Source organism: Phalacrocorax carbo, chromosome 10, assembly GCF_963921805.1.
Source record: "Phalacrocorax carbo chromosome 10, bPhaCar2.1, whole genome shotgun sequence".
In the NCBI taxonomy this organism is placed as follows: Eukaryota; Metazoa; Chordata; class Aves; order Suliformes; family Phalacrocoracidae; genus Phalacrocorax; species Phalacrocorax carbo.
The window spans coordinates 25,428,206-25,648,824 of NC_087522.1; the positions used below are offsets into that span (position 1 = coordinate 25,428,206).

Consider the following 220,619-nt stretch of genomic DNA (forward strand, 5'->3'; position numbering starts at 1 on the left):
CCTCTCCTACAAAGGCAGGCTGAGAGAGCTGGGGTCGTTCAGCCTGGGGAAGGGGAGGCTGCGGGGAGACCTTATTGCAGCCTTTCAGTACGTAAAGGGGGGCTGTAGGAAGGGTGGGGACAATCTCTTTAGCAAGGCCTGTTGTGGCAGGACAAGGGGTGATGGTTTTAAAGTAAAGAAGGGTAGATTTAGACTGGATATAAGGAAGAAATGCTTTACAATGAGGGTGGTGAAGCGCTGGCACAGGCTGCCCAGAGAGGTGGTCGATGCCCCATCCCTGGAAACATCCCAGGTCAGGCTGGACGGGGCTCTGAGCGACCTGAGGTAGTTGGAGATGTCCCTGCTCACTGCAGGGGGGTGGGACTAGACGGCCTCTGAATGTCCCTTCCAACCCAAACCATTCTATGATTCTAAACTAGATATCTATTATATTTTTGCATGACCTCAGTGAAATTGCTTCTGCAGCATGCTTCAACTGTTAAATGTGCACAAATAAAACTGAATTGTTTTTAATGGGTTTGGTACTTCTTTCATCAGAAAAGGAGAGAATGGGATCCAAGATTAGCACCAGTACTGCTGTGTCAGTCGCTACCAAATGTTTCGTTCATTTTTCAGCCTTATGCACCATTTAAACTCTTGGTTATGAAAAAAATGCAAAAGAATCTTGAACAAAACCCCTTCCTGACAGAAAACCAGCTCTTCTTCAGAGCTTTATTTTCCACGGGGCAGAGAGGCTTGAGGACACTACGCTCCTAGTACTTTCCAAAAAGATGAACATCCTCTTCTGCTGTTGCCATGGTAAAATAGTAACAAAAAGTAAAAAAAAAGCGGGGCAGGGTGAGAGGCAGTATGTGTGCTCATGAATTTGCCCAAGTGTGGGAGTGTGGATATTTGGCCCTTGATTCAAGTGTGTAGAAGTGTGTGTTACAACCAGATTATCAAAAAAGCCCAGACCCATTCCTAGCTTCTTGCTCCTCTTGAAGAAAAGCTGAGGTTCTGTGTGAACAGGTCTGGGATCTCCTTTTTCAAAGTAGAATTCCAATAGCATGCACGATTCACAACCAAAAGCCAGGCAGAGTGGTTAAGAAAATCTAAATTTATATTAAATTATCATCAACCCCTAAAATACTGAACACAGTGGTTAAATAACTCCAGAAAGTCCAATGTCTCCAGTGAGTAACGTTAAAACCATTACACAGGAACACACAGAAATCACTGATGTTAGCTCGGGACAGACAGGAGAGAGGATTGCTTTTTACATAGTAAATCAGTGCTCAGGAGATCATCCTCCAGTGGCCTTTCTACATTCTTAGCATCGTAAATGCAACGAGGGTCTTCTCTTCCCCAGGACGGGGAACCATGGTGCGTCCCCCCCGAGGCAGCATCTCACTGGGGTTGTCTCTAGGAAAAAGAAGCAAATTTCTGCCCACCTCACTGGGAGAGGAGAGGCTGTGGGACACTTCATTGCTCCTTTTCACCATAATCATTTGAGGAAAGGAGCAGAGAGCAGTTAGGAACGGTTGATTAGGCTGGGTCCCTCCTAAGAAGCAGCAGAGAATATTTACCAAAGTGGAGATCACAAGCACCATGAGCTGTTGAAAAGACTGCCTGGGTTTGTCCTTTCCAGTCCACACTTGCGACTTAGCCAGTGGTTATTTTGACAAGCTGACTGAACCTCAAGTAACAGCTCTGGGCAGATGGTTCCCTTCACCCCTGCCCAACTACAGGATTTTGGTGCACACTCACATAAGCTATTGGGGCATCCACCCCACCTCCCTGCCAAACCCCAAAGAAACCCTGCTCTCCTAGAAGTCAGAGCCTTCCTCCCCCTGCCGCCACCCACTCACTCCTCCCTGCTCCGCTGCCCCTGCCCTTACACCTGTTTTCTGTTAAAATAGATTATCCTGCCTAGGCTTGAGCCCTCTGGTGTCATCCCTGCACAAGGGAGTTTAGGCAGGCAAGGTCCATGTCAGTGATACACACTCCAGTTTCCAGTGGAATCCACACCTCGATCCAAAAGTACCTCTGCCCAACAAAAACAATGCTTCCCAGGCTGCAGTCAACCAAATAAATAATTAAATAAAAAACTAATTTAAAAAAGAAGGAAAAGAATGCCTCTGGGAGTAGGGAGAAGTCCCACATTAACACAGGGAAATTTCCAAGCCTTAGCGCCAGTTCATTTTCCACAGGAATATACACCAGTCAGCCCAACAGTGCAGTTATGGACAGAGTTTCAAGCCACCTAGCCAGGTCAAAGCTGCAACCTTTCCCCTTCTGCAACGCTACCTTTGCTGTAAAAAGTACAGCAGGACTGTTAGTATATGAAAAAGGTTAGGGCAGAGTAGGGTGGATTTTCCTTTTTCTGTGGTGTTGGGTTTTTGGGGTTTTTTTTTGTTTGTTTGTTGGGTTTGTTTTTTTTTTTTTGTATTTTAAACCAGCTGGAAAAATATCACACAGGAGATGCGCCCTCCCCACACCTCTAAGCCATATGCCTAGCATATGCTTTGCTCTCTTTACACCACGAATGGGAATGTACTTGACCTCTTCCCAGGAGATAAAGAGGTTACAGAGTTTGCCATGAGAAATTCTTCCCTGGAAAGTTCTGCTTCCAAGTATCTGGCTTAACACTTAGTATTTTACCATGATAGTATCCATATGACTTGAGGGGTTAATATCAATCTCATTTTTTAAGAAGCATTAAGGGATATTTTCTCTATCCTTTTTCCCTCTGAACAGATGACAAGAGAAGTCAACAGAACATGAAAAGGTGGCCATAGTCCTTGTGAGCATGCAAGCCCCAGCTCCAGGTGCTGCTGGGGTGTAACACAAAGGTAGGATTACACCCCCTGGGAGGCCAGGGAACAACAGAAGCTCATGCACCTGATAGGAAAATGACTTGGCAAGGAGAGCTGTTTAGTGGTAGCAGAAGACCTTAAAGTGCAATTCTACCTGATAAACAACTATTCAAAATGCCCCTTACAGCTCCCTGATTATTGTCTCCTATTCTAGGTCAAATGGGCTCAGCCTAGTAATAAAGCAGTTCCTAACTGTCAGCACTGAGCATTCCCTTGGGAAAGACTCGACCTAGGAATTCTCTCTTTTCCCTCATTACAGTAATCAAAGGTCCTAAAAGCCAAGAGAATTGGGACCTTTCAGAATTGGGACTTGTGGGGACTTCACAAATTTTCTTTTTCTTTTTTTTAATATATCAATTAGGCAAAGAGAAGAGTAGAATTTAGGTCTTGCTGAGATGCATTTTCTCCCATTAGCTCTGTAGAGCTAAGAACAATACCAATCTCTTCTTTCCTCACCTTCAGCACTCTGACTTCAGTACCCACAGGGGGCAGTTCTGAAAGGGGCATTTGTTGACTCTTGCTCTTCCAAAGTAGAAACATGTTTTAGCAGGAAAGGGGAGAACAGGAGCAGTGTCTGCTGCCAGCAACAGACACAGTGCTCTGATCTGAGCGTTCCTTAAAGTTTTTACTAGCAGATGGGAAAGTAAGCAGTGATGCTCTCATGAAGTGAGTCACAGAAACCATGGTTACCCTCTTCATGCCCTTAAAAGGTGACCTGATGCCGTGTCAGTGTTCCCTTGAGCCCCAAAGTATACCCCATTTATTCCAAGACCTCTCTCAAGTCAGAGACCCCTCAACACAAAGCCTCAAAGAGCGCTGCGAGTGCTGCAATGACATGGGGAACTTCTGTGACCAGGAGCTAGCAATGAGGCAGCTCTGCTCTCTTCATGGGCGTTGACTGTGAGCCGGATGGCACAGGGCTTGCAGGTTGCCAGAGAACATAGAATCTGAACTAGATTCAGGCCAGAGGAGTCACTGCAAAAGTTAACGTGGCAGCTCTCAGGAAAAGGGAACATATAAATAAACCACAGACAGTGAAAATGAGCCAAAAGGATTTCTGGGTTCCAACCCACCCATCCTCCCTCTCCAACCACAACAGCACAGTTGCCCGAGCTCCTCGCTGAAAGGCAGTCATAGTCTCTGGGCCCCTCGCAAGAGGGGCTGGTCTCTGTGCCCTTCCTTGCCTAGCAGGCAGAGTCCTGTCTTTTTTTGTGCAGAGCAGAGGCTGGGGAGGGTATGAACGCTTCCAAAGTCACATGTACTTTACACCTCACTCTCCGTGGAGGGCTTGCGTTGGTGTTTCCAGCCTGTGTCTGGGAGTGAGCCACGACGTTCAGGAGTGGCTGCTGCTGTGTTAACGCTGCTGCATTCAGACTGTTCTTCCTGTAGCAGCTGCTCAGTTTCGGTGTCATCCAGTGAACCAGAACTAGCCTGGATAGAGACCGTGTCTGTCTTCATGCAGACATGATCCCGGAGGATCCCTCCTCGGGAGCTCCGAATCTGTTTAAGGTCATCCCACTCGGAATCATCACTGGATAAAAGGCATATCCCCTCCACAATCCTGATCTTCTCCTTGGTGTAGCTGTGGTCAGGACCAGTCTAGGGAGCAGACAGATGAATGAAAAAAATCAATACATTTGTGGAAAAACATGGCAAAGAGCAAAGCAGAGCTGGAATGTAGACAATGAAGCGGACAAAAGGCTGGACCTCCACGTAAACAGCCACTGGCTTTGCCTGTCACAACAGCAGAACCCATTCTAAGTTTCCTTCAGTTCTTCACCACCCCCTAGATGAATCCTCCCTGCAAGAGCTCTCATTCCTAACTCCAGGAGCCTTCAAATCATGGAAGTGGAATGAGGATGAGCTGGCTCTTCTAATTCAACTATATATATTCCCTGACAGCAGGGAATAAGAATGACACTGAATGTAAAAAGGAAGAAAAAAAAAAAAAAAAAAAAAGGGAAGCAGGAAAGCCAGAAAACTTCATGATAAAAGTACGCAGGGAATCAATTCCAGGTCTGCGGTATCTTTATATCTGAGTCATTCTAAATTCACCTCTCAGGAAAGCACAGCTGGAACACCACTGTTGAGTCCGAGCCTCACAGCAATACAGGGGAAGGAGATTATAGGGAAACAACAGAAATGATCAGAGGCTAAAGGGACCACACTGAGATTAAAGTAGTGAAATCTGCCTAACTTGGCTCACTGACAAATAAGGAGCATTAGAGCATCTGATCTATGAGGAGAAAGTGGAGGAGGTGGGGAAATACACATCTGGGTATATCTCGGACCAGCAGAATTAAGAGAAAAGTGGAAAGGATTTAGGTTCCTAGATAAATAATCCTGGCTTATCCTTAGTAGATAACGCTAAAATATCAGGAAAGTTTGGGAAATCTATTGGATAGTACCTTTGAAAAACAAAGCCAGAGAAAACTCCCCTCTGTGTAAGGCTTGCTGTGATCCCTGCTAAAAGAACTAAGTTATCTACCAGATTATCATAAATAGTCCTCCAGAAATTATCTTCTCCAAATATCACATATTAAGTATGAGTAACCAAAGCTAAGACCAAAGGATCTGTCATAGAAAATTACTTCTACTTTCTTGACAGACAGTAGAGCTGGTTTAAAGACATAAAAGCAGGAGAAAAACCAAGAAAGAGCGATTAGTATGGGACAATGTTTGAGCCACACACAGAGCTTGAGTAAGGGAGGCAGGGTCAAACACACAGAGTAGTGATACCTGACATGAGGATGTGGACGAAAATCAGAAGAGGGAAGATGAGAAGCTATCTGAGTGATAGGAAAGCTTCTGAGGAGAAAACAGAGGAGAAACTAAGTGCTGAAAGATACCATACTAAACCCTCTTCATCCTGTGGCACGCAGGGCAGACCTCTGCAGGGCCTTTAAAATGCTCCGTTTAACAAGGACTCTGGTTCTCCCCCGATCCCACCCCTTCCAGGCAGTGCACAGCCAGGAGCCACGTTCTTGTTACCAGACCCCTTGCGGCTGCCTCGTTCCCCTGGTGACTGTCCAAAGCAACCTTGGTGCAACAGTCACTAACCAGAACTGTGTCCAGGGAAGACAGTTCCCTTTGACTCCTGTACTTCGAGGGCCAGCACCCTGAAACACAAGACACTGTGGGAGTGGAGAAAAAGCAGAGCTCTAAAGACAGGTCTAATTCACTACAGATCACTGGGGAGAAGTGCTGCTGGTTGATCTCCATAGGAGTCTGAGCAACTCACTGAAGCTGTCCTCCTATGTCCTAGAAGTAAATGCTGACGAGTTGCAATATTTTCACATACTAAAGCCTGAAATACTTGACAGCAGTTTGAGCTGGGCTCCCACGTCCTTAGTAGCAGCTCTTACCTCTTTCTTGTAGCACAATTGGTTGTACAAGGTTGGTTTGGGAATTGCTTCAATCTTCACCTCCTGGGTCGATGTCCGATACGAGGGATTACTGTAGGTTAGGTTCCCCAAGCCAGGGTCTGTGAACTTGGACTTATTATGCCTATAAGAGAAGGCTGTCAGAAAAGACACAGGGCCCTACAACCAGGATCCAAAGTTCCTGAGTGCTCAGCAAGTGGAAAGCTACAGCAGTCTTCACTGTCCCTCAAAGAGAGAGAATGCTGGCCTCACCTGGCTTTTCAGGTACCAGTAGAGTCACTCGCTACTAGTACAGCAAGGCGCTGCCACGTAACCACAAAGGCTATACTGGCAGTAACTGGTGAAGCTATCTGGCAGAAAGCACACGAGCTCACACGTGTATTGAGATACAAATTATCTCACATCCTTGTCCATAACTCATAAGGTCTCTGCAGAAAATTCAGCCAATAAGGCTTCAAATAATAGAGTTGCACGCCCAACACTTCAAACCTCGCAAATAAAATAATCAAACACTTCTTCCAATGGAGAAGATTTATTGTTATTTAAAATAAAGAAAGAAACAATAAAGGAAGATGAAGCGTAGGAGCTTTCTTCTACAGCCCTAGATTTTACTATTGGTCAGGTGAGAGGGGAAAAAGATCACTTACCTATATATAATTATAGCAGCAAAAAGCAGCAAAATAAACAAGATGCTGAGAAGACCTCCAATAATGTAGCTGACGTGCAGTCCTTCTCCTGGAAGTGAACAGCAAGGGTAATTTATACACTCTCCTTAACTCCCACTGGATAATACTGACCTTGGGGTAGCGCCTAGTACAGAGGTTTTACACCATACGCAAGTATGTGAAGTAAAATGTCAGCACACTGGGGTTTAGCAGAGGGTTTTGTTTGGCTTCATATGAAACCAAACATACAATAACCCTTCCTCCCACCTGGGCCCCAGCAAACCAAGAAGCATAAAGACCTTTGTAATGGGGTTGGATAAGGATGAGTTAGACCCTCTTGCTGACAGGTTACTGCTGCAGTGGGAAACAATTACCCTAAGTCAACCATTCTCAACTAAACACAAAGGGGATGGTGAAGAAGAGTATCATTAATGGGAAGAGCCCAATGGATGAGGTATGGGATGAAAGAAAACAAAACTATTCTTCAGACTGAAGTGTCATTTAGAAAAGTCCACACACAGGCTAATGAATGCATATGACTAATGTTCATCCTTAGACACACTTTCCTCTGCTCAGAGGACGTTTGAGTAATTCAAGCCTGAGTTTCAGAAATTTGGGTTTCAAACACTATGGACTGGAATGGAATGCCCTGGTCACACCTGGAGGAACAACCCTGGTGGAGAAGAGTTAAAGAAAAAGAACTCACCCATGGTTGCCAACACTGCCTCGTTGGCATGGGTACACGAGCCTCGCCTAGCATCTTTGTCAGAGCAGCTGAACGACAGAAGCACAGTAGGTTACTGAAAGTAGTATCAACAGTAACAGAGATATCAAAAGACAGGATGGGACAGGCTAGCACTGATATCCCTTCTATTTCCAGTTCAACAACAGGAGCCTTCCTTTCTCTTCTTTAGTATCCTTCTGTATCCTGAGAACCATATACATATATAAGGGTGTGTGCATGTATATATCAATTTTAGGTCTGCAATACCTTCATATCCCAGTCATTCTAGATTCACCTCTTGGGTACATAGGTGTGTACATACATTTATCTATCAGAACACAAATCGCAGCATCAGTGCTGAAGCAAAAAATCAGAACAAAGATTTTTCTGTCCAATACATCATATTCAACAAAGTAGAAGCTTTGCCTTGTAAATAACCCAGCCATATGTTACAGATTATACTTTTTTGCTGTGCAGTAGGATAGCAGGCTGTAGGGAGTTAGCAGAAAGTCTCTTAACTACCTGCATTGTAACCTAAATGTTAGAGCTGCAAAGGTTCTGTTCTGCCCCAAACAAGCCATCCCTTTGTGTCCAGGGCAGAACCACTTCTTCAGGTGTCTGGTCAGGTCTGAGATGTCTGAGTGAATTAAAGCAACAGACTCCCCTCTCCTCCTCTCAGAAATAAGTTCTCAAAATTAGGAGTTCAAAAAAAAAAAATCAGTCAAACAAATGAGATGGTCTCAGGAGGATTTTAACACTTCAGCACAATTAGCCTACACACATATTTCAACAGGACAGAAAGAAAGATCTCTGCACCTCTTTCTTGCCAGCTCAGCAGTGTGCTGCATTCTTTGTCAAAATGGTCTTCTCTCTTATGAATGTGAAGCCTGGAGCTGGAATAGCCTCTTTTGGCTAGGGAGAGGTACATTTGGGTGATGACAACCAGAGGGGGGCTTGCATGTTGCACCTTGCACAAGCTGAGACTTTCGCACCCTAATTCCAAGACAACAAGAGCACTTACTTTCCTTCCTCTGCTTCCAGAGATGTGAGAAGTTTAGTTGTTGAGGCACCTACTCTGTCAGGTGGTGTCTGACTTCTCTCACTTATACTTGTGGGTTCAGGACCAGGGGGAACCACACCAGGAACTAAGAGAGAGAAAAATAAGCAGGATCCCAACTTTGTAAGACAGATGAATAACTCTGGTAAGCTATAGAGAGTTCCTGAAATGGCCTACACGAGCAGCTTTCCCATCCCAAACCATCTGTCAGCAGAACGGACAGAAGGTGGCTCTATTGCTCACAACCATCTTACTTCCAGTATATGATTCTGCATAAGCTTTTATAATGCTGGAGAGCTTCAGATGCTCTGATTGCCACGGCATAAGTAGTGGTGGTGGCTCACTTATGGAAACGACTACCCAAGTGACACTCAGTACACTCACTAATAGAACAGGGCCGCCCATCTGGTTCATCCGGACACGCGCAGACAAAGTCAGAAGCCCTGGCAAAGCACAGATGAGTGCAGCCTCCATTGTTCACTCCACAAGCATTAGTACCTGGAAGGAACATGCAGTTTTCTAAGTACGTTGCAGAAGACCAGGTAAGAGCTCAGAGCAACAACCTTTCCTCCTGCTCATCCAGAGATAATTCCTAGAGATCCAGCAAGTTACTATGCTCTCACACATGCCCTTCCTCTGACTGCTAAGGGAGTGATGACAATAGTCAGACACTTGTAGGATTAGGGTGGTCTTGAAAGGCACTACAAGACAACACAGCTGCACAGACTAAAAACCAAAACGCTCACATTCTTCTATTTTAGCACAGTGTCAGGTGAATAACACAGAAAGTGACATTTGCTAATCAAAGCTGTAACGTAACACTATTAAGATGTACTTGAGTGAAATGTCACAGGCAGACAAGGAATGTGCCCAGGGAAGATGCATTAACAGTTTGGGTGTAAGAAAAGATGCCAACCTCGCTTGAGATCTACAGTAGCACAGTGGTTCCAGAGTTCTTTTTTGTCTACAGTTCGCATTTGCCTGAATCAAGGTCCTCTTAATTACCTGTCTGTCTCTGAGGTGAAACCACAATGATATCCATCAGTCCCTCCACATTGGCTAGGACTGTCTCTTTGTTCCGTCCAGAGTATTTGTCCACTCTCTGGATAGATTTGGTTTGCCAGTCAGTCCAGTATATCCACCTATCCTGCTGCTCAGGGAGACAGCAAAGAAAAATCATAGCCATAGCATGTTTAGCCACGTAGACACAGGATACCCATAAAAACCACTTTCCAGTGGCACAAGGCCTCAGACAAAGGCCTTTTCAACAACTCCTTCCCCTCTCATCATAGAGAAGATGACTGCCTACACCCCACAGGAGTTCAGACAAACTTCCTTTGTTAGCTCCACAGAAGAGTTGAATACTATCCCCTCAGCCATCTTGGTTTCCCCAGGCTATAACATTTCCCTGTCCCTAAGCTCCGTTGTCCAAACTCATGAACACACCAGGGAGAACAGTGTCAGCAGGAAAATCTTCTTACCTGTGTCAGTGCAAAGGGATGTGACACTTGGCTGACCAACACTTGCCGTAGCTTCCCGTTGAGATCACAACTCTCTATGCGATCAAGATGCGCATCCACCCAGTAAATCCTGGAGGAGTGGGGAAAGAGGTGAGCTTCCATCTACACATTCCCTCTCTACTTCCTAGTCATTCGCTAGGCAAGGTGGATCAGACAAAAAAAAAAAACAACCAAAAACCACCAAACCTACAATGTTACTCCAATAAACCAAGCTAAGGAGGCTAAAAATGTCATTACATCTCTTAACCCTATGCAAGTATAAGAACACCTTTCACTGACCTCCTGGTGTCATAATCCAAAGTCAATCCATTGGGCCATCCTAGGTCAGTGTTAATCAGGATTTTACGTTCAGAGCCATCCAAGTTTGCCCGTTCAATTTTAGCAATGTGACCCCAATCTGTCCAGAAGAGGTACCTGAAGGGATAAAAGGCAAGTATAAGAAGAAAAAAACCACCTAATTTAGTTCAATGAAAATTTTAGTTACGAATTAAACTGCCAGATTCTTCAGGTTCAAAAATGATCATGTGGTCTGTAGCTTGCTTCTCCCAGCTATCTGCCCAACATTCAAATTCACTGCCTGCCTGATTACATCTGTCACTCAGAGCCAGCCCCTGGCTGGTACCTGCAGATTCACACAGCACATCTCTTCTTCCTCCCACAACCTCCTCTCCCGATCTGCCTCTGCACAGCCCTTCTCCCTGCCCCACCAATACCCCACACCTACCCCTTTTTGGGAAAGACAGCAATGGCACGGGGCTCATCCAAGCTGTTATTGATCAGCACTTTCCTGGAGCTTCCATCCAGTCTAGCTACTTCTATGGTATTGCGTCCTGTGTCTGTCCAGTAGAGGTTCCTGGCAACCCAGTCCACTGCCAGGCCATCTGTAGTCTTCAGACCCTGACCAATAACAGTTTCCATGTTGCTGCCGTTCAGATCAGACCGCCTGGATGGAAATCAATGACAAATGGCAGTGAGGAATGGGTAGCTCCCGGAAAGCCTTCATGCTTCCATGTGTGATCCCCATCAACAACAGTGCCACTTCATACTGCTACCTCCCTAATACCTTTTTCCCTATAGTCTCCAGCCAGTTAAACACACCTTCAGCATTTAGTTCAGTGATACACATGGTGCTGTGTACCAAAGACAAGCTGTAATTAGTGGTGTATTGCCAGCATCTCAATTTCCTCAACTTACTGGCACACTCCACAGCTCATTGTGGCACAACCAGCACAAGGAGCTGGGTGACCTGGGCACGGGCCAAGCAGATGACTGGCACCCACCTGATGACATCAAGAAATACATCTGTGTAGTAAATCTTGCCATCAACACTATCATAGTCCAGAGAAATGACGTTGTTCAGTTCGGGGACAGGTATGTGCACATCTGTGTGGTCACTGGTGTCCAGTGAGATACGACGGATAGAAGCACGGCTAGAGAAAAGTAGGTAGGTCTCTGGAGAAGAGTCACACGTCTGCTCATCTCTCTTCAGCTGGATGCCAGTGGGGCAGGCACAGGAGAAGCCAGTGGGGTGAGGCAAGCAAAGGTGGGAGCAGCCACCATTACGAACTCTACATTTATTGAAGCCTTTAGAAATAGGGAAAGTAAAGTTTAAGGATCAGTGTGGTCCCACAGACCAAAACTTTATTTTAAAGGCCACATACATGCACAACTTGCTAGCAGCCAAGTCCATCCTTACCATCCCAGCCTTGCTGGGAATCTACAGCCCTTCATACAGAGACTGCCTCCCTCTTCTCCAAGGTTTGTGGTGGGTATAGGCATGGTTGGGGCAAGGAGGCACAGAAGAATGGGGAGCATTAGGAGCAAAATCCTGACCTTCGTTCCTTGCTAATCATAGTTTCCCCATGGAAAAAGGAACAGCCAAATGCTGATAGATTCACACAGTTGCAGTTTAGATTTATTATTGCTGCAAATGCTAATGCTGCCAGAAAGATCCAGCCCTGTGGGGAAGCAGTGTGACAATGCACCAGAGGCCAGGCTTACAAAGAAGCCTCTGTTTCAACTTAGCTGCACACAGTGGCAAGTAAACAAAGGCATCAGAGAAGCCTGCTGAAAGTGCCTGACATATTAGGGTAATCGCTTTTTCTTTAAAGTAAAAAAAAAACAAAACCAAACCCAGCATACATTTATTAGGAAGGGATAAACCCAGAAGACAGGTGGAGGGAGTGGGAAGAGACAACAGGGATATGACAGCTAGAGTTTTCGTTAGCTTTAAGTTATAAAGTTGTACTGTCAAGAGTGATGTTCTGGTTTAGTAGCCACAGGAGAAGCAGCATAGTTTTCTGTAGAAGTACGTATTGGGGAAATTCCACCAAAATGAAACCACGGCACAAAGCAACAACTCCCACTGAGGAGAAAGGAGGCAAGACAGCATCGTATAGGATCCCCAAAGAGTAACGTAAGGAACCTGGCTCTGGCACAGAACAGTTGAAGAGCATGATATATTAAGAGCAACTAAAGAAGCACAGATTTTGTAGAGGAAAGCGGCCAACAGCAAGATGAAGCCTGCAATGGTTGGGGGGAAAGAAATGACTAGAACTTGAAATAAGGTTTCAGCAACTAGCTTAAGAGGAATTAGTGCTTTTTGGATTTAAAGAAGGGAAACTTGACCAATGCCAGTAGACTCTGGTGAAGCCTAATAGGGTATGACTCATGCAGTCTTCCTAAGAAAGTGGCTCTAATGTCTGTGAGAAGTAGGTTGTCAGTGCAATCCAGTGAAGGAAATGGGATGAACGGGGTCAAAAGGCATACAGTAATAAACAAACGCCAGACCTACATAGCTGGGTAAACAGGGAGAAGTACAAAAAGAGTTAAACAAGACGGAAGAAGAAAAGAAAAGCTGATTTTTGCGAAGTTATCACTCATGCTTTACACAAAAGGACCTTCTTCAGTGACAGCTCTGAAGGGCTCCCCTAGTCACCACAGACACCTGCTGATTCGGAAGCAGCCTAGCAACTCACCCAGTGGCCGTGCCCTATCAACAGCTTGAATGTCCATGAGGCCAGGCAAGTTTGCCCTCACCAGGATGACATTGGCACCAGTGTCCTTGTCAGCCCTGTGAATGCTGCGGGTTTGCCAGTCAGTCCAGTAGATGTAAGAGTCCAGCAAAGTGAGGCCATAGGGATGTTGCACTGGAGACAGCAGGGTGCGGCGGTTAGCACCATTGAGATCTGCAGCCTCAATACGCTGAAGAAAGAAGTAAATGTCAGCCCCACACTCAAAACACTGATCCTCTTGCTAGCAACTACTACATTAAGTGGGAAACCATCTAAGCAAGTGATGTTTTTCAAGTCCACCCTCCCCATAGCCCATACTCTCCAAAAACCTTATGTTCCCCTTGCTCTTTTTATAGCTTGCTCAAGAGCTTCTCAACAGCCTCCAGGCTACCAAAGACCCAATGACAAACAAACAATGCTGAGGAACAGAATCATACCTCAGTGTGTGCATCAGCCCAGAGCAGCTGGGACCCAGCCTTATCCACTGCCAGTCCATTAGGCCAGCCCAGGTTGTTGCCGATCAACACCGCACGTCCAGAGCCATCCATTCCAGAGCGTTCCAGCTTGGCATTCTCACCCCAGTCCGTCCAGTACATATACCTGGGGAAAAGCCAGCAAGTATTATGGAAACAGAGGTCAGAAGTCCTGTTCTAATCCCTAGATAGCCTCTTGACAACACTAACCCCATCTCATGGTACAAAGCTATTGCCCGAGGGCTGTCCAGGTTCTGCCAGACCAAGACTTTCCTCATGGAGCCATCGAGGTTGCCCACTTCAATCCGGTTTGTTCCTGTATCTGTCCAATATATCTTCCTGCCAATAGCATCCACAGCCAGCCCATCTGTAGTCAACAAACCTGAGAAAACAGAAAGGTGTATTGGTCACTGCTCATCTTCCCAGCTTAGTCAGGAACTTCTGCAATTCCCCTTGTGCACCTCATCAGGCAGTTGCTCTAGGCTTTGCTTGCCCTTCCACCAAAACTTTAAAGATTATTCTACCAGGGTGTCAGAGAATCTCTCTTTTCATTCTGCATGGAGGTGAGAGGCTCCCAGGCCAAAATCTGTCCTACCTGTAGTGATAATGTCCTCACATTGTGAGCCATCAAGGGCAGCCCGGCTGATTTTCCGCAGTGTGCTGTCTGACCAGTAAACCTTTCCTGGGTGGAAGAAGAAAGAAAAACTTAAAAAAAGCCCACAACAAAACCAAACCAAACCCCAACAACCCAACAGCAAAATCCCTAAAAAACAGCTCCACGTCTGACTACCAGCTACACCATTCAAAACAGATCTGTCTGCACAGGAATAACAGTATCACAAGACTATTAAACTGGAGTGATAAAACAGTACAAATGATCTCGTTACAATCGCCCCCAAAACATGTAGAAGCACTGGCGTTCTGACCTTTACACAAGGCCAGTGAACACATAACGCATTATCAGTTAGTAGTACAGAGTCCCACATCTGATTGGAAAGGAATATTTGCAGCACATACTAGAAAAAAAACTACCCAAATTCTCAACCTAGAGCAAGATCTGGGGCTGGGTCTTTACTCAGACATTTAGATATGATGTCACTTGTTGCCTTTCAAACAGACAGTCGGATACACTACGAAGTTCAGACCTTCACGAGGATCCACTCCAATTGCAATGGTGTTCTTCATGGTGACATTGACTGAAACGACAACATCTGCAAAGTAGGGAATATCCAGAGAGACCATCCGGATATCAGTCCTTCTGGCAAAGATCAGAAAGCTGGTCATTCCTGCAGAAAGTTGAAAATGGAAACAGATTCAGCAAGGAACAAGTTCAGTCAGTCAACTGTAGGCATCATTTATTGAACATCTGGAGGTGGAAAAGGAGGTCTCAGGCAGATCTCGGTTTATGGGGAGTCTGGGTACAAAAGCTTTACTAAGCATTACTGAACGCTTTATTGAATGCTTTGTTGAGTGTTATTGATGCTACTATGTGTGGGAAACAGGAGTTAGGAGCCCTTTTTTTCCTGCTAAGGAGAAAAAGTGGATGCACCATGGCCTGAAGCCGAGTGCCTTCTACAGTCCCCAAAAAGAGGGTCCATGGGAGGAATGCGTACAGCCCTATTAAAGAATATTAAAGAATATAGCACCTTGTAGTTCAAAAGGAATCCACCTCAAGATTAAGGCAAAAGTGTGGGGGAAAACGTGACATCTGTTTAGTTGCCCAACCTAATTTCAAGAAAAATTTCTTCTGCATCAATCTAGTTATCAGTAAGTTTCTTCATAGCAATTTCTACTCAAAATGAAGGTACAGTCATCAAATGGGATTTTTGAGGGGTAAAGCAGATAAGCACATAAAAGTGAATTTTGTTCTCTAACAAGGTAGGAGCAAAATGTAGCTCCTATACAAAGCTGCAATGAGGATCCTACAGAGAGGACTCACCAGGGGAGCAGCTCTTGCCATCAGATTGCAGGTTGATCCCAGTAGGGCAGGTACAGCTGTAACCTTTCGGAAGAGGTGCCAAAAGGCACAGGTGACTGCAGCCTCCATTGCTAACTTCACATGCTGTATGTACTATAGGAAAGAGGATGAGAAATCTGTAAGCTGGTAGCACAGACACAAAAAGGGATGCAACAGCTATAGAAATGTATTCTAGAATGCCCTTAAATACAAAGCTGAGAGTAATTCTCATGCTCTCGTATTCCACCCAGAGACTTAAGGCATCGAGGGCTGACGGATAGGTCAGCTCCTTGCAGGAGAGCTGTGCCACGTACCAGAGCCTGAGCAAGCTCTCAGCTTAGTGTGGCTTGGGGCAAGCTCTGTACCTGGTGGCCTGTGCCGGTGAAAAACATGAATATCCATAAGATTCTCCAGATTGTCCTGCAGCGTTTCCCGAGCCTGCCCAGTCCTCCTATCTGCGCTCTGGATGCTTTTGGCCTGCCAGTCTGTCCAGTAGATTCTCTCGCCATAAAGAGTAAGTCCAAAGGGGTGAGGCAGATTGCTCCCAATCAGCACCTGGTCAGATTACCCCCAGCCCCCCCAAAAAACATTACTAAGAAGTCACTAAGGGGGATAAGGCTTCCCTTGCCCCCTCTCAGCATCACAACATACAGTCACAGCAAAAGGAGAGTGATGGGGCAATGTTAGCCCTCAAAAGGAGGTTCCCTCACACACAGTTTGCAACTGAAAGGGAGCTCTTCTCTCCCAGTGAAAGCAGCTCAGCATGCCTTGAATTAGAGATTTCACTTTCAACTGGAAAGAGAGGCAGGGGCCATCAGCACTCTGTGCTCTAGGGCTTACACCTCAGGCTCCCAGGCTCCCTCCTCAAAAATGGCTTCCTTACCTTCCTGCTGCTTCCATCCAGACTGGCATACTCGATGGTCTTCATGCCTGCGTCCGCCCAGTACAAGCGCTGTGACTCATAGTCAATGGCCAAGCCATTAGGCCACGTGAGGTTGGAGGAAATGATCACCAAGCGGTTTGAGGCATCCATACCAGCACGCTCAATTTTTGGGCTGGCTCCCCAGTCAGTCCAGTACATGAACCTGAACACAAGCCCAGACAGAGTTGAATGCCCACGCTCTTTCACTGTCACTATAGCCAGGCAGCGTTACAGAGAAGCAAGAGAGCCTTCAGACACTAGCAGGAAGAAGCATTACACTAATATTGTACGCACATGGACACTTGGGTTCTTGTAATGTAGCTAAGATCATATTCAAATTTATATACCTACTACTGTCCATGTGCTGGTCTAATTAAAACATGAAGGAAAAAGTTCAGGATAATAGTTCAAGGTCTAAAAATTAACCAATTATTTATCAGTGTCCACCAATGGCCCTTTATACTCTTGCTGCATTAGTCTTCTGGTAATCCACTCAAGGAGGGAATAGCATACTTCTCTTCAAGGCCTTCAATGCTTCTAAAGCAATGGCTGACAAGCTTCTTCCTAGCCACCCTATCTCCAGCTCCACAAGGTCTTATGATTCAGAAGCAAAATTGGTTATTGAAAACCATTTGTTTCTGTTACTCTACTCGGGTTTGCTTTTCATAGCACTGTTGATCCCTCAATACTCTGACACAGTGCTTTGAAGCCAAGAGGCCACTAATGTTACAGCTTGCTTGAGATCAGCAGTAATTTACCTGAGGAGATCCTTCTGACTGAACTCTGGTTGATAAGCAGAGAGCCTAAATATAAACTCAACATAAATATGAAATAAAGAAATAGAAGAGATCTAGACGGCCTCATTCTCAACATTTTTTTGTACTTCTTCCATTATTATGTCCCCAGGATAAACAAATGAAAACACCAGCCAGCTCCTGCAAGCTCTACAGCAAAACAGGCAATTATCCCTGCTTATCTCAGCATTCAAAACCAGGTCTCTAATTTCAGTGTTTGGCAGGATGTAGAACAATGGCACCAGAGAGAAAGACAATTGCACAAAACTAAAGAACCTGAACGCCTGTAGACATGCAAGAATTGCCATGTCATCTCAGAAGAAAGAATCTCTCACCCTCCAACAGGGTCCACCACAATATCTCTAGGTCTGTCTAGGTTCTCCCAGATTAGAACAGTTCTCATGGTCCCATCTGTGTTAGAGACCTCTATCCGATCTGTTCCTACAAAAGTCAAGAAAGAGAATGAGAGAGATATCAAAAACCTCTGGAATCGCAGGAGCTAAGGCAAAAAACATCCATACAACACCACATTCTTCCCCTCCATCCATCTCTGTTCCTAGCTGGAAGATAGGTAAGAAACATGGCTCAAAGTGTCACCTTCCGTTAGATCTCTCAAGTCAGCTCTGTGGCTGTCACTGGTGCTGTGGCCTGTATGAATGCAAACTAGCTCTTTCTTAAGCCCCCAAGGTATCTCTGTAGGCACGAGAGAACAGCTAGAAAAGAATAACCTTCCTTATACCTCTCTGAACTATGACTCTCCACCACCAGACCTGCTGCACCCCAAGACTCACTGCTGGAAGGTATGTAAGCATACACAATCGCAAGCTCTTCAGCAAGACAACAGTGGTGCTTGACTTTTACTATATGTCCTACAGAATTAGTACTGGGGATACCACAAAGAGAATTAAACTAAGAATTCCACCTCAAATTCCACTTTGTTAGAAGCACACGAGGTGAAACTCTATTTTTGTTAGACAGAAACAGACAAATTTGGAATGAGACAGACAGAACTCCCCAGCTGTTTTTCACTTTTCGTGACTAATAAGGAAGACAGAAGCCTAGGTAAAGCAGAACATCCCAGTACCTGCATCAGTCCAGTAGAGCTTGTTGGTGACCCAGTCAATTGCCAGTCCAGCTGGACTTTCCAGGCTGGTGTCCACCACAACCTAAATAAAAACAAAAAGAAAAAATCCTTAGTGAGAAAGCGCTTGCTCAATGCACTACCCATTCGCAAACAATGTTAACTTTCAAAAGCCAAAAGCTCAAGCAGAGCAGCGCCATACAAGAGAGCGCGTTAAGGACTTAGAAGTTCAAATAAGTCTTACATTTGGAGAAACATCTACTTTTCATGTCTGTTCAAACTGCAACTCCAAACTTTGAATTCTGTTTCTCTCATTTATGGCAACGTTAGCCTAAGGTCATGTGCAAAAAGCGTTCCCAAGGAGCGTGGCTCTTGTTCCAAATGTAGTACATAAGGGAGGATTTAATACTTCTTGCTTTCAGATTTTAGGGCTACAACAAAGGAATTGACCACAGCTTATAAATCAACATGCTTTGTGTCCCAATTCAAGGTTTTTCCGTAGAAGCAGAAATGTACACCAAATTTGTGTAGGAAGTGGTCAGTGATGTCAGGGCTTTTCAGAGCCAGAACTAGGCAAACTAATGAACAACAAATACAGCATGAACTGCAGGTCTGTAGAAGACCAGTGTATCCCAGTGGCTTCAGATCTGATGCTCAGGGAGTCTCCTAGCTAGATGACCTCCACACGTAGTTAACACTGTACCTCCTGGCTCGATCCATCCCATTTTGCTCGGCTGATTGAGTCGGTGCTAACATCTGTCCAGTAGACATAGTCATCCTTTGAGTCCCAGTCTAGAGCCACAGCGCTGCGAACATCAGCAAGGGGGATGACATCATCTGATAGGTCATCTGTGTCAAAGCTGATCCGACGGATGTCCATCCTTCGGGCAAAAAGCAGGAACTTGTCAAGACCTGATCAAAGTTCGAAAGGTCTTCTTTTAATTTCTCTAAGTTCAACAACACAGTGATAGACACAGACAATCCCCTGCTATATCCAACCTCAACCATTTACATCATCTCTCACTGGCAGGTCACAGCCCAGGATTTTATTGATAGCAAAATATCACTGGGGGTGGGGGGTGGGGTGTGGTGGGTAGGCAGGAGGGAACAGAGTAGTAAGGAGCTGTCTCTTGGGGGTAACCTATGCTGAGGGAACAAAGTCAACAATATTCTTCAAAGAACGGCATAGAACTCCCTCCAAATCAAATAGCTATGCCATCTCTTGAGAATCTAGGAGGCAGTTGGCCTAATTCTTCCACATGGTTGCAAACCAAGAGAAACTGTGGCAATCAAGACGACTCAAATTTTTGGTCATCACTGACAGAGCTTTAGGGGAACAATCAGCTGTGAGAGGTAGCATGGCACCACCAGCAGCCCTGAAATAAGGAGCCAAGGATGGAGCTTCTCTGTATCTCCACTCATCAAGCCTAGTGAGGGAAATGGGAATGCAAAACACGGGAACGCATCAAAAAGGTGAAGCAGCCTCTGGCGGGGCCCTTAATACTACTCAGTCTATCCAGCTGCATCTCCTTGGAAGCAACTGTTGATGCTTACTCCCATTGCCAACCCTCTGCCACCCGCCAAACATCTGAGCATGCAGGCTGTGGTCCCACCTCACTTACTCTGGGCGCAGGCATGGCTGCTGGTCTTGCGGAAGCCCGTGGGGCAGGCGCAGGTGTAATCCTTGCTGCTTGGCAGGCAGAGGTGAGTACAGCCCCCGTTGTTGGCCCCACAACGGTTTCTCCCTGCTCAAGTAGCCAAAGACAAAAATGACCACGCATAAAGCGGAGAGTAAAGAAAAGAGGAAACACACCAGACAAAGTGTCAAGACCCACATGGACAATGCAACTTCTCTTTCCAGAAATTAATTGAGAATAAGGAAACGTATCAACTAAAGCACTAACTCCATTTGTAGGGCTCAATTTTAAAATAAAGTGTTTAACTCAATCCAATTCTAGAGCACATTATGGCAACCGAAGAGGAATAAGGGAGGTGTCAGCCATTACTAGCGCTCATTTATTATTTTTTCCCCCCTTCCAAAAAAGCTCTTGCATAAACCAGTCACAAGTATTTCTTACTGAAGAGCCTCCACTCCCAGGTGTCAGCAGGGGGAGCTGTGGTAACACCCAACACCAGGTTACTGGCGCTGGGGGACCTCAACTGAACTGTTAGTTGCAGCAAGTTGTGCAGCAGCTCTCAGCAGAGGTGGAAGTGGTGGATGTGTCAATATGCTGGGTTCAAGCTTGCCATCTCCCTGCTTTACAAGCTGGTGGGTGGCAGCAGGTCTTCTAGTGGCTCAAATGGGTCTCTACCCTCTCTGCAGTTACCTGCTGGCTGGCGCTGAGGATGCAGCGTGTGGATGTCCATAGGGAAGTGGAGTTTGTTGCGAATTATCTCCTGGTTCTTGCCCGTGAATTTGTTGGCACTGTTGATGCTCTTGGTGTGCCAGTCTGTCCAGTACAAACTGTCCTCAAACACGGTGATAGCAAATGGGTGCGGGAGGCCTGTAACAGATATTCAATACAGGGATATAATCAGGTCCAACATGACTCAGGCTAGCAGACTGACAAGACAAAGCTCTTTCCACTGCCCCTTAGGCCTTGACACAGTCAACCCACTCAAATCCACCTTACACTAATATAACAGACAATTTCTCTCTGCTGTTCACCAAAGAGTAGGTAGCAAACCCCATCCCTAAGTAGTAGCAGAATTCATCCCACAGCAAAAGAACATGAGACAAGCATAGAAACAGGAGCCAGTGGCTCTAAAAGTCAAGGGTAGTACTGTGCTACTCTAGTCATCTTTACTGCAGAGAGCACTCCCAGTACGTAGCCCTGTTTACTTACCTTGGCTAATAACAGCCTTCCTATTCCGCCCATCGAGGTCAGCCCTCTCAATGACATGATGTTTGGCATCTACCCAGTACATTCGATGTCCTGCATAGTCAATGGTCAGTCCGTTGGGCCAGAAAAGGTGTGTATCCGCAATGATGCGCCGATTAGAGCCATCCATGTTGGAATACTCAATGCGTGGAGTGTTGCCCCAGTCAGTCCAGTAGATAGTGCTGGAGAAGACAGGGACTACCTAGAAAACTCATGTCCCACATATTACACCCAGCGTCACTCCCTATCAGGGCAAACCAGTAACAGTCCTGTGACCTCGAGCACGAGACTGGGTCACAGCCATGGGAGAAGTGACAGCCAACAAGGCAAGATCCAGCACTTTCAGGCTGGTGAAACCCAAAGGGCCCAGAAAAGGATTAAGGCTCTGAAAGCCCCCAGCCTTGCCAGGTTCCCCAAACTAGCAGTACCAAATGAAAGATTTGAGCCCAGAGGCAGCCTCTGCGACCAAGGACGGGGTTTTCAGTGTTCACCTGGAAGTGCATGCATGGAGGGCTTGCTGGGGTCCTAAGTTTTCACTCACCCCTCCATAGGATGTAGGGCAATTGCTCGGGGCTTCTCCAGGTTCTGCCACAAAAGCACTTTCCTGTGAGTGCCATCCAAGTTTGCTACTTCAATTCGAGATGTCCCAGAGTCTGTCCAGTATAACTTGTCATGGATCCAGTCAATAGCAAGTCCACCTATCTCCGGGGGAGAATTAAGCACAGAATGAAACCAGGAGCAGGATCTGCTCAGAAAAATAGTTCCCTTTCCCTCTCAGCCTCAGAAGAGGCCCAGTCCAGTCCTCCTGTCTCTTCCCCCATCAGCCAGGATTAACTCTAGGGGGACACTCATCTCACACCCATTCCATCCAACCCAATCCCTTGCTCAGATTGATGCACTCCATTTTGCATGCTGGGTACCCACTTTTCTCCACTCACCCACCCCTATTCTCACACCACGGTCAGTCCCCAGGCTTTTCCCTTTTTCGTGGTGACGCACCTGGGCTCTCCAGCCCTGTGGAAACCACCTCTTCCACATTGCTACCATTCAGATTGGCCCTCATGATGCGATCGAGAGTGACGTCAGACCAAAACACCAGCTCCTTGCTGTGGTGGAAGTCAAGGGCAATGGCATTTTCCAGATTGTTCAGGAGCAGCGTATACTCTGAGCGATGAGGCAACACTTGTCGGATATCAATTCGATTGGCAAAGAGAAGCACTGGCTCTGGCCCTGAGAATATATGGGAAGACAGCATTAGAGTATTTTGACAGGATCCTGCCTACCATTCCCTCTGCACCAAGTCCCAGAACATAAGTTTTGCAGTACTGGTAGCAAGAAACCAACTCCCATGTCCAAAACACTTTAGAGAGCGCTGTTTTCACATTCTCAGTACATAGTCCTAACTCAAAAGACGAGCAGTTCTAAACCTTTTGGCAAACATTCACTCAGCCAAAAGTGATCATTCCAGTTCCCACCTAAGCCCGCCTCACCTCAGCCTCTGAAAGCATACCACTAGGCAGCTGGACTATAGTTTCCTTTTCCTGTATCCATCTTCTAGCAATACAAACACACGTGCTTTATCACGTATTCTACCACAGACAAGACACAGTTAAAATCTGCCTCAGCCAGATATAAATTCAGTAGGTACTGCAGAGTAGAAGAGACGCGCGCAGAGACGCGCGCAATCAACGTCCTTTAAGGATTTCATTAGGGGAATTCCTAATGTCATCTTAATTCTTTAAATTAGAGGAGCTGAGGAATAAAGTTAAACAAGTGTATAGATTAGTTTAAAAACCAGCAGATGCCCATACAGCAGCCACTCACAGCATTCAGGACTTGTGACCAGCATCAAGGGTAAAACTACAAGGTGTGACACAACCTCGCTGACTGGAAAGGTTAAGACACTTCCTGAACAGAGGCAGAGGCAGGAGGTTGTTTCTGTCCCAGTTCTGGGTCACTAGGAACAACAAGGAACTATGAAAACAAGGCAAGGACTTTCCTGCTGCTGGCAGGGAATGGAATCAGTGAAGTATTTCTCCGTGGTCAAAATCACACAAAATTTTTACAGGCGTTCACCAACAACCTGGCCATATCTAATACACATCCAGGTACTTCCTTCCTTTTCCTCACATGTTGCCTCAGCGAACAGCATAATACTGCCAATGAAGCATTAGAGACAAAATTACGAGAACTGGACCAACGGACACACCCCAGAAAAAGGCTGAACTCCCCTTTACCTAGAGCTTTGCAGCTACGCTTGTCAGGTCGCAGCTCGTAGCCTTGCTCACACCAGCACTGGAAGCCTCCGTCACTGTTGGTACAGCCTTGGCTGCAGTAACCTTCCTCAGCACATTCATTCACATCTGCGTATTGCCGACAAAAGGAGAAAGTTACCATTAGATCATCAACAAGCCAGGCAACCTCACCAAAAGCTTGCTTCTGCTTTCATGCTCTGATTTGCACCCTATCGTAGCCATCAACTTCAAGCACATCAAAGCAGCAGGGAGGAGGCTACTGCTCCAAAAACCCACCCTGGCATGATCGGCCATCTTCCAGAAGCCTGTAACCTGTGTGGCAGGTGCACTGCACCATTCCTCGTACCATCTGGCACTTCTGAGCGCAGCCACCATTGTTAACATTGCAGTTCTCCTCCCCCGTTCGTGGACCTGCAAAAGGAACATGTGAAGATGACTGAGCTGAAATCACAAGGCAGCTGCTTGCGTCCTCAGCTGTTAGGCAGCAGTGACCCTTCAGAACAGGCTGAGCAAGAGGGGAAGGACACAGGCTGTTCTGGAAGCTGCCTCTTCGCAGTCACAACTCTCTCCTTGCAGGCTGCAACCGAAGGGGACAATGAAGCTCAGAATAATATGCTTTTAGGATTCACTATCTCTGCAGGCAAACTCTGATACCTGAGATCATAAGCCTTCTCATTGTTCCTCGTCTGCAGTATTTAATTGGCAAAACCACCAAGGTCATTTCCTCAGTCTTCAATGCTCTCCCATTACCACAACCCAGGCTTTCTTCCTTATACACATCCTTCAGCAACACTAAGAGAGACTCCCACAAATCACAGTGCCTCCATTTATGTTTAAGACTGAACTTGGAGAACTTACGGCAGTTTTGATGCGGGCTCTCATCACTGCCATCTCCACAATCGTTTGCTCCATTGCACAGCTTCCTCTGGCCAATACAACGCCCATTCCCACACAGGAACTGGTCTGGGGCACACTGAGGGGTCCCTGCCATAGAAGAAGGGGAAAGTAAGCACACCACAGCTTACTGATGGAACAACAGTCATGGTGAAGAGAAGGATACAAAACATTTTCTAAAATTTGTTTTCCTAAGATTTGCTAAGATCTGTAAACTTTACATATGAGCACAAATCCATGACTTACTCTTTCCTTGAATTCAGCTCATCTTGCACCCCTTACTGCTCCACATATCTTTATGCTGATTTGGATGCCTGTGAACTCTCCTCCAGACTGAGTCTGATGTTGCTTTATTGGGAAGTTCAGCTATTCAGTTTCTCTCAGAATGACTGGAAGGTCCTGGCTTAGTTCCCTTTGGTTCCAGATTCCACAACCCTACTCAGCATGTGCAAGAGAGGAGTCAGTTCCTCAGTTTAATCATCTGATGTGTCATCCCAACGTGGCTATGGATCTTAAACCCACCTAGGAATGTGCATCTTGTCCAGCCCTAACTGCACTGTGATGGACTTGGAATGATATGTACATGCATCCTTGAAATCTGAGCTCAGGCAACAGGATTTCACACAAGCTACACGCTTCGACTTCTGCTGTTGGCAGGGAGACTCTACAGAATTCTTTTAGGCAAAGTAATAGTGTTTGTAGGGACTTTGCCAATCTGATTGTTTCTTCAGCAATGACTGCACTGGCCTGTTGCCTCTTACTTCTTGTGCCTCTTAAGCTGACTTGGTTAGTGGTTTCCAAACCATCGCCCTCTGATAATCCTAGGAGGACAGCAGGACAATACAGTTATCGGCAAAGAAACAATTAGATTGGCACACTGCCTGTAAGCAACATGGAAAAGGTTAGTTGTGAGATTAACAAGTACAAATAAGAACAGACACACCAACTGGGAACATAAAACCAAATCACATGCAGATTCACTTTTCAGAGCACAGGAATGCTTTATATGAAGGATTCTGAAACTTGGACTACATTTGTCGTATCAAAGATCCTTACATCAGCTGATCTCCCAGTATTCTAGGAATCTTCTCTCTATGGGCAATATAAATATAATTCTGCTCTGAATCCAAGAGGTGACATGGGATTTTAACTCTTGCTACAGGCATTGAGACAGCACACTATTTCGCTTACATGAGCCAGTACACGTTCTACTTGGAAACCCTGAGTTAATTTTTACCTGCTGACTATCACCACAGACCTAATGCAGAACCGCACAACTAACCTTATAGTAACAACAGCTGTACTCAACTGCCTCGGGTTTGGTTTGAGGTGGAGAGGTTGAATTTCAGTGGCTCTGGAAGTTTGACTTGGCTTCTGGGTGGCAACTGTTCTTTCATTACCTCTAAATACCTTTGTAATCAGGATGAGGAAAAAGGGTTACCGGCTCATCTTTAAGTACAGTTGCTTTTTCCAGGATCACCACCATCTCCTGCACAGTGTTGCTCATGACAGCTGACCAATCTAGAGCAGCTGCTCTCAGATGGCTGCGAAGTGTGCCTCTCACACTCCTCTGAGCTCAGCTGTCCTTGTAGAACACTCACTCTCCCCTCCTCAAGAGGACCAAGCAAGGGGTATAGTTTCACAAATCCCTTTTGTCACCCCTGAACCCACTGTTTAAAATACACTGATCCGGAAGGGTCAGTATGCAACAGCTGGGCTCCACTCACAGGGATGAATTCATGGACCAGGACACATTATTGCTCAAGAAGGGCTACAGACATCCTGAAGGATTTCAGGAAAACAGAAGATTCTAGACATACCTTGAAACCTACCATAACACTAGGGTCTGTTGAAACCCTCTTCTTCCCCATAACCACTATTATCTAAAAGAATGGCTATATGTGAAATGATTACTAGAAAGGGAGACTCCTGAGCAGATATCTAAGGGGAAAACTGACACACTTAACCTCCAAAACAAGGGCTTTATCCTTCACTTCTGCAAAACGCCCTTTTTGATTCCACTGCCTGCTTGAATTGCTTAGCAATTTCACAAGGCAACATGAAAGCTATCCAGAACTATTTAGAAGGCATGAGTTAGACATAGTCCATTTGACAAAGGTAGCAACTTTGCACACTATTAATGTTTCCAAGTCTGAATGGAATCATCTCAGAGCTCTGTGGTAATCCACAGTGTAGGGACCGGATAGGAAGATACAGGGATCTGACATTTGACCAGAAAACACCATCACTTAAGTCAGTTTAAGCATGCAGATCTACACCTCTTTGCAAGCATATAAGATAGCCTATAGGTCCCATTACTTTGGAAAGAACAGGAACTCTAGGCTGAACTCAGTGAGGCAATCTAAAAGACACTTCACTAGCTATTACCTCCAGGATGGAAACATTAGCTATAAGCAGCAAGGTAACAGGCCAAACCTGTGTTCTCACAGTTCTCCTCATCACTGTTGTCAGAGCAGTCATCTTCCCCATCACAACGCCAGGACAGACGGACACAGCGCCCAGATTTACAGCGGAACTGGTCAGCTGTGCACATAGATGTAGCTGAGGGACCAAAAAAAGAACATTAGATGAGCAAGAAGGAGCAGAGGAGGCCCAATGCCAAAGCTAACAGTCCCAAATACTCTTTTGCATCCACAGAAATGTCATGCTTCCACTAGTTCCCAGCACTCACTGCAGTTCCTCTCATCTGACTGGTCATCACAGTCGAAGTCTCCATCACACCTCCAGCCAGCGTTAATGCACAAGCCACTGTTGCACATGAACTCTCCAGAGCGACAAGGCTGGTGAGATGCTGCAGAGGTGGTGAAGGATATAAAGAACAAACTCAGACCAATGTAACATCCCCAAAGCCCCCCAGAACCACCCTTACTCTCTACTGCTGTGGAACTTGGTCCTGAATAGACTTCTCCTGAAAACTGCTTTAATTCCTGACGCAGAAGTGTACTGACTACACAGATGCTACCACTATTCTCACTTTTTCAATTAAAAGAAAAAAAAAAAAAAAAAGAAAAAGCCAGCTTACATGTGAACGATTAGATTGCTGCGCACACTGCAACCCCTCTCTAGCCAATGAAAAATCCATTTAGGTTTGCAACTCAGATGCTTGGACCAGTGTATCACCCTGCACTAACTTACAGCAGTCAGATTCATCAGACCAGTCCCCGCAGTCGTCGTCGCCATCACAGTGGTAGATGTCCAAGATGCAGCGTCCATACGCACACTGGAACTCCTCCAAGCTGCAGGTGGCTGCTGGAACATCTGATGCTAACAAAGCAATCAAAGAAAAAACGCCTGAGGTGACAGGGCACAATCCGCAACCTTCTCAGTCTAATCATGGACTAGCAAGTATTCAATGGAAAGGTGTTGGAAATTACCAGCCGTCGCTGCATATCTCTGCGTGACCTGCATTACTGAGAATAACTTGAATTTTGTTTGTGCTGCATGGAGGGGCAGGTTAAACCTATATATAAGAAACCCATGCAGACAATCCACTAATAGTAACAAAAACTAACAAACAAAACCCAAAACCAACCAACCAACAACAACAACAAAAAAACCACCCCAAGAAACAAAACAAAACCAAAAATACATAGGATATAAGACTATAAACACTAACTTCAAGAGTCAATATGTTCTAGAGAAGCAAACAGCTAGGAACTGTTTATTAAACCTGAAAAAGGTATATAAAAAAACAGATGGAAAAATGCAGATACCCTTTGGGGTAGCTCTATATTAAGGACTGAGGCATGTCAGAATGCAAGGTTAAAGTATGGAATAATTCCTTTCAAATTTTAACAAAAATAAGCGCTTGAAGATCAAAGGAAGCAAGCAAGCAGCAAGGTGCCCAGGTCTGCACCCGACCTTAGAGGATTTCCCCGCCACTTTCTTCTCAAGCTTTCGCCAAAACAAACCGTGCCTGATCAGTAAGGAGCACGGCCAGACTGATGACACTGGGCAATGCCCAGCAAACTTGTAATCAAGGATTTGTCCACTGTTCTCTCTCCAACAGCACACTATGTGGGAAGGGATGAAAAATATTTTGAGTCCCACACAACAGAATCTGACACCTCTTCTCATACTGTCCGGGAATAAACCGCATGTTTCAGGCATAGGAGTCTTCCAACTGAGGAGCTCTGAAAATAAATCCGTTTTAAAAAGTGGAAAAGACTGACAGTGTGGGAAGTGAACTACACGTGCCTCTCCAACATGAAGTAGTAGACGCAGCCTGCAGGCATGCAGTAAGAGCTTTAGTTCACTGAGTATCCAGTGGCTGGATACTAAAACGTGTGTTAACACATGCCTCACCAAAGGAGCCTGAAAGGAGCGTTTGGGTCTCCTTGAGGAGAAAATCTTAGTGACTTAGATCCTCACAGAGTGCGATTCAGTTATAGCACACACCCAACCCAAAAGAAACATACACACAAAAGAAAAAGAAATAACACACTAAAGAACAATATAGTCCCACCTTGTCCTAGATGAATGACAAGCAGGATTGGAGATGGCAAAAAGATGACAACCACATGGAAGAAGATAAGAGAAAGGGAGGTAGCCAAACTGAGCTGCTTAGTGAGTTACTTAAAATGCCAGATAGAGACAACTGCCAGCCAGGACCGGAGAAGCATTCCAGCTCAGAGAAACAGTTCCAGCTCAGGGAACAGAACACCAGTTCTGGGTGCCCCTCCACTCCCATGGGAGGCAAGGTTGGAACATCTTCCCTTCCTTCCCAAGGGTCTATTATTCATGGCCTGCGAGGAAGCAACAGGCCAAGGAGTAAGAAAGGGAGAGGGGGGAAAGGAGAGGGAGAGAAGCTGGCTTCCTCTTAGAGCCCTTTCCTGGCTTGGAAATGTTTGCAGCCCCTGGCTCCTTGCCAGCTCATTATCTGGAGAGATAAAAGACAACTCCCCCATGCATCCACTCCCCCTGCCCTTCAGGAGCTGGCGGCCCTGACCTCCCTCCCAGAGCCTTTTGAAGTTTCCTGCTATCTAGAACAAATTCTGCAAAATGCCTTTCAGAGCAGGGTGGGGGAAGGGACCACTGCAACTTCCACAGACACCGACAGCATTCACAGACACAGGAGACAAGCGGTGGTGGTTAGGAACGGACATCATAGACTTCTGTCCCACTTGCTACGAGCCTGTGAATGTAGAGGAGAAAACAACTTTTTTGGGCTCTCACAGCCCCCCTTCCCCATCAGTCACATCAGCTTCCAGCTGACTTGTCCTATCGGCCCTTTTTGGACAATGTCCTGCATAACGCATCCAAGTGAAGAGGTCGGGCAGGCGGCCCCTGCGGTGTGCCAGCTGAGGATGTGCAGTCCCTGAGGATGCTCTCAGGGGGCAGATCCCCCCCTCCCCGCCCCCCCCGAAGTTTCAGGCAGGAATCAGACATGACAAAAAAGAAGGGAATAGTTTTCTCCCCTTCCCCCCTGCCCTCCAACTCCTACAGTCCTATATAGAGCTGTATTCACTAAAGCTAAGCCTCCAGCTCCGACTCAAGGTCGGACAGCCATGGGAGGGAACAGAGAAGCAGCCACACACAGACAAAGTACGCCTATGAAGTAACACAAGAGATGTACCATCTTCTTGGGCCCTCTGGGGTAGGCAACAGAAAGCAACACAGCTGTCAGTTCAGGCAGGACTAACTTGTTTTTGATCTCTGCTGCAGAAAACATGCCAAATCCCAAAAAAGCAGCAGGTCCAAAAGGCTATTTCCTGTGTTTACAATGCAAGGAGAGGACTTACGGCAATTCTCTTCATCTGACCCATCCTTGCAGTCTGTGTCACCATCACAGAACCAGTGCTCAGCTATGCAGCTACCGTCACTGCAACGAAACTCCTTCTCTGAGCACTTTCTCATATCTGCAGAGACAGCAACACAAACAAAGCCTTGGCTTTTCTCAGAGTACCCAGGAAACAACCACACCATGTTCCTGAAGCTCCTAGGGTACCTGCAAACAAGACTGCTCATTAAACCGTACACACCCATGTCATGCATCATCTCAGCAAAGCCATCCTTTTTCATTTAACTGACACAGAGGGCTTGGATGCAAAAGGAATCCACAGGACTTCACTATGGCATGTCAAGGAATAACAGGTCTCAGGTGATTTTTGCCTGGCAGGTAAGCCACACAGCCGGAGATCCCAAGCAGCCAGCCATGGGAACAGAATATCCCACCAGCCCAGTCCAGACAAGCCGTCTGCAGGCCCTTGTCATGCTCAGGGGATCCTAGAACTGCACAGATTGAAGTCTGCGCTACCCCTTTTAAAGTGCTGGCAGGGCAGTATTTGTAGGACCACATCACTCACCACACTGCTCATCGCTGTTGTCACCACAGTCATTGTCACCATCACAGTGCCACAGGCTGCGGATGCAGTATCCATTCTGACATGAGAACTCATCTTCCTCACACTCCCGTGGAGCTGCAGGGACACAATGGAGATAAGGTGAAGGCAAGACAAGATTTACCTTGCAGAACACCAAATCTGTGACACGTTACAAGTTGAGCAACCGTGATGTTGGAGAGCTGATTTCCCTTCCCCTAACAATACCACTAGGGTCGCTGTGAGGCTTCTCGAGTGTGCCTCTTCCACTCCATCCACAAGTCATTAGTACAGCAGGCTTTAAGACCTGAGAACACGGGTTGGATGAAGTACCTGGAACAGAGAGGAGCCATCCACCCTGTGTTGGTATTCTAGCCCAGACCCAGGCCAGGCTGAAGAGATCCCTGCACAGAAAAGAGGCAATCCAGGCTTGTTTTTAAAGGAATTAATAGGCCCTATCATTATCTAATAAATAATTGCTGGTAGAATTATATCTCCACCTTCTTTCCACAATAATGCCAAAGCTATCTTCAAAGGAATGGAAATCTTCATTGAAAAGGGAGAGAGAAAATTTGAACTTCCTCTTCTGAATGCCTCAGTATTTGCAGGCTTATTCCACCCTCTTTGTCAGTCTTTTAAGACAGCTTCTCTACAAACCAGTGAGGAAAGGGACTGCAAAATTACGACCTGAGGACCTCAATCCATCAGAAACCCTCCCATGGTTACGTGCTAGTCTGAACAACCCTCTAGGAGTCTCTTTTTCACAGAACCTTGCCTTCCTCCTTTCATTAGTCTCCAAATCTTTCGATCACACCCTTCTCCATTGTTGCCTTAGACATGAGGGCATTCCAACTTTTTCTGAAAAACAGAAGACCAAACAAATGCAGACCTATAGACCTTTTCTTTCATGAACATTTTTGAATAGACTGGAAAACTGAGCTTAGTCCTGCGACCCAGAGCATCACATAAGATGTCAAACCCCTGAACCTTGCTTCCCAGCCCTTTCCCCAAAACGGCAGACAAAGATCAGGGGCATACTGATCAAAGAGTGAATTCATCTCCGTGCAAGTATTGGACATGGAATACTTTACAGCCAGGAGGTTTATTTTTTTATTTCTTTGGATGTGGTTCCTCCATCTGAGCCACTCTGGAGCAAAATGTACACAACCTTTATAGAATTCAAAGGCTGTAGAGTGATGCTTATTAAACAGCTACCACCATCTCAAACAGAGAGCAGAACATTTCTGCTCCTAACTGCAGCCTGATGCCAGCCCTAGCTGCCAGTGCGGTTTCGGAGAAGCTGAAGATGCAGTGCTACATAACAAACTGGTTCTCTGGCACATGCTGCCATGGACCTGACGATCTGCGGTGGAGAAGTTGTATCCCAGATTACCTTTTGCTAATGGAAATCAACCACATGTATCCCTTGCCCTCAACAGAAAGGGGAAACGAGGGGGCCGAGCAACAAAGACACAGGCGAAATTCCCTCCATTTTAATAACCTGTAGAAGCACAACGGCAGCGCTCACGCGCTCACAGCTGGCAGCCTGCCGTGGCAGCTCTTTTGAAGGTGGTGCCTCACATGGCAGCAGACAGTCAGCTTTCAGGGTAACCATTTTCTGTGTGGGCAGCATCCCTACAGCACCTCGCTCTCCTTGGGGAGCTCTGGTTGAAGGGAGGTGATGCCAGGGACAACCCCACTCAGCTGAGAAGTCGGACAGCGGAACCCGAGGCCGTAGGAAGTCAGCCAGACAGGCAGTTCAGTAGGATTTGGCAGGGGTTAGGTGTTTCAATGAACAGGGGAAGACACAAAGAGCTCAAGCTCAGGGAAGTGCTTCATAGGACATTAACTAGCAAGGCTGCAGGGCGTAAACAGTTCTCCAGCTGGATGGAGAAGCATCCTGTCCCCCAGGACACACAGCTAAACAGCAAGCCAGGTGCCAAGGTGGCAGGGCTTACGGACATCACGTACACACCTCTGTCAGAGGCAGGGTATAGCTTATTACAAGCCAAAGGTCTGATTCAGTGGGTAAACTCCTACATTCCTGTCATTAAAAAAGGTCAGCTTTCACCAGCCAGGGCAGGCAGGCACTTCAGCCACCCTCTCCCCACAGAGATATGACTTACGGCAGTCCTGTTCATCAGAATCATCCTCACAGTCGTTGTCTCCATCACAAACCCACGACCGGCGGATACATTTCCCATTGTCGCAGTGGAAGTCCAAGGGAGAGCAAGTGGGCAGCACTGCAACAGCAAAGAAATAACTCATGGAGCAGCAGCCAGCTTCCCTCCCGAAAGCTAAGTTCCTTCCCTCGTGAGGCTACACCTCTTAGAAACCAAAGACATAAAATTTCAAGTCTTGAGGAGGAGCTTTCCCTCAGATGGGGGGCCAGGGTAGGTCTATAGCTTGGCAGTCTCCCCTCCCCAGAGAAGCACCAACCTTTCCACAATAAAGTAGCTGCCACAATTCCCCCATTGAGTTCCTTTTTGCTCTTTCATCCCTGAACCTGCTGTCCTCCCATAACTGCACTTGTTTTATAACAAGCAAAATTACATTGTCAGTATCTTTGCTGCACGATTCCTAGTGCAGCCCATCCTATTTGTATTACACAGAGAGTTCTTTAGAGTGAGAACTACCAGGAGCAGTGTTTCGGGGAACAGGATTTTGCAAGGCACACGTGTCCCAGCACAGACAAAAAACACTGGCAGAGTTCCTAACAGACCTGTGAGGAAAAGCTTAGAGGCAGGAATCCACTGCTGGGGACAATCTGTTGTACCTCAGGTGCGGGCAACGGAGTCCAAACCCTGCTAGAGGTCTCCCGAAGGGACAGAGGAAGGGGGCAGGCATGGGATGATTCTTGCTTACACAGGAGCCTGCTGGCAATGGAGTAGAACAACAAGTCCAGTGTTTGAAGAGGCCTGGAGCCACAAAGCTGGAATTCAAGGGGGAGCATCAGCCCTGTCCTTACCCCCACGGATGACAGGCACACTCAACCCCAGGAGGTTCATGCTTTTAAGTGCTGCCAGCTGTGGTAGGGAAGGGGCTGCACAAGACTGTTCCTGACAGGTGTGTTCTCCAAGAATGTTCGCTCAGCAATGCAAAGGGGCAAGGGCTGGAGAGGCTAGTGCCTGAAACCCTTTCATCCCAGCCCAGCTTGCCAACAGCATCTCCCATCTGTCACCAGGCAGGCCAGCCCTCTTCTGTTATGCTGCTGCTTCCTCCCCTGCAAACACTAGGGAGGTGGTAGCGCGAGGGGAGGGAGGCAGGTAAAAGAAGGTGGTGGAGACAGTAGACACACACGCAGGGAGGAGGATTTAGTAAGAACAAATATAGTCACACTTTCAGCTCTTCCAGCTTCCTCAGCCCTCCATTTCCCCTTGGCCCAGTACTGCTGCCAATGTCCTGTGAAAGAGGCATGGATTACACTACACAGAATCATTCACTGCTCTCTATAGCAAGTCCTCCAACATTTCTCACCAAGGGCCTGTCCTAAAAGCCTCCCACCCTAAGAATACACTAGCGCAGTTAAACTCAGACTTGCTCTAACATCTCTTTTCCTAACCACAAATGCGGATCATCTTTTCAGCCGTTCCTGCACTATGGCAGGCGTGGGCATCTCTGTATCCAAGAGGATATCACTGCAGATGTCACTGCTCTCAATGCTGAACCCTGCGCTAGGTGACAAAATACAGCATCTGGCCCTGGCCCTTGGGATAAGGCTCTTCCCATCACGTCCAGGATGCCCCATGCAGATATATAGCCAGGTCAGATCCAGCTACTTCTAGGCCCCAGAGAGGTATGAAGGAGAGGGAAGCATGCAAATCTTTATTTGCACCCCACAGGCTTGACAGCACCCTGGTCTCCTAATGCTTCAAAAGTGTGTAGACGTGGCACTTTGGGACATGGTTTAGGAGGCACGGCGGTATTGGGTTGACGGTTGGACTTGATGATCCCAGAGGTCTTTTCCAACCTTAATGATTCTATGGTTAACCCATTTCCTTACATTGCCCCTTCCCTGAGCACCCCTGTGTTGCTGCATCAAAACGGAGAGGGAGCTGCTTCTTCCCCAGAGCAGGCAGAAGGGGAAAACACTCCAGTTGCCAAACTCTGCTTCCAACCAAAACCAAGACAGATTTTTGGATTCAGAGGGTCAGTCCCACAGATCAGCCCTCTCTCCCTGAAGCACAACTTCCATACAATGCACGCTGAGCAAACCTTCCCCAGCCTCAGCTGCAGTTTCAGGACTAAGACCATCCCCCCAGCATATGCTTTTCTGTCTGCTCTCACCGGTCCCAGCGTGACTAATCACCAATGGACTGCACAGGAGCCACCTGGAAGGGAAATTTGCATGCTGACTCTCCAGGGGAGAATTCTTCAGGCTCCCAGAGGGTTAGGCCATTAGCGCTGGTTCAGAGCCGATATCATTATCCCATTGAACTGCTGCATCCGTTCATGAGGTAACAACACAAAATGAAATTCCACCCCTACAGGGAGCAGTTCAGCCAATTTCATAGTCCCCCTAAATATAAAAATTGAGCTTGAAGCACAGGGGAGGGGGAGCAGGGGGAAGAGGGTGAAACACAAACTCCCACATACAAAGGAGGACCTAATTCCCACCCCAGCAGACAGCAAGTACGTGCCAGCCCAGACAACACCAGGGGGGAGATAAATCCACTTTTACAGGAGCTCTCCTTTAAAGGAGGAAGAAAAAACACAAACCCACTTAAGACAAAAAAAAAACAAACCCTAAATGAAGGCTGATGTCTCACAGAGCAGAGGAACTGCCAATGGGATCAGGGCAGGGATCCACGTAAACTTGTATCCTGAATCTAATAATGGCCAGAAACAGATGCTTCAAAGGAAAATGCACAAGATTCTGGGAGCAGCTTTCACACATGAGCGGTCTCTTCCCAGCTCTGCCCTCCCAATACATGATCCCTTCTCCCCATTAAAAAACAAACTGCCTACACAGAAACATTCCTGTGTTTCCTTCTGTTTGCTCCCATCAGGCTTTGGTTCCACTGTACAGCCCTTTGCTCTAGGGTTGTTATTATACAGCCCTTCTGTTGGTCATTTATTACTTCATATTTTGATGGGGTTTATTCCTATGGAGTTAAAGCTGAGGGCAGACCACTAGCCCAGAGTTAATGTTTAGTACTGTTGTAAATATATCCAAAAGTGTTTGGAAATCTGAAGTTAAGAGGAAATTCAAAAGTTAAGAGGTCACACTTAGGACATTCAAACAACCTCTACTATATTTTGTCCTGACTTCATGGAGCAGCTATACCATTGGTAAGTGTACTGCCCTGACTTGTATAACTCATTTCAAAAAAACACTCTTCCATGGTCAGAAGAAGAGTACATGGCAATACAAATGAAGCAGTATGTTCTCCTTTCAGTGTTAGAGATAGAGCAAGACCTCTCTGAACAAGCTGGATTACTATCTAGAAGACTGGAAACAGAGCCCCTATATTCTCTTCCCAGCTTGCTGTTGATGCTTGCACCACCGAGACAGTTCTGCCTCTTTAGCCCCACTTCTCCAGCCTGTAAAACGAAGCGTATTTATTACTTCCTAAGAAAGCTGCAAGACCTTCGTAGACACTTGCTTCCACCGATGAGAAAGTAATCACAGATTGCACTAACGTGCTTACACCGCTACTCATAGCAGGATTAGGGAATGCAACAGTAAACACGGTTAAGCCTCATCCCCCCCTTCCCTGCTCAAGCCCAGCTTGATCTCTTGGTATCTGTGCAAAGAAACAATGTTTCCCTAAAAGGGATGAGCAAAGGCAAGTCCTAGGACGGAGCTGAAGACACACAAACGCCCAGACAGACAGGGACTAACCCACCTCCCCAGGCAGAGCAGAGAGGCAGGACGGGGAACAAGCCCAGGGAATGGGAGCCGTGGGAAGAGCTAGGCTGGGCAGCAACAGCCCAAGAGAGCGTCTCTGTCAGCTGGCAGTGAGCAACAAAAAAAGGCCTTTGAACTTCCAACCATTTCCCTGAGCTCATCCCTCTGCATGGTCACACTGGACATCATCCAAGGTTTCAGCAAAGCTAGGTCTATCATAAGCCTGCTATTCCTCCCCCTCTCCCAACTCCTATTACACAGGGCACTCTTTTATGGCCCAGCAGAAGGGGAAGGGGGAGGGCAGGGGAAGAGGGAAGTTTATAAGGTGAAACGGAGACTAAATCATGTCCCACTGTCCTTTGAACACTTGATCCCTGTTGCCTGTGGTGAGCAGGTTGCTTTGTACACAAGGACAGCAAGTGACTGGTGTTCAGAGCTCTGGAGCTTAGCGGTCTGAACAATACTGTTTGTTTAATTAGACAAACTCTCAGTCATGTGAAGAATGAGAAATTAATTTTAAAAATAATTACAAACAAAAAAATTCATGCTACCTACATTAGAGACAACTGGAGACTGACCCCAAGCTATGTCCACACTCACCCATGTGTATGAGCACATACAAACACACAAACATAGATGTGTTTGCTGGGATCTGTAGCATAGTGGGCAATAAGTCCAGAAACAAGGATAAAGGATGTTAATCCGCTCTCAGAAAGAAACAGGAGATGCTGCGTTTTACTAACCACAGTTTGGAAAATCTAATTTCAGAAAACATAAAATGTTTCCAATCACAGTGCTGAACTGTATTTAAGGATGTTGCTGGTCAAAAAAAAAAATAAAAAAATATCCAAGCCCCAAACACCAACAAAAAACCCAAACCAAACAAAAAAAACAACCACAAAAGAGAAAAAAAAAATTTAGAAAGTATCGGCACCTAATCTTTCACAACCCTTTGATCACAAGTGCTCTGCCTGAGGGGGCACTGCATTAATTCTGATGCCTTTTAAAGGAAACACACGTACTCCAAGCCCAGTAAAATTACAAAGTACGGTTGTAGATATGGAACTGGTGTCTTATCAAGAGAAACTTGAACTCTTGTCAAGAGTTCCTAACTAGTAGGATTTGAAGTTTAGAAGTGAAGCTTTACGTGAGCTCTTGCATCTGAGCTCAAGACTGGTGAGTAAGTGATGGGCAGAGAGAAGATGATTCTTTCAACGTTTCCGTTAATTTTAGTAAAAGATCTGTGAGATTTTTATCCTCACATCACCTCAGAAAATTTTGGTGTGGGACTGGTAAGCAGGCTATACTGATAGACCTGTTCCTAACAAGGAAGAGACCCTCTCCTGGGCTTGAATGAGTTGTAGCTCAACAGGAACTGCCTAAATTTCCCGATGAGATGGGAAAAACAGACCACTTTTGGTAAGTTTTAAGGTAAAAGGAATAAATTCTCCTTCAGCCCCTTTAAATGAAAAAGTATTGCACAACAGTGCAAGCAAGTCTGCGTCCCAAGGAGCTACACATTTACAAGCTGATTAGGTATGACACAGACCCAAAATTCAGAGTAAGAAGGCTCTGCTGGGGGATGGTTACAAGGGGATTTGGCATATCTTAGGAGAAACAGAACTATTTATCAGTCCTCAGGCCAAGTTTACTCAGTTGTCCTTTCACCCTTGCCACAGGAAGTAAGACTCATTCACACCAGGCTGGACTTCAAAGCACACGCAGGGGGACAGAATGAAAGCCATTCCTCCGCTCGCATGCGGCTTTCGTTAGGGACAGGCCAAAGTAGTCTCTGCTGGCACAAGGCAGGAACGCAGCTGAGCTACTCTGTGCATGTGCAGCAAGGGCTTTCCAAGCCAGGCGCTGTCAGCAAGCCAGAGCGCTGAGACCGGAGAAAGTCTATGAAGCTGGCATGACAGCTGGAAGGTTGCTTATTGCTATTATTACTACAGCTCGTTAACATGATCCAGAGCAGGAAGCAAACATGTCACAGAATAATTGGCTCCCATCACAGCAGGGCTTCAGATTTGCAAGAAAAAACAGTTCCAGTCACAGCCAGGTAAGCAGAGGCAAGGGCTCTCCCAAAAAGGATGGGAAAATACCTATGAGAGGGAGACATTCCAAGGACACCAATACAAGTAGAAAATATGTAGAGTATGCAGAAAGGGTAACAGATGAGCAAAAACTTAGTGCAACTGTCAAAAAGTGGGAATTTGTTTTATAGTTTGTAACAGAACATTTAAAAAAAAAAACCAAACAACCCCCCCTAAAACATGCCACATTTTAAGAATTTATCTCAAAAATGAAAATGTCTCTGAAAAGGAAGAAACAGAGCGGTATTTCCGTACACTGCTGAAAAAGAATCCCAACAGCTTTAGCATCTCAGAAGAGTACATAAAAGTGGTTGCACAGACTCAGGTTCATGAGTCAGAACAAACCACCGGGCTCACCCCAGCATGAAGACTAGCCCCATGGTTTTTGAGGAACCTCGCTAGTTTTTCAACTAGGCCTTTAATATATCTGGGGCTTTTAGGATGACTTCATCAGGACAACCCAAACCTTCAGCTCAATATTTGTTTTAAAAAAGAAATTCACCAATTTCAGATCTTGTATAAGTCAATAAAAAAAAAATTAATCAAACTCAAAACAGATTTTGTCCAAAATTTCATTCCAGCCAGAACACTGTATGCCTGTCATAGGCAGATGGGCATGGAAGGAAAGAAAATCTGTGAACTGACCGTTCTCACGTAGTAGGTGCAAGCGTCGGTGCTGATTTGTGAGAAGCTTAAATTGATTTAAAGTTCGAGTTGCTGTTCCAAGGGCCTCACACCCCACCCCTGCTCTTGCATTCCTGCTGCCTTCTTTATGCTTGGCAGAGTCAGCAAACAGATGAAATAGAAAGTTAAGCCCACAAATGAGTACACCTTCACAAGGCTCCTGTACACCATGCAAAAAAGAGAGATTTAGCAAGTGATCTGCTCTAGCAAAAAGCTGCAGTGCCATAATAACGGAGAGAGATGGGAAATAGCACAGACGACTACCACAAACCTACACCGTGGAGTCAATCAGTTCTTACAAGCTAACAATAACATCCCATATCTGGACTTGTAACGAGTAAGTTTCAGCAGGCTTAATGTAATAAGTGGTCCTACAGCCCTTCCACTGCAACCTTGCACGTGTGTGCTGAAGCCACGCACTTAGCATTTCTGTAGAGTCCTTAGCCCCATTGCTTAACTTTTATTTTTGCTTTCTTCTTTCCACTACACTGCACTCAAGAGTACTTCTGGCTGACACCTGGAAAAGTTCTCTTAGTATTTATTCTACTATAATGCAAAATTTAAAAAGGGAACTCGCATTCTAGTCCTTCCCCTTGAGTAGTGTTTCTACTCTATATAAATGCAGCTTTATCTCCCTCCCCATCTTGTCAGATCTACTGTCCTCTAACTTACCCCTCTCACTAAACTGCAGAGACCTACAGCACAAGTCATATTCTGAACGAGATGTTTAAACATTCCCATCTTACACATCCCTTTTTACAGACAGCTCCCTTTGCTTCAGTCTTACTCCTCCCTTTGCCTTGTTAGAAACTGTAAATTAAACAGGCTGAAGTCAAACCCCGTTCCTACATTCTTTGCCTCACTGGGTTGTCTGCCTCTACTTTATATACTTCCCAACCTCCAGCGCCTGAGAGTAATCAGCAGATTGATCACAGTTCACTACTACTCCCTAGTTTGCACAGCTTCCATTCAAATCCATATGGGCCAGTTTTCCTTAATGTTTTAGGGATATACCACAACCACATCTTTCCTGTGCAAAACCAAAAGGTTCCTCTTGCCCAGGTCATGGAGAGAGACACAATGCAACAGCAGCTGCCAAGAGAAGAGCGTAAGAACATAGCATGCAAGTAAACTTTCTCCTTCAGAAGACAAAATCCGTCTCTCTGTGATACAAAGACTTTCTAAACAAGAGGCAGCATATTCATCTTTACCAGCCCCCAGTGGGTTTTACGTCCATTAACTTGTCAGATTGCTTTCCGAGGTGTTTGCAATTTCAGAATCAATGTTTTGTGGCGAGGAGACCCACAGCTTACGTATATGTTTTATGAAGAAGCAATGCTTGTTAGCTTTGAACCATCTCCTGCTAGTTCCTATAGAAGGTCTTATCCCTCCTGCCTCCCAATCCTAAGCAGGCGTGGTAGCTTAAAAACCTTTTTGCTGCTGGATTTTGTTGAAATACAAAGTAGACCTTATCAACAAGCACCTCTTGTCTAAATCATTACTGACTCTTTCAGGACATTCCAACAGAGTTAGGAAGCAAGGCTTCCCCTTACAAACACCACACACACCCCCCCAAAACAAAAACAACACACACACAAAAAAACAACCCCAAACCAAACAAAAAAAAAAGCCAACCCCCAGCCACCCCCCTTCTGCAAAAATCCACACAAAAAAAGCCACCACCAAAACTTCCTCTGTGCTCAGTAAGAAGCCAGCAAAACCAGTTTAGTTATTGGATATGTCTCACCTCCCCAAGCCCCTTATTCCTGCTCAGCTTCTCCTTTTTCAGCCCGTGCAGCTGAGTACACCCTCCTCTCTCCTGCTCCTTTGAGATCTTAATACTATTTCTTCAGTTCCCAGACCCTCATCTCCTCTTTCTTGAGCATGGCAAGTTCTCAATTTTGTAGTTTTCTTCACTAGATGTAAAAATGCAGGGTTCCCTTTCACTTTCTTTGATTTCTCCAGTTAAGGTCACTTCCTTGCCCAATAACCCTTTCACTAATCATCTTTAAACCCAACACTGATCACCTCAGTTTGCAGGTAACTTATTTTTCAAAACCCCGTTTTCCACCCAAGGTCTCCCATACTGCTCACTATTTGCAAAATTATAAGAAACAAGAAGTGAAAAGGAAGGAAATTTTCACAACACTGGGTTGAGATCTCCCACAGTTAAGGGAGAAGAGATTCTCCAAAGCAAATATTTCAAAGATGAGGAAAGCTCCTTTCCTTATAGCAGTCAACAGTGGAAACCACGGAAGGCTAGAGAAACATCCAACATAGAAAGGTAAATTCCTAACCATGTTTATTGACAGAGCCTTAAATTTTTACCTCTAGGGAAACTTTCAGGAAAAGAGTTTCACAGAATTGGGCCTTTTCCCCCACCCTTCAATTCTACCACGGTCTGTGGAATCCAAAGAAAAGAGGTAAGAAAGCAACCTGTAGTTCCAGGGAAAGAGGTTTTTCTCTATTCATCTAATTCATGCTAAACCCACCAACAGTGACACTTTATCAGTTCTCACCTAGCTGGGATCAGCTGCACAGCTGCTGACACAATGCAGGTACACAGTAGCTGCAAGGCAGCTTCTCTCAGCCTATCCCAAGACCAATGAATGTTAATTACAGTGCTTACCCTTCCCTCCCTTCAAAGGGCAGCCAGGACAGAAACTAGAATGTTACTTAAGAGGGCAGACACCCTCAATACACTTCTTCACACTGCCTGTTTATTTTTCATTAATATTTACAGCAAAACCATATAATTTAGTTCACAGATAACGCTTTTGCAAGGGAGGGAAGAAAGAGGTACTTCTCCCTGTCCCTCCTCTCCCTCTAAAACATTCGCCTCCAATGACCATCTAAAACCAGATGCAAAAGGTAGAGTTGGGCTTTCGCTGTGCTTTATGTGAGCGGACACTGGCTGTGTTAGACACTGAGTACTGAAGTCAGTCAAAAGTGTGTCATCTACATTCTTAAACGTTTTTCATACAAAAACTAGGATGTGCCTGTAAAACAGAGAAGCACCTGCAGAGAAAAAGTTAAGACATTCAGTTTTCACAAGCACAAGTCAAGAAGGGTATTCGTACTGCAGCCATCTTCATCACTGTGGTCCCCACAGTCATTGTCTCCGTCACACTGCCACTGAGCAGGGATGCATGTGCATTCACCAAAAGCACTGACAGCACACGTAAAATGATTACGTCCACAGGAGCATTCGGTGCTACTTGTAATACCTGTAAAGGAAGAAAGAAAAAAGATATTTAAGACATCCATCTATTTTAGGTTAAATGCATTAAATACAAAGCAACTTAGCAATTTTTCTTTCATGTACACACTATATGTATGAACACATACTCTGCTGCAAGGGGAAACATTCACCCCTCTCGTGCTGTTGAAATAGGAGATCAAGTCCTACGCAGAGTTTCCTGGAATGGTGCTATTTGAAGGCAACAACAAACAGCAACCTGCCAAAAAGAGGCTTGGGAATCAGTTAGCTGAAAAATAACTCAGCACTAGTCACAATCAAATTCAAGGAATCCCAGGCATCAGAACACCCTTTTTATTTCACAAACTCAATCTTCTCCTAGAGCACAGTGCTGCTGCTGCTCCACTTAGTTCTGACACCACAATAGAAATGATAGCAAAGATTATACTTCAGAGAGTTATCTGAGGTCCTCTTCCAGATCCTGAACTTTCTAGATGCAAACCTTTTCCATGTCACTACTTTAAACATTTCAGACTCCAGTGAAAGAAAAAAAAATAATCCTTATTTATCTGTTGAGATTAAACAATGACATTATCCTGTGTGTAACTGACATTTATGAAAGCAAGAGGATTTTCAACTCTACAAACTGACCAAAAGAAAAATGCAGTCCAAATGTCAATATATAATCTGATAAGAACATTTTTTTCCAGCCTTAAAAGTTAGCTTAAGGAGCTCCTAACCCTCTTCTCCCCTCTGCCAGCTACAGAACCCCATGCAAATGCAACTATTTATTCCATTCTCCCACACATTCTCTTAATAAATCTCTGCCTTGAGAAAGAACAGGCTATAGCCCGCCTCTCCAAAAGGAAAAGGTCATGCCTAAACTTCTACCCAACGTTATCTAGACAATCTACATAATCAATACCACTGTTAAACAGATTATTATTCTATCAATCAACAACCCCCTCAGGGTAGTCTGTGACTGGATTCTTTTTGCATGGTTCCTTCTTTCTGCAGCTCAAACAAACCTAAACCTCTCAGATTAAACAATAGATTGTAAGGACAGAAGCACAGAGAGGTACCTGCCCCAAGTGGTAGTTATATACATCCTGAACTATTTGAAGACTTCTTCATCTCATTGGTTATATCTAGGGTATCTGTGATGCACCACAAGCTGTAGCAACATAAAAACCAAAAAAAAAAAGCCTCATAATTTCCTTATTTTCCATTCTAATTGAGAAAAGCAGTATCTGCAAAATTTAACGTAACTGTTCTGCAACTCCCAAAACAGCAGAATTCCCTCCAGCGAAGACACCCACTTGTGCAAGTTAAGCCAAGATTTAAGTTTAGAGGGGATGCACTTCTTCCATGCTAAATTTCTTCTGCAGTGAAACTGGTTGAGGAGGTTTCTGTCAGCCTCTGCTGCCTCCTCCCAACAGCTACACTGCAGGTTCCAAGGCCTTGCTACAAACTATTTTCCAGTCACATCCACAAGCTGCTGAGTTGGGCCAACCAAACCGGCTGCGGGGTCTTGCTTCACAGGTGGCCATGGGCATAACCAAATTCTGTTCTTTCCCCATCTCTGATACAAGTCATCTTTAAAAGGTTCGGTAGAAAACATACATCTCAGGATTTTACTGTATACGTGCTAGAGAAAGTGGCCAATATCTGGTGTAACAAGGGACAGAGGGAGGAAGAACATAAGGTGAATAAGGGACAGAAAGAGGGTGAGGCAAATGAAAGAGGGCAGTGGGCAGATCCTCAAAGGACTTAACAGGTATGGCCTGGGCAAAGGCTGACTCAAAAAGACAAGTGGGTGATGTAGAGTCAGAAGGCAAAAAAAGCAGCACAGACATCCCTAAGGAAAAGCAATGCATCACCTCTGCACCATGTACGGCTATTAGAAATAAACACAAGGAAATTCAGAAGAACCACAAACCTCCCCAAAAATCCAACAGGTTCCTTCAAACTGGCAGCACAGGAAATTCGGGGCAAACCACCTTCTGCTGTTGCCTACCACTATTTAGAAAGGCAGAACTAGCTGCATATTGTATCCAAGACCACTGCTGTTTAAATCACCTTTGCCAATCGCTATCCTCAACAGTACCCAAAAATACTTATCCCAGCTGCTTTAAGCTCCAGTACCCCTTCCTGTTGGAGTACACCAAGATAATAATCATCTTCATTACCCCTAGAAAAAGACAAATACAGAAGTGCTAGTGACTGGCTCTGTCTTGCCCAGGCTCCAATGTGTCTTAGGATAGCTTCAGCGACAGGGAAGGATCAAACATCAAGGCAACCAATTCTTAAACTAGGGGAATATGTTTAAGAATTTATTTCTGGATATGCACAAACGAGAGAGTTGGGGAAAAATTTAAAAGTGAGTTAGTTTAGCTCCTGAATAGAAGCATGGAGGTACAGCTCTGCAACAGCAGAGAAAGAATTAGCGCAGCTGTGCCAATCTGCAAACTGCAACTTAATCTGCTGTATTGTCAAACACACATCTTCAAAAGTTGCTCCTATTATCAGGTTATATATATACACACACACACACATACACACACATATTAAATCTGTTCCTCCCACCTCATAAAAGCTGCTATGTTCAATCATCTCTGGTTTGTGTTTTTACCATGCTATAGAAACTGTCTGAAGCTGAAGGATACATTTTGACCCAGACACCAACACACTCATATGTGCTAGCCTGTATCTGTAGTGCTGTTATGTAAGCATACTTTGCTTAACTAGTCCAGATTATGACCTTTGTGAGTCTAATGCTTTGTGATTTGTGACCTCTAGTGTAACCAACCTTCTAGTCATTATAACGATGCATTTTACAAACCAGGATTTACCCTAGTCTTACCTTTGGACAAGCAAAGCACGTTACTGTTCAGAGAGCACACTAATTCCAACCTACAAACAGTATCAGAAGGGCCAATCCTGGATGACTAGTCTTTACTCAGTAAAATGAACAGGTTGAATGGAACCTGGGACCCCCTGCGGATAGCAGGAATCTTCTCAATGATTTTATTGTGGATTGTGTTTCACCCTTGGTGTCCCATGATTATTTCCCAGTGCTCAGAATTCCAGTGACATTACCCTGTAACTGTATCTGTAACAGTAGAGGGCCAGGAAGGATAAAGATGAGAGGCATGTTTTCTCCAACTCCCTCAAAGACAAGCGGAAGTAGGACATTTGGTGCAAGAAGCCTTAATGGAAGACTTACTCTTTAACATTGCGCTCTCATTAAACATAGGGAGCGTGAGACAGAAGGCTAACCAAGCGCTCATTAGGGTGGAACATAAACCTCCAGTGTCACGTTTCAATCCCAGTTAGTCAGGGGTCCAGGAACAGGACAGAAGTCAGCACTCACTGTTCAGGCAACCGGACCAACAATCAAAGCAGACATATCTACTTACACTTCTGCACATTCTTCTGGAGCAGGAGCAACGAGAGGTACCTGTGAGCTTAGCCGTGACAAACGGTTTTCATAAAACTTTTCATTACCCTGCAGGCTCGGACATTTTACCAACCCTCTATGTTCAGAAACCATTTCAAATTATGTTTTCAAAATAAAAATTATTCAAATCGAAAGAAAAAAAAATCAATTCAAAAATATGCAGGGGACAAAAACCAAACATATTTTAAGAATGCAATATATACAAAACAGTACACAAAAGCTAAACAGAGGCATCGCCAGGTGCTGAGCTGACATCACACAACTTTCCTGGCCTCTCTTGATACCTCATGTAACCACCACACAAGTTTCCCACTCTCTCGCTTGCCATGGGGTACAAGCAACCAAAAAATCATCTTCACTCTCTGTCGTTTGGTTCTCTCCAGATGTGATAGCAGCAGGATCCAGTAACCAAACAGTTTTCATAGCAAAGTATTATGCAGCCTCCAGATTTTAAAAACAGGAAGTCAGTCTAAACACAGGCCTCATACTTAACATCTGCCATCACCTTAAATTTAGCATGGTATGCTCAGTTTCTCCAGACTCCTTCCAAATACCCTCCCCATCTTCATGTTTGTCGGACAAATTAAACGTCTCCTGAGGGAGGGTGGGTTCCCCTGCGCGTGCGCACACACCCCCTTAAAAAGATAGTTAGGATCTTTGTAATTCTATGTCTAAAGTTGGCAAAACAGTTATGTCATTTCTGGCTGAAAAGCAAAAGTCAATAATCATGCTGTTATTTCTGCACATCTTTTTTTGGGGGGGAATGGGTGGGGTTGTCTAAACAATAAGTTGTTACTCTGCCTCTACCCCCCGCCCTGCAACTTTTCATTAGGCCAACTATATAGCCCCATAAAGAAACACCTAATATACAAAGCTTCATTTTTGCTGATGAGGTCACTTGCAGCCTTCAGAGCTATTACATAAGAGCCCTGCATTTGCCACAGATTCACAGAAACACTGACATTACAAAGGAAGCTTAAGGAGACAGAATAATTACCAAACTGAACTCTGTGGCCTTTGTTTCGTTAGGGACAGCAGATTTCTGGGGGAGAGCAAAAACACTGTTTCTTTTAAGTCTTGATGGCATGCTTTTTTCCAAAAGGAGAGATGCTAATTCTATTTTCAGTAAAAATACTGACAGACGGCAGCTCTTACCACTATTTTGTAGCAATTCAACATTCTACAAGCTGTCGCTTCAACAAGGAATCATCTAACCACCCAGGCTGGAATGGACCTCAAGAGATCACCTGGTCCAACCTTTTTGGGGAAAGGGAACCTAGATGAGATTATCTAGCACCCTGTCCAGTTGCATCTTGAAAACCTACAGTGACTGGGACTCTACCACTTCCCTGGGGAGGTAGTTTCAGTGTATGATTGTACTTACTGTAAAAAATGTCTTTCTTATGTTGAGATGAACATGTTCCTGCTCTTCAGGGTCCATCGGCTCTGTCAGACCCTGGCAGCATGCTAGCAATAGCAGGATTTTCTCACAGTCCCATAATACAGATGAGGTTTCCTCAAATGGATGTTGACCAAGAATACCGCATGAACAACTGCCAAAGTTCCCGGCATCTATAGTCAACACCATGCTGCCTTTCTACATCATCTTTCTTTCCAGGTACCAAGAACTGACTATTTAAGAGACTGCCACTCCATGCCACCCTGCTAGTTGCATCTTTTCCTTTTCATCTTAACACAGAAATTCTTACTGTTATCTTTTAAAGTAGGAGTATTAAGTTCACAGCCATCGGTTTGCTTGTGCCCTCCTGCAATTCTGTACAACCTGCATGTAACCCGTAACACAGGGCAGCAGAGCTAACCACGGCTAAGTATCCATTTATTTCTCCTATACTGCAAGGAAAATAGCACGAACGGGTTTAGAAAATCCAGAACTATGAAAATATTTGGCATGATTTAGAGTTGCACATTGTTCAGTTCAGAATCAAAAGCCTCTGGAAAGAACAATCACTCTTTTGGTCTAGGTCTTAGTGACACATGGATCTGGGTTCCTTCCCCTCCACGGACAGGCACCTAATTCTTCATTTCATTGCCTACAGATGACCTTCAATGGAAGGCAGAGATCTTTCTGCAACCTCGTTGCTACAAGAGACAAAACCAAAAAGATGATAGTACCAGCTTTTATGATTTTAATCGTACCATATAGAAGTCCCTGGCAGAGAACAGAAAGTACAAGTGGATATTGAACAGGTGTGAAAATACAGTACAAATATTTGACAGTTACAGTGACAGGAAAAAAACCAGGACTGTGTAGATCTGTAATATGAATAACGGAATTAAATGGAAAATGAGAGAAATAAAGTCCTAGTAGTGATGGGCACAAAGCTGCAATTTTTCTTCCCTAGAGAAAGTGTGGAAGGGTATCACCAGAAGCATTTTTGAACAAATTTGGACTAAGCATCAGAATATTTTGCCATGGCTTCAACAGATGCACCTAATTTCTTGTTTCTGTATTTTAACAACCCATGAGTATCTGATTGTTTATTCAGAGTTAAATGAATTCTGAGGCAAAGCCTTTAATGGCCTCTTTAACACCTTGCACACCTGTTGTTAGAAGGCCTGTGTCAGAGACCATTTTCTCTCCTTTCTCCTCTTCCAGGCCAGGCTCATTTTTGCCTTGATGGCGGCAGGCCTTGGATGTTTCGGATGGCCTTGAACATAGTTCAGTTGATACATTTTCCTTCTTCATCCAGCACTTCTCAGAATGTTTCTTTAGCAAAGCAGCTCAGCTTTCTTTGCTTGCCTATCTTGAGATGAAATGAAAATTTTGGACTCTTCTCTCTTACCCAAATAGCATTTTTCACTGAAGGAAAGTACAGTTAATCCAGCTTTAGAAGAGGGATTTGCTAACCATTGTTTAAGCCCAGAGCTCTGCTGGCAGACACAGCAAAGGCAACGTTACAGCACAACAGTCGGATGTCAGAAGGGGCACCACACACTGATAAAAGCCAACTGTTTTCTCCAACTCCCATTACGGAAGCATCCGAAGCAGTTCTGACTGGGTACTTACATGGCCTCCACGTACTTGAGGCCTGCCTAGAGTAAGATTAACCTCACCAGGAAGAGCGACCCAAAAGTTTGCAAAGCTTTAAACAGAACTGTTTTGGTTTCGTTTGAGGAAGAATGTGATAGTGATATGGTTAAAAAAAGAAAAAGTAAACTAAAAAAAAAAACCAAACCACCCCAGAACCAAAATCCAAAACCAAAACCACACCAACCAGCAAAGAGAGGTCAAAGATGTTACAGCTTTTTGGTAATTGAGTATCGTGCCTACTTTGGCAGTCTCCAAGTGAGGACAGAAGTTTCCCAGGCTTCGAGGTTCCCCTCTCGGCTTGCAAAAGCAGGGATCCCTCAGCCCCGAACCAGCTGGTTCTCAATTAAACGCATGGCTGAACAAAGTTCTAGGGAGAGGCACACTATCAAGCACAACCACCCTTCAGTTCTCACATTAAACTGCACAGCTATGCAGATTAGGCCTGAAAAATGTTATCCTTGATACAACCACAAGGAATAAGAAGCTTAAGCAAGTGAAATTCCACAGGCCGTCTGCTAATTAGGACCTAAAGAAAACAAGGGGTGGAACAAAAGTGCAAACTGAGCTAGTGTTTGGTGCAGTGGGTGTATGCATGAGGTAGAGCGAGACTGGAACAGAAGCCATATTTTCAGAAACAGCACATAGGTCAAAAACATGTTTGAGTCCTTTAAAAACATGTTTGAGTCTCTGAGGCCCAGTTCTGATCCCACAGAAGTAAAGACTACCAACCCCACTGAAAACCTCACCCTGCACCCAGGGAATAGGAAAGCATTTATAGAAACAACTGTTGAAAAAGAAATACTGAAGAAGGATTTGATTTGATCATAAAAAGACTCAAGGATCAAGAAGCAATTGTTAGAGTTACTTTTCCCAGATCCTTCAAGTCATAAGTTAACACCTTGCAATAAACAACATGACTATAACTGAGGTCTCTAGATACTCGTCCTAACTCTATCCATATCTTCCACAGCGTTTGACAAAATTACTTCTCCCCCTCTAGAAGTGGGGATGCAACTATTAAGTCAGCACAGTGTATTAAGATTTAGTGTTTAATGTGTGTTTCTGTATATCCAGAGTCTTTGAACAGAAGGTGCAGCTGAAGGGACAGTATTATTGCCATGAAATCCTAGTCAAAAAACTAATTCAGGTTGCTTGGGCTACCAGCACGCTCAGATGAAAAAATCAGCTGAAGGACCATAAACAAAAGATAATGAGATATAGTAGCAAGTTAAGCTGCAGGGGGTAGAGGCGGCTAGCGGGCATCACAGGGATCAGCATTAGATCCAGTCCCGTTAAAAAAAACTTACTCTCTCTTCCAGATTGTTAATGATCATGTTAAAGGACCCTGCAAATGATACCAAAAGAGGAAATATTCTTCTACAAATGCCATAGAGGAAAAAGAAATAATATAAAAGGGACCTTAGAAGATTAGAATTATGGGCAGGAATTGAGATCCAATCTTGAAAAAAAAAAATTTTTAAAGCTGGTGCATCTGGAGGAAAATAATTTGAAACAGTCAAATAAAAAGAAAACTCTGGGATGCAGCAATTCCTAGAGAAATCAAGGAGCAATAATAAAAGACAAGCTAGCCATTGGTTTGCGCTACGATACAATATGGCAGCCAAAAAACAACTTTAGGCTAAATATGCGTAAGTGTCACAACATGAAGGAAGCTGTTTTCCCTGTGCAGAACCAGGGTGTAAGATTGAGTTCCACACTGAGGCTGCTACAGGTAAACTAAAGGACATATTCTAACCAGCAACAAAATGTTTATCAAAGGTGTGTTATGGCACACTGCTCCCTCCAGACTTCAGACACGTTCTCTGTGAAGCCTGACCCAATGTGGCCTTTTTTTCCCCCCTGCTGACTATTTAGTTCTTGAAATCAGGCAAAAGGCAACGACTATCAATTCTGTACGTTTCTTTTTTTCTAAATAGGAGTTTTATTATCCCGTTTCCTGAGCAACCCCTCAGTTGCCTATGGAGATAGGTCAGGGTGGACAACGCATGAAGTCCCAGTATAGAAACAGGAACCTTTCAACCACCAAAGCATGTTAAACACATCAAAATGTCAGTCCAAAGTCCCTGTCCAAAGGTAGGCAAGAGGTATCAGGTAGACAACAACTATTTCCAAGGGACTGAGAAATTCTTTCAGGCAAGACCAGACAGGACAAAGTCTTATCTGAGTCACTTTTCCTCCTGGTCCTCTCCAGGTTCCTATGCAGCTCTCTCCTGGTAACACCAGAACTACTCCGTAAGAAGCTGGTAAAACATCTTGACTCTAGTTTCCAGATCTTTTGGCTGAAATGTGACCGTACTGTGATGCTTTTTGCATATTTACTTGCCATTAAATGGCAAATGTCCCACTTCCTCTAGCTACAGGGTTCCCTCAAACATTTGCAGATGGCAGAGGAGTCAAAAACAGAGGTTTTGTTCTGTAGCTCTGCATGCCTGCCAATGACTGCTGCCATCCAGGAAACCAAGCACCGTATCAGCCTTGTATTGGCACTGCTTCAGGTGTCAGGTCCAATGTGAACAGAAATAGACATCTTTTAGAAAAGGCTTTGAGCCTTTCAAAATACTCAAGACAATTGTTCTCCCATTCTCTCTACAAGTATGTTCAAAAACATTAAATAGTGGGAGCATCTGTCTTCACCTTCACAGATTCTTGGTAAAACAAAGACCACAAAGTCATGAGCTGCAGTATACCACCTCTGACATTCTGCTTCTCACCTCCAAGGCCCTTACTGGAAGAGATTCAGCCTCCTAAATCCTTTTAACTCATGTATTTACATTTTCTCTGTGGACTAATTCATTTTTCCTACATATAAACTTGGACTCCAAGGAGCAAGAGCATTATGCTTCCCAGCTTGTGAAATTTTCCTCCTGTTACTGTTAAAAGCATCGCTTCAGCCTTGGCATTTCGTTATCTGTAGATTTTCTCCCTTAAGCAGAGAGCATTTCATTCATATGGCATTATGAAGTGAAGAATGATACCTGAAGGATGCCATCAAGAAACATGCCATCGCCTTACATAGCTGCAAGCTCCTGTGCAACTGCATGTCCATAGACAGCTGCAACTAAGAATACAAGGGACAGATAAGTGCTTACCCACAGCACTAAATTACTTGCCATGCAGGACCATTCCACTTAAGCACATTAAACAGAAATGAAATACCATTCAGAAATGGACCTATTAGAAGGTTGCTGCTGCACAATGTCATTCAGGAATATCATCATCCGCTCTGGAACGGTGCAGGAATGTTTAGCTGGACCACCAGGGCCTGGCAGGCAGAACTATGTGACTCAAACCCTTTCAGAATACACACACACACGAAAAACACTTTAAAATACTACCTTAAGCCCACATCACACTTTGCAAGAATTAGTCACCTCAGCAACATGAGACGCATAACTTTCCATTTCTTTCACTGTATTTTTTTTTTTAAAACCACACACTAACAACTTCTATCCTTTCCTGTCCCATAAGGGTTGTGAATCATTTACTGCTCATTTATCATTAATCATACAGTACAGCAGACACTAAAATTTAAAAAATAATGGCACAACAGCAGAAGTGTTACCAGAAGACCTTCATGATACCAGACAATTTGCTAAGTACCAGAGAGAAGCAACCTGCTGTTTTAAAGAGATTATCCATAGGAAAAAGGTAATTCTGATGTAATTCACCTGCCCTAGTCACCAAAGAGTTTCGCTAGCATGAGAGCACTTCAGAATGATGCTCATTAAGCAGTCAGAAATCCTTCTACTATATCAAAGTTCATGGAGATAAGCTACAGACTAGTAGAGTAGGATCTCTAGATTAGTTGATCAGGACTAGTGAAACACTGGAGTTTGTTTTCCCAGTTACAGGACAGAAAACATTGGTATTTTAAGTTCCATAAGCTTTGACTTTTCCATCACTTCATAGACAGATGGATTTCTTTTATCCTTCTCTTCTGCAAATGAATTTAAATGAGGCAACAAGGGGAAACAGGCACAGAGACATAAGGGCACTACTGGCATTTGTTGATCCAAAAGGAAAAACATAGGCAGCTTCGATTCACAGGCACCTTAAAGGATATTTCTGTGACAGCAGTTGATGTATAAATTTGGGGCAGCCATGAGATCCACATCCGTGTTTTTAAGATTTTGGACAACCAAAGTGCACCTACTTCCCTAAAGGCAAAGCACCACTTTAATCAAATGCTGCCACTTAACAGCCTTCAGAAGGAAGAATTTGGGCAAAGCAGGCTCTCGCTAAATCCCTAGGAACAGACCCCTGCTCTTGCTGCTGCAGTGTTTGGTGAAAGGTTTGCTTCAATCGCTGCTGTCCCTCAAGTATACCGTAAATCTACTCAAGTTGTCTTTAACCTAGCTAAGCTGGGTTTTGGTGGCAGTAGATCGCAAAAGCACAGAGCTGCAATCCACCTGAAAAAGTCAGCAAAAGCAGCAGAGTAAATACCTGAAGCAATTATCCTACAGTGAGCCTTACATTACCTCAGCTAGAGCAGTACCCAAGGTTTACCACAGTCACAGCAAGGATATGCTCTGTCACTTCTGGGAAGCCACCTTGAAGAACCTGAGCTGTTTTGGAAGCTCTGAAGCTTTGCAATCCTCCCCCTTCACTGAATAGAGATGAATGCAAGCAGCCTACACCACCTAATGCAAAACTGCTTGGCATCTGTCACTCATAACAGCAATATGAGAAAACAAAGGTTTCATTTGCATCCATGCATTCCTCCCTCTTTTACTACACTCCTCTTAGTTTAGGTAATCCAAGTATTAATTTTAAGGCAAACAAACTTTCGGTACTTTCCCAACATTCATTCCTGTCATGTCCTCTTCCAAGCTGCATCTTTGTGATTGCTTAGCATCTGAGAAAGACAGAACTGTAATTTCACTGTGCATGAACTAACACAACCTGACTTGAGCTAAAAAACAAGCAAAGAAAAACCCACTCAGTTTTCAGTTTTGTATAGGATAGCTATACATCCTCCTGTCTGCATACACCCTTGAACAGTAATGGCCTCCAACTCTGGCAGATACTACTGAAGAACTAGTTGTGAGTCACAGCATTAAAGAAAACTGAAATTAATGCCAATTAATTTTAATCTACTGCCTGTAGACTGCACCTGTTTAATTGCAGCTTCACAAGAAGCTAAGCTGTTTTGGGTTGGGGGGGAAGGAAAATGGAGTGGTCAAAAGAGGACAGCTAAGAGGAGGAAGCACTACTGTCATCTTTGCTTGAAAAGTAGTGCTCAGGGGCTTTAGGGAACCAAGAAAAACTGATAGTAGTATTTTTCAATTTGGGTTGCAAGGATTAAAGCCTGGTAAATGCACTTAGGAAAATTCAGAATACAAAGGATCCTAACCAGCCACCTTCTTACCACAGATTCTCCAAGAAATTGGCCCATTTCCCTTTAGGTTCAGAAGCTTCTTGAGCTTCTAGCTTCCTCTCCCACACCACTTAAAGTCTTTGTTAATTACCACATCATTGCATATCCAGTGCTCTTTGGATCTACAAAGCACCCATAATCTTGCTCACAACACATTCAGAAGCCGTTTTTGACCTGGCCTTCAAGGTTTCACCTTGCACTGGCTCTCTGAAAGTTTGTCCCACAGGAAATTATCGGCCAGCCTCATTGATCTTTCAGATGCTCAAGGCACCGGACTAGCTGTAAGGACATTCTGCCATTCAGAACATATCACAGAATGGCAGGGGTTGGAAGGGACCTCTGGAAATCATCTCATCCAACCCCCCTGCTTGACCTGGTGCACAGGAATGTGTCCAGGCAGGTTTTGAATGTCTCCAGGGAAGGAGACTCTACAACCTCCCTGGGCAGCCTGCGCTGCTGCTCTGGCACCCGCACAGGGAAGCAGTTTTTTTCCTCATGTTTAGCTGGAACTTCCTGTGTTCCACCTTGTGCCCGTTGCCCCGTGTCCTGTCATTGGGCACCCCTGAAAAGAGTCCAGTCCCATCATCCTGACACCTGCCCTTCAGATACTTTTAAGTATTGATAAGATCCCCCCTCAGTCTTCTCTTCTCCAGGCTGAACAAACCCAAGTCTCTCAGCCTTTCCTCCTAAGAGAGATGCTCCAGCCCCTGACCATCTTGGTAGCTCTCTGCTGGACTTGCTCCAGCAGTTCCCTGTCCTTCTTAAACTGGGGAGCCCAAAACTGGGCACAGTACTCCAAACATGGTCTCACTAGGGCAGCATAGCGGGGGAGGATAACCTCCCTTGACCTGCTGGCCACACTCCTTTTAATGCACCCTAGGATACTGTTGGCCTTCTTGGCCAGAAGGGCACATCGCTGGCTCATGCTCAACCTGTTGTCCTCCAGCACTCCCAGGTCCTTCTCAGTGGAGCTGCTTTCCAGCAGGTCAACCCAACCACCTTCATTGGGTTGTTCCTCTGAAGGGGCAGAACACTGCCCTTGCTCTTGTTGAATTTCATTTGGTTCACCTTGGCCGAGCTCTCGCTGGATGGCAGCACAGCATATCATATATCATATATGGCATATCAGCCACTCATGCCCAACTTTTCTCCAAAAGTAGAACCCAGAACATTCTTTTGTTAATTTAACCTATTCAAGACAAAAGCCATGTTCCTCTGGCTTGATCCCAAAACACATCAACATGGACAGTCATACTCTTCAGGAGATAAAAACGCAAGCGTTGTAACGTCCTCCTTTTCAGGGAACCTAATGTTCTAGCTGGACTGCAGTTGTCCAGGCACATAGTGCAAGGAGACGAGTTCTGCCTCCAAAAAAGCCCATTTTGGCTTTTGTGGGCTGCAGTCAGATTCTTCCCATCATTATGGCATGATACAGAAAAGGCCAGGTTCCTGGACAAGACAGAGACTGTTCTCTTACAGGCTCATTTTAAGTTTATTTTGGTCTTCTATAAAGAGGCCATCACGTTAGCAGTGGAGCATCTGAGCTTTGTAGTTTTCCAGCTCTCTGCCACACGAGAGACTGGGAAGCCAACCACAACAGCTCCGCTTAGCAGAGGAGTTCTCCAGGGAAGGGGTATGATACACAGTGCGGTTTTGTGGCAATAAGGAGGCAGAAGCTCATTTTTGCAATCCCACAGGCAGGAGGACTTCAAAAGCACAAACCACAAGATAAACAGAGCTATCTTGGGATGAGAAGAGTTGTTCTGTATGTTGTTTTCTAAAAAATAACCCCACACATGATATTATGTTGCCCTGAGAGGATGAGCAACAAAGAGGCAATTATTAACTGTCCAGACTGAGCTGGAAGAACAGGGGTGGGCCTGGCAAAGAGAAAGGTACCACACAACCACAGAGACATCACAGCAACTGTGCTGCCTACCAGAGCACCGGATTAGCTTAGAAGTACAAAAGAAACCTTTACCCATAACATTTGTTAAATATACATATACACACAGAGACACATATATACACACGCGTACATACATACATGCACACGCATGTGCACTCAAAAACACAAGCTTAACACAAAAGTTTTATGGGCTCAGATGGGATAAGTTCTTTCCAATAGAATTGCCAACAGGAAAAACAAGAACGAACTTCAGTGTTGGGGTTTCTGCAGGGCAGCTATGCTGTACATCATCCCCCATTCAGCTCACCCACGTTTGTTTGCTTTCTAGGCAGCTCATGAAGCACCAGCCTACACCTCCCACAGCACCTGGACTTCAGACTCCTTTGCAATACTTAGAAAGTGGTCACAAAACTCTTCCTCTGCTTCAACAGGAAGCCTCAGGTGCTGCCTCTACAAACCCACAAGCTCCACAGTTCATTTGAACTCACACCCCAGAAAAATTAACCACAATAGTGACAAGCACCAGAGGATCCCCTACAGCCAGTTTCGTACTATTTACATTGGGTTTCTCCTTCAGTTTCAATGAAATAATAACAACAGCACTGACGCAAGGGGAAGAAAATGCACAAAAAGCAAAATGGCCTAATTATGGAAGCACATCTTTGTATGGATGTGTGTTGCCTCCACTCCTACAGTGTCAGAGCGCCACCTTCTACTAATGAACAATTTCAACACCTCTTAAAAGCTGAGAAGTATTACCTTCATTTCAGAAGCAGAAAATAGAAGCCCAACAGCACAGATCTGTGAGTATTTGGGCACCTAAGTCATTTAATATCAGTGGAAAATTAGACATTTAACTGTCATTACACATCTGGCCAAAGAGATTTAGACCTGACTCTCATTATTACAAAGTACTCATACCTCCCACCACAGGCACTCTTCGTGCTTGGAAACCCAAGCCCTAAGCGACTTCCCAAAGAGCTTGTGGCCAAACTGAGAAATTAATGCAAATCCTACCCAGTCCAAGTCCACTTCTTAACCCAGGGAACAATTTGCCATGCCCTACCTAGCTCCTTACCCCAGAGAGCTCGTTAAAACAAACCTGCAGGAAATCAAAGTCACTATTGCACAAATGTGGACAGATTTACACAGGCTGCTTGGGAAGTCAAAATAACACCTCCTGCTCCGCTTCACCAGTCTGCTCCCCTATGCTCCTGAACCCAAATTAAGTCAGATCCAAGTCCTGCTTCCAAAAAAAAAAAGGTCATAGCCAGACTCGCCAGACTCCTGAGACCCTCCTGGGGGTCCCAAGTTCCCGTATTAGCCTTACGATTATTAAAAAGGCCAACATTAAAGGAAGTCCAGCCCTGAGGCCACTGTTGATCTAATAAACACTGGAGTTAGATTTCTCCGCAGTGAAGAGGCTGACCGCCTGATGGCACAAAGCCAACTTTTAAATGCTACTGTTGCTCAGAGCCCTAAATTAGTTTTGGATGTGGGGAGTTTGCCTTGAGCTACAGCCAAAAGAAACATAGGAACCAGAGGGAAATTTGTTAAATGTTAACAGAGCTGCAGGAAAGGACTGCAGCAGGACTAGTAGGTGGCTGGGAGGAAGGAGGGGAAGCCACAAACAGAAGGAACAGAAACAGGAAGGAAGACATGGGAAGTGAGCAATGAGTAAGGAGATTTTTGTGCAGAAGTGACTCCCCAGTCCAATTCGCCCACTTAGCTATAAGAACAGCAGACTTTTTACATCCCATTTGTTCATAGGGGTTTTTTTGCAACTACAGCAGTTCCCTTCTATCTTCCTCTCTCCACGTTCAAAATACAGAATAAGAATCTGAGGAAACTCTTATTCCCGACTCCTTGGCTCTGTCTGTGCTGAGTTACCATGAAACCCGATGCTCATCCTTGGTCAGCTAAGAACAGATGGGTATTTCCAGTCTCCCTGCCTGGGATCTTGACAGATCCCATGTTCTTCGAGGGAGTGGTACGCAGCAGCCTGCAGGAGCAGCTCTTGCAGTAAGCTCTCTTTTCATGAGGAGGATGCAGTGAAAACAGTGCAAGACCCTGCCTGTTCATGCTGTTCTCCATTTTACTGAGGAATTGTAGGGAATTAGACAGCACAATGCCCTTCTTCCCTCAAATACTCAAACACTCAATCTAATACAAATGTTTATGCAAAGAGAGTTTAAAGGTACTCCCATTTTTACTCTTTTTTTCCCCATCTCTTTTCCCAATAGGAAGGAGCTGAGCATGAAGACTCCCCCCCTTTGGCAGTTGCTTCCTGTGAAGCCAAGCCAGTGAGGGCACAACCTGCACTGGTAGCTTCTGATGGAAGTGACCAGAGATACACGACAAGAAAAAGGAAGATCAGCAACTTCCATCTCAGAAAGCTCCTACTGCCTCCACAATTCCTTCTCACCTGGAGATTGATTAGAAGGAACGAGGAGCTTTAGATTGCAAAAAGCAATCCATCATCTTCCCAGGGCCCACAGAGCACCTCTGTTTGCTCCAACTGTATCTCCACTCTTTCCACCTCTCTACAGAAACACCTCCGAGCCAGTGGGTGCACATGTGCACAGGGTGCTATAGAAGAGGATAAAACGACCGGAGAGCATACTCAGTAGAGATCTTATGTGTCATTCTGTATCGTGTCGCACTTGAAGCTGAATGCTGCTGGGAGGCGAGAGTGTTTGCCCCCGCTCCCAGTCTCCTCACACTGCAACAGAGACCTCTTCCAAAGCCTGAAGGGTCTATTTGAATAAATCATCTGTGCTTCTCAACAGAAGCAGCAAACTACAAGCATGATATTAATAAAGCAAGAGAATGAGCAGAGGGCATTCATCCATGTCCAGACACTAAATCAGCTGAGGGAAAACATGGGTTAAACAAAACCAGATGTATCACAACATGGGACTTTTTTTTTTTCCCACACATTTGAAATGAAACCAATATATAATAAAAATGAGTGTTTTCACTCACAGAAAGGGGTTTCTAAGCATCTTGAAATTCCATCCTACCACTGCTGAGATAGGGTATGTCCAAGGTGTCCATCCACCATCAGTTTCCATATCAGTCCCCAAAGTTCAGCTGAACTACAGCTTTGTTCTCACACAGATTACAGCATTCTTAAATACTTACCTAGTTTTTTAATGCTATATCCATCACAGGAGCACTCATGTTTCTGCCAGGGTTGTTTGCAACAATTCCCAAGGAGTCCATGGAACTTTGCAGGTCTCTCCACAGATTTTTCCTATTGTCATATTCAGGGTTGCACAGAAGGAGACACAGATATGGACGAGGGTTGCTAAATTCTGCAAAACTATTAAAATATAGCCAACGGACATTTGAGCAAATCCCCATACAACCTCTCCACAAACAAAATAACCCTAAACTTTATTTTCATTCTTCAGGCACTTGTTTTTCATGAGATCCAGTCTGTTTACAGGTCCCCTGCTGTGCACACAACTCCTTCCCCAAATGACAGAAGTCCTCTCTCACACAAACATGTGAACACAGACTGGGCAACACCGACTCTGGAGAGCATCCCCCTCCCCCATGAGCCTTGTAAAGGGTTAAGACCCCGTTATCACATGCTGGTAGGCTGACAGCTTTATGTCTGTAATGTCTATGTGGGTTTAAGACTCTCCCTTTAATCAGGTTCCATTGCAATTAATCAGTGGGTTTCTTTATAAGAAAAAAAAAATAAAAAAATAAAAACCAGCAAGCACTCTATTCAGCCCAATTCAATCTGTCCGGCCAAATCTCATGACCAGCTGGAATGCCCCTTTCCTAGCCTGCCCAGCAGGATGCCCAAGAATGGCGTGTGAACGTTTCTCTCTGCTCCTGCTCCAGCGTTAAAATGAACAATAGTCCCTGCCAGTGTCATTCTTCAGCAATTCATCTCTTCCTGTCATCAGAGTCTTTCGTTCCTTCTTGCCCCTTCCACCTTTTTTGTATGAAAAACAACAGCAGATCAGCAGCGATATAATAAAATAAAATTGTATTTACTTGGGAGATTTGGGGGAAGTGGCAAGAAGGGGGCCGGGGAGAGGAACAGTCCCCATCCCCCTCCTGCAATGAAGACACAGAAGGGGAACGTTCTCAGGCCCCAGCTGACCTGCTCTGCTCCGCGCCTGCTTTCCCTGCTGCACGAAACATCGAATTTGCCAGGGGGGCTGAAGGGGGGACAGGGCCCTTTTCTTCTGGAGGATGTTGGAACTGCAATTACAGAGAGGTAGTTTCCGGGGGGAAATGGGTCTCAACTCATGTTCCCTGTGTTTCTGATGTGCAGACCTGTGGCCTTTACTCCGCACTCTCATTCATCAGGTCAAAAGAGGCTGAAAGAGGCTGCAAGCACAGTGTCTAGGAGATACTTGGATCTCCTCTTTGGGAAGGGGCAGAAATAGGAGGAAGATGCTATGGAACAACTCCAAGAAAAAAACAATATTATAATATATACATTATATATACACCTATTACATACACGTGCATATTCCCCAACAGAGTGGGAAATGTGTCAGTGTAAAAAACGAGACACCACTGAATGGTCCCTGAGGACCAGGTTAACCACAGAGGCAGCAGTAAACACCCTGCTAAGAGACACACCACAGCTCCAAAATACCAGCTCTCTCTCTGCTGAGGAAACGAGGGGCCAGGTCTAGCATTACAAAACCTGGAAGATTTTGATAAATTTACTTTTACAGGTGTGAATTTAAAAGGGTTGCTTCCTGGTATGCAGAACTGAACAACAGTCTGGCAAAGACAGTATCTCACACAGCATGCTTCAGAAGAAAATAAACCCAGCTGCTATTGATTACACAGGGCATTTAAAATCTATTATAAGCAAGTTAAAAAAAGCTTTAATGAAATCCCAGAATCAAATTCACCTGCACTGCCTTTAACAGACCTCTTCCGTACTTTATGACATTACACAAACCCCACATCACTTGCAGCACAAAGTCCTGAACTGAATGTAAAATTATTATATGGAATTCATCCCTGTAACAATCAAGCAGTCCATAAACACAGATTCATTTGTCTTCACATCTTACTGCTGTGATTGGTTTCATCAGCTCCATTTTATAGATCGCAGCCAGAAACCTCTGTTCCTAGGCGTCCAACCTGAAGAGCCAAGGAATGGTTAGCAGAAGTGTTGGATGCTCGTAAAATGCAACAGAATCACAGGGAGAAATGCAGGTGGTATAAGAGTAAAACACTGTGCCAATCAGGCTAGCCTTAGGCCTCTCGAAGTCGAAAGTCCCTTTTTTTCTAAGAAAAAGGACAAGCAACGGAAAATAATTTGAAAGAAAAGTTGCTTTGTGGGCAAGGCCACTACAGAGAAGTAGGACTTGGAAGCAAGAGGAACAGGCTAGATGTAGGAAAAGAGAGCACAAGGCAGTGTCTCCCATCTCACACCTGCTACCCAGAGCCCTCCTTCCACCTACCTACTTTCCCTCATCCCTTTTCTATCTCTTAACAAGCTTCCCTACTTCCATAATCCAATTCCTCCTAAACTCTTCTCTTCCTCCCACCCCAAAAAAATGCCCAGAAATTGAAACCTGATCCAAATCAGGTGCAAACACAGTCACCTTTCCTCTGTTCCCACTGAGCACACATACTCAAGTGTACACCAGGTGCAAGCTGATGGCAAAAGAGCAGCTAAGCCATTCAGATGGAAAAGAGCTAGCAAAGAGTTAACCCTTCAAAATTACCCGGAAGAATTTGTACAGTCAGACAGGTTGTATTATTCAGCGTTTGGCATCACACAGCACTGTTTCTGTGCACTCGCTTTATGGTCTTGTGGGATGACAGACTCAGCTTCATAGAGAGCTCCATGTTATTTCTTGCATTGCAACACAATCTTTAGAACTGCATCATATGACGCAGAAACAGCCTACTGTAGCTGCCTCCTCCTCCTCACCGCCTGTAGGCCAGCAAAAGGAGCACTCAGCCCAGAGGGCAGCCTCTCAGAAGGCATTATCTAGGCTACAGTCCATCTGTAGCCCTGTGCTTGGGGGAGTAACTGGCGCAGAGCTCCTGCTCACTTCAAGCCTGACTCTAGACAGTCAGTGTTCATTGCAGAGAGAGCTTCTGCTGTAAGGTTTTTTAACTCCAACTCAGCACATAAAAGTACCAATTCTCAAATATTTACAATTCTACCATACATGGGTGAATTTCAGAGAAATCAAAGAATCTTTAAGCCTCTTCTGCTTTTTTGTATTTCTGGAGCATGGGAGGCTTAACAAACATTCTCAAGATTTTCTGTACTATGGCAAGATTCTATACATAGTGGGGGAGAAAGTATTTTCTCTCTATCTTTATTCTCCAAACTCACTCATAATTTCTAACTGAAGTTTCACAGACAGTTTTAAGCAGAAACTCTTCTCTCTCTCCCTCAAGTTTCAGTCTGGAAAGTTAGAAATTGGTCAGACTTTAATCAACTGAAAAGAAAAAGAAAATCGGACAGGGATTGGCCTCTGTGGCACCACCCCTTTCCCACACATCATCCCCCTCTGCTCCAGAGGTATCAGGAACTTTCTCTTGAATTTCTAATTCATTAACACAGTCAAGCTGAACTCAAAGCAACTGTTCTCAACTTGCACTTGAAGACTTCAGCTTCTATTTTAGTTCTCAGGAGAAACTGCTTCCAAAACCTCATCTGTTTTTCCAGCTGTATTAGATGGTCTGACTAAAGTTGTTCTCTCTGCCTACTAACTTTGCCTCACTTGTAGCTGTGATGCTCTAAGGATAGCATACTTCTACAAATACTATATCATGAACAATACAGAAGGAAGGGGCAGTCACCAGATGCCAGTGAGGATAAGGATGCTCAAAAATCTCCATAATTATGTACATTCTTTTGACTCAGGTCTGTATTTGGCATATTAGTAATTTCTTCCTACAAAGAAGGACTTTTATTCTACCTTTCTCTCCCAATGAGAAGCAAGGATGTCCCTTATTTAAAAGCATTGGCTATATCCACGCTAGGACCTTTGCTGCACAGCAAAGCACGGCGTAGCACAGCAGCCTTGCCTTCCCTGCACATTCTCTCACATGCCGACACAGACTAAGCCTTTACTTACTAAATTCTGCCAGTTGCTTGGAGACTGGATTCAGTTTGGAAATTTTGCTGGGATTTAACTGACTGGAAATGGCAGATGAGCCAGGCCTTGGAGAGAGAGTTCAGGAAGTCCATATGTGCAGCCCCTAGTTATGCTCACCTTAAAGCCTTAGACCTTAGAACAAGAGTACTCACTGCTCTGGGAAAATATTGACACAGGTAAGCATGTCCTGGCCAAATTTAATTTCTGACATGAGACACCTGGAATAAGGATGACGCTTCTGGCATCATTCCTACTATAACAAAAGCATCACGTCTAAGACAACACTTGAATCTTTTAACACACAGCAAATAACCCTTGCAACACAGCTTAGCCAGTGTAAGAATTTAGCCCCAAACTATGGGCATGCCAAGCTTGCTGGCAGCCCTGCAGGGATGGAAAGGAATGTTTAAAGGAGGTGGCCTGGTTACTTTTTCCCCATAATTCTAGGGAGAAGTGGGCCCGTACTGTCTTCTTGAAACAATCAAGCAGTTTCATGGTGTTTAGATATCTCCACTGCAGCTTTAGAAATGGGGGACACAACCAGCACATAGATATGAGCTTACCTGACTATCCCAGGACTACAGTAATCGGCCAAAGGAACTTCTAAGGCCAAAACCTATCAGTCAAATTGCAATAGTTTGCTTTAAAGAGACATCACTTCTGATTTCTTCCACATCTGGAGCTGGGACCCAGATCAAATAAACTAGAAACAGAGAGATAATTCACAGGTAGTAGAGGGAATATGAAATCAAGCATAAAAACATAGGGAACAGTTAAACAGAAATAAGCTAAACATACTTAGCACAAGAAAAGGCCATGCTTTCAGCTTACACCAACGCTTTGGATAAAAGCGCCCAGAAGGGGCTTGTCAGCTAATGTCTCCTGCTAAAAGGATAACAAAAAAAGGAGACTGGCTGAGCCCTAACCATTATGTGTTCTCTGCCTAAATCTCCCTCCTCCCTCAGATCCAACACTGACGTCCCCCAAACCCACTCTAGCTTTCGCGCGGATGCTGAATGCTGACAAAGGCTCCCTTTAGAAGTCTGGACCACAGAAACCAGAGGTAAATCCCTCCACCCATCTTCCCTTCCCTCACATACACAAATTTTCTTTACCCCGCTTCCACCTCCCAAACCCATCTCACCCTCCTCTCCTCTGAAGTGATTAAGGAAAAGCTGTAGAAATATTTGCCCAAAGCTGGAGCCTGTCGCTGGGCCCAGCTGCATTGTTGGTAGGGATACACACAGCAAACTTGCACTGTGAGGAGCCCTGCGGGACTTTGGGCACTTCGGGGAGGCTTTGTGAGCCCAGCTCTGCATGCACTACCCAGACTATTGTGAAAGGGAAAGAGAAAAACCGTTACAAACCCCAATGCTCCCCCACCTCCATCTCTCCCGCCTCTACAAGTGTCCCCTTTCCACCAGCCGCCACCTTCCCCAAGACAAATCAAGAGGGGAGGGGGCTGCTGCTGAAGAGAATGAAAAGGTTTCCTCAGTTAGATTTAAGGCAACAAGTCAGAGCTGCAAGGAGTCCTTTTGTCCACCAGGGAAGCCTCCCACTGCTCCAGAGCTGGGCCGAGCAGGGATCCTGGGGGCCAGCTTTCTGAAGGCTGCCATTGATTTGTCACTGGTGATAAGTGAGGCCGGGGGCCGTTCCCACCGTCGCCTGCAGAGGGGATGGCTCTCCCACAACACCCGGCAGGGGAGAGGGGCGGCGAACGGGAGGAAATGCAGAACCAGATGAGTCAAAAAATCCTGAATGGCTTTTTTTCTCTAATAAGCAGCAACAAAAAGGAGCGACTGTGAGGAGACCGAGACGGGAGGAGGACAATGGTCCCCAAGGGGCAGCATGGCTGCTCACCAGCGTGCGAGAAAGAGCAGGGGGCAATTCTTCAGCCCCTGCCTCCGAAGGGCCTCCTAGTGCCAATTCGGTCAAACAACATTCCTCCAAAAACTCCCCAGCCACTCCTTTGCCAATAGCAGGAGGTTTTTAAACCTGCTGTATTTACATAGAGACGCTCTTCTCTCAAGCAGATGTCACTGGAAACTCGTTCTTCTGCTTTTTGGGAAGGGAAATCTTTTCTCACAGTACTAAATAAATGAAAGAGGCTAATGAAGCACCGTGTCTAAAAGGTGAATTCCCAAAGCAACAGGAAATCTTAAAGGAGCACCAGAGCTCCCCCAGGGAACATACAAACAGAGCAGCAGCTGCCTGGGCAAGACCAGATGCAGATGGGTGAACTGAAAGCAAGACAAAAGGGGAAAAAAAAAAAAGGCAGAAAAAAAAAAAGGAAAGAAAAAAAGAAATCAGTAGAAGCAGTAAAGATCCTTGGCCTTTCTGATGTAACTAATTAGGAAAGACCATCAGTACTGGTTCAACTTGCATTATAAAACATCTTTCTTGTGCTCCAAGACACTGAGGAGGTTTCGGAGCACAGAGGACGCCTTTCCTTCCTTTCCCTGCCGTCACCAAGACCCCTCAGCTAGCTTCCACTCCAGCCAGGCTGATGCTGAGGCACACAGGCCTTGTAACACGGCCTGAAGACCCAGAGACTCGAGTCTCCAGAGGGAAAGGAGCATCACACCTTCCAGTTCAGTCAGACTAGACCCAGCAACCCAGAGGATCTGAGCGGGCAAGATCCTACCTCAGGACAGTTGTGCGCAGATCCTAAAGGACCAGTTTACAGTCCAGCATGCTAAAATAAATGGAAGTTGCTGAGCTGTAAACTGTGACATTCGGCAAAGTTCTACCTCATATTCAGCCATTCAGAAGCACAGGGTGGATCACTGGGAGCAGTAATTATTTCAGATATCCTAGTTAAAATTTCTTGCTATACAAGACAGCACACCCTCCATGGACCCTTAAGCTGGGGATGAGCACAATATCAGAACCTTAACAGATAAATTCCAGTCCAAAAATTTCAGGAGTTTAAAAAACAAACAAACAAAAAGCACCACACCATCCCAAACCTCTCATTCGTCTTTGAGAACCAGCCAGCAGGCAGTTAGCCCAGAACACAAGTTTAACAGGCTTCTTGCCAGAAATATCACTCTGTAGCCAAGCAGTCACATCCTAAACCAGCCAAAGCTTTTGAGCAGTCCTAAAGTGCAACCCAATTAAAGCCCATTGAAGACTTCTGCCTCTTAACAGGAGAGGACTAAGTATCTCCTCAGCTTGATGAACTAACCGCTTGGACCACTGCCGCTGCTAGGGAACCTGGAAATAGGCTTATGTCCAGCAAGACTCCAACTTGCACACCTGATTAATCTCAGTAGTTACGTGAGAAGCAGAACTAACAAAGCCAGTTTCAGATAGATTCATCTCTAATAGTCAATTTTTGTGCATCTGTTGCCAAATGGAGGGAGGGAGGGAATCCTTTCATGTCTAACAAAACGCAAACTCACAAGGAATCTTCACCCACAGCCAAGCTGCTTCTGTGGTGCCTTCTCTTTATTGTGCTGCCTATTTTCATGAAACTTTTTTATTCTCTGGGACCAGTTTTTTGGGTGAGAAGATACGCACACACATTGAAATAAGCACTGCTCCCATACAAAAGCAGGCTAAAAATGCCTGCAGATTTTTCTTCATGAGAGGAGCATGTATTAACAATATTACTACAAACTGCTTCTGACACTACTTCCTGGACCAGGTTCCAGGATCTGAAGTTCATATCTAAATAAAAGACACAGATTCCTCACAAAGCCCACAAATCATTTCAGCAGACACATCATTCAGCCCTGGAAGAAGATTTTTTTGATACTATTTGAAAGCCTTTTAAGACTCTTCTGCCTACAGATGAAAAGTTCACCCTACATGCAGGCGTACCGCCTTCTGCTAGACCATGATCTCAGGGCCAAAAACCATGACAAGACAGCGTGGCGTCTTCTGTTCAGTCTTACAGATGCATTTACTGTGATGACTCAAGAGCCATTTTCCTTCTGTTATTCCACTGTACTTTGGGGAATAGGGTGCAACAGACAAATCAAGTTGAATCAAGCTTTTTGAGGCAATTTGTGGGCATTGCAAGGAGTGATGTTATTCAGCCAAGTATAGAGTACTTCCTCTGATCAAAGAATGACCCAACCCCATCACTGCTATAAATGCTACCTAAAATGACCGGATAGCAATAAAGATGCTGCAGAACACAGGGCTACTTCTCTAGTTACTTCTATTTGTAGCAGAATTTTACCTCCAATAATTACAATCTACCTTGAGATGTTCCTGGGAGGTGTTTTTTCAGTTGGACACAGACATTTTTCCTCTCTTTCCACTCCTAAGTGGAACAGATAGCAATCCATTTTACTGGTTGTGCATAAAATTACTTTTTCTCAGTCAGAAAAAAAAAGGATTTTTGTGGTGGGGAAAAAGGCCTTAGTGTGCAGTTTGTATCTTGACTAAATTTGCTGAATATTTCTGGTACGATACACTACCATTCCCAGACACTGTAAGAACTTAATATTTATTCCTACAGATTATTCTCTAAGTAAGAACATCTGGTACATTTGGACCTTCGGCCAACAAGCCTTGATGAGTCAAGATCAGATCTACTGAAGTCACAGTACACCGCTAAGCTACATGCCATTCGGTCACAACAGCATACATCTCAACCTCAGAGGCTGAGCTCAGTTCGCTTTCCCATTTCCTAGTCCTTTATTCCAAGGTTGATTGTGGTCCATTAATTCCAGATTCTGAGACGTATGCTTAGAGGTTCATTCCCCTCCCTCCATTTTTTAATTGTACATTATCAAACAATATGGGATTATGAATAGCAACAGCATTCTGGAAATCGTTCCCATGTCCCTCCTTATAAGTGCACAAACACTTGGCAAGATGATTTAGGTATCAAGTCCTCAGAAAAGCATGACTGTTTTCCTTGGGGAAGCTCTAATCTTCTGCCTTTCATGCTATAACCTAGTTTCTTGATTTGTTTGCCAGATATTCTCCCAAAACAAACCCTCTTCTGTGTACAACACAAGCAAAGGACAGGAAGCAGCCTTGATTTGGCTGTGCTTAAGTGATACACAGCTCTTGGGTCCTCCAGAAACACACTAATACTTGCTCAAAATAGGAAAGAAACTTCAAGACTGTGGTTTCATATTCATCAGTAGTGCTACCTTAGAAAGCTCCCAGCCCTCTTTCCCCTACTCCCAAATCCTATGACCCCCATGAGTTGACACAGCCTTGCACAGCCTGGTAAAAAAAAAAAAACAGATCAGGGAAAGTGGTCCAGCGGGCTACGAGCAGTGAAAAGATGCAAAGCTGAAAGATATTCCAATTCCTCCTCACCCAGCCCAGTTTGATTCCTCCAACCGCTTCACTGCTTGCAGAACCACAGCCTCAGAGTCAAACTGACATAAGAAGTTGGGGTCATTTCCTGTTTAAGGCTTTTCAGGCATATTTACTACAGTTGCTCAAGAGTTATTTTCTTCTCACAGTCTGCTTACCAAATGTTTGTACATTTAGAAGTAGGATATGCATGCTACTGTGCTGAAAATTCTTATGAAAAGGAATAAACACAGTGAATTAGATCATTCTACACTTCAGTACAGTAAATGTTTAAAAATGTAACATTTTAATCTGGGAAAAAGCCACTGAATTCAGTATGCAGAAAAAAACCCAGCTCTTAAGCAACCAGTCACCATGGTTCAGTTCTTTACCCTTGCAAGAAAAAATTCTGTCGACTCCAAAATCAAGTTGTCAACTATCATTAGAGAGAAGAAAGGGGGGGAACACCTAGGCATTAGCACACCTGGCCCAACAATCACAGGGAACCTTTATGTCACAGCTTGCAAAGAGGATGCTCCCAAGTAAGTTCTGTACAGATTTTCTCCAAAGGTTATGGGGAAAAACACTTAAGCTGTTGGGTAAGTACAGCCACTGAAGCCAATTATGTATTTACAGAATTCTACCCAGCAATTTAGCTTGCTGCTATAAAGCAGCAAAAAGGAACACTCAATAATTATGATTTGAAGCTGGCCACAGCTAAACTATCCCAGGTCAGGAATCCGGGGTTTAACACTTGGATTTCTAACCAAGTCCAAGCTATGCTTCTGTTCTCAAATTTCTTGACCTTTGTGGTTACACGGTTAAATATCCATTTGCAATACTTCCTAAGAGATGGTACAGTCAGGACAGGGGAAAGGGTAGAAGAGTCATGGAAGCAGATGAGACCTTTATGAGCCGGGTTCAGACATGATACCCCTCATTAGACTAATGGTAACCATTTATTGAACAAACTGGCAGATAACAGGAACATGCATAATCTAGGACAAAACCAGGAACTAGATCCTCTCAGAAGGGGATTACATCTGAGAACTTTCACTCTCCCAGAATCAGACCCCAAATACAACAAATACGTCCTTTCAATTATGATAATGTTGTGTGCAGCACGTCAGAGGGGAAAAACACCAAGATTAGAGAAAGGCAGCTTCAACACAAAGATATTTTGGGCATGGAGAAGACAGGACAAGGAGTATCAACATACAGACTAAAAGGCAAAGAATTTAAGCTGAGCTTCTATTTACTATGTTAGCCAGTGTTTCATTGTGTTTTTTCTGTTATTCAATAAACCTGTCAATTCATTACAGGTAGAAATTATGAATGCTCAGACTGTCCTTATTGTATGTACACACTGTATGTAACACTGTGATGCTCTAATTTCCATAAGAGTGAATCTTTACATGATCCAATTGACAACTCATGTGTAAGATTCAGCCCATGTAGATCTTCCCCTTCAGCCTGCCACATATTCATTCAGGGAGAACAGGAATGGCCATTTATGCAGCTTATGTTTCCAAATAGCTAGCTCTGCCCTCCTTTGACTAACCAGACACTTAGCATCAGCGCTGCCATTTCGACATCAACTCTGGGGGAAGGCGGGATCGTGCCTCCTTTTGTGTTCATGCCCAAGGCCAGGCTTGTCAAACCAGGACGCACCACTGCATCAGTGGAGAGGGAAGAGCAAGCAAAATTCATATCCAGGTTCTGCAAATAAGGATCAAAAACCAACTCTTTGCTAGATAGACATCAGTCATTTAAAAGGCAAGATGAAGAAGGAAGAGTCAAGGTGCTAGCAAGGGGATAAAGCTTTTCATATTTAGATCGACAATTTCTCTGGCAACAATTCAGAATATAGGTCTGCATCAGCCCATGTAAAACAAGACAGTAGGTGTTTGCTTCCAGTCTTAATGAACAGAAGTTTCCAACAACAAAAGGCATCACCAATTAATGTACTGCACCAGTTGCAGCATCTATAAGTTGATCTTTCACCACCCTTTGACACCAATCCCTCACTAAGACTGTCTGTCCTAGTTTCAGCTGGGATAGAGTTAAACTTCTTCATAGTAGCTGGTATGGGGCTGTGTTTTGGATTTTTGCTGGAAACAGCAGTGATAATGCAGAGATGTTTTGGCTGTTGCGCTTACACTGGTCAAGGACTTTTTCGGCTCCCCGTGCTCTGCCGGGGGCACAAGAAGCTGGGAGGGGGCACAGCCAGGACAGCTGACCCCAACTGACCCACGGGATATCCCGTACCATATGCCATCATGCTCAGGATATAAAGCTGGGGAAGGAGGGGGGAAGGGGGGGGATGTTTGGAGTGATGGCGTTTCCCTTCCCAAGTCACCGTTACGCGTGATGGAGCCCTGCTCTCCTGGGGATGGCTGAGCACCCGCCTGCCCGTGGGAAGGGGTGAATGAATTCTGTGTTTTGCTTTGCTTCTGTGCGCAGCTTTTGCTTTACCTGTTAAACTGTCTTTGTCTCAACCCATGAGTTGCCTCACCTTTACTCTTCCGATTCTCTCCCCCGTCCCACCAGGGGGGAGCGAGCGAGCGGCTGCGTGGGGCTGGGTTGCTGACTGGGGCTAAACCACGACACTGTCATACAAGTACAATACAATAAAGAGGCCTATGCTCTACCATGAGCCATAGAAACTAAGTCTTCGGTTTGAATTCTCACCTTCCTTTTTTTCCAGGGAAAGCCTTTCCAAATTACTGGTAAGACAAAGTGAAGTAGCAGCAAGCCAGTGCCAAAAAAACTGGATGGTCTTGTCTCCCTCCATCCTTCCATCAGGTCTATACTTATCAGCTCACTGAAGAACAATTCTCTTCAGCTTGCCAATACCACACAACCAGTGGTTTCATCATTTTGCAGGTCTGTAACAGAACAACAAGCTGAACTGATTCATCCGGCAGAGATACACACAAACCTATCAAAGGGACAAGGGGGCAAGGCTGCTCTTGTGGGGCAAGGCACAGTTACACTAAATTATGCCTCACACGAAACCACACCCTGTGGGTCAAGGAAGCCCTGCAGCTAGAGGTCAAGCCACATATCTCTCTACCCAAGCAGGGTAGAGAACAATCCCCAGCAGTGACAACATCCTAGCACCCCTACCAAAAAAAACCTCACTGTCTCAGAGAGAAATCAAGTTTAGTGAAAGCAAAAGGCAACAGGAACAAAAATTCCTCTCATTCTGATATTCCAAAACATGGGCTTTATATTACCCTAAACTGTATTTTGAAGACAGTGTTTCCCATAAAGCAAGTTTATACTAAACCCTACTCCAAATCATTAATGTGCCCTTATAAGTTATTTGCAGTTACATTCCTAATGTCACCTCAACCAAGCCGCTGACTGTGTTCCAGGCAAGCCACATCTCCACTGTCCAGCCCATTGTTTAATCGTTCTAGAGTAGTATGTTTAATTTACAAAGTTTAAACAGGAAGAGAGGGCTAAATTTATAGAGATCAGGAACAGAGGAGAGGAAAAATGCAATTAATGATCCATAAGTCATTTCTTCTAGTGCCCTTGCAAGAAACATGGATCTGCAGGAAGGCAAGTGCGTGATAATTAGGGACAGTTGGAACATTGTTTATTGCCTACTAGCAAAGGCAGCAGTTCAGGCTTCCAAGGATAAATCAAAGTTCTTAACCAGATGGAAGACATTTCATTTTCAAACATCAGCCATACAACAATGGACCACAGAAACAAAGGAGCCAATTCACAACAGCAACAAGAAAACAAAATTACTAGAGATTTTAGAGACAAGTTCTCATCAAAATTTGCACTTACAAAGAGCTTCATGATGCATCAGAACTTGCACCACATCCCACCACGGTCAATTCAAAGACACTTTTATTGGCAAAACAAGCTCTGCAAGTGTTACCCACATGTAAGAGACAGCACACTTGAGTTTCTCCGAGAAGTGGATTCAACATATGAAGTGCCTGCCTCCGCATAGGTTTCAACAGAGGAGGGTACATAGCACGGAGAGTCCAATGACAGAAATGAAAATATCCCAAGGAATAATGTCTTGTTTCTAGTAAGGTAAGTTTTCCTGCTGTCTCTAATCTTCTTTTATATTTTACTCACAGAATATTTCCTTCCTGGTCTCTCCTTTCCCTTCTCTTTCCCAGACATTTACTGTTTGATCTGTGGTGTTCTCCCTGGATCCAGCTCAAAGTTGCACATACCAGTTCAGTATTTGGTAAGAGTCTGACTTGATTTCGCACATTTCATTTGGTACTATCTCCCAGCATAACAACTTCGGTCAATAACTTGTGGCAGTCTAGTTGGCTAGTAGGTTCAGACTTTTTTGTCACAGAAACTTGTGTTCTGGTTTAGATTCAGACTAGTTTCTCAAACAGATGGATTTCGGATTAAGTTATTTACTTCATTAGCCTCAAAAGTAGTGCCAAATCCCAGAAACATTGTTTTTGTAGGAATGGACAGTGTTTTAATTTGGGTTCAGTCTATGGACCTCTTACTACTTTTAAGCACAGACAGTTTTTGCTGCTTTGGCTGAGACAGCACTGAAACCAAGTCTTTTTATGCAAAGATCAGCAATGGAAATCCTTCCAGTTCTACTCTATAGCCATCACTGCACAGATTTCATGGATTTATTTCTATCATGTCTTTGCATTTCTGAAAATAGAAATGTTAACTTCCCTTTGGTTACAATGTAAGAACATGCAGAGCTCTGGAGTTCATTCTTGTGGGAGTCAAACATTTAATTTGCCATTAAATAGTAACGCAGGAAAATCTCAGCGTTGTATTCGGTTCTCAAACAATGAGTAGTTGAAATGTATCTTACTTGCTAGGGCTACTACATAGCCAGCACAGCCATGCTGGCACAGAGCCTTAGGCACGCAAGGGCTCCCGAGGCTGGTTAGTGTGGGGCTGCAGAGGAACCTTAACTGCATGGCCAACTCAGCCCAGCCCCATCCTGCAACAGGATAATTCTCTTCTTATGGAGTTACTCTCATTTCCCTCCTGTGAGCCACTCCCCTTCTACTTCTTTCTAAAGGGCACAGAGCATACAGCGCATACCTTAAAGAGTTCGATATGCAGCCCACAAGGTCAGAAAAGCTGGCTCCCTAGGCATATCTCGTCTTCTGTGGCATAACTCTGACGGCCCTCTTTCCTCACATTGCTTTAATAGGCAGTTTTAGCATTACACCACATTTATTTTAAGATCTTGACATACAGGATGCAGAGCATGTTGTTATGACATCGTTCAAGAAAAAGCCCAAAACAAACTGAGGTATCACTCCATGCCTTTCCCAGATTAACCTGCAGGACCAAGGCACTGCAGTGTATTAGCTAGTAAACGTGGGTGTTTTGGCAGCTGTCCCAGTCGCTTAATTGGAAGCTTGAGCTCAGAGGCTGTTTCACCTGAGCAGGTAAGTCAAGATGTACATACCAAAGATGTCATCTCTGCCTCACTCCCTTCCTTGTTCGAAGGCTTCTGTCTGAGTACTGTTCATTTTTTTCCTGCAACTGATGGATTGTACATAGGTTTAATTTGCCCTGTATCTCCCATTAGTTTTGTACCGTAACTGTGTCAGATTTGGCCTTGCGTACCTGGTTAAGCTAAACAGGAAGCTTTTGCCAAGTGTTTAAAGTAGGCAAGTGCCTGCCACCTCCTCTTCCCGCCGGTCTGTTCTAAAGCATCTGCAGCACAAAAATTGCTCATGGGTCATTTCTCAGAAAGAATCATCTAAGCTTCTCCCTCCAGTATTACCGTCATCAAGAGTTTGCTTCTCCAGCACAATCAAACAACAAAAAGTTACTACGGAGAAAAGGAAGTTACTACGGAGTATCACAGGAATTATCTTTTTTTTTTTAGACATTCCTTTCCAGCTTAAACGTTTGTTCCCAGACTTCTGAAGACTAACCATAATAAGCAATAAAGGAAGTATGAAAAAAAAAATTTTTCTAGGGACAGTTGACTGGAAAACTAAGGAATTAGCTTATTTTGTTCAAGTCGGGAATTTGTACTAAGAGCAACAGAAGATTACACCTCCTCATCTTCCAGTTCACAGGAGGTCACGAACAAGAGAAACAACAGGCTTCTCTTGTGAGTGGATGAGCTGCTTCAAGCCAAAGAAGTTTGTAGTGGAAGGCTGCAGAAGGCAGGGATCAACAAGGTTATTCTTCCCTGTTTGAGTACTGGTAGCATAGAAATTACTCAACATAACTGCCAAAGATGCAAAGTTGACAAATCTGCCCTTCCAGGGGAACTGAGGCACAGGCAGGGGATCCACCCGTTCCACAGATAAAAGAAACCTGGGCCTGGAGAAAAAAAAAAAAAAAAACACACACACACACAAAACAACCCACTACCAACCCCAACAAACATCCAAAAGGCCTAAAGGCCTTCTGTTGTTTAAGGTAATGCTGACTGCAGGTCGGAATTCTTCCTTACACTCAAAAATGCAGTGAACAAAGGCCTACAGACAGTATCGATTCACAAACAGCGACAGTTCAAACTGGAACAACACATGAGGTGACCACCCTTGTGGTGGAGACATCTTAGCCTCTCAGCAATCAGCTGTTCATGAGTCAACACCCCCTTGCAGCTGCCGTTCACCAGTACAGGAAAGAAGTCAGACCCAGGGGCAGCATTCCCTAAGGCCTGGCAAAGATAGCAAAGGGCCGTAACCTTACCAACCAGGCCAGTTCAGTCCTTCCCTGCTTCCAAGTCAACGCCCAAGAAAAATCCCTTCACCACTTTGACTCTGCATGGATACAGAGTCAAAGTCAATTCAACTCAATTCAACCTGCTCTTTCCTTGTATTAAACTTGGGTCTGTTTGCAATGATTGGTGCCTTTGTCAGGAGACCCAACCTAGTTTCCCACCTACTCCCACATCACGCTTCCTGAGGTTTAGACACTGAATACTTCTATTCAAGACCCATGACAAAAATGCAGATAGTCCACTAGCATTTCTCTTTGCTAAGGACTGTCCCCTCCAGCATCTTGGCTATTAAAGCCTCCAGAATGACAACCTCCAATCTACCTCCCTTTCCCATGCTGCAAGCTCTCCAGTTTTCTCCCACAGGCAGACCCATTATGTTTGTCCTCGTGCTAATAGGTACTATGCTGATCAAAGCCCTTTTTAAAAGGCAGCACAAATTAGATACATGTCCTCCAGCTGTAAGAAACTCAACTCAGGCTTTTCAAGAGTAACAGGCTTCAAAAATCACAGTGAGAACACCACAATCTCTGAGGCCTCAAAAACCTCATTTCCTAAATTTGTCAAGCCTGAAGAAGCTGCAAACTCTGAATCACAAAGAAAGGACAGCAGTAAAGCTGGCTTCCTCTTAACAAATGCAATTTTAATTCAGAGAATTATCCCACCTCCTTGTTCATCCTCAGGAGCTTGGAACAGAAGCAGGAAATTACAATCCTGCAACTTTTCATTTTTTCCCCTGCCCTCAGAGTTGCAAAGAAAGGATTTGACTATTCAGCAGTTAGGGAAATTTAGAACTAAAGTTGGGTGGGAGCACAAAGGGAAAAAAAATACAATGAAGGTGTGTCTTCATTTTATTCTAATCCTAGATCCCATGGGACATGGTTCTGCTACAGTGAACGGCTGCACCTTAGCTAGAACCTCTCCCAAACACTACCAACTGTCACCAAGTCAAATGAACTGCCGGAGCTGGAGATTCAGGGTAAAGGACCAGAGCGCCTATTTCCGTCCAACCTCCTTGCATAGTCACACAATGCTGCCTCTGAGCCTTTCAGAGAAGGGGGCTGAGAGCATCACATGTTTACATTTTAACAGTTCTCACTAGAGACTCACTCCTTCACATAGCAATTCTTAATGGAGAAGAGGAAAAGAAGTGGCCTCCTTTCCCAGAAAGGTGTTTATTTTCTGCCACCAGTCTTGTTCTGTACCCAGACTCCTTTCCAAACCCAGAGTAATCTCCTATACTCCCTTTATGCATTTTTCCAGGCAACCATCTCAAAACTCCTACTTTCTCTCTTCAACTCTGCCCTCCCATTTCACACACTTTTCCAGGCAGGACTGTCCTCCAAAATATCTTCCTGGACATCCCACTCAAAAATCCTTCTGGCTGTATGTGCTCCCAAGCTTGACAGGTCCCACATTCCACCACTGCAGATAGCTCCATCACCATCTCCACATTATGCCAATAGCCGTCTCCCTTTCCACCTCCGGCCCCATTACTAAGCTCCTGATATTTCATAAAATCACCCACTAGGTCAGGGACTCCGCTGCTGAGGGTCCCTAACAAGTTGTCACATCCTGCTTTAATATAAAATAAGTCTTTCCCTGCCTCAGCAGTTAAATACTGCTCAGTGCTCACCTTCACTTTCAAAACTTCCATGTTTTAAACTACCTAATTAACAACTCTTTCTGCCATCAGATCCTATATAATTACTCCACTTGGATCTCCTTACACAGCTCTTCTGTTCCTTTGCCAGCTTGGCTCTCATTTCCAAAATGCCTATCTTTGCTTCTGTTAATATCTGTACTCCTGTATCCCCTTCCCTTCTTCTCGGTATTTACACTACTCTTGCATCTGGTTCCTCATCCTTATTTCCCCAGTTGCCAACTTTCAGTAGTCTTTGGTGCCAACTCCTAGCCAAAAAACTCTCTCTAGCCTTCTTATAAGAAGTGATTGGAATTAAAAACTTTCAGAAGCTTTTCCCATTAAACCAAAGCTAAAGGAAGTTTAATTAAATGCTATGCAATTTTAATATTGGACCTTATCTATCCCACTTGAATTATTGCATCCCTGGTCCTTATCAGATGTTGGACGTCTAATTCAGACTCCAAACCCTTTGGGACAAACGTAGCCTCTTCCTCCGTGTTCCACAGAGCCACGGCACTTAGGCCAATCCTTAAGGTAAGAAAAATACCTCAGAAATTCAAAGAACTCGATTTTGCCAACAGCAGTGCCACCCCGTACACCGAGACTTGGGAACGACCAGAGAAGTTAAAAGTACTCACTCTTTGAAACTTCAAAAGGCAAGAATAGGGTTCCCGCCTCCCCCTCCCCAACAGAAGTCATGTCTGACCATGCCTGAGAAGAGAGGAACTGGGCACAGACTGCACTGAAAGAGTTTTTCCATGGTATCCCTAGCCCCTTCCTGCGTCAAGTTTCCTAAGCCATCACTTATCCCCTTCGAAACAGCAGGAGAGTCACTTCTTTTTTCCTTCCCTCTCCAGAAGGAGCACAGCAGAAATAAACCTCGAATGATAAATTACGTACCACCTTTGTGAGGCTGCCTCTTGGGCAGACGGGAAATTTTTCTCCCAACGCCTTTTGTTCCCAGCTTTGATCCCAGTCTTGGATCCGCTCTGTTCAGCACTCCCTCGGCCTGGAGGTGAAGGGAGAGCTGACACAGGCCAAGTTCAGGCTTACTGCAAGTCACAGTCAGATCTTCCATTAGCCTTCTCCCCTCCCCCTTCCCCACTGGAACTCTCCTTGAGTTTGAAAAGATCCTATTAAACATTTTCCAGAGGGCCTTAACAGAGGATACATTATTTTGATGGATGCTGGGACTAAAGGAGGAGGATTTCTAAGTACAGTGAAATAATGGAGTTTGTTCTAACGGGTTTAAGGGATGCCCAGGGGCACCAAGTAAGCTCCTTCTCTGCAAATCAAAAACACAGAAGACCAGAAAATGGAGCCGAACAACTAAACGCCAGGAAGCGGGGAAATCGGGCTCTATTTAACTGCTGCTCTTGGTTACAGCCAACTTCAGGCTGCTTGGAAAAACAGCACACACACATCACTGGCACAAACTTAACAGGAGAAAACAAAGAGACAACAGGGGTCAAACTGGGGGTGGCAAGTAGGAGAAGGATGCAAGGCTGGGTCCCCACCCCCTACCAGAGAGTCGGATCAATTATCCTTGAATACTAACAAGATTTCTGATTAAAGAACTGCTGCTATGCAATAGAAACAGGAAGCTCCAGCAGCCGGGAGGGGCTGTCAGGCGGTAACAAAGAGACACAGAAGACTATGCCCTGCTAGGGCACACGGAGGAAGTCACCATGCTGGTAGCCAGGAGAGGGATCTCCCCTGCCTGGAGTCACAATAACGTCTCACTGCTGGTAGATTTAACTCCAGGAGTAAAACTTCACCTTGACACTCAGAATATGAGGTCTGCTTTCAGGCAAACACATTCTCTGCTGGAAGCTTTGTTGGACAACATTTCTTCGAAAAACCTCATCACTATAAATACAGGGAGATGAATTTTACTCTCATCCTAACCCATTCAGGGGAAATAGCTGGTGCTTCTTCATTCTGAGTATTGCAACATCAGAAAGTTGCTATTAACATATAACAGCTTGAGACAAGGGTTTACACTGTCTTCTGGCATATGTTTTTTGACAAAACTGTGATTTGCAGTACAAACATTTAATATGCATATACAATACTGTCCATTAATGGTTTGTGACTTGATGACTGGTGGGTAAACACAGAAAAATCTAGTGACCCAAGAACCACTTCAGGAAAAGCAGAAGATCTGTTATTACTTTTCACAACCAGAAGTTGTGCTAACATTAAGCATCCTCCTATCGGCAAGCATCTCATCGCTTCAGAATTGGGCTCCCGACTATTCAATACCCTTTTTTCCTTTTCCTCTATTTTAAACAACAAACATAACTCCTTGGTATGAGGAGTTTCAGTCACCCACAATTTAGCAAGGCAAAAGTCCATAACCATCAGCTCCATTTGATGTTAATAAAGTCTTCATAAAGACTTTTTTCTGTGCCCTTGCATAGTGAGTCTGCTTTCATCTGGGCTCACAGTAGCTGAGATGGAGTTCTGCTCCTCACAGAAATACTGACTGCAGCTTGAGAGCCTCTCAGACTAAATACACAGCATTTAGAATTGAATACTTCAGCACTTAACAGGCAGTTCTGCATAGCAGAGGCAAAAAAAAAAAAATGCCTGGAAAGCTGAAAAACCTGAACACAGGCTCACCCAGAACAGGATGGCAGCCAAATACTCCCAAGGTAACAGTCCCAGAGAGACCAGATACACAGCATGACTAAACCACAAGCATATGGAATCACAAGCCCCTGGATCCATGTAGTTACTATCTTTTATTACAGGGAAACGGAAATCTACAGGGAAGACAATACAGAGAGGAGAGACTCAAGACGCATTATAGCGCTCGGTCTTCACGCAGAAGAGACAACAAAATCCCCTAATAGAGTAATGCCTAACGTAACAGCCACGGCAAAGAGCCACGGGCACTACAGATGCAAAAAGCAAGAGCCTAACCATCAAGCACATCAGATTCACGGATGACAATTACAATTAGCCTTCCCTGCCACGATTTGTGTGAAACACAGATAGCCACCAAATACAGTAGGCCAATTAATGGAGTGGGTTTGCTGCCTGCCAGAGCTCCGGCTCTGGATGTTACATCAGGTAAAGCCAGACATCTTAAAAGATGGTCAGTTTAAGTATGCGCACATATATACATACATATATCCTTGCTATGTAACCCCCTTTCAGACAACATCACAAATAGCTAATGTGGAAGTAACAGAGGACTAGAGAAATAGCATCCACTTTTCTTATGCCTCTTAACAACAGTTTACTTACCAATTCACCCCTTCCAACAGAGAGTCAGTAAAATTTCTGCAGTTTTATGAATCTTTTGATCACCAGCAAGTGAAACAGAAGTATTATTATAAAGAGAAATAGCCACAAAAGTCACAAGCAGCAGAGGAATTCAACGAAGGTGCAGGATGCGCATTTTTTAAACCTATTTTTAAAACCGTGACTGCTTTTCAAGATAACATCTCTTTATCAGCTTTTATAAGTGTTATGAAGCATATATACCATCGTGTTCAATGGTACATTGCATTCTAGGGCAAATGGAGTTGGCCTTGGGCAAGACAATTTCTACTTCACTTCCAACATTTACAAAACAAGGATAATATTTGCCTATTTCACAACAGTGCAGGAAGATTCAAGAGGACTATCAGACTACAGATCTTTCTCACAGAATGAATGTTTTAATTATTTTTCAATGTTAATTTCACCAGTCTGAAGAACTACAGGTTTTTAGAAGTTTTTTTTTTTTAAAAAAGATACAAATCACTTCACTTTCTTTTTCTAGTTAACATACAGCAAGTACTGCCTTCTGGTTTGAACTACAAACAACTGGATAATGTTTATATCCAACCACATTTTCTTCTGTAACTTCAATGAACAGAACGTAGACCAACAGCTCCAAGTTTTCTGAAATCCCATTTTGTGGCCCACATTAACAGAATATCCCTCTTAAAGGTTCACAAGACACTCTGGAAATGCAAATATTTTACATAACTAGCACCTATTGATTTGGTTGCTGCATACACCCACACTCCCAGGATGCACGAAGGGATTCTCTGTTGCAGAAAGCAGCGCTAAAGCACACAACTGAAAGCTTCTGGAAAGAGGATATAAAATTTCTTATCTGCACTAAATAAATGAAATTATATTGTTAACTTCATACTGGGAGATTTACGCTTTATGCTTTTCCACTAATGCTACCATGTTTTAGCAGACACAGAATTGTTAAAAACCAAACAAAATAAAGCAAAACAAAAACCCCAACGCTACCACTTGTCAGCCTCCTGCAGCACCTTTACCCTTCATTTTAGAAGAGTTACTGCCTTTACCACTCTGACAAAAAGAAACAGTCAAGATAATTCAGGGTGATCATGATAGCTGTGAATATCATCCAACCTGATCAACAGCAAACCCAGGTACCCTCAGCACACCCAGGAAGCAGAATTTTATCAGCTCCCAAGTTGACAAAAGGAAAACGGGCATTTTGCACTTGGCCGAGAGCTGTAGAACCAACAGCAAGGCCAAGCACACGTAGTGGAGAGCACAATTCCCACTGCAAACTATTCTTCTATAGAGGTATTGCATTCAGGTTTGTGACTCTAAAATGTAGTCAAGCTGTTTGGGGAGCGAAGCTCTGATATTAGCCATGTATTTTTCTGGCAGAGCTCCAGGAGCCAGAACGGCAAGCACATAACCCCAGACAGGTTCTGTGACGCTGTATTTATACTAACGCAGACCATGACATCAGGCCCTTCTTCATCACCACACACCAGCAGTGCATGCCATCAGTTTTAAATTCTCTCTGTACACGCGTTTTTACCTGTAACGCCCTTTTCCAAGAGCTCAAGAATCTTGCAGACCTCACCTCTTTTTTTGTTTTGGCACAGTCTTCTCCAGTTGTAACTGCCACTACCCACCAAAAGATGGTCAAAGGTCAATCCTGCAGACTTGTTTGCTTTACCCGCTCCCATGCCAAGGTGCGGTGGTAAATCACAAAGCGCTTCTAACAATTTACCTGTTTGACACTGCAAGTTCTGTGGCTCTGGATGCTCTATGACAGTTAAGCCATACACCATCCCTTCAGGTACTTCCAAGGCACAACAGTGAAAAATTTCTAGATAAGGAGCACCAACTCATCACGAACTTTGGCATCTTCTCTGCCCCCTCCATCCTGACACCTCCTCATTTTTTTTTCCTTGCTTCAAATAGGGAAAAAAAAATTGCTCAGGAATTGTGTTCTTATTGTAAAGCGTATCTTCCCATGAAGGAAAGAGAGTGCTTACTTCTGGAAGCAGTTGGCACGTCCAATCATAAATTCACATACATTTGACAAGAGGATACAGGAAAGCGCACTGATGGGAGAACTACTTGAAAGAGGCAAACTGCCATAAAAAGCATCCTGGAGACATCAAGGCACAACCACCTACGAGCAAACCTGCACTTTACAATCAGACATCCCCCACATGGCTGTTAACAGCCCAGACACATTAACTAGGAGCACCTGGGTAACAGCCAAAATAAAACACGTCCGGATTCACACCTACATTAAGATCTGTGCTTTAGATCCTTCTCAATCCTAGACGGCACTTAAGTATCTGTGTGGCACCTGGAATTTAAGAGTGCTTCTGGTTTCTAAAAGGAGATCATCTGATATCCAAAACTGCAGCCCTCTACTCAGCCCTTCCAAGTCGGTTTAGCACCTTCTTCAAAGCTGCCTGCAATTAGGCTTCTTGTTAGAAGAGAAATAACATTGCTTGAAACCCAAGCGCCATGTGATTGTGCCCCAGAGGCGACACTCGCAGGACGGGGGGGGTCAGCGGCACTACGGCAAGTGCTTCCTGTCACTCCGGGGGAGCACAAGAGAAAACGGATGGATGAAATCATGCAGCAGCTGCCGAGTGGGCAACGGGAGAGAAACGAGGTATCTCCTCTCCGCACCCCTCCCCCAAAAGCCTTCCGGCACTTTTTATAAACAATTCCGCCAACCTTTCAGGTGTTTTCCCTTCCACCGGCCGTGCCTGGAAAAAGAAAGTACTGCCGCACTAAGGGGAAGAAAAAGCAACTTCTTTTCAGTCGATAGAGCAACCGCAAAGGTGAGTTTCCACGGGGGAGACTTCGTGGAGCTCCTTCCCCGCTGGCGAAGACCCCTCCCCTCGTCCCCCCCGCCCTGGTTTTGGTCCGTCCCTCCCTCCCTCCCGCCCGGGCGCGGCGCGGGGGGACCCCCACTCCCCGCCGAGGCCAGGCAGGTAGCCCGGGGCTCCGCGGCGGAGCCGGGTTTGTAGCTTTAAGGGGCCCGTAGCGGCGGGTACGCGTTTGCATTCCTGCTCCGGAGCGGCGGCTGTCCCGACACGCCGGGCTCGGCAGCCTCCGAGGCAACCTGCGCTCCCGCCCCGCCGCTCGCACCGCGGGAACAAAGCCCGCCGTTCGCCGCCGCCGAGCTCCCGCGGGGGGCAGCGGCGCGGACCCTCCGCCACCCGCCCGGGGACCCGCGTCCCGGCCTGCCGAGACTCCCCGCCGCGGGACGGGGAAAGGCGAGAGCCCCGGCGGGGGCACGGAGCCTCGTCGGTGAGGCGGGGGCGGGCAGGTGAGGGGGCGGCAGGGCAGGGCTCCCCGCCGCCGAGCCGAGCCCCCCCCCGGTGCAGAGGGCGCTTACCTCCGGCGCGGAGCAGCGCTCCCAGCAGCGGCAGCAGCAGCAGCAGCCGCGGAGGAGCGGGCAGGAGGCAGCCCCCGCCGCGCCACCTCATGGTGGCAGCGCCCCCGGGGCCGCCCGCAGTCACGTCCCGGGCTCCTCCTGCTCGCAGCACCCCGACCCCGCCGCCGCTCCCTCGGCGAGCTCCGGGTCTTGGGGGGTCGCTCCCCGCTCCGCCCGGCCCCGGCCCAGGCCCAGGCCCGGCCCCGGAGGAGGAGCCCCGCCGGGACAGCCCCCGCCCCGCTTCCCCCCCGCCGCTGAGGCACTTCGCAAACTTTCGGCGCGGTAGAGGCGGTCCCGGGGCTGCGGTTTTGCAGCCAGACACACACCCACACACCCGCCCCCGCTCCCCGGCACTGCGGCGGGACCCCTCGGGTCGCCCCGGCCCCCCTCCGCCCTCGCCGGGGTGCGGGTTCCTCTCCCGCGGTCCCAAATCCCAGCTCCCGCAGCGCCGTCAAGGAGCATCGCCCAGGGCTGCCCGGTACCCTCCGGCGGCCGAGCGCTTCCCGGCTCGCCCCGGTGGCCTGTGAGCATCGCCAATGCCGCATCCCCGTTGGCCAAACGCCCTTCAGAAACTGGAAGCCTCTAAGCCCCTCATTCCCGAGCCGTTTCCCCAACATACATGTTGCTATCTAAGAGAAACGTCTGACTTTTATTTTTTCCTCCTCCTTTCATGACAAGCGTTCTGATATTTGGTGTTTTCCTCCTAGCCACAGTGCCTGGAGTCAGCGGATTATGTATGAATCTCTGATACCCTAAAAAAAAACCCCAAAAAAAGAGCTAGGGTCGTTGCCTGCAGGAGTAGAAATTATCACTTGGGCAATCGTCTTCTGTGCCTCCTGATTTCTGTGCTGCATTTAAAAGCAGGCAGGCTTTCACCAGACATCATCGTTAAAGCCAGTTTTGTGATCCTCTGCGGCATGATTTGACATTTTAACACGTAGGGTTGGCAATGCAAGAAACTGTTGTTAAATAATTAATCTCAGTTTATTTCAAAGTATTAACTTGAAGAGAAAGCTGATTCAGATAGTCCAAACCCTGGACCACAGGGGAAGATGGGGAATTTTGTCAAATTGACACCAAAGGGCCGGTGACAGGAATGGTCTGATTTAAAGCCTTCGCAGCCATGAATCCAGAGGAAGCTGCAGTTAATCCTCTCCTTTAAAGAATCACCAGAGCAAGTAAACAGCACAGCATGTGATTGAGACAATGCTGCCACTCCTATTAATTATGTGTAAAATAGTGAAGACAAGGGACATTATTAAAAATGTCAACATAAAATTAAAGCGGGGACTGACTTTTGACAAACTGAGCTCAATGTAAAGAAAAAAATAATCCAACACAGAGGTTCGCTGAGGAGGAGAACTCCTAAGAGCATGAATGCTGTAAGAAACAGCAAGCAGCAAACCATGCATAAATTTACAATATATGGCCCCCAAACTTTAGAAAACGCAGACTTTTTGCTTTATACGCAGGCTCACTTCTTCAAGATAGGAATGGATCCACTTTACGTAGCATGAGTGCGACAGCAGGTAGACTGTGGCATTGAATTCTACGCGTATGATAGGCAAAGCTTATAAAGTTGCAGAAAAGTAACAAAAAATAAAGGTAGCCAAGAGGGACTGATTGAAGTGGAGAGATTAAAAAAACCTCTTTATGCTATCATTGACTCGGAAGAGGTGACAGAATGAGGCATGGAAAGAATATGCAATTATTGTAAAGGAATAAACTCCAAGACACCAGAGTTTAAGACAAGTGAAGCAGAAGAGTTGGAGAACATTAGCATCGCTCCGACTGGGGGCTGGCTGACTGGTGAGTGTGCAAAACCCCTACTGCATCCCCCCAAATACAGGGTAACATAGCCAAAATTCATTTAAGTTTATATTCTCAACTGAGGCTAGATCCTCAGGTAGTGTAAATCAGAGGAGCCCTGCTGACCTCAGGCTCACAGAAGCTTGTAAGAAGTTTGGACACCGAAGTTCAGAACGTGATAAAGCACAGACACAGGGCCCAGAACTTCCTGATAATTATATACTTAGGTCATGGAACAGTCTTCCAGCAGCTGAGATGAGTATTTTCCTGTGTTTAAAACAAAAGCCTCTTGAAAAATATTGTCCTAAACACAAATGAATTCACTCATTAGCTCTTCAGTCCTTCTCTCCCCAGGGAACACGTTTCACCCACTTGTGTTTGTTAAAGTGTGTTTACTAGTCCTCTGTATCTTGTGCTGCATTCCAGCAAATCGCTTTCCTCTCCAAGCTCAACTTCCCTGTAATTATATCCCTGTCTTATAAATCATTTTGAAATCCCCCGGTGAAATGTTAGAGGAGCACATAGTACTGTCTTTCGTAACAATCTCCTAAACAGGTTGCCACTGAGCAGATGGAAATTTATATTATAAACCTCTTGGTTACCAACCTGTTGATAAAATACTATGAATACAGCCCTGATTCCACATGGGATCTTTGGGGAACAATTGTAGATTTATGCAGTGTAAAATGGATATTTTTTTTGAAAGAAAGCTAGAAGGGTTGCTAAATAATGCCAGTAAAACGGAACCATATGCTTAGGACTTGCCTCTTTCAGACCAAATAGCTTTAAAAAAAGACTATGTAAATGCACTTCCACCCATGCAGAAGGTAGGCACACGAGGGAGGAACATTATTAAGTTACTTGTCATAATATATATATAACTGATAAGTGATATATAGCACAAGTATTTTAAGAAAGATGAGAAAGAAGTAACTGAAATATAATTAACAATTAATTTATATTACAACATGCTTAATTAAAAAAAACCACACCAGGCATTATAAAGGGAGCAGATTATTATCACAATAACCATTTCAGGACATAATTCTTCCCCACCGCTCCAAACAGACACTTTAGAGAAATAAACCAATCCAATGACAGAAAATAACTCCTATGAAATAATAGCATTGTTTTCAGAGTGATTTTAAATATCAACCCTGTGTCAGGAAAAACAGAACCAAGAACATGGTGTCATTGGAAAAAGAAGAAAGAAAGGAACAAGAACAAGGTAGGATTACTAGAGAAAATACACTTTAGCTATTTTAAAAACTCAAAGACCTTAAGAGGAGGTTAAAAAAAAACAACACACAAATGTGATGGGCAGTTTTGGTCTTGCCTGTCAAAGTATTTTTAAAGCATTAAAATGGGCCCTTCCTCGGGAAGGTGCTTCTCCACCCCTCAAGCTTCCTAGAAAAGTATGACAGATCAGATAGCTTCATTGCTATGTTCAGAAAGGTTTGGGGCAATCATGTTTTAAATATTTGAGATGGAATGAGTTAATTTAATAGAATGAAAGAAGCACATGGAAAATGGGCAAGATGCATTTGTGCTAAATCAGGTTTCCTTTTTTTACGTAATTGTTAAGCTCACTGGGTAAACAGAAGGCAATGGACATGATGCACCTTGTACAGCTTTTGGCACTATCTCACAGGCCACTTTCACAGAATGCCATTTTAAATACAACTAGTGGAAAGTGTGCAGGCATCTGGCAGAAGAAAACCATAGTGGTCATCAGTGGTTATTCATCAAAATGCAAAGGCAGCTCAGAAAGACCCTTTCAGGGTCTGTCCTAAGCTCAGTTTTGTTTAGTATGTTCACTGACAACTTAGATGATGCAACATTTATGCTTGTAAAATCTGTGCTAAAAAACCTCATAACCTCAAAACAACCCAGGGGATGCAAACTCTAGGAAGGATGAAATCAGACGCCCCAAATGCTACTGTCAAATTGGACAGGTTGCCCAAAAACCAACAAGGAGAAAACTAGTAATGAGAAATATAAAATATTATTCTTAGGAAACAGACCTCAATAAATAGTGTGAATTCCTGACTAGACAGAAAGACAGCAAAAACAGATTTTAGGATTGTACAGGTAATGGACCACATAAATCAACAGTGCAGTGCCACTGCCAAAAAAATCCATTTAATTCTGGAATGTGTTAACAGGTGTATCATATACAAGACAATTTGTTTGATTTCTTAACTTCGCATGGTACCAAAGCCCCGAGCGGCATACTGGGTCTGGTCCTGGCTGAACACCGTAGAAATATAAACACAGCTGAAGACAAAGAAGAAAATAACAAGAAGTTTAGAAAACAACAAAAACCCTTTGAGAAAAAGCTCAAGGAATTAGATTTGCCTAGTCAAGAAAATAAAAGCTTCAAGCAAGATCCAGCTTTCCGATACATACAAGCTCATTAGAGAGGCGTTGGTCAGCTTTTCTCTCTGGCTCCAGTAGAAAGACATGAAAGAGTCAACTTGTTTTGTGACAAGAAATGCTAAAAGATTTTGCTGATCAGCATTCCAACTAAGCATTTTTTTAACACTGGAGCAGACTGTCGAGGGGGACTGTGGAATCTCTCTCACTGGAATTTTTTAAGAACAAAGTTTGATAAGCAAGCTGGTACTAGCCTTGATATATTTAGTCTTGATACAGTGCACGCTGGATCAGGTGATCTTTTGGGACCCCCTTCTAGACCTAAGTTCCACAATGGATGTAAGTCAGAAAATTCTAACTGGAAAGATCATTACAAACTCTGCAGTCTGGTCTATCAAGTTCTGTGTTACTAGTGAGCTCCACTAATTAAACAGAAAAGCCAGGAAAACAGCAAGTTGTTCCAAACAGAGCTCCAGGTTCAAGATAAAATCACAGGTTCTTCACTACCAGGCTACGGGATTTTCCAATGGCCCTTTTAATTTCTATCATTATTCCACTGCTACCTTACCCACATCAGTTCCCTTCTCAGTATCACCAGTGAACCAAAGAGGTGGTAGCTTGGAATACCAGGTAAGTTAAAAGTCAAGATTTTACCCATACATAGGAAGATGCAGTTATGCAGTTGCACTGCCAAATTCACTGTTGGACATGTAAAGAAACAGTTTAATTTTCCAAAGAGCCAAAGGACCTTCAGCTTTCACAGCCTGGGACCTGGTTTCTAAATGATGGTCTTTGTGTGAAATACATTAAATGAAATGTTAGCATTGATTTATAGTTAATGCCATCACTTTTTCCCTTGTTGCCTTCCCTGAAGTTTTCTAAGCAGTGGCACTACTCCTGTGTACCCAGATATGCTCATCAATGACATAAACATTCAAGTCCTGTCAGTACTCTCCTTCAAAGTGTTTCTCAAGTTACTGCCCACTTTTAAGAAAACAGTAATCCATGTGCCATCTTCTGCAGTGTTACCACAATTGTTTTAATCTACAACAAAATAAAGTTCAGGTTAATAAGTCAGAGCTTATGTGTTGCTTCATTTTCTTCACCTTTCATTTATCCACTGCCTTCTAAGCATTCCAATTGCACGTTTATTTTGGGAAACTTTGTGGTCATCTCACGGACCACCATTAATTCTACTTCACAGTGCAGAACAGCAAAACTTCTAAATGGCTGCATTCAGAGGCTGAGATATGACAAATCTTTCAAAAGGCCCTTTGTAATTTAATGACCAAAGCGCAGATTATTTGAACACCACCGCCCCTTTTTTTTTTGTGTGTGTGTGTGTGTCTGGAAGGTGGGACTGAAGCCTTCCACTCTGGGGGGAAAAAAAACCCCAACCCTAAGTAAACTGACTCTTAAACTAGTAAAAAAATACCCAAACCCAAACCTTTCTTCATGTTTTCTTTGAGAACACAGCACTTCCTGGGTGCCTTGCAAGCTGGTTCTTCTCCTTCTTTTGCAGGTTCCCTTACATCCTCCATGTAAAAATAATGCAAATACACCCTCTTCTACTCCTGATGAGACTCCTCCCTGCAGTGAAATGGCAATTACCCAGGCCTTGCACAACGTCTGCATTGCAAAGGTAGCCTGTGGCCTAGCCTTAGGAACAGCACAGTTTAATACCTTGACTCTGGCACAGAAAAAAGAGAAAAGAGGAAGACCATAAAAGGAAAATCTTCTTTGAAAAGCTAGCAGTAGAAGAATTCAGTCTGAAGACAGAAGCCTAATCGCCTTTGTTCTTCAAACACATTCAAATGGATAAGTAGCAAGTTGTGGCTCTGTGGCTCCTAAATTAATTTTTGACTGCACAGAGAAGCATTTACCAAAGAACTGAAGACATGTCTCTTTGACTTCAAGCTATTAATGTAGTTTGTCATCAATAGCCTCTGTATTCAGTTAAAAAGTTTGTGATAGAAACCAATCACATAATCAGAAAGAAAGGTGACCTAACGTCTCAGTATCCAGAATACCTCTGATGGGTGAGTTTTAGCTTCTCAAAAAACTAGAATACATGAATTGGGCCTAGACTGGGAATAGATGTGAAAGACATAAACGTATCTTTCCCTCACCTCACAAAGCTTTCTTGTTTGCAGAAGCCCTGCCACTATGGAGATGAGTGACTTGTAAAAATGTAGACAGATAAAGAATGTTTTCTGTCTTGAAGATGATTCAGTTCTAATACTTTACTGGCATGATGGGTTAGGCAAGTACTGCCAGCACGCACAAGATAGAACCCTTGAGTCTTTCTGATAAGAGATATGGCATGTCAACCATCTGCTTTCCTATCAGGTGGCTGAATCAGAGACGCCTCTTTAACACCTCTCCCTCTCTCATATTAGCTCTTGATAAATGTGCATGAGGGAACAAATTAATTGCTTCTCACCAGCACTGAGACCTGAATAAAGGCACAGGTGGGAGTAAGATCCAGAGTTGCACACACCCTCCACATGAGTCTGAGATCAGCCACCCACATATATGTACACACATCCAACCTCCCTCCTAGCCACATATACTTGCATCCGTGTCATTGCAGTTTTAGGATTTTAGGATACTTAAGCATATTAACATTAGCATTCTGAGAGTTCAAGGTAATGCGGGTTTGTGTATTGTATTTCCATTTATGCTTCATTCTAGGTCAGCAGAGTTGATGGAAAGTTTATTGGTGATTTCAGCAAGCACAAAACCATGCTTTTAATGTACAGTGTGCATCTTTGTCACAGAGACTGCAGGTTTCTGTTTCACACAACTTAGAGCACGCTGAGCGTACTTAGTAAATATCAGAAACGGACTCTAGTCACAGAGTTTGAGAGAAACTCTAATCCACATATAAATTTGAAGCATTCAAAGAACAATCCCTCTTTCACTAACACCGTGTAAAGTTTAACACATAAAGAGTTGGAACCTTAAGGACATTTTCTTACTGTCTAACATGTCATTTGATTATCAGTTTCAGATGCGGAACAGACAATCTATTTTGCTATGTTTTAGAAACTAGCACGATAAAGTTAAGAAATCCAAAGAGAAATTTAAATACATTCCTCAGATAAAACTCAATGTCTTCATTTTCTACTATATTGTGGAGGATGTTCCATGTTCCCTCTATTCTGTTTAGAAGTAATTGCCATGATCTTCATTCACTGTTTTAGTCTCCCATGGCTTATCTTCTCTCTCTGTAAGTGATTGCAGATTTCCACCTGCATCCACTACTCCTCATCTTCTTTTCCAAAGTACTCCAACCATTATACCATCTTCTGGTCTGTCTTCTCTTCTAGTGCCTCCACAAAGATGTTACTCTTGAAAACACCTCAAGTATTATGTAGCCGAAAGAAAAGAACATTCATCCCTTTGTCCTCTTACATTACGGAGTGAATACCAATGTGTGCTTTCACTAAAAAAATAATACAGACTTCAGCTCTTGCATAGCTGTAGGGTTCCACACTGCTTCTTCACAACAGCCTTAATAAATACTCAGGCTTTCTTTTGTGTACCTAGCAAGCAGGACTAAGCGTTCCACAATTTTAATGAAACTGTGATCTCCTCTTTCTTTCATTTTTTCCTCCTTGCTTCCATCATTTGCTTTTTCTTGTAGATGTTATAAGACAAAATACTTTCAGAGTATTTTGAATTTGCTAAATCTCTGTACTGCACACAGAAAGTTATATACCTTTCCCATAAGAATGGTTTGCTTATCACATGGCTCACATAAGAGCTGGCCAGTACAGCTGTCAGAGTTACTGCTTCACTTCAGCCCAAGAAGCAATAGCCAACTCCCACGCAGATTTGTCTGCTCTCTTGCACACACAGAGAGCCATTTCCTTATTAAGATTGTCTCACACAAACACCTGGTCTAATAGATAACACAGTCTGGCAGCTTAAGTTTGCAAGGAACATTCAATGAGTAGGAATGAAGATGGAAAATTGCAGGCCTTCTTGGGTTACCCCCCAGGATGAGCTAAGCCTTGGCTGTCAGAAATGTTTCCCATGCCAGCATTTCATAGTGATATTTATTTTTACCAGGCATTTTAGACTTTTTTTGTTTGGCATGAGAGATCTTGCAAACTCCACCAGAAATGGCTGGTTTTCTTCTCTGCATCGTTAGTGGGGCAGCATTCCAGCAGAGAAGGGTCACTCGCTCGGTACTTAAGTACCTTTAAAGATATTGTCCTTTCCTTCCTGAGACAGGCCAAGGGGCAACGGGCACAAGGTGGAACACAGGAAGTTCCACCCCAATATGAGAAAAACCCCTTCCCTGTGCGGGTGCCAGAGCAGGGGCACAGGCTGCCCAGGGAGGCTGTGGGGTCCCTTCCCTGGAGACATTCACCCCCCGCCTGGACATGTTCCTGTGCCCCTGCTCTGGGGGTGCCTGCTCAAGCAGCGGGGTTGGATGAGATGATCTCCAGAGGTTCCTTCCAACCCCTACCATTCCATGATTCTGTGATTCTGTGATTTCTTCAGATCTCTCCTCAAAACTTATCTCTGCTTTGGTGCCCATAACAATAGATTATCCATAAAGATTGACAGTTGTTTCACTCAATGTTTTTCTTCTCCCAGTACGATTTGGGTTTCATGTGTCTTAAGATAAACAAATTTTGTTATCATGCCTGCAATTTTATTAATTATTATGTACTAGAAAAAGCTCGGCTGGCAAATGTGTGGGAAGCCTCAAAAAATACAAACCACCACCAAACCCCAAAAAGCTAAGTACTACAAAAGACAGGCTCTTAGCTAAATGTTTTAAAATAGGACAAGGCTTTGGACACTCAAAGGATGAACACGAAAGGCTAGAGACAGTTTCCTAGTATTTCTGTGGAACTGGCTTACATTAATTTCATAGAAGTCAGACAGAACAAGACTGAAGACTGCCCACAGCTTAGTTCCTTGCACATTGTAGTTGTAATACTTAAAGCAATAGCATCTCCAAATGTCACCTGAAAAACAAGAAAATATAAAAGTTTCCTCCGATATGTCTAGGCTTTATTTTAACTATTTTAGCAATAATTGTTAAAATTCTAAGCAAATAAAGTATTTCACTCCAAGAAGCCAGACAAAATGACTCAGTCTGTTTAAAACAAGGCATTTCCTCTGGAATTTGTTGCTTGATATCTAGTCCTGTTTATTATTCTATATAATACTCTTTCTGAAAGAGGAACTGTTTCTCAAGAGAACTTTGGCTAATAAAAGGAAAGTGTTTCAGCTCAACATTGATAGTATCATTTAGGAAGGTAAACATAAAACCAGCAAAGAGTAAGCTAAGCAATTAACATAGTGGGGGCAAAGTATGTGGGAATGGAAGAAACCAGAAATCTGATTTAAGATAAATTGCTGAGAAACGCTTGTAAAACTGACACAGAAAGGAGTTTTTCAGTCCAAGCATTGTAACATAATAAAGAAATTTTCTTTCATGACACAATTTAAAGTATACCACTGACTATTTTCAAACCTGTGGTCCCATGGACTCTTATGTAAGTAAAGTAGCCTAATTTACCTGAAGGTATGATTTCTGAAAGACTACTTAAAGCACTCTTTGAAGTGAATTAAACTAAATCAAATCAAGGTCACTTTAGCTCTGAAAGAGGGTGTGTACAAAATGTATTAATATAGTCCAACTGATCCTTCTTGAAAGACCAATTTGGTTCCCAGATGTCCCTGGTAGACAAAACTCAGCAATTTTAGTTAAAAGATGTAAGCACCACCATGATTTCCAGGGTAGATGGCAACCCAAAAAGTGTGCTCCATAGGCTTGTCCTTAAGTGATGTACCTCTGATAATCTACCAAGGGGTTGTGACAGAGAAAAATATGTTTTTTCACCATCATTCTTCCAGCCTGGTCCAAAAGACCATTAAGCCCCTGTTAGATTTGCCCTTCTCAGAGCAGCTATTAAACTTGCAGGTGTTTTCCAGTGACACAGAAAAGCCTTCTCAATTTATTAAAATGCACTAGTCTAGGGTTCTAAAACTAATATGGGAAAAAGAACTTAATACCTGTGGCCAGGCCGGCAGCATTTCTCCCTTTTCAGCTCATGAGTGTGAGAGAACAGGTGAGCCCTGCAGCTGATCTGTTATATCACCTAATCCTGGCTCTGGCAAGCCCAGAGAGAAATAATAGTAAACAAGGAAGACTATAAATGGCTCCAGATATGACATCTTGTTTTTATATAGTTTTCTTTGAGTTGTTAACAGGCAGGCGCCACTACTACTGGAACTTATCATTATTACAACCACAAATGGGCTCAGTGTCCAAAAGGATTCCCTTAGCTGGTTTAAAGGAAATAACAAGGTCCAACCCATAGAGACTAAACAGTAACCAGAAAAAAAATCCCAGAGAGTACAAAAAATAGAAATATTAGAATGTAGTGTTTAAAACTGGACTTTAAAGGCCTCTTGCAAATGAGTACCTCAGATACTGATCAAGGATAAATTGTGGTTTACAGAAACGGTTTAAAAATAAAAAATTAAACAGGTCATAACCTGTGGAAGGCTCCTAATGGCTCAGTGGACCAGCAGTATGGGAAAGGAAGGCTTTTATATTTGGGTTTTGAACACCAGTGAAGCTACCTGGCTGATAATAAAGGATTGATTGTGAAAATAGAGATCTTGATGCTATAGTTTCAAAAGTGCAGGAACTCTGCTCTTAAGCCTAATGATCACAGGGGGTCTGTCAAATTCTGTTTCTCCTCTCCAATGTGGCCTAGAACCAGACACTTCACTGACAAGTGCCAGAAACCCCAAAGTGAGAAGTTATGGAACAGACATCATATTAGGAAAAATGTTTTCCAAAACTCCATTAGTCAGATAATTAGCTTCACTGTGAAGTAGGACAGTTCATAATCCTACAGATGTTGTGCTCCATTTCTTCCCTATGCTTTTGTATGTAACAACATAATCCTGTGTTTTCTCATTCTGCATGAAAATATCTACTTGTTTTCTAAATTCTGCTGAATTCCTGGCCTCAAAAATATCTTGTGTCAATGTATTCTACAATCTAATTTATCATAAAAATTTTCCCATCTTTAAATTTATAGCCTAAATTTATTACCAAATGCACAAACTGGAAAACTCAACAAATAACAGTTTTAATGAGCTTCATTGTAGCACAAATCATTTTAGATAACATCCTTTTATGTTATGTGTATCCTCTTGAAGACAATCTTGCATTTTTCCAGTCATTCTTCACACTGGAGTGTCTCATTTTCTGCTTCCTAAATTATTCTTTCTGCCCAGCTTTGAAATATTTATATCTAAGCCATATCCTTTTAAAGACAGAACAAGCCAAAGGCAGTGCAGTGGTCCAGGCAATTTGGGGGGGGGGGGCATATGAGTAGGTAAGTTATATTATCCTGTTTGCCCTTTTTAACTGTCCTTTGAGTAGAGATTAAAGTTGAGTTGCCAGCAGTCACACTCAGCTCTTTCCTCCAGTGGAATAAAGGCAGGTTATATGCATGCACAAGTGGTTTATTTAATTTCTGTTCTTCTGCATAAAACTTCCAGTCCTGTTTTTGTTTTTTTTTAACTCCTGGGATTACTTTACATCCTGGACTGGGATTTTTCTAATGGTGATGCAAGAAACTGCAAAGTAATTTGGGAATTGTAGCGCCATCAGCTTCTTGGGAAGAGAAGCCCAGCAAAGCTGCTTCCAGCTGTGCAAAGAGCTCTGCCTCTCCTACATCCTCAGTACGAGGGCCGTTTGTGAGACAAGCTCCCAAAGAAGAACGGAAAGAGCCCTGTGGTTCGGGGCATTTCTGCTAGTTTCTACTTTCATGTTAACGAAGTACAATTCCTGATGCTCCCCATGCCTTCCCCTCCAGCACACAAGGATTGCAAAAAAGCCACAGAGGAGTGGTACAGACAGAAAAGCACAGCTAAAAGACCGCTTTGGTCACCCTATTCAGTCCCTGCTCCCTGGGAGAAGGGTGCTACATGGTGCCCTTCATTAACTACCATTCCCCTTCACATTAGGGTCTTTCTCCCACAGCTGTAGCCCCAACAGTCCCTGGCGTTTGGCACCTTCTGATTTCCAACCTCAGTCTAACCAGAATGACTTTACACATGCATCTCCTTGTGCCATTTTGGCTCTTCAGCTTCGCTAACCCTTCTCCCCGAGTCCTCCCTTGGCCCTACAGCACACTGCCCAGGGCATCACCCACTGCCCCTTCCCGAAAGGAGGTTGTGGTGAGGTGGGTGTTGGTCTCTTCTCCCAAGACACTAGCGATAGGACGAGAGGAAATGGCCTCAAGCTGCATCAGGGGAGGTTTAGATTGGATATTAGGAAAGAATTTCTTCACTGAAAGAGTGGTCAGGCATTGGAACAGGCTGCCCAGAGGGGTGGGGGAGCCACCATCCCTGGAGGTGTTTAAAAAATGTGTAGACGTGGCACTTGGGGACATGGTTTAGGAGGCCTGGGGGTGTTGGGTTGGCGGTTGGACTTGATGATCCTAGAGGTCTTTTCCAACCTTTATGATTCTATGGTTCTATGATTCCTTACAGCCAGGCCACCATGTTGCCTGCAGCCTCTTCCTCATGGCTAGGCTGCCATGTCACCAGGCTCCTCTAGAGACCCTGCCCACCAGGCCGCTAATGGTCGGGCTGGAGGGAGGCGGTAAGAGGCCACCGTGTCCTCGCTCGGGGGTGGCGGGGCGGAGGAGTCTGAGACCGGGCAGGCGGGCCCGCCCGGACGGTTTTGGGCGCGGAACGCTGACGGCGTGGGGATGTGTTCCCAGCCGGGGCGAGTGGCCGAGCAGAGCCGGGCTCTGAGCGCTGCGAACGTCGGGCGCCTTGGAAACAGACGGAAGCCGGGAGGGAGCGGCGGCGGCGGGAAGAGGAGAAGGAGGAGGAGGATGCTGAGCCCTGAGCGGCTCTCGCTGCCGGGTCCCGAGTACCTGGGTGAGCAGCGGGGTCGCGCTCCGAGGACCCGGTCCCCTGTGCGCACCGCGGCCCGGCGCCGGGCGGGCTTGGCGGGGCCGGGGGTGGCTGCGGCCCGGCCCGGCCTTCCCGGGGATGGCGGCGAGCGGCCTCGGACCCGCAGTGTGTGTCCCCGGGGCGGAGCGGCTCCGTGTCCGCCTTCTGTGCTGGGGAGGGGGTGACACCGGGGGGTTGCAGGGCGGTGAGGTACGGCGCTGCTTCCCCGGGAGCTGCCCTGAGGCTGGAGGGCTGCGGGGTCCGCGGGGTGCGGGGAGCTCCCCTCCGGTGCCCTTAGACGTGATCTCTGTGAAGGCCTGGGGAAGGTGAGCTGCCGTCCCCTTCCCTTGTCATTGTGAGTAGAGGCAGGTGACGTCCAGCTGCATAGTGGCAGCCTGTAAGCTCATTTAAGCTGTTACCCACCTGTTTTGCTCACAGATTTATGTGAGCAACCTTATTTTAAGGTCATTTCCCAACATCGGAAGGGGTGCTGTTCTTATGTTGGGAGATGGTTCGAAAGTCAGCTTTTCTTCTGAAATAGGTGATGTTGGTAGTGTTTCCCAGGTAAAATGGACATCTTTTAACTTATAAAGCAGCTGCTTCCTGGCAGACTATGTTCTTTTAAGCTGGGTCTATCACTTTGTGATGATGTTCCAGGAAACCAAGGAGCAAAGTGGTTCGGTGTTAATGTGTCAAATAAAAATAATTAGAGTGGAATAAAGTCAATATGACTTAATTTAATTGCTAAAGAGGAGATAAGTTACAAGTAGTAAGCATTTGGGATGTGTTCAGAAAAGTATTTTTGAAGTGAAGCTCTTCAGCCATTTCTTTCTAGGCCCAAGAGGCTGTTTGGTAATTACTGTTATATAGGTAAACATAATTTACTGTGGCTTTCTTGTACAAGGAAAGGTCAGAAATGGTGTGGATTGTTTTGTGCTGCTTTTTCCACCACAATTTTGCTCTCTCTGGTAAGTCAAAATGAAACAAGACTAGAGAAACGCTGCTGGCTTCCAATAAATGGAAAACCTGTCTTGCAGGGAGGAGACTGAAAAGAGCTTAGTTTGTTTAGCCTAGTAGTAGTGTCAACGAGGTAGGATCTGACTGTTCTTTCAAAGCACATTATAGCATGGAAGAGAGATGAAGCATTTAAGCAAAGGAGTGATCTAATTTGTCTTAGAGTAGAATCTCTCTATGCTATTGTTGCTAGGCTGCTGGTAACGTACTTTGTGCATACCTACGCAGCTGCCGTGCTATTCTGTGTTAAGGAAACTTGAGGCAAAAATAAGGGTTCTCATGCCCTGTTTGGGGGGGATTCTCAGGAGACTGGCTTTGCTGAAGTTCTTATTGCTGTTTTCAATTCTGGAGCTAGTTCAGGTATTTGAGAACAGTATCACGGTGTGCCATGTAGATACACCCTTTGGTTTTGTGCTGCTGTATCACACTATGTCAGCATTTTCAATGCACGTGTTAACAGAGAGACTCATAACTTTTCCAGAGTTGCTGTAGGCTGAAACTTGCAAAATGTCTTTTTATTTTTTTTAATGAGTTAACTTGGTTTTAGTTTCGTTAATTGTTTTGAATGAAATGGGCACTTAACTTTTACTTGTGTGAAACTTGTCAGTAAGGATTGAATCAGTCAAAATGATCTAGGAAGCAGATTAAAAATTCTTAAAGTGTAAGAATAAACCAGTTCTCTGTTTCATATTTGAGGCTGAGAAATGATACTTCGAAGAGATGTGCAAGCAGCTTTATTAACCAACTTAAAGTAAGCCGCCTTTTATCTCTGTTCCACATGCTGATCTACCATTCCCTTTTCATTTTGTAAAACCTTCTAAATTTTTCTGACATTGGGGTCAGAAAACGACACATGAGCGAGCATGTCGGGTTGAGCAGTAACTTGTATAAGAGCCTGTTCTGTTGATCATTTAGTATATCCTCCTCTTTAGGTTGCAGTATTTGTTAATAGAGGGGAAAAAAGCATCTGCCACCTGATGGTGGTATTAGCTGTAAATGTTACCAATCGAGATGTTTTTGTCTTCCTGAGACTTTGTAACTTAAGAAACTGCTCACAGATCCCATGAATGAATTGTATATTAGCAGTAGGAAAGTGGTTAAAAACCAACCAACCAAAATCCCAAATCCCCAATCTTTTCCCCCCCAAAATAAACACACCTCCCCACATGTTTTCCGAAGATGCTTTTATGTTTTCTGTGCTGACCTGGCATTCTGAAATCACCTTTCTTTGGGTTTTTTCTATTTTGTGCATCAAAGTCTTGTTAATATAGTTGTCTGATGTGGGGTTGTAAGCAATTGTGATAAGTTTAACTTTCTGTAATTTCATTCTGAAGTTGTGTTGCCCTGGGCTGTCACATAGAGTAGTCTCTGAGTCTCCCAGATCAGCTGGCACTGTCTTTCCTGACCTGGAATGGGCAAGCTTCACCTAGCCTCTTTTTCCCCTTTTCCTTTTTCAGTATTAAAAACAGGCCAACAAATAAAACGAGTGGCAAAAAATAACATTACATGCTGCTTGCTGCATGTTTTTTTTCTTTTTTTTTTCCTATTTGAGATGATTCTTCCATGTCCAGTTTGGATGCTAAGAGGGAAAGAAAAGCAGCTGGGAGTTAAAACAGAAGTGAACAGGGAGAGAATTAAGCATTCACTTAAGATGAAAAATAATTGCAAAGCTTTGGTACAACAGAGTTCCTGGAAAATAAAAATCAGGGCAACATGTCTCATGCCACAATAATTGTGAGATAGTAGGTAGAAGAACAGAGGTGTCTGAGACTCGGTGAATAGGAAAGGAGATGAGGTTTGCAGAGTTGGCGGAAAGGCTGTGGGGAAGATGTTGTAACAAGAAGGACATCTTAAATAGCGTTTTCACTGAATAAACAATACTTATTGTTTGGGATAGTGATGAAAATGTGTTTCTCATTTGATGGATGAGACTGGAACTACAGTAAGCAAAATGAAGCCTATTTGAGACACTTTTCCATGCCTTCCTCATTATGGTTTAATAACTGGTGATTGCTCAGTTATTTATAGCAGGCAATGGAGCACTCGGTGTATTGTTCTGCTCATGCAGCTGTCTTCAGAAGCTTCAAATTGTATTCCACCCCACCCCACGCCCATCGTGGAGAAAAAGCAGTACATTATACAAATTTCCGAGCAGATTCAAAAGTATGTGTTAGAGGTCAGCCCTGTTGCGCAATGTGTAGCATTGTGGAACTGTGCCCCATAGGGTTTTAGGGCCAAGGTTAATGATTCTAAAAAAGCAAAATAATAAAAATACATTTCATTGATGGGGACTGTTCTACGAAAGGAGTGTATACTTCCTCACGAAGCTTTGGGAAGGGCTTTGCAGTTGAGCAGAAGTTTATTGCAGGCTTAGAAGAGTGGAAGCCTGTCTGCTGGTACCCTTTCCTGGCTTAATCTGGTACTGCTGACAGCTCAAGAGGGGCCTGGGAAGATGGTTTCTGAGTGCCAGATGGGCTGTAAAATGAAGAGGGGGGGACAGATGGGCTGAAATAAAGTTACCCGGTTGCTGTTATCTTGAGCCTGTGACTGAGCTGCACGACTCATTCCTCCCTCAGGGGACACAGGTGCGCAGAGCTATTTTTCTTTAATCACTCACATAAATTAAATTTATTCCTTTGCATTAAAATAATTAAATAAAGCTACGCCCTGTATCTTTTAGTGCCAGATAATATCTTTGAACCTTTGACTCACCATTTTGCTATCAGCTGCAAGGTACTTTCCATGGTGTGCTTAACCAATTTGACCATTGTCCTGAAAAGTGTTCTAGGCAGAGAAATCCCCTGATAGCAATCAATGTTCATTCATACTTTTAATCACTGTATCCACTGGGAATAATAATTTCCGGGCCTCTCTTGAAGTCCACCTGCCCCACACTAAGATGAAAGGGACTTCCATGCTGTGTATCAAGCAGCACAGGCTTGATGCTTACCAGGATATTAAGCACAAATTAAAATGGTTTGAAGAATATTAATGTGGGTCTGAAGTTGGCCAGTTGCTGGAGAGGGGATGATGCTGCCAAGTCTGGAGCAGATTGGCAAGGAGCAAGAACAGTCTTTGCCTTTCCTATATCCCTTAAGGGTTTTTTCCTGCTCTTTTTAGGACATGACACTACTTGCAAAGGTGCAGTAGCATACGTGTTTAGGACGGAGGTGTGTGCTTTGGGAACAGGGTTTGTGTGCTTTCCAGGTTAGGAATGATTTTCCTGGGTTCGTTGTGACTTGTCTTCTGATTGTTGAACTTGTGCCAGCTACCAAGCAGTAGACTTTCCAAATCTGCTGCTTGGTAGCTGGCACATCACCCTGAACTTGGCTCTTTGTTGCTCCAACTTGGTTTCTAGCCAAGAATATCAAAAGGGCTCAGTGGCAAATCTGTGCTGCTTCCTCCCTGGAAAATGCTTGATTTGTACAGAGGCTGCCCCCTGTAGAAGCAGCAAAATGGTTTGTGTTGTACCAAACTATCTTTACTCAGAAGTCCTACAAGTGAGTGGCGTTCTGTGGTTGGGTACTGGCAGATCTGCCACTTCTGAAATTTGCTTATGTTTGGTTCAGGCAGTTATTTGATATTGTTGAGCAATATAAATCTCTCCTGGCATTGAGACCTGTTCCCCACCTGCCACTCCAAGAACATCGACTGGTGTTTGTATGGAAACAGATGTACTTTTATATGCACCTTTAGGAAAATAATTTTACAGGATTACCTTAGAGCTACTTGGCTTTGGTAAGGAGGGAATGGCAGGGAACACCCAAAGCTCTGCAACAGCCCCATAGATACGGCATTGACTATCTGTATATGAAAGTTGCCTGTGACTCAGAACAGAGATCAGGAACTCCTCTTGAGTAAGCGTTTTGCAGTGAGGCAGCCTCACAACTCCTTCTCCTCTTCCTTCACTTCCAGAATCTCAGGGGATTTTAAAAAAGGGTCAGCACTGTTAATGGCTAATTCTGTGCAGCCAGGAAGGGCAGTAGGATTTAGGTCAGGAATTCTACTATCCATATATGGGAGGATGAAACCTCTCTAACTGAGGGAGCAAACGCTTGTTGGCTTGGTGTTCCACACCAAGCAAACAACTAGGCTAGTCTGGCTCTGGCTTTGCAGGCCCCTTGTATTCTAATTTCTGTCTCATATTGTCTTTTATTCGCAGCTCAAAGACATGTCCTCACATACATGGAGGATGCAGTGAGCCAGCTGCTGGAGAACAGAGAAGATATTAGTCAGTATGGCATTGCCAGGTTCTTCACTGAATAGTAAGTACATCAGGATGCTGCCAATAGGGCCAGCCTGAGGGGGGCTTTTGGAAACAGACAGGGTACATGTTGAATGGAGCTGGACATATGCTGATTATGTTGTGAATGTTGGATTTCACTGGGTTAGCCAACGGCTGCCTGAGCGTGTTTTGGAAACATGCATGGGGTTCATACACTTCAGTACCTCTCTTATTACAAACATTCACGTGAAGCAGTCACTTTGGGGGACAGAGCATATTGAAAACCAAATTCTGCTTGCCTTATTCAGTGCTGTTAGTGTCAAAAGCAGAGACTGCTTCTGGTTTCAGCAGCACTCATTCATCCATTTTCTGAGTATGAATTTGGACTGGTTTACGTTCTTGTGTGATTGTTGTCCTGTTGAATGCCTTAACAGAATGCCTCTTCCTCCCTTATAGCCTGTGTAAGGCCTTAAATAATGAACATAATAATTACCACAGATAATATCTTCCTACTAATTTGGAAAGATTTTTTTGGGGGAAAAACTGTGTGCTGGTCTTCAGTGTTAATAATGTTGACTCAGCCAATTGCTGTATGTTTTCCCAACTTGATGATGTCTTGCACAATGTCTAAAACTCTTCCAGGTGGCTTCATTAAAATCTTTTGGTAATGTGTGTGCTTGCATTGGTTATATGTTTCTGTCTTCTGATGTCCATTTGAAAATCTTCCCTTGCTTGCTTCCTTTCCTGTTCTTTTTTTCTGAGGCAAATCGATGTGCAGAATGTTTCACAACAAAAACTGTACTACAGCAGTGGAAGAGGGTGTCAAAGCATAGCAGTGGCTTTCTTTCTCAGTTGACCACAGTTTCAGGGTTGTTTTTTTGTTTGTTTGTTTTTATTTTGTGTTTTTTTCTGCACATCAGTGTCAATCTAATCTCCAAATGAGATCTAACTTGCTACTTTGACTGATTGGACAACTTGCATTATATTTTCTTGCTCCATGCACATTTTCGACTTTTAAACAACTGAGATTCTCATTGGTAAATGAGTAACTAAGATAAATACTGCAGCAAGTCTGAGGGGAAATTCTGAAAGCTTTTTTTTTTTTTCCCAAGATAGGGTAGCAAGCAGTTCAAGACTAGCATGGTTTTGATCATCTTGGCAGAGGAGGTAAGACATGGGCCATCTTGCTCCATCTGTTTATATAACAGATCTTTTAGGTAGATGGCACTGTAACAAGAATACATGATTTCTTGGTAGTACCTTATCTCTTTTGCTCTCAACAAAGTACTTCCAACTTTTACTTGGAGTAAATCATCCATGTCGCAAAAACTGGAAGGCCCATGCAAAACAGTATAAAGGCGATTTTACTAGAATCAAGCAGCTTATCCAGGCTGTTTAGTTTTACTGTTAACCTTTCTCTGTAGCTTAGTGCAACTAGAACGAATACTGCCTTTAAAAGACCTCAGAAATCTATTTTGGAAACAAATAGTACTTGGTACTACATGGATTTTATAAGGAGATTGATGTTTGTTGTTTATAAAGTAGGTCAAACTCTCCAAATCTAGTCCCTCCTTGTAGACTTCCAAGTTAAAAAAATGCATAGTATCAGGAACGACACTCTTACTGTACAAACCAATGACCAGTACGCTTCCATGTTCTCCGCAAGTCGTGGTGGTCACTGTTAAGTGAGGGTTTCAGAGAATTAATCACTGAGAGTAGGTTTTGGGGTCAAATGAAGGTACAACCTGTGCACTTGATGTGATTGGGAATCATGATATTCCATCTGATATAGGTGAATTTCCACAGAAAGTAATGCTGAGATTAGTCAGCTAAACAAATAGTCAGTAAACAAGAGCTTAAGAAAGATAGTGTGATTACAATGACCTCTACCCACCAACAGGATTTCTTTACCAGGGTGGAAGGTAAGGTGACTCTGAAATACCCAGCCGAAATTGTCATTCAGGCATCTCTCCAGATCGGATTTGGTTGGCACCTGCTTTAAAGCTGACACCTCAGGGCCTTTTCTAAACTTCTGATCATATATACTTAAAAAATTAAATGGTGAGCAAAGAGGTCTTCCACACTTCTTGAAACTGCTCACATTGCTTCTGTATAGTATTTCTTCATCATGACATGATAACCACCTGCTTTTCACTTCCTAGTCCTCTTCTACCTTTGAAAGAATAAATAGTAATTCAAGATCATTATAACAAACAGAGCTGTCACCGTAGACCACAACCCTCTAATTGGCTTAGGTGCCAGAGATTGTGTTTTTCCCATTTATTTTCAAAGATGTGAATGTCTACAGTGGCTTTTTGTTAATACTTGAGTGTTCTGTGGAGCTTCTGATGTCTTGAAAGACAGGAAAAGGCTGCATGTTGATTTTTTTCTGAGAGTAATATAGAACTAGTCATTCTCTCTCTTTTTTTTTTTCTCTTTTTCTGTTCCCTTTTATAGTATGTCTGGAGTTTAGCAGATCAAACTGTGTCCCTGTACTAAAGCACGAACAGGCTTAGTAATTTTGAGAGCTGTAAAACTCTTAAGAGTTGCAATGTGGGATTCTTTATTTAAAGTGGAGAAAAAATGATCAGCAATATGGATATAGGTAGACTCAGAATACAAAGTTTCCTATTAGGAAAGTGTCATACATTCTGGCTCCCAGGGCTTAGTGGTAAGCCCTCACTGCTCTATAGATTTCTGTTTATCCACGCAACTGTCAACATTTGTCCAGGCTGTTCTTTGAAGGCTACGCTGGCTTTTTATTGCTCTGCCAAGCAAATAAGCTTGATCTTGATTTTTAACCTTAATCACAACATCTTTGAACTCAAAGATAACTTGTGAGATTCCAGAAGGTTTGTGTGTACTCTCCCAGTGTTTTCCTTGTTCCAGGTTATTCTAAGTGAGAGGATTGACATGTGCATTTTTTAAAGTATGCTGCAATGATTTAATGATTTGATGTCAAGGGACTTGGTATTGGGGTGTCCAGTTTTTCACATTGTGCCTTCCCTATTTATGCTCACTTAAAACTAGAGACCAAAACCAGAATTTAGAAAGCTAGCAGGTAGGCCCAAGCAAGTGACTTTTTTTTTTTAAAGTGTGTATGGGATAAAATAACAACTTCTGCAACTTCTCAAAAATAACGAAGTTAGTGTGTCAAGGATTGGTGTTAGATATTCTCCAAACTCTTCTGAGAGAGCACGCTTTTCAATAGACTGGTATTCCATGTATCTCTCTTGCTGGATTCACCACTTGAGCAACATTAATTGCAATGTTCCAACTCACCATGAGTCACTTCAAACCTTTGTGCCAGTTACAACAACTATTTTTGTGGGTAATTAAGGAAAATCTCCTGGGGTTTAGTTTACCTGAGTGAAATTTTAGAGGTGAAAACTATGTGGTCATTTAGCTCTGTATGGGTCAAGCAGTAAGTGTTTGTGAGAAATGAAGTTGGGTATGTATTTCACTGCTATCCACAGCCTAGCACCAGGATTGCTGATTGCAGGGGGCTGACCTTCATATCTACAGTTCTTCTTCCAGAATATTTTTAGTTTTCAAGGATATTTTTTCTCCCACTTTATTCCATTGTTCATTTGTCCAATCATGCGGACATCTGCTTTCAGTCTTGGGAGTTTCTTGACTCACTCCTGACTCTTACAGGAATAGGGATCAATCACCCTCCTGCCAATTAATCCACATCTTTTAGCTAAATGAGTAAAATTATGCCTCTGTTAGGACTAGTCTTGATTTTATAGATATGCTGAAACGCTGCTAGTATTTGCTCATTACAAACCCAAGAAATTTCTGCTCTGCTTTTGAATGTCCATGAAATGCAGACTCTTGAAAGTCCTCTGCGTAATTACTCACTAATGCTGCCTTACTTCTTCCAGCCTAACTTCTGTGCCAACACATCTTAAAGGGACATGTTCCTCCTATACATTATTTACCATCCTGTTTTCTTGATCTCTCCTGTACTGACTAAAAACAGGGCCTCCATGCTGATGCTTTTGATCACGCAGAGGGAATGTGCATAGCATCCCACTTTATATTTTCTGGGATCTTAAAGGGAGTCTGTGTGGCTTTTTTTTCACTTCACCTGGAAGAAGCAGCAAAAACACCTCTTTTGACCAAGATACTTCCTACTAGTAATTTTTCATTTTCTTCTGGGCTCTTTGCTTGAAACTTTATCTTCCAGCTTGTAGGTAGACATGCTACTCTGTTCAAGACTCTGGAAAAGCTCAGAAGTATTAACCAGTGATAACTTACCTCAGACAGGAAGCTCTTCTTCCTATCACTTTTACAGTTTGTTTGATAAACCATACACAAGTGAACTGGAGACACCGGAAAAGGCACTTTTTTTTTTTTTTGTCTATGTTCTTCTCCCAAAACGCTTCTTGTTTTCTTCTGTTTCTAATGAGATGTCTCCCTGACGTCTGCCTGCCAGCTGGAGCATGACTAAGAGAGACATCTTCCATTTTGGTTGCAGATGCATCACTACTTCCATTGGGCTCTGCAAACTGATGTCTGAGATCCCCTTTTTCTGTAAAGGAGTATTCTGTTGGCTCTAACTTGAAGTCCCCCTGCTGAGTCTTGTGTTTGGCAATATTTATCTGAGAAGGCGTCTGTGATGTGTGTGTTTGGGGGGGTCGGATACTGCTTTTAGATATACTGTGTGCCTGGCAATTCAGAGTACCAGGTCTGTGCTGGGTAGGGGCCTGTTTTACACAAGGGAATGCGTGCTGTGTTCAGAGTAACAGGACTGCCAGTGCCATATAGTTTGAGGTCCTTGGATAGGGAGATGTTATTATGGTGAGAAGTATAAACTTCTAGCAATGGAAGTACCTAATTTTCTCCTGCTGTCTGGATTGGCTGGAACAATTTGTTTAACTTATTCCTTAGGGACAAATATTCTATTGCTCTCTTGGCTTTCTCTGGTAATAGCAGTGACACAGGCTTTGGTATCAGAAAAACTTTTGGCTTGTTCAATCCTGTACTGTTATACAACATTACCTAAATAGATCTGTAGAGCAAGCAGTGTTCTCTTTAAAACAGTCTCAGTACTCTTGGTGGGGGAGGGCAGGGGGAAGGGCCAGGAACGGGACAGATATGAGAAATCACTCACTGAAGACAACCTTAACTGACAACTGGAAATAAGCTGAATTGTTTGCTTATAAAGAGGAGACATTCTCAGAGCTAGCTTAGAGCCATCAATATTTTCTTTTAATCTCTTTGAATGTAGGCCTTATCACTGTCGTCATCTTGCTGTCATCTGCCCTGCATCTTTCCACTTTTCACAGTAACTTGTTCTCTCTTGTTTGCATGGATAGTGTAAGCTCTTCAAGACAGAAGTAATATTGTACAGCATGTACTTTACAGCATCCAGCATTGTAGAATGTTGTCTCCATGCTTTGTACAATTGTAGTATAAACAGCGAAAATATTAGTGAGAAAGTCCTTAGGGCTTGGACGGGTTGTGCCAGATTCCCTTTCTGGGAGATGGAGCCATTTGTTAGAATTTCTCAGTAAGACTGGGGGAGGGGCATTGGTTGTTGGGTTTTTTAGTGTTCTGTGTGTTTTGAGCAAATCAGTAGCCTCTGGGAGGTAACGGTACTTTCAGGTTCTTACATAAAATGTTGATATTATCTCTGATATAATCTTACGAGCAATTGCAAAAATAATATTTTATGTGTTCCTCAAATACTCTTAAGGATTCCTGCACATCATCTGCTCTGGAGAGAAAAAGACAAAATTATCACGCTTACTGCAAAACTGCACTGAGCCATGCAATCGGCATGATGCTGCTGCTGTCAATGACCTAGCTGTGAAGCAGCCCTTTGGGCTAAAAATCTCAGCTTTGATAATGTGCTTGATGGTTCCTGACAGCCTCTTACTTGGGATTCCTTGATCCCTAGGGCACTGCATAAGAGTGCTGTCTGCCTCGCCTTCGCTTTTCGGTTATCAGTAGAAAGAGAATCAACGCATGCACTCAGACACAGTGCTCGTGCCAGAAGCTCTGAGCAGCAGATTTTGCAGCTAATGGGAATAAGGTTGCTGTGAGAGAGACATTTTCAAAGTCTCTCTCTCCACAGAATAGATGGATCTGTAGGACTGAATTTGTTGATAAATCTTTCTGGGGAACCAATAATAGTTGCATATTTCTCCACTTAGAGTGTTGCTAATAGACACAAAGCTTTTCTGTTAAAACCCATTTGTGCCTTCCAGTCTTACTCCTACAGAGAAGAGTTGTCAGAATGGCAAAGTCTCTTCCTTGTAATCTAAGTTTCTCCAAACACATTTAGGAATGGGATTTCAGTTCTCCCCTGTCTACCCTGCATGGGGTATGCATTTTGTGTGAGAACTATGGAAGATCTGGAGGGTGTGGATAACTGTGTTTACTTGTGGTTAAAATTATGTGAATCTTTTCCAGAACCTGTAGGTCTGCCACCTGAAGCATGATGTTTTTATTATGGAAGTGCTTGACAGCAGAAACAGCATTGGTATCTTCATCTGACAGGCAGGATCTGCGAATTCCTGATTCTCCCAGAGTTGTTTCTTTCTAACAAACATTGCAACAAGTCCTAGCCTGACAAATAGGTTGATTGGGAAGACTGCTGTTGGGTAAACAGCTGGGAAAAATGCATATATTAATGGGAATAACACACTGATTCCCACTGTAGGTTGTACACGTTGCCAATGTATTAGAAAATGTCGTGTTTTCTTCCCACGTACTCAAGAATTTTACTGGTGAGTGGATGCTCAAATGAATCCAATCACTCGCAAAGAAGCATGGGGGTGGGGCGGGGAAAAGGTAAAGAAGCTTTTTGGTGGGCAGGACAAACTCAGAAGGCTTGTAGCTAAAGAAAGAGCATAGAATTGCACTTGAACGGCAACATTTACCGTGGAAGCTTCGTGCAATAATACACTCCACTCAGGAAACTTACAATACTGTTTTGGTGACAGAAAAATCTAGGGAACTTGCCATAACGTAGGAATAATACCAGCACCCTGTCAGCAGTACGTTATGGAGACCTTATATAGTTGAGTATATTTGTATTCTTTCTTAGAGCCTTCAGTGTTGGAATGCAACGTATTTGCCATGAAGTTGAGCTTCCTTTAATGATGGTTGCCTATAGGCAATGCTGATGGCTAATAAAACTGAAAAATAGATGTTTGAAATTTTCCAGAAAATTTCAAGAATTTTTTCCAGAAGACAATCCAGAAACCTGGCAAATGGTAGAATTATATGTATCTGAGTTAACTGTGCTTGTCCTGTTTCTCTGGGCTAGAGTTGAATGTATTATCATCTGTCTAGTTTTAGTTCATAACTTTAGCATAATTCTGTTTATGCTTCAAAAATTTTTTATTGCTTTTCTTTTTAGTTGTTAACGTTACTCATATAAATGCGGAGATGTATACTGATCCCAGCTGGGAGTTAAAAATCAGACTTTTGTGACACACTTCAAATGTGTAAATTTATTCTTGAAACAAGTATGGATAATTTAGTGAGAGAGGGGAAAGGACAAAATCCTAGGGTTTGCTGAAAATTGATATCTCTGATCTTGATTAAAAGGTAATAGAGAAGTAATTTGTCTTCGTTATGTGCATTTGTGGTACAGTGTTCCTACTACCCAGCCCATCCCGCTGTCTGCATTTGACAGTACAACAGAATAGATATGCGAGTCATTGCTGTTCCTAAGAAAATCTTTACGGAGCCTCCTGTTGTGTGCTCTTTGTGATTATTTTTCCATAACTCATTTCATCAGCTGGGTATTTCATAGTGCTCATCATATCCTTTTTGGGATGCCACAGGGTCTTTTGTTTAATTTTATTTTCTCTATCAGTCTACTTGTTTTTAATATCTGTGCTATTGGGTAGTTACATCCTTATCCCTGTTCTTGCATTTCTGATCACAAATCTCTGCTCTGTTTTAGTTTGAATTCTTGCAGAAGTGAAAGGGCCCTCAAGTTGGAATTGGTGAACTGTGGCAGTCTTGTATTGTCTGTCTTCCACTGAGGAAGGGTCTGTAGTAGAGCTCACCATGATGCAAAAATAGATATCCAACGCTGAGATCACTGACAAGCATCTTTCTCCTTCATTCTGGAAAACAGTTCCGCTGTGCTTGTTGAGTCACTGTGTTGGCATATATAGGAAAAAATGAGAAAGATAAATAGTGACAGAGATGTAGTGGGACTATTTAGTGTCTCTTGCATACAATCTGCAATGTGTATATAAAGCAATAATATCTTTTCATGCTTGGTCACATGCTGTAAGGATTGGATTTCCTGCAACTTCTGTAAATGTTTTGAAGAAAACTGTTTTAGTAATGGGAAATTGGCACCTGGAACTCAGTAGAAATGCACCAAAGAATAGCAGCTTTGGAAAAACATAACACAGGGACTTCAGTACCCATTGGTATTTTTTCCCTTATTTTATGGGTATTTTTTTATATTTTTAACAATTAAAAGGCATAGTTTTATCTATTTATTTTTCTGCTAGGAACGTTTTTTGGAACATACTGTTTCCTCCATCAAAGTTTTTGATGTCTCAAGCTGTAAGAGAACCGCTGTTGAATACATGATAGCTTCATCAGTAACCATACCTTTCTCCGTATTTTTAACTCATATGGTTTAGTTCTGGTATTAATTAAGCATTTTGGAGTGAGTCTAGACTACTATATGAATATAGGAGATCACTTTCAGAGGAGTTCTTGGCTTCCATCTATGTAAGCTTATAAGACTTTATTCCAAAGCAATACAAAGCAGTGTAAGCTTGAGGAACACCTTATTTTTCCCCAGAAAGATGTTTAAGAAAAGGTGGATCAGAAATGAGGTTGGTTTTGGGGTTTTTGTTTGTGGTGTTAGAAGAAGTTTTGCATTCATTCTTAAGCTGTAAAATGTTACAGCATCACAGAAAATCTTGAGGAGCATTTCTAGTTGCCTTGCTAAGAATACGTGTGTTCCATTGTGGACAAGGACAATAAATGTAATATTTCTCCTAAACTGGATATGCCAAGCTGTAAAAATCAGCAAATGCCTGCAGCAATGGGATGTGATAAGATCCCATAATAGGATTCTTTATCCTTTACAGGATAAAATCCTTTAACTGTCTCTGCATCCCCACGAATAGCAAAGCACTGAAAGTCTTGTAACTTGCCTGAAAAATGTATTTTTAGAACTTGGTTTATCTTCCTTTTCTTAAGAAATTTTTTAAAAAAGGTCTAATTTCTAGAAATCTGGATGTCTTCAGAGAACCTGAGTCTTTCTATGCTGTATAATGTTGAAACCATGCAGATTCCAGAACACATTAGCATTACAGAATTGCAGTAACTTCATGTCCTGCAAAATTAATCCTATTACATATCTTCAAATAAATTAGACAAACTGTAGCTGGTCAACACTGTAGCCAAGCAGTTGTAGTGAGCACAAAGTGGTTTAGCTAAACAATCTCTAAATGCAGAGTTAGCATTAATGTTAAATGATGAAGGAATTTTGGCAAGATTCATTTATTGCCATGATGGAAATACTGGAAGCTGCTCAGTCTTTGATGGGCTATAGCTCTTGCCAAGGCAACTGAATAGGTGAGAGAGTATTAGTTGTACATTTTTTTTCTTCTTCTGAAAATCTCCAGTCTAACCAAGACTGAGGAGAGCAAATATGGGAGCTGAGTGCATGGCACCAGTATTGAAACTCTTTGAAACAGTCATTGAGTTATATTTCAGTAGTTCCTGGATCATCACAGTTGTAACATGATTGTGCTGCTACCTTTTAAAATAGTGAAAAGTCTAATTTATAAAACATGGAACTGTCTTACAATACAAGTTACAGGAGACTACCTGCAGAACGGAGCAGGCAGGCCCTTAACTTTGGCCTTGGCTTTCTTCTGAGAAGTCTGTTTGCCTTCACTGGGCATTAGGCTTTGGTCCCAGCGGTACAAGATGGGTGCAGTTATTCAATGATTTTCGAACTCATACTCGTCCTTCAATGGACGTTGACATTTTGGTATCATAATCCATCTCTAGCCAATGTCAATTCCACAGCTACTTCCAGAGTCGTAAGACTAGAGGAAATCTGAACACTGCCTTGTGTTGCTTATATTTTTAATAGTGTTTCTCTTCTTTGTGCTGCCATCTTACCTTTGCCACAGGTTCACTGCATGGTTTCTGTAGCATCTTGCAGCTAGTGAATGAATTCCACAGTGTGGCAGGGAGGGCAAAAATCCATCTGTTGGTTAATAAAGGAAGCTAATGATTGGAGATTATGGCTGTATGACAATAAACCTTATTGAGGACTTGAATCTCCCATACCCTCAACTTACAGAAGGTTATAGAGCAGTTCAGTAAGGAATTTTCTGCTTGCCCCAAAATATCTGGTTGGGCCAGTTTGAACAAATACTAAATACTTAGCTGGAGAGTTAGCAGCTTTCTTTGTGTAGTTATAATTCTGGATTTTTTTATTTTATTATGTATTTATTTTTTTAAGTTTGGGGGGAAAACAGCAAGGTTTTTTTGAGGGAAGCTGGGTAGCAACTTGCAGTGATGTCCATAAAACTAGTTATAATGGTATTCATGCAGCTGTCTCTGTGGTGTGTGACTTGCTGTGTTTTCCACTGTAAAAACTAAATCTCTGTTTATACCTACAAGACCTTTCCAGACTCACTGAAACACCATGTGGTCTGAAATAGCACCTGATCAGACTGAAAGAGTTAGTCCTGGGTGATTGATGCTTATCTCTGAAGGCTTCTTTACTTTTCCCTTAAGCACCTTGGAGGGCTTCTGCAGGGCTATTTACCATCTTCATTGTATGCTCTTTCCCATCTTCGTGAATGCTAGGTTTCCCAGCTCATAACTCTAAGAAGCAGCTTTATTTCAGAGTAGAAGGGGGCCCCAATATGTGGCCTATTATAACCACATCAGCTTGCTTACTCTTTTCAAACAGCTATTGTGGTTTAATAGGGCCCTGCCTGACAGGGGGAGTCCTTAATTCCTGCTATATAAGAATGGCCAGCTTGAGTTACAGCAAACTGCAAGATGCTGCTCTGATCAAAAGGCCTCTCTTTTCAGAGATTCCCCCCTCCCCGCCAGTCGTTTGCTTCCCAGTCCTGGGCTAATAATTCAACACAGTAAGGTCATTTTAGCTTTTGATCTGAAAGCTTCAAGGTGTTAAATTACTGACCTAGCATAGGAAGAATCAAGGGAGGGGGACTCTAAAAATGATAAAGGGATTCTGGGTAATAAAGAGCAAGCACAGCAACTCCTTTAATCCTTTCCTTCTCCAGAATCTGTAGGTTGGTCTCAGAGGGCTTGATTTGCTACAAAGCAACATAAGAAAGCTTGTTTGTCACCCACTCTGAGCTGTGTCACAGGTGCTGTGGTTCATTTACTTTCAAACAGTACTTGGGATAATCTCTGTACCACCTGTATTAACTCTGCCATGAATACAGAGATTCCTGAGCCTATATGAAGAAGCCTGAAAATATTAAAATTGGTCTCACTCCTTCCCTTCTTTCCACACCCTTCAGCTGGAATAAACTTGAGTAGATGAGACGGAAAAGATCTTTAAAAATCCAGTCTCTAGGTTTGTAGTGATACATCACCCAGTCTCCCCAAATTGTTAAGAGTGTTAATGATTTCCTATCTGTCTGGTTGTTAAAAAAGGATTTTCCTTAAAGCAAGTCATCAGGAATACCTTTCAGCATCTGTTTCATCTTAACACTGCTAATGCATTTCAGAGGAAGTGCTTAAAAAAGCACGGCTAATTTCATTAGAGGAAGATGGTGATTTCCTTGAGGCTGACTTCATTGTCCAAATGTTAATATCTGTGGAATTTTAAAAAGCACTTGATGCTTTGAATTGAGGAATGCTAATGTTCCTGCTGTACCTTCCAAGAGGGGTAGGTAAAGAAACAGTCCAGTGATTTGTCTGAATATTGCAAGTAGTGTAGTACATTTAAACCAATAGGTGAAGAATAAAATGATCTTAAGTTAAACTATGCTTATGCGGCAGTAGTTTATTCATCACAGTAGTGAAACTGAGATTATTTTTTTTTTTCCCCCCTTCCCTCCCCCAATGGTGCCTACAGTTTTAAGTGTTCCCTCTTAGGGCATGTTCCAGGCAAGGTAAACCTCACTTTGCTATTTCAGAGCGTAGCCTTGGGGTGTGATTGGTCGTTTGGGGATGCTTTTTGTGTGGATGAGTTATTTAACCACAGAAATTGCCTGGGTTTTAAACCCTTTTGAATGTCAGTATTTTCTGGGGCTAGTGCTAGTTCTTTGTTACCCATTGTACTACAGTCTCTAATCCTAATACTCCTGATAATCCCTACTTACTGTGCTTTGGTTCACACCATGAAACAGTCTTGGAGCTCATGACTTGGGTTCCTTTCATATTAAACTAAAGTGGAAGATGTGTTCCAACTGCAGATGAACATTCAGCCCATAGGACCAGACTAGAGCTAGTCCAGAGTGTGTTTCAAGAAAAAACAAACCCCGAGACACCCATAATGTTGACATCCGGTCCTCTGCACTGTTTCTCTCTCCAGATGTTTCAGTCAGTCTAGACATAGCCTCAGATGGCATTTGAGACTACTTTATTTTTGCTTAAGACACTCAATTCTGTTTTTCTTCCCTGTGTAACCGGGAAGGAAAGTTGTGTGTGTGTGCATGTGTGTTTGGGGGTGGGGTGGGGTGGAGTTGCTCATGCTGGAGAAGTGAGCTGCGGAACAAACTCTACAACTCAAAGAGTTATAAAGCAGGGATGTTTATTTCGGCGCCAGGTGTGTGGGGGATCGCTCCTCCAAAGGCACGCACAGCCCTTGTTTCAATATTCATCCTCTTATACTGTTTTTGCTACTGATTACATCATTATGGTAATGGTTTCCCAGAATTAATTTACATTTTCCCCTGCACTTAATTATTCTGCCTGCACAGGCGTGGAATCTTCGGGTGGTCTCTCTGGTGATGATGATGAAGGCTCTGAGTCTTCCTCCTCTTGCCCTTTTCACCTTTTGTAGACTTAACCTGCAAAGCCGGTTCTGTCTGGTTTCACAGCTGGCCTCATAAAGTGTTTTTCCTTTTCACTTCCTTTTATCTCTTGTGCACACCAGGGGATTCCTTCATCTTTACTTACTCTTGCTGGCATGTTTCTAAGTCACATCAAATTACAATTAGAGGACTATGTTATCTTAAACTATGAAGCGCATTATACACCTATGTTCCTGAACACTCTGACTGAGAAGCAGCATATGCCTTCAAAGTGAGTTTTTCTTCCTTGTCATGGTTTAACCCTAGCTGGCAACCAAGCCCCACGCAGCTACTCGCTCATTTCCCCCCTGGTGGGGTGGGGGAGAGAATTGGAAGAGTAAAAGTGAAAATTCATGGGTTGAGACAATAACGTTTTGATAGGTAAAGCAAAAGCCATGCATGCAAGCAAAGCAAAACAAGGAATTAATTCACTCCTTCCCACGGGCAGGCAGGCGCTCAGCCATCTCCAGGAAAGCAGGGCTCTATCATGTGTAACGGTTACTTGGGAAGACAAATGCCATCACTCCGAACGTCCCTCCCTTCCTCCTTCTTCCCCCAGCTCTATATGCTGAGCATGATACCATATGGTGTGGGACATCCCTTGGGTCAGTTGGGGTCAGCTGTCCCGGCAGTGTCCCCTCCTGGCTTCTTGTGCACCCCCAGCCCACTCACTGGTGGGGTGGGGTGAGGAGCAGAAAAAGCTTTGACTGTGCAAGCACTGCTCAGCAGGAACTAAAACATCCGTGTGTTATCAACACTGTTTCCAGCACAAATCTGGAACATCGCCCCATATGAAGAAAATTAACTCTATCCCAGCCAAAACCCAATGTATTTCTTTTGTGCTCTCGATGAAAAATGCAAGCGATAATGCTCTAAGTTAAGGAATAATGGTCCTTGGTCCTTGTTTTCTGTTTAGTAAAGGAGAAGTCCTGTGAACTCATTCAGCTCTGTGCATGGTAACCAAAGGTGGCACCTGCTAGGGGGACAGCAGGGTCCTGGCAAGCTCTTCTCTCCTTCTTGGGGACTTGGGGCTCTCTCTGCATTGTGCATATTTGGCTTAGCCTCTGCTTGCTGAACTTGGGCATACTACTGCGGTGGGTTTCGATTGGAATGTTACCATAGCATCCTGGGACTTTTACAATCTATTTAGAAGTCCAAAGGTTTGAAAAGAGTGCTTGAAAGTTTCTGAACTCTGACAAGTTGCCAAAATGTAATTACACAAAAGACAAAGCCTTACTGAAAGCAGCTCTGTTCAGAGAAGCAGCACCTGAGTGCTAAACTCTAGCACAGCCATTTCCGAGAGCTGGGGCTGTTCTATCACAGTCTCTACCCAAATCTTTCTTCCTCTCATGTGCATGTGCCATCCCACAAGTGTAGACTGGGTGTGCTGCATGATGCAGCATTGAAAGAGACTGTTCTGTGGTTTGGCTGCTCTGGGGCATGTAAAGAAAAAGAATCAAAAAGTAAGCACCTTGAAGTCCCTACTGTAAAAGTTTCTTTAGATATGCCCATCAAGTGAGAATCTTACTTCTGTTTTTCCCTCATCTTTCTCCAGAGTATTTTCACAAGTGAATGGGAAAAGCCATTTTGTAATGGAGTACCCAGCTGTGTAACGATTCTTGTGTGAAATATGAGTGTTTGCAGTGGTGGTAATTAATGAACATTCAGTTCAATTTCTAGTCTCAGTTTCAGCAAGACAAATAATCATGTCATTAGTAACTCTTGTTAATGTTCTAATTTGCCTATTATATTTACTGGTAATGTAAAGGGCCTGAGGAACCATTAGGTCTGTGGTAGGAGGCTTGGAGACTTGCAGAGTTGGTGAAAAATTTCTTCTTGAAGGAATCTCGTGCAGGTGGCTGCACTAAATGCCTGAAACAGAGAAAGCAGAAGTTAACCAGAGAAGTGAAAAAATATTTTCTCTGCTTCTTGTTCACAAACCCATTTCAAAACGATTGAGGACAAACTAATACCTTGTTGAGATACCCTAGTTTGTCCATAAGTCTTTCTCTTCCAAATTACCGGTTAAGCTCTGGCTACCTGACTTTGCTAAGTTTTTCAGTGAGAGGAGGGCAGATAGGGGGAAGACTGAGCAATCCTAAGGGAAGAATCTGAGCAGCTCTTATACTTGCTGAGGATGTTTGAGCTAAGTTTCTTGTTTTGCTGTTGATATCTTGCTTACTTAAGCCATTCCTCTGAGCTTGCAGCTTTTTTTATTTTTGCGTTCAAAAGAATCTGGAAGACATGTCTGTTCACATGTATATGAAAATTATAGGTAAGGTGTTGATGATGCTTCCTACATGCTGTTGGAATACCTGCAACAGCTTTAGGTCATCACCATTTAATTTTCTTCCAGAAGGGTTTACCTGCAAGCCGTTACTACTCACCACATTAATGATAACTTCACCTCTGGGCAATTGTTAAGGAAAAGGTGGCTGATTTATTTTTGTACTGTACACCTACCCGTGATAAAGGAATTTCAAAATATATAGTTCTTTCAAAATGTATGGTGTTCCTATATCTTCTAGTGGTCTTGACCCTGCCTGAGAATAGATCTGTTGATTTGTCATTGGGCTGCTTGGTGGATAGCTCTGTCACGGGCTGGCTCCTTTGAGGTGAAATTCTACAACTTATAAAAAGGTGTTTATAAAGTAGGGTCTCTGAAATACAGTATCTTAATTGGGATAAAATTCTGACTCCCATGCTCGCAGACTGGAGCTTTTGGGGAAGAATCCTTCCATTGTATAGTTAAACAAAATCTTATTGCAAGGAATGAGAAATTAAAGAAATATTGCACCTCTTTTACTCAACTAGCTGGCGGCACTTGGCTGTCAGCACATCCAGGTGGGCTGGTGTTCCAACATATCTACCCACTCTTTTAACTGAGTAAGCAACAACAAATAATATCATACCCTTCTGCCTGCTAGGTTTAGAGCCATCCTGTGCTGAAAATGTAAGTGACTTGAGTTTTCACTTACTAGAAATAAGGAGTACTATAGTAGGGCTGTCTGCTGTGAATTAATGTATGTTAGCTTAATGTCTGGACTTTTCCATTACTGTTGTGCCAGGATCTGCTTCCAGGTGTTGCATGTGCTGTAGTTGTTCTGAGCAACACAGTTCGGTGCATTTAGTTGTTTCATTGTGCTTTCCTTTTCTTTCTCTTCCTAAATGTCTCCCTTATGTGTGTCATCTCTCAGAAAGCTGCCTTTTCCTTTTACACCAAGTTTATTTATTTCTTTTTCATTCATATCCCTCTTTTCTCCATCAGCCTGTCAAATCATCAGCAAAACAATGCAAATCGGAAATGAAAAAAGTCTTATAGGCTGTGGTTTGGGATGAGAAGATCTGAAATCCCATTTCTAGCTTTGTCACAGACATCTTGTGGGGATTGATAGAAGTTACTTTACCTTACTGTGAACTCTTTCACTCCAAGGCAGTGAGCTACAGAAATTTGTAATGAATACTCTTTACTTACTACAATAGTCATGGGAGCCCTTTCTTGTACTTTTGGCATATTTTGATCAGGTGCATGATTTATTTTAATCTCTTGGGACAATGGCTATGCTTTCCTCTGGTTTGTACAGCACTGGTGCATGAATAAAGTTTCATAAATACAGAATAACATGTTTATCTGTGATACTTAAGGAAAGAGTATTCCTAATTCCAGGATTCAAGAGTCATGAGTGTTTCTTATTCATAAGGTGATTGTACTTATTTGAGCTGCATTTCCTTCTGGGTAGGAGGGCTAGAAACAGTGTTATGCACCTAGCTTTCAACACGTGACAAAAAATCCCATGTACTTGCATGTCTGTGAGAACCAGGACATTAAAAAAAACCAGAAATAGTGATATGCCATCCCCCCCCCCCCCAAAAAAAAAATAAAATTGAATGGGCTTCTCTCTACACAACCACCCAAGCCATTACATGACTTTTAAACTTTTAAATTTTGTACAACTCTGGTACAATTCTCTTCCACATATGAGACCCGTTTCTATACTATGAAGGATAAATATAAAACTATTTATATTTAAAGAGACGATTTAAAATTGCAAACTGAGAGGGTTCACACTGACCCCTGGTTTTTGTCTGTTGTGGAGTTGCCTCCTATGGAGAGGTTGTGCTGTGATGAAAGTAAACTTGTATCTTTTCATTAATTCTCTCTTAGGCAGGAGAGTTAAGCTGCTGTCCCAAGTGAATATTTTTAATGATCTCTCTGGAGTGTTTGAAAGCTTTGTCCCCGTTGCACGATGCAGAGTGAAGTGCACAAAATCTCTCTGAGGCAACCCTGTCATTATACCTTTTGGTATATAACGTTTGTATTTGCATTTCTATTGTTCTTACACATTGAGCTTTCGTGCCCAAAGAAGAGCTTCTTACACTTCAGAGAAACCTTTTTAAGACAAATGTTTACTATATTAGGTTAGCCTAAAGTGCTTACAACGCAAATATGAGAAATTTTTACTAAAATACAAGAATGTGAATATCAGATTGACTATCCATCATAATGTCCAGCTACTCTTCTCAAAATGTGCAAAGTATCATTTAGTGAAGTGTCAATCTGCTTTTCTTGACAACTGAAGTAGTTTTTATACATCCAATACAGTCAAGTTTCAGTACCCTAGAAGTGAAATCTTGAGGCTTCTCTTAAAGCAGATTTTTTGTTTCTTTTGTGCTTCATGGAAAACTGCGGTGAGAATAGCAGTGAAGTTCAAATGGTACTAAGAGGAAGGGCATCTTCTGGTCAGATAAACAACAGTTACTCTTGGCCAGCCATTTTCCAACGGATTGGTTTCAGATAAGTGGCTCTTGGACACCCCTTGCAGGGATTCTTTAGAATGAATTTTACTTTCACAAACTTCTAATTACTATAATTAAATTCCAATGTGTGGTTTTTTTTGCAAATAGTCTTCTCTCTAGAGAACAGATGGGTATAAGCTTTGGAGATTTGGTTTCACAAAATATAAATGCCACAGGTTTTCTCACTACTGTTCCAGCTGGCCCCAGAACGTTTACATCGTTTCAGCTCTCTAACATTCTCTTGTTTTGACTTTATCTCCACAGTTTTAACAGTGTGCGTCAAGGAACACACATCTTGTTCCGTGAGTTCAGCTTTGTTCAAGCTACGCCTCATAACAGGGCATCTTTTCTTCGGACCTTCTGGAGGTGTTTCCGAACAGTGGGGAAAAATGGAGGCAAGTATTCCAGCATTGGCTGCTGCCCTGTTACCTTGACATTAAAATCATTAGCCAGGCTATTAATGCAGTACAAATACTGACACTTCACACTGTGTTCTAATGTTCTACCATTTTAATAGGGAGATAAAATCACAGTTGTCTGTGGAATAGTTAAAAAGTGCTCGCAGCGTAAAATGGCATAGGAGCACCTTGTTGCTAGTGGTACTTCCATTAAAATAGATCAGAGGGAGGACATATGTGGGCCTGTGCATGGGGATGGATAGGAAAAAAAATGTGCTGGGGGTTGGTGGATGGGAGCAGGGTGGCAGAGCTGGAGGTGCTAGAATATAGGGTGTGGAGCATGAGGGAATTAGGTGCTGAGGTTATCAGGCAGTTGGGGTACTGAGTGCTTTGACTTGGAGCCCTGCAGGAGGTAGAGCATATAGTGGTATTGGGCTGTGGGGTGGTGAATGCTCCTGCCTGAGCTAGTCCTGGCACATCTCCTAGATAATGTTGCAGGATCCTGATGGTTGTGGATGGGGGACAACTGACAACTCTGTGACCTCTTCCCCAACCCTACCCACAAGGAAAAAGCTCCAATGCCATAAACACTATTCAGCACTGTACTACCTTGTCTAGCTGTTCTTATACTTCATTTGGTATATTAGGTATTACAGAACTGGCCAGAGTTCAAAATAAACTCAAGTAACTACATGCAACTAAAATTATGTTTTGTTATAGTTTTTTGTTTAGTATTTTAAGCAAATACACTGAATGTTGCTGTACAAATATGAATTTTGGTGTGGTTTTTTTTTTTACTGTAAGCCTCTTTTGTTTCAGGCTCTTCAGCCTTACATCTTGTTGGAGGGAAGATTAGAACTATTCTCTTAAATATAGATATAACCTCACCTTCCGGCTAAGCTTTGCAACAATTCTGCTTGTGATGAACAGAGTTTGCAAGGCTGAATAATGACTTGACTTTTTTGACAAATGCCATTTTAGATCCTTGGAAGTTAGACAATTGTAGTTAAACGTGACAAAATCTGTAATTAGCTACTGAAGTGACTGACTCTGCTATCTGTAACACCTTCTTCCCAGTGATATTTTCTCTCTCCTCTCCAGTCGAGGAGGGGGTGTAATAGAGCAGCTTTGGTGGGCACCTGGTGTCCAGCCAGGGTCAACCCACCACAAGGAGGTAGGTAAGTTATAGAGTCCTGGTAAGAAATTCTGTTTATGGTCATCCTATACTATGCAACAGAGCTTGCGACAAACAACCTGCTGGTTCTAAAATTAGAAACAGTATAGCTCGGATTAACGTTGGTATATTGTGTTTGAGACTTGAACTAGTATCTTTCAGCCTTTGGTGCCCTGTGTCAGGGGAGTTGTTAACTGAATGTCCATTTTATTTCAATAGAATTTCTGTGTGTAGAAAAGGGTGAAAATATGTCCTTTGCCTTCTATGGCAAGATTCTACTCTGTCCCAGTTTTCTCTCCTGGGTTTGTTTCTGGACAGGTGTTGCTCTGTGCTTCAGTATTGTCATTTATTTATGTCTGCGAAGAACTATGAAGGCGTCTTTTGTCTTCCTTTGTCAAAAGTATTACATTCACTAACTTCCACATCTCCCAGGATGGTCTTGTTTTTGTTTGTTCCTTTGCCATAAAGGTGTTTACTGCTGTTTTCCCCCTCTCATTTATTATAAGTTTCATTCCAGTTTTGAATTTCTGTTTTAGGAGTGGTGGGTTTTTCTTAGCCTTGTCCGTCTGTGGAGGTTATCCCTGATAAACTGCATAAAACCCAGCTCAGTGAAGATATAGGTCAGTATAATAAACAAGAACTTGCAACAAAGCTTGCACCCTGGCTGGAGAAGGCAAGGGAGAATAAAATTGTAAGACAAAGCAATTTCCAAGCTTATACAAATTCAAAAAATCTCGAACAACAACAGAAAAACAAACCCACCTTTCCACGTCTGAGTGTTTAATGTAGATTTTAGAAAAATAGACAATATCTCACAAATGAGCGATCTGATTGCTTGATCTTGCTGCCAGTTGCTTCTCCTTGATGCAGGGAAATTTACTGCTTTGTCTGTCAGTCTTGAAATAACTGTGCCTTGACCTGGAATATGTGCCTTGTTCACCCAAGCAGGTGCATCTAGCCATGAGTTCTCCAAGGCCCAATAAGAGAGAAATCTATCTGAACAGAAGCAATTCTTAAATGTAATAATCCGTGTATGTGCAGAACCATATATACACTAATTGAAGTGCACTAACATTACTGTTTCTCTTGGGAAATTGCTTTAGATACTACTTTCCTACTTAATTTCTTATCCTTTTGAATTACTGGAAAGTAATTCTTCATGGAGCAGCTTTTATGTTACATTTTTCTATGTTAGTCCTGTTGCTTGATGGGTTCTAGTTACGTTGCCCTTCGTAACTTCTGTTGTTTTGGAGACTACAGTTTTTTCCTTTTGTCTCCAAATAGCAAGGAAAAATGACTAGCTTCACTAAATGTGGTGATAACATACTTCAAAAAAGTTTGTGCGTTTTTTTTAAAGAGGATTTCTGTTTGGTGATATGCTGGATCTGGTTGGTTTTTGGTTTTTGGTTGTGGGTTGGTTTTGGTTTGGGTTTTGTTTTTTTTTTTAGTATTTCCCACTGTTTTTAGAAGCTAGGCAAGATGCAGAGTTCTACTTTCAAGTCTGCATAAGCATATCTGGGGATTCCATGCACTGGGGGGAGAAAAAAATTTTAGTGTATTTTAGAAGGTGATCCAGTGTCAAGAAACTGGGGTGGACTTCACCAAATTTCTTCCTTCCCTTAAATGCTTACCAATGGTACAGAACACCTATAGAGGTGGTTAGATGACAGCTAGTTTGTTGAGAAGCACAGAGCATAATGCTCAGTTAGCAACAGAGGAAGGCAAAATGACCAGAATCCTTGTTTTCCTTCTGCTTATGCTTAAATTGACCTCTTGGAATCTAGCTGACCTGCTCTTTTGAATTGTCTGTTCCTCAGGACTCCTTAATTAAAACTGTGCTTTCTCAGTTTAAACAGCCCCTGCAGAGTTCTGCTGTGAAGCTTCATAAGGTCAACATATGCCTCTCCCAACCCCCATGGCTTTCATGTCTTGTTGGTTCTCTGTTTTTAATTAAAAAAGATTTTTCCTTAAATGCTTTCCAGCCAATTAGAGAAATTTTGCACTGAGAAACTTGTTCCAGGCCTGATGAGTGAACAGAAAGCCCCAGCTTTCTTTGCTTTTCAACAGCTTTTCTCTCTCTTCCCCCCCCCCCCCCCAACTTAAAATTGCTTCCAGCAAAAATAGCTATTGTTTGATACCTTAGATATAGCCCTGGAATGATTCAATGCCAGATACAGGATCTTTTCCTTCTCAGGGGTGATTGTTACTTTATTTAGGCGTGCACACATCACTGAAGCATGAAACTACTGCAGAAAGTATGTTGGACTATACTGATTGAGGATCCTTTTTGCAGACTCTTACCTCCCCTTCAGAGAAAAAGTACTGTTGCTGCTCATATTGAAACAATCTTCTTATACTTACCTTGTTTCTTTCACATTCATTGCGTGGTGTAGTGGCTGCCCTTTTGCTTCTGCACACTTGAATTAGGGAATTGGAAGCTTAACTACCTTTGGAGCTTGTGGAAGGAAGGCTTACCGCAACCAAGCACACGGTCTCTGTCATGGAATGAGAAGTGGTATGTCTCTCTAACTAATTCTTCTTGAGTTCACCAGGAAAGCTAGATTCCTTACAAAAATTAAAGAAATGCCTGATCCATATGATTCATGTAACCTGGAGACTGAGAAGAGCTAGAAGGACCATTGTTCTCCCAGCTTTTTTTTGAAAAATGCTATTTTAATGCATTTTGCTGACAAGAATACTTTCCTGAGGTTCCAAAACCTCTTCCTTCACTAGTGTCATTCTAATGCTTCCACATGTAACTCATCATATTAAATTCCTCCCTCTTTTTTTACTCCCTCCCTTGTAAGCTGTTACACTATCTCCATTTGTAGCTTAGCCAATATCTGTTTAGTGAGAGATAGAATGATACAGCGATGAATGCAGCAAATGTCAGAATCTTCTCCCCTTTCCCTTTTGTTATTAACACCAAATCAGATCTTCATACCATGTTATTGGAGGAAAGCTTTTACGAATCAATAAGCTCTTATGGTATGTCCCAAAGATAGTTAAGCTGTGGATCTTAATACAGTGTTCTCTGGAAGCTCATTCTGTAGTGAAATGGCCTTCACTGAAATGCTTGATCACTTCATTCACTTTGCAGTTCCTTTACCCTACAATTCTAGCTGTTACTATTTGTGATTTATCAGTGTAGCTCTGCTTGGAACCACTGATGACTCGCTGGAATATCAGGACAAAGGATTTCTGAACCTGAGGAGAAATAAGTGGAGGACTACATTTTAGAGATGGTGAGGTATATCTACAGGCTTTGTAAATTAAAGCATCTGCATTACATAGATCTAAAATGCATTGCAGTAATCATTTGTAGAAGTAGTAACACCTGGGTCAGTGATGGATCCTTCAGGTAGCCTCTTGCTGAATGTGGTTAATTCCATTCTGTCAGTGCAGTTTGTGAAATTAAATATAGTACACTGGAAGTCTTCCTTATCTAATCTGGTTTTGGGCTCTCGCCCCCCCCCCCCCCCCCCCTGTATTACCTTTCTTTTTCAACTGTATCTGTGAACATGCACCAGCTCATCTTAATTTCCAAATGTGTTTTCAACTTCATATTCTAGGCGTATATCTCTCTAAATGTACTTCTTTGGAAAACCAATAAACTTTTCTGTTTGTTTTCTAACAATTTCTGGCTATTTTGTGTGTCTTGACAGTTTTTCACTGGTTGTGTCATGGGCAAATTAAATTAATATGCTCTTTACTTCTTGTCCTAGTTGAGTGAAACATTTAAATGAGCTTATGTACAGTGATCATTGTTGGATTCTGCTAAGCAATTATCCCAAATTCAACTGGTAATTATTATTACCATTTGCTTTGCAGTCTTTTGGCAAGTTTCCCACCCCTATGACAGCATTCTTATTCAAACCAACTGAAATAGATTTTTTTTTTTTCAATTAAGACTTCTTTAGGTTCCAATATGGGCCTGAAGAGTTAGTATTCCAAATTGTGGGGAAGTTCCCTGGAATAAAATTCGTTCTAAGTTGTATGATCTGGGCTGGGATTCTGAGTGCTCCATGTTTCTTATATTAAATGAACTTGATCTATCCTCTCACTTGTGACAAGTCTTCAGAGATGATCTGCACGCTACATATGCATAGGTGATCACCCAGTAGAAGGTCTCTGAAGCTTTGGCTTAATTAACTAGTATGTTTTATGAGGTTTCTGGTCTACTCTTCAGCAGCAGAGATGCTGAAAGGGAGAGAGGGAGGCAGAGGAAGATGACACTCTTGTTTTCCCTTGATTCCTTATGCTGTGACTTTCTGCAAAGCGATTGTAAGAAAATAGCTTCTGTGAAGCCCAGGTCTGCTTTCATTGTTGGCATTTAACCTGCCCTGAGATGTGTAAGTGCCTGAACTGAGGAAAGAATTATCTTCATCCCTTCTCAGTGAACCATAAAACATAGTTCTCCCCAAGCTGGTGGTTTCAAGTGTATGCCTGTGCTGTATAATGCAATGTTTATATAGGCAGTCTAAGCTCGGGGTTGATATTTCCGTATGGGACAACTTGGTGCTATCTCAAGGTACTAGCTTGGGACCTGGAAGTTGCAGAGCTAGATTTATTTGACAGCAGCCTGAGAGTAGTTGATGTATCTCAGCAGGTCAGCTGATATAAGGGGAGTGTTGTTATGGTGCATCTGTGTAGCTTATTGCTGCGGAATAAACTCTGACATCTCTGTGTTGAGGTACTGTGAGCAGTGTAGGTGAAATCTGATGAAGAGCACTATGAAGAGAGGATGTGTGTTCTGGTTCAGTGTGAACAGAAGAGTAAGGATCCTCCTTTACACACATGGAATTAATTCTTCAAAGTAGCCTAGATGCTAGGAAATGTCATCCTAAGTGAAGAGATCTCTCTTGTTTTTAATATCTATCTTTTTTTAAGTACTGTTGTCCAGCTGCACAGAAAAACCTCTGAACTAGTTTTTTTCTTTGTCGTCCCAGCTGCTTCTTATAGTTTTTCTCTCTGGTGCTCTTGTTATTCATAGTTTCCATCACCGCACATTCTCTTCCTAGCTTTCCTAAGTTAACCCGATTGATTTATGTAATATACTCCTGACTCTAGAGTCTGTATCTCCCATTGGGTCAAGCAGGCCTGACCTATATCTGGAAGTGTTTTGATATTTGTGGATTGTGAATTGGGACAAATACAATTTCTCACCCTCTGTTCTTCCACAGCATCCATTAGTTATACTCACGAAAGCTTTAAATTCAGTTATTCTGGTAAAATAAGCTTGGGAGTGCCATTTATTTCTTTTGAGGAACTGATTTTTCCCTATGGTGTTAAAAGGACTGATAGGAGCTGAATTTCTGTTGCTGTAACTATGTTACCAAACTCTTCCAGCAAAACTTTTCTTGTTAGGCAAGATAACTGGTGCTTGAAAACTCATAATCTCTCAGGAAGTCCCTACTCTGCGCTTCGTTTTGAGGCCATTCAGTATGTCCAGGTGTGATGTTGAATTAGTTTGGTTAAACAGTACAGCTGTGCTTAGGTGTAGAAGTTCTTACATCACTTTAAAGTTGCCTTACCTTAATGAAAGTCTGTAAGTCTGGTTTAAATCATGATGATCATGAATAAAGGTGTTGTATGTGATTAAAAGGGTTGTTGGTTTATGCTCAGTTATGTACCTTTCAAGAATCCTAGATGATTATCAGCAGAAGTGATCTGCATGCATGATTAGTACTTTGATATGCTGCTACTACTTTGTGAAATGGGCATAAGGTAGTATTATGGAAAACCTGTAATCTGCAAATGAGTTATGAAATGTAGTCAGTAATATTAAAAAATTAAACTTGATATATTTTTAATGTTGGAGGGATGTGATTCTGATAATGTACGGTCTGATACCTTCCTTCATAAGCTGATCTAAGAGTGATTTGCATTCCATGTTCTTACTAAGCATGAATCTCATCATCTCTGTTGGCACAATGGACCTTTCTTGAGCTTGGAGGAGGAGGCACCTGCATATCAACAAGCTCTTCTCGACCCCTTTTTCTCTCTAGAACCATATTCCATGGGATTCTTCCAAGCAGATCGTTGAAGACACTGAAGTCTTTTCTGAAATCCAGGGCTGTGGTCTGCCTTATGCCAGGTAGATGAATTCCTGAAATGAGCTTATATACAGTGATCATGAAATTAATGAAATCTTTTCTCAGGTATAAAGACAAAGACCTTAGAAATTCTTCAGGTGCAGAAAAAGCTTCCATAGAAGTTCACACCTTCCTGGACTTCAGTGTCAGTTAGCCAAAACCCACAAATCTGTAGGACAAAAGCTTTGCTAGTTCTAGTGCTCACAGAGGTACTTGGCAAATCTTGTCTTCTCTGAGGTTTTCCTGCATTAAGGTCTAGTCCCAGAAGCAGCCAGAATTTACATCAGCTGATTTAATATACCGGTAGACATTCCCCACTAGAACTTGTGTATTATTTGTAATGGAGTAAGCTGGTGTTGCTTAATAGCAGAAGCAATACTATCAAAGGGGGCTGGAGGGTACATGGAGTACATAATAAACCTAAAGGAAACCAAACATTTGAAAAGAAAGGGATTTCTCTTTTTCTGTTGGAAAATACAAGTATGTCAGGTTCCAAAGTGTTACTGGTGTTCATTTTCAGAGAGGGAGGAGAGGTGTCAGTAAAGGCAATATTGTCTTGAATGGAATTTTAACCCTTCCTCTGTTTTCCTCTGTGCTGTAGGACAAACTTTCATTCTGAACTATATTAATCCCCTTCTCTAGTCAGCTCTTTACCTGCCCATTTTAAAATTATTTTTATCATTATGCTGATTCATCATTATACTGATGTTATATCAGTATAATTTATATATTTATCATTATACTTATGCTGATAAACTCCTAAGTTTATCTGTTTGTTTTGATTGTCTGTTTCTCACATACTTATTTCCTTGTAGCCCTTGTGTCTGGTTTTCTATTACTATTTTTCTCCCTACTGTTTCTGCTGGAGTTAAGTTATTGCATATTCAAAGTTCTCATCTACTTTCCAGTCAAACTTCCTGTATGTAATTCCCAGAATAACTTATACATTATCTGAAAGGAAGTTAAGCTATCAGTGCTTTTGGTGTAAAGCTGCCTCTGCATCACTAGCTTATGTCAAACAAAGTTTTTTCTTTATTTTCTCTTTCTCATCCCTACTCTCCATGCTGCTAATAGATATTTCTTCATTTCTGCCAGTAGTGGCAGAGGGCTTGCTGTGCTGTACGAAGTTAAAAGCAAAGCAGATACTTACTAGTCAACACGATTTGAATACTGAACAGTTAATATTGCTGCTTCTTCCTGAAAGAATTTTATTTTTTCTTTCTCTTCTGATTGGAAACTTCTTTATTAAACCTTTGAAATGATTTAGCAAATGTAATTTCCTTAAGGTGCGCAGAAGTGTCTCATGGCTTTCTTCTGTGGTGGACAGAACCTCCTATGTGATGTCTTAATTTCAGAATGATGATTAATGATGACACTTTTCTGTACCTGCTATCTGAGGATTTCCAGGTATTTTACAGATGTTAAGGAATGAAGCTTCCCCGAAATCTTGACAATACTGTTTTCACTATATGATTCCAGAAATCGAGACAGTGAGACTAGTTGAAGTTCACATTGTCAAAAGTAAAATCAAGATGTTTGGCATTTTGATATTATGAATTCAATTTTATATGCTAAAATTGTTGTGTTTTTTTTTTTACAGATTCAGGCTTCTTTTACCATAAGACAAGTAGGAAAACACACACGTTAGTATAAAGCAATATTGTTTAGAAAATTGTAAGAATCTGTCATCTTTTTTCTTTTTAAAAGTTTTGAGAGTAATCATTGCCTTACTCACAATAGTAGATCACTCTGCATGACCTGCATGGGATGATGTAGGATGTATTTTTAGTTGTTTCCAAGTTTGATGTTATAACCTCCTTCACTACTTTGCTCTAAAGCAAAATAGAGCAAAATAGCAAGTCAGATTATTTAACATATGTCATCAAGTTCATCATCTCTGTTGTAGAACCACATGCTCAGTATCACTTTCACAACAATCTTTCCCTCTTTGGGAGGGGAAGGTAATATGTGTGTGCATTAGTACTGTGTACCCTCTCTGAAAGTACATTGGCTCATAAGCATTCTGGTATTTAGCTGGTAACTATATCACTTAGAAAGCCAGTCTCTGTGTAGAGAAGTTGCTTGCTTCTCAAGTAAAATTGGGAAGAGATTTTTCCCTTTTGAAGGACCTCAAAATAAAAACTACTTAATTTGCTGGAGTATCATCTTTATTCATCTTCACTCACTGTAAATTCAGAATATTTCCCTTTTATATAGAGGTTGTAGTCTTTTCTTGGTTTTCCATAGCTTCAGAGTACTAACTAGTAGAATCTTGTTCAAGCATGTAGTTCTTCAAGGGACCACCTTATAAAATAGCATTCTCTTCTTTCCCTTTAGGTCCAGTCTGCTAGGCAAGTTGCACATGTCTAGTGAAAGACTTCCTAAACACATCTGTTCTGTGAAGGGCCACCTTCTGAGTTCTTTTACTTAAGCAGTGAAACACAGAAGCCTAGAACCTGATCTGGCTATGTTATGCCTCGCTATTTATCTGGAAACACAGGCTTAAAAGCCGAGCTTTGGATCTCAAACCCAGCCAAGTGAGATTTTGGTATTTACTCTAAAAAGGCTGCTGCACAGGAAAGTTGACTGTGTGCACTGGTATAGCTAGAGCCAAAGCTAAAGAATACCTGCTGGAGCTTGTCCCTTGTTGCAGCTTGTGTCCATCATGCCCTGTCCTATGCCCAAACTACGCCCAGACTAGAAATCTAGTTTTCATAGGCTTCTTTGGTAGTCAACAGAGTGTGCCTGATCCATAGGGCAGTTTTGAACAGTTCAGATGGGATCCTGGCTGTGAACCACTATCTGATAATCTTTCTCTCTATTGATTATATTAGGAGTTTAGGTAGAGCAGCCTTTCCATTGAGGACCTAAGTTCAGTGTCTGAGGTTAGGCAGCATAAAAATTACCCTTCCACTCTGCATTTCAAACATGTGCTGTTTTCCAGATTAATACATATAACAGCAAAATGTGTCTTTTCGTAATGATGCTGTGCTATGTCAGTTTAGTTTGGCACTCACTATTCTGTAATGCTCATGAATAGACCTTTTAGGAAAGTTTTTTATTTCATGATGCTTTTCTTCCATTATAAATATTCCACAACTTCTGTATCTGAAGTATCCCCTAAGCAAAGAAAAGGAAGTTAATATTATGTTGCATCTTCCTAGATTAGAAGAGTTAAGAAACAAATCAGTAGTCACTGAAATAAAATTTGAAATCTCTTGAAGTATTTCATTTGAATCCTAGCTAAGATGTCTTGCAGAAGTAATATTGAAGGAAAAAAAATCTAGTGAAATGTTATTTATCTGTTTCTCAAAAACACTGCCAGCTTTAGCAGATGCGGAAATTAAACATGGTTACTAAGGCAAGCAGGTTTTTTTTTAAGAAGTAATACAGCTACTGAAAACTTTGTTCATTATTTCTTTTGGCTGTCACTGTTAGAAGAATGTATCTGCAACATTTCTCTACACACCTTTGCGCACACACAGAGGGTCTGGAGCTTTATTTTATAAGGTCTTATGCTGATTTAAGTGTATGCTTTAGGAGTATGCAAAGTGAATCTGTAGGCAAATAGCTGATACTGAATAGGATTTTGGCATTTTTTTGTTGATGCCAAGTGGAATATGCAAGCCTTTTTTTCCCTTCTCTGCTCTCCTTCTTGTACTTAGTCTGCTGGAGCAAATGTGGGACAAGCAAAGCAATTCAAACTGGCAACTCCTGAATCCTAATCGTGTTAATGTGTGTCTTGGGCAAATCACTTAATCTCAGTGTACCTTCATTTTTCTATTTATAACCTGTAGTTCCACCTGTTGGATTAAATTTAGTAGTCTTTGGACATAAAAGTTTTGGCTGGATAGGTAAACTGAGACTACTTAGATATATGTATAAATCAAATTTGATGGAATCAAGGCCTTAAGGAACTCTCACTTTTTTGTGAGAGTCTTCGCTTTTAGTGCTAAGCAGTTAATTTTAGACAGATGCATGTAAACTTCCTTGCAGCTTCTCTCCATTAAAATAATTTAACTCTTCTTTAAATGTACAAAAAGAGTAAAACAGTATAAGCATTTGACATTTAAAAACTTTAACGTGAAAACACCTTTAATATCAGTCTTCCTTCTCTTCTTCCTCACCCGCCCCCCATTTGCCAGTTGAGGTTCAGAAGTTTTTTCCTATGGGAATTTTTCTGCCTTTTAGCGGTTCTTTGGATGATACTAAAATCATTTCTGGAGGAAGGAAGGAAAGACTTTATGATAGCTCTTGAAATCCAGTTCTAACTATATCTATTCATATGAAACCTAACCAAACCAGCAGAGAGAAAATATGAAAGTGGCATCTGTTTGTTGTAGTTCGGTTGCAGAAGATTGTCACATGCAGTGTATACAGTCATCTTTGAACTCTTTAAAACCTCACATGATTTCAGCAGAGGGTGAGGTGGACCATCGATTTTAGCCAGATAGTTAAAATTTGTTGCCTTGCCTCAACACTTTTCTTAACTCTCTTTGTATTTGAGCATTTGCTAAATGTTTAATAAAAGATTAGGTGTTGGTCAAATACATCTGATACTTAATTTGAGGATATTGATATGATTCTACTTCTGATCAGTAGAAATCGAACATATTAGAAATGTAAAAACTCAGATTATGAGAGTGGCATTGTACAATCAAATCAATCTTAATTGCCTTTTCTTTTTCGAACAATTTTTATGTAATGTGGATATAGGGTAGAAAAGAATTTTGCTTTTTAGTGGCTTATGACTACTCTGCACAGCACAGACCTCAGTATTCAGTCTCTTCTAAGGGATGGCTCTATGGTATTTTGAGAAGAGGCTTAGGTAAGTGTTAAATTAATATAATATTTTAAGCAGTCTCAAAACACTGGATATTTGCTTGCTACTAGGTTAACCCTTCTTAGAAAATTATCTGCTTGGCTTGTAAGGCCATTTGCAGGCAACATAACAAAAGGAATTTACATAACCCCTGAAGTTACACAACAGTGATCAGTTTGAAATCTGAGTGTAGTAGTAATTGACTGTAGAAGAGCCTGAATCATCAGGGAGTAACTGTGTCATCAGACATACTCCTTACAACCTAGTCTGTGTGGAATTTCATTGTTCAAGTTATAGCTAGAAGTTATTCTAAAATTCTTGTTCTCAGACTATAGTAGCTTTTTGAGGAAATAACAAGCGAAAATAAATAAATCCAGGATGAAAGAGCTTATATCTCTGCAGAAGAGATGATTTAAAGAAAATATCAGGAGATTGTTCTTCAAAATACTGAATTTTTAAATTACTGACATATCCAGGAGCGACTTTTCTATTTTTCAGAAACCTTGTTCAGCTAACTTTGAACTTGAAATGGTTTAAAGGTAAATGGAGATATGACAGATACTATTATCCTTGAGCCCTAAAGAAAAATTAGCATTCTAGTTGCCTTCTGTGATGATTTCGAGGAGAAACAAATCCAAATAAGCAAAAGCAACAACATTGAGAAATAATTGTAAGTGGAAACATCTCACAGAAAATACCTTAGATTTAGCCTCTGAGACTGGCTCCCATCTGCAGTAATTGGAAGTGCAACGCAGAACTTCTTGGGACCCGAATGCAACTAGAGCGGTATGTAGGCTGCTGATATTTCTGCACATGTATTTATTTTCCCTTTGCTAGATGAGAGATTGTCCAGATACACTCAGTACAAGTGTTCTTCTGTCATTTCCCTACTTCTGTACTGAATATTTTAAAGCTTATTTTTAAGTTGGCTCACTTTTGTGGTTTTGTGATTTTGTGTCACAGATTTATAACACAGCTACTCAAACAACTGGTTTGGCAAACTGAAATACCAGTGAACTAAGAGACGAGGTGGAGATGAGAAATTGTCAAGTCTGCTACCAAATTGTCAAGTCTGCTATACTGATATTCCATGTTCAGTGTACAACTTTTGAAACCTACCTGATGAAACATGCACACTTTTGTACTGCTGAATGCCTGTGTAAATTAATATTAAGCAGGTGGCAAAATACAATGGGTAATTTAAAAAAAAAAAAAAAGATTATTTTAACCAAGATACTCCTCTTCTCCTTGCCATGATAGTTATAAATTAAAACAAATTCTGGTTTACAGCTGTCCTCTGCCGAACAGGCTAGGTTAATTAGCTTTTGATGGATGTCTGAAATATAGTTAGCTGGTTCATTATAATGATGAGTGTAGCAGAAAGAGAGGAAGTTTGGGCATAAGTGGCAGTAAATGTTATTGACTAATGTATAATGCTGAAATGAAAATCGATAAATTGGGAGAGGAAAAACCCTTGTGCAGTGCTTCACAAGCTGAGCTGGATTTTGGGTGGGCTTTCCTCATGAGGGCCATCACAAGTCAGATGAAGCCCGTGATTGGGAAAAGCCAACATGACTTCACTAAGGGCAGATCGTGCTTGACAAACCTGGCGGCCTTCTAGGACAAAGTGACTTGCCTGGTTGACATGGGGCGGGCGGTGGACATTGTCTACCTGGACTTCTCCAAGGCCTTTGATACGGTCCCCCACAGCCTCCTCCTGGAGAAATTGATGCGTTATGGCCTAGACAAGGGGTCTGTGCAGTGGGTGGGGAACTGGCTGACAGGCCGCACCCAAAGGGGGGTGGTAAATAGCTCCTTTTCCGAGTGGCAACCTGTCACTAGTGGGGTCCCCCAGGGATCGATATTGGGCCCAATGTCATTCAACATCTTTGTAAGTGATCTGGATACCGGCATCAAGTGTAGCCTGATGAAGTTTGCAGATGACACCAAATTGAGTGGGGAAGTAGACACTCCAGAGGGGAGAGCTGCTCTGCAGGGAGATCTGGATAGGCTGGAAGAGTGGGCCAGCAAGAACCTTATGAAGGTCAACAAGGGGAAGTGTAAGGTCGTGCACCTGGGAAAACATAATCCAGGAGTGCAGCACAGACCGGGATCCACCTGGCTGGAGAGCAGCTCTGTGGGAAGGGACCTGGGGGGCCTGGTGGACAGAAAGCTCAACATGAGCGAGCAGTGGCTGCTGCGGCCAAGAAGGCCAACAGGGTGCTGGGTTGCATCAAAAAGGGCATCACCAGCAGAGAGAAAGAAGTCATCATCCCGCTCTACTCAGCGCTGGTCAGGCTGCACCTGGAGCACTGTGTGCAGTTCTGGTCCCTGCTGTACAAAAAGGATGTGGCCAGGCTGGAAGGGGTCCAGAGAAGGGCCACCAGGATGATCAGAGGGCTGGGAAGCTGCTGTATGAGGATAGGCTGGGAGAGCTGGGTTTGTTCAGCCTTGAGAAAAGGAGGCTCAGAGGGGATCTCATCACCATGTACCAGTACTTAAGGGGTAGCTACAAAGAGGATGGAGACTCCCTTTTTACACGGAGTCCCATGGAGAGGACAAGGGGGGATGGACACAAGTTGCTCTTGGGGAGATTCTGATTGGACACCAGAGGGAAATTTTCCTCAGTGAAGACAGTCACCGTTGGCAGAAGATGAACAGTGCATATACACGCTTCTTTGAAACCTTGACAGGGGATCAGACTCAAATGGATGAGAGAGATGAGTTGGAAACCAGTTGGGTGACTTTTCACAGAATTCAGTTTGGGCTTTAACTGATCTACCTCAGATTCCGCTAGAGTTAATATCTTCGAAATTTGTTGCAGAGTTCATTCTCCCCTTTGTGCATATGCAACTGTATTATTTTTTTTTCCAGTCGTACTAGCATACAGGTGAGGTCCTGAAGTGTTCTGTCCTGTTCTGCAGTTTTAGCCTGATCTCGATGTTACTTCTACAAGAAATCCTTTGTTTCTCTTCTTTTACAGTTCTAGCATGTGATTTCCATGTTTGAGTGCCGAATAAGTCTGGGTATCACTAAAACATCACATTAGTTCAATTGCTTTTTAAGTCAATTGTGTATGCATTTTATTGCAAGCTTTGGATGCACTGAATAGATGCATTCTGATGAAACTTCAGCATTCAGTACACCTCTTGCTTCCAAGTAGTGTAAAGTGATTTGGAAGGGGCCAAAAGCACCATTATGGACTGATAGGAGCTTGGAAGACAACAAAAGGGAGGCAAATGACTTACTGTTTTTGAAGGAGTTTCAAAATTGTGAAGGATTTTAAGTTTTTGCTTGGTGAAAAGCAAAATCCTAATCCCAGAATGGTTTAGCTGACTCACAGGTGAGTTTGAAGAAGCTGCCCGATAACTACATTATCTGCATAGGCTTTGTCTAGTGTGGAGATGAAGGTGTTGTAGTAGAGATGTTTTCCTCCTTTTAGCGCGTAGGAGGAAGCATGGTATATTGCATTATTTCTTAATGCAGCCATCTTCAATTAGAGGTACATAAGCAGGTTAGAGCACAGAGGAGCACCTGTTCCCTGGCATTTTCTGGCAGTTGAGTATCTAAGTTTGTAACTTTTGTTGATGGAACAGCTTAGTATCTGTGTGTGAGTTCAAATATCTGAATAACTGGCAGCTGGGTCCTCTCCCTGTAAAATTGCAGCTATTCTTCTCATATCATACTATCCTCCCTTGCATTCCCTCTCATTGGTTTCAGTCACTCCCTGAAATCTTCTATTTCAAGGGCAGAGTCTGCCAAGGGTGCACTGGCAAGAAAAGCAAATTCTCCCTCTGAAAGCTGGTGTCACTCATTAGCATGTGAGAAGAGTGGTTGTAAATAAACAACAAATTCTGTCAGCTTTTGTGTAGTATTAATTCTAGTAACGTATACAAGGACATGCAGCTGACTGGATAAGGTAGAGATACCATCATTGCTTAGAAAGAAATGATCCCTGCACCCAGTGAAATGCTCGCCACTTTATCCCAGAAGCCTTTTTGTAACCAGAACAACTGATACTATCTTTATCTTGGCATTACCTCTAGTATCCTTGTTTTTTTGAGTTGATCTTAACAGGTGAAAGAGAACCAAGAAAGTACACGTGTGCTTCCTGTAGAGTTGTCCATTTTCAGTTAAGTGCTGTTGCCTGTAATGCATTTTATGATCCTACCTTTTATCTTTAATATAAATAACGGGAATATACAAGACTCTATGTTCCACCTTGCAGTGTGAATGCATTGCCCGGGACAAGATGGACTACTGTAAATTAAAACCTGTTCTTTTAGAGATTGTACTTTCATTACCTTGAAAGCAACATAATTTGTCTTTCTTCACAGTCAGTTTTCAAATGGCTTTAAAACCAGACTAACGAGCTTCACATGGCTGTGAAATATCATAGTTTATCCTACTTTGCAGTGGGAAAAGCTTCAACTCAGTATTTAAGAGAAGGATATCCTAGTGATTCAGTTCCTTGTGGTAAGAGGTAGATGGGAAAGAGAGACCTATTCTGGTCATATGCCTAAGATAAATCAGAAACTGAAGCGGTTGTCTTCTCTGAATTGAATGCACCTGAGACTTTACTAATGCCTTAATTACAGCTGTAGTACCATGTCAGCATAACCTGATCTAATTGCCAGCTAGTGAGATACTGCCTTCTCGCATCCTTCTTACAGCAGCTCCAGCACTTGTCCAGTCCTGTGCTGATCTGTCACAGCATGCTGAGCTGGCAGAAAACTATTCAATACTTCCGCTGCTTGAGTTAGTTTTCTGCTGGCATAGCACTTTGAATGCGCCTGTGCACGGTCACTCACAAGGTGGGATGCAGAGTGTGGTTGGCACTCTGCATCCACAGCCAAATGAAAACAGCCCAGCAGTTTCTGAGTGCAAAAATCCCAGTGTTGACAAACCTGGCCCTAAAATACAGGTCATATTGCTTTGTATTGATGCTTGGCCCAGTCTAGTTAGGTAATATAATGACTATACTAACATTTTGTTTTAAAATCTCCTTTAGAGAGTAATACAGTTGAGTTTATAGCCAGAAAGTACCATTAGGCCATGTAGTCTGACCTGTATAGCACATCATTAAACTTCACTTAGTAACACCAGTATTGAGCCAAAACACTTTTGTCCAACTGAAAAATAATTTGCATATCTTCCAGAAGGGCATTCAGGTTTGATTAAGTCATGTGAGCCTGAAGGGGCCGAAGGGCCCCTGGGAAAAATAGCAGGAGGAAGCAGTCAGCTGTCAGTGCTGCCAGAGCAATTAGGCTGGCCTGCAGCCCAGTCCCCATGAAGTACTGAGTTTTCTTGGGCAGGAGAGCTGCTAGAAATAGCCTCCTCTTGGACACCTTCCTGGTGTGCTCACACATGCTTTAGCACATGGGCAGGTGTGCTGACTGTTGTGTCGTAGTTCTGTATGCAAGCAGTAGGGTGGCCCTTGGGCACGCTCTGCACTGCTGTTGCTGAGAAAACAGTTGCTTGTGAAGACCACTTGTGATGCTGGAAGGCCCAAGTGAGAAAGAAACTGTCTTGATGGAGGAGGAAGGTAGTTTATTTGATAACTTTTGTTTTGTCAGAGATCAGAATGTACTAAGATGTGATTTTGAACTGAAAAGTATCGTTAGGGATGAGTAAAATCAGAATCCTGAACATGCTACTACAGTCTCAGCTCGTGTCAGTCTTTAACAGTGTGATCATCTTCACCTTAAAAAAATATTTTTTCAAAAGTTTATGAAAACTATGTTCTTTTAAGTATTTGAATCATATATTGAAGTCAGTTTCTTACCCTGCTTTTCAATAAGCCAAGTAAATTGTGACATTGAGCCTCTCCCTGTGAGGCATGTTTTGTAAGCGCATGATCGTTCTTGCAGTGCTTCTGATTCCTGTTCAATTCTCACCATTGTTCCCGAGTTGTGGGTGTCTCACATTGGTCAAATGCTGGTAACTCAGTCTCTCTACACTGCTGGTTTTACTCACCTGAGGACTGTGATATTCTCCTGACTACATTATTCTGAGCATTTGTGGTCACTTTCCTCTCTGCTTGTCTTCATAGAAACTGTGTACCCAGGTGGAGCCCTCTGCCTTATTTGTTTCTAGATGTAGTGTTTCATATATGAGGATACTCAACTATGTCAGTGAGGTTTTTTCTAAGCCACTACTCAATCCTTTTAAATTTTTAGTGTTTCCTCGGTTTCTATGTGGCTTAGAAATGTTATCATTAATTCTTGTTCTTTTCTAGGCCATCAATTGAAGGATTGCTTCATAATGTAGAATGGAGGGGGTATACTTGGGGGTCCCAGGAGAAATGCACCTTCTAAGCAGTGATTCTTCATCCTAATTTTGAGATGTAACAGTTATCCTGTTAACATGTTCGGTGGTTGTTTTGCATAATTCAAATTTTTCAATCACAGCACCATTCAGTATAAAGTGTAGTATCTCTCAAGGCTTAACTATTATTTGATGCTTTTTTACATCTAGACTTGCATTCTCATTTTGAAAAGACTACTTAATTCACCCAGAAAAATTTTTTCACAGTTGATAGCTATTAGTAATTAACCAATGAAGTCCAATATTTCCTTTTTTTATGTTTAGGAGTACTCTTAAGGTGGCCATTGTACAGATGCCTAGGTTATCTCAACTGATGGCAGCACTCTGGGCCTTATTTCGACTCCATCCTTGTACTCATTGGTATACCTCGTGCTCTTGTTGGGTAGCCACTTCAGTCAGAGTAAACCCCTGATCTTAAAATTTTTTAAGTGCTAATGCAACTTCAGCTTTTTCTAGTCCTATAAAATTTCCCAGGTGTTTCAGACTTTGCATATCAATTCTCAGCAGGGCTGAGACCTTGTCAGCCAACCCTCTTCAAAATTCTGACAGAAATTATGAACATCTGCTTTTAATTTTTTTGGTGTGTTAAGTACCACTCCACTACTGACATCTTCCCAAATTATCACTGAAATGGAAAATGTTTTGGATTATGCAGAAAAAGAAGGTTGATATGTATTATATTAAATATAGCACACACTTTTTCTGAACACTACTTTATTTTTCCCCCCATGGAGCAAAATATCAAGAGGACTTTCATTACTAGAGTTTTCTCCTGATATGCATATCATTGTCTTTTGGTTCCCTGATTTTTTAACCTGTTTCATTTGGTTTCTCTTTCCAGTTTTCTGCAAATTCCTGGCTTCTCACTATGGTTGACTGCAGTCAGCAGACTCCTTTTTGCATTCTGTTATTTTTTTTTTTACTGCTTAGGAGTCTATGACAGATATCTGTGCTAATACTAAATGAATTTTACTTGAATCTTCCAGTTGAAAAATACCAGAAAGGTAGTTAAAATATTGTCAGTGTTTTGGCAGCGAACTTAATCACTCCTATCATCTGAATTTCATCTTGGGTGGGCTGTGCACCTTTTGGAAAGGAAAATATGTGACATTCCATCCAAATACAGTATAATACAAAAATCTGTCAATAAAGATGTTTGGCACCACCGTGACAATGAAATTTGTATGATGTATGCAAGGATGGTACATGTTACGAAGAAACTAGGAAAAAATGCTGTAATAGTATAATGCTGAAGAATAACATTTGCATAATGGAGGAAATATTGGTATAACTTATACAGACTTGAGGTAGGTAAAGTTTTCTGGAGGCTCGTAATTTTAGCATCTCCTGACATTTACAATGCTTAGCCATACAAATATAATGCTATATTACTGCCATGTTTTTAAGTGGCTTTTCCTTGTTGTTTTTTTTTAGATAACCAGTTCTTACACTACTGAAGTAATTGATTAATACTATCTGCCTTCCTATTCCATGCACTGAACAAATTCCATAGCAGGTAGTTCTTTGTTCATTTTTATAAGCTGTGCATGAAATTATGTAACAGCTTGGACAAAGCCTTGTTATATTCTTTGCATGACTTCCAAAACATCTGAAGGTGTAAACGGGAAATTCCAGTTTGAAACAGGAAATTGTAACATAAGATAAAAATCTCAGTGCTTACGCAATGCTGTCAAGTCTCTAAAAGGGTGGTTATCTATAAATGCATTGATCCGTGCTTATTCTCATTACATTCTATTGAGTGGAAAAATAGGTTTTTAATTTGTGAAGATCCAAACCAGGTCTTCCAGTTTACTCAAGTTAGCGTAGTTTTTTGTAATACTGTTTGCTGTCCATGAAGTTGAATAGAAAGTCTTGTAAATAGTGATAGAAGCTGACAGCAAAGGCAAAATATGCCTGATGTTGGTATGTCAGTCCAAGTGTGGGTGGGTTTTCAGAATATTGAACTCTTCAGGTATTAATAACCTGGTCTCTGTAGAAAAGTCTAATCTGGTAATTTTAAAATTATTTATTACATTTTCAACCACCTGATAATCATGAGTAACTTAAAGAAAGAAAAACGAAACTTCAAAAGGGTAGGTACTGCCATTACTAGGAAAGAAAATTGACTTGGCTGGAAAACCTTAAGGCAGACATTGCACTTTTGGAGGAGACGCACCTTTCCAAGTCAAATACAAACACATAAGAGAGACAGGGTGGAACTAGCTGCATCTAATGACTTTTTTGCCCAGAGCAAGGGATGTTCCTATCTTGTTTAGTAAAACCATTTAAAACACAGCCTCTGAATGCTACAAAACAGAGGCTCATACACCACTGCTGACTACTGAAGTGACTGGTTAAAGATTCATTTGTCCTTAATTAAGATGACCCTAAATTTCTTCAGATGATGGCTACTGGACGATATAATTGGAGGCACCTGGCACTTCACTAACTTTAGTTCAAGATTTTATGCTTGTAAGAGATTCTTCAGTAGATAAATTCAGAATGATTTCTCTCTTTAATTCTCTAGCTTTAATAACCATAAGCTATTTCCTTAATGATTTAGAATTGCGTGATGCAGGAGATAGCTAAACTTAGTCTCCAAGAGTTTAATTTCCTGCTTTTTCACTAGTGTTGACTTTTTTCTTTTTTTTCAAAGCCAGGAATATTATGATTTTTATTCTCCGTTTCTAATCACAGGTACTATGATACAAAAATATTGCCTGTCACTCTGTCCCATTTGCTGTGGAGATAGGGACATTTTGTGAATTGCATTCTGAGGAAGGTGATGCATTGCTTTCAGACCTTGGAGAAAGAAGAAGAGTTTTACTGGGACTCCTGTGGCTAGCTTTTTCTACAAGGTGGCTTGTAAGGAAACAGCTTCTTCCCAAGGAAGACAGCTGAGCCTGTGGCTAGATAAGGACTTTTAGGTTGGCACTGGTGAGGGAAGGAGTAGTCATTGGCCTCCTCTCTGCTCCTAATTTTCCTCCCTTGCTTTGTGGGGGTGCAGTTGGCTGTGTAGTGAAGATAGCACAGAACTGATCCAAACAAAAAAAGTAACCTGGAAAAAATAAGTTACTTTTCAGTTTAATCAATTTCTTGTTCCATTCACAATGGGCTTGTATAGGCAGCTGTACTGGCATAACGGAGAAGATGGAAATGAAAGGTAAGGAGGATATTAGGACTGCCCTTTTCAGTAGATGTCCCAGTATAAAGTCTATGTTTGTACGACAGCTTTGCTTGGTGGTGATATAAAGGGCCTAGCAGGCCAAACTTGCTCTTAGCACCGTAAAACTCTTCCTTAGAAAACATTTTATATATAAATTTAGATCTCTTGTTTACAACTATAGCATAAGCTATCAGGAGCTTGCTAAATTTGTCTTGTCTGGCTTTAACTGCATGCTGAAGAGTGGGAGCCAAAGCAGAAGGGTGACCAGTATATTGGCTCAGATAACATTTTACTGAAAATACCCTAGTTGCAGGTATTTTGAGCTTCTTCCTGAACTTTCAATACAAAAAGTGTATTATGGATACTTAAACCACAGGTATTAATTCCTCTGTGGTATAGGTTCTACCATTTTCTTAGTTTGTGGTTCTTCTGCTCATCCCAAAGTTGTCAGAATATTTTTTCCACTTTTTCCAAAAGCTCACTTACGTTACAACCAATGAAGGAGCTTTTTTCTTTTTCCTCACTTTCTGATGTACTAATTTGCTATAAATAGAGAGATTGACTGAAACTATGCATGTTTTACCCAAACCACAGATGTAGTGAAGCTGCTTTGATAAGCAACTTAATATCTCTCTGCCTTTCTCAAGCTGTGAAAAAGGCTGTAGGGGAACCAAGAACGTTTGCCAAAACTGTTCAGCCAAACCCTCCAACCACAGTCACAGTGCTCGGGCACAGCGGGCTCGGTCTGAGTCAGGCTGACAGTGCTTCCAGAATAATTCTGTATCAGATGTTAACATTTGTGGATGGATAATGAAAGCACCATTGCTGACTGCAAGTACATTAGAATAACAGAGCAAAGCACACCACTGCAGACAGTCAGGAGACTAACATTAATCAAGGTGTTCACCTGTATTTTGTATTGAAGCTTCCCAAAACAAACAAAACCACTGAAAACATTAATCAAGCTGCTACCTGTGGTTCCTTGGTCTTGACACTACCAGCTCAACTGAGAGCTGGTTAGCCTGAGGATTCTTGCTCTTTTCGAAGTATTGCTATCTCTTGCACTCATCTTCTGAGCATATCCACTTGTATTAAAGTGCCTTCATGTGGCAATACTTGAAAGCCACTTTCAGAATTCATTGTGCGCGCTATGGTTTGACTGAACAATTTATATTAAAACCATTTCTGCTTCCCTTGCCTGTTCTTTCCTTTTCCTCTTCTCCCCCCTCCTTTTTCCTGAGTAACTGTAGGGTGAGAAGAGAAGCACTTCTGCATTTCAGTACACTTAATGTAGCCAAGAGGTTTGTTCGTTGCCGCTTTGTACTTTCAGGCAAACGAGAAAATTTAGATTAATAGGTTGTTTATTCTTTTGCGTGTTCCTCAAATCAAAGGCACTGGATTGCATTATTAAAGAAGCTTTGTGTGGCAGGCTTGGAACTGTCCTCACTGAGCTGTACATGAAGAAAAACTATTGTTTTTCAGCCCCCACTCATTATGCAGACTGGCACAGGAATGCTGTTAAATGCGGTATCATGTCCTGTCACTTCAAGACCTTCCTTCTGTACAGCTGATGTTGGGCTCCAATTTCACGGGATGATCTGTCTTGGAACAGACAAGGAAAACCCTAGAAAGAGAAACACATTTGTCCTTATATTTTAAAATTATAAGTATTCACCAGTTTAATAAAGAGAGGTTTTGTTTAGAACACTAGTGACTGTCTGCTTCGCAATGCTCTCAGATCTCCTCATAGGGGATTCTGTTAATTTGTTTCTCATTCGTTCAGTTAGCACTAATGCACAATTGGGCTTTCAGCTGTAATCTATCCAACCAAATTAATGAGGAAAATAATCAACGTTATTTTGAGACCAAGACCCATAACTGAAGATCTAGCTAGTGCTGGGTAGCTGACTAAATGCATGACTCTGTCCCATGGCTGTTGTATACTGAATAGGCAATAGTGTATCTTTGGTTCCGTCTAATTCCCTTGGCATTCTGTGACGGGTCTCTCTTGACCCAAGGCCTTCTGCTTTGAAAGTGAAGAGTCTGGAGGATGTAATTTTAAGAGAAGAAGATGAGATTGTGCTTGTCATGTGGAAGTAAGAGGAAAGAAGTTGCTTTGCCTTACGGGTTCTACTTCAGCTCTAGCTAATATTCAGAGGAAGAAAGGCAATATTGCACATTCAGCACTGCAATTCATCATCTTAAGAAATGGTGAGACCTCTGTTGTGTGCCACACACCAGCATCGCACAGTGGAAGTAAGCAGTGTCACAGTTACCAGACTGGCTGAACTTTCCTTGTGTAATAGTAGGTATTCTTCAGTTTCAGACCTGATGCAGGATGGAATAATTACGATTTTTCTCATTGCATGCTGGGTTCCTGGTTTTGCAGTCCCTTTGCCCAAATTGGAACCCTTTTGTTGGCCTGACTGAAACTTAGTTCCTGCACTTCCATTCTCTCTGAGGTACCAGTGCTAAGTTCTCCAAGTCTACCTAGAGAAAAGTGTTTAAAGAAAATCTTATATGTATGCTTGTTTGTAAGGTATACTGTCATCTTCCACCTGAGGATCATGCAGACTTCCTCTAACCGCTTCCATACTCTACTTCTCTATGTTAGTTTGCCTCTGTATCACAGATCATTGGGTATTCCCTGACAAACAACCATCATCTTTCTCCAGGGGATCTTAATCCCTTTTGGGGAAATGAGTGTGCTGCTTCTTTGATTTTTAGGGTTTTTTTTTATTTGTTTGTTTTCAGTCTCTGCAGAGGAAGGTGTTGGTATCTTTCCTACCTGAAATATGCAGCTATAACAGTGTCTTGTAACTGCTGCCCCAGATTTTTGGGGATAGTGTCATCTTTATTTGGCCTTTTTGTAACTATTCAATTCACTAGATTATTCATGTATGTTATGTTTTCTATTCCCATTAATGTTTGCAAGCCATGATAGCCGAGTCATAAAAGGTTTGCAGATCACTATTTATAATGTTACGTATCAACTTTTAGCATGTTATGAAGTGCCTCAAATGTGAATAATTAGATGACTGTATTCTTCTCCTGTATTCCCAAACATGGGAGAATTGTGACTGAATCCCCGACTTCTTATGTGCAGCTAGTGCCGTTTCATCTGTCACAAATTTGTGCCTCAGCTGAATATTGTCACTTTTTTGAGAAAATCACAAAGATTTTTTTATCTTTCTGCTTAATAATTCTAGGTACTATCTTGCCTGCTTTAATTTTACCCCTTCATTCAATTTTTTTTTCCCTTTATAGCTTTTGGATATTTTTGCGTCAGCTATGGCCATTTGCTGATATATCATTATCATTAAATACTAATCTTATTTATGTTGCTGACCAGCAGTAGTTGCACATAAAAATTAAAATACTGGAAAATGAATAATAGATTATACGATTATACTTTTTTTAGGGAGTGTAAGTTTTATCTAGTCAAAACTTTTCTGTCCATATTCCTATTTAGCATCTGAAGGCACATTATTGCAGCTACAAACTCCAGTCCTGCATCTCCACATATTTCTGTTGTATCAGAGACTTCTAGTAGTTGTATAGTTTTCTTTTTGTTTCCTAATAGGTATAATAGAAAGCATTTTTATTACTTCCTTTTAATGTCTAAAAGAGTTAACATTTTTACTCAGATGTTGGAATTAGAATCTGTCTAGCACTGAAAAGCCTTCAAATCTGCACTGCATTCTTTGAAAGACTTGAGAGGATGCAGACAACAGTTGAAAAAGAAATCAGAAGAAAAGCTCATTAAATTCCCAAATAATTCACTGATTTGTTATTCCAAACCTTAACTGCAAAGCAAGTAATGATGATCATCTTTGTGCTGTGGCAATGGATGCAGAACTGCATGCCCTTCATTCAGCAGAAGTCTGTTCTGGTCACAGCTGTGTATACAAAGCTGCAAGTGAAATGAGATGTACACATAAAGGGTCTCAGTCTGTTTCCCTCTGCAGCACTCATCTGCTTGTTCTTTGCCAAACACCAGAACACATCCTCCTAAAAGGAAAGAGCAAAAGTAAATAGTGAGAAGATTTTTTTCCCTTGATAAACATCATGTAAAGTGACTTTCCAAACATATCCCATTTAATGGAGATAATTTAGAAACCTTGAACTTCAGCATTGTTGTTTGCCCACGAGCATGCATCCTCACGGCCCTGTTCTTCCTGTCAGAGTTTCAGATTCCAGCAGCTGGTAAGTGAAGTCCTGTTTTGGCACATGGACCCAGGTTCTCAAGTCCAAAGGCTGACTTCTGTATTTCTCTAATAACTGAGGCACTGTTTCTTGTAATTTTTATTTGTCTGCTGAACATCTTGGAGCTTTTCTTGGAGGTGGGATATTTTCTGCTTTCCTTTGGGATTCCCTATATGTTACGATTTTATTTAATCTTTAATCTCTTAAGAGCTAGCACTGCTAGTTTCAGAGCCCTTAGTACTGTATGTAGGTGGGGACTTGGAACAGCAAAGCTGGAACAGATCCAGACAGGAGATAACTCATGTGAAAGACAACTAGAAGGATGGATGTTACCTTTAAACGTGGCATGAAAGTGAGGAATATGAAGAATACATTTATACAGCATCCCTTTTCTTACCATCCACTTCACATAGAGTACTACTAAAATGCAGCTACATCTGATATAGTGAGTTTAGATGCAGGTCTTTTGCCAGAAACCCCAGGAAGCAGGGTTTTTTTTTCCCAACAGGGCAGCATTAAGAAACACTTATAATTGCATGGAGCAAATAGGACCTCAGTTTTTAAGCTCTTCTTTGAAAGACCCAGCACATTTCCTTTGAGTCAAGAACATATGCTGAAATACATTACATTTAAGTACTTCTTAAAGTTATATTGCTGTATGATTTGCACCATCTGATTTTCAGACTTGCTCCATAAGTCTCAACATGGAATGGGAAAAGAAGGGCAAATGTTGCAGCAAATAAAAGGAACATGTGTTTTGTAAGTCTTCAGTGGCTGGAGATGCTTAAAGAGCAGCTTTCATCTTGACTCCCACTCTGAGGGTTTGTAGTACTTGCATTTCCATGATGTTTTCTTTTTTTCTGAACAGTCAGGATATTATTGCATAGGAGAAGAAAAATCATAAGCAAACCCACAGAGTACAGTTATGTTAGAACAACGTAGCTGAGGCCCCAGGAGAGGCTACTACAGTGTTACTCGCTATGGATGGCCCATCTCACTGTTGTCATTAAATGGGTTAGTCAGCAGTAACTGTATTTGAGGTTTTAGGACTCCTGCCATCTTTTATTCCAAGTAAGGACAGTGCTACATCTTTTAGAGGTTGAGTTTTGTTTCTTCTTTGCATTGTCTCCTCAGTGGCCTACATCACAGCAGCAGTCCATCCAGGAGATTTCACAGAATACTGATCATTGTTCCGTTATGAGAAATCACTTGCATATCACATCTGGTCAAATTCACTTGCTCACTATGCTAAGCTATCATGCTACAACTGCTCAGCTGAGTGATAGTCCTTTTTATTGCTCCTGCCATAAAGATCTTTACAAAGATCCTGAAGAGCCTGACCTCATTATGAGGCTGAAAAAGATTAAACAACTGAACTCTACTTTCTGTTTCTACAAGCCAGGATTACAGTATGGATTCATCTCTACATTTGTCTTCCAGTAGATGGCCTATTTTTCCCCCTCTAGAAAGCCCTGTCTAGCAACAAGAAAGTGTCCTTTTTCTTTCCGCAACAAGAGCTGCTCTTTTGTCTAGTTTCTTACGCTTCTCTGATTGCCATAATATATGCATACCATTAGCGTTAGGGCATAATGCTGGAGGATTTAGGGCATTTGCCTGAACTTTCCTCCAGCAAAATATTCTTAACTTGTGGTTCATCATAGATGGTCCATGGAAGTGTGTTTAGTTGTAAAATACGTGTCTTTTCAGTTAAACTTTGACAAAGATGCATGATGTCCATGAGAAACTTTCAGGATTAATGGGCATCTGAAGAGTTTAGAACTTGCAGTGCTGAAGCTTAAAGAACATTTAAAAAAAAAGAAAGGCTTTGTTTAATTTTTTAGACATTAATATCTGTGTTAAATTCTTATTAAACATGTATTTCTCAGTGTGAAGAACAGAGAAAACGAACTTATTTCCTTCTGTCTCTTCTTCTCAATCTTTTTAAAAATTATTATTTTAGGACATAGCTCACTAGAGTATTTTAAGTGTTAAAATCAAAGACTACAGAACCTTAGCCAAAAGCTTACCCTTAAAAGGGGTAGTTGGATGCCTTGTTTCAGGTTTCTCTTAGTGCATTCATTCTGTTCTGCATTCAGACCAGTTCTGTAGCGATGGTCATTTATAATCATTAATCTAGCTCATTGATATTTTAATGTGCTCCAGACATTCTCTGTGGAGCTTACATGCTCCACTGCATTTCATTCTAAATAACTAATGATGACTTCTTCAGTCTTGTCATTAACCAGATTACCTTCCTCCAGCCAGTTCTCTTACTGATTTGTTTGGTTTGAGGTTCCTTTTCTTCTTAGGTTTTTACCGTCATGAAAGAGAGTCAGTATCAGTGTGTTTTGGAGCATTTTACATGACTGAACAACACTGCCCAAGCATAGCTCCAGATATTGCAATACTTATTTTTATGAATAGGGGCTTTAACTGTTGACCCAGAGGCTCCTAAAACCAATGTCCTTTCCTTTCAGACTGTTTTCCTCAACATTACAATTTGTGAAAGGAAATTGGGAGAAAAATAGTCAACTGTCGGGGTGCTCAGGATTATACTGCAGAGCCCATGTGTAAAACTATATATAAATATACTCTGTAGTAAAGTCAAAGAAGGGCCTGGACTATGAATGGCTTTCAGTTCTTGGAAGATTCATGTTTAAGTGAGGTCGTAAAATTGTTCCAGGTGAACACAAATGCACAGAGAAAGATGTGTTAGACCATTCAGTGCTTTGTGGATCATAGCCAGGTTCTTGAGTTTCAACCACAGTAAGCTTTGCGTAATTGCATACTGGTGTCACTCTTGGTGGCACATGGGATTCTCCAATCTTCACAAGCCTGAACTTGTCTCTTTCATGGTTGGGCTTCTGATGGAAGTGTTTCAGAGAAGCAGTATCAGAGTGCCTGCTGTGATGACAGCTGTTCGTGAAGGGGCAGTTAACTGTTCAGAACTTTGCAGTGGATTACTTAAGAGTCAGTGCAGAGCAGGGACAGGGGGCTGTCCTTGATTGTGATCTAAAGTATGCTGAAATGCAAAAACACCATGGGGTGTTTGCAGCAACTACAGTGTTCCTTGAAAGCCTCTCCAAAAAAGAGAAAAGTCCAAAACATTTCAGTTTCATTCATTGTTCTGAGAAAACTTGACCATTGCACTTCCTGCTTTTACATGCCATGCTGAAGTCTGAAACACTTGGGAGATTCAAGGTATTGAAAATACCTGATTCTTCTAGAACTGGTTCACCGGAACCTTTCGTTGGTGTTTCCTGGAAAGGTTGGGCTAGAAAGAAACTGGAAGTCAAGGAGATCTTTGATCTGAGATTGCTACAGCAATCTGCAGCATTTCCATAGTTCACTGTATGTCCTCCTTAACCTCTACCTCCTTTTCTTTTTAGGCCGATGTCATAGCTTGCTTTGGCTCCCTGACCCTGTGTGCACAACACAGATGAGCTGTCTGCTAGCTAACTGTATTTCTTGGGGCTCCCAAAGCAGAAAGGAAATACCAAACAGTAACTGAAGACTGTGTGTCTCTCCCTGGCCATAGTCCCATCATTGTCACTAGACCTAATACATATGTGAGGGAGGAGGGGTTGTATGAGGTCCTGTATAGCATGGGATGCAGCTGCATACCACCTGCCCATTTACTCTGCCCATCTTGTGATGCATAGCTATGAATTCTTTAGTTGTTTTGAAGATCTTAAGCTTAATGACAACTTATTTTCTTGAATAGAGGCTGATCCACATCTTGCCTAAAGATTACTGCCGCTGTTTGAAAGCTTGGGAAAATGTTGATGGTCCCCTCCAGTGAAGTGTTGCTGGCATTCCTGTACTTCACTACTAAGACTGTAGCGGGTCCCGTTTCAAGTGGTTGAGCAGTCTGCCCCCCAGATGGCCAGAACTCCAACAGGAATGTTTGCTCCTTATTGTTTACACGACCAATTAGCTCTGGCATTGGATTGATTATTTTCTCAATGAGTGACAGAAAACTCCTCAAAGTGTGGAAGAATCAACTGTTGAACAAGATAGAAGCAGTCTGAATCTATTAGTTCACCTATTCCTCAGAAGATCTGCTAGTTACATCTTTAGTGACATTGCAGTGAAAGGAAAAATAGTTTCATGGTCGACACATACAAAGAATGTCAAATGTCACAGCATTTCAGTTACAAATTACTCTCACTCTGAAACTGCACCTTATTTCTAGTTTTCTAGCTTATTTAAAAGCCCATCTTGTGTTATGTTGGTTTGGTTTGGTTTGGTTTTGCTATGCCTGTATTTGGTCGATTCAAGTGTTTCTTATTATCTGATGTCATTTCCCTTATACCTCCCTACAGACTGAGGATTACCAGGTGTGATCTCTACTGTTCCACAGGCTTACAGGTACCCAAGAATGAATATACAGCATATTTATAATCATAGTTAACTTCAGATGTTAGGACATTCTTAACATTTCTTACTTGGGTTTTCAATGCCTCTGAAACATGAGGGGAAGTCATACATTTTCATACTGTAGTCCACAAAACTAGCCTCCTTGTTTGCTTCAGGCCTATGTCCTTTGGAAAAGGCTAAATGTGGATCACACTCAATGAGCTGAGCATATCTTTAGGATTATATGCGCTTCAGAATATGTACAGAATTATCTTTGCAAATGTTAAAGAAAGCATGGAGAAAATTAGTTGTCCATGTAGTAAGTAAAGCGTAAGCCACTATTTGGTTGCTGTAGTCAGTAATGTACCGGAAAATTTAAGCCAGGATCTTTTGTTTGTCGTGTTCTATCTTCTTTTTCTACTCCTGGAAATACTGACAGAAGTTGTGGCTGCTTCTCCTTTCTTATTGTTTGCTGTTCTTGCACTTCTGGAACTCCTAATTCTTTAAGCTCCAACTCCACTCGAAGTCCCGTCCTATAGTTGAAAGAAGAAATTAAAGAGTTCAGACTGTCTTCAGTGTTGCATTAGGTACAGTGTTAATATTCCCAAAGTAGGTGGAACGTTCAAACTTGAGTTTCAGGCTGTCTGTGGATGCAGGAATACCACACTGCATCAGTTAAACTCTTCCACTACTGGAATGTTTTCTTTACAGTCATGAGAGCTGAGAACGTATTTTTATTTCTCTAATGAAGGTTTAAATTTTTCAGTTTGTGGATGTGCCACACTAGCCACATAAGCATGCCAGATGATAGCCTTGGACTGTACCTTTGGCACAGCTCATCCTGCCCTGAATGATATTCACTAAAAGCTGAAGTAATGCTGCCACATGAAACATTTGGTACTGCGGGATAATTTTGGGGAATTTGAAAGGAACTAGAGGGTGATTAAAGTTTGTATAAACAGCAAGATTCTGGATATTGGAGATAGAATTGGAGCAGTTCTGTATAAATTCAGTTTTTGTTTTTGTTAATCTGGGAAGTGGTTTATCGATAAAAGGGCCCAAGATCAAAGGACAGAAAAACAATCACACCATCTACAGGATTCTACTCTTTAGAAAACCTTTAGCTCACTCAAAATATGGCGTTACTGGAGCTTTCACCATAAAAAGCCTGCTTTTCAGTGAATTTACTGTTCATTAGAAATGTCCGGATTCTCTCCAGAACAAATGAATTCATTCTTCACATCAGCTGCAGCTGAATCTTTTTCCTTCTTACCTGAGAGTCTCAAAACTAGCATTCTGCTCAGCCACAGTACTAATCCCCTCTGACTGTTCTCTCTTGCAGCACTCCCCCAACAAATCTTTAGGTCAGTCTGCTCAACTCTCCACTATATTTGTCCTGAGTCTGACACAGGTTGTTCCAGGCAAATCTCACTAAATCGCTGTCACGCTTTGCTTTTTCACATCGTAAGCCGAGTCTTTTCTACCTGTTGTCGACAGGAGTCACCTACCTAGGTCTGCTGTTTGCAGCCATGTTCCTTTTGTAGAGTGCAAAACATCTTGCTTGTGAAGACTACTTCCCTGCAGGAGCACCCTTACATCTGGCAGGATTTTGCTAGTATTCTCATAGGTCAGGAGAGGCAATCCAGGGAGCACCTAGTGCTGCAGGTCCCCTCCTGGAACAACTTGCTCCCAGGAGCCAAACTCTGGCAACTCTGAGCATTCTTCAGTTACTCTGAAGTTACCTAAGGTTAGGGTTAGCAGTTAGGGTTAGTGAAAGTCTGCTTTTGCTGTCACGTCAGACAAAGTCTTCTGGGGTCCTTTCCTGAGGACGCCCTGGGATCCTTTCTGGGAGGACCTAAATGGTATCAGTGGAAAGAGCAGATGGGGTCTGTGAATAACCTGAACTCATCTCCCTGCTTGGATAGTAAGGATGCCAAAAGTTCTGTCTTAAGAGTATGTCTGATAACACAGTCTTCATGAACGGTCTTAGCAGGTGTGGAGCAAGTACAGCTAGTAAAGCCAAACCTACTTTTAATTAGGAGGATCATTAATCCTATGACAATGCCTTGCCTACATCCTGGACTTTAAGAATTAAAACATCTTAGGCAAGTATTACCTGAGCCTATTTAACAGTTTACCTCTGCTGAGGAGGGGAGGTTCTGCTCTCCCTCTCCACCTCTCTCAAGTAAGAGGAGCAGACCTTATTCATGATAGGTCATAAAATCTCCCAATATAAAAATTTTATATATTATTAACTGAAAAGGAAGATTTTTTTTTTCAGTAGAAAGTTTTATGAGGAAGAAATGGGTGGTTTATGCAGCTGTATATCACTGTTTAGGTTCTATGCATGGATTAATTTTCCTAGAATTCTTACTTTTCTGTTTGTTATTAGCACTAGATATATGGAAAGGTGAGGAAATTAGGCTACAGGTACCTTATGAACAAGGCATGTGCAGAGCATTACCTAACAGCCAGGTGTGAGGTGTGAAGTTGCAGTATTATCAATACCCGTGTTTATATTCAGTTTTTTGTAAAATTGCAGCTCCTATAGACAGCACAAGAGCACCTAGACTTATATTTTTAGGGGCTTTTGTTTGTTTTTGTTCTTTTCTACAAGGTTGTAAGCTTGCATGGATATAGAGAGAATCCCAAGGATGTGATACTCATAACAGAAACATTAAAAAACTAAAGGCCATTAAAGACTCTCCCAACATTAAAAGAAAAAAAATCAGACTGTTCTCTGTTATATTTCCAGGAAACTGATTTACAGCTCTGTGACTTTATGACTCTTGAATGACTTCATGACTGCGGTAGAAAAGCAACCTGTGGAAATTGTGTGTCCTACCATAATCCAGAGGGGAAGGCTACATTGCCCAGGGCTCTGGCCTGGTTGGATAGTGGTTGTACATAAAAAGGTAATGGGAATAGGGAACTTCAATGTATAGTCATCAAGGCAATCCTCGTGTTTCTGGGAAGCTACTAATGTGGCTTTTGGGGGCAGATTTCATACACCAACTGCAGTAAATATTCTCCTGCTGCTTTGGTCATATCTATAGCTGTCACAACATTGTGACAGCATTGTAGATAGCTATTTCTTGTGCCGAAAGCAGCATAGATACAGCAGGAATGACTGCAATTCAGGCTAAGTCCTAAATATTTATTGGCTTCCTGGGTAGATTTTACAGCCTTCACTGAGCTCCAGGCTTCTGTGGCTAGGCTGCTGTTGGTATGAAATATAACTAGCTTGAAGACAGCTCAGGTGTGTCTACACTTCACTCACGACACTGACAACAGCATAAATGCATCATTTAGCATTCCTAGAGTTTGCATCACTTTGCGTCAGTTGTTATCTGTCAGCCACATGCAAACCAGAACCAAAGCTGGTAAAAACAATATGTGTTTTAAACGCCAGGGAAACACAAAGCAGCTGCCTTTATGTTTCTCAAAGGTAGGCCATTTTTATCCAGAAAGCAGTGGGTTTTTTTCTGAGACTGAACTGTGTGGATTAACTTCCTTCTCCATTATGCCTCTGAAACATGAGGAAGAGTGCCTCAGGCACTAAAAGACAATAAAGTGTTCGCAGATGGTGAGATCTGTAGGGAAGAGTCAGGATTTTGCTAGTGGCACAGCAGCAGCAACAGTAGGGGCTGGGCAGGAGTTTGAAGACCAGTACAGCAAAAATAGTGACTGAATGGTTGAAGTACGTCCTGCGCAACTCTGGCCATACCACTTTACTTTCTGTACTTACTTTATTAAGCCTCTCACCTCCTTCTTAGTGCACCGCTGTTCTAAATTCACTTTGCAATTTGTTATTAGCTGCTTTGCAGTAGAAGAGCAAAATGTTACCTTCAGCTGTAAATGAATATGGTTAACACGCAGATTGCAATCAGTCTCTCTCCATCATCCTTAAGCATGTGGTACGACCAAATTTGTTCCACTGCGAGAGCATGGAGGAGAGCGCATATAGCTCACTGCCCTATGCTGTGGGGTCAGGTTTAAACTCTCTGTGATTTGCTTCATTTTTCCTGGAACTTGAGATACAGTAATTTGTGGTAGCAACCAAAGTGGCAGTTGTGGATTCCAGTTTTCACTCATTCTGTCTCGTACTTTCCTTCTTTTCTTTCTTTCTTCATCATGCAGTGTTGAACACTATTTACTCAGCTGTGGCCTGGAGACAGGAAGGAGCAATGTGGTCATGCACCAAAACTGCCCTTGTTTATTCTAAGCAGCTCTTGGCAGACAATATGGTGCATGGGCAAATGTAATTTTCTGCATGGTCTTCACTGACCTTGCTGTAGCGAACAGGAAAACAGCCATCACAGCAAACTGTAGATACCTCCCAAGGTCTGCGGTGATCCCCCTTCCTGCGTAATAGGTACCCATCTGTAGTCTGAGAAACTGATTTGATTTATTGGTTAGGCGCCTGGGGTGTCTACAGGCTGAGTTGTGTTACAGCCTAAAAGAGTCTGCCTGTGTACTTCAGTGACTAATTTGGTACCATTTCTCCAGGCATAAGAAGCAAAGCTTCTTTCTTTAGAGAGGTAACCTCTGTGCACTGCTTCAGCTGTGTGTGCAGTTCCCATATAAATAGACCATTTGCTCAAAGACTGAAACTGTAGTTAATCCCACTTCTGTTGACAATGAACTTCACCCTCTGATGTGCTGGCTGGAAAGGATCTCTGCCACCCTTTTCCCAAAGTCTTTTTGGGCAGACTTCTGCTTTTGCTCAATGTTGTTTTGTGATGGAGGAGTAAGGATGATGCTGTGACTTCATATGGAGAGGGAGGAGAAAAAGACAGTGTAAATTATTACAAATTTTAAAAGTATGTATTTCCAGCAAGTGAGAGCTCTCTATTTATGCCTCAAAACTACTGCTTGCTTAGGGTCCAGTTACCCTCTCAAGCTCCTTTATTTAGCAACCTCACAGGGACTGCAGACAAAATCAAACTTTCTCAGGAAATCTTATCCTTCAAAAACCCCTTAAACTCCTTCACCTTCAGGGGGAGGAAAGAGGAAGCTAAGATTCAGAATTAATGAAAAGGGGCTTGGCTGCTGAAAGCGGGCACATTATCCTCCTAGAGCTTGTCTGTTCGGAACCCATGAGGGGTGCTTTGAACACTGCTGGACACCACGCTGTGAAAATCTAAAGGGGATCAAAGCAGAGCAACAGATATGACTGGACTGGTAGAGTGGGATGTAGAGGGTAAGATCAAGTTAAACAGGTTTAACTTCAAATAAATATAGAACCATAGAATCATTAAAGTTGGAAAAGACCTCTAAGATCATCAAGTCCAACTGCCAACCCAACACTACTGTGCTTCATAAACCATGCCCTGAAGTGCCACGTCTACACATTTTTTAAACACCTCCAGGGGTGGTGACTCCCCCACCCCTCTGGGCAGCCTGTTCCAATGCCTGACCACTCTTTCAGTGAAGAAATTCTTTCCTAATATCCAATCTAAACCTCCCCTGATGCAGCTTGAGGCCATTTCTTCTCGTCCTATCACTAGTGTCTTGGGAGAAGAGACCAACACCCACCTCACTACAACCTCCTTTCAGGTAGTTGCGGAGAGTGATAAGGTCTCCCCTCAGCCTCCTCTTCTCCAGGCTAAACAATCCCAGTTCTCTCAACCTCTCCATTTCAGACTTGTTCTCCAGACCCTTCACCAGCTTCGCTGCCCTTCTCTGGACACGCTCCAGCAACTCAATGTCCTTCTTGAACTGAGGGGCCCAAAACTGAACACAGTATTTGAGGTGTGGCCTCACCCATGCTGATGTGTACAGGGGCACGATCAGTGCACTGCTCCTGCTGGCCACGATATTCCTGATACAAGCCGGGATGCTGTTGGCTGCCTTGCCCACCTGAGCACACTGCTGGCTCGTGTTCAGACTCTTGCCAACACCCCCATGTCCTTTTCCACTGGGCAGCTTTCCAGTCACTCTTCCCCAAGCCTGTAGCGTTGCATGGGGTTGGTGTGACCCAAGGGCAGGACCCGGCACTGGGCCTTGTTAAACCTCACACAATTGACCTCAGCCCATCGATCCAGCTTGTCCAGATCCCTCTGCAGAGCCTTCCTACCCTCGAGCAGATCGGCACTTCCACCCAACTTGGTGTTGTCTGCAAACTTACTGAGGGCGCACTCAATCCCCTCATTCGGATCATTGATAAAGACATTAAACAAGACTTTTAAGAGATAGTAAAAGACATTAAAATATAGTTATCAGTTAAATATATTGAATAAGATACAGTATGAAGAAAGGGTTATTATAATGATCTGTTGACAAATGAAAGGAAAAAATAGTGGAGAGCAAGGGGTGTAAGGGTCCATAAATAGGAATTCGAACATAAGCAAATAAAAAATGTAAATTGAGTATTGCGTAAAGCTTCTAAATGGTGTAACTCTTTCAGACCAACAGGTAGACATTTTAGATGAAGATCAGAAGTTTAATGCCCAGCATTATTCAAAGCTAGATTTACAAAGCCTTGAAGAGTAGTTGTAAGAGGGCCAGACTGGCCTCTTCAATTATGAGAAAGGGTTTTTAAAAAGAGTCTTTTTATTCCCAACTTCTCTGTTTTCCTGTAACCTGCTTCCTATGCTGAGCCTGTTGAAGATGATTTTATGAAACTTGCATGTACCTTACATGATCAGGTAGTTTTCTTAAGAACTTAGGACCAAAATCTCTATTGGTGTAAATGACTGTTGGTCCAACAAAATAAGAGAGAAGAAAATTTTCTAACCTCTCTGTTGTGTCATGAAAGAGGAATAGTGAGCTGAAAATTCAGTTAAAAATATGCATCTTCCTGCTCGTGATAACTGGGACTTTTTCAATAATATCCTTTTGGAGTTATACATAAAACTTGGTGATACCTTCTTTGATGGCATTCAAGGAACTGATTAGGTAACATTGTGGGAGTAAGCCCCACCATTCCGCTGGATACCATCATTAACCTAAACTCAATATACACTGACTGAAGGACCAAGTAGTACCTGCAATAGAGAGCAGACTCTGATTTGTGTTTTAGTAGGAAATGATAATATAAAAAAGTTACAGTGCCCTCCATATTCTCCCAGACATCAGTCATTTCAGTCCAGTTGCAGAAATTTAATTCAGCTCAGCATTCAAATTTTGGAAGAATAGAGATTCTACTGTATTTATTCTTACAGTAGAACGGGTTGCACAAATCCCTGCAATGGTATTGTAGTTCTGCACAGGTTGGGACTTGCTTGTGTTTCTAGCAGATTTCTGATTGCAGATTCTGGCTTCTCCAGACACAACAAAATCTTTCCATTCAGAATGCAAAATAACCTTTTCGTAGCATGACCCTAAACCTAAGGCATTTCATGAGATAGAAAGTCCTCCCAAGAGCAATGTAAAGGAGGGTACCCTAGAGAGTGTCTATAATGGATGTCAAAGAGTCTGACAACAGTGTTTTTCAGCCATAGGGTTTCCTGAACGGAAGAGAAAAATAGTAAGCCTCTCCTCTCTTTCCTCTACTTCCTTGGATAATAATGAGGTAAAGGAAAAGTCTATAACTTGATTTTGGTGACAGTCCTCCTGCAGTACTTCTTTAGTCAGCACTGAAAGTATTAATCTGGCCGGGTTTGACGTCACAGTGAAATGTCTCTTCGATACTGCATACCTGCCTCTTGAAACAGCTGACATATGTGTGGCATTTTCCCCTTCTCTCGCTTTTGTCGAACTGCCAGGTGTTGAGGAGTTGTGGAGATATGGAGAAGTTGGGGCTGTCATCTGGGACGAGGTTGATTACTTGGATGGGAGGCTAAGGAAGGAGCCTAAGGAAGATGTATCTGTGGGAAAAGAACTCATTCTCTGTACCTCAGTCCTAATGCCTGTGCCCTTTGGACTGCCCCCCACCCACCCCCTGCTTGGCTCTGCTTCCACCCCTGGCTCGCTCTTCCATACTTTGCATTCTTCTGTATATAGAAGTACTGCAAAATTGTTGCTGTTCAGCAAGTCTTCTCCTTAACTCCAGTCCACAGCCTTTTGGACTATGAACATACAATCATGTAGGGCTTTTTTACATGTTTCCATTCCCTTCCCTTGGGATCCTGTAAGCTTCCCTAAGAATCACTTCTCCTAGACTCCTTCTGCTGAACCACAGAGGCCTTTCTTGACCAGTCTTTCACAAAGCTGCTCTCTAAAACATGAATCATTTGATTGGTCTTCTTGTGTTTTTTGGGTCTTTGTTCTTCCTATAATGCAGTGACCAGATTTGTATACATTATTCCAGAAAAGACCATCCAGCTGCCTTACTGAATGCCAAAGTAATAATGTCTGTGGTTTATACTCTGTAGCCATCCAAACACAACCTCAAAACCTTGTTTGCCTTTGTTACTGCTGCCAGATGTTCTGTGGATGGTTTTCAGGCCTATTGTGGTAAATGTCACCGCGCCAGTGAATTTCAGCAAATTTAAGCAACTTTGAAATTATTCCTTTTTCCACATGATTATATTCAAGTCAAACCAAACTGTGTTCTCACTTGAAACTGCCCTGTTTTGGTTACCCCTCTCTCACACTGAATCACTACCTGTTACCAGTTTCTCTGCAGGAGACTCTTCAATAGGATTTCCCCTTTATCAGGCCTCTTTCTGACTGTCTTTGCTGGAAACTCCATCTGAAGAGCCCTGTTCTGAGTGTCTGGAAGGCAGTTGTATTGTCATTAGTACTCAGTCTACTTGAATTAAGAGTAGAATTAGAATATGAAGTGTTTTTTTTTTCTAGACAGGAAGCAAGGGGAGGGAACAGCCTGTGAAAGAATTATGATGTTCTCACCTCTCTTTTCCTGCAGATTTGCTGACAGCACAGGAATACCACTGCCTGCTGCAGCTGCTCTGCCCTGATTTCCCAATGGAACTCGCTCAGAAAGCAGCAAGGTGAGTATTCATCCTCTATTTTAAGTAAGGCAAGATCAGTCTTACATACACGGACTTAGGAACAAGATCTGTTAGTAAAGGTGTGGGCTGGGACTTTCAGCTTTTAAAATTTTGTGGAAAAGAGATACCATTTTTACAGGTTAAGAACAGGTTGTTTTTCTAGTAATGAGAAATAAAGTATATTTAAGGTATACAGGGACTGAAATATCAGTGCAGAATGCTGCTGCTGGCTCGAAATTCAGAAGATGAGTTGCATATAACAGAATGTTAGCCAATGTGTTTTTAACTGATGTGATTTTTAAATAACATTTACCATTTTAAAAATGTGTTCGCCGCTGCCCCAGCTTCCTATGGTTGATCGTGTTTAAAAGGTACTAACCTCTGAAGGATTGCCAGTGTTTTAAAGTACATTAGCTAAGAACATGGTAGCTAATCTGTTTGAAATTTTATTTTAATCTAGACAAGGCCTAAAGCAAATAGATGGCTCATGGAACTGATAATGTGATATAGAATTTTTTCTGATAGTGCTTGCTGGTTCCAGTCCAGCCCAGGCAGTTGATTATTAACTATCTGATTGTGAAAATGTAATAAGGTGTATGCATCTGTTGGAGTAGGGGGTCAGTTCAGATCTCAGTAGGCATGTGCCTACACACACACACACACACACACACACGCGCGCGCGCGCGTATATAATCACAGCAAGGTTACTGAATAAATGCTCTCGTTCCTCCCCATCTCAGCAGAAATGTAACTGTTTTCATGGACCTAGATATGACATTTGGAAACATAATTGGGATGTTAGCTGCTGCTTATGTTGTTCATGGCCTCAATAATGAAAAGGTCCTCATTTTCTATTTGTTATTCTGTCATCTTTCTTCAGCATCGAAGTCCCATGAAAATTGTATTAAGAAAGGAGAGTGAAAGAGAGAAGTGTTATCCACCTGCTAGTACTTCCACTTGGCTGATTCTCTGGATTCTTCCTGGTTCCTATGTGCTGTTATCTGAGTTGAACTGCAGTTAAAGAGGTTCAGTTAAAACTAAAAGTTGAGCACCACTTTTCACTCTAGCTCATTGGTGGGCCTTTGGGGCTCCACAGATTACAGTTGCTTGGCCTCCAATGCCAGACTTAAGCAAGAATGCGAGCCCTGTAGCAAGGATATTTCTGCTGCTTCCTTTCATGGAGGTACAAAAGCACCAGTCCCATGTGCTCGTGTGTATTTCATAGGGTTCCAGCTGAGCTGAGCAGGAATTTGTACTGATGCATGAAAGGAGTCTTCAGCATATCTACACATGTTATGATATTTGTGTCAAGGAATTTAATCCACAAGGCTGTTGTAAACTAGAGGCCCCATTCAGGGGCCTGCTGCACTGGTGTGTGTGTGATGTAGAGATAGACAAGCAGGCTTTGGGAGCAGGTGTTGGAGAGAAATGAGATCTCTGTCAGAGGCACCCAGGCTCAGGTGGGGATGACCTCACTCCTACTTTTGGCTGGCTAGAGATTTACTTAACACATTGCTATTATTCTGTTACAAGCTAATCTAGTTGAACAATTTTAATAAAACTTGTCGTATTTCTAAAAACTCTTTCCTTCCAACTGTTGCTCGCTCTTTTGTCCTTTTTCTGGTCTATGCTTCCCATTGCCCTCCTTGGTCTCTGCCAGTAAGAAAGGTGAACTCTGCAGGCTGTCTTTCAGCACCAGTTGATCAAATCCTTGCAAAGCATGAATGTCCCATGCAAATGCACTGACATTGTTCCTTCTTCAGTCTGTGCACCCCCAACAGTTTTCTTGCTAATTTGCTTGGGAAAGGAATTAAATAAACTAGCGGCAGGAGTAGCCACAGCATTCACTGATACAGCCAGGACCTGTATGATTTTTGGCACTCTTGGGAAGAGAGCAGTTGTAGCTGTAGTCTCAGTGCTGCATGACTGAGATGATCTCACAGCATGGTGCACTTCACTCATCCAGGAGCTGTTGCTATGCACTGATAACAAACACTGGGAGTAAGATCGGGAAATGTCAGAGCAGAAGAACAGAGGCTACAACAATACAGGTTTTATTAGCACCAGAGCGCTCCATTTTTCTGTTCCTGGTGCCACAGAAATGCAGAAGTAGTACCCAAAAAAGAACCAGGCTATCTGTGTCTGTGAGCTTTCTTGGATTTGTTTTTTTCTTCAAAGGGCTGTAGCCATTAGCAGATGGAAGATTTTAATCTACAGAGATACCTTTGAACTTCAGAGACACCTTTTGGCCTTCTGAATCTTGAAATTGCAGAAGGACAGAAAATGAAGGGATTTTTCCATTTTGATGCCATGATTTCAAGTTCCATACCTGAGCACTGACTTTTCTCTAGTAGCAGAAACACAAGGAACTTGCTGCCCACATTTGAGTAGCGGCAGCTGAGTGGTTCACAGCTCCTGTGCTGTTTTATGTGGTATGGGAGCTCATGTTGCACTGATCAGTACTAATGGAAGTGGGGCTGGCAAGTCTGTACCCCTGTTGTTAAAAGATTGTCTGAGAGTGCAGATGTTGCCCTTTTTATACGTTCTGCTTATTTTTGCCTCCATGTATCAGTAAACAAAGTCCCTAAAGACTCATTTGAGCCAGCTGGGCCTTAAGCCGGATTGTGTCAGTTAGCCTTTAATGGTAGCAGAGAACAGTAAAAGTCCTTTCAACTTGCCTGGTCTAGAGTTTGTCCTGGGGACATCCTGTCTAGTCTGGGTTTCTGAGATTTTAACCACAATCAGTAGATGATAGAGTTTCCCCATTGGCACAGCAGCAAGGCTTTCCTGCCAGCCAAACCCACTTGAACCCTGAAAGACCACTACGCCCTTTACCAGAGTCCCTCAAGTGTAGGCATCTTTTTTCAGTCCTTTCCAAAGTTTCTCCTTGATTTTCATTATTCATTGAGTGCTGACTACTAACTTTGTAAATAAGCCTGTGCCCCTGAGGGCTTAAAGTCTAATTTGGACAAGAAAGGATGAATAAATAATCCCTTGAAATATCAGCTACCTGATGAATTCTTTTGAGTTGCAGTTCAGACTTTCAGGTTTTGTCCTCAGTTTTGGTCCTGTTGTCTGGGTTATGGGCCATGGCTAGGATTCTCTCCTTGCCAGATACTTCACAGAAGAGGAGCAGATATGTTGCATATGATGCTCTCCAGTTTTCCTGACTGCTCTGTCAGCTGGCTATGTGGGGAAATAACCAGCTGCAGTCAATCTCCTCATAAATTGTTGTATTGGATTTAAAGACTTCTTAACATTTCCGGAGTGCAGGCTCCTGGGCCAAGTGGAGTTAGTAACCCCGCACCAAAGTGCACTTGCTTCTGTTTAGATGCTGCTCCATTACATATGTGCTGTACAGTCTTCCTTAGAGGCTCCTTGCTGTCTTTAACAGCAAGAGATGTCCAGCAAACTCTCAGGGGTCTGCCTACTTCCTCATGCTCTCTCCTCTGAGAATGAGACTGGGACTTGGTGCTGCAGAGCACAGCCATTGACCGTAGCTTTAGATTTAACAGGTGAAATGAGTTGATGTCATGAAGGTGCTGTAACGTTGTCTCTCTACATAATGAATATGTAAAAAACTTCTCCACTGTTTTTCTCCTGCATCTCCAGGATAGAGAAATGCACTGACAAAAGGTTTGGAGCTTGTGCTTTGAGGGTATCTGGGAAACAGACTGTCACTTCAAAGGAGGGAGTGCGGCTCATCAGTGATGTAGCCCAACACATTTCCAGTGCTTAAGTAGTGGTTGGAAATGCCAGTGGCTGAGCAGTATTGCCAGAGAGATGAAGATGCTCTGCCTGCCAGCTTCAAAGCCATTTCCTTGATGTGGCCACTGACAATCTCAGTAACATGCTTATTAGTGAGAATTAAGAACTGAAGCTACTGCTTCTATAGACAGAAGGAGGAGGAGGAGGCTTCTGGAACATAATAAATAAATCAGAAGCACTCTGACATCTTCAAAGGGTTTTGTTTTAAATACTGGCTTTTCTCCTGGGGACCCTCTTAGCCCCAGTCTTTCTTCTTTGAGATAATTAATTCAAGCTGCTCAGCATGTTTGATTTTGCCACAGTGAACAGAACTGGTCTGAGTGGTGGGGAAGTCTTGCAAGATCCTGTATCTCTTCTAGGTTAGCCTCCCACACAGCTCCCTGGAGTCTTTTACATGAGACAGAACAGTGTTTCCCCAGCAATGTCTTTAGACCATTGATGCTGTGTGAGTTGGTCCATGGACCAACATTTGGCCCTGTGTTCAAAAGGGTCCTATGACATGACCCATACTTTGTCTATAATGAACTGGTAGTCCTTCTCATATGACATGATCTGCCAGATACTGGCGGTACAGGGACAGGAGACCTGCACACAGTTGAAAAGAAGTACCAACTACCTTTCTTTAGCATCGTCCAAATACTCTTCTTTTTCCCATCAAAGTGGAGTGTTTCCTTCTGTTTTCCTGTCTGAGCTGTCACTGATCAGTCCAAGTCTGATTTTCCCTACTCAGAGACGGACCTTTTCATCCTTATGTAGTGGCAGTAACAAGAGCACTAGTTTTGTTTGTATTTTTATGAATGTTTTTGCCCTAGCTTACTTTTGAAGTCCAGAGTTTTTTCCTGAAAACAGGAGTTGGGCTTTGCTATCCCTTATATTTCATCTTTATGGCCTGTGGCTGATACTTTCCATATTCATGAAGTATGCTTCAAAATAGGGATGCACGTAGGTCCCTACATGCTCCTGAGGCTTAGCAGAGAGAAAGAAGACATTGTCCCTGGCCCAAGAAGTCTTCATTTTCCATGAAATTTGACCTGATGGTCAAATGATAGACCTGACAGATATGAAAAGAGACCAATTCATTCATCAGGAAGGGAGAATAGGATGTTCATAGTTTGTAATTAGAAAGCTGATTGTTGTTGCAATGTTATTTCCTCTGTACTCAAGTGGAGTTTGTTTGGGTACAGATTGAAAATTAGTGTTGCTATCCTTATGAATCTGAAAATATCCCAGTTTGATGAACAACTGGGTAGACAGAGGAACAGCATAAGTCTTGGTATGCTTGTACCAGTTTAATACTCATGTAACTGTCTTGTCTGTAGCACACTTACTCTTTGTATAGCCATGTGAACCAGCCTTGCAGTTTTTATGCCAGTGTTCGCTCTATCACACCCAGCAGGCTCTGAATGCTTGACACCCATGTCACACTGCTCTGTTGGCACTGTAGCTGAAGTGTGCGATAGCACTGACTTTCAGGATCTTCTCCTGGCTGCAGGTTCTTAAGCTGCCTTCATTTTGTATTAGGGTGTCCGCATCCATGCAGCAGTGGGTGTTCCTATTCCTCTCTCGTAACCTTTTACACTGGGCCAAGCCACTAGCAGTCCTCAGTTGCACCTCGCTCCCTACCTGCACCTTCTCCAGATCTGGGGTTCCTGGTTACAGACTTTAGTTCTTTCATAGATGCTAAACTGTTTCTCTCATCTTATCCTAGGATTGTGCTGATGGATGATGCTATGGATTGCCTGATGTCTTTCTCCGATTTCCTTTTTGCTTTCCAGATCCAGTTCTACTACTCAGGTAAATGCTGGGAAGCTGCTGACTTCACCCACTAGTATAGCATTACAACTTCACAGCTTCCCAATCCCTGCACTTTTTTGAAACTTGTAAGGATATGTTTTTTCACAGAAAATGTATAGATAATGGAATCTACTGACAAAAGGCATCACTGATGCCAAAGGATTAGGAGGCTTCATAAGGAGGTTCCAAATTTTTGTGAATAACAAGATACCTGCAACTGTTATGGTTTAAGTATGTATTTGTCTTAGCCTTGAGACATAAATTTCCAGCTTTATCTGGAGTGTGTTAGCACCTAACAATTAACTTTTACTAGGAGCATTTTTTCCCTTTCTTTAATACAGCATTTCTGCCTCTAAAGTATTGGTCCCTGTTGGAGATAGGATAAGAAAAGCCCACCAGCTGGTGCCTTGAAAGGAAAAGGAACTGGACAAATGGATACAATTCTTCTCCCTAATGCTCACCCAACTATGAGCTGGTTTCAGCTCAAAGAGTTTCCGAACTGGTTCTAGTTCCCATGGATTTAGGAACCTCCAGTGGACTCCTCTTCCAAGAACTTCTCCAGCCTCCCCTTGAAATCACATAAACTTGTAACCTCCACAACACCTGTTGCCAAGGAGTTGCACAAGTCTGCTGCCTGTCCCATGAAGAACCACCTCTCTTGTTTGGTCTGAGAGACCCTAGTTGGAAGGGAAAGTGAACAGTTAATCCCCATCTACCTTCTTCATATTGTTGGTCATTTCTCACGTTCTACCCCTCTCCCCCAGTTTGAGTTTTGACTAGACAGGGTACTTTTTTAAAAATTCTTGACAGGAAAAGTACAAATCAAATGTTAGTTTGTGTCTGTCTATATTTATATATGCTCACCCACACATATATATCTGTAAAAATCCCCAGTTATTTTTAAACTAAAGTTCAGGATGCAAGGGGGAGAAACTTGGATGAGCATTCAGGTGCTTGTTCTGTACAGGGAGACTGCTTTAAAATCCATTGGCCTGTTTGCCCTACACCCCCCCCCCCCAAATGTGGTTAAGGACGGGGAATCTCATTCAGGGAACTGCTTAAGTGGGCAAAAAGAGGGAAGCATTTCCTTTAGCAAAGTTAGATACGCTCCCAAGCACTGGGGACTGTTGGGGTGCCACTTACTCATCTCCCAGCACAGAGCACTTTCTAAAGGCAACATAAACTCATGGATTTCTGCCCACTCATGCTTAAATAGCTCCCTCTGATGGACCTAGCTCATAATTGGCATCGACCAGGCAAAAGGGGCCAGGTTTGGATACTGGAAGACACTGGCTAGAAGCTGTAGTGGAGCATAGTGTGTGGGTCAGGGAGTAGACTTGGGTGGCCTCCTGCTCTGATCCAACCTGTCAGTTCCCATCTTCCTAGCAGTTAAGAGACAGCTGCTGTCCCTAATACAAAAATCTTTTTCGCAGTACTTCTCTGTATATACTTCCCCTGTAACTCCCCTGCGCGTATTGCAACATTATCCATGATAATTCATCAAAGAAGAACAGTTCCAAATGGTGATTTTGGGTTGGGCAGAACCTGGCTTGTAATGCCTTTAGCTGGGGACAGAAAATGCATTTGGAAAGTTTTTCTCTGCTATAACAAATATTTCCACTGAGCTGCAGAACCTCAGCACAGCCTCAGGGCCCACTGACATCCTGCCCTTCGTCTCTACCCGCCGCATGCGCAGCCTTACACTTCCATTCACTTGGGACTTAAATGCCACTGGAGCCCTCACAAGCCTGCCCTTGTGTACGCACGCTCAAACATCCCGTCCCTGTCCTGTTCACCCAGGCACAATGCACACACGCAGCCTGTCATACGCTCTCCCACCAACCCACACGCATGCAAACCACTCCAAATGGAATCTAGATTTGTAAACTGCTGACCACATCCATAAACAAACTTGTTTAAAATTAGACTCTTGCAGTAAACAATGGGTAGTATGAGGAGCCTGGGGAGAGGCTTTCTGCCAACTCTAGCCCTGACCTGTCCTGGCCCTTCCTCTAGATCCCATGTTATATTTACTTTGGAGCAGCACAGAGACAAGCTGGGAAACAGCTTGGAGCCTCGACTTTGCTCCTGTTGCAGTTCCATGCAGTTTGTTCCCAATTTGGATGAGCTCTTAGTCAGTGGCAAGAGATGGAGAAGGAAAACTCTTTAGACTTTGCAAACTGGTTTTGTGTTCGACATTAGCTTTCACAGTCTGCTGTTTTGTCCACATGCTAGCTAGCATCTGTTCACTTGAGAAGAATCTCGTTCAACAGAGTGAGTGGCCTCTCATAATTATCCTGGCAGGAAGAAGCCAGCAACTTGTATGGAAATGGCTGTTTCTACTTGCATAATATCTGATCTGAATATGCAGAATGCCGTAGTGTTGTGCTTATTTCCTGTTGGTGCTATGTACAACACAGAGTGGAGAATGACAGTTTAAGCCCAGGTCTGGTAGGCCAGGAGGATGCTTTGCTGGTTATAGCCCTGAGTTTTAAGCCCTTTCTGTTTTTTCAGAATTCCTGGAAAGTGTGGCTGTCATTTACCAAGATCTACTGGCTGGTAAGAATCCAAATACTGTGATTGTGCCAACATCATCCTCTGGGCAACATCGACAGCGCCAACTCCCAGATGACTGCAGCCCGCTTGATGGGGTAGAGGCATTTCTCTTCTACCAGTGCCTGGAGTCCTTGTGTGACAGATCAAAATACAGGTACAAATGGAGTCCAAAACACAGATTTGAAGTCTGTGTCTCTGGAGACCTTTTGTAAGGTTGGAGCTGTGAAGGAATGCAGGACTTTGAATGAGCTGTAACTCCCAAATAGATCTCATTGGAGAACTGTGAAGGGAGAGGGCACAGCCGAACTGCTTTAACCAAAGGAGAGAAACAATTTCATGGACCTAAGAAACATGGGGTTTGAGCTAATTCTTTAATTTATTTGAGTCTGCTTTCCTTCTCACTTCTGCAACGACACTTTCATCAAGGAGTGGTCCATCTACCATCATGAGTTAACTAGAGGAGATAGACAAGTACAGTTGTGTTCTTGGGTGTTGAAGCATAGGAAAGGCACACTGGGGTGGATGGAGTTGGAAGCCTTAGTACCTAGACAGGATCACACTGCTAGTTTGTACCTGAGCCTGTGATGGAGCTGGTTTCCAGTTACAGATCCCAGGCACAAGACTACCCTTAGTTCAGCAGGGGATGGAGCAATACCAGTCCTTATTGTATAGCTTTGACAGACACTTTCTTCAGAGTTTCTTGCAGGTAGCGAGCACATGTGCTCGCTAAAAGACTCAGGACACAAGGCCCACCTGATTCCTCTTTTACATGCCTGAATCCAAATTTCTGATCCACAAAACTACTGCTGAACTGCTGTCCAGTACTCTAGACAGCTAAGCATGGAGGTGCCAAGCTGTTTTATTCTTTTAAATAAGAAAAGCTCTGCATTCCCTGTACGTCCTGAGAGCTTCAGATGGGAAGGATCCTGTGAGCCCATCTGGTAGGTCAGGCTCTGCACAGCACTGCGACGGGTGCTATTCCCAGCCTTTCATCCAGTACCTTAACGCTCAGCCATGCTTTGGTAACCACCTTTGCCCGAGGGATCACCAGCCCACATCTGCATCTCCCAGGAGTGTCACTACACCACGGTCTATTCAACACATCCTCTTTATGAGGCAGGTTTTTTTTGCATGAAATGGTACAAATGAGACCTTATCGGTCTCCGCAACTACCTGAAAGAAGGTTGTAGTGAGGTGGGTGTTGGTCTCTTCTCCCAAGACACTAGCGATAGGACGAGAGGAAATGGCCTCAAGCTACATCAGGGGAGGTTTAGGTTGGATATTAGGCAAAATATCTTTCCTGAGAGAGTGGTCAGGCATTGGAACAGGCTGCCCAGGGTGGTGGTGGAGCCACCATCCCTGGAGGTGTAAAAAAACATGTAGATGTGTCACTTGGGGGCATGGTTTATGAGGCATAGAGGTGTTGGGTTGGCAGTTGGACTTGATGATCTTAGAGGTCTTTTCCAACCTTAATGATTCTATGATTCTATGAAATCCTTTAAGGGAATATTAGGCAAGAGCAAGAATCACTATGATGATATTGCTTAGACTCGGGGCCAGGGGTTGAGTGTAGAAGAAGGGGACGTGTCAATTTAGTCCCCACCTAAATATTGTTTTCTGACATATTTAGGTTATCGTCAGAGAGGTTTTCCTGTCCCTTGGGTGACTGTCGGTGATAAAAGTGTGATAACAATATAATAACTCTCATGAAAATTTATCATCTTCTAAAAGAAAGGATTTCCCAGTTGATTTTTGAAAGAATATGCTAAGAATTGGGATGTGTATGCCTCAATGAATCTAGGCTTTTCTCCCTGTCCTTGGAATGGAAACAGGTGAGTCTGCTCCTAGGGATGTACCCCAGCTTAAACACCTTGCTTGGCAAATGAGGAGCAGATGCAATACTAAATAAGCAAGCTGGTGGCTATTTGTTTTAAACTGAGTCAGGACAACCTGACAGTGTTAGAACAGGTAAAAGGCTTTATTTCCCCAGTTTGAGCTGGGTCTTGAAAAAAAAAGATGATAATTTAAAAGACAAGATGACTTCTTTTTCTCTCTTTTCCTAGCTGTCCACCTTCTGCTCTTATGAAGGAAATGTTGAGTAGTGCACAGCGAATGACCTTCTATGGATTCCTTATGGCACTTTCAAAGGATCAGGGGATCAACAGAGCCCTAGGTAAGACTCCTGTGAGTAGTTGTGCAGCTCTAGAGTTTCAGGTATTCTGTGTTTCTGTGTAATTTCCTCTGTAATTATGCCGCAGTTTTTACACTGTCAGGAAGAGAGTGAGGGAAAGTTTTTCATCTTTTTGTTGACGGATTAAACTTTAAAAATGTAACAGTGCACCTTACTGTCTGCTTGAAGCTGTGGAGCTTCTTCAGGGATAAAATTAGATATGAAACGCTGCCCTAAGATAGTAGTGTCTTACCTCTTCAATAGCTGATCATTTTAGCAGAAGTGTTGTTTTAAAATATTTGGCTATAAAGGTTGGGCAGAGGTGGTCAGGAGACAAGGTGGCTGACTGCTGTTGACAGTACTGAATTGATGTCCCATCCTACGTTTCAACCCTTCATTCTACCACAGATTTTAAGTGACGGCTCTCATCTACAAGCAAAACAAGACACACCTAATGGGAAAATCTCTGCTGTCTCCTTGGCTCAAAAACTGAAAGCCCATTCTTTCCCAGCTCTTCCCTATCTTCCCTCAAGGCAGTGTGATCTCAGTAGTATATTAATCTCCAGCCTGCTGAAAATCTGGTGGTATCATAAAACACAAACTGCTACAAAATTCTGTATCAGACTGCTGTGGGAAGCAGAAGAATTACCAAGCCGCATCTCACTGCTCGTTTCCATGTTGTGCTGGTCAATATTGTTCCAGAGCAAGGAAACAAAGTGTTTCATTGGCAAAGAACAGTATGTAATTCATACATAATTCAGACTCACAATTCCATAATACCTCCATATGCCCCACTTCTGCTCTTCTTCTTCTTGCAAAGGGGAACAGAAATGGCTTTTTGTGTTTGACAAGGCTGTACTCAGGAGACATGTTTAAATGTGTGGAGGCCCAAACGTTCATCTTTGTTCACCTCCACTCAGGAAATCATCTGGCTGGTAAGGGTAGGCATTCTCTGGCTTTGGGTAGCTATCCTCTCCCTCTACGTCTAGGCTTGAGTATCTCCCAGTGCCTATATTACAAAGACAAACTTCGGTGAAAAGGTGTACCTTGCCTGGGAGCTTGTTCTTTTGCACAGGTGTGTGTCAAAGTGTCCCCTCCCTGGCTAAGCTCCTTCTTAGAGCAAACCATTTAAGCTGCTAATGCTCCTATGGCGCAGGGCTGCCTACCCAGCAACATGGAGATTATATATATCAAAGGTGCATGAATACAGCCCTGCAATACCCTCTGCAGACAGGCTTAGGAAGCAATGTATTTACTGGGGAAGTAATGCCTGGATTGCACCAGGCAAATATTTTTTTTTAACTTTGCTCTACGAAATCCACTTCTAGTCAAGTGCAAATAAAACAGATGAGCAGAAAAAAAAAATCCTGCCCACAGCTTCCATTGTGCCATCCACAAAGCATGTGGGTTTTCATTCTCATCAATGTGGGCCTGTCCCCTGGCCCTCTGCCAGCCTCCTGCCGAGGCCTCTCATGGAGGAGGGGCAGCAGCCACATCTGTGACAGGTGCCAGCATCTTGGCAAGGAAAGGAAGATTCTTTTCCTGGTGTCTTTTAATCTCTCCTAAAGGGTGATTTCAATAGTCTTTGGTCTGTAGGGGATCACAAACTCCCCAAAGCCCTTCAGCAAGGGCAGTTTCAGGCAAAGGAACATTCAGTCAGGATGCCTGCCTTCTCTTTGGTCTTGTAAAGCCCCCTCCTTGAGGAACAGGGGTAGGGATTAGAGCAGCCGGTTCAGGCTGGGGCAGCGCTGATGAGTTTGTCAGGCAGACTGGAATCCACAGCTTAACTCCAGTGTCAGTGTTGATTCATGAATCCTTTAAGTGTTATTTACTGATTCTCACAAGTAATTCTTGTGCCCTAGAGACCTCACTGTGCATTTTGCAAATGCGAAAACAAGTCAAGCTTATTCTTTTAATTGAGCCCATGAAAGCAAGCAGGCTGGGGCACTTCACTGGACCTCCTGACACTGTGTTTTGGTGAAAGGCTTTCCTGTTCATTTGCAGGAGAGGAAGACCAGAACTGGAAGTGGGGGGAGTCAGTTCTGGTCTAATGTGGTCCTAATTTTTAGGCACTTATTGCTACGTTTTTGATGACTGCTGCCAGGTTGCCTGTGTGAGGCAGGTGGCTCTCCAACCCCTCCTTCAAGACCAAGGTGCCAGGGCTAGAAGCCAGATTTGTGACCCCACATGGCAAGACAAAGCCTCTTCCCAAAGGGAAGTACCCTAAGGTACTCAGTATAGCACCCAGGTCTCCTAAAAAACAAGAGCATTCTTCACCAGACTGTTGGTACAGATTACCAAGTGTATTTTTCCTGGTATGCAGTGGCACTATCCAGGCTGTGGTAGGTGATTCCTGTCATCTCTGTGCTGGCTGATCACACCCTCCCACGATCCCTGTACAAGGTGGAGTTTGTTACAGAATTGGGAAGGAGGGGTCCCCTAAGAGCCCTGTCTTCCTTTCTGGGCTCTTCCTGAGATGCTAGTGTCCTTTCAGAGAATCGCAAGGATGATCAGCCAGCTCTTCCAGTCCTGAAGTACACCACATCCTTTATCCTGAACAGGGATTCAGACATGAAAAGGAGCATGCTGACCTTAGGCTGAGAGGTGGTCCCTGATTCCTGGCCCAGCCTTGCATGCTCTCAGCCAGACAGCAAGCAACACTACAGCACAGTCCATCCACACTTAACTCCTCTACACTTAATGTGCACCAGAGTCAGGCCTGACTTTCCTGAACTGCAAGGAAAGCAATAGTCTTATATCTGTGGAGTGTTTTGATCCCCAGGCTCAGCGCATCACAAGAAAGACAGGTGACACAGAGGTGAGCATCTCCATGGGTGGCATAGCGCATGCTTCAGGCTGTGGCACAGGCAAGAATATATCTATTGCTCCGACAGCATGTGGGACCGGTAACTCTACAGGGCAATTAGCAGAGGCCCAAAGCTGACAGACTGTCACCTCTCTGACAGTCAGTACTTAGTAGTTTGGTGCAGTGAATGGAAACTGCCAATCCTTAGGGCTCTTGAAGTTCTCTGAGAAGTGAAACTACTGAGTGTGCCTCCCATTTAGTCTGAGCTCAGCTACAGCCAGTGTGAAGGACACAGAATATGGATCACCATTCTTTATCTGTCCATGATCCTCAGCATTGTGTCCATTTCTCTAATAGATATGAGGAAGAGTCTTTTCTGTCTGTCAGGACAGATTTTGGATGCTGCTATGGCTTGAGTGCTTTTCTTTAAGAATGAGTGGCTACTAACTCTGCTCTGATACTTCCTTTGGTTGTTTTTTCCAGGGGCTTTGCCAGATAAGGGAGACTTGTTTCTGGACCCTGCCATGGATCAGGAACTTGATAAATTGTAAGTGGAGTTGCCTAAAGTAGGAGGTAAAGCAACAGATTAAAGGTAGCATGCTAAGGAAGACTTTACTAAAACACTGACCCTATTCCTTTGCTCCACTATAAAACAATAGAGGAGCTAACAAAGCAGCCTGAGCAGAGAGGGACGCTTTCTTTGGAGTGCCTTGGTGGAGCTAACAAAATCCTTAGAAAAGGCTTCAGAAGCAGAGGGGGAAAGTGTGCCTCAGAGAGGGATCTAGAGGAAGCTGCAGCCTCTAACGAATAGGGAAATTTTGTTTGGATGGTGAAAACTAGGAGTGTTGGAGGACACAGGCTCAGCCCAGAAGAAAGATCTGTTTAAACAGGAACAAAGGTTCACACAGCAAGTCTGGTAGGCACTAGTGCAAGGTGTTCCCTGTCTGGGCCACAAACATCTTTCCATCCCCATGCTAGTTGCAAGTAAGTCCTCCTGCCAGGTTCACTCCAAAACGGCTATGCTGAAGGTTGGAGATGACAAGTTAGGCTGCCTAGCATTTGTCTTTTCTCTTTCAGGGTAGCTCAGGTTTCAGGGCTTTCTGTTTCCGGTCCCACCAGCTCCGGCGGGGACACGGCTAATTTGCCTGTCCGTAACTCACCCAGGATTAACTCTCCCTGGAAACCTCTACACCATCAGCAAAAAATGGACGCTGAGAGCGAAGGCTCCAATGGAGAGACAGACTCCTCTGAGAACTGATGGTTGTGAGGATGGGCACCATTCCCATCTTGGGTTTCTCCAGAACCCACTAGAGGAACAGCACCTCCTCCCACAGCACCTGCTTTGATGGTGGGTTCTGTCCACATCACTAGTGTGCGCGCAGCTCTGCCAGTCCCTATTACCAGGTCCACCCGTCTCTTCCCAGGAAGAACCCTGCCTTTTTCCTAGCTCCAGATTCGTGCAGGAATAGCTCCTCTGCAGAAGCCATTTCCAGCTGCAGAGTTATGCTACCCTCTGCTGGCACTCAAGACCAACCAGCAGACGCGAACTCTACCTCCACTTGGAAATACCTGGGAATTCTCTCACTGGGACTCTCCATCCAGTTCAGCAGGTGCTGGAGCAGTGGGAGTGCTAGGGCAGGCCACTTGCCGGTGATTTGCTGTGTAACTGCGTTCAGACTCAGCCTAGACAACAGAGTGGTTAAATTGCCAGCGGCAGCTCTGCACTCATGCTCAATTATAGTTATGCCCAGTAAAGCTGCACCTGCGTATGATCAAAGGTATAGAAGTTCCTAGAAAAGAAGGGGTTAGGTATTGCCATGCCACCTGTCTCTGCTTCCTCCTCCATGTCTCCACGACTTGCCAAAGCAAATATAGCAAATAAGCTAGACAGCAGTAAGTACTGCATGGTGCTGTCTGTCTGGCTCCTGTGCTCTGCTGAGTTCCCTTGTGAGGCTTCCCACTGCCTCCAACAGGGTTTTAAGGTCATTTGGAAAAGCAAGCTTCAGAGACATTAGAGGAGCAAGAGTCTTCAAATTCTTTGGCCACAGGTGGTGTGCCTTGCAGACATATAGCGCATCTGCTGGGGTCAGGTGGGCAGAAGCACTGGGGAGAAAGCAGCAGTTATCAAATGAGGCCTGGGTAATTTTTGGTAAATATTGGCCTTGTTGTAGCATCATAGTGTAGCCCTTATGACTACAGAAAGTAGCATCTCATTGTGTTAATGGTAACTAACTCAGCAGTCTGGACTCTACGGCCCCAAACACTTTGTCTAGCCCCGCTCCTGTGCCTCAGCTTGCATTAATTATTTCTTGGGGAACTTTAGTTTCTCTTGAGCCTTTGGGAGCCTCTTTGCTCTTGTTCATAAAACTCTGCAGTGTGGCCTACTAAGAGCTGGTAACCCAGAGCTTAGAGCGGCCCTAAGCTGAGCAGCTTCAACACATGCTGGAGCTAGTAAGACTAATCCCATAACTACCGCTGAGCCTGTACCCCAGCCCCACCTGCAGCGGTACCAGGAGGGGTTACTCATTCATTTTATTTTATTGACGCGCTCACTAACCACGCTTTCTCTCCCAGCCACCAGCGAGTGACTGCGCCAACCGGGCAATAAAGCACGCTGCCTCGGGCCACTGCCGCGTCTGTGGTCTTCTGGGCTGCCCCGGGCCCTCCTCAGGGCGCTGCCGGGGGTGCGGCCCGGGGGTACCGGCACCGCGGGAGCGGGGATCCCAGCCGGGCCCCGCCCCGGCCCCCTCCCGCCCCGCCCGCGCGCCTCGGCGCCGCCGCTCCCGGTACCAAAATCCGGGGCAGGCCCGGCCCGCACAGCCCTCCCGCCCCTCCCGGCGCGGGGCGACCCGCCCGTCGCGCCACACCGGAGAGGCAGAGCCCGCCCAGGCCTGTTAACAGGCCCAGAGAGTGGCACTGACAGGAACTTCAGCACTAACAGCCCCACCCTCTCTTCCTCGGCAGCGCCTAACTAGCCCTTTGGTCCCCACTTACTTCTTACTCCCCAGTCCTCAACACGGAAGAGGAAAAACATGCTCTTGCTAAAAGCAGAGGCAGGAGCAGGGAGGCAAGAGGAGCAGGACTAAAATAACAGTCCTCGCTCCCTTCTGCACTGCAGAAGTTCACCTCATGGTGAAGTCAGATGTTCAGGACTTTGACCTCAATCCAAAGCTGGGCAACACAATAACCAGGGCTCCAGTAAATATCTTTAAAGTACTTCTTTACCTGGGCCTTTTTTTGCTGATGATGTAATTAGAAGCTAAAAAAATAATCTTTGCTTTGATATTTTTTTTTCCTGCATCAATATATGCTGATTTACAAGACAGTAAAAAGGATCATCCCATGGTAAAATTCAGACCATTCAGACCCTGCAACTACAGAGGACTCCACAGCACCATGGCTTGGGGACACTGAGCAGAACAAACAAACAAACAAAAAAAAGAGAAAAAAAAGTCACATCTGTGGGAACCGAGTAACACGATGTTCAGAAAAACAGCATTCTCCCTCCGTCACTCAGTGAGCTAAGGTATGGGCCAAGAAGGACAGGACACTGATGAGGGCAGCCCAGGAGTTCCTGTCATATCTTTTATAGCAGTAAGGTTAACCCTGTAAGAAGGCCTGTCTCCACTGACTAGCAGATAGCAGTGGGTATGAGGGCACACTGAATTTTAATAGAGTGGAATCCAGAGATATTTGGAAAGCATCCTGGGTACAGCCATGTCCTGACCCCTCTGCTTAACTTCTCCCCTCCCCACCCACCCCAGACAAACTAAGACAATCCTCCAGAGTTTACTCCAGGCATAGGTGGCACCAGTGCCTCTTGCTGGCTTCCCTGTGAGTTGCAGTCCCTGGGTCATCAATATGAACCATAACGATCCTGGGGAGGAAACACACCGAGACACCATGCTACACTTCAATGCAAATTCCAGAGACACGTAACAAGGTCTTGGGGCATTTGGGATTGTAATGCTGTACGAGGTCCCCTAGACAGGACCCATGCAAAGGCAGGAAGTAAAATGGCCTTAAGTTCTGCCTGAGATTTGTGGGAAAAGGCATATCTGACGTAAGAGAAAGGTTTGCCAAGTAGAGTTCACTGGCCACCTGGAATTGCTCAGCTACTGTAGTATAGTCATCAGCTACAAAAGACAGGTCTCTACATGGGACTTCCCATGTAATTTGAGATGATAATGATAAAGCCAGGATATGGTAAAAGTCCCTGAGCATGACAATAGCCTGTCCAAAGGTGCCGTACTGTAACCTCACCTGGAGGGAGTTCATCACCCCATTGGCTAGGACAGCCATCTTGCCAGCAACAGATTTCACTCCTTGCTTGAACTGTGCAATGTCAGCTGCAGGCAGGACATTTCCAATGGACACGCCACCTATGAGAACCAGCAGGAGTTAGCCCAGGGAACACCCTGACCCCCTCCAGTCCAGGTCCTCCAAAGCTGTCCCCTTCCTCAACCCACTGAGCGTTCACAAACCTGAGTGCACATTCTCAGCCTCTCCAAATAGGTCTGCAGAGCTGATGGCACTGCTGCCTGAGAGCTGCTGCAGTCGGGATCTGGCTTCATACTGCAGCAGAAAACAAAACAAAAAGGTTATAAAGGAAGGGAACAAAGCAGGACTCGAGTGAACAGGAGATGAAGCCAGAGCTGTACCAGCTTAAGCACTGCACAGTTCATCTACCTCAGTGTCTGCCTCCCGCCCAAAGAACATATCTGACGAGATGGCTTTAGCCCCTGCAAACTTCTGCCGAGCTTCATTGGATTCCACCACTGATGTCCTGTTCTCTGTCTCCCGCCTACTGGTGGGTCTGAGGAAACAAGAGGGAGACATCTCAGCTTAAGCTCACCAACACAGTAAAGAAACAGACTTCTCTCAGACCCCATCTGATCAAGGGAAAGCAACAAACCCTCAACTGCTAGCTACCATCTGGGTTCTCTCCCCAGGTCAGGACAGGCAGCACTTGATGACCATAAAGGCTGTGTCAAACTTTGGGACACAAGAGGCAAAGAAGTGCCCAAGCCTTTTTCACTGAAGGCCCTTTTTCTTGGGCTCGTCTATGCAAGTTATCTCTTGCAGCACAAGGCTCCTGTCATAACACAGCAGCATGTCTCCCCACTGCTCCTAGACCAATCCTTTTGTCCCACACCAGGAAGATACAGCAGCAGTGGCAGGCACTTACCTCTCTGAAACCGGCCGAATATTGGAAATGGTCACCTCGGGTTCCTCCTCTTTGTCCATACCCCACGAGGAGTCTGTTTCCCATCGTGAGCCAAGTGCATCTTCGAATGAGAAGGGATTATGTTTGTACCTAGGTACCAAAAATAGGTAATTTAGGCCAGACATTAAATTCAGGAATAAGCCAAAGACTACATTGAAGCTAAGTCTTACTTGGGGGGTCCAGATGTGAAGCCTCCAGCATCTTCAAACAAGTCCAGTTGGGAACGGGAAGATTTTGCAGCCAGTGGCGTCTCCTGCTCGATTACTTGCATCTCAGACATCACTGAGTGCGATACAGAACTAGCACAACAAACAGGCAGTCAGGGCCAATGGGTCCGACAGTATCCAGCCCCTACCGCCAGTCTGCCTCAGGACTGAATCAGGCCTTCACAGGCAGGGCAGGCACCACAGGTCTCGAGAGAGCTGTGGGATGCCAGCCCCCTTCACCACTTAGCTAGCTTATCCTGACTCCCTCAGAAGCCTTCAGCTACCTTCTCAAGGGAAGTATTCTGCATGGGTACATCTGTCAAGCAGCTGGGCTCTAGGACTAGACACTGTCCGGCCATACACATCTTTGGAAAAGCTCCAGTGAGAACTAGGACCTCTGAACTGAGTGCCCATGCTTTCTGGGGCCTGAAGCACTTTTAGACATAGTCCAGCATGTAAGTACTTTAAATCAGCTCCTTATCTGTTAGGAGAGCAGCAAGCTACTGCCTTCAGGAAACTTTTCCAGAGCAGAGTGCTTCCGAGGCACCCATCTGTCCTATACCGTCCACAACCAAGTACCTTCTGGACACCAAGCCCATGCCCAGCCTCTCTGCTTGTTCGCGCTTCTTCCCTTCAAGGTTCTGAAGTTTCTTCTCTTCCTTCTTCCGATCAAGCTGCAGTTCCTGATAAGCTAGTCGCATTGAGGTAACTCTAAAGGAAAGAGCTACAGTGGGTACCAGCTCACTACCTTCCCTGCCAGCCCATGCTGTGGAGGGGCAAGGGGGAGAGTAACCATGACAGCCCAGCAAAACACCCATTTCCACAACAGCCCTGCCAAAAATCCTTGCACAGAAGCTACTCCTTGTCTTCCCATCTCTCCTCCACTGGGATTCAACTCTCTTTTGGCTAACCGTGTAACTTACCGTTACCAAAAAAATTGCCATTTTGGGTTACCGTTAACTCACTGTAAGCATTGCCCCACCCACCCACCCCGACAGAATGCCCCGTCTAGTTCAGCCAATGCCTTTTTCAGTCCTGTCCAAAGGTCAGCAGAAACACAAAATATTTCCATATCTGCTCTTTAAATTCTTCCAGGGATGCTAATCTGAATAAAATATGGCACTATAACTCGTGCCCTGCTGTAAGGGCTATATTGGTTTATAGCTACTGCTCATCCTATCACGCATCATGTCCTGTACTCACATTAGGCGGTCCTAGGGTGAGCAACATTAACCTCGTATTACTTCTGCCTTATGTATGCAAGGTATTTGGCCCAAACAGGGCACTTACATGGACTCCTCAGCTTGTTTCCTGGACTCCACTGCCTGCTGCTCCCTCAGCTGCTCTGCCACCTGGGCTTGCCGCTCAATCTCACTGAAGCTCTGGCTGCTCACTTTCTGGGCTCCAAGACCTTTTTTTGCACCCAACTTGAAAAACAAAGCAAAACAAAAAGCAATTTCTTCACCCTAGATTGTTCATTGTAGAAGCAAAGCAGAATCCTACTCCTTGCTGCACCAACCAGGCGTTCGGTCTCCAGGTGTAGTCACAACCTACAGACACAGTAGAGCTTGCAACAGAGTATGGAAGAACACCCAAGAGTTAACCCACCAGTGGCCAGTGCTAAAAGGTCAGCCACATATGCTTCAAACCACAAGTAATGATCCAAAACCTAATTGGTTTGTCCATTAATATACAAGCCATCTTTCAAAATAAGCAGTGATATAATCAAAGCTCTCCCTCCCCCAAATGGATTTCTCGATACGCAGCTTCATTAAGGGCAGAAAGCAAGGGCCAGGGAAAGGACGGCATTAATACAAGTCATGCTCTACCTCTTCTCCATTAAAAAAAGAGCTCAGACGTACCCCTTTCTTGGCAGCTCCTAGCTTCTTCTTTCCAATGAGGGAGGGTTTAAGTTCTGCAAGAGGAGGGAAGCAGCAAATAAGCAGAAGTGAATTCATTTACATAGCCAAAATTAGTTAGCAACCCGCACTAACATCCACCACAGTCCAGCTGCTAGAGTCCAGGGCACACCATGCAGCTTCACATCAGAAGCCTGGCTGACTTCACCCAGCCAAGAAAGATGCACTTAGAAGCTCTGAACTGCAGGCTGGTGGCCTAGAGAAGCATGTCCGTTATTGAAGAAACTTTTAAGTGAATTAAGACCTTTGAATACGTCCTCCAAGTGTCATGCAGCTGGTGACCCTGCCCAGGAGGGAACGGGGTAGGCTAAAGAAAGACTAGATTTATTCCATACATAAATCCAAGAGAATGCAGCCAGCTTCTGAGCCATATGAAGGTCAGTGCCTCACCAATGCCTTGGGGACAAAGAAGCAAGAATCCTAAAGTCATGTTTCCATTAATAGACCTATGACAAAATGGACCTAAAGTGCACTGTGCTGTAAAAGCAACAGGTTGCCCAACACCTTACACCAGGAACCTGTCACTTTAAGGGCATGAAACATGCCACACTTTTCAAACCACCCAAGGTCCAGCCAAGCAGCAGATGCCTGGGGAAAAGAGTAAGAACAACGCAAACACAGAGGGACTGCCCAGGACGTTTTGCCAGCTTCCAAGATGTAGCTCCAAAAACCTTTTATCGCCCCTGTCAACCTTTTCTTCCACAGAAATGTCTCCTTCCTTTCTACACCCACGTGACTTTTGTCAACCCATGCTTTATAACATCCTTGACAGCCTTTCCTGTATCTTTTCTAGTCTTGCCATAAGTTTTTGAAATAGGATCATTCAAAACATTCATACTATCCAAGACTGTTTTCAGCTTGCTATTCCTAACATTTGATCTGGGGTTGTTTGTTTTTTGTTTTTTTTAAATTATTGTCAGGCAACATTTAACAGAAATAAGATCCCTTTCCAGAGAAGTACCGTACTGGGATCTAAACCAGCTTGTACATGTAAGCTTTGGCTCATTCTCTCCCTCCAAGCACAGGAAGCCAAAGTTAGAGTTGAAAACAGAATCACAGAAGGGGCAAGCAGAGTTGTCAGAAGCAGCCAGTGCAGGCCAGCTGTTAGCCAGTTACCTCTGGCAGGAGCAGGCCCTTTTGTTGAAAGATACATGGACATGTCTGAGGAAGAGACATAAAACATGGGAAATAAACAGACACTTGAGGACACAGGCTTTCCACCCACCCACTGTGGGCTAGGAGCACACTCTCCATAAGGAAAGAAGCTCCAGTTAGATGCTCTGTATGCAGCCAGGCCAGTAATGGCAGGGGACAGTCAGATACAAATTCCTATTACTCTGGAAGCTAAAAATTCATTTTGCCTCCAAAGGTTTGGGGCAGGGGGAAGGGGAGAACCCAAACCAACCAAAACACAACCACCACAGTCATGCAGCCCTGACCAGCCAAGTTCTTGACATGCAAATGCCAAGTTTTGCCCACATTTTCAAAAAATGAAAAAAAAAACCAAAAACAAACAAACTTTTGGGAAGGTGACAGCTTTGAACTCAACCATCCAAAGGAGGAGGAAACCTCCAGTAAACTAGGGCTTGGTTTTGTGGTTCAGGGAGATCCTTGGTACTGGCTGCACAGGAAGATATACTCTTTTAGATGTTCTGAAAGTTGGCTCGTCAGTTCTAGCCAGCTCCACTGAGCTTACAGTTGTACAACAGGTATAAGAGCAAGGCTGATCTGAGAGATAGCAGAGAGTATTACTTACCTAGAGGAGCTTTAGGAGATGTGCTCAAAAAGTCAATAGATGGGCCTTGGCTGGAACCTGTGTGCACAAAACCAGAAAAGAACACTCAGCAGATTGATTCTCAACCCCTTTCTTTTCAGTGTGCTCACAGTACCTCTGCTACCTCCTCTGCCCTTCCCTGCGCCCCCCCAGAACAAGCTAAGTTACAGTTTGAAACATGCAATTTCCCAAGCACACCAACTTTACATCTCCACAGAGCAAGTTATTCCCTCTGCAGTGTTTGTAACACCTTAAAAGCAAACACTCTGCAGGCCAATACGTAAAGCTGTTTCAAATCACAACTGTGCCCCCAGATTCTTGGTTCCCTTGTCATTCACCCTAGAAACAGGTTTTTTTGCTCTATACTCATACACTGTTTTCAGACTCACCAAATTCACAGAGAAAAGTGTTTAGACAATTATGTCTGGAAGCAGGGAAACAGGGCAGCTAATCCCCAAAAGAGCTTTGAGCGCATTTGAGGAAAAGCGGAGAACTGATCCCAAACAGAGCAGTGTTTTCAGAAGTCTACACTGATTTAATGAATCATCACAGAGCGCACAAAACTTCCACTCCTTCAAGCCTGAACCAAAGGAAAAGCTCAGCCCTTCCAACTGTGGTACATAAGCGTATTCTCCTAGAAATAAAGTCAGGTTCTTGGAAAAATTACTTAGCAGAGAACTCACTCAACACTTCACTGCCTTCTGATGACTTTGATGCTTTTTCCACCTCCGGGGAAGACTGTGCAGGATTCTGGCTGGCACTGGCTACATCCCAGGTACTGGAAGACTGCAAGGAGATGCTTATTCCAGTGATTTGCAGAAGATGAACTGAAAAATCCTAAACTTACTTCAGGTTTAGTGACTTGTATTCAGTTTTAGGCCAAAGGAAACATGTTCCAAACCCCAGACTATGCCTTCATTGAAGATAATATATGGACAAATCCACATTCCCTTAGCAGGGACAAAAATTAAAGGAAAAAAAAAAGGAAGCTAAGGTGAATAGAAGGCCAGGAGAAACAACAGCATCACTCAACAGTAGCAGAGCTTAAATCTGGGAGAAAGTGTGAATGAGTTGCCCTGGAAACAAAAATAATCTTGGCTTCCGCTGTCTTTATTGCCATGTTTCCAATTCTCACATTACTCTATTCACTTGAGAAAGTCCATCTAGCATTGTGCAGGCAGTTGCCCAAATCGACTTTACCAGGCACTTAAAAGTTGACTAAACCAGAAATTCGAAGTCATAACCAGTTCTTGCTTAACTGTACAAAGAGACTATGCATTAACGCAGTACAAAGCGTTTTCCAGGGAGTAGCTGGTAGCTCTGAGTATTCCCTGAAGATAACAATGGTCTGGAAACAAAGGGCATGAATATTACAGGCCCTACAAGGAACGGTTTAGATTTGTGAGTAATGACTATGACTGAATCTTAGTTCTCCCATGTTACTACTGAATAAGTATACAATTTAGAATCCTTCCAAACTAAGTGGGACTACTCCTGGCTGAACAGCTGGCTCTCTGGGAGCTATATGGCTGTCTAGTTTAGACAGTTCTCCTCACCTGTGTGTGCTCCATGAAGAAATCAGCATCACTTTTGTCAGGGGAGTGCCCAGTGGCTCCACTCAGTCCATCTATAAGCAGCTGAAGAGAGGAGAGGGGGGAAAAAAAGAAGATACGCTACAAGACCCAGCATCCAGCACTACATGTCTAACAGTAGAGAGCTGCAGACTTACATCAGTGCCATACTTGGCCATGGCAGCGCTTGCCAGCTGCCGGATCTTCTCCCTGTACATCTGGGCAGCTCGACTATTATACTTAGCGTTGGCATCTGTGGTAGTGCACCCATGCTGGCGGAAGAAAGCAGTCTGAAAAGAGAGGAATATTCAGTCTCCTGACTGCTAGATCATACTCGAGCAAGGATTAGACGTTAACAGGAAAAGGAAGCTTCCTAGAGACAGGGCATGATATACTGAGCACACAGCATGAACCAACCATTCATTGATCAGCTTTCTCCAAGAATCACAGAATCCCAGGTTGGAAGGGACCTCAGGGATCATCTAGTCCAACCTTTCTGGGAAGAGCACAGTCTAGACAAGATGGCCCAGCGCCCTGTCCAGCTGAATCTTAAAAGTGTCCAATGTGGCCGAGTCAACCCTTTCCCTGGGGAGATTATTCCAATGGTTGACTGTTCTCACTGTGAAAAATTGTCCTCTCATGTCCAGTCGGAATCTCCCCAAGAGCAGCTTGTGTCCATGCCCCCTTGTCCTCTCCATGGGACTCCTTGTAAAAAGGGAGTCTCACTCCATGCCCCAGCGGCCTAAGGAAGCCATCCCTGTCCTCCACAGAAGGATGCTTCTGGGTCACAGTGCTGAGCAGGAGCTTTCAAACTGATCAGTATTACTAACTCCTTTCATTTAAGAGGACTATGCTTCTCATTTAAATGAGATGTAAGGAAATGACAGATCTGCACATCAAAAAAACACAATGCGTCAAAGGTCACAGTCTGACTGCCAAGCACACCTAACAAACGCCTCCCCTTGTCACGCATTTCAGATGAGGCTGGTACCCAGGGGAAAAAAAAATAAACAGGTGAGGTTGGTACCAAGAAAGCCACACAAAGGAAAGGTACAAGAAACAGAGGATGTGGATTAGCAAGAGGGAAAGCAAGCAAAATGCCTACAGAGGCTCCTCACCGCGTTGGCGTTGCTGCCCACTTGCATACACCTCAGCTGGAACCAGCTCCAGTTAGAATCCAATTCTGTGGACCTGTGTGAGAATCAATTATTTCTATTAATAATGTGAAGGCATACCAAATGCAAAAGTAAGCTCTGAGATAGAATGGTCGGATGTCTATCCCACTACTATCCCAGAGTAGAGGAGGCAAAGGTGGAAAGAGGGAACGCCTTAGTAACTTTTTTGCTCCTGTGAGAAATTAATTTGAACTTTTAAAGTGAGGAAAACCCCCACAGTTTCAGATTTACACCAAATAAGAGTGTCCACATTCAGAGGACCTCTCACCTGTATTGCTTAAGAGGGCAGAGCCTGAGCTAGGAAACCACAGCCAACAACTTTTGCTCTCCATGTGATCTCATCACAACATGAGAGACTCACATTCAGCCCGCCCCACAGATCAGGCCAGAACACATGACAAAGCAAGTGAGAAAACCACCAAATAAAGCTGGGTGACAGAGTATCCCTCATACCGATCACTCAACTTATCTCTGAGCAAGTTAAGGTCACAGGTCTGTTACTGAAAATGCTAACTGTTACGAGGACTGACAAGAAGAACCAAAAATCCAATGCCGCCTTCCCCATTAGGCTAATACAGAGAAGAGCGATTAATATTCCGCTTTCGCTTGCTCAGCATTACTAGGCAGACTTCCATATTGCTGCTTCACTGGCAACATTCACACACTGTGCTCTCCTCCTCTCGGCTTCTGCAGTCCGAGTCCAGACAGCGTTTCTGCCAGGTTAGTGGAAGCGACACGCCAAAGATCCACTGAGCTGCTTTGGAAACTCCATCTGGGAAGTGCTGAGTGACCTAAAGCCCCACTCAGCTCGCCAGCCAGCCCATAAACCCCGGGGCAAGGGCTCCACGACCCCGCTTCTCTCCGACGCGGCCCCCGCGCGCTTCCCCCGCGGAGGGGCGCAGTCGGCGGCCGCGCGGGCCGGGGTCCCCGCTCCCCACGGCCCCACGCACCTGATGAAGCTAAGGTGCACGCCCAGGGACCTGTGCGCGCCGGAGCAGTCGATGCAGAGGAAGACCCCGTAGGTGATGCTGGCCCAGCTCGGGTTCTTGGCGCCGCAGTCGAAGCAGGACTGAAGCGGAGGCAGAGGGACAGGCGGGCTGAGGCGCGGGCGAGCCGAGACGCCGCCGCTCCTCCGCACACCCTCCCGCAACCCGGCCCCGCCGTCCCTGCCACCCTCCCCGGAGCCTACCGGGGCCCACCCCGAGCCTAGGCCGTGACCGCGGGGAAGCAGGCCGGCTCGGAGGGGCGGGAAGCCGCTAACCTTGTTTGCCGGTGCTGCGCGGAGGCGCTTGAAGAGAGTCTGGATTTCCGTCTTGCTCGGCTCCGCCGCCATCATCTCTCCTTCCCAGATGCCACCGCGGCGACGGGTGCCGGCCGGGCCCAATGGCCGCCGTACGAGTGCCGCTTGAGCCGCGGAGGGGCGCGCATGGTGGCGGCGTTACGGCCCGGTCCCCCGTTAAACCCTCAAACCCCGACAGGGCCGCCCGCGGGGACTGGGAGTCCCCACCTTCCCCCGGTCTCAGGAGGGGCGGCCCCGGCCTCCAGGGTGGGCGTTTCGGGTCGGGGCCCCTCCTCGGTACCCCGCCATCACCCTCCCGCCGCTCCCCAGGTGTCACGGCCGCCTCCGCTGCAAACCGCTCGCCCAAGCTAAACACGATCGGGGACGCTTCCACGCCCGGGACCACCTTCCCGTCAGCTCCGGCCGCTGCCGCAGCTCCCTCAGCACCCTCACGGCGCTGGCGGGAGCCCCTGTGACCACCATTCGGGGGTGGGGGGTGGGGTGGTGGTGGTGTCTACGGGCCCGGATAGAGGGGGGGAGCTTTGCAGAACAGCAGGGAGGCAATGCCTGCCTTGGGTCAGCTGCTACCTGAGGAGAAAACCCCAGGTGAGTGCTTACAGGACCCGAGGGGCTGGCAGGAAGATGTGCCAGGGGAGGTTTGCGTTGGGTATTGGGAGAAGGTTCTTCACCCAGAGGGTGGTGGAGCCCTGGAACAGGCTCCCCATGGAGGCAGTCATGGCACAAAGCCAGATGATATTCAAGAAGCACTTGGACAGCATCCTCAGAGATACAGTGTGAATTTGGGGTTGTCCTGTGCAGGGCCAGGAGTTGGACTCGATGATCCATGTGGGTCCGTCCCAACCCAGGACACTCTATGAGTCTATGAGTCAGGCATCACCTGCTGCAGCAGCTGGACCTCAGGGCACCAGGCCTGGTACACCAGCACAAGTGAACAGACTTGGGAATGATTTAGTCAGCTGGAGGCTTTTCAAGCCGCACTGCCTAATCCTGTGCCAGTAAAGAAGATTGTTACTTCAGACCAAAAATGGTGTGAGGGCCTTAAAATGTTCTGTTACCTTCTTGGAGGCAGGAGGGAATGGACTAGAAAATCACTCAGTTATAATGCAAGAAAAATAGGGAAAAGATATGGTTGTGCTTTTAACTAAAAGTCAATGGCATATAGATGGCTTCATGCTTTATCCCCCTTCCCCCCCCAAAAAAAACCCCAAAAGTTCACTCATTTCCATGTTTTCCACAGATACATAAGGTAGACTGTGGAATTCATTGCAATGGGAACTGAGGACCCATGATCTTAGCAAAATTCACAAAGTCTTGGGACGTACGGCTGCAATCAGGATCAACTGAGTTGTTGGGCAAAGAAACCCTGCAGGTTCAGCAGGGGGCCGAAGCCTTGTGTTCTGGGAATCAGCAGACCTCTGACTGTGTGGTCAGAGTGAGACCTGCTATGCGAGCCATGCTGTCCTACAGTAAGATGAGAGGCTCCTGGCTGACACATCTGATTTGAGCTGCCCTGAGATGAGTTTCTGAACCGGGTAGCAAAGCCTGATCCAGCCTGCCAGGGCTCGTTCTTGGTAGCAGTCTTGTCTTAAGTAGCTCCTGGTGTCTGTTGCTCTTACACTGCTACCTTAATTATGCCTATATGCCCATTTCTGGGATTACACAAACAGTATTGGGGAATCAATTCAGGTAAAAGTAACTGATAGCTTTTTCCTCACAGCTATTTTTAAACCAGTTGAGTTCCCTGATCCCATTCATGGTGCAGCTGTCCTGGCAATCAGGCCGGGAGAGCTGCCATCAGGGTGCAGCAAGGGCTGGCTGCGCCCTAGGAGAAGGGGAGCTGTGAGGGGTGTGGTTCCCAAGCAGGCCGGGGCCCTCATCAGCTGTGGTCCATCCCCATGGTACCTGAGCAAGGAGAGCCAGGCAGGCCCAGGCTAGTGGCTAGGTTTGACCAAGAACTGAGATCGCCAGGCAAGCTTATGGTAATGAGATAGTCTGCATCCAAGCTGGGAAGTCAATCTACAGGTCAGAATCGGGCCCAGAGATTGCCAGGCATGCCTGTGATGATAAGGCAAGGCAAGTCTGAGGCCAGGCTGGTAAACCAGCTTACAGGTCAGGATCAACAATGCACATCCAGAGACCACTACTCCTCCAACTTAAGCAGGCTCTGGTAGCTCTGGGCTGAGCTTAAGTGAAAACACCCCCACACCCATGGGGAGGCTGATCAGGGTCCTGACAGCTGAAGCTGGATGGTGGGACAGGAGAGAGGGAGTGTGTGGTGGCAGCATGGAGGCTGTGTAAGCTGCATCTCCTTGAGTAGAGGAGCAAGTTCAGGCAATGAGCATGCATTGGGAGTGGTGGTGTTCATGTTGGCTCAAGCAGTCTCAACCTGAGTTGCTTGTTCTTACCTTGTCACCATCTGTCGTATGGTGCTGTTCCCCTTCTTTGCTGGCTTTGTTCTCACTAGGCCTGTGTTTGGCTGTGCAGTGGAGATGTCTTGCAAGGGTTAGGAGGGACAGAGTCTGTTCATGCTGGCATTACCCCAGCTGGAGCTGCGAGAGAGAAACGGCACGTGCCCAAGAGGAGCCCAGGCAGCCTTGGAGGCCAATAGGTCAGTGTCACACTTTGTCTCTGCCTGATTGTGCTAGGAGAAATGGGGAGATAGAGTGCAGGCTGCCCTCCTCTGTGGAGGGTGCATGGTTTTTTGTTCACTGCACTGTCTTAGGAAAGCTTGCTACAGCAGGGTCACTCAAGCTTCTCTACCTCAGCTGGATCCTTGCAGGCCTTCCAGCCCATGCTGGTTGCTCCAAGTCCTGGCAAGGCTGCTGATCCTATCCATCAGTTTTACATAAAAGCAGCAGGAAGAGCATGCTGCTGTTCTGAGACACAGTCAGCTTCTTTTTGTTGCCTTTGTCAGTACAGGAAACACCTCCTGCTGCTGGCTGTTCCCTGCGAGTGCATGCTGTCACTGCACAGCCCTTGCTATTTCCTGCATCTGTTTCTTTTGCATCTCGTGTACTTTGGTGCTGAATTTCTGAGTTTCGAGCTGGCAGGCTGCTCTTTGGCCCCTCAGCTTCCCTGTCCATCTATATCACATCTGACATCTGCCTCTTTCCTCCTGACTGGTGTGACACCAGACCCTGAGCCCGATGTAGCCTCAATCAGAGTGCCTTGCTGTGACCCTCCTCTGTCAGTAAAAGATAGTCCCCAGCGTCATCCAAGAGAGCAAAGGGAGGTGACCAGACCTGTTCCTGGAGTCCGCCATACCACTGGGCAGCCATTTTCAGTTCAGAACTCCTGTGTCCTGAGGGCTTGAGGTTACGGTGAAAGAGAGCTGGAGAGGCTTGGGGGTGATGGGGGTAAAACTTGCCCTGCACTTGCAGGTCTGAGCCAAAGAGAAGAGAAAGTGCTTCTCTGGGAGTCTCTCCAGAAGGAGGGTGGCAGAGGGGAAGAGACCTTGCTCTCTTCTCCCTAGCCAGCAAAGACCATGGGTGAAAGGGCTGTGCTGGAGAGGAAGGAGGGTGGCTGAGTCCTGCTCCCACCCATTGGCCTTTCATGCTTGTGCTGAATGAGATTAGGGAAGGGGGCCGGCAAATTCAGTCAACTGCCTGAAAAATAACAGGGAGATACAGTTTTCCATGGATCACAGCATGAGTGGTGGGGTACCAGGAATCTAAAATCATGCCTTGGGAAGAGGAGCAACTCCTAACACAAGCCTATTTCTGTCTCTCTCTCCTTTTCTTTCTTCCTCCTTTCCCCCCTTCCCCTTTCTCCTTTCCTTTCGTACCAAGCAGTTTACAGATGCTAACTAATCCACATGATTTCCCCTGGGGATAGTCAGTAACCCTGGGAGAGAGCTCTGCTCAGCATTTCAGGGCAGCCTGGCTGTTTTCAGTAGTATAAAGAGTAAGCATAGCCACAGATGGAGGAAAGGGGAGTCAGATAGAAAGCATTCTCCCTTTTGCTAGTGCATGGGACAGGCTTTCAGCAGGTATGTCCTTTCCCAGAGTAAGAAGATGCTCCCCATTTCATGTGTTGTCAGGAATGATATAGAAATCTTCCTGGGCTTGGGCTGGGTTTCTGTCAGGTCAGCCAGCTGCCCTGTGTTCTTGTAAGGCCACGTATTCACTAGGATTGATGCAAGGGAAGCAGCTGGCTGAGGGTCGTGGGTGACAAGCTGCCAGCATGCCAGATTGAGTGTAATTAGTAGCTGCCTCCTTAGGAAAAAGTATGGCACTGAGGTGGGCAGCCATGTCACACACCGACTCCATGCAATGCTTCCAGCAAGATCTAAGATAAGGCGCTAATATGCTACGTGTAGAGTGAATATTTTGTTCAGGTTTATGACTTACACAATTTTACTGCAGTCTGACAAATGTTGTGGTTTGGCGAAAAGCCAGCAAAGGTAGAAGGACCACACAAATTAAGGAATGTAATGAATGAGTAACTCGAGAGATACTGAGGAGCACAGTCATGGCTGGCTTGATCCAATTCGGGGTTGTGTTGCAGCCCCAAGGCCAGTCCTGCTGGACATGCTGTCCCTTGCAACCGTGCTGGCGAGCAGTGGCCGTGGGCTGAGCTGTGTCCCTACCCCTCTTAAATACCAGCTGCCATTGCATCGCTGAGCTGATCTCCTCCTGCTCCTGCGATTGCTGAAGCAAGTAAGGGAAGGACTAGGAAGGTGTGAAACGGAGAAGAGAGACTGTCCCTTTCAGTTCTGCCAGTTGTGTTGAGAGGCTGCCGGGCAAAATTGCTGGGATTTGATGGGAAGAGTAACTGGAGCGTGGAGCCAGGGAAAGGAGCATGCTGCTCCCAATTGCTCCTGGGTAGTTGTTAAGTGTGTGTGTGTATACATGTATCTTCAGGCTTTTCTTTTGTAACTTCATTTGCAATATTATAATCAAGTGTTTATTTTCAAATGTCTGGTCACATCACCTCTGCCTGGCCTGGCACGTCCTCGGGACCTGGGAGGCTTTGGGGATACTCCAGAGCAGGGGTGAGCTGGCGGATGTGCCCTGGGGTTTCCTGCATCTGAGGGCAGGTTTTAGACCTTGCTGTAACGGTCAGTTTGGAGATGTTACAGGTGTCCCCGCTAAAAGCAGGCTGTTAGGCAGGTGACAATCATTCAAGCAATGTATAGCTTCAGGTAAAGCTTATCACACCATATGGAAGCCAGCTGGAGAGACTGGGCAGCAAGGAGCCCCCAGGCTACCTCGCCCTCCTTCGAGGACAGTCCCCAGCACAGGTACTAATTTGCGTGAGGTCAGAGCTGGTAGGGCTGTCCTCCTATCGGACATGATCCTTCTGCATTTTCCAGAGGACATGTAATCCCTCTTCCCTGCAGATCACCCCACTCTCCACAGTTTTCTAAACTGAACCCCTCTAGTACCGGGACTAGTTGCCTGTGGCCCCTACAACGAGCATGGGGAGCGTGCCTACGGCAGAAGACAGTGACCCTTGAAAGCAGGGCAGGCTGAGCCAAGGAAGAGGCAAGGTGAGACAGCTGTTAGTTTACTGTGAAGCTCTTTTGAAAACATATGGTTATGACAGGGTGCCAGCACTGCTGTCAAACAGGTTATTATGAGGAATTTGGGTGGAGGGAGTAGGTAGCAGTGCTTCATCTCCAGAGGTGGCCACAATGCAGCATTCTTTGGGAACTGTGTGGCACCTGTGGGAAAGCCCTGAGGAGAATTTGAGAGAAAGGGCTCTGTGGTCACAGCTGGGGGCAGTGACTGTTTTGGTGTCAGCCTCCTGCTGAAAGCAGGAACAATAGACTCAGGAAGGAAAGAGGTAGTGAAGTCAAAGGGGGAGAGTGCAGGGCCTGGAAGAAGACTTCCAGCTGGTAGGATAGAAGGGAGATGCAGGGAGGAAGGGACTGCAGGATCTGTAATAGCTGGACCCAGTGAAAGCGCTGGGACTGAAGCAGAGAGATTCTGGGCCCCCACACTAAGGGGGAAGAGGTCCCACAACACTGCTTGTGGAGAAAGGACGTCTCAAGCTGCAGCTATAATTGGTTTAAGCTGAGAGACCGACAAATCAGGAACCTCTGCAAGCAGGGTTACTGGATGACGAAAAACAGGAGGACACGGCCAGTAAAATGGATGTGCTGAAAGCAGCTGAGATGATTTGGCTTGGAATTTGGTTTGGAAACGTTCACTGGAGCCATGCTGCTTAGTCAAGATGTTCCAACAGAAAACCAGCCAATTTCTTCCAGTTACAGAGCCATTGTCCCCTCCCTCCCTTCAGCAAGGATTTGTTCATCTTCTTCAGAAACATCTTCTGATATTCATCCTCTTTGATCTTCTAAGAACCTAGGTAGCTTGGTAAAGTACCACTTCCTCACAGCCCCTGAGTTTTCCAGTTCCTTGACGCCTGGACCTGGGCAGCAGTGCAATGCTTGGTTGCAAGTCGTCTTCTGTTCCTCTTTTTTTTTTTTCTTTGGCGCAAGGTCCCTCTGAAGACGCTTTGCCTCATATCATGCAGCCTCACTGCTCTTCCTTGCTCTGCACAACCTTTCCCGCTGGCCTGTAGTGGGTATTTTTCAACCATGTTTCCATAGGCCAAGATGGCTTTGTCTCGGGTTCAGTCCCATGACCAGTCTGCAGCCAGTGTCAGCCCAGTTGCCCTAGAAGCGATCACCTACTGGTCTGAGGGGTGTTCAAGTCCATTTTCACTCCAGCACCAGCTTTCTTCACAAGCAGAGGGAAATATTGCAGCCTGCTGCCCATAAGCATAGCACTAGCAGCTCTAGAAATGCAACGGTGGCAGCCCCACTTTGCACAGCCTGCACTGGAGTCAGGGAGAACCTGCCTGAACAGTGGAGCTGAGCTCGGCAGGGCCATGGTCTTTGCTGATCTGCAAACAGGGCAGGAGTGAAGGGGGAGCGCAGGGCAGCTTGTAACGCTCTGCGGGGCCTCTCTGCAGAATTGCCACATACTTGCACCTGCCTTAGCGCTTGGTGCCAAGCAAACCGGACACAGGGGATGGAGAAGCGGAATGGAAAGTAAACCAAAGCGCAAATGGCCCCAAGCTCCACGCAGGGCTGTGGGAGTGCCACTGAGTTCTACACTAACCACAACGCTCAGCTGCCATCACAGAGCACAGCTGTCCTGTAGTCTCTGTGACCCACATTTTGCCTACAGGGCAGAAACAGCATTAATGGGTTGAGCAAGCTCAGCTGCTGCTTCAGGGAAATGGGTGTGATCCATCATAGAGAATCTTTAACTTCCTCTTCCTAGAAAATTCACCATCAACAGGAAATCCAAGCTTTGCATGATACTTTAGAAATTCTTTTCCAGGAAGACATCAGAACCAAATTAATTATCTGCCACCCACAGATGTACAAGCGTTCCACAAGGAGTGGTTTTATAAAAAAAGAAAAAGACTAGATAATGTTTTTACTGCATTGCCCATCAGGCAGAGAGATGCATCTATACGTTTGAAGCCATGGAGGAAGAACAGGGTTTGCGGGATTCAGGCACAGCCACAAGTTCATGTGTGCATCTCTCTGTTCACACACAAAACTTCTCACATGGCATGAATAACAAGTTTCAACTAAAGCCTTTGTGGTTAAGGGAACCCCATTTGCGTCTATGGAAAACTAAGTCTCCAGGCAGAGCTATTAGTTTAATATAAATCATTAGATGTGTTTGGTTTGGGTTTGGGTTTTTTCCCCCCCCGCCCCCTCCATCTGGTTCTTTACTACACAGGCTCTCTTTTTACTAATCCATTTGGTTTTGGGTAGGCAGGACTAAGTGCCATGCCAAAATTTGTGAGGTATGGTCTGGCCAAGCAGTTCTTCATTCCCAGTGTGTTGTCTCCTGCCCATTACTTCAGCTCTTGGCAGGAACTTCTGGAGTGCAAACATTCTTTTAGGGGACTCAGTCACATAAGCTGCAGTATGTCACTGTTTCTGGAAACCTTCAAGCAGCCCATTATGATCCAGTGGTCATGTTTTCCCAGGACAAACAAGTCTGTTCAGACTTTGTCCTGTGGAATTTCAGGTTGGTTGTACTGTAATCGGAGGTCCTGTCCACTGGACGTTTCTGTCCTTACAGCAGGTTCAGGCCGCGCCTAACTCCATCCCTAATGATAGCCTGACGAGAACTCAGGAGATGAATTGAAGTCAAGCCTCTGTGTTACCCTTTGTAACTGCCTTCTAGAATTTTTTGGCTGTACGTGAAAGGCCAGAGTTAGTGTTTGAAAATATCCAGGCTAACGGGGTAAATTTCAGTGTTCATTATAGCATCTCTCAGGTCATTCTATCCCTGACTGTTGTTGTCTCTGTTACCTCACAAGCCAGGCAGGCACACTCTTTTCATGTTCATGTGTGTTAGGACAAAGCAGCAACAAATAATTCAGTTGCAGGTCAGCAAGTGGAACGCTTGCAGTTACTGTACAACACTGACAATACTTTACCTGGGACATAGTATTCAAAGTGGATTTATTTAACAAGCTAGTCTCCAAGTGCTCATACACCAACACCTCTAATTGCATGGCTTAAGCTTAGAGGTTTCTTCCAATCTTGGACCTAGGATAACAGGTAAATTCATAGCTAAATCCAAGTGTTTTTAATGTCTGGTGTTTAGATCTTTAATTGCCTTTTGGGAATACTTTCTCTTTTCTTGAGGAATGACATTACTGATTCAGAACAAAAACCTTTAGCCTTGTTCTCTTGGTCTGCAGTCCCTCCCCCCATTCACAAAGGACAGTGCTAGGGATACTTTGGGCAAGACCTTTCAACAACTGATGCATTTTTGCAGTCTCACAAAAGTGCTAAACAGCATTAGTCTCAGATCCCTTTGTCTGTGGCAGACTACACTTCAAGGCACCTAGCATGCTGTAAAAGGCTAATTTCTGCTCTGTCTACCAGGCAGGCAGCAAGATGTTTGTGATACTTCAGTCTCTCAGGAGTTAACAGTGTTTGAATCCCCACCCCCTTTTCAGTCTACGCTTGTTAAACATCCATTTTGGTTCATTAGCTGCTGTTAACATTTGGCATTAAGTGACTGCAGAATGCTCACCTATGACTTCAGGCTTCCTCCCCCTTTATCACCCTTCCAAAAAGCTCCGAAGCAGCTCACCCCGTGTGGCTGGCGGAGGCTTGACTGAGTTTTGCAAGTATGATTTAACCAAGCACATCACATGTGCTAACCCAGAATAAGGATTTCCCTACAAAACGCTACTACAAACAGTGCACCTCAACAACAATTTCAAGCAGACGTAATGTGAACTGTTTTTAAACTGTTGTTTGGGACCGTGGGGGGCTGGTGTGTTTGTTTTTCAAAAAAATAGCAGCTTTTCCTTTATTTTGTTCCCTCAAGCTCTTGGGCTTATCTTATACAGAACATATCCATCAGTCCTCAGGTTTGAATATGCAGAGCACTAGGATCAGGACCCCACTGTGTCTCAGCAGCCTCAGAGGCTTTCAAGGGCAGAAACACAGGACAGATAAAGAGGTTTGATAGGTCCTTCCTGCTGAACAGTGCTTAACAACTGGGCCTAAGTACACCTGCAGCAATTCAGGACCAGAAGAAGAGTTATCCCTCTATAGCTAATACTCTGCCAGCCAGCAGGCAGCTTCTACACTCTGCTACTCTTCATCATAGCACAGAGGTCTTTGGCAAAGCAAAGAGTGCACTTGTGGCACGCATAAGTCAGGAATATGTAGGAGAAGGAAAAAGAACATCACTGCCGTGCCCTGAGTGTTCATGAAGAATGGAGGTGTAGCCAAAACAATCTAGAAGCATTAGAAACCCCAACACATACTAGTGCATTTAGGGGTCCTAAACAGAACAGCACAGGTATGTGGCTGCCTCTTGGTTAATACAAGCTTTAAGTGTGTTTCAAGGGCCACCAGCTTAGGAAATATTGAGCCAACTCTGACCTGCTGCCAGACAGTTCTGTTCACAGCTTAGGAGTCTGAATAGCCACATCATGCAAGAGGGAAGCCTCCTTCTCCTGTCCCCAGGCTGTACTATCATTAATTCCTGGTGTTATCCCAATACATCTGAGGGCAAGGGGAGGGGACATCCAGGTTGTTGAAGCTATATCCCTTATACCAGAGGAGCCAACAAATCTACAGGCAAAGGATACTGAAGACTTCCAAAAGATGTGGGAGAATAAGTAGATTTCTGTTAGTCAGCTTAATTGAGCCAAGAAGGGGAAGCAATACTAGAAGTTCCCTATTGCCCTGCACATCCAAAGTTCCTTGAAGAGGAAGCTTGGGGGCAGGGTAGGCCCCACCCCCCTAGGGATGCATGTGCACTGAAGCCAAGGAAGTCTCCTTTCTCTGTCTGAAGAGTTGCATGTGTCCACTTATCTCCCTTCACCGAGTGCAAGTCAAGAGGATCCATTCCCTTCTGCACTCCTATGCTCCTATCACAGTCAGAGAAATATTTACTCATCCTTGTTTATTTATTAGAAAATCCCTACAGGTCTAGGCATTTAAAATGAAGCAGTAGTTACATGGAATACGTGCCCTCAAAGTCCAGAAGTTTCTGGATATACTGCAAAGGTGGACTGGGGCCAGCAGTGACCCCGTGACCTCTGCAGGAAACGCTGGTATGGCTGTGAGATGCTAGCAGGGCAGTAGCAATCATGATCCAACTTTCTCAACATAGTTAGCAGGATAGAGTCCAACTTGGCCAGTGAGAAGTTGGCCCTTGCACCAGCCCTGCTCATCTTCCTCACTAATCTTCATTAGTTCTTCACCTAAAAGCACAAACAGTCATTAGGAAGCATGGCATTTTTCCCCACCTCAGAAGAGCTGATTAAAAAAAAAAAAGCAAGACCTAGTGGTCTGAATCACCGCACTTCTCTCCCCCCATCATGTTCGGTATAATACTGCACAGTTTAATCAAAGCCAGAGTTACTGACCTCTTCAGTATCAGAACCATCCCTTAGACCAAAGGACTTAAGAGACAGACATTAGAAATATTTTTGCCCTATATTCTGCCTGCTTTCCTCCCCCCAAAGGAACGTGCTTACAAGCCAGAGAGATCAGAAGGATCTCAGAGATTTCTTTCTCAGTAGCTCCTCTGTAGCAGGTAGGAAGAAAGTGTAAGAGGCTGCTAAGCTCAGGCTGTTAGGACCCAAAATGACTATTCCATGCTGTAGTGTCTGGTTTGGCCAGCAAGGCATGGAATCAACTCATTCCTCAGGCTATGACCAGGAAAGGCTTTTAACCTTCCCACACCTACTTTGGGAAAGGGCAGAAAGGTCCCCTTCTCCACCAGTAGAAGGTCATACTTCTGCCAGAGAGGGAGGTCTGACTGCATCAACAGGCACATCCCACACTGGCAGAGGCTCAAAAAGTCATCTGCTGTTAAGCTTAAGCCCTACTGGTACATGCTGCTCAGAGCAGATTCAAAAGGGGGATGACTGAAGCTAACCAGCCATGCCTCATTACACCTGCTGGGTGGAAAAAAGAGAGCAGAGTCAAGTTCTAGAGGCCCCATTTTGTAAAATATTTTAAGGCAACAAGTTAGTGTTAGGACATTTACTAGTATGGTAACACTGCAGCGTAGATATTGGCCTCAGGCACAAGCCCCTGCTACCAAAGGACTTCAGTGCCTTTTTAAAATGGGTGTATTTTGGAGAGGTATAGCACAGAGATACCATGTAAGACTTAAAACAAGCAAGATTAGAGACACTGTCAAGATCCAGATGTCCTCTTGGAGTTGGAAAAGGTGGCAGATACAAACTAAATTTAACTGAAGGAAGAAAAGGGGAAGGGTCTGCTTGCTCCAGCATTCTCTCTCACTCAGGCCTCTGTTGCAAGCCAGGATCTCCACTCTCAGGATACACATTTTGAGCAATAGCTCAAACCATAGCTGTTTATTGCCAGTCAAACTCTGCCTTCGGTAGTGTATGTCAGTCAGCTGAGCTTTCTCCCAAAACACTTATCTTCTGGTTACTTCAAAGGACAGTCCAGACCACCTATATAATTTTTATATCAATAGCACAAGGGAGAAGCATTCAATAAAGTCTCAAGATACAATAAATGCCTTAAGGAGGCAGGAAGGATCTGTTTTACCACTTGGGGTCTGGTCTCCCTACACAGTGACCAAGGCCCAGGCAGTATCTTTTTCTGTGGCCTCACTGTCTCTTAGTCTAGAAGAGCTTGGCCTGACTAGTGTATTATCCACCTCAGAGGAGCTGGCAGTGGGTCAGGCCAGAGGAAGAAGAATCAGTTTTCGAGGGAACATCCAGTTCTTAAAAAGTGTTTCAATCATTCAGTCAGCCTGAGTGAAGACAGCAAAAGGTTAGTAAGAGATTAGTACTTCTGTACCTGCTTTAAAGCTCAGCTCATCAGCCTCCTGTCCTGTGTAATCATACAGCGCTCGTACCCGTACACCTGGTACCTTTATGTCCTCCTCATGCCCGTTGGCATCCAGGCACTTCTTGGGAGTGTCCTCATCTGACCACTCCGAAATGTCTTCCTTCCCTCTGCTTTGTATGTGGAAGGAGAGAGGGGACAAGGCGGTTGTTAGATGACTCATCTCACCCACCTCCTCCTGAAACATACACCACCTAGGCTCCCCTGAGACTGCTGCACCATCGAATGAGGCGCAAGAGGCCCAAGAGCCAAGTGAGGGTGAACAGGGAAGAGAAATCCCAGGAGATACTAGATTTGGTTAAAAGCATCCGAGTGTTAGAGCCCTGGGGGCCAGGAGGGTAACTCATTCTCAAAGTATTTTCACGCATACACTCTCTTCATGACCTCATCCCACTCTAGCAGACCCTCTCACAACAAGGAAGGCTGGTCCTAACTGGAGAGCCCAGCTGTGTCCAGAGCTATTCCAGCCAAGAATACGACAGATGGGAAAAGCCACATCTCCCATCCCAAACAAACATGTCTGGAATGCCATTTTCCAAGTCAGGAACAGGAGCAGAGGGGAAGAGCAGCAGAGGACAGGCACCTGGAACCCAAAAAGCCGTGAAGAGGCTACATGCCATACTAACTTCACATGGGTGGGTGCCCCCAGGCTGTCATAGAAGAGGCTGTTCTGCTCCTCTTGACAGGAAAGCCTGTAGATTGGCAAGGGAAGCAGCTCTACCCAGACATGTCAGGCAGTACTCAGCACCATGCCAGAGGGGGAATAAAATCTGTTTAGGAAACAGTACAGCTAACTGGCAAGGCTGCCCGTGCCCATCCCTCCTCACCCTGTCTGGGAGTAAGAGGAATTGGGGAAATGCATGCCAGAATCTCACACAGCATTAGTCTGGCATTATTAGACTGATCTTTTCAAGGAAGGCACCTTGTGAGGCAGTACACACTAGACAAAAAAGACAAAAGGAGTAGGAGAAAAAGGCAGCTACCCCAAACCCTCTTTTCTACCCTGTCTTTTCTTAAGTTGAGGAAGGGACCACTCCTATCAAGCCAACTTGCTCACGACCCTGGGCAGATCCATACTTTTCCTAACCTGACATATCCCAGACTCCAGCCCTTACCTTTGCCTTGTCTGCAAAGGGGTCTGTGAGACAACACCATCCCCAGTTGGCAAAATGCTGGTCAGCGTGACATCGTCATCCATTTTACCACTCTTCTTCTTGGTGATCGGCCGCTGCGTTTCAAGGGACCATTCCTGTTTGGGGGAAAAGCAATAACACCATCAAACCACTCAGATACAAACGCTCTCTACATTTTTTTCTGACCAATACAGAAGGAGAGAACACCAGGTCGTACTTCAGTTGTGACTGGGCCGGTCAGCCAGATGGCCTTGCTGGCATAGCAGGCTCACTCCTGCTGAATACCAAAGTACAACAAGAAGGGCTGCGAGAAAATTCTAACAGGAACTTGGTCCCAAGGCCCTGACCACCAACTCCTGTTCTTTGACCTCACAGCTGGAGCATTTGCAGTTTGGCAGAGCTGCATGTGCCCCTTTCAGCAAAGAGCTTGCAACACAATGAGAATTTCAGAAGACTTTAACATCACGGGCCTACTGAGCAAAGCCATGGTCCTTCCAACGTGAGACTAGCAATCCACCAATTTCAGTAAAGCAGCCAAGTGTTTGGAAATAGTAACAATACACTCTAGAATGTTACATCACCTCAAACTGAGGCCAATTCATCGCCATGCCTGGTCCATGAGTGTTGCGCCACCACTTCAGGTCCTCCTGGTTGTCCGCAGCCATGATGACTTGGTAGAGATCTCGATACAAGGCATGAAAGCTATGACCAGGAAGACACAGAACCATCAGTAACCAAGTCCCTCAGCAGTTTCCCAAAAGCCAAGTAGGAAGAGCACAACCTCACGCACAATTACATAGCATTCGAAGTCCCACGGGATTAGGGATGCTAAAGCAACACCTGTTCAGCCCTAGGGAAAACAGAGCCACCCTTACAGAAGGGTCAACCTGGCAAATGGGACAGGCTTGTTTGGTGTAGCAGTGGCTAATGTCTGCCAGCTCTCAGCGCAGTTCATGCGGAGAGCATTGAAAAAGCCTGGCACATTCTTGCACATGGACAGGGAAGCGGCTCAGATTTATTGCTTCCACCTTCAAGTATAGGAGCCCAGAAGATAGGCTGCACCTATTTCCCCTGTGTAGACCCTACTTAAGGGCAGCTTTGGACTTACGGTTATCATTACCTCACAAAAGGTCTCCCCACTCAGGGCAGAAAGGGTGCAATAGCTATAGATACAATGAGGAGCAGCATTCCTCAGACTGGGATTACATATAGCAACATGGAGGCATTTCATAGAATTGAAACACACCCACAGGACAGTGCTGGGCAGTAGTGGAAGACGAAGGGTTCAGAGGCAGAAAGAATCGTCTCTGGGAGCCTGGCACTATCTGAGATCAGAGACACCAGCACTGGTCAGCCTGAAGGGACCAAATGCCAGTTCTCAGGCACACTTGGAAGGGGAAGGAGCGAGACTTGCCTGATGCAAGCAGGCAGCTCCCTTTCAGACACCAGAATTGGCACCCCAGGCTGGCAGACTGCCCTCCCGTGTCAGGGCTGATACCTGTCACTGGTGGAGAGGTTGAGATGCTGGTGCAGATTCAGGAACATCTCCTTAAAGAAGCACAATCGCTTGAGCTCTGCTTCCTGACAACCCTCAAACACTTGCTCCATGTCCTCCATGTAGCGGGGATTGTAGCGGTTCAGCTCTTCCAGCATCTTCTCATATTGATCCTTGCACTACATCAACCCAGGAGGACAGCAGTGAGATGTGTGGCCTTGATGTCAAGCCAGTGACACTTCCCCTGCTCTGGCTTGGGACTGACAAGTTTTCCCCCCCGCCCCTGCTGCTGAACAAATACACCACAGAAAGAAGCAGCAATCCCACAGCTGGTATCCCATACATTGCTCTCTTAATATTCTTGCAAGTTCCTTGTTCTTCCTTGCCACCCTCTTCCATAGAGGGCCTTCCGCACTTTCGCTCTTGAGGGGAGGGCAGGCAAACCAGCCACTTTTGGTAGCCAATCCCAGCTCTGCAGCTCCCACCCCCTGCATCAAATTCTCTACTTTTTTTAAATTTACTTACAAATTAGATCTTACCCAACACGAAAGATAGAGCAACCTTAGCCTTGGTTACTGAAGTCTCAGTCTAACTTGCTAAAACCTCTGACAATGGGGTCTCCCACCTCCTTACAGGCTTCAGCAGGAGCCATTTCACTGAGTGACATTACAACCAGTGCTTTTGCCTCGAGAGGAGTACCCTTGTGTCCCACATCCATACAACACACACTCACCTTCTCAGCCTCCTGAGTACACTTCTCTACACGCTCCTGCAACTTGCGCAGCTGTTCCTGAGAGATAGATGAGTCTGCCTTGGCATGGTTCTCCCTTGTATGGGCTGTCTTCTCCTCCTTCCGGGCTGCATGATAGTTTTTCTTCGAAGTCTCCACCTATAGGAGGAGAACACAGAAAAAGCCATGATCCTGACCACACCGATCCTCCATTACTCAGAGAGGGCATGGTAACATTTGTTACAGTCAGCAGCAATGGTTTCAGGACAACCTAATAGAAACGCCAGTTTGGCATTTAGTAAACCATGCTCCAAGGGGAAGAGGTACCTTCAAATGATCCCTTTTTCAGTGCTTACCTGCTGTGCAGGAATACAGAGCCTGTTATCAGCATCTTCCCACATGGGAAGGAAACCACAAAACCACCAAGACATCCCTCCCTCTCTGGCATTCTCCGCTACTCTGGCTAAACCCAATTTGTTTGCCCCATGGCTCTCAAAACCAGCTCAACTTCCCTTATCTCTCCCTCCCCATTCAGACTTTGCTCACATCTTTCATCTTCTTCACCCAGGGTTTCTGGGCCTTGCGGAAACCATCCTCTGCCTCCTTTGTCTCCTTGAAGCCTCCAATCATCTGCTTATGGTAGGCCTCCTTCTGCCAGGCCTTGATCTTATCAGAGTCTTCACCAGCCAGGTGGTTCCGGACGGCTAAGTGAATTTCACTCAGTTTGTCTGCAGCTGTCAGGAAGGCATGCCAGGCCTTCTCCAGAGTACCATACTGTGGACCTGCAGGAACAAGCACCAGAGGGGCTCTTACACCACAGGAGGGAACACAGATTCTTTTCCTCCTATGCCCATCTGTCAGTATGGAGTCACCTCCTTAACTCTCCCCCATCACACAAGTCAGCATTGACTGGTCTCCACACAGTCCCAACAAGCAGCATCTAGACTGGCTGTTACAGCTGGCCAAGATGGGCATTTCTTTATTAAATTTTCAAATTTATATTCATTTTATTGCATTTCTTTAGCCTTAGCTGTCCCAGATGGTGCCTGCTAGGAGAAGGTTTCTGTACAAAATTCTCTTAACGGATCTCGCCTGAGCTTCAGGACAGAGAGCAATGCAAGCTCATGACTGAGGTTAAAGCTTCTGCTTTGCAGACCAGTAGGTCCTTTGGGGCATCTGTCCCACTGTTTCCCATTGCCTTTTGGGGATGCTACCAGTTTGAGCCCGCTGCCACTAAATCAGCATTAGTAGTCATTCTGACTGGAGGAGAAGGAGACTCAGCCAAGCCATCCTTAAAAGGGGAGATCTGCAGCTTGATTTAAGACTTGGACCACCCAAAGACCTGCTAAACTAAACAAATAGATACTTTTTTTGGTAACCAAACACCTGACAATGCAGAGAACACCTCTCCAAGTGAATCAGAGGACTGGCTACACAAGAAGAGACACACCCAGAAAGTCACCCCCCTCCTGGAGAAGGGCAGCCTGACCCCCACGGAAACAGCATCACCTCAGTAAGAGAGCGCACTCGAGGAAGAGAGTGAAATGATTGTATCCTGTTCCCAGTCCAACCCGCCAACTTTACCTTTCTCCACATTGGTCCTCCACTTACGGGACCACTCTGTTAGCTGCTGGGCATAGTTCTTCTCTATCTTGGCTCGCTCCTGGAAGCAGGAGATTAAGTCATTGCAGAGCCGGTACCCATCATCCACACGCTTCACTGTCCGTCTGTAGTTTCCAGCCTGAAATTTCATACATCATCATCATTTATACTGTACTGACTTCTATGTTCCTTCAGCACAGACCACAGCAGGTCTGTCATTGTGTGGGGAGGAAGCACAGGCCCATCTGAAGCCAGCAGCTGGGCTCAGACCTTCCTCTGGCACTCTCTCAGGCAGGCACAGCAGTGGAAGGAAAAAGCCGAGATGCTTTGCTTACCTCTCGCAGCTCAGATCAGTCTCAGCTGAACAAGGAACATCTGTGGAGGAAAGGGTCACCTCTTCCCAGCAGTAACACACAGCATGTTACTGAACCTCCCCACCAGTGCCTCCCTTCCACTCCCCAAGAGCACCACGTCACCCAGGAACCTGAAACTCAACGCCATCATTCCACAGATGGGAGGTAAGAAGACATTCCTACCTCCCACACACTCTGATTATCCCTCCTTACCTCCCAGAAACTGCCCCCAGGAGCCTCCCCGCCAGCATCATCTTCTGATGACATCACTCCCGTTTTCTTGCAGCAGAGAATTTTTGCAGATTTCAGTTAAGCTGAGAAGAGAGAAAAGTGATTTCTAACATAGCAGTGGCCAAGGCTTTGCGGAAAGCAGAGTTTTCCATGACTCTTGGAGCTAGAACCACCCAACTTACTGCCCTGTAGGCAAGTACTAGCATGACTGCACCTCCAGCAGCAGATGGCTAGATCCCACAGAGATGCCCAGGACTGACCATGCCTCCTCCCTCCCTGCAGACAGAAGGCCTCCTTGGCAGGCCTGCAGCACGTGTGGAAAGGATGTCATAGAAGACAATCTCGCCAAACCTCAGCTGTACAGATATTGGAGATGCTAGTGAATCCAACACCCTTCAGCAGCACCAGACATCTCTGCAGAGATTCCTTTCTTAACAAAGGCCTTCAAGAGGGTAGAAAATGCTACAGAAACTGAGGTAGCTAAAGCTGTTTGAAATCTGCCTTGAAAGACTTATTTAAGTCTTCTGTCAGAGATGGCTCCAGCTTCCTGGTATGACTCAGGATTACAACAACTGACTGGAGAAAACAAGGCTGAGCAGTCAGCAGGCAGGCATGTCTTGAATGGGGAGGAACCCTATAAGCTGCCCACCAGCTGAGCTGGGCTTGAGGAGAAGTACAGGAACACACTGGGGCTTACCCAGCCAAATGGCACGGCAGCACACACCCTGTTACCCAGCGGCGCTGCTTTCCTAGCAGCATCCTTGTAGGGCTGGTGTTTTCATTACCCTCAACTCTCACTACATTAGGCTCAAAATCTAGGCTAGAAGGTAAAAGGTGCATATCATCCTCTGTTGTGTCAGAACTTTTGCCTGCTCCCCTGTGCTAGTCTGTGCTGCCAGTTTGCTCCTGACATGGTGTGATACTATGAATTCCTTGGGGAGAGAGTCAGGGTTGCTTTTCTGCAGGAATGAGGGAGGGAGTAATGGAAAAAGGCCCAAGCCCAGTCATTCACATGCAAACCCACTCTGTTCTAGGCAAGCCTGGGTTAATGCAGCATAGATGCCCTTTGCTGCCACTTCTCCTCTTACACATTCCTATTTATAAAAAGCTTCCCTCACACCCGAGAGAGATATCTGTTCATTCTGCCAGCCCACAGAGCACACAGCAGAGATGAAGTTCAGGTCAAGAGTCCACATCTCCTGCAAATCATTCTCAGTGGCACAAGCCACACCGTGAAGCACCCCAGGACAGACTGCAGGAACTTCCTACATCTCTGCTGAAAACAGTTCATCTGTTTGCCCAGTCTCATCCCATGGAGAGTGTCAGGAGTACATTAATGCTGCTGTTCTGGGTTTCTCCAGAAGGCTGAAAGTGCTGAATTCCAGTCACAGAAGCAAGTTGTTAAATGGGACATAGTACGCAGACCTTGAAACCTGAAGAATACCTCCACCCATGCCACCAGCTGTCCCTGTCCTCCCTCCCTACTATTTGTCAGTGCACTACAAAGCTATATTATGTGCCTCCAGGGCACGCAACTCTACTCTTGTCCCCAGTAACTGCATACCTGAAAGCGAGATGCCGCAGGGGAGCAGCGGGCAGCTGGCAAGAACGTCCCGAGCCCTTCAAACTCCACGAAAAAGACTGGAGGAGACAGAGATAGGCACAGTTAGACACTGCTGCTCCTTTGAGGGGATACTGATCTGTTCTGATGTATCACAATCCTAGGGGTGTCCCCCTTCTGCCAGCTACTAGGAGGGGCACCCTCTGATACAGCAGCTGCAGGCACTACGCCTCCTGAGATGTCACATTCCAGCACATAGGAGAGATGCCAAATCCTTGTGTCACAAGATCTAGCCCCAGAGAGAGTTAAAATAGAAACACTGGGGCGGCATGGCAGCACTAGCACTGTGTGGGAAAGGTAGCACCCCGACAGCTGAGCAAAGGGTACAGCTCAAGGCTAGAAAGGTGCAAGAGAAGCACGCTCCCCAGGCCTGGTCCCCTCTCACTGTACAGTGCTGGGTTAGCAAACCCCGCCACCTCCATGCACTGCTGCCCGCAATTTTACACATAGCTGGAGTTGGGAGAAGAGAAGGACATACACGTACACTTTCTCCAGTCCCTTTTTACTAAAGGTGGAAAGGACTTGTATACAAGACGAAGGACTCGATAAGTCTCCGTTTATAAAACAAAACCCAAACACAGGAATGTATGTTCTTGTTTAGAGGCCTGGCTCCTTTTAGCAGCAGGGCACCTAACACTGCCCTGGTAGGGTGGGGCTCTCTACCAGCAGAGCTTTTTTGACTCTTAGTTCTGTAAGCTGTCCCCATCACATTCTCAGAAATACTTCATTCTGCATTATCGTATAGGTAACCATCATTAATTTTCCACAGAGGACTGGGAAGTAAAAGGCCTGCAGAGGCTAAGGAAACTGAGGGCAAAAAGAGGCATTTTTGTTCACCTCACATTCACTTCCCTGAAGATTTACTTCAGGGTCAAAAGTCTGTTTATTTAAAAGACAGACGAGCAAAAAAACCCTCCTGCTCGTCCATGAATATCCATTCAGCTGAGGCTGGAAGGTTAAGGCAACTGGGAGTTAATACAGCTGAGAGCAGAAACTGCAAAACCCAGGAGGGAGTGGGATTTTTAGCCAGACATTAAAACAGTTTTGGAGAAGTAAAAGGTAAGAAAAGAGGAGGAAGGAAAGAAAAGCAGACTAGGTTACTGGAAATGGACCAGGGACCTTTGGTGAGGAAGGGGTGGGAAGGAAGAATTGGGATACTTCTGCAAGATCCAGGTCACTGGTTAAAAAGTTACTGCTCATCATAAACCTTCCAAGACTTCCCAGTGGTCCCCAGCAAAACCAGACTACACATTCCTGAAACTGCTAAGATTAAAAAACTTCATTAATAGTTATGTAAATGTATACTTAAATCTGCCCCAGACCCTTTGTTTCCTTCCCCTAAAAAGACACAGATCATTTAAGTGTGACACAAAGGTTGTATCACTTTTTCCATCCCACACCCCCATCCCCACTTTATCAGGAAGCAATGAATCACAAACATGCCTTCCATCTCTGGTTTCCGATTCAAGCTGACTACGCAGTGCTAGAATTCGGGGGTAAATGTGGAAAGCTGTTGCGTGTCGGAGTGTGCTTGTTCATTTGAGGGACAGTCAGGCAAAAAATCCCCAAAACCTACCCCAAATCCATTCTTTTGGCAGTTCCCACATTAGAATTTGGGCCATACCTACTTATTTTCTCAGGAGTTACAAACCCAAATAACTGGATTTGCTACCACTAAGATCAACAGGCTCTGAAACATAATAGTAGCTGTGCTGGATCAGACTAAGGGTTCTTACAGCCCCATAGCCCCTGAGGACAGCAGCCAAAAGCAGGTGCCTTCCCTTGCTTTGAGAGCAGAGCGAGCATACATGATCACGGAACAGTTTCAGTTGGAAGGGACTTTTAGAGGCCGTCTAGTCCCACCCCCCTGCAGTGAGCAGGGACATCTCCAACTACCTCAGGTCGCTCAGAGCCCCGTCCAGCCTGACCTGGGATGTTTCCAGGGATGGGGCATCCACAGCCTCTCTGGGCAACCTGGGCCAGCGCTTCACCACCCTCATTGTAAAAAGTATCTTCCTCATATCTAGTCTGAGTCCCCCTTCTTTTAGTTAAAGCCATTACCCTTTGTCCTACTGCAACAGGCCCTGATAAAGTGGACTTGTAGGAAAGATGAGGACAAACTTAAGTACTGAAAGGCTGCAATAAGGTCTCCCCGCAGCCTTCTCTTCCCCAGGCTGAACGACCCCAGCTCTCTCAGCCTGCCTTTGTAGGAGAGGTGCTCCAGCCCTCGGATCATTTTTGTGGCCTCCTCTGGACTTGTTCCAACAGGTCCATGTCTTTCCTGTGCCGAGGGCTCCAGAGCTGGACGCAGCACCGCAGGTGGGGTCTCACCGGAGCAGAGGGGCAGAGGCACCTCCCTTGACCTGCTGGCCGTGCTGCTGGGGATGCCGCCCGGGATACAGTTGGTTTTCTGGGCCGTGAGCACACATTGCCAACTCAAGTCCAGGTTTTCACCCACCAGTACCCTCAAGTCGTTCTCCACAGGGCTGCTCTCCATCCCTTCATTCCCCAGCCTGTGTTGGTATTGGGGGTTGCCCCAACCCAGGTGCATGACCCTGTACTTGGCCTTGTTGAACCTCATGAGGTTCTCACAGGCCCACCTCACCAGCCTGTCCAGGTCCCTCTGGAGGGCATCCTGGCCCTCAGGTGTATCAGCCACACCACTGAGCTCAGTGTCATCTGCAGACTTGCAGAGTGTGCTCTCGATACCACTGTTTGTGTCATTGATGAAGATATTAAATAGTACTGATCCCAGTATGGACCCCCAAGGGACACTACTCGCACCAATCTCCACCCAACATTGAGCCATTGACCACTACCTTCTGGATGTGACCACCCAACCAATTCCTTATCCACTGAACAGTCCACCCATCAAATCCATCTCTCTCCAATTTAGAGAGAAGAATGTTGTGGGGGACCATATCAAAGGCCTTATAGAAGTCCAGATAAATGGATGCCTCCCTGCATGCTCTCGAAGCCTCTAACCATTTGGTGACAGGAACTTCCTGAGCTGGATGTGGCACCTTTTAATTTAGTAACACTCAATCGCTTTCTCCTCCATTAGTTTCTCCAATCTGCTTTTGGATCCGCATGGGTTTTCGGCATCCACAATATCATGTGGCAAAGTATCCCACTGCTTAAGGCTACACTGTAGTCATCAGCACAGCAGCTAGGTGGGAGAATACAATAAAGTAGTATATTTCTACAGGGTAATCTTCATGATCTGAGTAGCAGCCAGTTGATTACATATTTCCATAGCAGTTATATAGGCTTTATAGAAGTCCAGAAAAATCTAGCTTGGTAGAAGCAAAGAGGTCAAAGAACAAGGAGGACCCTTTCCTGCCAGGCTTTTTCTGGACTTTACATACTCCATGAGCCCATGTCAGTCAGCAGATCAAATTGGATCTGCATGCAGACATAGGGAAAGTACTTAGTACTGCACACAGGGGCTGAAGAACAGCTGCTGCTGTCACCCTGAGCCCCAGAAGAGCAAACAGATTGCCACTCCACCCCTTCATGCCTCATTATTCCCAAAACACCGCATGTGTTGTGAGCCACCAAGAGCCTGAGACCAAGGGAAACCAGAGTTTGCCAGGAAAAGCAAATATATGAGTTATACTTGCAAAAGCCCAGAGGTTGTTTCACAGCAAAGTAGAGATGATAGGGCTAGCTTGTGGACAGCCTGATATAGCAAGAGCCACCACATAAGTCATGAGGGCTGGCAAAGCCTGTACAGTATGAGCAACATCGCTGGACTTATATTGGGTCAGCTGGAGTTGTATGTGGTGCTAACCCACATATAAGACTCTTTCTGATGCTACTGCCACCTCTGCTAAGAGGAGGCTACCTAGCAAATCATATCTGCAGGGCAAAGGAATGTTTATCCCTGCCTTCCCACCTTCCTCTTTCAGCTAACACAGTAAAGAGCTACTTGAGATATCACTGCAGCTCCCGCCAGACAAGATCTCTGAAGAAGGAGGGAGAGAGCAACCACATCTCTATTCACCTCACACCTCCATAGGATTATGGACGAGAGCATCAGACACCACTACAACAAGCGACGTCAGGCAGACAAACTGAACCATGTAAATGAGATTTCTGCAGAGCTATAGCCCTTTCTGCTAGTAGTGTTAAAAAAAGGTACTCCCCTCCTTCCCCCAAATACCTGCTCTCACTTATGACCGACATAGTTATTAGGCCACACCTGCTATCAACTCCCTATTAAGTTATCAAAAAATTGCTCTTGGTTTTTAGCTGCAGAAATGTGGAATGGCTCATGACTGCCTCACTGGTACTGAGCTCCACTCAGGGAAATGCCAGAGGGCTTGTCATGACAGAGCTTTAACCATGTTGTTAATCTCACCCCCGCTCCAGTCAATCACACATCAGACCACAGATGCCTCCCCGCAGCTCAAGGCATCAGACTAAACCTTCCCTCTCAAAACATGTGAATCTGGCAAGACACTACACAGTATGTCTTATTGTTTCATGTTTTTACAACATGAGTACAATAGGCTCCTGATCCACAAATAGAACTTCTAGACCCAATATTGATAATGACTCTTCTCTACTTCAGAAACCTTTCCTTAACATAGGTAAACCACAGGGATCCTCCTCCCTCTACCCCACACTGCAATACTTTGAGCCTCCAAAAGCCCAGTGCATCACTACTGTGCATTGCTCAACTGCCTCCTGAGACTCCTCGTGAGCAATTGTTTTCTGAAGTTTGCCAAGAGCAATGCTCAAAGGGCTGGTGCATGCAGCCCTGCAGGAATTCATCCACAGAAACAGTGCTTGTACACTGTGCCAGACAAGACCTTCTGCCCAACTCCTCTCCCCTTGCCCAGCGCAGACACATGAGGGAGCAAGTTATGTTTATCTAGTAATAGTAACTGGGGCTTTACGTAAGGCACATTTTCATTATGGACCAATTTCTGCATAGGTGCTAGAGTCAAGCTAAGCAAGAGGTTTAATCAGGAATGGGCTGCTACTAACCTATTTCCACCTCCAAACAACAACTAACACCACAAGGCAAGAACATGAGATTTCTGGCACCAATTTGATTCCCAAAGAGTCACTTCTCCAGTACAGCAGGCAGTGGTGAAGGTATTGTTTTCGCTCCAGGGCACTTCTGGTGTAGGTTGCAGACCAATATTTCAATCTGGACAATCCAAATACACAGAAGGATGACAGCCCCCCTCCCCTTACAGAATGACAGATGTGAAAACCCTTCTTTTTTTTTTTTCCCCTGTTAACTTGCTGTCAGAACGGAACTAGAGAGCTGGAGCCAGGAGGTTCCACATGACTCCCGCAGTGGGTTGCTGCTGGTACAGCAGTGCTAGGAAGGTCCCGGGATGGAGAGAATGAAGTTGGGCATGGGACAGGCTGTCCTTTCCAGCCTCACCATCTCTGGAGGTGCACATGCACCTGCTCTGAACACACCTGCACATGCACATGCTCTGAACCAGTGACTGTAATGGTGCCCAGTAACATGCTCTCCACTGCCCTTATATAGGACAACTGATATTTACAAGTGTACTCACCTTCAGAAAGAAGGGGGGCCAGTTCTTCTCTACAGCTATAGAGGATGCCAAGGAACAAGAAGATCCTCCAAAACTTCCCTTAGAGATATTTATCTTACTGCTGTAGTCACACCCTTGGTAGAGTCACCTGACTGGGAAGGGGACTAAGAGCCAGTGTTTCCCAGCCACTCCCTAAGGACTGAAGCCTGCCAAGGCCACCTAATGCAGTTTCAAGAAAGACTTCAGCTGATCTCTCCAGCCAGGGAGAGGTCAGAGAGACATCAGGCAGAACAGTAACTACGCAAACAAAGGTCACTTCAGCTACATGCAAGCCTGTAACAGAAGCCTGTCTCCCAGACAATGATTCTCTAGAGATCATGTGGCTGTCCACTAGCAAATTTCTCCACGATTATTCCAAACTACTAAAATACAGATCCTGCCCCATTTAAGAGGCTGACCTCCTGAGTCTACCTGCTGCTTTATTACTCTCTTATTTCAGGCCACAGCTTCTTTATATTGGCCTTCTCCACATTTGGACAAGGCTAATGTACTGAAGACAGACATAGCCCCATGTGTTACCTCAAGTTTTCAAAGTGTTCATTCAGAATTAAATACTTTCCACATCTATTATCTATTCCCTGTCAGGTTCTCAGAGGCCAAGGCTACAGGACAGGCTTCTACCAACCCACTGCTGCTGATCTAAAGGTCGGGATTTCTGACTGACATAGCTTTACCAGGCAGAAATTGTTTCACCAGAAAAGGAAAAATACTGCTTTCTTTTCCAATATGATGTAGGAAACCTTCATTATCACAGGAACACAGGTCTATCCTGGTTAACACAACAATACGTGACAGTGTTAATGAAGGAATGTATTGGGCTATCAAGGGCTGTGTTAGATTTTCCCCAGTTGTTCTTCCTATGAAAAGAAATTATTATGTACTCAAATATCCACAGAATTAAAGGATGGAGGAAATCAGTGCTGGACCACGGGGTACCCTACTCTAACAGGGCAACAGGCCATGTTCATTTCGTATGTTCAAGACAGTTGCTGGAATAATCTTGATGTTTTATGTACTTTGCAGGCAGCTACAAATAGGAGCAAAGGATAGCTTAGAGACACACATCTAAGCTACTAGGAACAGCACTACACTAGCCTACTTTCTTAGCCCTGTGAATAGCATGGCTCCTGTTCCACACATTGGTCAGCATGCCCACTTCCCAATTCCCACTCTCTGGGTTACCCCCCAATCTCAGGGCAAGGTTTTAACCCATGCAGATATTAAGAACCTGTAATCTCTACTGTCCTACTCCCTGAGCCACTTCAATTGCTTGCTTCCAAGCTGGGTACTTCGTACCCCACTGCATCAGTCTCTCTAAGCAAACACCAAACTTGCCAGCAAGTACATGCAGTCAGCACTTCCCTTTTAATCAGAAGGGACCCCAAACTACTGGAAGCTATTTCTTCGTAAATCATTGATAAATAGGTGTTTAAAGCTGGAGCCGAAGCCATTATACCCACCTCAACAATCTCAGTCTGCACTGCAGTTTTTCCAGGATTTAGCTCCATTTTACCTGGCCATGGTTTTTTCTGCACTCAGTGACTGGCAAGGCAAGATCAGTACTCCATCCTGTAACGCAGTTGCCTCTAACTTAGTAAAGGCAACTCATTACAATAGTAAGCTGAGCCAGTCCACCTACTTCCAGCCAGGCTTTGAGTAGTTTGTTTTGTTCAGCTCTTTATGTGAGCAGCAGTGATCCAAACAGAGCAAAACACCCCAGCCTCATCCAAACCTGAGCAAAGAAGGGAGAAACAGAGGGTGGAGATAGGGGGTGCTTCCTGTGGTGGTGAGAGGGGAGAAAAGAAAATAAAACCCAAGAACTCCTCTAAGTTCCTGTCAATGGAATATTCTCCTCCTATGATTACGTCACCTTGCAAACTGCAGAGCATGGATCAAGTTTACTTGAATGCATTAAGTAGTAATAAGGAAGCAGATTGCAATCAATGCAATCAAACAGCCTCTAGAGGAGCCACAAGCCAGTTAGCTCTGTTCTAATACTGAGCTTCTGGAGGTTTCTTGCTTCACTAGACTGCACAGTAGTCAGATGTCTCCAGTCAGCCTTCTTTGCTCCTTCCTCCCATTTGGAAGTCACAGTGGTTTTTTAAACCAGCTGTAGTTCTGCAGCTCCTGGCTTGCCTTTACCAATACTTGTCTTGTCCATTAGCTGTCTTCTGAGGAAGGGGGATTGGGAGATCGTGTTGACAAGTATTCTGTCATTCAGACCAAGTGTGTGGCAATCGTATGGCCAATGAGTTCGAAGTACGGCACTTCTTTATCTCTGCTTGCATCAATCATGGAATCATAGGATCATTAAGGTTGGAAAAGACCTGCAGGATCATCAAGTCCAACCACCAACCCAATGCCACCATGCCCTGAAGTGCCACATCTACATGTTTTTGAACATCTCCAGGGATGGTGACTCTACCATCTCCCTGGGCAGCCTGATCCAATGCCTGACCACTCTTTCAGTGAAGACATTCTTTCCTAATATCCAATCTAAACCTCCCCTGATGCAGCTTGAGGCCATTTCCTCTCGTCCTATCGCTAGTGACTTGGGAGAAGAGACCAACACCCACCTCGCTACAACCTCCTTTCAGGTAGTTGCAGAGAACAATAACATCTCCCCTCAGCCTCCTCTTCTCCAAGCTAAACACCCCCAGCTCCCTTAGCCTCTCCTTATCAGACTTGCCCTCTAGACCCTTCACCAGGCTTTGTTGCCCTTATCTGGACATGCTCCAGCACCTCAATGTCCTACTTATACTGAGGGGCCAGTTTTTGTTTTTACTTGGTAAAACTGATTTACTAAAACCATTATGTGAATACTTTCCTTCCAAATATTCACATAATGCAGACAAGAACCTGAAAGATTACCATCATCAAGGCATTTCTGAAGTTCATCCAGTTCTCTGCACAGTTCCGAGTCCCAAAAAGGCTGTAGAAGCGAGTACAACCAACTTTTTGAAGCGAGAGCTGAATAAGGTAAAATTGCATGCTAGGACATCTCTTATGGTAAAGAAGAACGAGGTGTAGCACCACACCCATTGCTTCTGTTCCAACACTGTGGTCAGTCCCTCCACTTTGACAACAAGGCTCTTTGCTCTCCCTTTGTCACTAGAGCTAGATTTACTCAATTGCTTCCTCACAGGAAAACCTAAACAACATAAAGAACAACTGCAACTGTAAGGCAGACTTCATCGTGCAAACTGCCAGAACTATAGGCCAGCTTTTACACAGACTCATTTCACACAATCTTTTATGGGACCAGGTGTGTAAAAAGAAAGCAGTTTGTTCTGTGGACTGGAGAAGACTTTCAGTAACTTAGATTCCCTTCATAGCATTCCTGGTTGAAGAAGACTTTGACAGATTCAATCACTTTATAGGTACGCCATTCCTGAAGATAATCATATGCCTTTCTGACCTGTTTCCCAGAGACACACACAGATAACAAGGATGAAGTAGGGCAGCCATTAGGAACTGGCCTGCACAGTGGATATTCATACGTCATGCACTCTTCCTGAAGTTTGTTATCCTGTATGTCATGGAGCAACTTTTATCTACTTTCATACTATCTGCACAGAATCTGCTTTTTGGTACCAGTAGTGCCTCTTCCAATAGACTTTTCAATCTCAAACTGAAGAACAGGACTATTAATATAAACTACTTCATATCTCAAGCATTATCAACAAGACTCCAGGAGAACGCAAGCAAATGGGACGGTCAGCCCAAAAGGCGCACATTACAGAATAAATTTTAACTGTTCAACATCACTGGAATGTCATTTGTTTTCCCAGCCCATTGCCCAAAGCAACGATCTCTGTTTCTGATCGTCAGGACTCAACCTGACATGTTAAGGAAAGAACACTGGGAGGCTTTTTAAAAACAGAAAGCACAAACAGAGCAATCCAGCGGGCTTTGTTTCCCCGGCTTCCTGAGCTGTGGGGTGGCAGCTGCTTCAAACCCCTGCTTTTTTCCCTTGCATTGGGTTAGGAGCCTGCTGAAATCAACAGCGGGCGTTCACACAGGTTTCCACAGGTCAGCAGCCCTAGTACAAGGAAGAGCTGGCTGAAAACACCAAGAAGCAAAAATAAATATCTAGAATCATACAAGAAGTGAAATATGCTGCATCTTCTCCCAGTCCTCCATGAAAGCTTCTTGCCCTTGTCAAAGACAGGCAGCAAGCCCACTTCAGAGCTCTATGCAGCAGCACTGCAGCTGAAGGCTCAGCACACACAGGAGCGGGAGAGGTTTGCCTCGGCAGCAGGGCTACTGAGGGAGAGGAGGAAGTTACTGCCAACAGATGGATAATCGCCTATAGGTGACTGAGAGGGCTGACTGTGTCCCCAGCAGCCCAGGAGGTAAGTACCATACATTCCTGCAAAGAGAAGAGACACATCTTGGGCAAGCTCATAGCACAGACAGGACTGAGAAGGCTGAAGACCTGCTAACACTGTTAGTTGTGGGTTGCCCACAGCAATTCTAACTCATCTAGCCTGGAAAAACTGACAGGTCACAATAAACAGAATTCTACCACAGTCACCTACTAAGAGAATATAAAATCCTACACAAGTCTAATGCCTCTGGATCCAGGCTCCCAGTAGCATGGAGCTCTCTCACATGCCTCTTCAACAAACTACAATGTCCAGTGACAACCACGAGATTTAACACACAAACTCTGACTATCACAAGTCTGAAAAGGCTCTTTCCCATCGTGCCATTCGCAGTGAGGAGAAACCACTGAAGGCTGAAATACAATGATGATGCTGTTCACACATATTGCCTTATAGCAGTGCCCAACTTCAGCCCCCATTTCAGCTTGAAGGAACATGAAACTATTGTACCAGTCACTGAAACAAAGCTGGATGATTACTGTAGAGGACACACCAGGCTCTCTGCACTGATGTTACACTTTATGCTGCTGGAAAAACTTGTGCCGAGACAGAGTGCATTTGGATGTTAAATTATAGTGGTCACCATGCTGCAAGGTAGCGGCAAAAAGCTACGTCTTGAACAGCTTCTTCACTGCTCCAAGGACACGAAGTTCTTTTGTTATTCTTCAGAAAGCAAAAACCCAAGTTCTTCATGAAAACTTCCAGATAGAGTAGTCACAGTTTTCTGTCCCACCCACTAAGGCCTTAGACTAGATATTAACGCTTTTTTTTTTTTTAATCTATCTGACACAGTTCCCTGCCATACAGTACCCTCTACAATCATCATGCTGAGTAACTAGTGATAAAATAGAAAGTCTGTTTTAAAGAGATAGAGAGTCCCTCAAAGGGCTTAAACAGCACTCCTATTGTTTAGGCATTTCCCCATGAACTCTCAAGAGCAGCCCATATTCACACATCACTGATCAGCTGATGGCAAAAATAGAGGCAATTTTTTAATGCTCTCTGATCAAGAGCATAGCTTTTTCCACTCAGGCTACAGGCAGACACTTTTAGTTTTTGAGGTCCCCGGTTCAATTCCTGGCTGCCAGCCATGACACAGACCAAATAGTTCAAACAACAACTGAATGATCCTCAGCCCTCAAGATGGCCAGAATAAAGAATATACAGTATTTGCCATGCTCAGTGATATCATATGAGTTCCTAACAGAAGCTCATGTTGCCCTGGTGCAGTAACTAATGTGTCCTCACATTTTTGCATCTCCTAAGAAAAGCAGTCACATGCAAATATACCTGACTGTATTGTTGAATTAGAAAAACCAAAAACCAACAAACCCAACAAACTACATATCTCTGTGTGTATATATATATACACAGGCACACATTTATTTCTTTTTTTGAAACTCATGTTCATCCAGGGAAAGCCCAGAAGATTCAGGCTAGCTCTTTTATAATCCACAATAACTTAAAATGACTAAAAGCACGAGTCACTGTCCTGTGAAGAAATGAATTTGAGTCCATCAGATTTTTCAAGCTTTTATGACTTGGTTATGCACACAGTCTGCCAAGGACCCGTGGCATTTTGGCACAGTCCAGTCACACACAATCCTTATTCACACACTGATGTTTGATATTGGAGTTCCAGGTTGGCAGTTGTTCTCAGGCCTATGCATAGCTGACACACTGAAGTTACCGCTTTTCACAGCCTGAGAAGGAGAAGACAGTCTTCACTTGAACAAGTGCAGGCAAGCCAGAGAAGCTCAAACTCACAGGTCAGAAGGAAAGAAAAAAAAAAAAGCCAATAATGCAGTATAGTACAGCAGGCACAGAATAGGGAAGGCAGTAAGCAGCTGATCCAGCTCGCACATTCATCCTATTCCAAGCTGCAACTCAAAGGACAATCTAGTAAATATTTTAGGGAACTTCTAGTGAAATACCATTAACAACACAAAACACTGTCAAAGCAGAACAGGCTGTCTCACCCAGAGCACATTGTGCACTTCACAGAAAGGTGAATCCTTGGCTGAAAGAATGTGCCTAGTTATGCAACACAAGGGGAGAAGCTCCCCTTCGACTCCACCCAGAGACGAGCTCACACCTGGAGCGAGGAGTATCTGGACCCTGTCATTTTAGCCCACGCACTACAGTTGTGCATTCTGCTCCCATTACACACCAAGAATGACTTGAGTCGTTGTAAGGCTTAGTGACTTCTTGGTGGCATTTGAATTCCAGGGTGGAGTGGGAGGCTCTGCTAAGGTTCTGCATTGCAATCAATCACCACTGTATCAGAAATTCCTTTGTACGAATTAGACCAGTGGCAGATTTGAAGGGGAGAGGCACCCATCTCCCATTTCAGGGGGCAGGGAACACCAATCTCGTTACAGAGTGAAGGGAAAGGCCAGACCTAGGGCCAAAAGCAAGTGCCCGGAGGTGGTCTGTTAACATCCCCCTCACTACCAAGCTCCAAGCCTTCTGCAAGCCTGGAGAACTGAAGCAAGAAAAGAACACATAGTTGGCACAGAAAGCAGTGAAACTGGTTAATGTGTTTGGGCCACACTAGCTTCACTTATCAATAGCTTCACAGAGATCCCGGCTCCCCCCTCCTGCCCGCAGTGACAAATCACAGACTGTCTTCTCGAGCCCTGGATGTCCAGGCACGCTAATACCCTCCACGTTTATCAGCTTTTCCCTGCCTCGGGCCAGGGAGGACGCGGTAACCCCAGCAGCCTGCCCGGGGCCAGGCAACACCGCCGCAGCACCCCCCCTCGGCCTGCCCTGCGCCCCGCTCTCCCCTCCCTGACACCAGGGCACCCAGAAGGAAGGATGGGGACGAGCAGCTGTCCCGTTTGCCCCACTCCGCCCCTCAGGAGCCCGGCTCACGGACCGGCAACATGGAGCCCCCCCAGAGTCACGGGGCGCCGCGCCCCGAGCCCGGCCCCCAGCGAGGCCCCCTCCCCCGGGGGTCCTGGCGAGCCGCTTCGCCCCTCTGCACTACAGGGCTGCCAGCGCCCGCGGCTCCGGTTTCAGAGCGTGAAGCCGCTCAACGGGGACCCGGCACAAAGGGGCCCCTGTCCCCGGAGCGGAGGCGCGGCTCCGGAGGGAGGGAAGGAGCGCCTCCGCAGCCCCCAGCGCCCGAGCGACGGGGCACCCGGTGAAAGTCAGGCTAGCGGCTGGGCCGCAAGGGACCGGAGAGCTTCCCTCAGCCTCCTGTCAACAGCCTACCGGGGACCGCGAACCCGCCGCCCCTCCCGGCCCCGCCGCTGCCCCGCGCCTACCAGGGTCTCCCCTCCTCACCGAGCCGCGGCGGTCCCCTCCTGCCCACAGGCCAGCGTCCGACCGGGCACCGCCTCCCCCACCCGCCCCCTTTCCATGAGGAAACTTCCCCGGCAGCCGCCAACCCTTCCCGAGCCGCGGCCGCCCGCCGAGCCACGCTGCACGGGGGACAGGTCCCAGAGGCGGGCCGGCTCGGGCCCGGACGGGCGGAGCGGGCAGCCCCACTTACTCGGCGGTCAGCTTAGCACGGCTCGGCGGGGCGCGCAGCGGGCAGCGGCCACCTGGCCTGCGGGGGAGAGCCGGGCCCTCCCCCTATTTCAGCCGCGGGAGAGGGGGGCTCCCGCCCCGCCTCCAGCAGCTCCCGGCGGGGCGGGCCCGCCCCGGGCACTCCGGTGGTGGCGAGGCAGCTCCGGCCAGTGCCCGCCCCTCTCCGCCGGGCTCTCGATCCAATTAACGGGCCGCCGCCGCCGAGCGGGCTCTGTCCCGGCAGGTGGGGCTGGGGGGCGCCGCCGCCTCCCGCCGCCGTTCCGCGGCTGCGGGGCCGGCCCCGAGGCGGCGGACGGCGGGCTGCCCTCTCCCGCGTCGCCCCGCTATGGGGGCGCGGGGCAGCCTGCGAGGAGCTGCCCGCCGGCGCGGCCCCGGCCCGAGGAGCTGGGCTTTTCCCTGTTGTTACCCACTGGATTTGGGGTTTTAGTTAGTTTTTAGTTATTTTGCGTGCCGTACCGGCTAGCTGACCCGCAGGGCCCGGAGCCAGCCGGGGGCGCTGGAGCAGACGGGACAGCAGGTTCCCCAAACAAGTTGGGGAGCTGTGCCCTTGCTCCTGAGTGTGGCATGGGTCACTCTCCCTGGGGCTGGAGAGCAGCTTCACCTCGGCTCAGCTTGGCATCCTTCTTTCTCTTTCAGCCTGATCCCCCTAACTCTGTTCGGTCGTGCTCCTTTTCTTCTGAAAACCTTTATCTGAATAATCCAAACCTCATCTTTAAGCCCTCAGAGTCTTTCAGTTGAAACCAGCTTTTTCTAAATGCCAGGGAGCTTGCCTGCCAGCGTTTCCATCTCTCATGCCAGGCCCTGGATGCGATTCCCCGTGACGCTGGGGCAGGGCTTGCAGGAGAAGCACTTGGAGACCTTGCCAGCCTGTCTCCTCTTGGCTGGTTTCAAGTGACTTGGGACACAACTCCAAGGACCAGCTGTGCGTTTGCAGTGATGTTTATTCAATTGGTGGAGAAAGGAAAGACTGAGAGCCTTGCGGGAGGGAGAGAGGAAAGAGCATGCTGTAAATCTGTGCTCCCACTTCTCTGGAGCAGTACTGGGATATTTTCTCTACAACTGCCCCAGGTTCCATAGGAGCCAGAAAAATAACTGTACTGAAGCCCTTCCTGTACGATGAATTGCTGTGTTGGAAAGTGGACGTTAGAAACATTCTGCTTAATTTGCTTTGGGGCCAATCATCTGTTCACTGTTACCTGCACGGGGTCCTTGGAAGGTGGACAGGTCACTGGGTGTGGTGTGACCATGAGCATCCTTTCAAAAAGTGATCCAAGATGCTTGTCTTAGACTCAAAGTTAATTGTAGTTGAGAGTATAAGCATCAGCTTTGTATTTTACTAAAACAAAACCAAACCCAACTTTTTAGTATAGATACTCTCCAATTAAATTCTGAGATTTTCATTCCATTATCTATTTTATGTACATTAATGAAGTACAGAAAAGGCAAACATCTGTCATACTTTTAATATTCTATACCCAGAATTGCCCTATGGTATGTTTTCATGCTGGTTTTGATACTGATATCCCATACGCTGAGCGTCTAAGATGGATGCTCACCATTTGGGACCTGGCTGCCCCCAGTACTGACTACAAGGCGAGGTGCTACACAGTATGGCTGCTGCCACCCGTTCCTCCATGGCTGGAACGGCTTAGAGAAAATGGGGTCCTCGGGTAAATGAGGTCATTACAATAGTGGTATTTTTGTTCATTTTCCTGGTGCAGGGCAGCTTAGTAATGGTCATGGGATAGAAGGTCAGATAGCATGATATTTACTCTTTTATCTCTTTAGGATTATGTATTTTTTCCTGCATCTTAGTGGAATATAGGTTTGTTTTC

The 220,619-nt window shown here is 44.3% G+C and overlaps 4 protein-coding genes across 16 annotated transcripts; 1 reads left to right on the forward strand and 3 right to left on the reverse strand.

Annotated features, from left to right (window-relative positions):
• Positions 1–1,078: 1,078 nt before the first annotated feature.
• On the reverse strand, positions 1,079–84,074 carry LRP4 (LDL receptor related protein 4). Of its 3 annotated transcripts, none has more exons than XM_064462586.1 (38): positions 83,838–84,074; positions 42,526–42,672; positions 32,944–33,060; positions 30,803–30,916; positions 30,239–30,355; positions 27,633–27,761; positions 27,169–27,288; positions 26,913–27,038; positions 24,441–24,566; positions 23,859–23,993; positions 23,565–23,690; positions 22,327–22,557; positions 21,869–22,025; positions 21,292–21,509; positions 20,773–20,949; positions 20,068–20,190; positions 19,149–19,357; positions 18,449–18,530; positions 17,700–17,805; positions 16,532–16,733; positions 16,014–16,203; positions 15,631–15,762; positions 14,837–14,977; positions 14,287–14,373; positions 13,902–14,073; positions 13,656–13,818; positions 13,183–13,408; positions 11,485–11,788; positions 10,929–11,147; positions 10,484–10,618; positions 10,166–10,274; positions 9,690–9,834; positions 9,069–9,182; positions 8,649–8,772; positions 7,610–7,677; positions 6,886–6,973; positions 6,221–6,362; positions 1,079–4,454 (listed from the first exon to the last, which is right to left on the reverse strand). In XM_064462586.1, the coding sequence occupies exons 1-38, from the start codon at positions 83,926–83,928 to the stop codon at positions 4,119–4,121; spliced, it is 5,748 nt and encodes a 1,915-aa protein (XP_064318656.1). In that variant the 5' UTR covers positions 83,929–84,074; the 3' UTR covers positions 1,079–4,118. The 3 variants fall into 3 exon arrangements, with proteins under 3 accessions (XP_064318656.1, XP_064318655.1, XP_064318658.1); XM_064462585.1 differs by having other exon boundaries at positions 20,068–20,193; XM_064462588.1 differs by lacking the exons at positions 32,944–33,060; positions 42,526–42,672; positions 83,838–84,074 and adding an exon at positions 31,151–31,243 and having other exon boundaries at positions 20,068–20,193.
• A 12,693-nt stretch (positions 84,075–96,767) lies between these two features.
• CSTPP1 (centriolar satellite-associated tubulin polyglutamylase complex regulator 1) lies at positions 96,768–209,207 on the forward strand. Of its 5 annotated transcripts, none has more exons than XM_064462666.1 (9): positions 96,768–97,001; positions 102,193–102,295; positions 120,330–120,460; positions 159,425–159,509; positions 164,986–165,071; positions 167,586–167,781; positions 169,691–169,800; positions 173,087–173,150; positions 173,660–175,230. In XM_064462666.1, the coding sequence occupies exons 1-9, from the start codon at positions 96,827–96,829 to the stop codon at positions 173,859–173,861; spliced, it is 1,152 nt and encodes a 383-aa protein (XP_064318736.1). In that variant the 5' UTR covers positions 96,768–96,826; the 3' UTR covers positions 173,862–175,230. The 5 variants fall into 5 exon arrangements, with proteins under 5 accessions (XP_064318736.1, XP_064318738.1, XP_064318737.1 ...); XM_064462668.1 differs by having other exon boundaries at positions 96,774–97,001; positions 175,178–175,230; XM_064462667.1 differs by having other exon boundaries at positions 96,775–97,001; positions 173,681–175,230.
• ARFGAP2 (ADP ribosylation factor GTPase activating protein 2) lies at positions 176,158–186,088 on the reverse strand. 2 transcript variants are annotated; one of them, XM_064462622.1, is made up of 17 exons: positions 185,737–186,088; positions 185,426–185,544; positions 184,419–184,491; positions 183,459–183,590; positions 183,286–183,366; positions 182,413–182,515; positions 181,712–181,768; positions 181,072–181,116; positions 179,899–179,951; positions 179,327–179,463; positions 178,616–178,747; positions 178,001–178,129; positions 177,792–177,920; positions 177,293–177,419; positions 177,088–177,178; positions 176,867–176,985; positions 176,158–176,480 (listed from the first exon to the last, which is right to left on the reverse strand). In XM_064462622.1, exons 1-17 carry the CDS (start codon positions 185,809–185,811, stop codon positions 176,460–176,462), a joined length of 1,623 nt encoding a protein of 540 aa, XP_064318692.1. In that variant the 5' UTR covers positions 185,812–186,088; the 3' UTR covers positions 176,158–176,459. The 2 variants fall into 2 exon arrangements, with proteins under 2 accessions (XP_064318692.1, XP_064318693.1); XM_064462623.1 differs by lacking the exon at positions 181,072–181,116 and having other exon boundaries at positions 185,737–186,085.
• Positions 196,168–218,912, reverse strand: PACSIN3 (protein kinase C and casein kinase substrate in neurons 3). 6 transcript variants are annotated; one of them, XM_064462640.1, is made up of 11 exons: positions 218,747–218,912; positions 205,221–205,297; positions 203,639–203,739; positions 203,055–203,211; positions 202,017–202,252; positions 201,474–201,629; positions 200,744–200,919; positions 199,827–199,947; positions 199,228–199,361; positions 198,065–198,222; positions 196,168–196,485 (listed from the first exon to the last, which is right to left on the reverse strand). In XM_064462640.1, exons 3-11 carry the CDS (start codon positions 203,690–203,692, stop codon positions 196,370–196,372), a joined length of 1,308 nt encoding a protein of 435 aa, XP_064318710.1. In that variant the 5' UTR covers positions 203,693–203,739; positions 205,221–205,297; positions 218,747–218,912; the 3' UTR covers positions 196,168–196,369. The 6 variants fall into 6 exon arrangements, with proteins under 6 accessions (XP_064318710.1, XP_064318711.1, XP_064318705.1 ...); XM_064462641.1 differs by having other exon boundaries at positions 198,065–198,225; positions 203,055–203,133; positions 218,747–218,910; XM_064462635.1 differs by having other exon boundaries at positions 198,065–198,225; positions 218,747–218,909.
• Positions 218,913–220,619: the final 1,707 nt, after the last annotated feature.

Bases quoted from the DNA above. Each gene is read 5' to 3' on its own strand.
- CSTPP1 (XM_064462666.1), top strand. From the start codon at position 96,827: ATGTGTTCCCAGCCGGGGCGAGTGGCCGAGCAGAGCCGGGCTCTGAGC. The intron at 159,510-164,985 runs GTGAGTATTCAT...ATCTTATCCTAG, and splicing joins CTCGCTCAGAAAGCAGCAAG to GATTGTGCTGATGGATGATG. The intron at 167,782-169,690 runs GTACAAATGGAG...CTCTTTTCCTAG, and splicing joins TGTGACAGATCAAAATACAG to CTGTCCACCTTCTGCTCTTA.
- LRP4 (XM_064462585.1), bottom strand. From the start codon at position 83,928: ATGAGGTGGCGCGGCGGGGGCTGCCTCCTGCCCGCTCCTCCGCGGCTG. The intron at 16,204-16,531 runs GTAAGGAAGCCA...TAATCTGACCAG, and splicing joins TGGATGGAAGCAGCAGGAAG to GTGCTGATTGGGAGCAATCT. The intron at 14,074-14,286 runs GTAGGACAGATT...CTGTTTTCTCAG, and splicing joins TGAGGACATTATCACTACAG to GTTTGTTGACTACAGATGGG.
- ARFGAP2 (XM_064462622.1), bottom strand. From the start codon at position 185,811: ATGATGGCGGCGGAGCCGAGCAAGACGGAAATCCAGACTCTCTTCAAG. The intron at 178,748-179,326 runs GTAAGTGCCCTG...TCTTTCCTTTAG, and splicing joins AAACAAGCTGAGGAGTCCAT to AGTTACCTCAATGCGACTAG. The intron at 176,986-177,087 runs GTTTGTGAACGC...TGGTTCTCATAG, and splicing joins GGCTGAGAATGTGCACTCAG to GTGGCGTGTCCATTGGAAAT.
- PACSIN3 (XM_064462638.1), bottom strand. From the start codon at position 203,692: ATGTCATCAGAAGATGATGCTGGCGGGGAGGCTCCTGGGGGCAGTTTC. The intron at 200,920-201,473 runs GTGAGTGTGTGT...GGGTTGATGTAG, and splicing joins GTACTCAGGAGGCTGAGAAG to TGCAAGGATCAATATGAGAA. The intron at 196,486-198,064 runs GTACAGAAGTAC...TTGTGCTTTTAG, and splicing joins TGAGCTGAGCTTTAAAGCAG to GTGAAGAACTAATGAAGATT.